This window comes from Moschus berezovskii, chromosome 3 (assembly GCF_049115385.1).
Source record: "Moschus berezovskii isolate FMDL1 chromosome 3, NW_MosBer_1.0, whole genome shotgun sequence".
Lineage (NCBI taxonomy): Eukaryota > Metazoa > Chordata > Mammalia > Artiodactyla > Moschidae > Moschus > Moschus berezovskii.
The window spans coordinates 80,273,161-80,561,518 of record NC_142462.1 but is presented as its reverse complement, the minus strand read 5'-3'; the positions used below and the strand labels follow the sequence as shown (position 1 = coordinate 80,561,518).

General features: G+C 39.8%; 2 protein-coding genes and 1 pseudogene across 12 annotated transcripts; 1 reads left to right on the top strand and 2 right to left on the bottom strand.

Annotated features, from left to right (window-relative positions):
- The first annotated feature begins 74,226 nt into the window (after positions 1-74,226).
- Positions 74,227-213,040, top strand: PALS2 (protein associated with LIN7 2, MAGUK p55 family member). Of its 8 annotated transcripts, XR_016037048.1 has the most exons (15): positions 74,229-74,426; positions 135,992-136,110; positions 158,371-158,523; positions 162,128-162,280; positions 163,051-163,278; positions 180,717-180,758; positions 182,198-182,329; positions 185,240-185,339; positions 185,667-185,735; positions 187,283-187,444; positions 193,068-193,270; positions 194,233-194,361; positions 199,058-205,016; positions 205,879-206,102; positions 212,799-213,040. XR_016037048.1 is itself a non-coding variant. In XM_055421014.2 (13 exons), exons 2-13 carry the CDS (start codon positions 135,994-135,996, stop codon positions 199,232-199,234), a joined length of 1,665 nt encoding a protein of 554 aa, XP_055276989.1. In that variant the 5' UTR covers positions 74,229-74,416; positions 135,992-135,993; the 3' UTR covers positions 199,235-205,872. The 8 variants fall into 8 exon arrangements, 7 of the variants coding, with proteins under 7 accessions (XP_055276992.1, XP_055276989.1, XP_055276986.1 ...); XM_055421014.2 differs by lacking the exons at positions 205,879-206,102; positions 212,799-213,040 and having other exon boundaries at positions 74,229-74,416; positions 199,058-205,872; XM_055421011.2 differs by lacking the exons at positions 205,879-206,102; positions 212,799-213,040 and having other exon boundaries at positions 199,058-205,872.
- LOC129551950 (lipid transport auxiliary protein 1 pseudogene) lies at positions 131,643-132,367 on the bottom strand (annotated as a pseudogene).
- On the bottom strand, positions 193,300-281,476 carry GSDME (gasdermin E). 4 transcript variants are annotated; one of them, XM_088834610.1, is made up of 12 exons: positions 281,387-281,476; positions 272,317-272,399; positions 272,004-272,233; positions 267,148-267,340; positions 232,241-232,412; positions 230,523-230,643; positions 224,701-224,865; positions 222,661-222,788; positions 221,578-221,773; positions 215,011-215,084; positions 210,859-211,111; positions 193,300-193,364 (listed from the first exon to the last, which is right to left on the bottom strand). In XM_088834610.1, the coding sequence occupies exons 3-11, from the start codon at positions 272,212-272,214 to the stop codon at positions 210,881-210,883; spliced, it is 1,491 nt and encodes a 496-aa protein (XP_088690736.1). In that variant the 5' UTR covers positions 272,215-272,233; positions 272,317-272,399; positions 281,387-281,476; the 3' UTR covers positions 193,300-193,364; positions 210,859-210,880. The 4 variants fall into 4 exon arrangements, with proteins under 4 accessions (XP_088690736.1, XP_055276993.2, XP_055276996.2 ...); XM_055421018.2 differs by lacking the exon at positions 193,300-193,364 and having other exon boundaries at positions 210,801-211,111; positions 281,387-281,475; XM_055421021.2 differs by lacking the exons at positions 193,300-193,364; positions 281,387-281,476 and adding an exon at positions 278,960-280,007 and having other exon boundaries at positions 210,801-211,111.
- Between the last annotated feature and the right edge of the window lie 6,882 nt (positions 281,477-288,358).

Genomic DNA, 288,358 nt, shown 5'->3' with positions numbered 1-288,358 from the left:
CAAGAGTCTTCTCCAACACCACAGTTCAAAAGCATCAATTCTTCGGCACTCAGCTTTCTTTATAGTCCAACTCTCACATCCATACATGACTACTGGAAAAACCACAATCTTACTTTTTCCTTGAAAACATATCAAAAAATGTAACTTTTCCTCTCTAATTATTGTATTGCTAAGAGAGCTGTTTCATCCCACCTACCTCTCTGCCTCCAGTCTCCCCACTTTTTACCATTTCATAACCTGACAGTGTCCTCCAGTGCTACTTCATGTCCTATTCAAGAACACACTGTAATTCCCTCTTGTCCCCTGTAGCAAGCCCAAGACTTGCAGTTGTTGCCAGGGTCTTCTCTGATGAGGTTGCCCCACTCTCTTCTCCAGTTGGATATGTCTTTCTGGGTCTCACATCCGAAGATGTGAGCTGGCCCTGCAATGTAAAGGCTACTTATTCTGTAAATGAGCTGTGCAGAACTAACCAAACCACTTTATTGCAAATGTTAAAGTTTTATTTATTTTCCATTAGTAACTTGCAATTATTTGTTTCCTTCTGTGTACCTAGATGCCATGGGAAACAGGAAGAACTAGTGATCTGAGTCCTGCCTTTAGCAATTCACCATCTAGTGGGAGAGCCAAAGATAAGTGTTTATAAATGATAATTTATATTTCATTGTCAGGAAGCAACAGTCAGAACTCTACATGGAACAACAGACTGGTTCCAAAGAGGAAAAGGAGTCCGTCAAGGTTGTATATTGTCACCCTGCTTATTTAACTTCTATGCAGAGTACATCATGAGGAATGCTGGGCTGGAAGAAGCACGAGCTGGAATCAAGATTGCTGGGAGAAATATCAATAACCTCAGATATGCAGATGACACCACCCTTATGGCAGAAAGTGAAGAGGAACTAAGAAGCCTCTTGATGAAAGTGAAAGAGGAGAGTGAAAAGGTTGGCTTGAAGCTCAACATTCAGAAAACAAAGATCATGGCATCTGGTCCCATCACTTCATGGGAAATAGATGGGGTAACAGTGGAAACAGTGTCAGACTTTATTTTTTGGGGCTCCAAAATCACTGTGGATGCTGATTGCAGCCATGAAATTAAAAGACGCTTACTCCTTGGAAGGAAAATTATGACCAACCTAGATAGTATATTAAAAAGCAGAGACATTACTTTGCCAACAAAGGTCCGTTTAGTCAAGGCTATGGTTTTTCCAGTGGTCATGTGTGGATGTGAGAGTTGGACTGTGAAGAAAGCTGATCGCCGAAGAATTGATGCTTTTGAACTGTGGTGCTGGAGAAGACTCTTGAGAGTCCCTTGGACTGCAAGGAGATCCAAACAGTCCATTCTAAAGGAGATCAATCCTGGGTGTTCATTGGAAGGACTGATGCTACAGCTGAAACTGCAATACTTTGGCCACCTCATGTGACGAGTTGACTCACTGGAAAAGAGTCTGATGCTGGGAAGGATTGGGAGCAGGAGGAGAAGGGGACGACAGAGAATGAGATGGCTGGATGGCATCACTGACTTGATGGACATGAGTCTGAGTGAACTCCGGGAGTTGGTGATGGACAGGGAGGCCTGGCGTGCTGTGATTCATGGGGTCGCAAAGAGTCGGACACGACTGAGCGACTGAACTGAACTGAACTGAAATGATAATCACTCCATCAAAAATAGTGATTTTTAAAAATTAATCACACAGAACAAAAAATACTTATCACAAAAGTTATATATACATATATTGCATACATTTTTTTAAAAACTTCTAACATTACAGAACTTTGTTAAATAGTCAAAGACCCCTGCTGTTTCACTTTCTTAATTCTCATTTAGTAAGAGTAATATCTTAATAGATATCATGTAATGTATATGTATACACATATATACATATATCTGTTTTACAAAAGATAGCACCATACTATACATATTGCCCTGCATTACTCATTCTACAGTAATGTCCTTGCACAATATACCTGATTCTTTTTTTTCAGTGACTGCATAGTATTCTTTTGAGTTCAACAGTCTCCTGTAGTTAATCATCTATCCCTCCTCTTTATCACAAAGAAAGCTTCAGCAAGCATTCTTTCACACAGTGTCAGTGGCATGCTGTAAATAGTTTAACATTTTGCTCTCCAAACTGAAAAAAGCCCTGCTTTGTAATATCTACCAACATCCCTGGTATAAATACTCTTCACTACTAGTGATTTCAAGCTACCGAAGTAACACCAGAAGGCAGAGTTAGGAAAAGAAGTGCATAGCAGCTCACGCTAGCCAGTCAGATCTGCTCCACCATACCAGGGTATACTTTATTATGCATATGCTTTTGAGTGTTTTACAGCACAGGAAAACAAGATATTAAAAGGCAATTACCACTTTGCCAGACTGGGGAACATAACTAGTTTATTAGCTATAATAAAGTTGAACCATGAAATAAATGCTTTCCTTTTGGATTCTGAGGAAGGCCCTTTATCTGTTAACTTAAACAGATTCTGTCTAAAAGCCAAGGAAATTTCAAAGCATTCCTTTTTGCCACCTGAGAAAATCACTTTTAGGAAAGTAGAATGAATGGATGACTAAATGTATTTTAAAGATTTAATAGAAATCCAATTAAATCCACCAATTAGCATATTCAGACACAAACACATGTGGTGAGAAAATGCTGACCTCTCCTCTCTGGGACACTCCTACTAGTAGGAGTGAATTACACACAGGTGCACAAAAGAACCGCCTCAAAATTGAGGCTGCTTCTGAATCACCTGGAGGGCTTGTTAAATCACTTTTTCACTGGGCCCCGTCACTTAGTTTCTCATCCTTTTGGCCCAGGGCTGGACCAAGAATTTGCATTTCTTTCCACATTCCCAGGTGGTGCTGAAGCTGCAGCTCTGGAGACCTCACTTGGAGAACCACCGCCCTACAGGAAGCAAAGCCCAGAGAATTCTTCCTGCTCTGGTATTGTGAAAATTTCCATCAAATTTCTGTAGCTAGAGACTTTCTCCTGTTAAACTACAGATAAATTTAGAAACAGAGAAAGTTAAGTTTGATAGGGCCTCCCTGGTGGCTCAGACAGTAAAGAATCTGCCTGCAATGCACGGGACCTGGGTTCGATACCTGGATTGGGAAGATACCCTGGAGGAGGGCATGGCAACCCACTCCAATATTCTTGCCTGGAGAATCTCATGGACAAAGGAGCCTGTTAAGCTACACTGCATAGGGTCACAAAGAGTCGGACATGACTGAGTGACTAAGCATACAAGTTTGGTAAGTAATCAAAGCATTTGAGAAAGGTTCAATAGGGGAGTGGCACAAATTCTTTGCTACCGAGAGAAAAGAATACTGAGATTTGTTTTTGGAAAATGAAGGACGTGGTTAATGATTGCTGTTAGTGTTAACGGAAAGGGTAAACTTTCAAAGTAGTATCATTAGTTAAGTTCAAACTTCTTATTCACAGAGGTGGTCACACAAACATCTGGGTGTGAATCCTGTCCCTGCCACTTAACTGACTACGCTACAGTTGTTCAGTCACTAAGCTGTGTCCAACTGTTTGCAACCCCATGGACTGCAGCATGCCAGGCCCCTCTGTACTTCACTATCTCTCACAATTTGCTCAAATTCGTGTCTATTGAGTCAGTGATGCTATCTAACTATCTCTTCCTCTGTCACCTGTTTTCCTTTTGCCTTCAATCTTTCCCAGCATCAGGGTCTTTTCCAAAGAGTTAGCTCTTCGCATCAAGTGGCCAAAGTAATTGGAGCTTCAGCTTCAGCAATAGTTTTCCCCCTGAATATTCGTGAATATTCAGGGTGGATTTCTTTTAGCATTGACTGGTTTGATCTCCTTGCTGTCCAAGCGACTATGTATCCTTGAACATTTATCTCTGTGCCTCAGTTTCCTCACATATAAAATGGGAATCATCAGAGTAATAGTTACCTTGCAGGGTTCTTGAGAGGATATGATAATGACCAGATCCAACATGTGGGAAGCACTCAATGAATACTGGCTGTATTATAAATTAGAATTCCAGTTATTTCCTAAGAAGAAAGCCTTCTTTGAGCAAGTAAGTTTGGGAACCATTGAGTTAAAGTAAATAAGTTGCTTTGTTGTAGGGTTTCTAGGTGCCTTTTATAGGCCAGTGTACACTGTGAACCTCAGAAGAGAATATAAATAGTGTGTCCAAGGGTTATTTAGCCACAGGACATTTTTTTTTTTGCAAGTAACATTTTGAGCATAACAATTTTTATAATAACTTTTTACACTTATGGTAATAAGCCAGTATTTCTTGACTTATACATACAACTGAAAGAAATTGGCATATGGCCCTAGAATACATAAGTCATAGGGGCAGGATTGGGCTGAAGGAAAAAAAAAAAAAACCTTGTTACATGTAAGAATATTCTACAGCCCTTCTGAAGTGACAACATTTTCACCAGCTATTCCTTTATTCTTGCCTGCTCAATATTTCCAATATGACTCTAAGTAGTATTGAGTTACTTAAGAAGCCTGTTTATCAAGTGTCTCTAAGTAGCAGGCACTGCAGTTACTGGAGATTGAATACTGAATGACATACAAACAGCTCCTGACCTCGTGGGGTTTACCTTCTAAGAGACAAGTGAAAGTGAAAGTTACTCAGTCGTGTCTGACTCTGCGGCCCCATTGACTATACAGTCCATGGAATCCTCCAGGCCAGAATACTGGAGTGGGTAGCCACTGCCTTCACCAGGGGTTCTTCCCAACCCAGGGATTGAACCCAGGTCCCCCACATTGCAGGCGAATTCTTTACCAGCTGAGCCACCAGGGAAACCCTCTAAAAGATAGATAATACATAAATAAACAAGTAAAAATATAGCATGTCATATGGTACTGTGGCAAAAATGAGGTGAAGCAAAAGGGAGAAGAAAATACACAGCGTAGCGGGCCATTTAAGCAGAGACCTGGAGGAAATGAGGGAACAGGCTCTGGGGACATGTGAGAGGGGAAAATTCCAGGAAGAGGGAAGTGAGTGCAAAGAAATATCCTGAGAGAGGAGCATGGCTGTGGAGCCCAGTGGTTGAGTGAGAGAATGAGAAGCCTGAAGTGAGGCAGGAAGAGCACAGGGAATCATAAAAGGGAAAACTATACTATCTTTTGCTGCATGATAAATCACACCAACACTTGGCTTAAAATGACAGTGACTTGTATCCCACCCCATAGTTTCTGTGTGTGAGGAATTTGGGCTCAGTTGAGCACTTCTAGCTTGGAGTTCCTCATGAGCTGAGGCTGCAGTCATCTGAAGGCTTGACAGGGCCTAGGGGATCCACTTCTAAGGTGGCTTAGCACGCATTTAGCAAGTTGGTGCTGACTGTTGCCTGGGGTGCTGGGTTCCTTTCTAGTCTCTCTGTAGACTGCTTGCAAGGTCTTCTCCACAGTGGCCGGCTTCCCTCAGAGAAAGCAATCCAGGAAATTGAGGCAAAAGTTACAGTGCCTCTTAGGCCTTAAATGTGCACATCACACACTGATTCTGAAGTGAGAAGGGGCATTATAAGGGTCTGAAAATCAGGATATGAGGATCAATGACAGTCATCTGGGAAGCTGGCTACCATGCCCTCCTTGTAAGGTCTTCAGCTTTTGCTTTGAGTCAGTTGGAGAATGAGTGGAGGTTTGGGGCAGAAGAATAATATGGTCTAACTTGTGTTTTAAAAGGATTACTCTGAGTGCTGTGTTGAGAATGGACTATGAGGGGATAGGTAGCAAAGATGGAAGTAGGCAGGAGTTAGGAGCTTATCTCAATAACCCAAGTCAGCAATTATGGTGATTTAGACACAAATGATCATGATCAATGTAGTGAGAAGTGGCCAGATTCTTCTGGATATATTGGATTGGCAAAATAATCATAATAATGATAATAATAATTTGTTTGGGTTTTCCTGGAACATCTTATGGAAAAACCCAAATGAACTTTTTGGCCAACCCAATATTTTGAGGTTGAATCCAACAGAACCTCTGAAAGATTAAATGTGAGTCATGCAAAAAGAACTAAAGGTGACTCCAAGACTTTTGACCTGATTGTGTATATTTTGTCCTCTGCTATATCCTGGAGTCTTCCCAGGTGGCACTAGTAGCAAAGAATGCTCCTGCCAATGTAGGAAACTTAAGAATCATAGGTTCAATTCCTGGTTTGAGAAGATCCTATGGAGAAGGAATGGCAACCCACTCCAGTATTCTTGCCTGAAGAATCCCATGGACAGAGGAGCCTAATGGGCTGTGGTCCGTAGGGTGGCAAAGAATCAGACACGATTGAAGTGACTTCACATGCATGCTGTATCCTATCCCTTGCCATGGAAACTCAGAGAATTAGGAGAGGGAGCTGCCAGGACATTGACAGAACATTACCCAAAGTCTGTCTCAATGGCACTAATTTAATATCCCAGCATTTTGCATAAAAGGATCCAGGTGTCATTTGAAATGAAATGTAACAATCAAAATTGCTATAAACCATTAAGAAACTTTAAGCTCTTGTGGGTGTTCCAAAACCTATAGCTAAGCTAATTATAATCTCTGCCACAACTCCCCTACCTAGTTGCTTTTAGATGACAAAATATTACTCTCTATTTTTTGTTTTAATTCCACATTAACAGATTCCTAGAATCTGTCAGCAGTAGAACATGTCAACCACTATACAATTTTAAATCATCTTTCTTTGCTTTACAATGCAAGCAATATTTATTTTCAACTTTTCCAGGCACTGAAAAATTACCCATTTGATCTGATGTCAGAATCTTTATGCTGAGTATTCCAAATGACTGTGGAGTTCAGCACTCTGCAAAGCAGTGTTGGAGTTACAGATCCTATTTGCAGCTTAACTGCCGGTGAATTGATCTATTCTAAACTAAGTATGTCTTCTCTTAGGCCCTGAGTTTTGGGGTCTTTGAAAATTTGCAGAGCTGCTGCTGCTGAGTCACTTCAGTCGTGTCCGACTCTGTGTGACCCCATAGACGGAAGCCCACCAGGTCCCCCCGTCCCTGGGATTCTCCAGGCAAGAACACTGGAGTGGGTTGCCATTTCCTTCTTACTCAAATCTTCTGAGACTCCATGTTAATAGACAGGGTCTTTGAAAGTGCTGTTTTTCATTCATTATTCACTTGTTCATTCCATACTGATTTCACATCATGTTCAAGTCTTGCTCCATGCTGGTGATTCAAGTATAGACAAATCCTTGACCTCAAGGAGCTTACACCATATTGAAAAATGAAATGTATACATACATACACATACAAAAGGTGGTAAAATAGAGTAATAACATGGAGGTTATGAATAAGCCAAGACCTTAAGCACAGGTGCAAAGGTGCTCCAAGAAAGAGAACCTGGTACAAGAGAGTGTGACAGACATTAAGGCAACATAAAATGAAGTGCAGAAGAGAACCACACAAGCCACTTCAACAAGGTTAAAGTTTAAGGTAAATGGTGGAAAGTAAAAAGACAAGAGGTAAGTTGGTACTAGCCCAGGAAAAAGCCTAAAATTTTAAGGAGCCTATAGTTTATCCAGAAACAGCGAGGAATCACTGAAGAGTTACACACAGGGCCCCACAAGGAAAGGTGGTGTTTTGGAAAGATTACTTTTGCCACAGTGTAGAGCATGGACTTGAAGTCACTCCCTGCTGAAGCAATTCTTTATCCCATTTTTTGTCTTACAAAAAGCCAAAATCCTTAATAGGGTTCACAAGTCACAAAGCCTTGCTCAGTCAGGTCCGAGGTTCCTATCTAGTTTCAACTCCATCTCTGCTTCCTTGGGTCTGTCCATTCCAGTCACAGTGGGTTTTCTTCCACTTCTTCCAAGGGACCAAGCTCATATTTCCATCCATTCTGGAACTCCAATTGGGTTGTTTGCTCTGTCTAAGGACTCATCCATCTCTGGCTAGTTTATGCCTTTCATTCAGATTTTAGCCTGATCTTCACTTTCTCAAGGATGTGTTGCTTTACCTCCTGGACTACATTAAGCCCCTTCTACACACTGGACACCCTCATTATAACCAGTGCCTCTCCCCTCATTACACTTTATGGAATATGTTTACTCGGTGCCAGTCTCCCCCAGCAGACTGAACTTCTCCTTCATACCTCGCTTATTAGTCATTGTCAAGTGTTACATGGACTCGGTGTATCACTCAGCCATTGCATACTGGATAAATGAATGATGGCAAGAGACAGTTAGGAGATATATATGAACTAAGGAGGTGGAAACAATGGATTTGAGTCTTAAGTGCTAGAGTGACTGGATTTGGAAATTAACTGAAAACGAGGGGAAAGAGCTGGAGGAAAGGGCAGGCCTTTGTGTGTCTGGTTCCCCATTGCCTCGCACAGAGCACTGAATGGTACCTGGCCCCTGGTAAAATATCCAATAAATAGTTGTGTCGAATAAAGTAGGATGAGTGGAGGTCATTTCTCAGCTACCAGCTTGACCTAGTGTTCAGCTCCATTCCCTGAGAGACAGAAAACATGAGTCAGTTGTTTGTACATCAAAGTTTCAAATACCATTGCTCAGCTGTTTGCTTTTGAAGAGACTACTATAGAAGTATTCAAAATGACCTTCTAACAATAGAAAGGAAAACAGAGCATGAGTGTGAGTGAAATATTACTGGGCTATATTATATTTCTATATATAAATCTGTATATAAATATAGTTATATATATTTATTTTAAATATAATTATAAAATACATATTATGTATTACTGGCTAGATTATATTTATATATAAATATATTTTATATATTTATTATATATAAATATATTTTTATATTTATTATATATATAAATATATTTTTATAATTATTATAGGCTTGAAGCTCAACATTCAGAAAACAAAGATCATGGCATCTGGTCCCATCACTTCATGGGAAATAGATGGAAAAACAGTGGAAACAGTGTCAGACTTTATTTTTTGGGGCTCCAAAATCACTGCAGACGCTGATTGCAGCCATGAAATTAAAAGACGCTTACTCCTTGGAAGGAAAGTTATGACCAACCTTGATAGTATATTAAAAAGCAGAGACATTACTTTGCCAACAAAATTCCCTCTAGTCAAGGCAATGGTTTTTCCCGTGGTCATGTATGGATGTGAGAGTTGGACTGTGAAGAAAGCTGATCGCCGAAGAATCGATGCTTTTGAACTGTGGTGTTGGAGAAGACTCTTGAGAGTCCCTTATACTGCAAGGAGATCCAACCAGTCCATTCTAAAGGAGATCAATCCTGGATGTTCATTGGAGGGACTGATGCTAAAGCTGAAACTGCAATACTTTGGCCACCTCATGCGACGAGCTGACTCACTGGAAAAGACTCTGATGCTGGGAAAGGTTGGGGGAGGGAGGAGAAGGGGACGACGGAGAATGAGATGGCTGGATGGCATCACCAACTCTGTGGACATGAGTTTGAGTGTACTCCGGGAGTTGGTGATGGACAGGGAGGCCTGGCGTGCTGTGATTCTTGGGGTCGCGGAGAGTCGGACACGACTGAGCGACTGAACTGAACTGATATATATTATATTTTTATATTTATTATAAATATAATTATAAAATACACATTATATATTACTGGCTATATTTATATTTATATATGATATAAATATATATTTATTTAAATATATATTAGTGTTCTAAGTTAAATTATAACCATTTTCAGTAGAATTATTTTATCTGACTGTCTTTAATTTCTGGTAAAGACAAGCTTTGATTTTGGAAGAGCTGCTTCTAAACATTGAACTGGAAGTTGCAAAAAAAAAAAAAATTGTTTCCTTTGTACTAGATGGGAAGGATTACAGAGATTCCCTAAAAGCTTCTCTACTCTAACCAGTTATGTTATCTTTTAACTTCAACAATGTAACACACAAGGTTTCCTTTTGAGGTATGAAAATTCTGAAACTATCTAGATAATGCTGATGATTGCACAAGATTGTAAGTGTACTTAATGCCACTGAATCATTTACTTTAAAATTGTTACAATGTAAATTTATGTTATGTATCTCTTACCACACACAAATTTCACAGGAACATGTGTTTCCCAGAGTTAAGAATCTGACTACCTTATGTAATTTAGAGAAATGTAAGATTCACTCCACTTGTGAGATGCTTTTGAAAAGCATAGCAGCGCAATGCTGTAGAGATTTTTTTCCGGGAAGAAGATTTGGAGTCCAGTGTCTGAGAAAGGAATGAAATTCTGGTTGCATGTGACCTGACTTTTAAAGTAGGAGAAAGAGAGTCTAAGTAATAACAGAAAACAATTGCTTCCCAAGGTATATAAGAAAAGGGCTGTCCTTGATTTTCTCCCTGTCTAATTCTATTTGCTTCTCAAGAGTTGCGTTCTTAAAGAATTTGAACTCCCAATGCAATTCTGTGCTTAAGCAATCCAAGAAATGTGGTCCTTACCGTAGTTTTCAGCTTTGTAACCAATAAGAACACACTTATTTACTGTTTTCCTTCAGAGATTTCACATTTGGAAAGGTATTATCTATTAAACTATACCAAACAAACTTCCTTTGTTAAATACAATTAATTCATTTTCTGTTTTCTACTTACTATATAATACTTGTGTACCTATCCACCTGTGTCTCTGATTAGCAGGCAGGAGTCAGTGTTACCATAGTCAGTTGATGAAACTGCAGTAAAAGCAATGAATTGACTTTCACGCCTATCTGCCAGCATTTTCATCCATCGATGCTTTTAGACATTTTAAAACACTGAAAATTCACTAGGTTCTTTAAAATACTGAAAAATAGCTTGGACCCCTCCACTGCTACCTTCCAGGGTCTCTAATAAAGAATCACAACTGGAATAATTAGTGTTTATCTTGTGTATCTCAGTGGAGTGGAGGCAACCACCTTAATCAAGCTTATCAAAATCACCACAGGGTCTTTTTCAGGCTACATGTTTCCCTGAGACCCTGCAGAGAAACTGGTAGACCTTCTGAGCAGGGGCAGGTGGATGGTAATGTTTTTTGCTCTCTTGAAAATTATTACTGCTCTAGTGAGATGCTCTTATCGATGACAGTATATTATACTTTTCAAGTGTATGAGACCAAGAATGAAAAGAACCAAACTCTGAGTTACATAGGCCTTCATGTGAGACTTTCGCAGCAAAACAAATTTCTAATGGCAAATCATTCTCATGGCCTGGATGAACAGCATGGGCCAAGAAACTATATAGAAAGTGCTCTAACAAATTTATGGGGGAAAAAATATTAAATTTCCAATACAAGTGAGTAACAGTCACAGATAGTTCATAAGAGAAGAAACTAAAGTTACTAACAAAAATGGTGGTGGGGGGAGAGAATGTATCTACCTGACTAGGAACTGAAGAAAGAAAAAAAACATAAGGCACACTGCAAGGTTGGCTTTGGCCTCCAGTCAAGATGGGGTAACAGTGACCGGATTGATCCTTATGCCTGAAGCAACTGAAATATGGATGAACTTTAGCAAATAATTATTTGTAAAACAGTGAACATCAGTCAGTGAGCAGAGTGATTCCTGAGAGATGGAGGAAAACTGAGGTGAGCCACCTGATTGCCTTGTGCCTTGACAGAGCTTCTTCAGAGTATCTGCTTTGATGAAGTTTTCAGCTCATGGCCTCTGAGTTGAAAGAAGAAACGGAGAATCCAAGAAGAACAAGGCTTCTAGAATTTGCAGGTTAGAGTAATGAGATGGAGAAAGCTGCAGAGAGAGAACCCCAGAAATCTGCCGAAGGAGGGTTTCCGTGAAGCCTTTAGCTAAGGACTGATCAGCATGAGCATGTGAGGAAACCACCAGAAGCCAGAAAGAGAAACCACCCCCCACCCCCCGCCCCAGAAGGCCTGAAACGGACACTGGCTGGAGCTCACATCAGGCCCGTCCCGCCAACAGACTGGAATGTGGGATGTGGTGGAATATTCATAAGGACCCTTCCTCACTCTTAGGGAATTAGCCCTTCAGTGGACACTGGCCTGGTCCCACCTAACAAATCTTAGAAGCGAGACCCAAAAGAACCAGACTATTTCCCAGAATAAAGCCCATGACCGTTATGTGAACACAAAAATATTTAGTAGCCAGTGAGGTAAAATTCACAGTGTCTAGAATTCAATAAAAAAAAATTAAACAGACCTTCAAAAAATTACATAATGGGGAGATAAATTAATCATGCAGGTTTTAATTAATTAATCTAAGACAGATGGTAGAATTTGCAAACTAAATACGATAAAACGGTGATTTATCTGCATTCCCTATTCCATATAATTAAAAGTTAGAGACAAAGAAGACATAAGAAAGACCTATATCAAACTTGAGAGTTAAAAACAGTGTATGGGGATCATCTCGTATCATGGGATGAGATGAACAGCAAATTAAACATTGCAGAACAGAAATATTATTGAATTTGAAGACACAGCAATAGAAACTTCCCCAAATATAATGAGAGAACGTTGTTGTTTAGTTGCTAAGGTGTATCCAACTCTTTGTGACGCCTTGGACTGTAGCCCACCAGACTACTGTTCTTGGGATTTTCCAGGCAAGAATACTGGAGTGGGTTGCGATTTCCTTCTCCAGGGGATCTTCACAACCCAGGGATTGAACCCACATCTCCTGCTTGACAAGCTACCTCTACCACTGAGCCACCTGGGAGCCCATAATGAGAGAATAGAGAATCAGAAAAATAAACAGAGCATCAGAGAAACATGAGACAACTTCAAACAGCAAAATATACATGAAATTGTGGTTCCTTAAGTGGGCGGGGCTGGGGGGGTTGGGGGGTGGCGGTTAGGTAAAAAAAAAAATTGCTGGAACAAATTTTTTCCAAATTTGATAGAAGCCTACAGATAAACCCACAGATCTAAGAATACCAATTAACCCCAAGCACTAGAAATATAAAGGAAACTACAACAAGGTATATCACAATAAATTTGCTCCAAACCAGTGATGAAGAATAGAATCTCAAAGTCAGTCAGAGAAAAAGAATATCTTTTTTTTTTTTAATTTTTTAAAATTTTTTTTTTTCATTTCACATATGACAACATACATGTTTCAATGTCATTCTCTCAAATCATCCCACCCTCACCCTCTCCCACAAAGTCCCAAAGACTGTTCGATACAACTGTGTCTCTTTTGCTGTCTCGTATACAGGGTTATATTTCCATCTTTCTAAATTCCATATATATGTGTTAGTATACTGTATTGGTGCGTTTCTTTCTGTCCTACTTCACTCTGTATAATTGGCTCCAGTTTCATCCACCTCATTAGAACTGATTCAAATGCATTCTTTTTAATGGCTGAGTAATACTCCATTGTGTATATGTACCAAAGCTTTCTTATCCATTCATCTGCAGATGGACATCTAGGTTGCTTCCATGTCCTGGCTATTATAAACAGTGCTGCGATGAACATTGGAGTACATGTGTCTCTTTCAATTCTGGTTTCCTCGGTGTGTATGCCCAGAAGTGTGATTGTGGGATCATATGGCAGTTCTATTTCCAGTTTTTTGAGGAATCTCCACACTGTTCTCCATAGTGGCTGTACTAGTTTGCATTCCCACCAACAGTGTAAGAGGGTTCCCTTCTCTCCACACCCTCTCCAGCATTTATTGCATGTAGACTTTTGCATAGCAGCCATTCTGACTGGTGTGAAATGGTATCTCATTGTGGTTTTGATTTGCATTTCTCTGATGATGAGGGATGTTGAGCATTTTTTCATGTGTTTGTTAGCCATCTTTATGTCTTCTTTGGAGAAATGTCTGTTTAGTTCTTTGGCCCATTTTTTGATTGGGTCATTTATTTTTCTGGAATTGAGCTGCAGGAGCTGCTTATATATTTTGGAGATTAATCCTTTATCAGTTGCTTCATTTGCTATTATTTTCTCCCATTCTGAAGGCTGTCTTTTCACCTTGCTTATAGTTTCCTTTGCTGTGCAGAAGCTTTTGATTTTAATTAGGTCCCATTTGTTTATTTTTGCTTTTATTTCCAATATTCTGGGAGGTGGGTCTTGGAGGATTCTGCTGTGATTTATGTCGGAGAGTGTTTTGCCTATGTTCTCCTCTAGGAGTTTTATAGTTTCTGGTCTTACATTTAGCTCTCTAATCCATTTTGAGTTTATTTTGGTGTAAGGTGTTAGGAAGTGTTCTAGTTTCATTCTTTTACAAGTGGCTGACCAGTTTTCCCAGCACCACTTGTTAAAGAGACTGTCTTTTCTCCATTGTACATTCTTGCCTCCTTTGTCAAAGATAAGGTGTCCATAGGTGCGTGGATTTATCTCTGGGCTTTCTATTTTGTTCCATTGATCTATATTTCTGTCTTTATGCCAGTACCATACTGTCTTGATGACTGTGGCTTTGTAGTAGAGCCTGAAGTCTGGCAGGTTAATTCCCCCAGTTCCATTCTTCTTCCTCAAGATTGCTTTGGCTATTCGAGGTTTTTTGTATTTCCATACAAATTGTGAGATTATTTGTTCTAGTTCTGTGAAAAATATCGTTGGTAGCTTGATAAGGATTGCATTGAATGCATAAATTACTTTGGGTAGTATACTCATTTTCACAATATTTATTCTTCCAATCCACGAACACGGTATATTTCTCCATCTACTAGTGTCCTCTTTGATTACTTTTACTAGTGTTTTATAGTTTTCTATGTACAAGTCTTTTGTTTCCTTAGGTAGATATATTCCTAAGTATTTAATTCTTTTCGTTGCAACAGTGAATGGAATAGTTTCCTTAATTTCTCTTTCTATTTTCTCATTATTAGTGTATAGGAATGCAAGGGATTTCTGTGTGTTGATTTTATATCCTGCAACTTTACTGTAATCATTGATTAGCTCTAGTAGTTTTCTGGTAGAGTCTTTAGGGTTTTCTGTGTAGAGGATCATGTCATCAGCGAACAGTGAAAGTTTTACTTCTTCTTTTCCAATTTGTATTCCTTTTATGTCTTTTTCTGCTCTGATTGCTGTGGCCAAAACTTCCAGAACTATGTTGAATAGTAGTGGTGAGAGTGGGCACCCTTGTCTTGTTCCTGACTTTAGGGGAAATGCTTTCAGATTTTCACCATTGAGGATAGTGTTTGCTGTGGGTTTGTCATATATAGCTTTTATTATGTTGACGTATGTCCCTTCTATTCCCACATTCTGGAGGGTTTTTATCATAAATGGATGTTGAATTTTGTCGAAGGCTTTCTCTGCATCTTTTGAGATAATCATATGAAGAGAAAAAGAATATCTTACATGCAGAAGAAGAAACATCAGTATGACAGCAGACATGTCATCGGGAAAAAATACAAGTGAGAAGACATAAAACAACAACTTCAAAATACTGAAAGGAAAACACTATTAACCTCAAATTCTATACCTAGAAAATATGTATTTCAAACAAAGGCAAGGGAGGAGATATATGTATAGTTTTAGCTGACTGACATAGTACAGCAGAAACCAACACAACATTGTAAAGCAATTATCCTCTAATTAAAAATTTAAAAATAAAAACCAAAGACCAATTAAAGATTGCTTAAGATAAGGAAACAATAGAAAAGATGAAAGAGTTAATTAAGTAGATGGCCTACACTACAAGAAAGGCTAAGAAAATCCTTAGACAAATAGAAAATGATACCAGATTAAAATACAACAAAATGCTGCTGCTGCTGCTAAGTCACTTCAGTCGTGTCTGACTCTGTGTGATCCCATAGACGGCAGCCCAACAGGCTCCCCCGTCCCTGGGATTCTCCAGGCAAGCACACTGGAGTGGGTTGCCATTTCGGGAGATCTAAAATGGGAACTATGTGAGTAAGTGAAAAAGTTTTTTTTTTTTTCTTCATTATTCACATCCTTTAAAAAGATGGTATTGTTGTTGTTCAGTTGCTAAGTCATGTCCAGCTCTTTGCCACACCATGGGGTGTAGCTCAACACACTCCTCTGTCCTCTACTGTTCCCCAGAGTTTGCTTAAATTCATATCTGCTGACTTAGTGATGCTATCTAACCATCTTATTCTCTGCCGCCCACCTTCTCCTTTACCCTCAACCTTTCCCAGCATCAGGGTCTTTTCCAGTGAATTGGCTCTTCATATCAGATTGCCAAAGTATTAGAGCTTCAGCATTAGTCCTTTCAATGAATATTAGGGTTGATTTCCTTTCGTATTGACTAGTTTGATCTCCTTGCTCTCCAAGGGACTCTCAAGAGCGTTCTCCCGCACCACAATTCAAAAGCATCAATTCGTCAGCACTCGGCCTTTTTTGTGGTCCAGCTCTCACATCCATACATGACTACTGAAAAAACCATAGCTTTGACTATACAGTCCTTTATCAGCAAAGTGATGTCTCTGCTTTTTAATACACTGTCTAAACTTGTCATAGCTTTCCTACCAAGAAGCAAGCGTTTTTTTAATTTCATGTCTGTAGTCACCGTCCACAGTGATTTTGGAGCCCAAGAAAATAAAATCTGTCACTGCTTCCACTTTTTCCCCTTCTACTTGCCATGAAATGATGAGGCCAGGTGCCGTGAAGTTGAGTTTCAAGCCAGCTTTTTCACTCTCCTCTTTCATTTTCATCAAGAGGCTCTTTAGTTCCTCTTCACTTTCTGCCATTAGAGTGGTGTTATTTGCATATCTGAGGTTGTTACTATTTCTCCCAGCAATCTTGAGTACAGCTTGTGTTTCATCTAGCTGGCATGTCACATAATGTACTCTGCATATAAGTTAAATAAGCTAGGTGACAATAGACAGCCTTGTCATACTCCTTTCCCAATTTTGAATCAGTTCTATCTCTTACTTCTTGATGCACATACAGGTTTCTCAAGAGACAAGTATGGTGGTCTGGTACTCCCATCTCTTTATGAATTTTCCAAATTTGCTGACAAAGTACAGCACTTTAACAGCACCATCATTTAGGGGTTTAAGTAGCTCAGCTGGAATTTCATTACCTCCATTCGCTTTTTTCATAGTAATGCTACCTAAGGCCCACTTGACTTAACCCTCCAGGATGTCCAGCTCTAGGCAAAGGAGCACACCATCATGGTTATCCAGGTCATTAAGATCTTTTTTGTATAGTTTTCTGTATTCTTGCTGCCTCTTCTTAATTCTATCTGCTTCTGTTAGGTCCTTATCATTTCTGTCCTTTATCATGCCCGTCTTTGCAGGAAATGTTCCCGTGATGTCTCCAATTTTCTTGAAGAGATTTCTAGTCTTTCCCATTCTATTGTTTTCCTTTACTTCTTTGCATTATTATGTCTCCTTACTTTTCTCCAAAACATTGCATTCATTTGGGTATATCTCTCCCTTTCTCCCTTGCCTTTCGTTTCTCTTTCCTCAGCAATTTATAAGACCTCCTTAGACAACCACTTTGCCTTGTTGCATTTCTTTTTCTTTGGGATGGTTTTGGTTACCACCTCCTATATGGACCTCTCCATATTTCTTCAGGCACTCTGTCTACAAGATCTAATCCTTTGAATCTGTTCATCACTTCCACTGTATAATCATAAGGGATTTGATTTAGGTCATATTTGAATGGCCTCGTGGTTTTCCCTACTTTCTTCTAGTTAAGCCTGAATTTTGCAATAAGGAGCTGATGATCTGAGCCACAGTCAGCTCCAAGTCTTGCTTTTGCTGATTGTACTGTGCTTCTCCATCTTTGGCTGCAAAGAACATAATCAATCTGATTTCAGTATTGACCATCTGGTAATGTCCATGGGGAGAGTCATCCCTTGGATTGTTGGAAAAGGATGTTTGCTATGACCAGTGCATTCTCTTGACAAGATTCCTTTAGCCTTTGCCTTGCTCTATTTTTCACTCTAAAGCCAAACTTCCCTATTATTCAGGTACCTCTTGACTTCCTTCTTTTGCATTCCAATCCCCTATGATGAAAAGAACATCTTTTTTAGTGTTAGTTCTAGAAGGTCTTGTAGGTCTTTATAGAGTCAATCAACTTCAGCTTCTTTGGCATTAGTGGTTGGGGCATAGATTGGATTACTGTGATGTTTAATGGTTTGCCTTGAAGGTGAACTTAGATCATTTTATTGTTTTTTAGACTGTACCCATGTACTGCATTTCAGACTCTTTTATTGACTATGAGGGCTACCCCATTTCTTCTAAGGGATTCTTGCCCACAGCAGTAGATATAATGGTCATCAGACTTAAATTCACCCATTCTCATCCATTTCAGTTCACTGATTCCTAAGATGTCAGTGTTCAATCTTGCCATATCTTGCTTGAAAAAGTGAAAGTGTTAGTAGCTCAGTGTGTCCTACTCTTTGTGATCCCATGGACTATAGCCCACCATGCTCCTCTATCTATGGAATTCTTCAGGCAGAATACTGGAGTGGGTAGCCATTCCCTTCTCCAGGGGCTCTTCCCAACCCAAGTATTGAACCTGAGTCTCCTGCATTGCAAGCAGATTCTTTACCATCTGAGCCACCAGGGAAGCTGTCAGTGTTCAATCTTGCTGTCTCCTACCTGATCACATCCAATTTACCTTGATTCATGGACTTAACTTTCCAGGCTCCAATATTGTGATTTACAGCATCAGACTTTACTTTTACTGCCAGACATGTCCACAGCTGACAGTCATTCCTGCTTTGGCCCAGACACTTTTTCTTACTGAAGCTATTAGTAATTACCCTCCACTCTTCCCCAGTAGCATAGTGGACACCTACTGACCTGGGCAGTTCCAGCATCATATCTTTTTGCCTTTTCATACTGTCCATGGCGTTCTCCATGCAATATTACTTAAGTAAGGTAGCCATTTCCTTCTCCAGCAGGCCATGTTTTGTCAAAACTCTTAACTATGCCCTGTCCGTCTTGGGTAGCCCTGCATTGCATGGCTCATAGCTTCGTTGAGTTACATAAGCCCCTTCGCTATGACAAGGCTGTGATCCATGAAGGGGTTTAAAAATATATAGGCTATTTAAACAAAAATGCTAATAATGGAGTTTGGGCTTATACTGTTTATACAAGTAAAATATATGCCAACAATAGCACATAAGTTGAAAGGAGTGAAATGGAGCTGTAATATTTTTTCTTACCCTGTACATGGAGTAGCAGGTACTTGAAGTACCTAAGGTGCATGGAGTAGCAGTCACTTGAAGATAGACTATGATAAGTTAAAATCAGTAAGACTATTAAAGATTTTAAAAATGCCATTACCAGCTTATCTAATTGACATTTCTAGAAGATTCTATTAATGTTTTCTAATGAAGAATAATATAGAGAGCAAACACACATTCTTCTCAAGTACATGTGGAATATTTACCAAATTAGATCATTTTCTAGGTCATAAAACAAATCTCAATAAATTCAAGAGGGTTCACAGAGTTTCCAGTCATACTATGTTCTCTGACCACAGTGGGATTAAAGTAGAAACAAAAGTATATCCTTGAAAATTCTCCAAATATATGAAAACTAAATAACATACTACTAAAACAAACCATGGATCAAAGAAGAAATAAAATGGAAACTGAAATTATTTTCAGTGAAATGAAAATACAACATATTAGAATTTTTAGGATTCCACTAAAGCATTTCTTATAAGGGAATATATAGTGTTTGTAGTAGTCTTTAAGGAAAGTTTTAACCTATATTAAAAAGAAAAAATGTCTCTAATCAGTAACCTCAGGCTCAGCATTAAGCAATAAGAAAACAAGCAAATTAAATCTAAAGATAGTAGAAGAAAGGAAATAGTAAATATTAGACCAGTGATTAATTAAATAGAAAATGGAAAAACAATAGAGAAAAATCCATAAAACAAAAACTACTTCTTTGAGATTAATCAAATAAATTAACCTCTAGTCAGCTTGACCAAAGAGAAAAAAAAAAAAAAACAGTTACAAATGACTAATATCCAGAATGAGGAGGGTGGTGGTATTTACTACAAATTCTACAAATACCAAAAGAATGATAGAATATTTTGAACAATATTATGCCAATGAATTCAACAACTTAGATTATTTAATTCCTTGATAAATTCCTTGATAGACACAAGCTATTAAAGCTTACAAGGAAAAAATTAATAACCTGAAATCTTCTATATCTTTTAAAGAAATTACAAATTATAGTTTAAACACATTCACACAAAGAAAACTGGGCACAGATGACTTCTCTGGTTAAATTTACCAAACATTTACGGAAGAAATAATACCAATTCTACACAAACTCTTCCAGAAAATATTACATTAATACTAAAACTAAAGGCATTACAAAAACACTACAGACTAATATCTCTGATGAACACAGAAGCAAAAGTTTATCAAATTAAATCCAATATTTTTTTCAAAAGGATAATATATCATGACCAAAAGGGGTTTATCTTAGGTATGAAAGGTTGGTTTAACATTTAAAAATTTTTAAATGCTATTCACCATAAAATCTTGAAATAAAACACTTTGGTCATCTCAGAAGATACGGAACAAACATATGGACAAAATCCAATACCCATTTCTGATTTTTTAAAAAAAGTCCACACTCTCAGCAAATTAAGAGTAAAAGAGAACTTCTTCAACCTAATAAAGGGCATCTATGGAAAATCCTAGAGATAAATTTCATACTTTATGGTGAAAAGGTGAAACAACCTAAATACCCAATTATAAATATGATTAAAATAATTACAGTGCATCCATGCAACAGAACATTTTAGGAATGTTAAAAGTCAAATATTTAAAGAATATTTTGAAGCAAGGAAAATTGTTTATGATACATTGCTGAATGAAAAATGACCTATATAAACACATGATCCAATTGTGTTAAATAGAGAGAGAGAATAAAATCAAAAGGAAATATTCATACATGTTAACAGTGATTAACTTTTGCTGGGGAGAGGAAGAATGATATTATTAGTAATTTGTTCTGTATATACTTTTCTGCACTTCCAAATTTTTGTCTTTAATGTTAGAAAAATTAATGTTAATAAATTTTAAGAAACAAATAGAGTGGAAAAAGTGAAATAGAGAAGTTTAATGACTCCAAATTTGTATCGTCAATTTTCCTCAGCCTCTTCCAATATTCACAACTGGCCCTAGCTTCTCAGATAACTAAAGACAAATGAAATTTAAAAAGTCCACAATCAAACTTAGGATCTTGTTTAATATGATTATGAATTCATTAATTTATCTGTTAAATAAATACATTGAGTGTGTACTATGTATACACATTTGGGTACTGTAGTAGGCAATGAACATACAGCAACAAATAGGATATGGACCCTGCCTTCAAGAATCCTCTGACATTGTGATGGACATAAACTTTCACATTTTATGGTAGGGTAAAATGTGTTATATAATGGGAATATTTACAAGGTGCCACAAAACTTACAGAAGAAAAGCAATGACCCTAGCCTTTGGTAGTTAGAAAATTCTTTCTGTAGCGGAAAACATATAAACTGCGTTGCAAAGAATGTGAAGTTTAGGCAGGTGGCATGTAGTAACTTATGTTCCAGAAAGAGAGATTTGTTTGCACAAAGGCCAAGAGGCTCACAGGGCTCCCCTGGTGGATCAGATGGTAAAAAAAAAAAAAAAAAAATTCTGCCTGTAATTCAGGAGATGCAGATTTGATCCCTGGGTCAGGAAGATCCTCTGGAGAAGTGAATGGCTGCCCACTCCAGTATTTTTGCCTGGAGAATTCCATGGACAGAGGAGCCTAGAGGGCTGCAGTCCACGGGGTTGCAAAACCTAGACAGTGTATTAAAAAGCAGAGACATCACTTTACCAACAAAGGTCTGTATAGTCAAAGCTATGGCTTTTCCAGTAACCATATACAACAGAGAAGTCAGGGAAGTCATGCAGGACAGGGAAGCCTGACATGCTGCAGTCTGTGGGGTTCAGAGTTGGATACAACTTAGTGACTGAACAAGAGGCTCATTCAGAGAACTGCAAGCAAACACTTGAAAATACAGGATCCTAATCATATAAATCTTTGAAAATCATCAAGGAATGGGGACCTTATTCTGTGACAATGAGAAACTATTACAGGGTTTTCACTAGCACCAAGTATGCACACATTCGTGCAGTTACAGATTCGGAGAAACAGAGCTTCCTCTCCTTCTAACACCCAGCTATTTTTCAGAATCTGCGAAGTAGAGCTAGATGGCTCACAAATAGGACTGTACCACTGTTACTGGCTTCTGCCATATTGAAGTTGATGGTAACCGTGCCAAAGATTTGTGACTTCACCATCTGCTTTGGAGCACCCATTCCTGTTGGTCACACTAACCTCTGATGCAGTCAACCTTACAATAGCTCTTTTGCTGGACAGTCTGTTGTGAAACAAGAGAGGAAATTTCTCCCCTCCATGCGATGCTTTGGTGGGAAAGGGAGGTTGTCCTCATAGCAGGGTGCTCCAGGGATGTCACAGAGTTTCATAAGTCTGCTGTATTTGTTTGTTCAGCCATTTTATTCCTGGGAAGCACTACCACCATAGAGCACTTGGATCAGAAAAGTTTCAAGTAACAGCTGTTATTATGTTCCAAGCACAAGTGCTTATCCTTTGATGTTTAGAACCTACTATGGAGACTGGAAATTTATGCCAGACTTTTCTTCCATCAGGTGGCTCTCTCTCAGGGAATCTTTCTCTCATTTTGATTTGGCTTGTTTTAGGCATCTAGAGTCTACCATATGTGACATGTCTGAATGCCACTTGAAAAAACCCTCTGAATGCTTTCCCCTAGCATTTTCCCCAGCCTCCCTGGATAAATTGAGCTAAATCAATACCAGAAACTGGGAGTGAAAGGGACTCCCCTTGATCCATCCACCAGCTGTACCTGTGTCTCAGCTTTGGTTCAGCCAGGACACAAGTTGATCCTTCCACAGTGAAAAATGTAAAAGTTTTCAACCAAATGCTAATAATAGAGCTCTAACCAAAGCCTTTGACTGTGTCGATCACAATAAACTGTGGAACATTCTGAAAGAGATGGGAATCCCAGACCACCTGACCTGCCTCTTGAGAAACCTGCATGCAGGTCAGGAAGCAACAGTTAGAACTGGACATGGAACAACAGACTGGTTCCAAATAGGAAAAGGAGTGCGTCAAGGTTGTATATTGTCACCTTGCTTATTTAACTTATATTCAGAGTACATCATGAGGAACGCTGGGCTGGAAGAAGCACAAGCTGGAATCAAGATTGCTGGGAGAAATATCAATAACCTCAGATATGCAGATGACACTATCCTTATGGCAGAAAGTGAAGAGGAACTCAAAAGCCTCTTGATGAAAGTGAAAGAGGAGAGTGAAAAGGTTGGCTTGAAGCTCAACATGCAGAAAACAAAGATCATGGCATCTGGTCCCATCACTTCATGGGAAATAGATGGAAACACAGTGGAAACAGTGTCAGACTTTATTTCTGGGGGCTCCAAAATCACTGCAGACGCTGATTGCAGCCATGAAATTAAAAGACGCTTACTCCTTGGAAGGAAAGTTATGACCAACCTTGATAGTATATTAAAAAGCAGAGACATTACTTTGCCAACAAAATTCCCTCTAGTCAAGGCAATGGTTTTTCCTGTGGTCATGTATGGATGTGAGAGTTGGACTGTGAAGAAAGCTGATCGCCGAAGAATCGATGCTTTTGAACTGTGGTGTTGGAGAAGACTCTTGAGAGTCCCTTATACTGCAAGGAGATCCAACCAGTCCATTCTAAAGGAGATCAATCCTGGATGTTCATTGGAGGGACTGATGCTAAAGCTGAAACTTTGGCCACCTCATGCAACGAGTTGACTCACTGGAAAAGACTCTGATGCTGGGAAAGGTTGGGGGCGGGAGGAGAAGGGGACGACGGAGAATGAGACGGCTGGATGGCATCACTGACTCTGTGGACATGAGTTTGAGTGTACTCCGGGAGTTGGTGATGGACAGGGAGGCCTGGCGTGCTGTGATTCATGGGGTCGCGGAGAGTCGGTCACGACTGAGCGACTGAACTGAACTGAACTGAACTGAATCAAATGCTAATAATACAGATCTCTCTGAAGTAGGGGCTTCCCTGGTGGCTCAGCTGGTAAAGAATCCTCCTGCAATGTGGAAGACCTGGGCTCGATTTCTGGGTCAGGAAGATCTGCTGCAGAAGGAATAGGCTACCCACTACAGTATCCTTGGGCTTCCCTTGTGGCTTAGCTGGTAAAAAATCTTCCTGCAATGTGGGAGACCTGGGTTCAATCCCTGGGTTGGGAAGATCCCCTGGAGAAGGGAAAGGCTACCCTTTCCAGTATTCTGGCCTGGAGAATTCCATGGACTGTATGGTCCATGGGATCACAAAGAGTTGGACACGACTGAGCAACTTTCACTTCACTTCATAGCACTGAAGTAGAATTTAGGGTGCTATATTTTCTAGTTTCTTATTTTCATTTTCTAAGTTGCTTCTCAGTGACTATAATTATAATACTTGTAAGAGATTTCACAAAAGTAAATAAATACTACCATGATCAATGAACAGAGGGTTGGAGTGAGTATCAGTGAGTGGTGGAGGAAACCAGAACTCTCATATAAGTTAGAAGAGGGAGGACCTTTTCTTTGACAGCCATTTGGAAATAGCAGTCAGATCTTTGCCACACTCTATGACCATCAATTTCCCTGCAGATATGTTTCCTTAAAGCTATACAAATATCAGTAGATGCATAGGGATGTTCAAGGCAGCATTTTTTTGCAACAGTAAACATCCTAAGTGGTCATCGACAGAAAGATGATTAACTAGGTTTGGACACATCCATATCAGGGATGTGGTGCTAAATATAATGAAGTATTGATAGATCTCTATGTACTGCTTTGTATTGCATTCAAGATGTACTGAGAAGAGGTAGGTTGCAGAGGAGTTTTATATATATAGTCTGATACCACTTGAGGAGAAAGATGGATAGGTGGGTGAATGTATAGATTGATAGGTGAAAGATGATAGGTAGGTAATTTGGATACACATAGCAAATGTCTGGAAGAATGCAGAAGAATGATGTGACTTTTACTCATCATCTTGTAGCTTTTATACTGTGACTCGTTTCTACTCACCCCATGAACCCTGAGTTAAGGCCAGTATTCTCCAAGACACCAGGTCTTTTCAAGAATACTTACACAGGAGGAACAAGATGGCGGAGGAATAGGACGGCGAGACCACTCTCTCCTCCACAAATTCATCAAAAGAACTTTTGAACGCGAGCGACTGAACTGAACTGAAAGTCCACAAAACAACTTCTGAATGCTGGCAGAGGACGTCAGGCACCCAGAAAAGCAGCCCATTGTCTTTGAAAGGAGGTAGGAAAAAACATAAAAGATAAAAAGCGAAACAAAAGAAGTAAGGACGGAGCTCCGTCCCGGGAAGGGAGGCTTTAAAAAGAGAGAAGTTTCCAAACACCAGGAAACATTCTCACTGGCAAATCTGTGGCGAGCCTTGGAAGCTCAGAGGGCCACATAACCCTCTTTTTTTTTTTAAGATTTTTTTAAAACCCACAGACTACCTGCCAAACGGTAACTCCCAGCGGAGAAGCAGCGCAGACGCCTGCATACACCATTAGCAAGCGGGGGCTGGGCAGGGAGGAGCTGGCTGAACTGCTTAGAGAGAGGACTGGGCTTGAATGCCGCGAGAACAATTTGAGAGAACTGGGGAGAGCAAAGCAGACTGTGGGATAGCTTCCCCACGAAAAGGCGGAAAGCTCTAGCCTATGACTCGGCCAGTCCCGCTCACAGAATAAAGGACTGAGCAGAGCGAGCCGGCTGCGGTCGGCCCATCCCCCATTCCCCGCCGAGAAAGGCAGGGAGCGCAGCCAGAGCCAGAGCGGGCAACCGCAGCCCCAGAAAGGCATCCGATACAAACTGCAGGCAGGCTTGTTGCTATTCAGGACTTCTTGGGCTCGGGCCAGTCGATATCCCCCTGAGAAGGTGCGCCGGTTGTACACCCAGAAAACTGAGTGGCGGGGACTGGGGAGGCAATAAGTCGCAGAGACCGCGCTCGCCAAACACCTGGTCCCCTGAGCTGCTCGGACTGGGGAAGGCACAAAACGCAGGCCCAACCAAGTCTGAGCCTTTGTGGAGTACCTGAGAACCTGAACTTGAGCCGCTCAGACCTGGGAAGTGCATACAACCCGGTGCCGGCCTCGTACAGTTCCCGGCAGAGCAACCTAGAGCCTGTGCAGTGTAGACTGGGACAGCATACGTGCTGTGAGCGGGGGCAAACCCAGTGTGGCCGAGACGCTGCGAGCACTCCCCACAGACGCCAGAGATAATCGACTGCAGCGTTCCTCCCTTCCCAGAACAGGACTGAACAACTGAGCCTTAAAAAGTGTCCACCCACCCCCTAGTATTAGGGCGGAAATTAGACACTGAAGAGACCAGCAGACAGAAGCTAAAACAGAGGGAACCACCTTAGAAATGACAGATAGAGACGTCTAGAGACTACTCCAAGAATAAGACCAAAAACCAGAGGCAAGAGGCTTAAGCCCGAATCCTGAGAACACCAGAGAACTCCTGACTCCAGGGAACATTAATCGATAGGAGCTCATCAAACGTCTCCATACCTACGCTAAACCCAAGGATCAACAAGTTCCAGAGCAAGACATCCACGCATAACTCCAGTAACACAGGAAACTAGCCCTGAGCTTCAATATACAGGCTGCCCAAAGTCACTCCAAACCCACTGACATCTCATAACTCATTACTGGACACTTCATTGCACTCCAGAGAGAACAAATCCAGCTCCACCCACCAGAACACCGACACAGGCTTCCATAACCAGGGAACCTTGACAAGTCACCTGTCCAACCCCACACACAGCAAGGAAACTACATAATAAAGAGAACTCCACAAACGGCCAGAAGAGGGAAAGGCCACCCCAAGCAAAGCATTATAAGCAAGATGAAGAAGCAGAGAAATACCCAGCAAGTAAAGGAACAAGATAAATGCCCACCAACACAAACAAAAGAGGAAGATATAGGGAATCTACATGAAAAAGAATTTCGAATTTTGGTGGTGAAAATTATTCAAAATCTTGAAAGCAAAATGGAGTTACAGATAAATAACCTGGAGAAAAGGATTGAGAAGATGGAAGAAAGGTTTAATAAGGACTTAGAGGAAATAAAAAAGAGTCAATATACAATGAATAATGCAATAGATGAGATCAGAAACACTCTGGAGGGAACAAACAGTAGAATAACAGAGGCAGAAGACAGGATAAGCGAGCTAGAAGATAGAATTGTAGAAATAAATGAAACAGAGAGGAAAAAAGAAAATCAAATTAAAAGAAATGAGAACAATATTAGAGACCTCTGGGACAATGTTAAACGCTCCAACATTCGAATCATAGGAATCCCAGAAGAAGAAGACAAAAAGAAAGACCATGAGAGAATACTTGAGGAGATAATAGTTGAAAACTTCCCTAAAATAGGGAAAGAAATAATCACCCAAGTCCAAGAAACCCAGAGAGTCCCCAACAGGATAAACCCAAGGCGAAATACTCCAAGACACATATTAATCAAATTAACAAAGATCAAACACAAAGAACAAATATTAAAAGCAGCAAGGGAAAAACAGCAAATAACACACAAGGGGATTCCCATAAGGATAACAGCTGATCTTTCAACAGAAACTCTTCAGGCCAGGAGGGAATGGCAAGACATACTTAAAGTGATGAAAGAAAATAACCTACAGCCCAGACTACTGTACCCAGCAAGGATCTCATTCAAATATGAAGGAGAAATCAAAAGCTTTACAGACAAGCAAAAGCTGAGAGAATTTAGCATTACCAAATCCCAGCTCTCCAACAAATGCTAAAGGATCTTTTCTAGACAGGAAACACAGAAAGGGTGTATAAACTCGAACCCAAAGCAATAAAGAAAATGGCTACGGGATCGTACTTATCAATAATTACCTTAAATGTAAATGGGTTGAATGCCCCAACCAAAAGACAAAGGCTGGCTGAATGGATACAAAAACAAGACCCCCATATATGTTGTCTGCAAGAGACCCACCTCAAAACGAGGGACCCATACAGACTGAAAGTGAAGGGCTGGAAAAAGATAGTCCATGCAAATAGAGACCAAAAGAAAGCAGGAGTAGCAATACTCATATCAGATAAAATAGACTTTAAAACAAAGGCTGTGAAAAGAGACAAAGAAGGAAACTACATAATGATCAAAGGATCAATCCAAGATGAAGATATAACAATTATAAATATTTATGCACCTAACATAGGAGCACCGCAATATGTAAGACAATTACTAGCAAGTATGAAAGGGGAAATTAACAATAATGCAATAATAGTGAGAGATTTTAATACCCCATTTACATCTATGGATAGATCAACTAAACAGAAAATTAACAAGGAAACACAATCTTTAAATGATACAATAGACCAGTTAGACTTAATTGATATCTATAGGACATTTCACCCCAAAACAATGAATTTCACCTTTTTCTCAAGTGAACATGGAAACTTTTCCAGGATAGATCACATCCTGGGCCATAAATCTAGACTTGGTAAATTCAAAAAAGTTGAAATCATTCCATGCATCTTTTCTGACCACAATGCAGTAAAATTAGATCTCAATTATGGGAGAAAAACTATTAAAAATGCCAACATATGGAGGCTGAACAACACGCTGCTGAACAATGAACAAATCATAGAAGAAATCAAAAGAGAAATCAAAATATGCATAGAAATGAATGAAAATGAAAACACAACAACCCAAAACCTCTGGGACACTGTAAAAGCAGTGCTAAGGGGGAAGTTCAGAGCAATACAGGCACACCTCAAGAAACAAGAAAAAAGTCAGCTAAATAACCTAACTCTACATCTAAAGCAACTAGAAAAGGAAGAAATGAAGAACCCCAGGGTCAGTAGAAGGAAAGAAATTGTAAAAATTAGGGCAGAGATAAATGCAAAAGAAACAAAAGAGACTATAGCAAAAATCAACAAAGCCAAAAGCTGGTTCTTTGAGAAGGTAAATAAAATTGACAAACCACTAGCCAGACTTATCAAGAAACAAAGGGAGAAGAACCAAATCAATAAAATTAGAAATGAAAATGGAGAGATCACAACTGACAACACAGAAATACAAAGGATTATTAGAGAATACTATCAGGAATTATATGGCAATAAAATGAATAACCTGGAAGAAATGGACAAATTCCTAGAAAAGTACAACTTTCCAAAACTGAACCAGGAAGAAATAGAAAATCTGAACAGACCCATCACAAGCACGGAAATTGAAACTGTAATCAAAAATCTCCCAGCAAACAAAAGCCCAGGTCCAGACGGCTTCACAGCTGAATTCTACCAAAAATTTAGAGTAGAGCTAACACCTATTCTACTCAAACTCTTCCAGAAAATAGCTGAGGAAGGGAAACTTCCAAACTCATTCTATGAGGCCACCATCACCCTAATCCCAAAACCTGGTAAAGACCCCACAAAAAAATAAAACTACAGGCCAATATCACTGATGAACATAGATGCAAAAATCCTTAACAAAATTCTAGCAATCAGAATCCAACAGCATATTAAGAAGATCATACATCATGACCAAGTGGGCTTTATCCCAGGAATGCAAGGATTCTTCAATATCCGCAAATCAGTCAACGTAATACACCACATTAACAAACTGAAAAATAAAAATTATATGATTATCTCAATAGATGCAGAGAAAGCCTTCGACAAAATTCAACATCCATTTATGATAAAAACCCTCCAGAAAGTGGGAATAGAAGGGACATACCTCAACATAATAAAAGCTATATATGACAAACCCACAGCAAACATTATCCTCAATGGTGAAAAACTGAAAGCATTTCCCCTAAAGTCAGGAACAAGACAAGGGTGCCCACTCTCACCACTACTATTCAACATAGTTCTGGAAGTTTTGGCCACAGCAATCAGAGCAGAAAAAGACATAAAAGGAATACAAATTGGAAAAGAAGAAGTAAAGCTTTCACTGTTCGCTGATGACATGATCCTCTACACAGAAAACCCTAGAGACTCTACCAGAAAACTACTAGAGCTAATCAATGATTACAGTAACGTTGCAGGATATAAAATCAACACACAGAAATCCCTTGCATTCCTAATGAGAAAATAGAGAAATTAAGGAAACTATTCCATTCACTGTTGCAACGAAAAGAATTAAATACTTAGGAATATATCTACCTAAGGAAACAAAAGACTTGTATATAGAAAACTATAAAACACTACTGAAAGCAATCAAAGAGGACACTAATAGATGGAGAAATATACCATGTTCATGGATTGGAAGAATAAATATTGTAAAAATGAGTATACTACCCAAAATAATTTATACATTCAATGCAATCCCTATCAAGCTACCAAAGATATTTTTCACAGAACTAGAACAAATAATCTCACAATTTGTACGGAAATACAAAAAACCTCGAATAGCCAAAGCAATCTTGAGGAAGAAAAATGGAACTGGGGGAATGAACCTGCCGGACTTCAGGCTCTACTACAAAGCCACAGTCATCAAGACAGTATGGTACTGGCATAAAGACAGAAATATAGATCAATGGAACAAAATAGAAAGCCCAGAGATAAATCCATGCATCTATGGACACCTCATCTTTGACAAAGGAGGCAAGAATATAAAATGGAGAAAAGACAGTCTCTTTAACAAGTGGTGCTGGGAAAACTGGTCAGCCACTTGTAAAAGAATGAAACTAGAACACTACCTAACACCATACACCAAAATAAACTCAAAATGGATTAGAGAGCTAAATGTAAGACCAGAAACTATAAAACTCCTAGAGGAGAACGTAGGCAAAACACTCTCCGACATAAATCACAGCAGGATCCTCCATGACCCACCTCCCAGAATATTGGAAATAAAAGCAAAAATAAACAAATGGGACCTAATTAAAATCAAAAGCTTCTGCACAGCAAAGGAAACTATAAGTAAGGTGAAAAGACAGCCTTCAGAATGGGAGAAAATAATAGCAAATGAAGCAACTGATAAAGGATTAATCTCCAAATTATACAAGCAGCTCCTGCAGCTCAATTCCAGAAAAATAAATGACCCAATCAAAAAATGGGCCAAAGAACTAAACAGACATTTCTCCAAAGAAGACATAAAGATGGCTAACAAACACATGAAAAAATGCTCAACATCCCTCATAATCAGAGAGATGCAAATCAAAACCACAATGAGATACCATTTCACATCAGTCAGAATGGCTGCTATCCAAAAGTCTACATGCAATAAATGCTGGAGAGGATGTGGAGAGAAGGGAACCCTCTTACACTGTTGGTGGGAATGCAAACTAGTATAGCCACTATGGAGAACGGTGTGGAGATTCCTCAAAAAACTGGAAATATAACTGCCATATGATCCAGCAATCGCACTCCTGGGCATACACACCGAGGAAACCAGAATTGAAAGAGACACGTGTACTCCAATGTTCATTGCAGCACTGTTTATAATAGCCAGGACATGGAAGCAACCTAGATGTCCATCTACAGACGAATGGATAAGAAAGCTTTGGTACATATACACAATGGAGTATTATTCAGCCATTAAAAAGAATACATTTGAATCAGTTCTAATGAGGTGGATGAAACTGGAGCCTATTATACAGAGTGAAGTAAGCCAGAAAGAAAAACACCAATACAGTATACTAACACATATATATGGAATTTAGAAAGATGCAAATGATAACCCTTTATACGAGACAGCAAAAGAGACACAGATGTATAGAACAGTCTTTGGGACTCTATGGGAGAGGGTGAGGGTGGGATGATTTGGGAGAATGGCATTGAAACACGTATGTTGTCATATGTGCAACGAATCACTAGTTCAGGGTCAATGCATGTTATAGGATGCTCAGGACTGGCATGCGGGGATGACCCAGAGGGAGGATAAAGGGAGGAGGGAGGTGGGAGGGGGGTTCAGGAGGGGGAACTTATGTAAACCCGGGGCAAATTCATATCAATGTATGGCAAAACCAACCAATATAATATTGTAAAATAAAAAAAAAAAAAAAGAATACTTACACATGCTGTTTCTTCCATCACAAGCGCCTCCCCTCTCCTCTATCTTCTCACAAACTCCTTTTTATCCAGTAAGGGTTCAGCTTCATGTTCCCTCTTCAAGATGCCGTCTTTAGAGCTCTTGCTTACATTATATGTTAGCAGCTTTTTAGGGTCATTAAAAAAAAAAACTGCCTGTTTCCCTCACTAAAAGGGAAACCTCTCAAAACAGGAAAACCATGACTTTATCTTAGAATCTAGATTTATATTTCAGAATCTAAAGTCATGCCTGGTACCTAATAAACATCTGTAAAATGACTGCTATTAAAATAAAGGAATGACCTTTGTAAATATGAAAGTCTAGTCTCCTAGAAAAAAGAAATTAGCCTTAGCACCCTAAATAAATGTCTGTCTTTAAAAAAAAAGGCCTGCAAGTCAGAATATTGAAGTCTAATATATTACTGAAATAAGGTTTAATCAAAATGGATGCTTTCAATTAACTGAGTATCTTGAGTAAATTTTCAGACTTTGCTGTTACTTTAAAGAAATTATTCTGTGTTAAATCTCAAGAATCATTTTCTATTTCAGCCAATTTCTCGTCTTTTGTTTATATAAGAAGGTGATACAAATGACTGGATTTTATAGGCATTTGTCATTTCTAATTATAGATCTTGTTTTTTTTTAAAGAAGCATAGAATCACAGCATTGGTTAAAGGTTATATATCTTGTGATCCATTTTTTTAATGTTGAAACTTCTCTTCTTGTTCTCATATAGTTCAGACATTAGGAAAGGGTGAGGAATGGCACAAAATTTGATTGGCAGCAAACACAAATGTTAACTAAAGGGACTACAGTCGAATGTGAATAATTATATAAATCATAATAGAAAGTAAAAATTAGTCAGTTTCCACATATGGCATGTGCTGCTTGGTTTCCTGAATGCAAGAAGTGTTGGGAGGATTGATGGGTATGTTTTGTGTGGATCCAAGTGGACTTTCTCAGTCACTTATAGCTTTTACAAATCACACTGGAGTCCTTTTGTAATGCTAATAACACAGTGATACAGATAAATGACAATACATCCTATGATTTCCATGAACAGTTGTGATACATATATTTTCTCCTATTGACCCATGAATACATCTTTCAAACCATATGTCCCAGCTTTTATTTCTGAGAACATGGATTGCTAGGGTTATAAACTAAATTGTTAATAAATAATTTATGAAGGATATTGTTTTGCTTGGGTAGATAAGATTAGATCTGTTTTATTAAATCTTCTAAAAAAACTGTGGGGCTCTCCTGTAATTAAAAGTGACCTTCATGGAAGAGATGGATTGGCTGCAGAAGACTGTCACTTCTCGCTGCATATACCCTTTGTATTTAGTACCATTCCTCACACAAAATAGACTTTCAGTAAGTATTGCTGAATTAATTAAAAGATTGGAATTAAGGAGAAATGTTTCGAAGCCTGAACAGAAATGAATCTTCTCTTCTAATACTACTCTAATATGGCATTTGCTCAGAGGTGATGATTTTCTGGGGTTGTCACATATCTACTAGGACTTAGACAGTCGTTCCTGCTCAACTCATTTCAAAGCCAGCTGAGAAGTGCTTGGAATCTCAACATACCAACACCCACAGACTCGCCACCCCCTGTCCACCCTACTGGGCCTCAAATAATTTCTTTGATACTTCATCCGTTTGCTTTTGCGGCCTTTGTCCTAGAAATTGAAATGTGTCTTTGTTCACGCTTTTATTCTACTTCAAAATTCAAATGTCAGGAATGGGAAAAATATTGCTGAAAACAAACTTTCTATGCTTTGTCCCTAAATAACCCAGCAATTAAATAGGATCCACCAAACATGGCATTTGACTTGTCATTTCTTACAAAGAAATTGTAAGCTTCCTCTGAGTTTTGGAAATAAGAAAATTTTGAAGTGAAGATGTATAATGGATTTTTTTTTTAATTTTGTGTCATGACATGCAGATTTGAAAAGTGTTTCACACAGCAGCCACCAGGATCTCTTTAAAAATCTGATCACAGCTCTCCACTGCTTAAAGCTTTTCAGTGGTTTCCCGTGGATCCTACATTAGTCTCAGCTTCTCACTGCAGCCCTGAGAACCTGTGTGTCCCATCCCCATCCAATTCACCTGTCTCATCTTACCCTTTCTCCTCAGTCCACATCCCTAACGAGAGAAACTTCTTGCTCTTCCACTTTCCCCCACTAGAACCTTCTCACAGGCTCTTCCCAGCCTGTGTAGCCAACACCACCTTTGTCACCACCTCCAGTCACCTTTGCACTTCCCTGGCTGACTGCTCAGCCTTCACCTCCTCACAAGAAACACTTTTGTTTCCACAGATTAGCAGTTCACAAAGCATCTCGAACTTCCCCTTCACAATTTCTATAATGTTTATGTTCCTCACTGGATCTGGAGATCAGTCCTAACCTTGGCATTAGAATGTCTTTAACTCAAGCAAAGTGACTCAGCACATAGCATATAAATAAATGAGACAATATAACTGGATGAAATACTAGAAACAAATAGGGTTTGGGGGTTATATATCTAGGTTTTAATCTAGATCTGTTACAGTGACAGACTTTATTTTCTTGGGCTCCAAAATCACTGAAGATGGTGACTGCAGCCATGAAATTAAAAGATGCTTGCTCCTTGGAAGAAAAGCTATGACCAACCTTGACAGCATATTAAAAAGCAGAGGCATTACTTTGCCAACAAAGGCCCATCTAGTCAAAGCTATGGTTTTTCCACTAGTAATGTATGGATGTGAAAGTTGTACCATAAAGAAAGCTGAGTGCCGAAGAATTGATGCTTTTGAACTGTGGTGTTGGAGAAGACTCTTGAGAGTCCCTTGGACTGCAAGGAGATCCAACAAGTCCATCCTAAAGGAAATCAGTCCTGAATATTCATTGAAAGGACTGACACTGAAGCTGAAACTCCAATACTTTGGCCACCTGATGCAAAGAGCTGACTCATTTGAAAAGACCCTGATGCTGGGCAAGATTGAAGGCAGGAGGAGAAGGAGACAACAGAGGATGAGATGGTTGGATGGCATCATTGACTCAATGGACATGAGTTTGAGCAAGCTCCGCGAGTTGGTGATGGACAGGGAAGTCTGGCGTGCTGCAGTCCAAGAGGTCAAAAAGAGTCAAATACAACTGAGCAACTGAACTGAACTTAATCTAGATCTAAGTGATGGACAAACACTAAGTAAGCTTTTTTCATCTGCCTCTGACTCGATGCTTAAAGTTAAAATTGACAGAAAGGTCTTCAAGCTGTGGGTAAAAACAAGCCAAAATAAAAGAACAAAATCCTTCTTTCAAAAAACACTTAGCCATTGCCTACCTGCTGAGAACCCATAAACTTCAGCATTGCAATTTAGTTTTTAAGTTGACAATGAACTTAGTCACTTTAAATATTTCAATATTTGGAGGATGAAGAAGAGAAAAGTAAGACTCTTAAAAGTGAATATTGAGGCTGACCCACCTTGAACCAAAACCAGCTAGGTCTGTTGGAGACACAGCAGCCACATGTCTCTCTATTGGATGTGGCTTCGTCCACAGCTCCCACAGTTCAGTTCAGTTCGGTTCAGTCGCTCAGTCGTGTCCGAGTCTTTGAGACCCCATGAATCACAGCATGCCAGGCCTCCCTGTCCATCACCAACTCCCGGAGTTCACTCAAACTCATGTCCATCGAGTCGGTGATGCCATCCAGCCATCTCATTCTCTGTCATCCCCGTGTCCTCCCACCCCCAATCCCTCCTAGCATCAGACTCTTTTTCATTGAGTCAACTCGTCACATGAGGTGGCCAAAGTATTGGAGTTTCAGCTTTAGCATAAGTCCTTCCAATGAACACCCAGGATTGATCTCCTTTAGAATGGACTGGTTGGACCTCCTTGCAGTCCAAGGGACTCTCAAGAGTCTTCTCCAGTACCACAGTTCAAAAGCATCAGTTCTTCAGTGATCAGCTTTCTTCACAGTCCAATTCTCACATCCATACATGACCACTGGAAAAACCATAGCCTTGACTAGATGGACCTTTGTTGGCAAAGTAGTGTCTCTGCTTTTTAATATGCTGTCTAGGTTGGTCATAACTTTCCTTCCAAGGAGTAAGCGTCTTCTAATTTCATGGCTGCAATCAGCATCTGCAGTGATTTTGGAGCCCAGAAAAATAAAGTCTGACACTGTTTCCACTGTTTTCCCATCTATTTCCCATGAAGTGATGGGACCAGATGACATGATCTTTGTTTTCTGAATGTTGAGCTTCAAGCCAACCTTTTCACTCTCCTCTTTCACTTTCATCAAGAGGCTTTTGAGTTCCTCTTCACTTTCTGCCATAACGGTGGTGTCATCTGCGTATCTGAGGTTATTGATATTTCTCCCAGCAATCTTGATTCCAGCTTGTGCTTCTTCCAGCCCAGCGTTCCTCATGATGTACTCTGCATAGAAGTTAAATAAGCAGGGTGACAATATACAACCTTGATGTACTCCTTTTCCTCTTTGGAACCAATCTGTTGTTCCATGTCCAATTCTAACTGTTGCTTCCTGACCTGCATACAGGTTTCTCAAGAGGAAGGTCAGGTGGTCTAGTATTCCCATCTCTTTCAGAATTTTCCACAGTTTATTGTGATCGACACAGTCAAAGGCTTTGGCATAGTCAATGAAGCAGAAATAGATGTTTTTCGGGAACTCTCTTGCTTTCTCCATGATCCAGTGGATGTTGGCAATTTGATCTCTGGTGCCTCTGCCTTTTCTAAAACCTGCTTGAACATCTGGAAGTTCACGGTTCACATATTGCTGAAGCCTGGCTTGGAGAATTTTGAGCATTACTTTACTAGCATGTAAGATGAGTGCAATTGTGCGATAGTTTGAAAGCCATAATTCTACCTGCTAAGCTGTGCAAACCTAGGGCAGGAAGGGATGGGACAATTGGTCTTCGTATCCATGTGACTATCCAGGAAGCATGTGACAAATGTTTGGGGAGTATTTTTACTATACTGTGTATCTGTTTAATTTTAAAAGTATATATAGCTTGTGTGAGCAATGCATATGTAAAGAATATATATCTCACCCAGGTGTCGCTGGTGGTAAGGAATCCACCTGCCAATGAGGGAGATGGAAGAGACACAGGTTCTACCCCTGGGTCAGGAAGATCCCCTGAAGTAGGAAATGGTAACCCACTCCAGTATTCTTGCCTGGAAAATTCCATGGAAAGAGGAGCCTGGTGGGCTACAAACCATGGGGCCACAGAGAGTCATACATGACTAAGCAACTAAGCAGCAGCATATTTATGTAAATATACATTATATAGATAGAGTAATAGTTTATCAAGATAGAATTCACAAACCATACGATTGATCTACTTAAAGGATATAATTCAAAGTTTTTAATATCTGCATAGAGTTGTGCCAACCAGCATCACAAACAATTTTAGAATATTTCATCACCCTACAAAGCAACCCTATATAAATTTAGCAGTCACTCCCCATTATTTTTAATCCTCAGCCCTAAGCAATCATTAATTGACTTTTTGTCTCTGAGATTTGCCCATTCTGAACATTCCATATAAACAGAATCATACAATGTTGTGTACTTTGTGACTGGCTTTTTAAATTTAACACCATGTTTCATAATCCATCTATGTGGTAGCTTGTTTTAGTACTTCATTGTTTAGAGCTGAATAGTATTCCATTGCATGTATATGACACATTATATTTATCCATGCATCAATTTACAGAGATTTACATTATTTCACTTTTGGCTATTATGAACAATGTGACTCTGAACATTCATGCACATATTTTTGTGTGGGCATATATTTTTAATATCTCTTGGACATATGCTTAGGATTAGAATTGCTGGGTAATATGATAATTCTCTGCTTAACCTTATGAGCAACTTCCAGACTTTTCCATAGTGACTACATCATTTTACATTCCTGCCAGTCATGTATGGAGATTCCAATTTTTCCACAGCTTCACCAACACTTGCTATTGGTTGTCTTTTTGATTATAGTCATTCTAACAAGGATGAAGTGGTATCTCATTGTGGTTTTGATTTTTTTTTCTGATGACTAATAATGTTGAACATCTTTTAATTTGTTTTTTGGCCATTTGCCTATCTTTTTGGATATATCTATTCAGATCTGTTGCCTATTTTTGAACTAAGTAATCTTTTTATTGTGGAGATATGAGTTCTTTTTATATTGTATCTACTAATATTTTATCAGCCATCTTATTTGTAAATACATCCTCCTATTCTTTTCATTTACTTGATAGTATTCTTTGAAGCACAAAAGGTTTTAATTTTAATGAAGTCCAATTTATCATTTATTTGTTGTGACTTGTGCTTCTGAGGTCATATTTAAGAAGACTCCCTGACTCAAGGTCACAAAGTTTTATTTCTAGATTTTCCTCTTACGAGATTTTTCTTTTTAATTTTTAACTTTACATTTAGGTTTTTGATCCATTCTGTGTTAATTTTTGTGTAATGTGTAATAAAGGGGTACAACTTGTTCTTTTATATGTGGATACTTAGTTTTCCCTGGAGAAGGGAATGGCTACCCACTCCAGTATCCTTGCTTGGAGAATTCCATGGACAGAGGAATCTGAAGGGCTATAGTCCATGTGGTAGCAAAGAGTTGGCTAGGACTGAGTGACTAACACTTTCACTTTTTTTCACCTAGTTTTTTTCCCAGTGCCATTGTTGGAGACTATTTTTCACCATTTAATTGTCTTGGTACCCTGTTAAAAAAAAGTTGACCATGAATGTGAAGGTATATTTCAGTATTCTCATTTTTATTCCATTTAACTGTATATTATTCTTATGCCAGTACCACAATGTCTTGATTACTAAAGTTTTGAAATCATAGAATGTGAATTCTTCAACTTTATTCTCCTTTTTTCAAGATTGTTTTGGATATTCAGGGACCCTTTCATTTTCATGTGAATTTTAGGATCAGCTTTCAATTTCTGCAGAAGTTCATTTTGAATTTTGAGAGGAATTACATAGAATCCAAAGCTCAACTGGGGAGTATTGACATCTTAGCAGTATTAAGTCCTCTGCTGCGTGAACGTGTAATGTCTTTCCCCTTATTTGCTGTTGTTCAGTCACTAAATCATGTCTGACTCTTTGCAACCCCATGGGCTATAGCACATGTCAGGCTTCCCTGTCCTCCACTGTATCCCAGAGTTTGCTCTAATTCATGTCTGTGAGTCAGTGATGCTATCCAACCCTCTCATCCTCTGCTGCCCCCTTCTCCTTTTGCCTTCAGTTTTTCCATTGGGAGAGGGTCTTTTCCAATGAGTTGGCTTATATTTTGTAGCTTTTAGCATATAAATCGTATACTTCTTTTGTTAAATTTTTTCCTAAGTATTTTATTCTTTTCAATTACATTGTAAAGGGTATGGTTTTCTTTTCTTTTTTTTTTTTTTTTGATGGGGTGTGAAGGGATTTTATTTCAACTGTGGTACAGGAGAAAACTGGAATACAAAACTGGTATTATCAAGTTCTTCTAAAATGTTATATGATCTTTTAAATGTCCAAAAATGTATACCTTCCTAAAAAATAAAAAATAAAATCCAGTAAAACTAAATACATTACTCAGTGAGAGGAACAGAACTATCAGAAAAGACGAAGTTTTCTTATTCCTAGATAAGATCCTAGAATTCTAGTGACTAGTTTCAAAAATTAAGACGCCATGAATTAATGGTTCAGAGATAGAATGGGCCACTTCAGGGATGGTGACTCAACAAGAATGTTTAGAGAAAGTCTTTTTCAACTTCTAGATTCTACCCTATTCGTTAGCATGACCTGAACAAGCATTTCCCTGGGCCCCACATAAATCTTCTACAAAATAAGAGGATTGGACCAAGAGATCACTAAAGCCCCTTCTAATAATGTTCCCTGATTATTACTTTATTAAATTTAAATTACAAAAATTAATGGCAAATGGTAATTTCTCTCCCCAAGTAGGCATGTTCTTCCTAAAAAGCACTGTGCACAGAGGGTTTTTCCTCTCAAGGTTATATGCTAATACTTTTCCATTACAGTTGACCCATATGGTCAAAATCTATAAATATATTTGACCTTCTTTTCTGATTTTTGGGCTTTCCTGATAGCTCAGTTGGTAAAGAATCTGCCTGCAATGCAGGAGACCCGGGTGCAATTTCTGGATTGGGAAGATCCGCTAGAGAAAGGATAGGCTACCCACTCCTGCCTTCTTGGGCTTCCCTTGTGGCTCAGCTGGTAAAAAATCTGTCTGTAATGTGGGAGACCTGTTTGATACCTGAGTTGGGAAGATCCCCTGGAGAAGGGAAAGGGTACCCACTCCAGTATTCTGGCCTGGAGAAGTCTGTGGACTATATGTCCATGGGGTCCCAAAGAGTCGGTCACAACTTTTGCTTTCACTTTTTTCTGATTTTTATTGATATTTTCTACAAACTTTGCATGTATTTATCTTGAGCACAAATGTTCTATCCCCTTACTTGTTGCTCATTTTAGTGCTTAAATACCTTTAGTGTCCAGCTTGGCAGGACTATTTTCCAGTTCAGAACATCCTGAGGGGAAAGCAGAGTGGGTTACTCCCTAAATTGTGGACTGTGATTTCTAGCAGATGGACATTGTCTCCTTAGTTTCTAATGTCCCTGACTTGTTTACCAATTCCAGAAAAATTCTTTACAAAAACTGAGATAACATTGAATAAAACAGGAAACATGTTTGACTTTATAACCAACAGAAAGTTCGTTATGTAAATAAAATCCTTTAAAACCATGAAGTATAATAAAAAGTTTTTTAAGTATAAAAAGTATAGTAAAGTATAATAATAATTTTAACCATTAAAGATGACATGAACAGCGATGAAAACAAATAGCAAAGAGGGGGCAGAATGGACACCTGTATAATGGGGGAGTCTGTGGAAATAAGCGAGATATACATGCTGAGGGTCCTAAAGATAATTTTTGATTAAGAAACCCAATTGACTAGGGGACTAGATAGACAAATAGCTATATAGATAGAATCTCCTAGGCAAAATGGGAAATTTATACTATATATCATGTTGTATTGTATTGTATTAATTGGATAACAGTTGGAACTATGGAGCCCTTTCCTTGGAGTTTAGAAATGACAATGTACTACTTAAACAGTAATCCATCCTGCCTTTCCCAAGAGATGTTCTGAATAAGAAAATAGGGTCAAGTTAGAAACAAAATACCTCTAAATGCTACAATAAGCAATAATAAAGGAGACAGATAAACAGATAGATATATGTATATACATGTCTTTTATTTATATATACATAGTTCACAAAGATAATATTTATGATTACCTACTATATGCAAGGTAACAATCTCAACCCTGTGGGGTAAAGCAGTAAACAAAACAGAGAGGTTGTATTTTATTATATTAACTGTATTTACTGTATTATATTCTAGTGGGAGTATAATGTTATACTAGATTTTACTGACCATAGCCCCTGGAACAGTGATAAGCACACAGGATATGCTGATATATTCTGATTCTAATATGGAACTTTACCTGTATCGGGGCTTGGTGAGGGGAATAGAGTTCTCTGAGTATTATGGAAGAAGAGACATTATAGAATTGACCTAATACCATTGTGAGATGCGGGGGAAATGAAGGTCTTATAGTGGATTTGGACTCACTCAACAGTTAGTCCAAGATACCAGACTCCTAGCTAAGAAGGGGAGCTGACTGGAAGCTGTTGTTTTTGTGCAGCTATTGCCTCTGTAGGTTTTAGTCAGTCTCTGATGGTGGCCCAAGTTGGAAAGAGTAAGTGGACCAGCTGTAATTGGCCTGGCACTGTCACATTGGCCCACCACTGATCTGACCATGATGACCGGCAGAGATGGCCACTCCTTCACTTCAGCTTTACAACCTTGTGTTGCTTAACCAGGTTTGCACAGCACAAAGCACCATACCTGCCATCCAGGTAGCAATGCAATAGGCATTTCCTGGTGGTCCAGTGGTTAGGACTCCACACTTCTACTGCAGGGGACCTGGGTTTGATTCTTTGTCCAGGAACTAAGATCCCACAAACCTCTCAGTGCAGACCCGCCCCCCCAACAAAAAGAGAGAACATGTTGCATGGATGAATCCCAGAGTAGTCTTTATGATTCCTACCTCTGAGTGTCCACAGCTTTTTATAACATCCTCCACCTGAGTGCAGGTGGCACCTGTGACTTACTTCTAATCAAGAGAATACAATAAATGTGATGGTCATCACTCTTGTGACTGTATTATGTTATATGAGAGAGTCTTAGCCAACTGCAGTGAGACAGACTCTCCAGCGGGCCTTGGAGTAGCCTACAGCCGTATGTTGAGAGCTGCCTGTAACGATCATCCCTTGGAACGAGCAACAAACCACAACAGAAAAGTCAATCACAGGCATCGCAGATTCTCCCTTTTCAGCTTCTAATTTCACCTTTCTTGATCCACCCTAGTACAGGGTTTTTCTTTTCTTTTTTGCCCATAATACATTTTTAGAATTTTAAAATTGTATTCTTTACAAAAAATTGCTATTTTTTTAACAGTAGATCCTTGTTGGTTATCTATTTTAAATACAGAAGTGTGTTCATATCAATCTCACACTCCCAATATATCCCTCTCCCCCATCTTTCCTCTTGGCAACCATAAGTTCATTCTCTCAGTCTGTGAGTCTGTTTCTGTTTTGTAAATAAGTTCGTTTGTATCATTTTCAAAGATTTCACATATTAGTGATTTCATATTATATTTTTTTTCTCTGACTTACTTCATTTAGTATGATAATCGCAAGGTCCATCCATGTTGCTGCAAATGGCATTATTTCACTCTTTTTCGTGACCAAGTAATAGTCCATTGTATGTATGTACCACATCTTCTTTATCCATTCCTCTGTTGATGGACATTTATGTTGTTTCCACGTCTTGGCTGCTGTGAATAGTGCTGCAATGAACACTGGGGGTGCATGTATCCTTTTGAATCATGTTTGTCTCCAAACATGTGTCCAGAAGTAGAACTGCTGAATCATATGGTAAGTCTGTTTTTAGATTTTTAAAGGAACCTCCATCCTGTCTTCCTTAGTGGCTACTACAAGGTTTGTAATCTTGGCACTACTGACATTTCAGGCTGGAGAATTTTGAATGTGGGGTGCTGAATTTTGAATGTAAGAGGTGCAGCAACATCTCTGGCCTCTACTAAGTAATATTATCATCACTCACCACTCTCTCCCAATTGCAACGACCAAAAATGACTCCAGATATTACCTAATGTACCCTGGGGGGTAAAATTGCTCTGCTTGGTAACTACTATTCTAGTATAAGGCCTACTGCAGCACTAAGCTCTGCATAGCCAAAGGGCAATCTTAAAAAAAGGCAAAGATAAGCCTTGTGCACAGTTAATTCATACACTAAAAAATCTGCTTTCTAACCACATACCTTCAAAAGTCAAAGCTGGCACTTGCAGCCCTAGGTCCAATGGCTTTTTCATTTTGCTTGCCAACTGATAATAAGAAAGTGCTCAGGTGAACACATTACAGGTAAACCTTATTTGGAAGAGAAAACTATATTTTTAACAATGCAAGTAGAGACATTTGACTCAACCATTAAAGAGCACAGTGTGGATGTAAGTTCTGTTCAAACAGATCCTCCTGTAATGTGGGAGAATCTATGAAAAGATAGACCTTGGGAAAGTTTTTATAAACCACTAATTATACAGTACATCTTTCTGAAATATTTGCTTGGGGTTCCATAATCTGGTTCTCATCATCTCATATTTTGGCATAAGCTGTCATGCTGCCTAAAATATTGTGGCCAAGGTGATGTTATAGGATATTAATGCCAGTATGAAATGCTGTAAGTGGCACAAATTAAGCACAAAATTACTTTGAAACAGATGCCCTAGATATACTGCTGTTAGCATAATAAGCTTTCTGGTAACAGAGCTTAAAAAAAAATAAGTTGACTGAAGTATGAATGGAGGGGTGAATGAATTCATTCTTGCAACCCGCCTTTATTGAGAAACAACTACACATTAGGCGCCGCTATCATTGCTAGAGACATCATAGATAAGGGGAAAGATTTAATGGTTAGGGTTACAGAAATGACAGGCTCCTTGTTTAGTGGGAGAAACAGAAGAATGGATGAGTGAACAGATGCGGTATTGTGATAACACTATGCGTAGGTCACTGGGGTAGCGGGGAGAGAAAGTGACTAACTCTGCACGGAGATCAACGAGGCTTCCAGTCAGAAGTAGAGAACTGATTTGCATCTGTCAAATGAAGGAGTTGGGAAAGTGTGCTCCAGCAGAAACAATAAGAGGAGTGAACTGGAGAATTGTGATCCAAGCCATCAGAAATGAGTCTGGTTTGCAGGCAAGGCCAGGTGATGACATGATAGGAAGTTTTAAGTACGTCCTGAGGTGACGGGAACCACTCTGGATTTCATGTAGGGCTGTAACATGGGGGCAGTTTGTGTTTCCAGAGGAACTAGTCTCTGCTTGAAGCATGGACAGGACCTGGACAAAGCCTGAGGCAGAAAGCCTCTTGGGCATACACACAGCACATGTGTGTATGCATGTGTGCCTAGTCGTGTCCAACTCTTTTTGACCCCATGGACTGTAGCCCATCAGACTCCTCTGAACATAGAATTTTTCAGGCAAGAATACTGGAGTGGGTTGCCATTTCCTCCTCCAGGGGATCTTCTCCACCAAGGAACTGAACCTGAGTCTCTGGTGTCTCCTGCGTTGCAGACAGATTCTTTTTTTTTTTATGTAATTAATTTATTTTTTATTGGAGGCAAATTATTTTACAATATTATATTGGTTGGTTTTGCCATACATTGATATGAATTTGCCCCGGACAGATTCTTTACCACTAGCACCACCTAGGAAGCTAAGGCACATGTAGTGTCAAAGATATTCATGAAAGCTAGCACAGATGCAGCCAGGATGGAGAAGGGGATTGGGGCAAGTTCTCACCTCCAAGGTACTAGGTCCGTAAAGAGCCTCCCTCTCAGAAAGGGAGGAAAGGTAGAAAGAATTAGCCTACTTGGGTTCTACAGGAGGCAATACACATGCAAAACAAGCCTAAGCATCTTAAGTACTTAGAAATATACATCTAGAACATGTTCCTAAATGTCTTAAATAATTACTCATATGATATAGAGGAAACCTACCCCCATAAGAAAAGATGTCATTTGGAACACATATTCATTAAAAAGGAATTATCATACTTTACAAAGTCAATCTCTTTGCAGTTACTAAATGTTGCCCTTTCTCTGAGGAAAATCACCAATGTAGACATGCATGTAAACCACATTTCATTTTTCTCTCCTAGGTCTAGTGTGCAGACATCATTCAGTATAGCAAACAATAAGTAATCTATTTTATACATCTGTGCCAAATAAAAATGGCTGGATTCAATTATATTTCAAGTGGCAGAGCAATAGCACATAAACGGGGAGAGTAGCAAGATGTTTAAATGAAGTAGTCAAACACAACTTTTCAGGAATATATTTATTGCAGATGTCAAGGTGCTGTTCAGCTATAATAAAAATGTTCTTTAGGTATGTCATGCTGCTGCCTTGGCACTGGTTTGTAATTTTAAGCGAAGACTTATTCCTCACCCATTTCAGGCCCAAGAAATGGACTCATTTTAAAATGATGGGAAGCAGAGATAGAATGTGATAGCCTTGCTTCTATAAATATAGCCCTGAAAGATTCAAGCATTTGGAATCGGTTTGCCCAGAAACCACTAGAACTATATTTACCAACACCTAAGTCATTTGAAATGGAAGGCATTCTAGATCAAGTCTGAACTGGCAGAATTGCCCCCATTGTTTCTATTTTCAAGTTATCTAGGCTGATCTAAAGTTTAAATACATTTTCAAGCTTAATTAAATGAAACACTTAAATTATACAAGCATTTAATACTTACTTGGAAACTGAAAAACAGATATCAGGAAATCCCTAGGTAAAAAGAGAAATCAAGCAACATCTGTGAGTCCTATTTCTCTATTACTTGGGATTGATGTGTTTATAAAGATCCAAATCTTTAAATAACCAAATGCCTCTGAAATGATTTTTTTAAACTTTTTGCACAGTACTGCTGATCAGTGGAAAGGCCTGAAGGTCCTTACACAGCTGTTGCCAAAAAATGATTTGTGAAGGCATCAGGAGGAGGCAGTGCTCACCAAAAGTGCTCCGATGATCACTTCTTGGGACCTGGAAACTCTGGGAAGGTAGGAGAGTACCTCACTCATGGGGCTGTGCCAGAGTCCCCAGGGTGCTTGCTATTTTGGTATGAGTTTTATAGGGACCATTTATGAAAATTTTTCTCTCCGACATTTAGCCATGCTGTTTTATAGCCATGAAAAAGGAAAGTGATTTTAATAAGTTATGGGAAAATTATAGCACAGTGCTTTACATTCACTCAACACACACTGCTGAATGAATTAATACATGAGAATGCCCTTTCCCCACAATGCAGCCTAGGAAACAGAATTTGAAAACTGCAAGAAACCTTAAAGATCGTCTGTCTTGGCATCCCATGGCACCCACACATACCCAGTTTTACAGACGAATAAACTGAGACCTGGGGACTTTGCCCAAGGTTATGCAGTTAACTTAGTAGTGAAAATGAGAGATACCAAACAAATAAGATATTCGTTTACTTCTCACTCACCAGAGAGTCTGCCAAATTATTTACTTTTATAAATTGCTAGGGCCTCCCTTTAGCTTACACATCATAGGTACTCAATAAGATTAATGAAATTTATTCATTTATTTCTTTATTCATTCAGATAATCTGTGCCAGGTATCAGGTATATGATCAGCTGGGCCATATTCTCTTTCAAATCAAATGTATTAGAATGAAATATATCATTTTCATTTCTTGAGTGAGAATTAATATTCCTATGTCAAATCATATCATTAGCCTGACTAGTACTACACTCTGCCCTCAGCAGGATTTTCTAGCTGGGATTTTTGTGGGAAAGTTGAATCTCCCAATCCTAAAGCTCATTTAGCTCATTATGCAAGTCTGCAAACAACCATGAAGTCCTCAACTGACTGACTACCTCGGGCTGTGGGTTAACGCTCTGTTTTATGAGATTTGACTACCATTATTATGGTGGTTTATATAACCACAGATGTTCCCTAATAACTACAAAAGAATTCAGCTGATTCAAAATTGCTGTAATGTTAATTCCATGAACAGCTCACTAAATTCCATGCTAAGCATAAACTAGAATGCTTCTGTTTACTATTATGTTATTTATGGCATGTACCCTTTAGTCATTATTTTTTCTTTCATTCATCTTCTATTTTTAATTTGATAAGTTTTCATCCCCATCCAGTTTATACTTTTCAAAGATCAGTTTAGCCTATTTTAAAGCTTTATCATCATACATATTCTTGCTTAAAGTAACACAGTTTTATTTCAAACATTATTAAGTACTTTTTGTTTGCCATTATAGTGTTAAATACTGCATCCTTGTGAGATTACCCCAAGCAAAGAGATTTTATACTTCTTTGCCGTGAGTCATATCCTTCATTTAGGTGAACTTACCATATCAAATATAGCTTTGTTGTTCAGTCACTAAGTCATGTCTGACTCTTTGTGACCTCATGAACTGCAGCACACCAGACTTCCCTGTCCTTCTGTCAAGATGACATTAATCACTACATCTCTGTTCCCTATTAACCAGTAGTTCCCAAAGTCATGAGAATCCCCGAGAGGGCTTAAAAGGTTAAAACACAGATCGTTAAGTTGAAGCCACCCAGTGTCCATTGATGGATGAATGGATAAACAAAATGTGGTATGCAATACAGTGGAATATTATTCAGCCTTAAAAAGGAAGGAAATTCTGACACATACTATAACAAGGATAAACTTTGAGGACATTGCTTGCTTGCTTGCTTGCTTGCTAAGTCCCTTCAGTCGTGTCTGACTCTGTGCGACCCCATAGACAGCAGCCCACCAGGCTCCCCTGTCCCTGGGATTCTCCAGACAAGAACACTGGAGTGGGTTGCCATTTCCTTCTCCAATGCATGAAAGTGAAAAGTGAAAGTGAAGTCGTTCAGTCGTGTCCGACCCTCAGCGACCCCATGGACTGCAGCCTTCCAGGCTCCTCCGTTCATGGGATCTTCCAGGCAAGAGTACTGGAGTGGGGTGCCATTGCCTTCTCCGTTGAGGACATTATGCTAAGTTAAATAAGCCACTCACAAAATGACAAATACTGTATGATTCACTTATTTGAGGTACCTGGAACAGTCCAATTCACAGAGAGTGGGATGGTGGTGGCCAGGGGCTAAAGTGGAAAGTTGTTTTTTAATGAGTATATAGTTTTGGTTCTGCAAGATGAAGAAAGTTCTAGAAATGGATGTTGGTAATGTTGCATAGCAATGTGAATGCCCTTAACATTAATGGATGATACACTTAAAAATAGTTAAGGGGGTAAATTTAATACACATATTTGATCCCAACTGAAATACACACACACTCTCAGACTGCCAGATTTCTGCAAAGATACTGATACAGAAGATTCAAGATGTGGCCTGGGAATCTGAATTTTTATTTTATTTTATTTGTAATTGGAGAATAATTACTTTATCATATTGTGATGGTTTCTGCCATACAGCAACATGAATCAGTCATAGGTATACATATGTCCCCTCTCTCTTGAACCTCCCTCCCACCTCCCAAACTCATCCCACTACTCTTGGTTGTCACAGAGCACCAGATTGTGTTCCCTGCGTCATGTAGCAGATTCCCATTGGTTATCTATTTTATATACAGTGATGTATATGTTTCCATGCTACTCTCTCAAATCACCCCACCCTCTCCTTCCCTCTCTGTGCCCAAAAGTCTGTTCTCTATGTCTACATCTCCTTTGCTGCCCTGCAAATAGAATTGTCAGTACTATCTTACTAGATTCCATTTATATGCATTATGATATTTGTTTTTCTTTTTCTGACTTACTTCACTCTGCATAATAGGCTCTAGGTTCATCCACCTCAATAGACCTGACTCAAATGCATTCCTTTTTATAGCAGAATAATATTCCATTTTATGAATGTACCACATCTTCTGTATCCATTCATCTGTTGAGGGACATCAAGGTTGCTTCTAACATGTTCTCCTGGAGAAGGGCGTGGCAACCCACTCTAGTATTCTTGCCTGGAGAATCCTATGGACAGAGGAGCCTGGTGGGCTGCAGTCCATAGGGTCTCAAAGAGTCAGACACGACTAAAGCAACTGAGTATGCATGCACTCTTGCACGTTCTCAGATGGTTCTGACCTACTGGTTTGGGGTCTCATCCTGAGAGCCACTGAGATGCACAAAGTTAATGAGAACTCCACAATTACTATGTAAAAGGGGTTTATGGGTAATAATATCTTGTAAGAAGGATGAAGGGATTTGCTGTTCCAGTTTTCATAGAGAGCACACTGTCTTTAGATTGCGTGTTTATTTGGAGAAGCTTTAAGAGGAGAGCTGAAGAAATGATAACCAGCTGCTCACAATTCTGAGCCATCTCTTGGTGACAAAACTGTACCTAGCTAATCATGCAGGTCATCTCATAAATCCTAAGCATAAAGGAGAAAATTTAAGAACTTGACATTTTTGCACTTAACAGATATATTCTCTTTCTTATATTAAAATTTTTTTCTTTTAAATTGAAAAAGAGCAAGTATGCATTTTTATAGGAAACTCTGAGGCGTTAATCAAGTGAAGAGCTATGTGTTGAATACCTGCTAAAATTAGAACAGATATTTATTGTTGTGCAAATTAAGCATGAAGCAACTGATAAGCTCTATCAAATTGAAGTTCATAATACTCCCTGGGGTGTGGTAGTACAGCAGTCTCATCAACTGCTGCGGTGCATGCGTGCTAAGTCGCTTCAGTTGTGTCTGACTACATCTGTGAGTCAAGAATACATATTACATTATTAACTCATTTAAAATTTTTACACACTAAAGGAAAATTAAAGTGCCTATGAGATTTTAGCATTATAGGTAATCAAAACTTTTACTTTAAAGATTCTTAAAAAAAATTTTACCAGTGCCTATTTAATATGCTAAGGGAATAGTCTATAGCATAAAATATAGATGCATGTCTCACCAGTCACTTGTGGGAGTATAAAATGTCATAATCCTGATGGAAGGAAATTTGGCAATATCTAACAAAATCACATCTTCATTTACCTTTGACACAGCAAGTTCTAAGTTCTATCTCAATGGTATAGTAGCAAAACAATGAAAAGACCTACACACAAGTCTTAATTTCAAATAGGAAATGTTTGAAAGTAAGCTAACTGCCCATCAACAGGGGATTGACTAAAGATGCTAAAATACACTCACACAATTGAATAGTGTGTGGCTGTAGAAAGAAATAAGGAATATCTTGACATACTATGTTACATGGGGATCTTCAATATATATAAGTGAAAAAGTAATACACTAAACAGAAAACAGTATGTATAGAGAGTGCTACCCTTTATGCAATAAAGAGGTGTTTATATATATTTCTCCCCTTTTTGCAAAAAAGAATAAACTAAAAACTAATACAAATGATTATTCATTAGGGAAAAACAAAGTAAAAGTACAGTGAGATACCTATAAGAACAGATAATATTACTAAGACAATATTGGTAGATGAAGAACAAATAGAATTCTTATATACTGCTGGATGAAGTGTAAACTGGAACATCCACTTTTAGAAACTTTTTGGCAATATATACTAAATCCTGAACACATACGTACTATAGCAATTCTATTCTTGAGAATATACCCACCAGAAATATATATGTGCATTAAAATGCACATACAGTATACAATAATTTATCCATTTTCCTATTGATGGAGAAATTGGTTTCTAGTTTTTTGCTTTAACAAATAGTGCTTCTTGAACATTCTTGTATGTGTCTTTTAATACAATAGAATACACAAGCAGCAATGAAAAAGCAAATACTTCTACCACCCACAATGTGGATAGATCTCATAAAGGTATTGCTTCACTCATTTATATATAGTTCTACATGTTGTAAAACTAACCTAGTATCTGAAGTCAAGAAAGTGGTTGTCTCTAGAGACAAGAGAGGCTTAGGTGTGGAAAGGACAGTTTCTGGGACACTAGAAATATTCTACATGGTGGGTTCATGGGTATATTCAATTTGTGAGAAATCATCAAGCTGTATGCTCATGATGTGAATATATCACTGTATGTATATTATACTTTTTTAATTGTTCAAAAGTGTAAAATTATTATATCTAAAGGGAGGGAGGAAGCAGGGTGAAGATGGCCTGAAAGCAAGACTGTTCTGAATCTATCTTGTATGGTTTTGCTTTTGGAATCATGGACATGTTTTCCATATTTAAAAAATAAATTCAGTTTAATAAGAAAAATGTATAGATATATGTATTAAATGGAGATAATTAAAACTATGTCTTATCAGATGTTAAATTCTGAGATGGATGGCTAGATCAATGGATGGATGGATGGATAGACAGGTATAGACAGATGATAGATAGCTGTAGATACATTTTTTTCTCTTTTATTTTTAATTAGAGGATAATTGCTTTACAATATTGTGTTGGTTTCTGCCATATATCACCACAGATATATTTTTAAAGAGGACTCTATTCCAAGCTATTCTCTCAGGACTTGACGTAAGTATGAAAATGAACAAAGCGAAGTCCTCTGAAATGATAGAATGATAATTCTAGATTTGGTCTAACAGCTTAAAAATAAATCATGAATGCTGAAAGCTCAAAAGCTCAAGCTGTGTGGAAACAAAGAAGGAAGACAGCAAAAAGTGAACAGCTGGAAAAGCACTGGTTACCATCCAAAGCAAAGAGATGTGCTGTGGCTAGGCACATTCTAACCTCATGGCCTTTAGAACTGACAAAAATGTGTTAGAGAAGCTGTAACATCAAGGCAGGTGGCTCTGTGAGCTAAGCAGTAAACTAAATGCCCAGACAGAGCCTGTATCTACTTGGCCTTGTCTGAGTCAGTTCAGAACATTTAATACTGTGCTGCACAACTGTGCAAAATGGTGAGTGGAAAAATAATAGTCAAGTGGTTCATAACTTTTTTCTTTTTTTTTTTTATCATAAACTTCAGCAGCCCCTTCCAACTACATCAAGCCCAAGATTTTCCCAGATGGTCCTAAGCAAATAGAGAGTAGGGGATAATAGGAAGAAATCTAGATGAGAATCTTGGGGAGAGGCAAGAAATATCATTATGTATGCAATAAGCAATCTGATTTTAATTTATAGGGAATTCTGACCCCCAATGGATCTCATACCATAAATGGAGTCAGAAGTCTGAATGTCTTTCTAGTTTGAAGATTCACATATAGCTCTGCATCTTACTAATTTTGTGAACTCAGCCATCTCTTTAATCTCTTTGCACTTCAACTTTCCTCATCTGTAAAATGATAAGGAATCCTGTTGAGTTGTTCTAAAATTAGCTCAGATAAGGCACAAGATGTATTTAGCACAGTGTAAGGCTTTAAAACCTGCTAACATTACCATCCATGAAGCTGAAACTTCAATACTTTGGCCACCTCATGCGACGAGTTGACTCACTGGAAAAGACTCTGATACTGGGAAAGGTTGGGGGTGGGAGGAGAAGGGGACGACAGAGAATGAGATGGCTGGATGGCATCACCGACTCTGTGGACATGAATTTGAGTGAACTCTGGGAGTTGGTAATGGACAGGGAGGCCTGGCATGCTGTGATTCATGGGGTCGCGGCGAGTCGGACACGACTGAGCGACTGAACTGAACTGAACATTACCATGCTACCATACTCTATTTTATCTTCATGCATTACTAACTAGAAAAAAGTAAGGAGAATGAATTAACATTTACTTACCACCTATTATTTGCTAAAGCTGAAACTCCAATACTTTGGCCACCTCATGCAAAGAGTTGACTCACTGGAAAAGACTCTGATGCTGGGAGGGGTTGGGGGCGGGAGGAGAAGGGGACGACAGAGAGTGAGATGGCTGGATGGCATCACCGACTCTGTGGACATGAGTTTGAGTGAAGTCCGGGAGTTGGTGATGGACAGGGAGGCCTGGCGTGCTGTGATTCATGGGGTCGCGGAGAGTCGGACACGACTGAGCGACTGAACTGAACTGAACTGAACCACCTATCATATGCTAGATGCCTCACTAAACATTCAGATAGTACAGTATAATTTTTATTTATTTTATTTAATCTTTGCAAAACTTTGATTAGGTTACAAATCAGGTGGCACAAGGATTTGAGTCCATAGTTCTCTGACTCCAGGAATTATTTCCCTTTGTCTACAATAAAGCAATCATCAGGCTGAAAAGAGAACCATATCAGAGGGATAGTCTGTGACTGCCCAGAAAGCCTTAATTAGGTGTTCATTGGAAGGACTGATGCTAAAGCTGAAACTCCAATACTTTGGGCACCTCATGCAACGAGTTGACTCACTGGAAAAGACTCTGATGCTGGGAGGGGTTGGGGGCGGGAGGAGAAGGGGACGACAGAGAATGAGATGGCTTGATGGCATCACCGACTCGATGGACATGAGTTTGAGTGTACTCCGGGAGTTGGTGATGGACAGGGAGGCCTGGCGTGCTGTGATTCATGGGGTTGCAAAGAGTTGGACACGACTGAGCAACTGAACTGAACTCAACTGAAAATAGCATATACACACTCAAAGAACTAAGCGAAAAAGACTTATTCTGTCTTATAATAGAGACTATTCCTGTTAGAAAATAGAGGCAGACTGGAACGGACAAAACGTAGGCAAATTGAAGTTGGTGGCCTTCAGAACAGTGCCTGGCACAAGTGAGTGAATGAGGACATTTAATATGGAGAAAAGTTTCTTCGGTCACTGTACATCCTCTGTGTGAAGCTGAGGTCAGAATTGAGGAGGCCAGGGCAAACTAGAGGACTTAGACCAATGAACATATATGATCCAAAGCCAAGGGTCATAGAATAAAAATATTAAAAGTATCCTGGAAAATTCCAAGCAAGACTGACCGTTACTGTAGACATAAGAAGTAGGTGAGCTTATACTGATGTTGAGAGCTCAAGGCTGGCCAGGAGTCATGGATGAAAGAGGAGGATATGAGTAAAGCATAGACCATGGCAGTTCAGACTGAGCAATGGAATGAACTGAGAGGGAAAAAAATATAGACTAAGCAGGGAAGTACAATCAGTTTTCATATGTGGATCCCAGGACAGTGACTGTTGGCCCAGAATTCTGATTTTAGATAATTAATGAAATAAGGGTAGGTATTTTGTTTCATGAAACTTTTCAATATATGTTCTGGATCACATTATAAAATGCATTTTTTACTGTGGGCTATGAAATGTGCTTTAGGGAATTTGGGACCCACTTGAAAATTATACTCCTGCTAATGGTAGTTAGGGAAATAAGCTAAATTGTTGATTAGAAAAGACCCATGGTCCAAATTTGCTTCAAGAGACAGCCATACCTTGATAAAATCACCACATCCAAGATCTATTTTACCATTCCACAGGCAAAATAATTTGATCGTGCTGCCCACAAAGAGATGTCCAGTGTCTTTTTACTGATTTACATATCAATGTGCAAAGAGAAATATGGCTGCATGAAGTTATTTTGATCATCCCCTCCTGGAGGGAAAAATATGCCTGGGTAGTTGCATGAGAACATGGCTTGGTGCACCTTGAATCACAGTAACAGTAATTAGTCTGGTCATGTAAGTGGTAGTAACATCTGGGTGTGAGAACTCTCTTTGGTAATAATAATAACAGCTAGCATTTACTGAGGAGAAGGCAATGGCAAGCCACTCCAGTACTCTTGCCTAGAAAATCCCATGGATGGAGGAGCCTGGTGGGCTGCAGTCCATGGGGTCGCTAAGGGTCGGACACGACTGAGCGACTTCACTTTCACTTTTCACTTTCACACATTGGAGAAGGAAATGGCAACCCACTCCAGTGTTCTTGCCTGGAGAATCCCAGGGACGGGGGAGCCTGGTGGGCTGGCGTCTATGGGGTCACACAGAGTCGGACACGACTGAAGTGACTTAGCAGCAGCAGCATTTATTGAGAGCTTATTTCATGTCAGACTTTGTACTCAATACTTTATATCTCATTTAATCCTTGCCCCGAGATTTTTCACTGACGAGATACACCTGCCAAGCAGATGGCATGTTGATGTCGATTAGCCAACCTACCCCTCTTCTGAACACACGCTAACAAATTGTCTCTGTTACTACACCTTAGCAGTCTGCTAATCCTGCTTGCTAACACTGTGTTCCCACACTTGCCTAAACAACACTCCGGAAGCCCCCATGAAGAGCACCAGTGGGCACACAAGCTGTAAAATAGCATGGAGAATTTTCCAGAGAATCCATCCTACTCAGTGGTAAACAATTTCAGATATTTTATATGAAACAAACTGGGTGTATTATGAAGCACAATGCTTAATTTGAATGAAATGTAATTTCATCCTTAAAGTAAAAATCTTGAGCTCTCTCTTTTAGGGTGGAAAACTTTTAAAATCATAGTCCAAGGGCAACAAAGAGCAGCTGAATAGGCCTAAATTTCCTGAATTATAATCATAAATTTGCTGCACTTCCTACAATACTGCCTGGCTCACCTTGATTGAATTGGGTTTTCAAATTTAATGAGCCCCATATTGACAGTGAGCTCTGAGGTTCTGTCTACAGTGTGAGTGTTCAGTCACGTCTGACTTTTTGCAACCCTATTGACCATAGCCTGCCAGACTTCTCTGTCCATGGGATTCTCCAGGCAATAATACTGGAGTAGGTTGTCATGCCCTCCTCCAGGGGATCTTCCGAATCCAGGGATGAAACCCGCTTCTCTTATGTCTGATGCATTGGCAGACAGGTTGTTTACCACCTGGGCCACCTGGGAAGTCCAAGTTCTGTCTATAGATAGCTAATTTTATCCAGTAATTATTTTTTCAAAATTAGAATATATTTTCTTTCTCTGACTGAAAAAGGAATACAAATGTAGAAAGTTTTGGAGATATAGATGTACATAAAGAACAAATTTGTAAGTACCTTAAGCTCATCAATTTGAAGGGAATAAGATTGTTAACATTTCAACTGACAAATATTTTTGAGTATCTGCTATATGCCAGCAACTGTTCTGAATTTTGGGGCTACACTAGAGAAAGTCCTTGCCTTTAAATAATTCTACTTCTTCATTCTTGTAGATATAAATGATAGAGATAGAAATAGAGATATACAAATACACAAGTATATTTTTATAAAGCTGAGATACTATTCTTATTCTTCTTTAGGTGGCTTTTTATTTAACACTAAGTTACAAACATTTTATTTTATTACACTTTCATCTACACCATAGTTATTAAAATCTTCACAGTAACTTAGGGACACAAACCTTCAACTTATTGTAGAATTTAGGTTATTTTCAATTTTTCTTTCTTTTAAACATACTAAGATGAATATTTTTACAGACAAATTTTTGTGAATATCCATGATTATTTCTTTTGGATAAATTCTTTTTGTATCAACATGATCTTATTTTTGGATCAAAGATCATGCATTTTCTCATGCCTTTTAATGCATTATCAGAAAGAGTTACACCAGCTTCTATGTTCAAAAGCAGTTTATGATCATGTCTATTTTCTCATACCCTCAATATTACATGTTTATTATCAAAAATTTTAAACCAATTTGTAGGTGAAAATTGGTTTCTCATTTTAATAAGTTTCTTTGATTTCTCATGAGATCAAACATTCACTGCCTTCTGTAGTTCATCTTTTGTGAATTGCCTTTTCATGTCTATGCTTTGGCCATTTTTCTATTGGGATGGCTATCTTTTTTCTCTCTTATTTGTAAGAGTGTTTTCCTTTCAAATAAAGTAAATAATAAATTTTTGTCTGCCACATATGGTATACCTGTTTTTCAGTTTATAACTTTTTTTTTTTAATTTACATACTGAGTTTTCACCTTGAAGAGTTTTAAAATTTTATGTGGTTGATATGTGTTAGTTGCTCTCAGTCGTGTCCTACTCTTTGCAACCCCACGGACTGTAGACCACCAGGCTCTTCTGTCCATGGGATTTTCCAGGCAAGAATATTGGAGTGGGTTGCCATTCCCTTCTCCAAGTGATCTTCCCAACCCAGGGTTCGAACCCAGATAACCTGCATTGCAGGCAGACTATTTATTGTCTAAGCCATCAGGGTTTTCTTTTATAACTTCTGTTCTGGTTTGTAACTTAGAAAGGCCTCTCCCACCTCAAAATCTATTATCTTCTCTAATTCCAAAGGATAACATCACAAAATGTGTTGGACACATTCTGAATATCTCTCAGTTTTGAGGAAGCAATATGATCTTTCAATTTTTAGAAAAAAATTGGGGAATGAAGGGTTATAGAGAGGAGGAGTTGGTAGTGCTTTGAGGCAAGCGTGTTATTGTACCCTTTTCTTTCCAGAAAGCAACTGGACTCTATGCTTGTGGTCTTAGGGAGGGCCCAGGAATTGGCATTTCTAACAAGTTCCAAGGGGAGGCTCTTGGCTCTTCCAGTCTGTAACCATAGAACACTGGAATTCCTTAATATAACTACCAACTTTAATTGATTTACTTCATCCTTTTCTAATTTAATAACTTTTGCTAATCTGACACAGTAAGATAAATTTAAGAGTGTGAGCATATTTTCTCTGGTGTACCTGTCCCCACTCAAGACCTGACCAAATGAAAAAGACCATATCCAGATGCTAGTTTCCAGAAGGCCTCTGTGGCTCCCTGAACCCCTGAGATTGTCCTGAGGTCACTGGCCCAGGTTTGTTTCTGACTGAGCACTGGGAGAGGGTCCATTCTCTTCTGCTTCAGTAAATGCTTTGTAGAAACATCTGTGGTGAATGTGATGTCTAACTGTTCACTGGGCTAGAGTGTGGGGTTTTGGTTTTTTTGCAGTAGCAAACCAAATTCTCTTTCCTGAGATTTATATTTGTTTTAAAACTAAAACATTATCCAAATGAGCCCTCAAAGCCAGTTGATACCACCTTGCCGCTCATGCTCAACATCTTTATATAAATGAAGCTCCCAAGGGCTTAGTCTTCTCTCCTGACTTCTCTGTGCTCCTTGCAAAGACTGCTTTGCCAGCCTGCTCACCTTCCCAGCCATCTCCACTGTGCTTTTCTGAAATTCCCTTGTTCTATCCACCACCACCACCACCCCGCCCCAAATAAGCATTTCTACCTTCTCCCATGTTTTCCCCACAGCTGGGAGTCATCCCAGACCCTTTCCTCATACCCCACATCCAGACACAAAATCTGGAAGACCATGTCATGTCAACAACTCTCAGACTTGTCCATGCTTCTGATTGCTCTTGTTACTGCCTTAATTCAAACCCTGAGGGTCTACCCTTGGGAAGTCTGCATGGTACAGAAATGAATATCCAAATGATTTGGAATCAGAGAAGCTTGTTCTTGACCCACATCAACTGCTTATTAACAGCCTGACATTGGAAAAATAACTTGACCTTTCTGAAGCTTCTTCCTCTTTAAAGTGGGAATTAGACCCATCTCACAGGCATGCCTTGTGAGTTAATGAGATGGTGTGTGTGCCAGAGGCTTAGCCACACACTAGGACTTCAACAAACATGGGTTTCCTTTGCTACTCATTTTTTCATTCTTTGGTTTTGATCAGTGTTCCCTCACAGATCCCCTGATCTCCAAAAGAATATCCACAGTATCACCAGAGTAATCTTTTTGAACCAGAAATCTGATTTTTTTTTTTTAAGCAATTAGTGTCTTAGCATTGCTTGCAAGGCAAAGCTGCTGCAGGGGTGATCCGTCCACCATCCTCCATCTGCCTTTACAGGCTCATCTCCTTTGCTTCCACCTCTAGATATTTCCTGAAAAGTGTGCACACTCCTCACAACACACCTAATGGCTTCATGCCTTCCTGACTTTCCAAGTCTGCTCCCCATGGCAAGTATCCTTCTCTTTCCCCAACCCTGTTCACCTGACATCTTCTTGCTATTAATTCCTTAAGCCCTGCCTCAAGCATCTGTAAGAAGTTTTCTTTGAATTATGTATATAATTGATCTTACTTCCTTTTTATATCACTATTTACTTCATATAAAATGTGATTACACTCTTTGTAACATGGTAGTATGATAATTATTTCTATGTCCATTTCTCTTCTGGACTCTGACTTCATTGAGAATTGAGATCACATATGAGGTAGATGAGGTAGCTTTATACAGCTAATATTTAACACAAACAGAACCATTTTAGCCTTAAATCTTCCTGAGTGCCTCATACTTTATATTGTGTATGTTAAAATGAACTCATATCACACAATTTATAAAACTCTTTTCTATGATATTTTGAGAAGATTTTATAATTTTGCTTTTAAAATTATTTAGCTACAAATGAGTGGTTTAATTCTCAAAGGGTAGTGATTTCTAGGCAATCATTAAGCAAAATCATAATTATCCCAAAGTGGGAAACCTGACCTAGAAATTACCTTTAAATAAAATGAAATACTAAATTAACATAGTATTTTGTAGATATCTAATAAGATACTTATTTTTTTTTTACGTTTTGTCATGTTTTTTCTTTTCACTGTTTTGGAACGAGTAGTGAACTTTTTCAGATCTCATATATTTCCATACTGCTGAAAAGTTTGTGGGCCTAAAGGACTGTTCTTATTGTGTGTAATCAACATAATGCCCATGCTGATATATACTATTAAATAAAGAATAAGTGTTACGGTGAATTAATAAATAGCTCTGTGGCCTTTTTTATTTTTTGCTACCGTTTAGTTAGCCTTTGCCAAGTGCCTGGTCCTGTGCTGCTATTTCTGTATATGTTAACTCAGTTGATGTTCACCATTATCTTCATTTTTATAGGTGGACGAAACTGATTCCTAAGGACATCAAGGAACTTGTCTACTCAGTGCGTGGATGGCAGAGCCAAGATTCACTCTAATAAGGCCATGTCTTAATCACTACACTATATCATCTTTAAAAAGTCCCTTAAACAATCTGACATATAGCTTTCTTGGCCATAAACTGAAGATATTTCTCAAAATACACATACATTTTGAAAATGAAGTGAAAAGTGCCTAGTATAGTCTTAGAACACAGTTTTTGTTGTTGCTGTTTGGTCGTTAAGGAGTGTCTGACTCTTTGTGACCCCATGGACTATAGCATGCCATGCCCCGCCCCTCCTTCATTATTTCCCGGAGTTGGCTCAAATTCACGTCCATTGAATTGGTGAGGCAATCTAATCATTTTATCTTTGGCCGCCCTCTCCTCCTTTTGCCTTCCATCTTTCCCAGCATCAGTGTCTTTTCCAGTGAGCTGGGTTTTCACATCAGGTGGCCAAAGTATTGGAGCTTCAGCTTCATCATCAGTCCTTCTAATGAATATTCAGGATTGATTTCCTTTAGAATTGACTGGTTTGATCTCAATCATTTAGTTTGCTAGGGACTGAAAATAATTCCCCTATTCTGGGATAGCAATAGGTGAGATCAGAATTCCTATGATGTGCTCCCATAGCAGCTAGACTATCCCTATGGAGCACCTTCATTGAATCTAATATATTTGCTTGTTTAATTGTCTTCCTGTGTGGACTATGAGTTCCATGAGGACAAGAATCACGCCTTTAGTCACCTTTATTCTCAAGTTCCCAGCATATTATCTGACACAGATATTAGCTACTAGAAATAAATATTAGTTGAATTGGTTAAGTTAGTAAGCACCTACCTGGTGCAAATAACTACTAAGAAAGGAATAGAAATCAAGTCTTTTGCCAACAAGTAACCTATACTCTAGTTGGGTTTAAAAAAATCATAGCACAATATTTCCAAAGCAATATGTACTCATTATTTATATAGTAACATCTCACAAGACCTTACTGCTTTTTCTATCCATCAGTTCAGTTCAGTTCAGTCACTCAGTCGTGTCCGACTCTTTGCAACCCCATGAACCACAGCACACTCAGCTTTCTTTATAGTCCAACTCTCACATCTATAAATGACTACTGGAAAAACCTCCTATAAATGATATACTATGAAAAACATTGTCATAATTCTGCTAATATTGTTTTAGCATACTAAGATATCATTAAGATGTAAGAAGAGAATAAAAACACACCAAGCCCATAATGATATGCAAATGATATTGATCTAATCACTCATGTTTGCTGTCATAAAGAAGTCCACATGATTACCAAATATTTCACATATTGTATGAACATTATTACAGACTACATCATCATCATTAAACACCCATCTGTGTAAGGCACCCTGCTAGGTACCATGCAAAATGCTTTAATTTAAATAAGTACAATTTCTACACTTTGAGAATGAAGTTCACTCAAATAATCCTCTCTTTTAAAAAATTCTTGGTACTTTTAAAGTATTGAAGAATAACTTAAGCAGCTAGATCCTATTCTATTGACACTTTCATTAATTTTCATAAATTATCAAGTGTATAAGGTAAATCCTAAAGAACATGGATTCAACTAAGCTTACATTTGTCATTTATTAATTGAAACTAGATCTGATTATTTATATTCATACTGATTTTTATATAGTCTTTATGAGGACTTTATATATGAGTCTTTATATATATGAAAGACTTTGTCATGGCTTTCAATTTTGTTTCTAAATTTATTTGATTTTCAATTTATTTTATGGTATCTTTTTCTCCAAATAATGTCATGCAGTCACAATTTTCAGTCTTTTGATACAGTTAATCTCTTGATGAAAGTGAAAGAGGAGAGTGAAAAGGTTGGCTTGAAGCTCAACATTCAGAAAACAAAGATCATGGCATCTGGTCCCATCACTTCATGGGAAATAGATGGGGAAACAGTGGAAACAGTGTCAGACTTTATTTCTGGGGGCTCCAAAATCACTGCGGATGCTGATTGCAGCCATGAAATTAAAAGACGCTTACTCCTTGGAAGGAAAGTTATGACCAACCTTGATAATATATTAAAAAGCAGAGACATTACTTTGCCAACCAAGGTCCGTCTAGTCAAGGCTATGGTTTTTCCCATGGTCATGTATGGATGTGAGAGTTGGACTGTGAAGAAGGCTGATCGCCGAAAAATTGATGCTTTTGAACTGTGGTATTGGAGAAGACTCTTGAGAGTCCCTTGTACCGCAAGGAGATCCAACCAGTTCATTCTAAGGGAGATCAATCCTGGGTGTTCATTGGAGGGACTGATGCTGAAGCTGAAACTGCAATACTTTGGCCACCTCATGCGACGAGTTGACTCACTGGAAAAGACTCTGATGCTGGGAAAGGTTGGGGGCTGGAGAAGAAGGGGATGACCGAGAAGGAGATGGCTGGATGGCATCACCGACTCTGTGGACATGGGTTTGAGTGAGCTCCGGGAGCTGGTGATGGACAGGGAGGTCTGGCGTGCTGTGATTCATGGGGTCACGGAGAGTTGGACACGACTGAGTGACTGAACTGAACTGAACTGAACTGAATGTCTTGTTGTAATGATGTACTTTCTTTTCATTCATTGTATGATTTATCTTTTAGATTTAAATCTTCAATTCATCTGGAATTTATTTTTAGAAGTTATTTTTTTAATGTTTTGCCAGTTCACCATTTTTTCAAACTATGTCCATTTTTATAAGTAATATCTTTTGCCTTCCCAAATTTCCATATATACATGGATCTGTTTCCTGACTCTTTGTTCCATTATTCTGGCTACCTATTCTTTCTCCAATACTGTATATTTAAATTACTATGATCTTACATTTTAGTTTCTGATATGATGTATTTTTGTTCCTAACGAATAGGAAATGCTCTTTTTTACTTTTCTGTTTTGTTATTATGTCTATGGAAAACCAATTGCATTTCATAAGTTTTGATCAGATTTGACTGTCTTTCAAATCTTTCCTTTTATTTCTCTCTGCTGTTTTACTTGATTGTCCTTGGTCATTTAGAGAGACAATTTCATCTTCTGTAAATAATGATCACTTTGTCTCTCTCTTCTTATGTTAATATCAGATCTCTTTTCTTTCCTTTCCTACCTCACTGGCTAGAACTTCCAGATAAATGTTTGACAATAGTAGATACAATGGAAACTTGGTCTTCTTTGAAAGGAAAGATAACCAAATTAAGAGCATTCTTAGCTCGTAATTATGCACTAAAGATATTTAGCAAGTGGCCATTTGCTCATCTACAACTGTTGTGAAAATAATAGTAGTCATAAAACTCTCTAATGCATAATAATCTCTTCTCTGAGCAAACACCTGTACCAGGCATTCTACACGTTTAATTCATAATCCTTAAAACATCCTGTAACATAGTGCTATTACATCACTCTGCAGATGAGGAAAGTTCTCATCTACTGAATAATACACCCAGGGTTACTCAGTTCAACAGTAGTGAATTCAGAAATATAAACTCGAGCTTTTGATTCCAGATTCTTCCCTTGCATCATACTATCACATTACATGGATTCCCTTGTGGCTCAGCTGGTAAAGAATCCTCCTGCAACGCAGGAGACCTGGGTTCGATCCCTGGGTTGGGAAGATCCCCTGGAGAAGGGAAAGGCTACCCACTCCAGTATTCTGGCCTGGAGAATTCCACAGATGAATCCATGGGGTCACAAAGAGTCGGACATGACTGAACGACTTTCACTTTCCTAAGGTAAAGAAATATGTGAAATATGAATCAAAGCCTTTCCTATGTTAACTGGTGGGTTTTCTAAAGGTGGACTCTGAGCTAGTTCTGTGTGCTCAGTTCAGCAGGTACACTTGGATGAACACATGTGAAAGGAAGGCCAAGGTAGCCAGACTTAGCAGAGGGAGAAATCCAGGTAGGATGCAGGCCTGAATAACAGCCTCAAATGACCCCACGGTGTCTCTGGAGCTAAAATGGGCTCTTAGACTTGCTACATGGGCTGAAGTGGCTGGGGCTTTACATGTCCCTGCTCCACGAGTCATTCAATGTGGACCAATCTGTGAAGGGCTCGGGGCACATCTTTGGGCTTTCTGCAGCTGACTTCATCCCCAGAGGGCTAACAGCTGGAGGCTTTCTTCTGCCAGCTGTCCCGCAGAAAAATCTTTCATAAGTAAGCTGGGTCAACAAGTCTTTCCTTAAGAGCGTATCTGGGGAGTATATCTCTGTATCCATCAAGTTCTCTAAGAAAGCTAAAGTTAACCAACAATGAGGAAAAAAAACTAGAATAATACTTTTAAATGCTCTGCTGTAGATAATTGATATGTTATATTTTTTAAGTGTTTCATTTACTCTTAATGTTATTCTTTCCCAATAAGGAAGTGAATTTACACTTAATGAGGCTGAGTAGATGCTCTCTGTTCCTTTTTTATGTGGTAAGTACTTGCGCTACCAAACTATCATCAGTGCAATGTGTTGATAGCTAAATAATGACCATGTACCACTAAATAAGTAAAAGAAATCCTTTTCTTTATTTTTAAAAATTTATTTATTTATTTTAATTGGAGGATAATTACTTTACAATATTGTAGTGATTTCTGCCATACATCAACATGAATCAGTCATGGGTGCACATGTGTCCCCCATCCTGAACCCCCCTTGCACCTCTCTCCCTACTTCTCCCATCCATCCCTCTGGAATGTCCCAGAGCACTGGATTTGAGTGCCCTGCTTCGTGCATCAAACTTGCACTGGTCAACTATTTTACATATGGTAACATACATGTTTCAATGCTATTCTCTCAAATCATCCCACACTCACCTTCTCCCACATAGTCCAAAAGTCTGTTCTTTACATCTGTGTCTCTTTTGCTGCCTTGCATATAGAATCATTGTTACTGTCTTCCTAAATTCCATATATATGCGTTTAAATACTGTGTTGGTGTTTCTCTTTCTGACTTACATCACTCTGTATAATAGGCTCCAGTTTCATCCACCTCATTAGAACTGATTCAAATGTGTTTTTTTAATAGCTGAGTAATATCCCATTGTGTATATGTACCACAACTTCCTGATCCATTCATCTGCTGATGGACATCTAGGTTGCTTCCATGTCCTAGCTATTGTAAACAGTGCTGCAATGAACACTGGGGTACATGTGTCTCTTTCAATTCTGGTTTCCTCAGTGTGCATGCCCAGCAGTGGGATTGCTGGATCATATGGCAGTTGTATTTCCAGTTTTTTAAGGAATACCCATGCTGTTCTCAATAGTGGCTGTACCAGTTTGCATCCCCACCAACAGTTTAAGAGGTTTCCCTTTTCTCCACATCCTCTCCAGCATTTATTGTTTGTAGACATTTTGATGGCAGCCATTCTGATCTGCATGACATGATACCTCATTGCGGTTTTGATTTGCATTTCTCTAATAATGAGTGATGTTGAGCATCTTTTCATGTGTTTATTAACCATCTATATGTCTTCTTTGGAGAAATGTCTTTTTAGTTCTTTGGTCTGCTTTTTGATTGGGTTGTTCGTTTTTCTGGTATTGAACTACATGACCTGCTTGTATATTTTGGAGATTAATTCTTTGTCAGTTGTTTTGTTTGCTTTTATTCTCTCCCATTCTGAAGGCTGTCTTTTCACTTTGCTTATAGTTTCCTTCATTGTGCAAAAGCTTTTAAGTTTAATTAGGTCCCATTTGTTTATTTTTGTTTTTATTTCCATTACTCTAGGAGGTGGGTCAAATAGGATCTTGCTATAATTTATGCCAGAGAGTTTCTGCCTATGTTTTCCTCTAAGAGTTTTATAGTTTCTGGTCTTACATTTAGATCTTTAATCCATTTTGAGTTTATATTTGTGTATGGTGTTATAAAGTGTTCTAGTTTCATTCTTTTACACATGGTTGACCAGTTTTACCAGCACCACTTATTAAAAATTCTTTTCTCCATTGTATATCTTTGCAGAAACCCTTTTAAAATGTGTTATTTATTTTCTATTTCATTTATCACTTTTTTAATTCTTGAAAAGACTAATTCAGAAAAAATGTGCACTTTTCCATATTATAGTTCTACTGTAACAAAAACAACAAACATAGCTTTTTCACAAATTCTACTTCGTTAAAACAGGCAGTAAGTTTGAAAATCATGGTGATGAATCTGAGTTAAATAACATGTTATGGAGAACCCTTAATTGTGGTGACTTGTACTATAATTTGTTCCAGTTGAATTAACCTGAGAGTTACAAAGCATTCTGTGTATGAAGTGTGGGAATGAGCAGGAGTTTTGCACTTGAACTGACTTGAACACTTCATGGTTTTTCCAGTGGTCATGTATGGATGTGAGAGTTGGACTGTGAAGAAAGCTGATCGCCGAGGAATTGATGCTTTTGAACTGTGGTGCTGGAGAAGACTCTTGAGAGTCACTTGGACTGCAAGGAGATCCAACCAGTCCATTCTAAAGGAGATCGATCCTGGGTGTTCATTGGAAGGACTGATGCTAAAGCTGAAACTCCAATACTTTGGCCACCTCATGCGACGAGCTGACTCACTGGAAAAGACTCTGATGCTGGGAGGGATTGGGGGCAGGAGGAGAAGGGGACGACAGAGAATGAGATGGCTGGATGGCATCACCGACTCGATGGATGTGACTTTGAGTGAACTCCGGGAGTTGGTGATGGACAGGGAGGCCTGGCGTGCTGTGATTCATGGGGTCGCAAAGAGTCGGACACAACTGAGTGACTGAACTGAACTGAACTGAACACTTCATAGTTAGGGAGCCTTGGGCAGATTAATTTAACCCCTCTTCACTTGTTTCCTCATTTGTAAAATGGCAATGCTAATAATGATTCAAATCGAATATAAAGGACAGAAAACACTGTCTGCCACATAAGCATGCACACAATAGTTATGCCTCACTGTTATTACCAAAGAAGGATTACCAAAAAGATCTGGTTTTTGAGATTTATAAACAGCTGATAATTGTAAAGAGAAATATAGTGCCCTGTACTTCCTGGCATGAAGATGGCATCATTTTAGAATGGGCCCTTAAGTTCTTGGGTTTATTTGTAACACACACCCCCACCCCCCAACCCACACACCCCCGCCCACCCCCACCCCCTACACCTAGGCCTATTTTTTACTTCATTTTTGTTCCCACTCCCCTGACCATGTTTCATTCATTTATTAAACAAAAACATCTTAGGGGCCAACTATGCACTCTCTTCACTTGCTTTTGCCCTCAAGTTTGCCCGCCAGTCTTCCAGGGGCACTTTGAGTTTTGCCCTTTATTTCTGTGCTTAATGACTATTCAGACATTCTGTTTCACTCTAATGCCATAAGACTCCTCATGAAGACCTCTGCCTTCCAGGACTTCATGCCCCTCTGCCTATCCAGTAAGCCTAGGATACCATATAGATACCATATATATTCGTTCTTTAAATTTTTTTTCTGTTTTCATATATTTTAAAATCTACTTTTGATGCCTGAGTAGAATAGCCTTTAATTTTTTAGCTCATGTATAAATAGGAAAGGTGGAATTTGGAAGCCAATTTTAAATGAGACTCCAAAAGGGTTAATTAGACAAACGGCTGGCTGCTGTTGGGTTCAACTCAAGTAGCTCAATTAGGGTCCCTGCCTGAAATCTGATTGCCCTTGGAAGAGCGTCTCAGCTGTAGCTTGTATATTCAAGAGCAAAAGTTCCATTCTAATTAGCAACATTTCTTCCACTTAATTATCTTTAATTTTAGAAGTCCACCAACTAATAACTTTATCTGTTTCAATAAATGAGCCCCTACTATGAGTATTATTGTGCCAAGCATTCCTGTACATAGCACCCTGTATTTTTATCTACAAGTAAGTAGGAAATGAGGCTGGCAGTTGTGATGTAAAGAGTATTAAGATAAATATTCGAAGACGAATGATGCTATTGTGAAGCAGAATAGGTAAAGGGCTGTAAGAGATAAAATGTTACAAGAATCTAAATGAAAACAGTTGCCTCTGTTTGGAGTGGAGCAGATAAGTTTTAGTGGAAAAGGAGGATGTGAGTTGAGCATAAAAGCTTGGATTGGGGCCAGCAGAAATGGGCAAGGCATTCCTGTCAAAACAGAGGGGTGGAAACATAAAAGTGCACGATGTGACTGATGTGTAATGTCCCCACATGCAGGTTAGGGTGGGGTCGTCTTGAAAGTCACTGTGAATGATCTGTGAATAGAGTTCCACTGGCAGTGAGGAGGCAAGGATGATGTGACTGATATCTGGCATTCAGGTGCATGTGGAACAGGGCAAGGAGTCTCCCTGGAGTGACAGAGGAAATGAACAAGAGAACCCACTCCCATGAATGACATTGAAAAGGCAAATTTCAAGCGACCTGGGCTCAGGCTGTATGTGTTAGGGAGATGGTAAAGAAGGCACAAGGGAAACCTACAGGAGGGATAGCGTAGGGAGGGAGAAGCAAAATATTTTATTTTAGATGTTGATTAGAACTGTGAATGGATTAACTTGATGGGGATATTCAACAGGAAGTTGAAAACATACCTAAAGTGAAAGTGCAAGTCGTTCAGGTGTGTGTCTGACTCTTTGAGACCCCATGGACTGAATTCTCCAGAATACTGGAGTGGGTAGCCTTTCCCTTCTCCAGGGGATCTTTCCGACCCAGGAATCGAACCAGGGTCTCCTGCATTGAAGGCAGATTCTTTACCAACTGATTTAGAGAATCCCTAAAGGGAGTACAGAACTGTAGATACAGATATGGAAGCATTGAAGATAGAGCCCTAAGGGTCGATAGGGCTTCCCTGGTGTCTCAGCAGTCAAGAATCTGCCTGCTGTGGTGCTGGAGAAGACTCTTGAGAGTCCCTTGGATTGCAAGGAGATCAAACCAGTCAATCCTAAAGGAAATCAACCCGGAATATTCATTGGAACGACTGGTTCTGAAGCTGAAGCTCCAATACTTTGGCCACCTGATGCAAAGAGCTGAATCTTTGGAAAAGACCCTGATGCTGGGAAAGATTGAAGGCAGGAGGAGAAGAAGATGACACAGGATGAGATGACTGGATGGCATCAACTGACTCAATGGACATGAGTCTGAGCAAACTCCGGGAGATGGTAAAGGACAGGGAAGCCTGGAGTGCTGTAGTCCATGGGGTTGCAAAGAGTTGGAGATGACTGAGCGACTGCTCACTCACAACAATAAATGGAGGGGATGCAGGTTTGATCTCTGGGTCAGGAAGATCCCCTGGAGGAGGAAATGGCAACCCACTTCAGTATTCTTGCCTGGGAAATCCCATGGGGTAACAAGAAGTCAGACATGACAGAGCAACTACACAACGAGGATCGATGAGATTCTTGAGAGAAACAAGGATCACTTCTTTGTCTACACTTTGTCCCTCAAAAATCTCTCCCATTCTTAAGTGAAACATTTTCATTTAGGAAGTGGAGGAGATGATACAGCAAGTTAAGAGGGCAGAGAAAGAATAATCAGTAGAAGAGAAGGAAGTCCTGGGGTGTACCAGGAAATAGAAGGAAAGGAGAGGTTTAAAAGGCGGGGGCATGGAGGTCAACTTCTCCAACACTGCAGAGGAGTTGGATTGCTTGAACATTAAGCAGAAACTCTCCCCATTGTGTCTTCGTAAGACTCTCAATAATGCATTTATCACGTGATCATGTAATTACTTATTTTTCTCCACAGTGGCTCAGATGCTAAAGAATCTGCCTACAATGTGGGATACCTGGGTTCACTTCCTGGGTCAGGAAGATCCCCTGGAGAGAGCAATGGCTACCCATCCCAGTATTCTTGCCTGGAGAATTCCAAGGACAGAGGAGCATGGCAGGCTGCAGTTCTTGGGGTCACAAAAAGTCAGACATGACTGAGTGACTGACACTAACAGTGACTATGGGTTGCCTTCTGACATCATTCTCCACCATTGGGTTGGGGTAATTTGCTGTTGTTAATTATTTTATTGCCAACATTTACCACTGGTAAATGACTGACTGAATGAATAGACAGATGAATGAAAATGTCAGTTATGGCTCAGTATAGTTTCAATTAAGAGGTGAGTGTGGAAGCCAAATTCCAATGCCTGATTGATCAAGCTATGCAAGCTATTTTTACTTTTGTAAGAAACAATAAAAAAAAAAAACCCAAAACCTGCAAATTCTTAGAACTGTTGACTTTAACTGCAGTGATTAAAAAAAAAAAAAATGAACTGCCCTGTGTCAGGGAATGTTCTTTCTGGTAGGTAGGAGAAAGTGCTGTTAAGAATAACATTTCTGTTTATTTTGAGATTGTCTGTTGACCTAGTGGGACTTCAGAGAGATTTAGATTACAAGTAAAGCCTCTGACAGATATCTATGAAAGCAAGATTAAAACAATAATACACACAATCAACTGTGGTCCAAGGGCTTGTAAACCATTGCCAGTTGGAATGCTCAGAGAATTGGGAACAGTGATCTTTAGGCAGCCAGGTGAGACTAATCTGGGGAAGCTTTAGGAAGGAGATAAATTTAAGCTGTTTTGAAAGGGGACTATTCTAGTCAGTTGGCAAAGAGTCTTATGGCACACGATTAAGTATTTTAATTTGATTAACTTGAGGTAATTTGGAGCCACCCCAATATTCTGAAAAGACTTGGTGTAAAATGTTTGGAAAATGACTCGTTTCAGTAGTTTTAAACTCTGACTGCATATTAGAATTACCTGGAGAGCTCTGAAAAATCCTGGTGCCCAGGCTGTAGGGCAGAATGATTTAACCTAGAGGTGGGACCCAGCCATCAGTATTGTTGTTTTTGTCTCTGATTGTTTAAGTTCTCTGGGTGATTCCAGTGAACAGCCCACAGTAAGAGGTACTGCTCTAAGTGTCAGGAAAATTGCAAGTAAGTAAGCAAGCAAAAGACTAGAATTAGAAAGGTTAGCAAGGAGGCTGGAAATTGGAATCTGACCTAGCTTTGTGAACAGAGATAAAAGGGGTGAAGCTAAATAAAGTATTCTGGAGGAAAGCTTGGTTGGACTTTGTGGTGCATGTCAGTTGCAATTTTTCACAAAGCTATATTCCCAGAGCATCACCATTCTTAATATGATGGATTAGTTGAAAAACAGGCAAGCAGAACTTGTTTTGCTAAGATTTGGGGCTATTAGCAAAATTCTCAATTTCTGAAATACCAAAGCCACTCAGAAGAGGGAAAAAAAATCATATTGAAAGTATTAAAGCTTTTGTTTATATTTGAAGCAGGAAATAAAGCCAATGATAGATGGTCTGGAATTAGGAATCAAAATTCAGACTTTAAATTGATTTACAGTTAGGAGAGATACTGGGCTAGCAAAATTATGATCCTTTTAGAGTAACCTTGAAAAAAATGAAAAGTCAAACCATTAAGAGAATTCCTCATCATTTTCAATCATAACATTCCCTTTCCTGGAATAAAGAATTTGTAACAGGTATGGAAAATGGATGGGTTTTGTCTCAGAAATGATGACCTCTTAGAAAGGTGAGCTGGCAAGCAATAATGAAAATTCCAATGTTCATATTAAATCACTTTAAATTTATTCTGGCATGTCCCATCTTCAAAGTTTGGGGAAGGGCAGAATGTCATATGTGGCACTACTATTTATAAAAACTAGTGTTTCATAGTAATATATCATATTTGATAAAATAGGCACTGGAAAAGAACTTTCCCTGCCAAGAGCTTCCTGAAGGGAAGCAATCAAAGGAAAATGTAGAGCAAAACCATTTTCCTGGCTCCAAGGATGAAGCTGAGACTTACAAGAAATGATAAGCCTCCATGTAATAGCTGTCATTGCACAGTGAAAAGACTTGGAAATATAAATGAAAGATAATTGTTCCTGCTTCTATGAACTGGGTTCCTGGTACATGCAGGGGTAAGAGAGTTGGCCAGGACTGGTCCCAGCTGTAAGTCACGGAGGACTACATTCGTGACTTGATGGGTAGAGACTCCTGTCTCCCTCCAGAAAACTTGGTCAGTGAATGTCATCCTATTTTCAGGGAGTGGGGTGTGGAGTAGGAAGTTAGTACATTGCTTCCAGAAGACCCTGGAGAAAATATAAGTGTACTATAAGGGATGAGGAACATAGAAGAAATGACATTCTTCACCTCTTCCTCAGAGGAACTCAGGGCACTCCCTGGGTAGGATGAGGGTGAAGGTCAAAAGGAAGAAGAGAATCAGAGTTGGCCAGTCTGGGTAGGGTGCAGCAAGAATGAGCAATTGGGTATCTTCCTATGGGATGCTTATGGATCTAGTAAGCAAGGAGGCAGAAAAGGAAGACCTGAAAGTTCTGTTGATTCTCTGAGAAAAGAAACCCCATTCTTTCCTTCTGCATACTTTCATCACTCTTGGGCCCAGGGTACCTTCTATTTCATCTTGCTGACCACAAGGGAGTGAGGCTCCACGGGGAGGCTCCACGTGTGCCCAAAGTTACTCTATATCCCTTAGTACATTCAGTTCAGTTCAGTTCAGTCGCTCAGTCATGACCGACTCTTTGTAACCCCATGAATCACAGCACGCCAGGTCTCCCTGTCCATCACCAACTCCCGGAGTTCACTCAAACTCATGTCCATCGAGTCGGTGATGCCATCCAGCCATCTCATTCTCTGTCGTCCCCTTCTCCTCCTGCCCCCAATCCTTCCCAGCATCAGAGTCTTTTCCAGTGAGTCAACTCTTCACATGAGGTGGCCAAAGTATTGGAGTTTCAGCTTCAGCATCAGTCCCTCCAATGAATACCCAGGATCGATCTCCTTGCAGTCCAAGGGACTCTCAAGAGTCTTCTCCAGCACCACAGTTCAAAAGCATCAATTCTTCGGTGATCAGCTTTCTTCACAGTCCAACTCTCACATCCATACATGACCACTGGAAAAACCATAGCCTTGACTAGACAGACCTTCAGGTGTCCTCAGATGCTTCCAATTTCCCTTCCTCAGGGTTGCTGTTCCAGGAAAGAAGGTTCTAAATTAATAGTCTACAAACTCCCCCTGCATGTTGGTTTGCAAAATTAATGATCCTTATGAAAAAGTCAATTAATCTTTGATGCTTGGTTTAGGCTAAGAGAAAAATCACTGTTTGGGGGACTGGGCCTTCTTAATACCCCTCATCCAAAGCATTCTCTCACTCCCTTCTGCACTAACCACACTCGCAGATATTAGGAGGGAGAGGTGGACAACACAGCTTGAAAGTCCATCTCTGAATCCACAGGGCCATGTTGCAAACATTTATCAAATGCCTCTTTGTGCAGTTCAGTGCAACTGTGCCCAAGAGGAGTCAGGAAAGGCTGCAGGGAGGAAGCCCCCTGATGTGATGTTCCTCCCTTGTCAAGTTTTACTTGCACTTTCTATATACACAGTTTGAAAAGACTGCAGTAAACATTTTGTAAAATGTAAATATCATGATCATGGTTTCTTCAGTTTTAGGAGAAACACAATAGCTTTGCCAAAAGCCCCCATCACAGGTCCCAGGGTTCACAGATCTCTCGGGAGTTCTGATTGCCTCGCTGTGTTTTTCTAGCCCAAGCCTCTGCTGTACTGCATTGCTCAGTTCCTTTCAACTGAAAAATTAAATCTGCACTCCTGTCAAAATGTGTCATCAGCACACCCGGACACTTATCCCAGTTCATCATGCTCTCTGCAGAGTCGAGGTGGAAAGAATGCTGCAGCTCCCACTTGCGAGGCCTGGGAAGACCAGGTGTTTGGGAGGATCCGAACAACTGTTGTCCTGGGAGTGTTCTGCGGAGCCGACCGGGAATTCCACGGGAACCTCGGTGCTAGGAAAGCTAGTGTCCGTCCGTTTCCTCGGGTGTGAATCACCCTGGTTGGGCTGGGGGAACATGAAGGACCTCGTCAGCGCTGTAGAACCTGCCAAATACACATCAGAACCAGGGGCGTGTGTGTGGAGGGGGAGGAGGTACACCATCCGGAGGCTTTTCTTCGAGGTCTATTTATCCTTTGTGCCCCACGGCTGGTGGGTTCTTTGAATGTAAACTCTTGGAAAGGGCCGGGGGAGCCTCTTTCACGCCCAGGAGAGCCTCTTTCACGCCCAGGGGAGTATCTTGCTTGTCTGAAAATGCTGAATGACAGCGGCAATTTCGGCCTGGAAGGGCCGGTGCGGATTGGGTCTGGTGACCCTCTCGCAGGCGCGGCTCGGGGCCAGGACCGGGGACACCGTGATGAGCCGCGGAGCGCGGGCGGCGCCTCGGGCCCGGGCGCAGTCCGCGGGCGCTCGGAGGGGGCTCCACCTGGCCCCGGAGCCTCGGCCGGAGAGGCGGGGCCCGGCTTCCCGGAGGCGGCGGCGCCTCCTCGAGCCCGAACGCGCGCTCCCCGGCGTCCGGCGCACGCGCGAGGCCGGCAGGGAGCGCGCCCCGGCGGCGGCGGCGGCGGCGGGAGGAGGAGGGCGGCCGCGGGGAGCCCAGCCGCGCGCGCGGAGGTGGCGGCGGCGGCGGCGGCGACCTGAGCCGGGCGGAGTGGAGAGCGAGGGAGGGGGCGGAAGGAGAGGGAGGCGGAGGGGAGCGAGAGCCGCATTTCCAGTTCCCAACTACGAGCCGCGAGTTTGTAGATGGGGCTGCTCGGAGGCGCCTGCGGCTGAGAAAGAGCAGCGGCGGCGGGCGGAGAGGAGCGGCGGCGGCGCGGAGGAAGCCGAGGTGCGAGTCGGTGAGTTGCCGGGGCCCCCACGTCGCTCGGGTAACGGTCTCGCCGCGCGCCGCGCCGGGCCGGGCCGGGCGGGGGGCGCCCTGTTGCTCATCGCTTCGCGCCACGCGGGGACCCCGCCCCGCCCCCTCGGCACCTGGGCTCGGGCGGCGCGGGAGGGGCGCGCTCTGCCGGGCCCCCGGCTCCGGCGCTGCTGGCTGGCGCGCGGGCGGGCGGGCCGAGCGCGGCAACGTGTCTGGCCCATGCCGCCGCGCCCCGCTCTCCCCACGCGCTCCGCGGCGCGGCCGGGGCGGAGGCCGGGCTGGGGCTGGGGGCGCGGGGCCCCCTCGGGCCGCCGGCACCCTCTGCGGCGGGAGTGACGTTAAGACTTGAATGGAGAGCCGTGTTGGGGGCGGTTGTGGCCGTGACAGACACCTTCGGGGTCGGTCCCCAGCGGGGGCGGCTCTGGCCTCTCGCTGCCTCCCGAGCTGCGAGTTCTTTGGGGAGGAAGCTTTGGCCAAGTACTGCTGCCACTTCCGAGGCACGAGACTCCAGTTGTTTGGCCAGAGTGGTTGTGGGCCGAGCACAGGCTGCTCCGGAGGCGTTTGCGGCTGAGGCAGTGCTTTCCGATTCTGGGTACGTTGGTCTGGAACCAAAAAGGTGCTGGGGTTTTTTTGGGGGGGGGAGCAGGGGGTGCTTTTCTGGGCGAGGTGGCGGGCCAGGAGGGAGCCGATGGTCGGTGTGATGACAGGATGTGGATTGGTTGATGGGTGTTTTTTGCAGAAGGACTTTTTAACACTTTCTTGGGAGTTTCGTCTCAATTTCCCCAGCTCCTGAGGTTACAGCTGGAGATTCCATCCATTCAACTTCAGTCAGCTGGGGCATGTTAAGAAGGGTCGGGGGTAGGAGAGGAAGGTAATTGAAGGCTGATGGGGAAGCTCAGAAAATCACCGCATTACTTACAAACAGCCGGTTAAGGTCAAGCTAGCCACGTTTTACTCCTCTTCCATGCCTTTGGGGTTGGTTGAAATTTTACTTGATACTTTCTCAGTTGGTCGTCTTGTTATGTGGCTCTGAACATTTGAGGTGCGTTAAAATGCTCTTCAGTTGGCGTATGATTTAGCAGCCATTTCTTCCCGTGAAATCTTTCGAGTGGTCGTTCGAAAACTTCTGTTTGTCGACTGTTTTAGGTAAGGTAACACGCTGGTACCAATGCGGAGATAGTTGCGGTACGTTGGTGAAACGACGGACCTCACGGTAGTATTGTATCAGGCCTGATTATAGTCGAGTCTTCTGAGGCCTGATTACAGTAAACAGAGAACTTTTTTAGGTTGTGTCATTTTAAGGTCATCTGTATCTGAAATCTATCATATATTTAAATTCATGTTTTAAGTATACGTTGGCACAGTGTGTTACTTTTTAAGGTCTATGCTTCTTTTAGTTTAGGCTAGGGTTACATAATATACAAGTGGTAACATTTATAATGGCTCTGTTTTTGTCCTGTAGAGATGGCACACTAAATATGAAAAAAAAAAACATTCTGGGATGTGTTTGTCCTTTTCTAATTGATGCTACTCAGTTCCTTTTCCACTTGGAATTTCAAAATGAAATTTTTCTGTCTTTACTGGAAAGAAACTGGAACGCTGGAAAAATTGGGGGCTTACGCAAGTCTGGTAGCTCTGTATAAGACAGAATCATATTCTGTTGTTCTCTAGGCCAACTGTTGGATTTTTTTTCTTGACGAATCATATTTTTCTTAAACATTCGTGGGAGCAGTTTGCATTTTTCTTGAGTCCCATTTCAGGCTGAAATTGTTCCAGAAGACTGGTACTCTAGCTTCTTCCCCCACTCTCTCTTTTAAGCTTGGGATAACCAAGAAAACCATAATTGAGAGGCTCCGTGTATGTTATCTGTGCTCTGTTTTGAAATTTTAAGTTGTTTGTTTTTACTACCCCTTTGTAGAGTTTACCATTTAATAATGGATGATTAGCAGAAGACCACCGAGATTTTAATTAAACACCCTTCACATTTTTGACATCCAAACTTTGTTAAAAGTGAGTCATAGCAGCATATTTTTGCTGAGAGTTACAAATAATACAGGGTTGCTGCTGCTGCTAAGTCGCTTCAGTCGTGTCCGACTCTGTGCGACCCCATAGACGGCAGCCCACCAGGCTCCGCCGCCCCTGGGGTTTTCCAGGCAGGAACACTGAAGTGGGTTGCCATTTCCTTCTCCAGTGCATGAAAGTGAAGTCGCTCAGTCATGTCTGACTCTTAGCGACCCCATGGACTGCAGCCCACCAGTCTCCTCCGTCCATGGGATTTTCCAGGCAAGAGTACTGGAGTGGGTTGCCATTGCAACCACAGGGTTAGGGGCGGTCAAAGGCTGCTGCTGCTGCTAAGTCACTTCAGTCGTGTCCGACTCTGTGTGAGCCCAGAGATGGAAGCCCACCAGGCTCCCCCGTCCCTGGGATTCTCTGGGCAAGAACACTGGAGTGGGTTGCCATTTCCTACCTAACTATAAAAACACTAAGATAATAAATATTAAAATGGGCAAGAGAACCCATTTGTACTTTTTGTGTCACTTGCTGTATTATAAATTACCTAGTTAGGCGGCTTTATAAAAAGAGTATCTTGCAAGTTAGACTTAGGTTTTTAGCACTGGTGATAATTTTCTTTACAAGATGATTGATTTGGTAAGTGACCAAATTTGTATCAGAACTTCATTCAGGTAGATGTGGTTGACTTGCAATGGATGTCCTGATATTTGTTTCAGGAGGGATGAACACCTCCCCATTAGATAAAATACTTGGCTATTTGAGGATATTATTAAATTATTCCTAAAAAAAGAATGTACTGAGAAAAAAGAACCTATAGGTTCTTTCCTTCGCAAAAGTAGTGTTCACATTTATGAATAACATAAGAGCAGAAAAGCATATGAGGTCTCTCTACGGATATGGTGCTAGCATTGAATTAAAGATTTGATTTCTTCTCTGTAGGTACCAGATTCTGCATAGATTGTTTTTGGTCAGTCTTAAGAGAAGCTGCAGTGATTTTCTCACTCTTCCAGTTATTTGTATGTGACCACTGGGGGGAGACTTCACAATTTAGGTTGATGGTATCCCTCTCTCTGCTGCTGCTGCTGCTAAGTCACTTCAGTGCGACCCCATAGACGCCAGCCCGCCAGGCTCCCCCGTCCCTGGGATTCTCCAGGCAAGAACACTGGAGAGTGGGTTGCCATTTCCTTCTCCAATGTGTGAAAGTGAAGTTGCTCAGTCATGTCTGACTTGTAGTTACCCCGTGGACTGCAGCCTACCAGGCTCCTCCGTCCATGGGATTTTCTAGGCAAGAGTACTGGAGTGGCTTGCCATTGCCTTCTCCTGGGCACTTTGCCCAACTACTGAAAACGTGTTGAGGAAGATGCACTTAGAATCGAGTCCTGATCAAGGTGTCTAAATCACTTTTATTTCTTTAACTCTCACCACACTCAAAAAGTACCTCTCTTTATAGATTGTGTTTTTAACAGTTTACTTTTTGGTCTACTGTTACATGGACTAGCTAAACATGTAACACAGTGAAAGAAGAGATTCATGAATACATTAGAGCTTTCAAAGATCTGACTTTACTGATATTAATCTTAGAAGCAGTGCAGGCTTAATTACTTGCTTTGTGTACATAGGAATTAGCTGTCTGGAAAAATCTGGAGAGAATATCACTCTTCTCTGAGGTGTACTGTAGCCTAACCTCTTTAAACTGGTTGGTCTCTTATTTTAAAAAGCTTTCAGAGGGAAAGTTATTGAAGCATCCTTTGTGCTTAATTTCACCACAAAGGGGAGGTTTCTCCTTTATTACAGTAATAGAGATAAGACCAAAACTTGTAGCTTTGTTGACCATTAAGCTGAAGCTATTCTCAAGAGGTACAATAAAGTCAGGAAAAACTCTAGTTTCCAGTCTTCTCTTCTAACAGTATTTAACTTTGTTAGTGTCCAATTCAGTAATAACTCAACAAAGGACTTTATAGTAGCTTATAAAGAACTTAAATTCTTCTTGAAATCTTGATTTTAGTAGATTTATTCACTGTATAATGAGTAGGATAGAATTTGGAGTAGTTTCTATCACCTTTCCTAGTTTCTTCATTTTTACTATGGCTTCAGATTTTTTTTTTTCTTAAAAAAATTTCATAACTAGAATAAGAGATATTTTCTGCTGAGGAAATGCAGATTCCTGGCCAACCTCAACATTGTGTTTAATACTTGGGGAGTAATTTCTAATGGTCTGCAAAGCAAAATGAGAAAGACAATGTAGTTTTTCATAAAGACAATGTAGATTTTCAAATCCTTTCCTCTGCCTACTACTTCCTATAACGGTCTGATTCCTACTTACTTTACTGACGTACAGCTTTTCCTCTTAGATGAGTTGCTCCTTTGCCACTTCTCTAGCATTCTCTCTTGTTCACTGTTTTCCATCTACCCAAGGCGTGTGTGCTCTGTCATGTCTGACATGTTGTGACCTCATGGACTGTAGTCCACTAGGCTCCTCTGTCCATGGAATTTTCCAAGCAAGAATACTAGAGGAGGTTGTCATTTCTTTTCTCCAGAGGATCTTCCTGACTGAGGGTTCGAACCTGAGTGTGTTTTGTCTCCTGCGCTGGCAGACGGATTCTTTATCACTGCTCTGCTTGGGAAGCCCATATTCCATCTGCACGGCCCTTCTCTTCTCACCTCAGAAATGCTATGGCTTGTTCCTGACTTAGGTCTGTTCCCTTAGTCTGGAATTGCCTTAAAACGTGACACAATGCCTCCTTTTCATCATTTCAGTTCAATAACTTCTGTTTCAGTTCAGTTACTTTCTCGGATAAGCATTACTGTGAACCACCCTGTCAGAATGGCACCATCCTCATTTCCCCTTATCCCATTCCTTTTTTTTTTTTTTTGCAGATTGTTTATCATATCTGACTTTGTTTTTTATATTATTTTGTTATCTGTATACTCTCATTAGAATGCAAACCCCATTAGAATAGTGGTTTTTATCTCTTTTGTCTTTAACAGTATATTCCAAGAACTTAGACTAGTTCCTGGCACACAACTATCATAAATATCCCTTTTAAAAAATCTGAGGTTCTATTCCTCCTGAGGCTTTGGGGTTAAAGTGTTCCTTTATGAAGTGATATGAGAGTTGTAATAAGTATGCCACTTTTGGCTGTAAGTTATAGAAATCCATTCTAACTGGTATTGGTATGAACAGAAAGTGAGATTTACTGTAAAGATAGATGCAGGAGTGTCTAAAGGAATCCCAGGGTTGGGACTCTGGAACTCCAGTGCCAGCGGAACGTACTTCATCTCTTCTGAACTCCAGTGCCAGCGGAACATACTTCATCTCTTCTGTTTACTCTTCGCTGTGCATTTGTTCCATGTTTTCTAATGCTGTGGAGGACGACTTCCTAGTCCTCTTAATAGAAGATATGGCCCCCAGTGGCTCCTAAAATTTCCCTATTTCTGGGCCCAGCAGGAAATAGATTTCTCTAGCACCCAAATACATGGCAAAACAGTGAGAAACTTAATCTTGGGGGGAGGGTTCCAAAATCACTGCAGATGGTGACCACAGCCATGAAATTAAAAGACGCTTGCTCCTTGGAAGAAAAGCTATGCGCAACCTAGACAGCATATTAAAAAGCAGAGACATTACTTTGCCAACCAAGATCCATCTAGTCAAAGCTATATTTTCTAGTAGTCATGTATGGATGTGAGAGTTGTACCATAAAGAAAGCTGAGCACCGAGGAATTGATGCTTTTGAACTGTGGTGTTGGAGAAGACTCTTGAGAGTCCCTTGGACTGCAGGGAGATCCAACCAGTCCATCCTAAAGGAAATCAGTCCAGAATATTCATTGGAAGGACTGATGCTGAAGCTGAAAATCCAGTACTTTGGCCACCTAATAAGAAGAGCTGACTCATTGAAAAAGACCCTGATGCTGGGAAAGATCGAAGGCGGGAGGAGAAGGGGTCACCAGAGGGTGAGATGGTTGGACGGCATCACTGACTCAATGGACATGAGTTTGAGCAAGCTCTGAGAGCTGGTGATAGACAGGGAAGCCTACTGTGCTGCAGTTCGTGGGGTTGTAGTGTTGGACACAACTGAGCAACTGAACTGAGCACTGATCCCTTCCCTGTTCAACAAACTGTACCACATTGTTAGAATTTGGTTTTACTTGTGTACATCCTGTTCATTTGAAATAGGATTGGGCAGTCAACCCAACTAGGTGTCCCAATGACAATTCATTTTCACTCTTGACCACTCTGCAAAAGGCTGGCTTCCCTTCTTTTAAATTTTGCTGGTGTATGAAGTTGGAAGATCTGGAAAACATTGTCCTAGGTTTATATGAAAGAAATGTCCTTTCATGGAAGGAATTTACCATTTGGTTGAGGATAATAATAAATGCACACATAAAGGAAAGAAACAATAGAGTGGCATGGTGATAATGCAGGAACTGAGAAAAACATTTGCAACTTGTATTATAAATGAAAAGCTAACTTCCTTAATATATAAAGAGTACATGCAAATTGATAAGAAAATGACCAGCCATAAAGTGGGCAAAGATCATGAACAGATAATTCAGAGAAAGGAACTTCAAATGGTTCTTATGTGTATATATCAAGATATTCAACCTCACATACAGTGAAAATATCAAAAATTAAAGCTACGAGATAATATTTTTGCCTATTAGATTGACAGATCAAAAAAGTTTAATATATGAAAGTTTTCATTTTATATTGGAGTATAGTTGATTAACAGTGTTATATTTCAGGTATATGGCAGAGTGATTCAGTTATACATGTATCCTTTTTCAAGTTCTTTCCCATTTAAGTAATTAGGTGTTATACGTAGGTCCTTGTTGGTTTTCTGATACTAGGTTTTGAAGAGGCTAGAAACTAACATATTCGCATGCACTGCTGGTAGAAATATAAATTAATAGTATTTGATGTGATTGAAATGTCTGAAAAGTACTAAGATAAATAGAAATACCTGAGAATATGCATTAAATACCTGAGACATGCTGGACTGGATGAAACACAGACTGGAATCAAGGTTGCCGGGAGAAATATCAATACCTCAGACATGCAGATGACACCACACATAGTGGCAGAAAGTGAAGAAGACCTAAAGAGCCTCTTGAAAGTGAAAGAAGAGAGTGAAAAAGCTGTCTTAAAACTCAACATTCAGAAAACTAAGATCATGGCATCTGGTCCCATCACTTCATGGCAAATAGTTTTGGAAACAGTGATAGACTTTATTTGGGGGGGCTCCAAAACCACTGCAGATGGTGACTGCAGGCATGAAATTAAAAGATGCTTGCTCCTTGGAAGAAAACCTATGCCCAGCCTAGACAGCATGTTAAAAAGCAGAGACATTACTTTGCCAACAAAGGTCCATCTAGTCAAAGCTATGGTTTTTCCAGTAGTCATGTATGGATATGTGAGATGGACCATGAAGAAAGCTGAGCACCGAAGAATTGATGCTTTGAACTGTGATGTTGGAGAAGACTCTTGAGAGTCCCTTGGACTGCAAGGAGATCCATCCAGTCCATCCTAAAGGAAATCAGTCCTGAATATTCATTGGAAGGACTGATGCTGAAGCTGAAACTCTGACTACCTAATGTAAAGAACTGACCTATTTGAAAAGACCCTGATGCTGGGAAAGAGGGAAGGTGGGAGGAGCAGGGAACGACAGAGGATGAGATGACTGGATGGCATCACTGACTCAGTGGACGTGAGTTTGAGTAAACTCCAGGAGTTGGTGATGGACAGGGAGGCCTGGAGTGCTGCAGTCCATGGTGTCACAGAGTCAGACATGACTGAGCGACTGAACTGAACTGATGCATAAATTGCTGTAGGTGTTATGGGAGAGGGAATAACTTATCCGAACACTAACTTGTATCGCTTTATTTTTTTTCTCTTTAATCATGAAATAAGCCCAGGCTAGGCTTCACTTTCACTTTTCACTTTCACACATTGGAGAAGGAAATGGCAACCCACTCCAGTGTTCTTGCCTGGAGAATCCCAGGGATGGGGGAGCCTTGTGGGCTTCCGTCTATGGGGTCACACAGAGTCGGACACGACTGAAGTGACTGAGCAGCAGCAGCAGCAGGCTCCAGCAAAATCTCTGCCCCTCTCCCCTACAAGACACACACAGGAGATTGCTTTTAGGATCATAATTAATTCCCCTTTTCAGATCACCTCTTCATCCTCCCTAGTATGGGTGAAGTTTGTTTCTAAATCAGTGAGATTTCCATTAACCTTGTATCTTTTCAGAGACTTGTACTTTGTTAGCTACTTAGTAATTCTCAAGGAAAGATTGAACTGAATAGTGCTTAGCTTAAGAGTTTTTTATAACTACTTCATAATTTTATGTTTTTGGAAATAATTTGTAAAAAAATTATTTAGAATTTCACTTAATATATGTACTTAGGATTTTATTACAATAAATGGCCATAGAACACTTTTGTAAGTTGTTTATTTATATAGTATGTTAATAGAGCTTTACTTTTACATGGTTCCTTTGCTCTGTAAAATATTTTTAGATCTTTATTGTGTTGGAGAAATGTGGAAAGAGGAGGGTGGGCAACTGAAATGCCTGGATCTTTTCTAGAAAATTTCATGAGAAACTATGAAGAAGGTGACTGAGCAGATCAGGGGCCATATGCTTAGGAAAGGAAAAGGAAAGAGTGAAGGATTTACAGAAAGTCTCGTGGAACCTGGAGGGGCTACGTCTTAGGAGGAGTTTTAACCAAGGAAAGTGCTGTCAATAAAGTTGAATGCATACTTTGAGAATACGTTATATACTTTATAACACTTTAATTCTGTAGGTCTTCTGCCATGAGTTGACTCTGATACAGGGGTTCTCTACCTAAGCGGCTTGTCAGAATCCTTTAGAGTTATGTCTAACCAAAGGATTCTAGTTTAGTATGTCTGGTGTGGGGCCAGAGCATGTTTACATTTTGAAAATCCCCAAGAGTCAATATTTGTGAAATAATCCACTTTATAAAATATTCTCTTCAACAACCAAATCAATCAACATAGCTTTTTAGGGTCCTTTAGTTTAACTAATCTCAGAAGGGCTTCCCTGATGGCTCAGATGGAAGAGAATCTGCCTGTAATGTGAAGGACCCAGGTTTGATCCCGAGGTTGGGAAGATCCCCTGGTGAAGGGAATGGCAACCCACTCCAGTATTCTTGCCTGGAGAATTCCATGGACAGATGGTACAGTCCATGGGGTCACAAAGAGCCGGACATGACTGAGCGATGTAACACACATACAACCTCAGAAAATCTGTCTTACGTTGGTCTCTACTTTGGCCAGATTGGTAGCTCTGTAAATTATCTGACTGATTTCCATTGCTCTGCCCACTTTCATTGTCTCCCCTTCTTTACCTACTTGTTTCTTCTGCTCAAAAATGTTGAAGCTTGCCTCCCCCAAGAAGCTGTCTTGGCTGGTCTCATCCACAGTTGATCTTTCCAGTACAGGACAGATTATAGCACAACTTTGACACAGCTGGTAAATACACATCTTAAGAGGGGCTGATTGGTGTGTTTTCACTGTTGAGTCTTGTGCATGTATTCCCATTTTACTGTTTGAACATCCTTAGTTTTTCCTTTTGCTACCAAGAGCTTGAAGCTTATACGTAGCTGGCTGAATATCGATAATGGCATCAACTATATTTTTGAATGCTTACTATGTTTCAGGAACTTTTCTGAGTGTTCTCCACACATTATCTCTTTTGCTCATCAGCAGTTTTTTAAAAATCAAATTAAAACCCTTATATGATTGTGCTAGTTTCCTTGGCTGCTGTAACAAATTGCCATGAACTTGAAAACGAAAGTTTATTCTCTCACAGTTTTGGAGGCCCCGTGTCTGAAGTCAGTATCAGTGGGCCAAAATCAGGGTGCTCCCTCCAAAGGCTCTAGAAGAGACTATGTTCCTTGCTTCTTCCACAGTTTGGGGCCTGCCAGAATTCCTTTTCTTGTAGTTGCATCACTCCAGTCTTCAAAGGCAGAATTTCAAATCTCCCTCAGCTCTCTTCTTCTCATCACCTTTTCCTGTGTGTGAGCAAAAAAGAGAGAAACCTCTCATTGCCTCTCTCTTATAAGGACACATATGATGGCATTTGAGCTCCCCTTTGCTCCAAAATAATCTCCCTGTCACAGGATCCTTAATCACATCTGCAAAGACCCCTTTTCCAAATAATGTAACATTCACCGGTTTCAAGGATTAATACATGGATGTTTTTTAGGGGACCATTATTCGACCTACCACTTTGATAATTCAGAGGAGGAGGACTGGTAAAAGTCTTTTTCCTATCCTCATTCCTCTCCGTATCAGCGTTTCTTATCCAGAGACGGTTTTATTGCCCTCTCATCACTCCCTCAGGGACATCTGGCTGTCGTAACTGGGAGGGGGTTGCTGTTGGCCTCTGTCAGATAGAGGCCAGGGATGATGCTGCCAACAATGCACAGGGTGGGCCATCCCTCACAGTTATCCAGCCAGAATATCATAGTGCCAGGGCTGAAAAACCTTGTGCTATACGTAACTATTACAAATAGTTTCCTGCATATCATTCCTGAAAAAAAATATTATCTAGCACATGAGTAAAGCCCTCTGATATGATTTGATTATGTCTGGTGGTAGGTTTTTGGTTAAGTGAAGAGTCATAATAAATGACTCACATATACCTTAAATAACATTTTCACTTTCAAAATATAAATACACATGCACACACTAACATTTTCTTTGAGTATGTGTCTTTTGAGTGGAGCTCTGGGTCAATATTCTTATAGAAACTTGCTCTAGCTTTGGAGCAAGAACTTAAAAGTTTGTGGAGGAATCTGAGTGTAGGATCCTTATAGTGTTTTATGACTCCCCAATTGTTTATGGTTGACATACACTTAATTATACAGCAATTTGGATTTTTTTGTATTCTTGTTTTGTCACTTGCTTTCTTTGGATCTCTCCAAAGCACTCAATTTGGCTTTCATATAAAGAACAATATGACTCTGGTGGTCTTGTATCAAACATAATATATATATAGTGTGTGTGTATAAAGAAATCTTTGTTTTGTACAGAAAAGAATTGCTCTAACATATTGCAAATACTTCTTCCAGTTGTAGCTTACTTAAATAGTTTCTCATGTGATATAGTGAGAGCTAATTTCATAGTTACTTTCAGATTTTTGGAAGTTTTAGAAAACTTTGTTTTAATACATATTTAATATAATATAAAAATATTATATTTTTAACATAATAGTGTTTATAAATTATATGATATTGCATAAATAGTTTGTTGCTGTTCATATTAATGCTTGATTTACTTTTCATTAACTGCCACACATATTATTTGGTGTTTTGCTTAGTAGCAAAATATTATCAGTTTCTTATGTAGTTAAATAGCACAATTTTGAAATTGGGTATTTTATTATTTTCTTACTCAGCAAGTGAATTAGGGATGTGGATTGTAATTCCAGTTTTTGTAACTTCCATCTCTTTTACTTTGTCCAGGACACAGAGCTCTGTGTGGTACAAATAATAAGCTTGTTGGTAGATCCTGGTATTACTGTTGAACTGGATATATTGATACCTCATCTCTAAAATAGGGGTTGTAATACTTACATTGTAGGGTTTGTGTAAGATTTTAATTGGATAATAAATAAAAAGTGTCTAGCACAGAGTCTGGGACAGTCAGTAAATGTCAGTATCCTTTCTTTCTCTTACTGTTTGATATAGTGTTAAATGTTCAGTGGATATTTGTTAAATAAACATATTTTCAGTTGCCTTAGCTTGATTCATTTTTTCACATTTTTCTTTCCAGGGTAAGAACTGTGTCTCACTTAGTAAATATTTTTTAGAAGAATTTCACTTTTAAAGTAGTCCAATAAGTTATGTGCTGTTAACTAAAGTTACTCTTATTTTTATATGACATTTCAGTGTGTTTACAAAGGCAAGTTAAATATTAGGTGGAAAGATGACTATGTGACCTCAAAGATTCCTTCCAACATGATCTAAAATTTTTATAAAATTCACACAATCCTGAATTTTCTTTCCGCTCTGCCCCTAAAATCTAAAGAAGTTAATGTGTTTGAAAATATATCATTTAGTTGGGAATGAAGAAAATAACCATATTTGTTATATGTTCATAATGGTTCCTTACCATATAATAGGAATTCTTTAGTCTTTGGGATGAGTGTCACTGTCTTCAAGTGGATTTGTCTTTTTATTTTACCTAGAATATGTATGTCTGTCTACATATAACGAAATATTTAAGGGAAGTTTCATTTTATGTAAAGTTATTTGCCTTTTTATTCATCTATTAAATATCCTTCTACCTGAGATTTTGGTATACTTGGGTAAGTATACTGAGTAATTTAGGTAGCTGAGTAAAAAGAAATTTAATTCATTTAAGTTGCTTATTTTAGAAATTAAATGATAGTCATGCATGATTTTATATAAGTTGACTCAGGTGTTTTCTGTTTTAAACTGCTAATTGTCATTTGTAATCGGGGATAAATGAAAAAAATTAAGCCACATTTTTTAAGAAGGTTGAAACACTGTATGAGGCAAATGGGCAAAGCCATCAATCACAGTATGCCCTCACCATCCTTAGCACTGGGTTCTTGAAAACCCCAAGGCAGAGATATTTTCCCTGAAGGAATTTAAGCTGTTACAGGGGATGTCAGGCCAAGGAGTCAGAAATTGTGAGTGAACACTTAAGAAATCTTATAGGCTTTTAATGTCCTCCCAATTAAAGCATTAGCTATATCAAATTATCAGCATTTTATGCAGTTTCGAAATATCGGGTATTAGTTTCGCCTACTTTCTTCAAAGAAATGTTTCAGGATTTCCAGTCTTGGGGTTGGTGGGAAACAGGAAATGCTTCATAATTCATAAGAAGCAATTTTTAAGGTATCTTATTCAGAGCCTTTCTTATTTTCACTTAAAGGTTACAAACTTGTTTTAGAGAGAGCATAACTTGGATATTTGAGATTAAAAAATAAGCTTTTAATAACCTTTATTTGACTTGCTCGCTATAGCCAAGTGGGTATTTATAGTCCTCTCCAGCTCTGGTAACCTCATGCCAGTTCACGTCAGAACGTGACATAGTGGAACACTGGTGTGACTGATGGCCCTTCTGTTCTCATCTTTGTTCTCTCCTTCCCAGCACACTGTCATTCTAGATCGAAGGCTGGAGACGTGTTTTGTCTCTGTTTCTTTCTATCTCTTTCAGCAGGGCCCTGCAAATATCGTCTACTCCTACTCTGCCATCTCTTTTTTTCTCTTCCATCTTCCAAATGTGCAGTTCCCTCTTTCCCAAAAATTATCTCCAGAAACATCAACTTAGAATTGGTTACACTCTAGAAATGTTTACCAGAAGGAAATCCATGAATATGTGTATATACTGGAATTTCACATAGTAAAAAAGTTTTTTGAGGGAAGAAACGGTCTTTGTATCCCCTCAGCCAAGCATTGGCCCATGAGCTCAGGCAGTGCTTAGTATTTATTATTGAACAAATTAGGAAACTTCAGAAGTTGGCACATAAGTAATGGTTTATCATGTGTGGCACTGTAAATTCTGAGATAGATTAAGAAAAGAAATTCTTATCTGTAGAGGGGGACTTGCTACTCATTTGATTGGATTAATTTTGAGAAAAGTCTTAAGATGGGTTTAGTTCTAAAACTTTGATTATAAAAAAGCAAGAATTGGGTCATCAGTTGGTGAGGTATTGAATAGCTAAGAAAAAACGAATATTTTGGGGTGAGGTAACATGAATGAAGGCATTTAGGTGGGAATGAGATGTGTGGTTGTAAGTATAGGAAGTAAAAAGATCAGTGTGGTTAGGACAGAGAGTTTGTATTAGAGAATAGAGGAATTCAGTTGAATCAATGAAAACCTCAATTTTTAAAAGAAATGTAAGCATTTCCAGATGGCAGAAAGCCCTATTTTTCTAATGCAGTATTGTCATTAAAATGATAATTTAACATGAGCTGTGTGATAGTCTTACAACCGAGTGGATTACAGTGAAGAAAAGAACAGTAGGAGAAGCCTTGCAGTGGTAATTTAAAGGTGAAGCCGCGAGAGCTTGGAAGACAGAGGTGGCAGAGAAAATGGGGAGTAAAAGATGAATATATTAATAGTGAAATTGTGAATTCACTGTGGCCAGTTAAATGCAATACAGAGGTATTTTGAAGTTTTCAAGGGATTCCTAGGCAAAGGACAGTTCCTGGATTTTTCAGAGTTTGGGGATCTTTTCCCAAGATAAGCCTTGTTCTTGTTTCAAAAGGTTCATTTAGTTTCTTATTTTTAAATAAGTTGTTATATTCTTTAGATTTCAGTAGGCTGTTCTCAACCATATTTGACCTTTTTCATTATCAAAGGATAAAAAAGTTCTTTTGAGACTACTTACTTGGATATTAATAAGTCAAACTTTATTTGGACTTTCACGGTATACTGTTAACTTTCAAAAGGAGGGTATTTACTGTAATGATAATTGAGGTGCTGTGTGGGTGCTGTCATGGAAAAAGAGGGACAGAGGAACTAAAAACTAAGAAAAGGGGAAACTTAGAAAATCAAGACACTGGTAGTACTGAGGAAGATGATAAAAATATTAAACCAGAAATATTAAATTTTAAAAGCGCTCAAGTACCTGAAAAATACTTCAAACAGTGTTAGAAGTTGTGGGGAAGTATGAGAAGTCAAATATGAGAAATACGAGAAATCAAAAAAGATTTGACTTTCATTATCAGAGAGCATATATAAAGTATGGTCATGGGTCTTCCTCTCTGACATTTTTTTAATTAACCAAAAAGAAGAAAAAAACTGTATAGCAAATACCTCTTACAGCCATGCCATGATCATAATTTCTCTGAAAGTGAAAGTCATTCAGTTGTGTCCGACTCTGTGACCTCATGGACCATACAGTCCATGGAATTCTCCAGGTCAGAGCCTTTCCCTTCTCCAGAGGATCTCCCCAACCCAGAAATCAAACTGTGGTCTCTTGCATTGCAGGTGGATTCTTTACCAACTGAGCTATGAAAGCCAAATTAATATGAGACATTTACTGGGTGATCAAGAAGAGTGAGGTGATTTTGATGGTAGAAGTATCAAACTTTATTAGCTTGATTCACATTGTTTAGAATATAACATTGATGCTTTAAGGGGACAGTTTTTGCCTCCTGCCGGGTATTTGGTAATATCTGAAGATTTTTGGTTGTCACAGTTCGGATGGGGGGTGCTTATTAGCATCTAGTGGGTAGAGCAAGGATGCTACTGAACAACTCATAGGACAGACCCCCCATAACAGAGCCCAAAATGCCATTAGTGCCTAGATTGAGTAGCCCTGGGGTATAGGAGTAAGCAGTTTTTCCCTGGGCAATTTTAAAGACCTGTGTCAATTTATTATTTCTTTTTTTTGCAAGTCTGACCAGGTATTGCCTTCTGTTAATGCACTTTCTTCCCACAGGTTACAATACACTTGTCACTGTTTTCTTTACTGTGTTCATATCCTCAGGCTAGTTCTTGGGCTTCCCAGGTGGCGCTAGGAATGCTGGTGGCTCAGAGGGTAAGGAGTCTGCCTGCAGTGTGGGAGACCCGGGTTTGATCCCTGGGTTGGGAAGATGCCCTGGAGAAAGGAATGGCAATTCACTCCAATATTCTTGCCTAGAGAATTCCATGGACAAGGAACCTAGTGGCTACAGTCCATGGGGTTGCAAAGAGTCGGACATGACTGAGCAGTTACACTTTCTTTCCCAGGTGGCTCACTGGTAAAGAATCTGTCTGCCAATACAAGGAGCTGCAAGAGATACAGGTTTGATCCCTGGGTTGGGAACATCCCCTTGGAGAAAGAAATGGCAATCCCCTCTAGTATTCATGCCTGGAAAATTCCATGGACAGAGAAGCCTGACAAGCTACAGTCCAAGGAGTCGCAAAGAGTTGGACATGACTGAGCACATGCATCTTGGATACTTTGATTAGATGTACTTTGATTTCCAAATTCTGAGGGCCTTATGATATAATTTCTTAAGTACTTTCTTTTGTAAGAAGATTTTTTCATGTGCTTCAGGTCCTAGGTCTGGGTTGCGCTAGTTCTTGAGTCCAGGTTTTATTCTAGTGATGTTTAAATCTTCTAGTGATGTTTAAATGTTCTCATTTTTTTATGCAAGGTATTTTTTTTTAACATTATTTAAAACTGTTTTAATGTTTCTTTTGTGTGTGTGTGTGTGTGTGCATGCATGCACACATGCTCAGTTGTTCAGTTTTGTCTGACTCTTTGGGAGTTTATAGACTGTAGCCTGCCAGGCCCCTCTGTCCATAGGATTCTCCAGGCAAGAATATTGGAGTGGGTTGCCATGCCCTCCTCCAGGGCATCTTCTCGACCCAGAGATCAGACCCACATCTCCTGCATTGCAGGCAGATTCTTTGCCACTGAGCCACCTGGATATACAAGTTTATTTAAATGAAATACTTAACTCCTGGAAAAGCTGTGTAGGAGTTGTTTCTTTTAGAATGATTTTATCCCTGCTTATAGATAAAGATTGCCATACCTACAACATTACATTTAACAGCTGCATACAAAAAGGTATTTTAAAAGGTATTATAATTATAATGGCTTTATAATGATAAGTGAAAACATTAAGAACCAATTTTTTTCCCTAACCTACCTCAATTTGATGTTGATTTAAACATATTGATCATTTAGTAAAGTACAAGTGCCATATGCATGTGTATACACTGACCCTTGAAGGACATGGTAGATGGTGGGATGGAGGGGGGGAATATGTGGCTAATTTATTGTTGGCCCTCTGTATCTAGAGTTCCTTGGTACCTGTGAATTCAACCAACCACGGATTGGGTAGTACTGTAGTATTTACTGCTGAAAAATACCCACGTTTAAGTGGTCCTACACAGTTCAAAGCCCGGTTGTTCAAGGGTCAGCTGTACTAGCTACTCTGTGTATGAAAAGAATAGGGAGGGAAAGCAAAAGTGCAGAGCAATTATGTAGTAGTCAGGATGTGGTGGATCCATATTGTGTTTATGGGTCTGTGTGTGTGTTGAAAATTTATCTCTGAGAAGTGAAGTTCTGGAGTAAGTGTAGGTTTGTGTTTTGGTTTTTTGTAGTAAATATTTTCTGTCTACTTCTAGCATCTATCACTTATGTCTTAATCTTCCATTTTCATCTGTGCAGATGTTTTGTTAACTGGCCTTCCATCAGTGTAAAACTGATCTGCCTCATTGACCTGTTCGAGACATTCACTTGTCTATTAAGTGACATATTCTGGAACTGCACAACAGAAGCATCTACCCCACTGCTTCAAACGTGCATACTTATTGCTTTGAATCTTGACTCCTTCCTTGGGTGTCTGTCAGCCGTGGAGAGCATTGCAGTTGCAGCTGCTGCCTCACAAAAGAGGTTTGGGGTCCTCACTGCATAAGCACACAGCCAGCATCAATAACTCTATTTTAATTCAGGAGATGTTTTAGCTAAGAAATATTTAAATGCTTGCAGAGACTGCTCTTCTGAGTCTAAGAATTCCAGGGTAGTCTGATGCACTGCGTTTATCCTTGGTGTGCTGAACAACCCACTTTATCTGGTGTTGACTGATAAACAGGACAGCTCTCCCTCTCGTTACTTATTTATATAAACTTTTAATTTTTGAAAATTTTAATCTTAATGATAAGCAATTAAAATAACACAGAAGGATGAATGTACAATGAAAGTTTAAAATTTTTCTGTTCCCAGTCTTACTTCATGGAGTTATTCATTGATAACAGTTTCGAATTGAGTCATATCAGTAAAGTATTTCTCAACAATCGGTGTTTGGCATTTTTGGCAGCACTGTACTTTGTCATGTGGGATTGTGCTGAACACCACTTAGTGTTCAGTGCCCCTGTTCTCTGCCATAGATTTTGAGGTATGAAAGATGCCTTCACACGTTTCCAAATGCTCTTGGGGAGGGGAATGCTACTGGTCCTGGGTGAGAGTATTGTAAAGTTTAAAATTACACTGTGTATCTTAGAAAATATGTCTGTTTTTTCAACTTTATTGACTCTGCTATGAAAGAACAATATTTAAGCACACATGCACTTCTCATGGGAGGCCCAGAAAAAAATTCACTTGGGAAGAACTGTGCTTACTACTAATGGCTTAGATTACTATGGTTTTTCAGTCTTAACTGCTTTTCCTTATGACAGTATCACTATTGTGTTCTCAGTTACCTGTCTTTTTTTTCTTTTCTCCTCTTGAGTGTTTGTGTGTGTGTGTGTGTGTGTGATTTTTCAAATGGCCAGTTCATGCTTGGTTGGATTTTATTCAGGGGATTCTGTGCAGTCTGGTTAGGGGGCACATTCCTCCAGGGAAGATTTGCTAAGGATTTTCTTGGGCACCTCTGTAATTTTTCTGCTTGGGGTTTTCTGAATTAAGTAGGTATACGGGAACTCTGAATCCTGGAGAGTAGGCTGTGGCTACAAATTCTCGGGTTATATTGCCTCCAAGGAACACTGGGATGGAAGAAGCACAAGCTGGAATCAAGATTGCTGGGAGAAATATCAATAACCTCAGATATGCAGATGACACCACCCTTATGGCAGAAAGTGAAGAGGAACTCAAAAGCCTCTTGATGAAAGTGAAAGAGGAGAGTGAAAAAGCTGGCTTGAAGCTCCACATTCAGAAAACTAAGATCATGGCATCTGGTCCCATCGCTTCATGGGAAATAGATGGGGAAACAGTGGAAACAGTGTCAGACTTTATTTTGGGGTGCTCCAAAATCACTGCAGATGCTGATTGCAGCCATGAAATTAAAAGACGCTTACTCCTTGGAAGGAGAGTTATGACCAACCTAGACAGCATATGAAAAAGCAGAGACATTACTTTGCCAACAAAGGTCCGTCTAGTCAAGGCTGTGGTTTTTCCAGTGGTCATGTATGGATGTGAGAGTTGGACTGTGAAGAAAGATGATTGCCGAAGCATTGATGCTTTTGAACTGTGGTGCTGGTGAAGACTCTTGAGAGTCCCTTGGACTGCAAGGAGATCCAACCAGTCCATTCTAAAGGAGTGTTCATTGGAAGGACTGATGCTGATGCTGAAACTCCAATATTTTGGCCACCTCATGCGAAGAGTTGATTCATTGGAAAAGACTGATGCTGGGAGGGATTGGGGGCGGGAGGAGGAGAAGGGGATGACAGAGAATGAGATGGCTGTCTGGCATCACAGATTAGATGGACAGGAGTTTGAGTGAACTCCGGGAGTTGGTGATGGACAGGGAGGCCTGGCGTGCTGTGATTCATGGGGTCGCAAAGAGTCGGACATGACTGAGCGACTGAACTGAACTGAATATGGTATTCAAGCTGAAAAAGGCTCATATCCTCATTGTCTTCCTTAGCCAACAGGTATATCTTTAACCAGGTGGGGTTAGTTTTGTATGGTTCCTGCTCTATATGGAGGGGTCTAAGTTGGCAGTTCTTTTTGAACAAACCAAGGCCTAAACTGATTCTTCTGAACTAGGTGCTGAATCTGCAAACCCTTTGTGCAGCCATGACTCAAGCACGTGCTTATCAGTTTGTTTTTATCCTCTTCATATTGGCGCATGGGGAATTTCTTGAGCACTAGCTGTTGTACTTGAGAGGATGTTTTGGATATTTGGTTAGTATTTCTAGGCATTTTGTAAGAGAATGATTTCCAGATTTTAAAGTCTGTCTTTTTGTTGGACATGCAGACATCTTCACCTACTTTCTGACTTCTAGTATTTCCTAAAATTGCTGGTATTTAATCTCTCATTTCTCTCTCATCTACCTCCAGTAATATTTCTATTCTTTTTAAAAAACATACATTCTGTCATTTCAGTGAGTCCTCAGGAGGGAAACAGTGTAGACGTGTGTGCTTGGCCTTCCTTTGTTTCTGGAAGCTTGTCATATATTTTTTAGATCCAAGTCCATCAGTGCTAACTGACCTGATGAAAACTAAATCTCTATAAATGCGTGTTCATTTAACTACATTTTTCTTTTTTCCTTTTTAAATTTGAACTTAAAAAGCATGATGTTTAGCTATAAAAGAGGTGAAAGGACAGGGATGAAGGATGAAGTTCAGGTCATTAACTGTGCAGTTGAGCAAGGCCTCCCTGGGGTGGGAAGCAGCATGGGGATCTTACCATGAAGTCTAAATATATAAGGGAAAATTATAACAATGAGAAACCACAATTTTTTAAATTATGTGCAATAAATGCTAATTGCAGTACATTTGGTATAATAATAAGAGTTAGAGTTCAAAGATAAATAAGATGCTGTTTTTGCCCTCAGAGAACCCACTGCTGCTGCTGCTGCTAAGTCACTTCAGTCGTGTCCGACTCTGTGTGACCCCATAGACGGAAGCCCACCAGGCTCCCCCATTCCTGGGATTCTCCAGGCAAGAACACTGGAGTGGGTTGCCATTTCCTTCTCCAGTGTGTGAAAGTGAAAAGTGAAAGTGAAGTCGCTCTGTCGTGTCCGACCCTTAGCGACCCCACGGACTGTAGCCTACCAGCTCCTCTATCCATGGGATTTTCTAGGCAAGAGTACTGGAGTGGCTTGCCATTGCCTTCTCCGCAGCACCTCTATGCTGTCGCCTATACCCACTCTGGCAGGCAGGGGGCGGTGTGTTTTACCGCTTTCTCAGAGTCCGCCTCCGCCAGCCGTTTCAATAGCGTCCCTTGTTGCTCCATCAGTCTTTCGGAATCCTCTTTGTGGTAAAGACAGACATGTAAATGAAAATACAGTCACGTCTCATTATTCATTCTCTGTGGTAGTTTTGTTCTGTAAGTTCTCTTTGAACACTGAATTGGGGAATACTGAGACATTAAATGGCAACCCACTCCAGTGTTCTTGCCTGGAGAATCCCAGGGACGGGGGAGCCTGGTGGGCTGCCGTCTATGGGGTCGCACAGAGTCGGACACGACTGAAGCGACTTAGCAGCAGCAGCAGCGACAGTCTCTAGGCTAGAAGGGGGTTAGGGTTCCTACAAGCCCCTGGTCACGTTTTCATTAACTGATCAGTACGTAACCTTGCTTTCTGTGTGTTGCTGTTTAAAGACATCTTCACACATATCTATCTATCTATATCTATTAATATATGTGTGTATATATACTTGATTCATTAACATTGAATGGCCAACAGCACTATAATTTCTTGCCTAAAGGAAACGGTTTAGACACTTGTGTTTTCTCTGCAAGGCACATCACCCTACTTCTTTGTTGTTAGGAACACTGGACGGTACTTACGCACTATGCTTGGGGGACATTTCAGGCATTGAAATAACCAAGCACAGAAATGTGTAAAACATGACACTAGATAAACCATACAAAGGATACCTATTTTTGGTGTGAGAGCTGATGCAAGAAAGCAGAGTGTTGCCTCATTGGACCTAAGCTGGGGATGCACACACTAGGCATGTCGTTTTTGCTGCTTAATGTCTTAATATGACAACAAAAGCACTGTGCATTTTGACTTTGGTGTTAAAGGTAAGTTTTATCAAGTGGGCAAATTCACAAATACACAGTCCATGAATAATGAGGACCAAATGTAATATGGTGTAAGTGCTGTATGTTCTGCCCTAGGAACTGCTAGGATGGGTCAGGAAAGGCTTCACCATTAAAGTAAAGTTACAGCAGTATGAAACAACAGGTTTATGGATAGCAAATGGCCTGGTGTGGCTGGAATTAAAAGGACCTCTTTAAGGAGGAGCAAGAGAGGATGTTAGAACAGTTAAAGGAGTAGGGGGATATGAGGTCCTTATGCCATGTTAAGTAATTTGAATTTTATAGGTGATGAGCCAGTGAATGATTTTAACCAGGGAGAAACATGGTCATATTATATTTTGGAAAGTTCACTCTGATGGTGGTATCAGGAATAGGTGAAGTAAGAAAAGTAAATAGAAGATTTTAGAAGTTAAGATGAGAGTATAAACTAAGGAAGTGACAATGGAGATAAAGAAAAAGGGATGTGTTTGTAATATATGTAAGATAATAGATTGAAAAGCCTTGGTGGTAGATTCAGTTCAGTTCAGTCATGGACCACAGCACAGCAGGCTTCCCTGTCCATCACCAACTCTTGGAGTTTGCTGAAACTCATGTCCATTGAGTCGGTGATACCATCTTAACCATCTCATCTTCTGTTGCCCCCTCCTCCTCCTGTCTTCAGTCTTTCCCAGCTTAAGGGTCTTTTCTAAAGAGTCATTTCTTTGCATCAGGTGGCCAAAGTATTGGAGCTTCATCTTCAGCATCAGTCCTCCCAATGAATATTCAGGACTTATTCCCTTTATGATTGATTGGTTTGATCTCCTTGCAGTCCAAGGAACTCTCAAGAGTCTTCTCCAACACCATAGTTCAAAAGCATCAGTTCTTCAAAGGTACTGGGAATAAAGGAAGTTGAACATGTATACCTCGGTGCCATTAACTGAAATAGGGAATACTGGAGGGTGACCGGATTTAGGAAGTAATTTGAGTTTTGGGCATGTTGAGTATGATCGTTGTGTTTGTGGGATATCTTTACAGAGATTAGGCAAGAAATATAATCTTAAACCCAGGAGACAGAGCTTTGAGAGACATTAGATGTGGGAACCCTTTGAATGGTTTTGGCAGAAGAGTAACAATCTGTATATGTTTTAAATGATTGCTGTAGCCAATCTAGAGAATATTGTTGAGAACTGGAGTGAAAGTTGGGGATCAACTAAGTGACTACTGAAATAAATGAGCAAGAGATGGTGGTGGCTTGGAGTAAAGTGACAGCAGTGGAGGGGGTACAAAGTTGGGTTTTGAGTCATTACCTCTATCATGACTGAATTTAAAAACCACTTTATCATTGGATCTGCTTTGAATTCCGTGTATGTGTGTGTGTGTGCTCTAAGTCACTTCAGTCATGTCCAACTCTGTGTGACCCTATGGACTGTAGCCTGCCAAGGCTTCTCTGTCTCTGGGATTCTCCTCACAAGAATACTGGAGTAGGTTGCTATGCCCTCCTCCAGGGTGTCTGTCCGACCCAGGGATTGAACCCATGTCTCTTATGTCTCCTGCATTTGCAGGTGGATTCTTTACCACTAGTGCCACCTGTAACTGCATATATAATATGTGTTATCTTGAAAAAGCTATCAATGAAATTTATTCTGAAATCTAGTTTGGGGTATACTAAAAGATTCAAATTTGCATATTTAATACAATCAGGCACTGATCCGGTAGTTGTATTTCATGTTTATTAGTGCTTATTGTATAAAAAACACTTCTGGACGGTTCCACTGGTTCAGTTATAATTCTGCATATTTTCTTATAATAAAGCAATGGAGCTTTAAGCTGCTTTACTAATTAGTGACTAGGTCAGAAAAAATGTATTAGAAGCTGGGCTACTGCATTGTGAGAGCAAATTAGGAATGGCACTCACTATTTGAGCTATTAAAAAAAAAAACACAACTCTGTGGATCTAGTTTTTCTCTGGATGAGCTCAGTACTTTAACTAGGATACTTCCTGGACACAGAATGGAGCTGGGCCCAGGGTAAGAAAAGAGGAGATTAGTTGACCAGTTAAGAGACTTTTAATATAGTCTAGAGAAGAGATAGAAACTATAAATCAAAGATCAGAGATCAGAAATTGTGATGGGGATGAATATTTGAGACTTTGTGTAGAGTAGAATGAGAAGGATTTGGAGGAGAATTTGATGTCAGGGTTAGGGAGAATGAAAAAAAGAATCAAGATTCTGAGCTTTTAAGCTTTGGAGAATGGTTGGATGGTGATATCATAATAACAAGAGCTAGAATCTCTAGGATGAGTGAATAGTTTTGGAAATGGTAAATTAAAGGCACCATTTTTGGAGTTCCCAGGGGAAGTACATTAGAAGACAGTTGGAGAACAGTGAATGCTGTAACCAAGATTTGAAAATTCTGTTCACATAGAAATTGGTTGAAGTCCTAAAAGTAAGATCACTCATAAAGAAATGAAAATCTAAGACAGACCAACTGGAGTGATCGTCTGCCCTCAGGCAGAATGTGGACAGAATATGTGATTGATTTTTCAGTTAGCTTGTTGCTAAACATAGGAAGTTTGAGGAAGGTGGTGGCTAGGGAAGCCAAATAGCAGTGCTGAGAATGGGAAGGTGGAGAATTGAAGAAGAGATGTCCAGGGTGACTACTCTTTAGAGAAGCTTGGTGTGGTGGGGAAAAGGAGAGACAGGAAGATGTGACTTAAAAGGGAAATGGGTTCAAATTTAAAATGTTATGACTGAAAGATGAGGAAGATGTTAATATTTATAAATGTAGAAGTTACAAATGAAGAAAATATACTGAAGTAATAGGATAGGGATAGCCCATGGGTCATGGTCCTACAGTGGGTGGGAGGGACTTGATTCATCACACGGACAGCAGCTTCATAAAGGACGAAGGGCATATTTTCTTGTGAGATTTGAGAAAAAGAGGTTAGAAATGGTGCTAATGTAGTTGATTCTACAAGTGGAGGATAAATTCAGTAAATCATAAATGATAACTTATTTTCCCTTCTGACAAAATCGTTTGCTGACTTGGGTAGTAAATATTTGAAATAGAGAATGTGAGAAAACCAAGGGACTAGTAATAGAGGCGTGCAGCAGTACTTGGGACTTTGCTGATGTGGAGAGAAATAGGGAAGTTTAGGACGTCCTGTTGGCTCAGATGGTAAAGCGTCTGCCTGCAGTGTGGGAGACCTGGGTTTGATCCTTGCGTTGGGAAGATCCCCTGGAGAAGGAAATGGCAATCTACTCCAGTACTCCTGCCTGGAAAAATCCGATGGCCGGAGGAACCTGCTAGGCTACAGTCCATGGGGTCGCAAAGAGCCACTTCACTTTCACTTTCATTTTCTTTCAGGGAAGTTTGAGCATACTGCAAAACCTGGGATAAGAATAGGAATGAGGGCACTGAACGGAAGGAAAGAGCCGTGGAGATCAGAAGTGAAGGGGGAGGTGAAGACAAATTTGGTTCAAAGATAATTTTGTCTAGGGCTGCCTGTATTGAAATGAGTGTAGGTGAGTTGTAGCCAGGCTCCTGGGTAAATCTTTTCACTAAGTCTAAATGTAAACTACACTGTTAATGCAATTTTATCAAACCAAGCATATGAAGGAAATTCTATTACAGCAGAAAACTGTCATTATAGAAAAGGACTTGTAAAAACTTTCTGCAATATTTGAAACAGTATTTTTATCTAACCTTTTAAAATTTTATAAGAGAAACAAATTACCATATTTCTAGTCCATTTTGTTACCAGTATTCTCAAAACATGGTATCTAGCTCTTTAAGGGCTAGAACTGAAGGGCTGGCAAGGATATCCAGTTGTGTCTAGTGTTTATGCTTCCTATAGGGAAAATTGCAATGAGAAAAAGTCTAAAATAGTACTGGCATTCAGTTGTCATTTTATCTATTTAGAGTATTCTCTCACCACTTTGAACATATTGCATGTTCCTCAAGTTTCTTACAACCAGAAAGTCTTCCAAATAAGAAATGTGAGGTTAAAGCCTAAAATAATCTTTGCATTTTGGCTGAAATATGGCTGCTCTCACTGAGGTAGAACTTCTTTGGCCTTTCTGAATTTCTAAAACTTTAAAAATTAGCAAGCTATTCTACGCAGAGTTTCCATCTGGACATACAGAGTGACGTTTTCTAATTTTATAGATTCTGTTTGGTGTTGCTTCCCCTAACTCCCTATGTGGGGAGACTGTGCTCTCCATCTTCCACCTGAGCGTTCCTGCCCAGAAGCGCTGGCTGAGTGGCATTACACCTTTGAGAAGAGACTGTTTCTTTGTTCTTTTTCATCATCAATAATATATTTTTATGCTTATTTTTAATGCAACGTGTTGTACTTATTTTTAAGTAATGTTTTACTCAGTGCTTTAAAAGCTGATATAAGAGTGAGCAACAGCCTGAGTGTTGAGAGAGATAATAAAATATTTCAAATTGATAGTTAATTCTCGGAGCTTATAAAAATTTTTTACATAGAGAGATCAGTGTCATTTTAGTATAACAGTACTATCTGAATCATATTTGGTTACAAATCAGTGATATTTGAGCCCCAGTTCCAAGTTGGAGTGGAATTAGTGGCATAGCATAATAAAAAGAAGAGACATTAGTTTGCCAACCAAGGTCCGTCTAGTCAAGGCTATGATTTTCCCGTGGTCATGTATGGATGTGAGAGTTGGACTGTGAAGAAAGCTGATCACTGATGAATTGATGGTTTTGAACTGTGGTGCTGGAGAAGACTCTTGAGAGTCCCTTGCACTGCAAGGAGATCCAACCAGTCCATTCTAAAGGCGTGTTCATTGGAAGGACTGATGCTGAAGCTGAAACTCCAATACTTTGGCCACCTCATGCGAAGAGTTGCCTCACTGGAAAAGACTGATGCTGGGAGGGATTGGGGGCGGGAGGAGATGGGGACGACAGAGAATGAGATGGCTGGATGGCATCACCGACTCGATGGACATGAGTTTGAACTCTGGGAGTTGGTGATGGGCAGGGAGGCCTGGCGTGCTATGATTCGGGTGGTCGCAAAGAGTCGGACACGACTGAGTGACTGAACTGAACTAAAGGAAAATGATATGGGTTGAAATTAGATAAACATAGCAGTAAATAACGGAGAAGGCAATGGCAAGCCACTCCAGTACTCTTGCCTAGAAAATCCCATGGATGGAGGAGCCTGGTAGTCTGCAGTCCATGGGGTCGCGAAGAGTCGGACACGACTGAGCAACTTCACTTTCACTTTTCACTTTCACACATTGGAGAAGGAAATGGCAACCCACTCCAGTGTTCTTGCCTGGAGAATCCCAGGGACGGGGAGTCTGGTGGGCTTCCGTCCATGGGGTCACACAGAGTCGGACACGACTGAAGTGACTTAGCAGCAGCAGCAGCAGCAGTAAATAAAAGAAGCAGTTTTTATTATGAGTTAAATAAGATTGATTTTAAAGTTTCCTTTTGTTAAACCTTTACACTTATGAATGCTGGGAAAATACACATCTTTTGGAAATTAGAAATGTTTTTGTAAGTTTTTAAATATTGATTTTACATGTTATACTTTAATGGAATGTTCTACCAAAATATATTTCATGTCTTAGTGTTTCCAAAAGAAGAATTTAATGAAGCACATCATCTGAAGACAACTTGGTATTCCCAGCCTTTTTCACCTTCAAGGAGAGAGTGCTGTTTGTTTTTAACTGCAAGAACAGTTGTAATTCTGATTTTTCTGCATTAAACCTGGCTACTGTTTACACAGAAGAGGTGTATTTTTTGGTAGGTTTTTATATTAAAATTGTTAATGCGTGTATAGATGAAAGACTGTCTTGCTCTTTATCTTTTTCTTCCTCCCCAGAGGCTACTACTTTGAACTTTTTAGCTGATTCTTTTGGCACTTAGCTCCATATCATTACATGGCATGTTTATGTGGGTGATTTCTTAATTTTTTCGGTTTTAACCATTTTTGAAAGATGAGAATTTAGCTCTTTTTCCTACTCTTACTCTATGCATATACACTTCTGATCCTTCATTTCTCCCAACATATTAATATTTTTATTAAATTAGTATTTATTAACTGATCCATTAATAAAACTGTAAGGACCTTCTGACTTGTCCAGGATGGACTCATTATTATCCATATCTCATACACACCCATCACCATCTTGCTGAGAATTACCTTTGCCCTTCTCCTGGATCGTGTCCTCTGGTTGCTTTATCTCACATCTTCCCCTTTTCTATTTTGCCCCTTTGTTACATGCTCAGAGGGTAGCACATCTTTTTTTAAAAAGAAAATTTCTAAGAAAAAGTGTTTGTGGTAGATTAGTTTTATGAAACCTAATAAGCAAGCCTGAAAATTATTTTTAACTGTCCTTGCACTTGACTGATAGTTTGGCAGGGTAAAATATTTTAGGGTGGAAATGTTTTTAAATTCATCATTGCACTGTCAATCTCTTTAGATGTCATCATTGAAAAATTCAAAAGCACTTTGATTCCTAATTCTTGAAATGTCATTGTAGTTCCCCTCTGTCTCTAGTGTTCTGAAATTTCACAATGATGTGTCTTGGTATGCCTCTATTTTCATCTGTTTCTCTGGGTACAGTATGCCCCATTTAGTTAGGAACTTAACTGCTTTGAGTTCTGGAAAATACTAAGTGTTTCATTAATGTTTTATTTTTTTTTCCCTTCTGTTTTGTTTAATCTTTTTATAACTCTGCTTGTTTAGATGCCCTGTTAGTCCTCTGATTTTTTTCTCTTCTATTTTTCTACCTTTTTGGTATTTCCCCTAATTTATCTTCCATGATTTCTATTGCATTTTTCATTTCTAGTTTTGCATTTTTGTTTTAGAAGCTCTTTTGTTTCCCCTGGATGTTCATCTCCTATAGGAGTCTTGTTCCATGAATACAATATTTTTTTTCTCTTGAGAATTTTAATGATTTTCTTTCATCCTTAGATAGTTTTATTACTCCAAGTAGATTGTACCTGTTTGTTTATTCTAGTCCCTGACGTTCATGTTATAGGCTTTCCTCAGTATCTGAGATCCTGAGGTTAATACTCATTTTTAAGAATACAGAAATAAAACCATGGAGCTCTGTTTGCATGTTGAGCTTCTCTGTAGCCATTCTGACTGGATTATTTAGGGATAATGCCTTATCTTTCCACTTAGGCTGGTCATGTTCTCTAGAGAAGACTCTTCACATCTTTCTGGAAACGAAAGCCCCCGCTAAAGTATTTTGATAGTCAAGAAGGAGAAGCAGGTGGAAGGGTTGTCTCATCATTCAGGAATCCTGTTTTCCATATGATTCCATTGTCCATTGTCCAGTGGCACTTCTTACCTTACTCCTTCTGGAGTTTTCAGTTCTGCTTTGATGAGGGTGAGGGGCAACAAGTACCCTGCCAAGAGGGTAGGACTGAACTATTGATAAGTTGTATACATGAAACACTAAAAAAAATAAATACCAACTTTTAAGAAAATAAAACTACCGGAATGGAGAAAGCTATCTACAGTTTACTAATGAAGCATCTAATGAACACAGACCTAATATTTTCTGAGTCTTCCCATCTGAGTTCCCCTCACCTCAAATACTTTGGGTCATTCCTCAGCCTTTTAAAGATTTTGTTTTATAAAATGAAATAGTTTTCTGCTTTTCTTGTAGTTCATTTAGAGTTTGGACTCTTGTGTCTGCTGAGGCAGTTACTCCTTTATCCCTATGTTTTATAGCTTCCAAAGTCAATTTCTTTCTACGTTCTCCACATCTTCATAAACTTAATGCCTTTAAAAATAAAATTACACACATACATCTTTATTAAATTTTAGTGAAATTCTAGGTGAGAGCAAAATTAGAAATATTGATATTTGTCCTCTTGAATAAAAATATTTGTTCATTTTACTTTTATTTTTCTGTTTACTATTCTTTCAAGTTTGACACTTAATTTTGTCAAATCCAAATATGCCAAAATGTTGGAGCCTGTCAGAGAGAAGAGTTTCTGCTTTGTAACCATGTTTATTTTTAATTACACTTTGGGTTAAAGGATCTGTGATGGAGAGCTTCCTTATGTTTTCCCTTCTGAAAGAAGATTGCTTGCTCTAAGAGCAGCTACAGTCATTCATGCTTTGCTTCAATTTGATTTTTTTCTTTAGAACTCTTTATTGTTAACACAAGAAATGAGTTGGTTCCTTTGTCATACTGGTGCTATTTCAAACTCAATCTAGTCCCCAAGAGACTTTGTATTTTACTTTGGTATATGTCAGTTGTTTATTATACAAAATTTTGTCCCCAATCAAAGCTGAAAGCTAGGTGATGTAAAGGAAAAATAATTCGGAGCATTAGTTGCTGCTGCTGCTGCTGCTAAGTCGCTTCAGTCGTGTCCGACTCTGTGCGACCCCATAGACGATAGCCGACCAGGCTCCGTCATCCCTGGGATTCAGCATTAGTTAAGAATTTACTAAACATTTGTTGAGTACTTAATATATACAAGGCTCTATACTGGGAACTATAGTGGAAGAGAAAGCTTTTTGTACTTGGAGAAGTTATAATTTAATAAGGACCCGGGGCAGATTCATGTCAATGTATGGCAAAACCAATAAAATAATGTAAAGTAATTAGCCTCCAATTAAATAAATTTTTAAAAAATAATAATAATTTAATAAGGAGAAATGGGGAATAAACATGAAATACTTTGTGAATGCTGGAAAACCATTCATTCAGCTTGTTTTTACCAGATGTTTGTATTTAAAATCAATTAGAGAAATATGATAAGAAATTGTGAATGTATGTATTTCCTTTAGATCTTGACTTTGCTTATTAGATGTTATATAATAATAGTCTTTTTTTGGAATTACATAGTGTAGAGTGACAGAATTAAAATCTGTATCTGGTACCACTCTTCCTTCAGCATTTCTTGAATTCTTGATAATTGTTTTTCCACAAAAGATAACTTTAAACAAAGAATATGAGAAAAAAAGAAGATAGGTAATGGAAGAAAAAAAGGAATGGTTTTATATTTAATACTTTCCTTTCAGATTTCAGTACGTACGTTTGATTGCATGACTATTTACCTTTCACCGTTCAAGGGGAGAGAGAGAAGAAAATAGAGTGGTGACAAGTAATCTTAACCCACTGCTAATCTGTAGCATCCAAAATCCCTAGACTCTACTGAAATTTGCAACTGCTTCCAAGTTTCTCAAGGGTATTTCTGATCCCATTACAGTGTCCAGACACTTAGCATGACAATAGAAGTGATGAGAAATGGCCACTGTTGACCAGTAGGAATTTGTATCTGCCCCTTTCAGGACTAAAATCATAATAGAGTCAACCACATAGTGACAGGACTGGGACAAAGAATTGTGTTTTCTCATACCCAGTGTTCTCTCCACTGACCAGACTGAATTATTCCATGATTTTTCTTCATATCTGCTACTTGTTGAAATGCAAGGCTTCAGCGACAGAACCAAGGACATCATATCCCTGTGTTCTTGGCCAGTCCCTTGCAAAAGTTATCCTTGCAATCTCGGACATTTTCACTCTTTTTTTAAAATTTATTTTAATTGGAGGCTAATGACTTTACAATATTGTAGTGGTTTTTGCCATACACTCACGTGAATCAGCCATGGGTGTACATGTTTAAAAGGGAGACTATTGAGATTGTTTTGTAGAGGGATCATATATGGGAAATGCTGCTTATAATCTGTGATGATAGCTGGAAAAGAAGAGCATGGTTTGGGGCTACTCAGTTAAGTTGAATTCTTGATACGTGTATTTTTTTTTTTATCGTATTGACTTACCACTGGCAAGTCTCTTAAACTTTTGGGGCCTCATTTTTCTTATCTTTAAAATGGAGATGATACTTATACTCTCTCAGTTCACTTCAGTTCAGTTGCTCAGTCGTGTCCGACTCTTTGCGACCCCATGAATCGCCAGGCCTCCCTGTCCATCACCAGCTCCCGGAGTTCACTCAAACTCATGTCCATCAAGTTGGTGATGCCATCCATCCATCTCATTCTCTGTTGTCCCCGTCTCCTCCCGCCCCCAATCCCTCCCAGCATCAGAGTCTTTTCAAGTGAGTCAACTCGTTGCATGAGGTGGCCAAAGTATTGGAGTTTCAGCTTTAGCATCAGTCCTTCCAATGAACACCCAGGATTGATCTCCTCTAGAATGGACTGGTTGGATCTCCTTGCAGTCCAAGGAACTCTCATGATTCTTTTCCAACACCACAGGTCAAAAGCATCAATTCTTCGGCGATCAGCTTTCTTCACAGTCCAACTCTCACATCCATACATGACCACGGGAAAAACCATAGCCTTGACTAGACTGACCTTGGTTGGCAAAGTAATGTCTCTGCTTTTTAATATGCTGTCTAGGTTGGTCATAACTTTCCTTCCAAGGAGTAAGTGTCTTCTAATTTCATGGCTGCAATCAGCATCTGCAGTGATTTTGGAGCCCAAAAGAATAAAGTCTGACACTCTCTAGCTTACAGCATTTTTTTGAGACTAAAGTGAGATAGAAAATGTAGGACAAGGTAATAATCTATACATAAGGTGATTATTATTTGAACTTAAGTAGAGACTTAGAGCAACACTTAGGATTCTAAGTTAGGGAGAACACAGATAAGAATATTAAAGTCACTAATGAAGGTGGGAGATGACAGACAGCTAATGTCTGCAGTGGTGTGCAGGCTTGATTCAGTGATGAAGGAGTTGTAAAGGGATTGCTAAGAGTTTTATACTGATACCATTTGATGGGTTTAATTAAATTAGCATGTGTGGGCACCTGTTTATATTAGCAGAAAATTCTAAAAGGACTCTTACAAAAGGGGTTCCTTAAAGCAACAATAGTAAGAAATTATTCCTCAGCCACTTAGTACAAATAGAAAAGGTAGTCTGTTTTGTCATTTTACAGTTGTGAGAGTTATAGTGTTATAAGAGAGTAAAAAAAGTTTTCCAACCTGATAAATATTTGTAAGAATCAATATAGAAATTAATTCTTAGTCATCTCATACCAGATACCCTGGAGCTACATGCAGAAACCACAGTTTTCATCGTGTGCATTTATGACTAACAGTGGAAGCTAAGTTATTTTCATTCACTCCCATGGTGGCTTCTGCTGCTGCTAAGTCGCTTCAGTCGTGTCCGACTCCGTGCAACCCCATAGACGGCAGCCCACCAGGCTCCTCTGTCAGGCAAGAACACTGGAGTGGGTTGCCATTTCCTTCTCCAATGTGTGAAAGGGAAAAGTGAAAGTGAAGTTGCTCAGTCGTGTCTGACTCTTTGCAACCCCATGGACTGTAGCCTACCAGGCTCCTCCGTCCATGGGATTTCCCAGGCAAGAGTACTGGAGTGGAGTGCCATTGCCTTCTCTGTCCCATAGTGGCTAGAAGTCTCTGTTTCCTTTCTGAAATTTATAAAGGGTAAAAATGGAGGAAAAAATCTGATTGGTAGGATGAAAATTTAAAAATTAAGAGTAACTGTTAATAAGTTTCATTAATTGTAATGCTTAATTGTAGGCGTTAAAGTGGCTTTGTAACTCAAAGTGCACCTGTTAAAAGTATGAAAAGGTATTATTTAATGTGACATAGACTGAAATTGCTTACTAGGAAAGAAATCCATGATGTAAAGTACAAACTAATACATAAGGCGTTGGGTATTTAACGGATGAAGTGTTCTATATAAGGAGATTATGTTTGGGGAGACAAATTCATGACTTGAAAGATGCGGCTCAGCATTTTTGCCTAATAAAATCTTGTATATGAGGATACTTAATTTTATTAGGTAAAGTGGCTTTCTTTAATCCTTATAAGTCTGTACAGAAACTTCCAGGAATCTTCATGATATTGACTCTTCAGATACACAGTTCATAGTTAGAACAGCTCATTTGTTCAGATGTTGTTTCGCTATACAGATATGGATAAATATATTAATTTTATAACAATTTTAAGACATTACCACATAGAGCCAAAAGCCCTTTTCGCCAACCCTTCTTTCAGTTTCTGCTCCTTCCCCAGGGTTGATATTATTATATCAATACTTTGCTGTATTTCTTTGCAGACATATTCCTCTATATTTGCATATTTGTATCTGACAAAAGATAAAGTATTGTTTTGTGTGCTTCAGTTCTATGTATATGACACAACTCTGTCTTTATGACACTTGCATTTTTCCACAGAAAAACATGTTTTAGAGAGCTTTGTCATGTTAGTGCGTGTAGAACCGTGTTGTGCTTTTAACTATTGCAGATTATTCACAGGGTGGGGATATAGCCATTCCCCTGATGAGGAACATGGAGGTTGTTTGTTTCTTCCCCATGTTTTCCAGTACCATCAAGATGCACATCCTAAAAAGTTGCCTCAGAAGCAGTATTACCAATTACAATGATGATCTTTCACTGGATAAAATGTCGTGAGGATGAAGGCTTAATAGAGTTAAAACTTTGATTTTTTTTTTTTAATGTTACTGGGATTTCTGGTAATGATGGCATGAAGAGGCTAACAGTTCTCCTCTGCAAAAAGCAAATAGAAACCCAGACAAAATTGTCAAAAACATCCATTTAGAGATATTGAAAATTGACCAAAGGCAGTTTAAAAATTGGTCTTGCACAACCGTTATGACTTGGAGTGAGAACAGTAGGAGTCAGTGGTCTTCTAGCCTGGGCCCTTCCCAGATAACCCCTCAGGCTTGCCCTGCTGCCCCCAGCCTCCTCAGTTGATGAAAAATGAAAGTTTATGAGCTTGGGACTAGCTGAGAAAACCGGCAACCCTGCTGCCAGAGAGATGAGGGTGGGGAGTAACTTGATTCAGGGAAGGGAAGAGAAAAGGGGGACACACATACCTGTGACTCTGCAGATACAAATGGTGGATTTGGTTGGAAACAGGAGAAAACCTGCTGCCTTGCCAGCTCCAGGTTGTGGACCTGGGTTAGGGTGAGGAGTGGACCAGAATACATTTAATAGAGAAATCCCAGAAATGAGAGAACCGTGGAAGGACCGAGATAAGCTCTCCATAGAGCTCTGGTTGACTGGGAAGCTATGTATCTGAAGGGGCGACCCAGGAGAGCCTGACAAAAGTTTACACCAAAGGAGAATGGAGAACTGGCTGCAGTGTTGAATGCATTCCCCAATCTGTACACAAGTCAACTGGCAGAGGCTGGACGTCTTACAGGCTTGAGATATTTGAGCACAACCCTTGCCCAAGTGATTGGATGACCATTAACTGTACAGACACAGACACACCCAGTAGGAACCCAGGCTAAAATATAAAAGTAAGAATTAGAAAACTGACCAGTGATGTCCCAACTGAGTACCATGTAGCGAAACTGGTTCTGCAGTTTAAGTTCAGATGAATTACTAAAAGGAGACCCAACATCTCTGAAAAATAAAATAAGTTACTGTAATATATTAAAGGTTCAGTTTTCAAATGGAAACGGCTGGACCTTAGATAAAAGAAAGAAAAGAAAACCTAGGAAAACATGACCCATAATCATGAGAGTCAATGGAAACTGACTGAGTGGGCTTGATGTTGGATGTAACAGACTTCAAATTGGCTATTTTTAATATGTTCAAAGAATTAAAGGACAGTATGTTAGCAACACTTAATAGAGAATCTCAATAGAGAAATTAGAAAAAAAGAATGAGGTAGAAAATTAAAGGACAATAATTGAAATGAAAAGTTCATTAGGTAGGCTCAGTGACAGATTTGAGATGCCAGAGAAGAGGAAGATCAATAAAAAGTGTTCAAGAAGAGAGAGAAAAAAGGAATATTGAGAAAAGTAGACAGAGCCTTGGAGACCTGTGGGACAATGTTAGACATTTTCACATGGATGTAATGAGAGTTCTAGACAGAAAGGAAGAAGAGAAAGGGACAGAAAAAATATTTGAAGAAATAGTGACACCACCCCACCCCAGGTTTGGTGGACAATAATGACTTAACAGGGGTTTCAGGAAGATGGAGTAAGCACGCTGCACACTGTCTCTTCTATTGAATGCAACTTTAAAAACTGGACAGTATACAGGGAGTAGCTATTTGCAGACTCTGAAAAGTCAGTAGTAGCAGGTAGATTGGAGAAGACAACCAGGGTACCATTGAATCAACAGTGAGTTTACTGTGGGTTGTTTGTTTTCTGTTGTTTTGCTTTGGTATCCCCGACCTAGCCTCAAGCGTTGAGCATCAGAATGGACAGCTGGAACTCCAAAAACACAGTGGTTCTGGTTTAAAGAGCAAGATGCTCAACAGGAGTGCAGAAATCTCTCCCTCTCAGCAGCTGCAACAGCTAAGAGGAGCCTACCTAAAACTCCAAAGCAAGAAATCTTCCTCTTTGATTGGAGGAGTTGTACTTCCTGTCTTTTTTTCATGTTTTGCTTTTTTTTCCCCTGTGTTCTATGGCCACCTGAACCAGATCATGAGCCCAGTTATAGAAAATATCCTGTAGAGTTGGTTAAATTATGCCCCAGATTTCTGGCTGGAGGATCAGTAAAGAACATCCCAGAGAACCCAAAGTGCCAAGCAGATTGCAGAGGAGGCTGGAAAGAGATTCCGAAAGTTGTCATGCACTCCTGGGCTCATTCTTGAGATGTGCATGTGTAGATCTGACCCTGAAGACGACGCATAAGTGTTTTATACTGAAATACCAATAGACCACTAGCTAGGTCCCTGACTGCCTAGTGGGTGGTTCGTATGTGAGACAGAGCCAAATAACACTGTGGAAATTTTGAACAGTTTACTGGTTTCTTATGAAGTTAAATATACACATATCATGTGCTCTAGCAGTCCCATTCCTAGATATTTACCCAAGGGAAATGAAGGCATACATTCAAAAACAAGGGTGCAGATAACTATAATAATATGGCATTGGTACCTTATTAAAGAGTTAGAATTTGAGACCTGACCTCAACTGAGTCAGTTGCTTACTGAAACAAAACATGTCAACACTCTGCCTAAGATTTCAACAAGGCAGAGTCTTCTGTTATTATTAAAAATATAGAACATACAGTCCAGAATTCTCTGGCATATGAAGAACCTGGAAATCCTTAATTCACATGGGCAAAGATAATCATCAGACAGTAACACTGAGAGACGCAGATGTGGGAAGCATCTGAGAAAGATGTAAGCAGGTTTTATAATTATAAATACACTGCAACAATTAAGGGTACATTCTCTTCAAATGAAATATAGACTGTCTCAGTAAAGAAACGGACAAAAGGAAAACCAAATGGAAAAGTTGGAACTGAAAAATATGATTAAAAACTCGTTGGACAAGCACAGTAGCGGAATGCAGATAACAGTCCATGAACCTGAAGATAGAGAAGTAGAAATTTATCCACGTTAAACAAACAAACAAAAAAAAAATAGTTGAAAATAATGGGCAGAGTAAAAATGAAAGAAAATGAAAAAAAAGAATATTTTTTCCCCAGGGACCAATGGGATGGTACCAGAAGGTCTAACATTATGTTTCATCAGACAATCAGAAGGAAAGAAAAAGAATATGGTACAGAAATGAATATTTGAAGAAATAGTGGTCAAAAACTTCCCAAATTTATTTGGTGAAAGACATAAACCTTTTCTAGTAGACTCAAGAGGTTCAGTTCAGTTCAGTTGCTCAGTTGTGTCTGACTCTTTGCGACCCCATGAATCACAGCACCCCAGGCCTCCCTGTCCATCACCAACTCCCGGAGTTCACTCAAACTCATGTCCATCGAGTCGGTGATGCCATCCAGCCATCTCACTCTCCGTCGTCCCCTTCTCCTCCTGCCCCCAATCCTTCCCAGCATCAGAGTCTTTTCCAGTGAGTCAACTCTTCGCATGAAGTGGCCAAAGTATTGCAGTTTCAGCTTTAGCATCAGTCCTTCCAATGAACACCCAGGATCGATCTCCTTTAGAATGGACTGGTTGGATCTCCTTGTAGTCCAAGGGACTCTCAAGAGTCTTCTCCAGCACCACAGTTCAAAAGCATCAATTCTTCGACAGTGAAACGCAAATGAGATAAGCCCAGTGAAATCCATGCCCAGAAACAACATAATGAAATTGCTGAAAACAAGACAAAGAAAAAAAAAAGCAAAAAACGGTAACAGAGAAACTATTGAATGAATGTGGATGTCTCATAGACCATAGAGGCTAGAAGGAAGTGAAACAATGTTACACATACTGGGGGCAGCAGACAGGGTTTGGGAGGAGAGAGTTCAATCCAGTAAAACTATTTTCCAGAATCTGCCTTTTTTTTTTTTTTAAAAAAAAAGGACTTTGAAAGCACTGCACGTAACAGAAAACTGTTTCTAAATAAGATAGCCAGAAAGCTAGCTGCTTATGAAAGACATTTACTTGGTTCATAGTAGAAAGATCAGTAAGTTCATTTAAAATGGTAGTTCACTTTCTTTTCTGAATTAAACTTGTCATCAGAAGAGGACAAAGTACAAAATGGGTCGGGTAAGATGATTAAATTGCGGGAAAATCACTACTATGTTAATTTTTAAAAAACAGTGTTTTTGAGGTGGGAGTATTGTAATTGCTGTTTTTGAGATTTATTTTTCACTGACACTTTGAATAATTAGCAATTGAATGAAAGATGGTTGAAGGGAATGAATTGCAGAATTGTTAGATAAAACAGAGGATTTAACATGTTTTTAGTATTAGATCAGTCATTTAAATTTATTATATAACTTCATAAGTTATACCAATGTCATTTCTGTTTTACAGATAAGGAAATAAGTGAATAGTTAAATTTTTCTTTAATGCTATATTGGAGAAAAAGATTAAAAGTCAGAATTAACTCTTTTTTAATCACTCTTTGCTGCACATGTTCTCAGCATTTATATTGATATATCTTTACGAGGCAATTCATTATTATTATAACAAATAATGAAATGAGGACCCCTTGATGGAGATGTAATTGATGTAACCTGTTTATAAAGGACAGTATGACAGTATCTGACAATTGAAAAATTACATATTCTTTGATCTAGCAATTCTCTTTGCCTTTACTTACTAATGATACTTTCAGTTTAGTGGCTCGGTTGTGTCTGACTATTTGCAACTGCGTGAACTGCAGCACCCCAGGCTTCCCTGTCCATCACCAACTCCCGGAGCTTACTCAAACTCATGTCCATCGAGTCGGTGATGCCATCCAACCATCTCATCCTCTGTCGCCCCCTTCTCCTCCTGCCTTCAATCTCTCCCAGCATCAGGGTCTTTTCCAATGAGTCAGTTCTTTGCATCAGGTGGCCAAAGTACTGGAGTTTCAGCTTCAGCACCAGTCCTTCCAATGAATATTCAGGACTGACCTCCTTTAGGATGGACTGGTTGGATCTCCTTGCAGTCCAAGGGACTCTCAAGAGTCTTCTCCAACACCACAGTTCAAAAGCATCAGTTCTTTGATGCTCAGCTTTCTTTATGGCCTATCTCACACATCCATACATGACTACTGGAAAAACCATAGCTTTGACTAGATGGACCTTTGTTGGCAAAGTAACATCTCTGCTTTTTAATATGCTGTCTAGGTTGGGCATAGCTTTTCTTCCAAAGAGCAAGCATCTTTTAATTTCATGGTTGCAGTCACCATCTTCAGTGAATTTAGAGCCCAGAAAAATAAAGTCTGTCACTGTTTCCACTGTTTCCCCATCTATTTGCCATGAAGTGATGGGACCAGATGCCATGATCTTAGTTTTCTGAATGTTGAGTTTTAAGCCACCTTTTTCACTCTCCTCTTTCACTTTCATCAAGAGGTTCTTTCGTTCTTTGCTTTCTGCCATAAGGGTGGTGTCATCAGCATATCTGAGGTTATTGATATTTCTCCCAGAAATCTTGATTTCAGCTTGTGCTTCATACAGCCTGGTATTTTGCATGATATACTCTTCATATAAGTTAAATAAGAAGGGTGACAATATACAGCCTTGACGTACTCCTTTCCCGATTTGGAACCAGTCTGTTGTTCCATGTCCAGTTCTAACTGTTGCTTCTTGAGCTGCATACAGATTTCTCAGGAGGCAGGTCAGGTGGTCTGGTATTCCCACCTCTTTCAGAATTTTCCACAGTTTGTTGTGATCCACACAGTCAAAGGCTTTGGCTTAGTCAATAATGATACATACATAAGTATATATATCTGTGGTGTTCCTGATGGCTCAGCAATAAAGAATCTGCCTGCAACACAGGAGACTTGCAGGAGACGCATGTTTGGTCCCTGGGTCAGGAAGATCCCCTGGAGTAGAAAATGGCAACCTACTCCAGTATTTTTCCTGGGAAAAGTCCTATGGACAGAGGAGGCTGACAGGCTGCAATCCATGAGGTCGCAAAAGAGACATGAAAGAGCGGCTGTTAACAATAACAAAACAACACGTATGTGTGTGCAGATGTAGATGTGGACATATCAGTGTTGAGTGTAACAGGTTATAGCTATTAAAAATGGAAGCAGCCTGTATGTCTTTCAGTAGAGGACAGACTAACTAAATGCTGACTCTTCTATATAGTGAAGTGCTAGATATATTGAAAAAAAATGAGCTCCAGTAGGGAAAGATTATTAAGATTTTATTAATAAAACCATCATGTTCATGTAAATAAAAAAGCTTGTATTCAAATATAGGGATATATTTTTCTGGGAGGCTAGAAAGAAAATCTCTTTGGAGGAAATCAATTTTTGTGTTTATTTTAAAATATTTCAGTGTAAACTTCCATTCACCAATTGGTATATATATACACACACATACATATATATACATGCACACATATATACAAATATATATAATTTTTAAAATAACATATAAAGTTTTTTAACTAGTCTTTCATCAGAACTTTGACATTTTTACTCCATTATCTTCTGGTTTTAAATATTAACCAGTAATAAGTGGCATGGAAGTCTGTTACTTTTACAAGGTCTTCTCATTTCTTTCAGGAAATCTTCACTACCCCTCTTTTAATCCTCAGTGTTTCAAAATTTTACTTAGGTATCCAAATATGGGTCTCTTCCATTCAATCTGAAGTTTATGTCATTTAAATTTGGGGAAATTTTCTACTGTTTTTTCAACTGTTTCCTTCCCATCCTTGTCTCTGATTTTGTCCTATGTAACTCCTGATACACACTGTTGGATTAAATTCCATATTTTAAGTGTTCTCATATTTTCTATCTTTTCTTCTACATTTGAGAGTTTACCTTGACCTGATTTCCCAGGTTAGTAATTTCAACCTTATTCTATCATTTAGTCCGCTGTTTGATTTTTTTAAATGTAACTGTATTGTTTTTAGTTGCCAGGTACTTTTTCTTCTTGAGTTGCTCCGTTTTCTCCCTCCTTAAGGGCCTGTTCTTTTATGAGTGCAGCAGCCTCTCACATGTTTTTGAGAATGCTAATAAATATAAAATTTTAAAGTTCTGTTCTCAGCACCATCTGTTTCTCCTGTAATTTAGTTTGTTCAACTTTTTCCCTTGTCACTGTTTTTTTCAGATGTCTGGTGATCAATAATGGTTGGTTTATATTTACAAATGAAGGACTGCATTGATTAATCCAGAATATCTATCTGTTGAGAATTCCCTCTGTAGTTGTGTAGGCTCTCCCTCATTGTACTTTCTGGAATGGTGGGCTTTGCCTTCAGATATTTAGGTAAAAAAAACTGGTGAGCAAGCTGAGAACCCTCAAATAGCTAAATTAAGAAGGAGGAATTTACCCTGGAATTGGAACATATTTGTGCAAGTTGGAAGAACAGAAGGGGAGAAGGGTGTGCCACCCCTATAAGTGTTAGGCAATGTAGTGAGGGGAATTTTTGGTTGTCATAATAACTGAGAAACACTACAGGCATTTGGTAGAGAACCTGTGCAAAAAGGGTTACACCAATAGTTTCCTGTTTCTATTTTAATTTAGTTTTATTTTTGATTGGAGGATAAAATATGAAAGTGAGAGTCACTCAGTCGTGTCTGACCCTGTTACCCCATGGACTGTAGCCCACCAGGCTCCTCTGTCCATGGAATTCTTCAGGCAAGAATACTAGAGTGGGTTGCCATTTCTTTCTCCAGGGAATCTTCCCAACCCAGGGATTGAACCCACGTCTCTTGCGCCTTTTGCATTACAGGCAGATTCTTTACCCTCTTAGCCACTAGGGAAATCCCAAGAGTCTTCTCCAGCACCACAATTCAAAAGCATCATTTCTTTGGCACTCAGCCTTCCTTATGGTCCAATTCGCACATCTATACATGACTACTGGAAAAATCATAGCTTGACTTCACAGACCTTTGTTGGCAAAGTGATGTCTCTGATTTTTAATATGCTGTCTAGGTTTGTCATAGCTTTGCTTCCCAGGAGAAAGTGTCTTAATTTCATGGCTGCAGTCACCATCCATGGTGATATTGGAGCCAAGAAAATAAAATCTGCCCTTGTGTATGGAGGTCCTTAATTGCTGTGAGTGGCTACCCATCCACTGTGCCTGCCCTTTTCTTTTATTGGCCCAAAGCTTAGATTTTTTTATAGGCTTCTTTGGGAAATATGGCTCCACATTTTGTTTTAAGGGTTTAAACATTGATTATAAATTCAGGATTTTCAATAGGTTGAACTCTTTGGTGGTTTGCACTGGGATGCCTTCCACTGGGTGTCTCACCAGTCTCATCATCTTACCGTCCCACCACCCCCACCAAATAAAAGAGCTAATCTTTTACTCATTTCCGGTATTCACTGTGTTAATAATGCACTAGGAGGTATTGTTCCAGGAGTTTCCATGTATTATTTAGTTGCACCAGCCCTGTAGGATAGATACTACTGCCATCCCCCACTTAACAGATGGAGGAAAATGACTTGGAGGTTACTCTGGTTTTCAGAAATAGTTAAGTGGTAGTGTCCAGGCTTTTAACCACTATGCTGTATCACTTAATTCTCTGATTCCTCAGTAGTGTTCTTATCATCATACTTTATTCATACATTTACACATTTTGTTCTACTCTACTAGATTTAGTTTTTGAAGGAAACACAACTGTGTCTCTAGTCTCTTCTGTATCTGTGGGCTTCCCTGGTGACTCAGCTGGTAAAGAATCTGCCTGCAATGTGGGAGACCTGGGTTCAGTCCCTGGATTAGGAAGATTCCCTGGAGAAGGGAACAGCTACCCACTCCAGTATTCTGGCCTGGAGAATTCCATGGACTGTAAACTCCATGGGGGTTGCAAAGAGTCAGACACAACTGGGCGTCTTTCACTTTCACACCTGGTCTGTAAGCTCTCAGCTAAGGTTAAGTTTACTGAGCACAAAGTTTAACTTTCTTCTCTGATGCACTATAACTAGATTAGAATTTCAGGATACTATTTTGAGAGCTAAGGTATTGACTACATGATGTCATTTTATAGAAAATAATTGTTTTTATTGACTTAAGGATTTAGATGAACTCTTGCTGTCATGGTGAAATCAGCCAAGTGAATATTGTATCAAAATTTAATCATAAAGAATCCTGTCTTGATCCAAATTTCTTTCTTTTTAATTTTTATTTTATATTGAAACATAGTTGATTAATAGTGTTGTGTTAGTTTCAGGTATACAGCAAAGTGATTCAGTTATACATATATTAGTGTGTGTATTCTTTTTGAAATTATTTTCCTATTTAGTTTATTACAGAATATTCAGCAGACTTCTTTATGATATACAGTAGTTTCTGCTTGTTTATCTATTTTAAATATAGTGTGTACATATCAATCCCAAACTCCCAATTTATCTCCCTCCCACCCTTCCCCACTGGTAAATACATTTATTTGATCTCTAGTCTGTGAGTCTTTTCTGTAAATAAGTTTATTATGTTTTTTGAAAAATATTCCATATATAAGTGAGATTATATGGTGTTTGTCTTTCTCTGTTTGACTTAGTTCACTTAATATGATAATTGCAAGGTCCATCCATGTTGCTGCAGATGGCATTATTTCATTCTTTTTAATGGCTGAGTAACATTCAAATATACCACATCTTTATCCATTTCTTTGTCCGTGGACATTTAGGATGCTTCCATGTCTTGACTATGGTAAATAGCACTACAATGAATATTTGGGTACATATATCCTTTCAAACCATGCTTTTCTCCAGATATATGCCCAGGAGTGGGATTGCTGATCATATGGCAGCTCTATTTTGAGTTTTCTAAGGAACCTCTGTATTGTTCTCCATAGTAGCTCTGCCAGTTTACATTCACACCTACAGTATAGGAGGGTTCCCTTTTCTCCACACCCTGTCCACATTTATAGTTTGTAGATTTTGTGATGATGGCCATTCTATTGATTTGAGATGATGTCTCATTGTAGTTCTGATTTACATTAGTTTTTTTCTCTAATTAGCAGTTCTGAGCATCTTTTCATGTGCTTCTTGGCCATCTATATATCTTCTTTGGAAAATTGTCTATTTAGTTCTGTTTTTTGGTTGTGTGGGTTTTGTTTTCTAATATTAAGCTGCATGAGCTGTTTGTAAATTTTGGAGACTAGTCCCTTGTCAGTCACATCAGTTCAGTTCAGTCGCTCAGTCATGTCCGACTCTTTGCGACCCCATGAATCACAGCATGCCAGGCCTCCCTGTCCATCACCAACTCCCGGAGTTTACCCAAACTCATGTCCATTGAGTCAATGATGCCATCCAGCCATCTCATCCTCTGTCGTCCCCTTCTCCTCCTGCCCCCAATCCCTCCCAGCATCAGGGTCTTTTCCAATGAGTCAGCTCTTTGCATGAGGTGGCCAAAGTATTGGAGTTTCAGCTTCAGCATCAGTCCCTCCAATGAACACCCAGGACTGATCTCCATTAGGGTGGACTGGTTGGATCTTCTTGCAGTCCAAGGGATTCTCAAGTCTTCTCCAACACCACAGTTCAAAAGCATCAATTCTTTGGCACTAGCTTTCTTCACAGTCCAACGCTCACATCCATACATGACCACTGGAAAAACCATACCCTTGACTAGACGGACCTTTGTTGGCAAAGTAATGTCTCTGCTTTTTAATATACTATCTAGGTTGGTCATAACTTTCCTTCCAGGGAGTATCATTTGCAAGTATTTTTTCCCATTCTGTGATCATTTTGTGTGTGTGTGTGTGTGTGTGTGTGTTTTCCTGTGCATAAGCTTTTGACTTCAACTAGGTCCCACCTGTTTTTGTTTTTATTTTCATCATTCTTAGAGGTAGATCAAAAAGATATTGCTGTGATTTATGTCAAAGTGTTGTGCTGTTTTCCTCTAAGAGTTTGACAGTATCCAATCTTACATTTAGGTATTTAATCCATTTGGAGTTTGTTTTTTGTGTTTTAAGAATGTTCTAATTTTATTTTTTTGCATGTAGCTGTCCAGTTTTCCCAGTACCACTTATTGAAGAGACTGTGTCGCCAGTATTGTATTGTCTTGCTTCCTTTGTCATAGATCAATTGACCAGAGGTGCACAGGTCTATTTCAGAGCTGTCTATCCTGTCCATTGATCTATATTTCTGTTTTTGTCCCAGTACCATACTTTTGATGACTGTGGCTTTGTGCTTGAAGTCAGGGAACCAGATTTCTCCAGCTCCATTTTTCTCTCTCAAGATTGCTTTGGCTATTTGGGATCTTTTGTGTGTCTATGAAAATTGTTTTGTTCTAGTTCTGTGGAAAATACCATTGGTAATTTGATGTGGAGAAGGAAATGGCAACCCACTCCAGTGTTCTTGCCTGGAGAATCCCAGGGAAGGGGGAGCCTGGTGGGCTTCCGTCCATGGGGTCACACAGAGTCGGACATGACTGAAGTGACTTAGCAATTTGATAGGGATTGCATTGAATCTATAGGTTGCCTTTGGTAGTATAGTCATTTTGACAGTATTGATTCTTCCAATCCAAGAACATGGTATATCTTTCTAACTGCGTCATCTGTTTCTTTCATTGCTGTCTTTTTTTTTTTTTTAAGAGTGCAAATCTTTTGTATCCTTAGGTAGGTTTATTCTTAGGTATTATTTTTGATGTGATGAAAAATTGGATTGTTTCTTTAATTTCTCTTTCTGGTTTTCCATTCTTAGTGTATAGAAAGGAAAAGATTTCTGTGTATTAATTTTGTATCCTGCAGCTTTACTGAATTCATTGCTGAGCTCTGGTAGTTTTTTGGTAGCCTCTTTGAAATTTTCTCTGTGTAATATCATGTTGTCTGCAAAGTCACTGTTTTACTTCTTTTTCAATATGGATTCTTTTTATTTCTTTTTCCTCTCTGATTACCATGGCTAGAACTACCAAAAATATGTTGAATAAACGTGATGAGAGTGGACATCCTTGTCTTGTCCCTAAATCTTAGAGGAAATGCTTTCAGTTTTTCACTATTAAGTATGATGTTACTGGTAGATTTGTCATATATAGCATTTATTATAATGAGGTATGTTCTTTCTGGGCCTTCCCTGGTACTTCAGATGATAAAGAATCTGCCTCCGGTGCAGGAGACTTGAGTTTGATCCCTGGGTCAGGAAAATCCCCAGGAGAATGGAATGGCTACTCACTCCAATATTCTCGCCTGGAGAATTCCATGGACAGAGGAGCCTGGCAGGCTACAGTCCATGGGGTCACAAAGAGTTGGACATGAGTGAACGATAAACACTTTCACTTTCATGTTCCCTCTATGTGAACTTTCTGGAGAGTTTTTATCATAAAAGGATATTGAATTTTGTCAAAAGCTTCCTGCATCTATAGAGATGAGCATATCGTTTTTATTCTTCATTTTGCTGATACGGTGAATCACAGTGATTGATTTGTAGGTATTGAAAAATCTTGCATCTTGGAGATAAATCACAGTGATTGATTTGTAGGTATTGAAAAATCTTGCATCTTGGAGATAAATCACATTTGATTGTGGTGTTGGATTTGGATTGCTGGTATTCTCTAGAGGATTTTTGCGTCTGTGTTCATCAGTGACACTGGCCTGAGCAAAATGGCTTTCTGAGGAGGCCTTACAAATAGCTGTGAAAAGAAGAGAAGTAAAAAGCAAAGGAGAAAAGGAAAGATATAACCATCTGAATGCAGAGTTCCAAAGAATAGCAAGGAGAGATAAGAAAGCCTTCCTCAGTGATCAATGCAAAGAAATCGAGGAAAACAACAGAATGGGAAAGACTAGAGATCTCTTCAAGGAAGTTAGAGATACCAAGGAAACATTTCATGCGAAGATGGGCTCGATAAAGGACAGAAATGGTATGGACCTAACAGAAGCAGAAGATATTAAGATGACGTGGCAAGAATACACAGAAGAACTGTACAAAAAAGATCTTCCCAACCCAGATAATCACGATGGTGTGATCACTCACTCTCACCTAAAGCCAGACATCCTGGAACGTGAAGTCAAGTGGGCCTAAGGAAGCATCACTACGAACAAAGCTAGTGGAGGTGATGGAATTCCAGTTGAGCTATTTCAAATCCTGAAAGATGATGCTGTGGAAGTGCTGCACTCAATATGCCAGCACATTTGGAAAACTCAGCAGTGGCCGCAGGACTGGAAAAGGTCAGTCTTCATTCCAATCCCAAAGAAAGGCAATTTCAAAGAATGCTCAAACTACCACACAATTGCACTCATCTCACACGCTAGTAAAGTCATGCTCAAAATTCTCTAAGCCAGGCTTCAGCAATGTGTGAACCGTGAACTCCCAGATGTTCAAGCAGGTTTTAGAAAAGGCAGAGGCACCAGAGATCAAATTGCCAACATGTGCTGGATCATCGAAAAAGCAAGAGAGTTCCAGAAAAACATCTATTTCTGCTTTATTGACTCTGCCAAAGCGTTTGACTGTGCAGATCACAATAAGCTGTGGAAAATTCTGAAAGAGATGGGAATACCAGACCACCTGACCTGCCTCTTGAGAAGTGTATATGCAGTTCAGGAAGCAACAGTTAGAACTGGACGTGGAACAACAGATTGTTTCCAAAGAGGAAAAGGAGTATGTGAAGGCTGTGTATTGTCACCCTGCTTATTTAACTTCTATGCAGAGTACATCATGAGAAACGCTGGGTTAGAAGAAGCAGAAGCTGGAATCAAGATTGCTGGGGGAAATATCAATAACCTCAGATATGCAGATGACACCACCCTTATGGCAGAAAGTGAAGAGGAACTCAAAAGCCTCTTGATGAAAGTGAAAGAGGAGAGTGAAAAGGTTGGCTTGAAGCTCAACATTCAGATAACTAAGATCATGTCATCTGGTCCCATCACTTCATGGCAAACAGATGGAAAACAGGGGAAACAGTGTCAGACTTTGTTTTGGGGGGCTCCAAAATCACTGCGGATGCTGATTGCAGCCATGAAATTAAAAGACGCTTACTCCTTGGAAGGAAAATTATGACCAACCTAGATAGCATATTACAAAATAGAGACATTACTTTGCCAACAAAGATCTGTCTAGTCAAGGCTATGGTTTTTCCAGTAGTCATGTATGGATGTGAGAGTTGGACTGTGAAGAAAGCTGAGCACTGAAGAATTGATGCGTTGAACTGTGGTGCTGGAGAAGACTCTTGAGAGTCCCTTGGACTGCAAGGAAATCCAACCAGTCCATCCTAAAGGAAATCAGTGCCGGGTGTTCACTGGAAGGACTGATGCTAAAGCTGAAGCTCCAATACTTTGGCCACCTCATGTGACGAGTTGACTCATTGGAAAAAACCCTGGTGCTGGGAGGGATTGGAGGCAGGAGGAGAAGGGGATGACAGAGGATGAGATAGCTGGATGGCATCACTGACTCGATGGACATGAGTTTGGGTAAACTCTGGGATTTGGTGATGGACAGGGAGGCCTGGTGTGCTGCGATTCATGGGGTCGTAAAGAGTCAGACACGACTGAGCGACTGAACTGAACTGAACTGTCTGGTTTTTAGGGTGTATGGCGACTTCATAGAATGAGTTTGGAAGTATTCCTCTGCAGTTTTTTTAAGTAGTTCCAGAAGGATTGGTGTTAACTCTTCTCTAAATGTTTGATAGAATTTACCTGCAATGTAATCTGGTTCTGTACTTTTGTTTGTTAGGAGTTTTTTAATAACAGTTTCAATTTCAGTACTTGTGATTGGTTTGTTCATATTTTCTCTTTCTTCCTTATTCAGTCTTAGGAGATTGAACTTTTTTAAGAATTTTTCCTTTTCTTCCAGGTTGTCTATTTTATTAGCATATAGTAGCCTGTAGTATTAATAGTCTCTGATGGAGAGGGAAGTCTGGTGTGTTGCAGTCCATGGGGTTGCAACGAGTCGGACACAACTGAGTGACTGAACTGACTGATCCTTTGTATTTCTGTGGTATCTATGTTAGCGTCTCCATTTTCATTTTTAACTATAGTCATTTGAGCTCCTTTTTTTGTTCTTGATGAGTCTCGTTAAAGGCTTATCAAGTTTGTCTCTTCAAAGAACTTTTAGTTTCATTGATCTTTTCTGTTTTCTTAACATCTCATTTATTTCTGCTCTTATCTGTATGATTTCTTTCCTTCTACTAACTTTGGGTTTTGTTTGTTGTTCTTTCTCTAGTTGCTTTAGGTGTAAGATTAGGTTGTTTGTGATTGTTCTTATTTCCTGAGGTAAGATTGTATTGTTATAAATTTCCCTCTTAGAACTGGTTTTGCCATATCCCATCGGTTTTGGATCATTATGCTTTGCTTTTCACTTGTCTCCAGGTATGTTTTAGTTTTCTCTTTGATTTCTTCAGTGATCCATTGATAATTTAGCATAATGCTTAGCCTCCATGTGTTTGTATTAGCTATTTTTTTTTTGTAGTTGATTTATAATCTTACAGTGTTGTGGTCAGAAAAGATGCTTAATATCATTTCAGTTTTCTTAAATTTACTGAGGCTTGCTCGTGGCCCCAGCATGTGATCAGTCCTGGAAAATGTTCCATGTGCACTTGAGAAGAATGTGTATTCTGCTGCTTTGGGATGAAATGCTCTCTAAATATCAATTAAGTTGATCTTATCTAATGTGGCATTTAAGGCCTGTATTTTCTTATTGATCTTCTGTCTGGATGATCTATTGTTGAAAGTTGGGTCTTAATAGCCCCCACAATAAATTGTTGATTTCACCTTTTATGGTTATTAGTATTTGCCTTATATGTTTTGGTGCTCCTTTGTTGGGTGCATATTTACAATTGATTTATCTTCTTGGATTGATTCCTTGACCATTATGTATTGCTTTCTTTATCTCTTATAACATATTTGTTTTAAAGTCTTTTTTTTCAGATATCTGTATCACTACTCAGGCTTACTTTTTATTTCCATTTGCATGGGATACCTTTTTCCATCCCCTCAATTTCATTCTATGTGTGTCCTTAGATCTGAAATGGTTTTCTTATAGACAGCATATATATGGGTCTTGTTTTTGTCTTTATTCCACTTGTCTATGTCATTTGGTTGGAGCATTTAATCCACTTACATTTAAGGTAATTATTGATATGTATGTTCCTATTGCCATTTTCTTAATTGCTTTGGATTTGTTTTTCTTGCCTTCCTCTTTTGTCCTCTTGTGATTTGATGACTAACTTTAGTGTTATGTTTGGATTCCTTTTTCTTTTTTGTGTGTATATCTAATAGATTTTTGGTTTGTGATTACTATGTTTTGATACAGCTGTCTTTATATCAGCAAGATTTTTTTAAGTTGCTGGTGTTTTGATTTCAGTTGCATTTCTAATTCCCTGCATTTGTGTTACTGGTTTTGATACCATATTTGTGTGTGGATGACTTCCTACCATTATGTTTGCCTTTACTGGTGAACTTTTATTAAATTTTATTAATAAAATTTTTATTTTGTCTTTTTACTGAATGATCGGAGAAGGCAATGGCAAGCCACTCCAGTACTCTTGCCTAGAAAATCCCATGGATGGAGGAACCTGGTAGGCTGCAGTCCATGGGGTCGCTAACTGAGCGACTTCACTTTCACTTTTCACTTTCACACATTGGAGAAGGAAATGGCAACCCACTCCAGTGTTCTTGCCTGGAGAATCCCAGGGAAGGGGGAGCCTGGTGGGCTTCCGTCTATGGGGTCACACAGAGTCAGACATGACTGAAGTGACTTAGCAGCAGCAGCAGCAGCTCCTGCATTGCAGGTGGATTCTTTATCTCTCAGCCATCAGGGAAAACTCATATAACTTGAAAGCTATTCTTTATTTTTGGTAACAGAAAAATGTTACATTTTTGTGATTGAAACTCTTACTGAGAACTTGTACCACACTGTGGGCTAGTTGCTGGGAATATAGATTTGAACAGGACAGATAAGATTTTTGTGCTTATTACTTAAGAGTTTAGAAAGAAAACTATACAGTAAATAAATACTTATCAACATCATTTGTTTTATCAGAGTTATAAAGCTTAGACTACTACAAAAATGTGCATTAGAAGAATTTACCTTAATTGGAGCCTCCAAGGACATATAGAAATTTTGCTCCCGAAGGACCCGTATGAGTTAAGTACACAAAGGCGGTGTTAAGTTGGGAGGAGTTGTTTGCATCAGGACAGGGGAAAGATTGTGGTGGCTAAAGCCACAGAGGGTGGTGCATATTGTTGAAGTTAGCAATGTATTTTAAAGACTTAGAGGCCATAAAATTTACATTGTAATAAATATCTTGTGGGTGAGAGATATGTGTGTTTGTATGTGTGTAGAAAGCTCCAGTGTTCTTGCCTGGAGAATCCCAGGGACGGGGGACCCTGGTGGGCTTCTGTCTATGGGGTCACACAGAGTCGGACATGACTGAAGTGACGCAGCAGCAGCAGCAGCAGCAGAAAGCTCTTATATAGTCTGGGCAAAAAAATAATGATAGCTAGGACTCATGATGGAAAGAAATCTTTTGATTCCAGAAATATTTAGGAGGTAGAATCTACTGCTTCCTTTACTCCAGTTTAGTTTCTGTTCCTACCACTTCCAAACTTTCAAATATTTTTGCTATTTTATTTTCCTCCCTCTTTATTCTTATGGGTTTTTTTAAAAAAAATACTTTATTATTACTTCTGTTTTAATAGAAATTCTAGAGGGAAAGACTATAAACTTAAGTAGTCAATCTAACATTAACTGAAGCCTACCACCAACTGATTTGAAATGTCACCTTCTGCATATATTAAATCCTATTTAGCTTGTCAGAATTTCTCTGTTGCTGTGCCAATACCGCACCAGTTTAATTTACAGTGTTTTTATACGTGATAGCACCAGCACCTTCTTTACATTTGATTTTTTACAAACATATTGGCTGGTTTTACATATTTTTCTCTTTCAAGTAAATTTTAGCTTTACCCCAGAATCCTGTTGGAATTTGTTAAGATTTATTCATTTTTTTTGTATGAAATGTTTTGGAGAGAATTAATATTTTTATGGAATTGGATTGTCCTGTGCCAGAACATGTTCTCTTCATTTATTTATTTTAAATGTCCTTTGTGTGTGTGTGTGTGTTAGTTGCTCAGTTGTTTCTGACTCTTTGCAACGCCATGGACTGGAGCCTGCCAGGCTCCTCTGTCCTTGGAATTCTCCAGGCAAGAATACTGGAGTGGTTTGCAGTTCTCTTCTCCAGGGGATCTTCCCCACCCAGGAATTGAATCCAGGTCTCCCATATTACAGTCAGGCACTTTACCATCTAAGCCACCAGGGAAGCCCAAGTGTCCTTTAGTATGTTTATCTTATATCTGTCTGAACATTTCTATTTTAGCCTTATTTCTTATTTGTAAATTTTGTTGCTGTCGTGAATGTAGTTTCTTTCTCTCAGCGATGTTTTCTAATTGGTTTTTACTGTTGTTTAGGAAAACTTTTGATCTTTCTATATTGCTCTTGAGTCTAGCAAGACACAAGTCAAACTCTTATAACTAACTTCAATAATTTTTCAGCTGATTCCTTAGTCCTTTCTCCTAAGTAGATAGCTAAAACCTGTTTATGTTTGTTTGTTTTGTGACATCTTTCTGCATTGATTAAAATGTTCAATAGAGGTTTGAAAAGTAGTAATCTTAGTGGATATTCTTGTCTTGTCCTTGACTTTAATGGTGAAGCTTCTGACATTTTTCCATTAAGGATGATGCTTCATACAGATTCTGATATAAAGTTATTCTGGTTTTCTTCTGGTCATGTTATGGTAAGATTTTCCATTGCTGCTGCTGCTGCTGAGTCACTTCAGTCGTGTCCGACTCTGTGCAACCCCACAGACAGCAGCCCACCAGGGTCCCCCGTCCCTGGGATTCTCCAGGCAAGAACCCTGGAGTGGGTTGCCATTTCCTTCTCCAATGAGTGAAAGTGAAAAGTGAAAGTGAAGTCGCTCAGTCGTGTCCGACCCCTAGCGACCCCCCGGACTGCAGCCTACCAGGCTCCTCCATCCATGGGATTTTCCAGGCAAGAGTACTGGAGTGAGTTGCCATTGCCTTCTCCATTAGGAATTTTAAATTTTATTTGATGTATTTGAAGCATTGAGGGTGGTATACTGTCATATATATTGAATTATATTTTTCTTAAAGTTAAACTGAACTTCCTCGGTGGCACTAGTGGTGAAAACCTACCTGCCAATGTAGGAAACATAAAAGACATGGGTTTGATCCCTGGGTCAGGAAGATCCCCTGGAGGGAGGGCATGGCAACCCACTCCAGTATTCTTTCCTGGAGAATCCTATGTACAGAGGAGCCTAGTGGGCTACAGTCCATTGGGTAACAAAGAGTTGGATATGACTGAAGCGACTTCTCACACATGTACGCACAATGTTAAATTATCTTTACATAACTAGGATAAACTGTACTTGGGTGTTGTTATTTTTTAAGACACTGTTAGATTCAGTTTGCTAATACATTGTTTGGGATATATGCATATATACTTAACAGAGTTTAGTATTAATATATACTTTTTATTGAATTTTGAAATCCATGTAGACTTGGAAATCTTTTGATCTTTTCCAGTATTTTGCTTTAAAAATGTGAATAATCTCTTTCTTGAAGATTTTATGCAACTTATTCTCAAACCTGTCTAGGCCTAATGTCTTTTTTAAATGGTAGATCTTTGAAAATCTTTTGAATTTCTTCCATTATGATCTGTTTCCATTTTTACCTTTTTCCTAAATTTCAGTAATTGACATTTCACTAGAAAATCTCTGCTTGACTACATTTTTAAATAAAGTTTGTTCATTGTGTTTTCTTTTGAATCTGTGTTATGCCTGCAGTTATTTTTTCATTACATTTTCAAAGTTATTTGTGTCTTGTCTTTTATTAGTCACACTAGCCAAGTATCAGCCTTTTTTTATATGCCTTTTGAAACAGCCAGCATAGTGATCAGATCTATGTCTTTTTTTTTTTTTCTAGGATTAATTTCTGCTTTCCCTCTTAATTCCTTCTCCTAGTTTTTCATGATCCATAACAGGTTTTCAATGCTTTTTCTCTCATTGCCCTTTCTAGTGGGAAAATTCTTCAGTTTGTTGCTTGCAATCCCCACTCCTAACTCTACCCCCCAGACACTAATTTAATTTAATCTTGTTCTTTCTTTTGCTTTCTTTTTTCTTTCTCCCACCCCCCCGCCAACCTTTTTAAAATAAAACTCCTAGTAAGTAGTAAGCCCGTTTCTTTGGCAATTAATGTTTGTTGAACTTCAGTTCAGTTCAGTCGCTCAGTCATGTCCGACTGTCTGCGACCCCATGAACCGGAGCACGCCAGGCCTCCCTGTCCATCACCAACTCCCAGAGTCCACCCAAACCCATGTCCATTGTGTCAGTGATGCCATCCAACCATCTCATCCTCTGTCGTCCCCTTCTCCTCCTACCCTCAATCTTTTCCAGCATCAGGGTCTCTTCAAATGAGTCAGCTCTCTGCATCAGGTGGCCAAAGTATTGGAGTTTCAGCTTCAACATCAGTCCCTCCAATGAACATCCAGGACTGATCTCCTTTAGGATGGACTGGTTGGATCTCCTTGCAGTCCAAGGGACTCTCAATAGTCTCCAACACCACAGTTCAAAAACATCAATTCTTCAGTGCTCAGCTTTCTTCACAGTCCAGCTCTCACACCCATACATGACTACTGGAAAAACCATAGCCTTGATTAGATGGACCTTGTTGGCAAAGTAAGGTCTCTGCTTTTCAATATGCTGTCTAGGTTGGTCATAACTTTCCTTCCAAGGAGCAAGCGTCTTTTAATTTCATGGCTGCAATCACCATCCGCAGTGATTTTGGAGCCCAGAAAAATAAAGTCAGCTGCTGTTGCCACTGTTTCCCCATCTATTTGCCATGAAGTGATGGAACCAGATGCCATGATCTTAGTTTTCTGAATGTTGAGTGTAAGCCAACTTTTTCTCTCTCCTCTTTCACTTTCATCAAGAGGCTCTTTAGTTCTTCTTTGCTTTCTTCCATAAGGGTTGTGTCATCTGCATATCTGAGGTTATTGATATTTCTCCCAGCAGTCTTGATTCCAGCTTGTGCTTCCTCCATCCCAGCATTCCTCATGATGTCCTCTGGGTAGAAGTTAAATAAGCAAGGTGACAATACACAGCCTTGACGTACTCCTTTTCTATTTGGAACCAGTCTGGTGTTCCACGTCCAGTTCTAACTGTTGCTCCCTGAATTGCATATAGGTTTCTCAAGAGGCAGGTCAAGTGGTCTGATATTCCCATCTCTTTCAGAATTTTCCACAGTTTATTGTGATCCACAAAGTCAAAGGCTTTGGCATAGTCAATAAAGCAGAAATAGATGTTTTTGTGGCACTCTCTTGCTTTTTCAATGATCCAGAGGATGTTGGCAATTTGATCTCTGGTTCCTCTGCCTTTTCTAAAACCAGCTTGAACATCTGGAAGTTCACGGTTCATGTATTGCTGAAGCCTGGCTTGGAGAATTTTGAGCATGACTTTACTAGCATGTGAGATGAGTGCAATTGTGCGGTAGTTTAGCATTCTTTGGCATTGCCTTTCTTAGGAATTTGAATGAAAACTGACCTTTTCCAGTCCTGTGGCCACTGCTGAGTTATCCAAATTTTCTGACATATTGAGTGCAGAACTTTCACAGCATCATCTTTTAGGGTTTGAAATAGCTCAACTGGAATTCCATCACCTCCACTAGCTTTCTTCATAGTGATGCTTCCTAAGGCACACTTGACTTCACATTCCAGGATGTCCAGCCCTAGGTGAGTGATCACACCATCGTGATTGCCTGGGTCGTGAAGATCTTTTTTGTACAGTTCTTCTGTGTATTCTTGCTACCTCTTCTTAATATCTTCTGCTTCTGTTAGGTCCATACCATTTCTGTCCTTTATTGTGCCCATCTTTGCATACAGTGTTCCCTTGGTGTCTCTAATTTTCTTAAAGAGAGATCTGGTCTTTCCCATTCTATTGTTTTCCTCTATTTCTTTGCACTGATCGCTGAGGAAGGCTTTCTTATCTCTCCTTGCAACTTGGTGAGTTCCATTCTTGCTTTTAGTTTTCATGTTTAGTTATTCTTGTTTTGTTCATATTTGTAATTGAAGGGTTTAGATTAAATATATTAATTTTTCTCTAGTTTAAGTAGGAATCCCATTTGTATGTCATTGAATCTAGCTTCTGATTAGAGTCCATCCTCTTGTAATAGAGGAGGAGGAGTAGAACTTGTAGGAAGCTTACCTTCTGAGTTTCGGGACTTTCCTTTCTTCCTGGAATCTCTGAGTAAATTGAGACACTTCCCTGCTTCTCTGGATCCAACTCAGCTTTGTAGCATTCTCATTACATGAAACAGCTTTCCGTTTCATGTATTAAGGTTTTATGTGTAAGAGTTGCCTTATGGGAATACACGTTAGAGTGGTTATTATAGATCTAGTTAATGTTTTAATAGTTAATAAGGTTAATTCTCTCACTGCTCCTTGTTATAATTTTTCCATATTTTCTTGTGTATCTTTGATATACTTTTAGGATGACTTAATTAAAAAGAACTATTATATTTTTTGATAGTTCATGTTATTAGATAACTAGAATTGGCTTGTTAGGGGCAATTACTTCTTCACACTGTCCAATAATATCCCAACAAGTGAGGGAGATGGGATTATGCCAGGTGTTAGAACATTATTTATTTTATTCACAGCAGAGTATGGAATGAAGGTATTAGGGCAGGTGCTTTCAAGTTTGACATCCTGGTGCAACTGGAGCACCAGGGTAGGTTGTTCCCACACCCACATTCACCACTTCACATAACCTCCTCACCAGTTTCTCTCTGCCTTTCCTGCGTACCAACTCTGAGACACCCAAAACCCAGTTTTCATTCAAAAGGGGAAGATAGGGAAAATTCCAAGACCCGTCACCTCAACTCTCACCTTTGTATTAAATAATCTGGAACAGGATAGGTAAACTAAGTGAGAATTTTTGATAGGAACATTAAGAATGACATCCAAATTCAACTCCAGAGAAGAGCTCTACCAGGGGACAGTAAAGCCTTAGCAGATGTTCTGAAACTGCTCATAAGAAAGTGCTGGAGAGTGGTCCTCACAGTACAAGCTCTAAAAGCTCTGGACTCAGTGGGGTTTCGGCTGGTCCATTCTGGGCCTTCTGAATCAGATGACCTGGGGCTGCCTGGCAAGCACACCGCAGTTGATCTGTCTCAGTCTTCCATGAGACTCCTTCAGTTCCATCACAGAATACTCCCCAACATGTTATACGGTTGACCCTTCAACAGCACAGGTAATTAAGGCCACCCACCCTCTGCACAGTGGAAAATCCGCTTATATTGTCTCTGCAGTTCTGTGTTGGCAGATTCAACTAGTAGCAGATGTTTAGTACTCTGGTACATATTTCTTGAAAATAATCCACATATAAGTGGACCTGAGTAGTTAAAAATCCATGCTGTCCACTGTAGCTTCCTTCAAGATCTTCGGATTGAGGAAGCGTATGTTTACTCTTCTCACTGTAGAGGAGGTGTGTCACCTGTTGGTTGTTGGGCCACTGGCTTAGGTTTTGGCTGCTGACTGGTGGTGTGCTGAGAGCTCCCACTTTGAGATTTGACCACAGGCACTAGCTCAGTCAGGGCCTCCTGATAGTTTGGGAACTCTTTCTGGCCATAGAAAGAGTCCTGTGTCCCATAGGCTGTCTCAGCCATCTAGCACGGTATCAGTGAAGGCTTTGCATACACCCTTGAAAAGAGTGTTAGTGTTTCAGAAGATGTAGCAGATGGGATCCGAAAATCTTGCCCATTAAGAAATAGGGATTCTGACCATCAGCTTGAAGTGGGTTTTCAGAGACACAAATGGTGGTGAGGTTTCATCCTGTGCAGATAATTGTAGCAGTTCTGACTTCCAGCTGTAGCAGTCTTGGACCATCCTTCATGAGGAGGCAAGGTTTGTACTTGATATCCCAGAGTCTGGGATAGTCAGATATCATCTCCTCTTTGAAGTCTTTGGGGGCATGAGGCCTCTAGGGATATGAGGTCAGTTTCAAGATTTCGTTGTGAATCTCATGATTTACTGCTTCACAAAAATTAATAGCAGTACAAATACCAGATTCTTGTCAACCTTAACCAGCACACCATTCACCCAGACTGGCTTCCCTAACCTGTGCTGAGCTGCAGCAGTTTACCCCACTCCCCTGCCTCCTCAGCCCAAGTTCCCTGGAGCTCACCATCCAGGTCATTTCCCTAGTGAACTGGGGGAAGACCAAGCCAGGCTTGGCCTGAAAACATGGTTATTTAGGGGATCTATGGTAGTTTTATTAAGTGAAAGTGAAAGTCACTCAACCGTGTCCGACTCTTTGCAATCCCATGGACTATACAGCCCATGGAATTCTCCAGGCCGGAATACTGGGGTGGGTAGCCTCTCCCATCTCCAGGGGATCTTCCCAACCCAGGGATTGAACCCAGATCTCCCACACCGCAGGCGGACTCTTTACCAGCTGAGCCACAAGGGACGTCCAAGAGTACTGGAGTGGGTAGCCTAGTCCTTCTCCAGGGGATCTTCCTGACCCAGGAATCAAACCTGCGTCTCCTGCGTTGCAGGTGGATTCTTCACTAACTGAGCTATCAGGGAAGCCCAGTTTTATTAAAACTCTATTAAATATACAGATTAGTTTGGGAATGTTTGGCAACTCTAGATTCCCTTTTCACAACATGGGATATGACTGGCTTATAAGTTTTTATTTAGATTTCATATATTAAAAAATCAGTAACAACTTATAAAGATCTTCAAAATAACCAAGGATATGTTTCACAGTCTCTGCCACTTTTCTTCCTGTTTAATTAAGCATAAAATATAAAAAGTTAAACATCTCAAGAACCAATATAGAAGATACATAAAAAAAAAAACCTTCTATACAACTGGCAGTTTTAACACCAGCTAGATATTTGATGATATTAAGGAATTATTGTTATTTTATTAGATGTGCTAATGGTATTGTTACATTATTTAAAAAGAGTCCTGATCTTTTATGCATAAACACTCAAATATGATATCTGGGATTTACCTCAAAGTTAACGTAGGACAGAAAGTATATAGGAGTATGAAACAAAATTGGCCATGAGTTGCTAATTGTTAGGGCTGATAATTATTGGGTTTGCTGTAATATCTCCTTTTGTATATGTTTGGAATTTTCCATAATAAAGACAAATGTAGAATGTCAAAAGAAAGAAAAAAGTCGTCATAAAAAAAAATACTCATGAAAAGTAGAGCTGACTACATTTATAGCCACAGGGTAAAAATATTAATACTTCTGAAGATTGTTGATTCTGTTGTTCCCTGCCCAGAGTACACTTTGGACCTCAAGCAGAATTATGAAGTAGACTTTGCTTATATTCTTTATTTCCTAGTGTTGACTTCATCTTAGCTCTATTACAGTTTTCTTTCTGCTTGTTGTAAATGCACATTTTTCTCCCATTCACCTCTTTACTTTCATAATTGTAACTTACTTCTTCCTACTGAGTCGGAGACCTAAAGATGAACCTGTCCCAATTAAAGTGCAACAGAAGACTACTCGGGATAGAGTTTAGGAAGGTAGAAGTTGGGAGTAGTTCTGATGTTTGAGCATTTGGAAAAATTACTGATAGAAATGTGAGAAGTTTGTTGGAATATTGTGGGGAGAAACTTGTAGGAGTCCTATATGAAAAGCACTAACTGTTGATTTTATTTAAAAATTGCCAGTCTGGAGAGATGGAAAAGTAAAAGCTTTACTAGTATGATTAGCTAGTACTATTCTAACAAAAATAAATAATGCCTAAAATGAGTACGTCAAAAAGTAGCAGTATTAGCATATTATCCAGAAATATAGTTATGATTAAAAGAAACCGCAAATTCAAAGTAGTTACTTATGGATGGGATCATTTGGAGGGGAGTCTGATAGCATGGAACAAAGAACTACTGTATTTTATTATAAGCAACTTATAATACAATGTCTTTTTACAATGTTTATGGTTTGTTTTAATAAAAATATTTTTTAAAACAAACTGCAGTATTAGTATACTTATTCTAAAGATGCATCAAGGGAAAAAAACTTATTAATAAAACTAATCTGAAAAAATTAAGGCTATGATTTTGAATGTCCTTCTTCAAATGCATATCCAGTTGTCCCAAATCCATTTTTTGAAAAGGTTGTTCTTTTCTCCTTTGTACTATCTTGCCACTCTTGTTGAAAATCTGTTAACCATAAAATGGGTTTATTTATGGACTCTCAGTTATATGTCTATCTTTATGCTGGTACCACAGTTTTGATTACTACAGCTTTTTAGTGAGTTTTAAAATTGTGAGTCTTCCAGCTTTGTTCTTTTTGAGGATTGTTTGGCTATCCTGGATTTACTGTATTTCCCACATGAATTTTAGGATCTGCTTATCAACTTCTACCAAAAAGGGTGGGGAAAACTGAGATTTTAATTGGGACTGGATTAAACCTATCGACCAATATGAGGACTATTGCCATCATAACAATACTAAGTCTTCTAATCCATAAAATTTGATATATTTTTATTTGTCTTTAATTCTTTCAGTGATATAATTCTTTCACTGTAAAATCTTGTACTTCTTTTGTTACACTTGTTTCTAATGATTTTATTAATTTAATGCTATTATAAAAGGAATGGTTTTGTTAATTTCATTTTCAGAGTGTTCATTGCTAGTGTATAGAAGTACAAATGATTTTTGTACATTTTTGCAACCTTACTGAACTCATTTATTAGTTCTAATAAATTTTTTGTACATATTCCTTAAGATTTTCTGTATACGAGATCATATCATTGACCAAAAGGGAAAGTTTTATTCATTTTTAATCTGGCTGCCTTTTCCTTTTAGTTGCCTAGCTGCCATGGCTAGACCCTTCAGTACAATGTTGAGTAGAAATGACAGGAGTAGACATCCTTGCCTTGTCCCTGATCTACAGCAAAGCATTCAGCCTTTCATCATTAAGTGTGATGTTAGCTATGGGGTTTTTGTAGATGCCCTTGAGCAAATGAAAATTTCCTTCTGTTCCTAGTCGAATTTTTTTTTATTATGAAAAGGTATTTGATTTTGTCAAATGCTTTTTCTGTGCCTATTGAGATACCATGTGGTTTTGTTCTGTTAATACGGTGTATAACATTGATTATCATGTTACATGATACAGCATGTAACACGATATCATGTACAGCTACGCTGTGCTCCTGGGATAAATTCTACTAGGTCATTGTGTACAATCCTTTTCATATGTTGCTGGATTCAGTTTGCTGGTATTTTATTAAAGATTTTTGCTTCTGTGCTTAAAGAATATTGGCTGTAGTTTTCTTGTGATGTCTTTGTCTGGATTTAGTTTCAGGATCTCACAGAATAGTTGGAAAGTGTTCCTTCCTCTTCTACATTTTTTTTTCAAGTTTGTAAAGTAATGATTTTAGTTCTTTAATGTTTAATAAAATTCAGTAGTCAAGTCATCTGATTCTGGGCTTGTTGGAATTAAATTTCTTGATTATCTAATCTTTTTATTTTTTTATTGGTTTCTTACAATTTTGTGTTTCTTCTTGAGTAAATTTTTAAAATATGAAAAATAAAAAGAAAGTATAAACTTCTAAGTATGTATTAGATAGTCTGATAAAGCCCCAAACTGCATCTAAAACCCTGTCCTGTTGCTAATTCACGGGAAGTCAATTTGAAATTTATAGTGTTTAACATTTCAGTTTTTCTAATGTGTTTTTCAAGAATGTTTATTGTTAATGTATTTTTATTTGATTTATTTTAAAATCTATTTCATAATAGCTTGGAATTTAAGGTTTGCTTCTTTTTCTTAATACTGCTTTTATCTCAGCAGCAATGCAGCAAGTGTTGGATAACCTTACGGAGCTGCCCTCATCTACGGGAGCAGAAGAAATAGACCTAATTTTCCTCAAGGGGATTATGGAGAATCCTATTGTAAAATCACTTGCTAAGGTATATTGATTTATTCATAAGATAACTAAATTCTTTTTAAACTTTTTACAGAGGTCTTTTCAGATTATGTTTTAGAACCAAAGTGAGTATAATTTAGGCTTAGTTAGCAAATGATAGCAGTTAACAACTAATGAAATCTTACTTTACACAAAAATCAGACTATTTTGCCTTCTCTATTGACTTTAAAGTTTTAGGGAAACAATAACTGAACAGTTGTATTATAATGGAAGTCTGTGAAAAAGAATCTGATTTTGTCTCCATTTGTAACAACAGCAAGGTACTGATTTTCTTTTTATGTTAGACCATATACCTGTTTTTCAGTTTAGTTCTTGACTTCCTGTAACTAGTTCTTTTTGAAAATTTTTTTTATAACCTGATATTTTTACTCTATTTCCATAATCAACTCTGTAGTAATCTTTTTTACTCATCCAAAAATTTAGTTTTACAACCATTTTTTGGTCCAGTTTTATTTCAATTACAGTATTTCCCACAGTAATTTTTATAAATGTCGCTAAAACTTAGTGTATTAACTGTTTCACAACCCTGCCCCTCCCATTCTATAGATGATTTCTTGCTTTTAAGAACCTATGCCATACACACTCTCTGACCTTTTCTTTCCTTTATTTCTCTAATAAGATATTGAATAAAGTTCCTTTTGCTATTCAGTGGAATCTTGTTATATCTCTGACCTTTTCTTCATGTAACCATCTTGTCATTCCTGTAGTGTTGATTTTTATCCTCTCCTAAGATCATTTTTTGTAGCATAGTCTATTATTTTCTTCTAAGACTTCTGAAAAATCATACTTTTTCCTAAGTGTTCTAATAGTAAGAGTGAGTTAGTGATGCATTTCTTCATTTTATTCATAAATGTAATCATTCGAAGGTCACATGATATGAAGGCTTTGGTTCCTAAGTAGAAACTAATCCACTTACAGATCACCCAACTAGAATTTTTATTTTAGTCATGTTTGACAGCAGTCTTTCCAAAATTTATTAGGTATTCCTTTAATAGTAATATATAGGATATAATTTACCTTCACATTTAAGCTTCTTGTCACAAATATCAATCACTATGCTGTGTTGAGATAAATAGCTTCAGTGTCTTAGAAATAAGTAAGTGAAGTGTTAGTCGCTCAGTCATGCCCGACTCTTTGCAACCCTATGGACTGCAGCCCACCAGGCTCCTCTGTCCATGAGATTTTCCAGGCAAGGATATGGAGTTGGTTGCCATTTCCTTCTCCAGGGAATCTTCCCAACCCAGGGATCGAACCCAGGTCTCCTGCACTGCAGGCAGATTCTTTACCAACTCAGCTACAAGGAAAGCCCTAGAAGTAAGTAAGGGCTGTTTAAGCCTATTAGTTAAATGGCTCACTGTAAGCCATTTAAAAGTAGTGCCACTTTAAAAGTAGTGTTTTATTCCTCCCTTAATACCATACCTACCTTACTGTTGGTTGTCAGTGTTTTTTCTCAGTGTACCTCTTATACCCCGTCCTCATGTTTATTTAAAGCTTTTGGATATAGATCTAGAAACTCAATTATATTATGCAAAGCATCTTATAATGTGCTTATTGTTTTTAAGAATTTTTAAAAATTGCTCTTTCATCTTTACAAAATCATTATAAATTGAAAACTAGAATTTAAAATAGAAAAATTATTTGCCTACGGTCACTTATCTAGGAAATGACAGAAATACTTAGGCCAGGTCTTGTTTCTTCAAATTCTTTTCTCTTTCTTCCACAGAGCAAGTTGTGTGTCTCTCTGTGTATATTCTTGAGGATTTCTGTGCATGAGAAAATTACTGATTTTTGTGTCATTGATGTTGGCCTTACTGAAAGTCATTTTGTTCACTATTCTCAGCAACTGAAATGGCTGCATGACTTTTGAGCAGCTGAAATGCTGTTGTGATCTTTTGATGATAAAATTGAAATAGAGAAAAAAAGGAATCACTCAGTAGTAAACAACATTCAAGCAGCTTCTCAATGAATAGAAGCAGTGGTAATTGAATATTCCTACATTGAAGTTCGGAGAAGGCAATGGCAAGCCACTCCAGTACTATTGCCTAGAAAAATCCCATGGATGGAGGAGCCTGGTAGACTGCAGTCCGTGGGGTCGCTGGGGGTCGGACACGACTGAGCGACTTCACTTTCACTTTTCACTTTCACACATTGGAGAAGGAAATGGCAACCCACTCCAGTGTTCTTGCCTGGAGAATCCCAGGGACGGGGGAGCCTGGTGGGCTTCCGTCTATGGGGTCACACAGAGTCGGACACGACTGAAGTGACTCAGCAGCACATTGAAGTTACAGAAATCCCAGAAGGAAGAAAGGACTTCTCCTTCCAAGAAAGAGATGTGAAGTCACAGCAGGCCAAAACTCCCAGTACCAGTAGGGGGAAAGATAGATTAACTGCTGAAGAAACAGCAAGGATACATTCCTAGACTTGTGGAGAGGCAAGAGCATGTGACTAATAATCATGAGAAGAACAAAAGAAACAGTCTTATAAATAATCCTTTTAAAAGTTTATATCCAAAGATTTTTAAGTAACATTTTTAATAAAGGAAAGAGGGAAAAATAAATACATATAAAATATTACTGGAAAATAAAAGTCAATCAAATGGTTATTCAAGAACTCAAAAATGCAATATCTGATTAACAGCTCATTTGGTGGGTTTAATAGAAGACTAAACACAGCAAACAAGACTAATGAATTTGAAGACAGGTCAATTGGAAACATCTATTTCCATTGAAATTCATAGGAAAGTACATATAGAAAAGACAGTATGTGAGACATACTCAAAAGGTCAAATACACATGTAGTTAATATCCCAGAAAGGGGGCAGGGGATGGGGCAGAAGACATAATGCAAGACACAATGGTCAAGAATTTTTTAAACTAATGAACAACATCAACTGAGAAATTCAAGAAGCCAAATGAACCCCCTGGCAGGAAAAATCAAAAGAAAAACATTCCTCTGAATATCACAGTCAGACTCCTGAAAATCAAAAATGAAGTGAAAATCTGTAAAGTCCCTGGAGAAGAAAGACACATTACCTTTAAGGACAAGCAGTAAGACTGATAGTTAGCTATAAAACAGGAACTATGAAAGTCAGAGTGGATCGAGATCATTAAGGTGCACAAAGGAAAACACTGCCAACCTCAAATTCCCTCTTCAGCAAAAACAACCTTCAGAAATAAAAGCAAAATAATGGTTTGTCTAAAAATAGACAAAGTCTGAGTAAAATTATCTCCATTTACTTAGCAAGAAATGCAAAAAGGAAGTTCTTCAGGCAGAAAGAATGACAACGGAAAGGGAATAAGTATAAGATAATACTGATTTTTAGGATGAAGTAATGGTAATGTCTGTGGCATTGATAGCATGTATATAAGTGAAATATGTGAAGATGATAGACCAAAAAGAAGGAGAGACTTTGTGATTCAGATAGTTACAAGATGCTTCTGTTATCAAGGAGGTGGTCAAAGTAATATCTTAAGGTTGTATAAAAAGGTTAGGGATGCATATTGAGATCTTTGAGGTAGCCACAAAAGTAAAATTATAAGAATAAACAAATTCCTCCCAAACCTTAAGGGTGAGAAAATAGACTTGAGAAACAACTAGAAGAGTTAGCAAAAAAGGTGGAAGGGAGTGACCATCTTCAGATACGGGACAACAAGCAGCGCAGTACTCTGACGCCTGAGAGAAAGGAGAGAAGTGAGGTGAGCATTATGAAACTGTCTCAGGCCCATTTCCATGCCTAGTGCAGAAAGAAGTGTAAACAGCTCAGCAGTCTTAATAGAGCTCAGGATTTGGGGAGAAAGGAGGTGACTGGACCTTGTGTGGCAGAGTATTGGGGAGGAGGAAGCTAACCCAGACCAGCTCTGGAGATCTGCTTACGGATGCCTTCAAATCTCTGGCTGAGTGCTGACCTGTGCATATGTGAGGCATGCCTCTAGAGTCCAAGGAAAGATCCACTGGAAAGCATGATAGGCCAAACAATTTCCAGGGCTCAAAAGGGATGGGGGATAGTTTAGTTTGCATTCCCACCAGCCTGAGTTGAAAAGTCCTCGTAATATGCAGGGCATTGGGTAGAGTTCACACTAAGTTTCTTATAACAAATCTAGGAAACTAGTTACAGACTACAGCAAAATCAAACTAAAAATTAATAACAAAGTTATTCCCCAAATCCCCAAATATGTCAAAGAGCATTCTTCTAAATAGGCATGGATCAAAGGAGAATCACAAAGAAACATAAAAAATATTTTGAATTGAATAACGTGAAAATATATAACAACTTCTGGGGTGCAGCAAAGCAATGCTTAGAGTGAAACGCCTGATTAGAAAAGAACAATGTTTAAATCAATGATTATATGTATATACCTTGGGAAAATAGAAAAAGAACAAATTAAAATATGCAGAAAGCAAATGATAAAGATGAATGAGCATAAAAAGATGAAAAAAACAATATAACTTTGAATATATTAATAAAATTGGTAAACCTCTAGCTAGACACAAATTATCATTATCAGAAATGAAAGAGAGGACATTGCTGCAAATCCAGCAGACATTGCAAGAATATTAAATATTATGAACAACTTTGTGGCAATAAATATAACTAGAGGAAGCTAATTTCTTGAAAGACACAAATGACTGAAGTCTACAGAAGAGTGGATACCTTGTACCTGTTTTTTTATGATTGAATATTTGCAGTTTAAAACCTGAAGCTTCAGCCTGGATGACTTCAAAAGAAAATTCTATCAAACATTTAAGGAGGAAATAATACCAATTTTATATTATTTATTCTAGAAAAAAGAAAAGAAAACATTTCCAATTTTATTTTACTAGTCTTGATGTTACCCTGAAATCAAAACCAGCTAAAAAGAGTTCAATTAAAGAAAACTACAGAATAGTATCCTTAGTGAATGTAGACTAAACGTTCTTAAGAAAATATTAGCAAATTAAATCTAGCAACTTACAAAAACGGTGATACCTCATTACCAAGTGACTTTTGTCTTAAAAACACAAGCTGCCTTCACATTTGAAAACCAGTAAATGTCACCATTTTAATGATATGATAAGAAAAATCATATGAGTATATTCATAGTTGCAGGAAAGGCATTTTTTAAATTGAACATCCATTCCTCATAAAAACTCAACAAACTTAGAAGTAAATTGCCTCAACCTCATGAAGGGCATCTGTTAAAACCCCATGGTTAATTAACATCGTCCTTCATGGTGGAAGACAGTGCCTTCTTTCTAAGATCTGTTTCTATTCAACTTTTATCACTTCTGTTCAACTTGGTACTGAGTCTTTGCTAGTGCAAAAAGACAGGGGGAAAAAAAAGGGTATACCAACTGAAGAAGAAAAAATTAACTGTCATCATTTAAGGATGATATTACCATGTATGTCAAAAATCCTAAGAATCTATCAGAAGGGGTTTTTTTAAAAAAAGCCCTGTAGAACTAATAAGTGAATTTAGCAGGAACACAAGATAAAAAGCTATTCAATGTAAATCAATTGTATTTTTATATGGTAGCAATGAACAAATTGGAAATAGTAATTTAATGTAATAGGAATAAATTTTTAAAAATATGTGTAAGACCTATAAACTGGAAACTAAAAGGCATTGCTTAAAGGTATACATGTATACTTACATAAATAAAGGAATTGGAAGAATCAGTAATCTTATAATGTTAATTCTCTGCAAACTGAGCTGAAGATTCAGTATAATCCCAGCCAAAATTTCTACTGTGGATACTGAAATTTGTAATGGGCCAAGACCAGACAATTTGGAAAAGTACAAAATTTGATGCCTTCCATAACCTGGAAGGATTTCAAGGATTATTGTGACCCTATAGTAATAAAGACAATGTAGTATCAGCATATAGATCAACGGCACAGAATAGAGTCCAAAAAGAGACTACCAAATGTGTGGTCAACTGACTTTTTGCACCATGACAATTCAGTGAAGAAATAATAATCTTTTCAATAAATGTCACTGAAACAGGTGAATATTCATATGTAAAGAAAACCTTTTTCCCCCACTCTGTATCCTAAAATTAGCTAAAAATAGATCACAGCTCTAAAAGTAAGAGCGAAGACTAAAAAATTCTAAAAGAACACATAAGGAAAAAAAACTCTCTGTGACTTTAGATTCTTAGATAAGACATAAAAAGCATGAGGCATAATGAAAACTGTGATTAATTAGATTTCCCCTGAAAAAGACACCATTAAGAAAAATAAGGTGCACTACAGACTAGAAGAAAATATTGGCGGAACATATATCCTAAAAAGAAAGCAGCTCATTTATTGCTGGTATGGTACCAGTAATGCAAAATGGTACAATTACTTTGGAAGATAGACTGGCAGGTTCTTACAAAGCTAAGCATTGTGTTACCACGTAATCCAGTGATTGTGCTCCTTGACATTTACCCAAGTGAACTGTTAATTTGTGTCCACACAGAATCCTACACATGAATGTTTGTAATGGCTTTATTCATAATTGACAAAACTTGGAAGCAACCAAGATGCCCTTCAGTAGGTGTATGGATAAATAAAATGTGGTACATCCATACAATGGAATATTACTCAGGAATAAAAAGAAATGAATTACAAAGCCATGAAGTAACCGTAAATGCTTTTTACTAGGCAAAAGAAGCCAGTCTGAAAGGCTGTACACTGTATGATTCTAATCATATGACAGTCTGTAAAAAGCAAAAACTATAGAGACAGTACCAAAAAAAGTCAGTGCTTGCCAGAATTTGGGGGATACAAAGGAGGGGTGGATTGGTGAGGCACGGGACATTTTTAAGGCAGTGAAGCTATTCTGTATGATACTATTAAGGAGTATCAGTGACTTTATGCAATTGTCAAAACCATTGGAATTGTACAAGAATCATAATAAATAGACAAACTGTAAGCTTTAATTAATAATGGTGTATCAATACTGGCTCATTAATTATACCATTTATCATATTAATACAAGATGTGAATAAGGGAAACTAGGGATAGGAGAGCAGATATATGGGAATTCTGTGTTTTCTGCTCAATTTTTCCATAAATTTTAAACCTTGTTAGCTAATGTCCTTAGTGTACTTTAGGGTTCAAACTTTCTGTTGTACATTCTATAGGTTTTGACAGATGGCTAATAGCATGTAATACCTTTTTCTGGCTTTGGTATTAGAGTAATGCTGGCCTTTATAGATTGAGTTAGGAACTGTTTCCTTTGCCTTCTGTAAGAGACTTAAAAAATGGTATAATTTCTTCTTTAAATATTTGGTAGAATTTACCAGTGAACACATCTGGACCTGGTGATTTTGGAAGATTATTATTATTGATTTAATTTCTTTAACATATATAGGGCTACTCAGATTATCTGTATTTCCTTTTGTGAGTTTGGTGAATTATGTTTTTCAAAGAATTGTTCCATTTCACTTAGGTCATCAAATTTATGTGCATGGATTGTCCAACCATTCCTTTATTATACATGACAGTAGTAGTAATGGGCTCTTTCGTTTCTGATATTAATAAATTCATATCTTCTCTTTTTTCTTAGTTAAACTGGTAAGTTTATCAATTCACTTTTTTCAAAGAACCTACTTTTGGTTTCTTTGATTTTGTGTTTTCAATTTCATATATTTCTGCTCAGTACTTTATTATTTCTTTTATTTAGCTTGTATTTAATTTGATCTTTTGAGTTTCCTAAGGTGGAAGTTTTTAGATTATTTATTTTTATTTTTTTTTTTTTTTAAATGAACAGAGGAAAATTTATGCGTCGAACCTGGACTGGTCACTTATGATAATATACATGCTACAATTCCATTCTCTCCAATCATTCCACCTTCACCCTCTCCCACAGAGTCCCAAAGACTGTTCTAAATGCCTATGTCTCTTTTGCAGTCTCTTATACAGGGTTTAGGTTACCATTTTTCTAAATTCCATATATATGCGTTAATATACTGTATTGATGTTCTTCTTTCTGGGTTACTTCACTCTGTATAATTGGCTCCAATTTCATCCACCTCATTAAAACTGATTCAAATGCATTCTTTTTTGATGGCTGAGAAATACTCCATTGTGTATGTGTACCAAAGCTTTCTTATCCATTCATCTGCAGATGGACATCTAGGTTGCTTCCATGTCCTGGCTATTATAAACAGTGCTGCAATGAACATTGGAGTACATGTGTCTCTTTCAATTCTGGTTTCCTCGGTGTGTATGCCCAGGAGTGCGATCGCTGGATCATATGGCAGTTCTATTTCCAGTTTTCTGAGGAATCTCCACACTGTTCTCCATAGTGGCTGTACTAGTTTGCATTCCCACCAACAGTGTAAGAGGGTTCCCTTCTCTCCACACCCTCTCCAGCACTTATTGCATGTAGACTTTTGGATAGCAGCCATTCTGACTGGTGTGAAATGGTATCTCATTGTGGTTTTGATTTGCATTTCTCTGATGATGAGGGATGTTGAGCATTTTTTCATGTGTTTATTAGCCATCTTTATGTCTTCTTTGGAGAAATGTCTGTTTAGTTCTTTGGCCCATTTTTTGATTGGGTCACTTAGTTTTCTGGAATTAAGCTGCAGGAGCTGCTTGTATAATTTGGAGATTAATCCTTTATCAATTGCTTCATTTGTTTTAGATCTTTATTCTTTTCTAAATATGCATCCAGTGCTATAAGTTTCCCTTTAAATACGGCTTTCACTGCAGCCCATACATTTTATAAGTTGTATTTTCATTTTCATTTAGTTGAGATTTAAAAAAATATATATATCTTGAGATTTCTTCTTTGCCCCATGTCTTATTTAGAAGTGTGTTGATGGGTCTCCAATAAATGTAAGTGGAATTTTTATTATACTTTATATGCTCTTTATTCTTATAAACTTGTTAAGGTGTGTTTTATGGCCCATGCTGTGTTCTAGCTTGGTGAAAGTTCCATGTGAACTTGAGAAGAATGTGCACTCTGCTGTTGGATAAAATTGATCGGTGTTTTTGTTCAACTCTGTCCTTACTTATTTTCTGCCTGCTGGATCTTAGAGGAGTATTAGTCCAACTACAATAGTGGACTAATCTGTTTCATGTTGAAGTTCTGTCACATTTTGCTTCACATATTTTGATGCTTTACTGTTAGGAACATTTACATTATGGATTGTTGTGTCCTTATTATTATGTATTTCTGTTCCTAAAGGAAATCAGTCCTGACTATTCATTGGAAAGACTGATTCTGAAGCTCCAATACTTTGGCCACCTGATGCAGAGAACTGACTCACTGGAAAAGACCCTAATTCTGGGAAAGATTGAAGGCAGGAGGAAACGGGGACAACAGAGGATGAGATGGTTGTATGGCATCACCGATTTGATGGACATGAGTTTGAGCAAGCTACAGGACTGGTGATGGACAGGGAAGCCTGGTGCACTACAAAGGGTCACAAAGAGTCAGACACAACTGAGAGACTGAACTGAATGTTTGTTCCTGATCATTTTCCTTGTTCTGAAGACTGTCTGAAATTAATATAGCTACCCCAGCATTCTTTTGATTAATGTTAGCATGGTATATACCTTCTCATTATTTTACTTTTAATCTGCCTGTGGTTGTTGAGTTGCTAAGTCATGTCTGACTCTTTGTGACCCCATGGACTATAGCACTCCAGGCTTCCCTATCCTTCACTGTCTCCCAGAGTTTGCTCAGACTCATGTCCATTGAGTTGGTGGTGCCATCCAACCATCTCACCCTCCATCATCCCCTTCTCTTCCTGCCCTTGATCTTTCCTAGCATCAGAGTCTTTTCCATTGAGTCAGCTCTTCCCATCAGGTGGCTAAAGTATTGGAACTTCAGCATCAGTCCTTTAATGAATATTCAGGATTGATTCCTTTAGCATTGACTGGTTGGATCTCCTTGCAGTCGAAGGGACTCTCAAGAGTCTTCTCCAGCACCACAGTTCAAAAGCATCAATTCTTTGGTGCTCAGCCTTCTTTATGATCCAACTCTCACATCCATGCATGACTACTGGAAAAACTGTAGTTTTGACTGTGTGGACCTTTGTCATCAAAGTGATGTTTCGGTCTAGGTTTTCTTCCAAGGAATGAGTGTCTTTTAATATCATTACTGCAGTCATTGTCTGCAGTGATTTTGGAGCCCAAGAAAGTAAAATCTGCCACTCTTTCCATTTTTTCCCATCTATTTGCCATGAAGTAATAATGGGACTGGATGCCATGATTTTCATTTTTTGAATAGTGAGTTTTAAACCAACTCTTTCACTCTCCTCTTTTACCTTTATCAAGAGACTGTTTAGTTCCTCTTCACTTTCAGCCATTAGGAAGTATCATCTGAATATCTGAGGTTGTTGATATTTCTCCTGGCAATCTTGATTCCAGCTTGTGCTTCCTCCAGCCCAGTATTTCTCATGATGTACTCTGCATATAAGTTAAATAAGCAGTGTGACAATATACAGCCTTGATGTACTCCTTTTTCAGTTTCGAACTAGTCCTTTGTTCTGTGTCCAGGTCTAACTGTTGCTTCTTGACCTGTATACACGTTTTTCAGGAGGCAGGTAAAGTCATCTGGTATTCATCTCTCTTTAAGAATTTTCCACAGTTTATTGTGATCCAAGCAGTCAAAGGCTTTAGTGTAGTCAGTGAAGCAAAGCTGATGTTTTTTTTGGAATTCTCTTGCTTTTTCTATGATCCAGCGGAAGTGGGCAGTTTGATCTCTGCTTCCTCTGCCTTTTCTAAATCCAACTTGTACCTCTGAAAGTTCTCAGTTCACAGCTTAGCTTGAAGGATTTTGAGCATTACCTTGTTGGCATGAGAAATGAGGGCAACTGTGCCATGTTTTGAACATTGTTTGGCATAGCACAACAACACAAGAGATGACTCTACACATGGACATCACCAGATGGTCAATACAGAAATCAGATTGATTATATTCTTTGCAGTCAAAAATGGAGACGCTCTATACTGTTAGCAAAAACACCACCTGAAGCTGACTGTGGCTCAGATCATGAGTTTCTTATTGCAAAATTCAGACTTAAATCGAAGAAAGTAGGGAAAATCACTCAGCTATTCAGATATGACCTAAATCAAATCCTTGTGATTATACAGTCAAAGTGACAAATAGTTTCAAGGGATAAGATCTGATCCAGTGCCTGAAGAACTGTGGATGGAAGTTCATAACATTGTACAGTAGGCAGTGACCAAAACCACCTCAGTTCAGTTCAGTCGCTCAGTCGTGTCCAACTCTTTGCAACCCCATGAAATGCAGCACGCCAGGCCTCCCTGTCCATCACCAACTCCCAGAGTCCACCCAAATCCATGTCCATCGAGTCAGTGATGCCATCCAACCATCTCATCCTCTGTTTTCCCCTTCTCCTCCTGCCCTCAATCTTTCTCAGCATCAGGGTCTTTTCCAGTGAATCAACTCTTCACATGAGGTGGCCAAAGTACTGGAGTTTCAGCTTCAACATCAGTCCTTCCAATGAACACCCAGGACTGATCTCCTTTAGGATGGACTGGTTGGATCTCCTTGCAGTCCAAGGGACTCTCAAGAGTCTTCTCCAGCACCACAGTTCAAAAGCATCAGTGTTTCTGCGCTCAGCTTTCTTCACAGTCCAACTCTCACATCCATACATGACTACTGGAAAAATCATAGCCTTGACTAGATGGACCTCTGTTGGCAAAGTAATGTCTCTGCTTTTTAATATGCTGTCTAGGTTGACCACCTCAAAAGAAAAGAAATGCAAAAAGGCAAAATGGTTATCTGAGAAGGCCTTACAAAGAGCTGAGTAAAGAAGAGAAGTGAAAGGCAAAGAAGAAAGCAATAGACATACCCTACTGAATGCAGATTTCCAAAGACTAGCAAGGAGAGATGGAGAAGGCAATGGCAAGCTACTCCAGTACTCTTGCCTGGAGAATCCCATGGATGGAGGAGCCTGGTGGGCTGCAGTCCATGGGGTCGCTAGGAGTCGGACACGACTGAGCAACTTCACTTTCACTTTTCACTTTCACACATTGGAGGAGGAAATGGCAACCCACTCCAGTGTTCTTGCCTGGAGAATCTCAGGGACGGTGCAGCCTGGTGGGCTTCCGTCTATGGGGTCACACAGAGTTGGACACGACTGAAGTGACTTAACAGCAGCAGCAAGGAGAGATTAGAAAGCCTTCCTCAGTGATCAGTGCAAAGAAATAGAGGACAAAATAGAATGGGAATGACTAGAGATTTCTTCAAGAAAATTAGAGGTAGCAGGGTAACATGTCATGAAAAGATGGCACAATAAAGGACAGAAATGGCAAGGACCTAACAGAAGCAGAGGGACTAAAAAGAGTTGGCAAGAATAACAGAAGAACTATACAAATAAGGTCTTAATGCCCCAGATAACCATGATGATGTAGTCACTCGCTTGAGCCGGTCATTCCTGGAGTGTGAAGTCAAGTGAGCTTTAGGGAACATTACTACGAACAAAGCAGGTGGAGGTGATGGAATTCCAACTGAGCTATTCGAATCCTAAAAGATAATGCTGTTAAAGTACTGAACTCAATATGTCAGCAAATTTGGAAAACTCAGCAATGGCCATAGAACTGGAAAAGGTCAGTTTTCATTCCAGTCCCAAAGAAGGGCAATGCCAAAGAATGTTCAAACTACTGTACAATCTACATGTATTTTTACATTTAAAGTGGTCTTTTTTTATAGACAGCAAGATATGTAGGTCATCTTTTCTTATTGCTTGGTCTTCTATTCATTTTCTGCCATCTCTGTTTTAATTGAGCATTTTATATGATTTCATTTTTTCTCCTTTTTAAACACATCAGTTATATTTATTTTTAATTTAGTGGTTTCCCCTTGATTTTAAAATAAAGATTTACAACTAATCTCAGTCCATTTCCCCTATATTACTTCACTGTATTACTGCACATGAAGTAACTATCTTATAAGAGTATTTCCAGTTTCTCCCTTGTAACATAGCTGTCCGTCATTTCATTTATCCATAAGGTATAGCCACCAATTACATTGTTGTTATTAATTTTGAAGAGTTAATCTATTAGAGTAAGAATGTTTTTTAGATTTTATTTTACTTTCATTTATTTTTTCTTTAATGATCTTTTTTTTTTCCCCCTTAATGGAGATCTGGTTTTTGGACCTATATTATTTTCCTCTTGCTGAAGAACCTCTTCTAATGCTATTTTCAAAGCCAGTCTGTTAGCAATAAATTCCCAGTCTTCGTCAGACAGAGTCTTTATTTCTCCTTCAAAAAACTTCATTTTTGAAGGATAGTTTGACTGTGTAGCTATAATTCTAGGTTGATAGGATTCTTTCTACACTTTTTAAGTATTTTACTACACTCTCTTCTTGTTTGCATGATTTCTAGAGAAGTCCTCTGTAATTCTTATCCTTGCTCCTTCATAGGAAAGAATATTTTTCCTCCAGTTTCTTTCAAACTTTTCTCTCTTTGTTTTATTTTTGTACTTTGAATATGATTGTATGGTGATCTCTCAGATTCCTGCATCTGTAGTTTGGTATCTATCATTAATTTTTAAAAATTCTGTCATTATAGCCTCAAGTATTCTTCTATTTCTCTTTGTTTGTCTGCTCTTCCCCTTAATTGTGTCTTACATCTTTTCGTAGTTGTCCCACAGTCCTTCAGTTTCAGTTCAGTCCAGTTCAGTCGCTCAGTCGTGTCCGACTCTTTGCGACCCCGTGAATCACAGCACGCCACGCCTCCCTGTCCATCACCAACTCCCGGAGTTCACTCAAACTCATGTCCATCGAGTCAGTGATGTCATCCAGCCATCTCATTCTCTGTCGTCCCCGTCTCCTCCCGCCCCCAATCCCTCCCAGCATCAGAGTCTTTTCCAGTGAGTCAACTCGTCGCATGAGGTGGCCAAAGTATTGGAGTTTCAGCTTTAGCATCAGTCCTTACAATGAACACCCAGGATTGATCTCCTTTAGAATGGACTGGTTTGATCTCCTTGCAGTCCAAGGGACTCTCAAGAGTCTTCTCCAGCACCACAGTTCAAAAGCATCAATTTTTCGGCGATCAGCTTTCTTCACAGTCCAACTCTCACATCCATACATGACCACTGGAAAAAAAACTATAGCCTTGACTAGACGGACCTTGGTTGGCAAAGTGATGTCTCTGCTTTCTAATATGCTATCTAGGTTGGTCATAACTTTCCTTCCAAGGAGTAAGCGTCTTTTAATTTCATGGCTGCAATCAGCATCTGCAGTGATTTTGGAGCCCCGAAAAATAAAGTCTGACACTGTTTCCACTGTTTCCCCATCTATTTCCCATGAAGTGATGGGACCAGATGCCATGATCTTCGTTTTCTGAATGTTGAGCTTCAAGCCAACCTTTTCACTCTCCTCTTTCACTTTCATCAAAAGGCCTTTGAGTTCCTCTTCACTTTCTGCCATAAGGGTGGTGTCATCTGCATATCTGAGGTTATTGATATTTCTCCCAGCAGTCTTGATTCCAGCTTGTGCTTCTTCCAGCCCAGCGTTCCTCATGATGTACTCTGCATAGAAGTTAAATAAGCAGGGTGACAATATACAACCTTGACGTACTCCTTTTCCTATTTGGAACCAGTCTGTTGTTCCATGACCAGTTCTAACTGTTGCTTCCTGACCTGCATACAGGTTTCTCAAGAGGCAGGTCAGGTGGTCTGGCATTCCCATCTCTTTCAGAATGTTTCACAGTTTATTGTGATCCACACAGTCAAAGGCTCTGGCATAGTCAATGAAGCAGAAATAGATGTTTTTCTGGAACTCTCTTGCTTTCTCCATAATCCAGCGGATATTGGCAATTTGATCTCTGGTTCCTCTTCCTCTTCTAAAACCCACAGTCCTTAAATTTGTTCTATTCCATTTGTGTCATTCCTTTTTTATCTTTGATTTCATTGTGAGAGGTTCTATTGGCATATCTTCAGGCTCACTGATTGTTTTTCTTTTTTTCACTCAGTCATGTCCGACTCTGCAATCCCGTGGACTGTATAGTCCATGGAATTCTCCAGGCCAGAATACTGGAGTGGGTAGTCTTTCCCTTCTCCAGGGGATCTCCCCAACCCAAGGATCGAACCCAGGTCTCCCTCATTGCAGGCAGATTCTTTACCAGTTGAGCCACAAGGGAAGCCCTCACTGATTGTTTTTCATATGCTTACTGCCATTTGTATATCTATGGGGAAATATCTATTTAGATTCTTTGCCCATTTTTGAATCAAGTTGTTTTTGTGTGTGTTGAATATTGGGAGTTTTACATATATATCTTAGCTATTAATCTCTTGTCAGATATATGGTTTGCAAATATTTTTCCTATTTGGTGGGTTACCTGTTTAGTCTTGATATTATCTTTTGGTGCATAGTTTTTTTTTCATTCTCAAAAAATTCTTTTACCTATTTTTCTTTTTCCTGTTGTTGCCTCTGCCTTTGATGTCATAGCCAACAAATCTTCCAGATACAGTGTTATGAAGCTTTGAGTCTGTTTGTTTTCTTCTAATAGTTTTACAGTTAGGTCTTACGTTTAGGTCTTTGATCCATTTTTGAGTTGTTTTATATAGTGTTAGATAGTGATCCATTTTCATTCTCTTGTATGTGAATATCCAGTTTTCCCAGTTGTGTTTCCCACTCTTGTCAAAAATTATTGAATCGTACATGTGAGCATTTATTTCTGGACTGTCTTCTATCTCATTGGTCTATATGTCTATCCTTAAGACAGTACCACACTATTTTGATTACTGTAGCTTGGTAGTAAGTTTTGAAATCAGAAAATGTGAATCTTCCACTTCAATTCTTTCTCAGAATTGTTTTGGTGTTCTGGGTGCCTTGCAATTCCATACAAATTTTAGAATCAGTATGTCAGTTTCTACAAAGAACTCTTGTGGGATTCTGATAGACATAGTATTGATCATTCTAAGGGAGTATTACTGTCTTAACAGCACAAAGTTTTTAGATCCATGAACATGAAGTAATTTTTCATTTAAATCTTTATTTCTTTCAACAATGTTTTACAGTTTTCAGAGTGAGTTTTCACTTTAGTTAAAATTACCTTAAGTATTTTACTCTTTTCAGTGCTATTGTGAATGGAATTATTTTTTAATTTTCTTTTCAGATTGTTCATTTTTATTGTATAGTGTATTGATTTTTATACATTAATCTTCTATCCTGCAGTCTTGCTTAACTTGTGTATTGGTGCCAATAGTTTTTTAGTGGACTCCTTAGGATTTTCTCAATACAAATCTATGAATAAAGATAGTTTTACTTCTTTCTTTCTAATTGAAATGCCTTTTATTTCTTTTTTTGGAACTTTCTTCATTGGCCTTTTTATTTATTTTAATTGAATTATAATTGATTTACAGTGTTGTCTTAATTTCTTCTGTACCACAGAGGGACTCAGTTATACATATACATACACATTTTTTTTATTTTTTTTTCTGCACTAATTGTCATGTCTAGGAGATTTAGTACAAATGTTGAATGCAGTGATAAGAGAAGATTTCCTTTTTGCCAATCTTAGGGGAAAACTATGTGTTAAATACAATAATATTCACTATTGAATATAATAGTACCTGTGGGTCTGTACTCTGTGTTCTAAACTTTGATTTTTTTTTTACATATTCATATCAATATCTACAGAGAACCTTTGTTCTCTTTAAAAGTGGCATAATATTCCATTGTATTGAGTATATCAAAAAAAATTTAGTCAAACTTCTGATATTTAGATGGCTTTTTTACTTATAAGTCATGCTGTAATATTCAGTCTTGATGCATGTTATTTTATACCTGTATGTATATCTCTAGGATAAATGTTAAAAGAATTGTGTGATTTTGGTTGTTATAGTCATACTGCTTACTAGTGTGCTCCCACCAGAAAAAAAATGTGTGAGAGTACATGTCTTCTGACATATTCTCAACAACATAATATGTTACCAGAATTTTGTCTTTGCCAGTCTCATAAAGAAATTAATATTTCAGTACAGTTTTAGTTGCATTTCTCTTATGAAAGAGGTTGTGTATCTTTTCATATGTTTAAGAAGTATTTGAATTTCCTTTTTTGTGAAGATTTATTTTGTGAATATTTTTTGTAAAGATTCTCAATTTTAGTTTTTTGACATCTGTTTGGTTCTCCTAATTCTACAGGTATCTCTAAGAGTGGCTCAGCTCCCTGAGTACCTTGAGATAGTTTATCTAATCTAAGAATTTTAACTTTTTTTGGTTCACTAGATGACAAATTCTTTATTCATTAGATAATTCAATTCTAATTTAGTTATACTTATTTCATCCATTTTTTTCAACAAAACATATCTCATCTTTCTTGATAGGTATGTAGTAGCAAAGTAAAAATTGAATTCTCCATTCTCTTTTGTCTCATTTCTACTTTCTGCTCAAATTTTTACCTATTTTTTGATCATTTGTGGATTGCTGTTTGTCTTAGTTCAAAAATCTCTAGAAGATATCTGTTGACCACAGTCAGTCTTATCTCCTATTTATTTAATCGCTTTTTAAAGAAATACTTAGCAACTACTATATACTTAGTCAGTTTCTAAGAAGAAACAATGTATAGTATTTTTGTTTTTAAGGGAGAAAGATAAGGTTACTACACATAATAATTACAGCATTATCATTACTAGATAATATCATTTGTCACTTTATGTACAGTGCATAACTTTTGTTAAAAATTTTGTTTACCAGCATGGATGAACTGAACTTGCGCAAAATACCCAGAAGTTTTGAAAGAACTTTTTCTTCCCTGTAGTTCATTTTTCTAAGGTGCAGTGGTGAATAGGATTCTTAGAACTAGACGTACAAGAGGGCTAGGCTGTATTTGTATCAACTCCAAGTATTCTACAAAGTCAGTTATGGCATGTTCTTCCAAGTGCTTGTGGCAGGAGAAACATATTTTTATTGAGTTGTGTTAGCTTTCTAGTAATTATTTTTCTTAAAGGAAACAAGACACATTTATTCAAATAGCATATGATTCATTTCCGCCTCTCTGGTACGTTTTCAGTGTCTCCTTTGTCTGTTTTGTTTGTGTGTGCTGCATCTCTTCAGTAGTGTCTGACCCTTGGGATCCTATGGGCTCTAGTCCTCTAGGTCCTTCTGTCCATGAGCTTCTCCAGGCAAGAATCCTGGAGTAGATTGCATGCCCTCCTCCAGGGGATCTTCCGACTCAGGCGTCAAACCCACATCTCTTTAAGTCACCTGCATTGGCAGGTGGGTTCCTTACCACTAGTGCCACCTGGGAAGCCTGTTTTATTAGTTAAATTCAAGTTGGTACTTGCCTCTTCAGTCAGTCAGTCAGTCCAGTCGCGTCCGACTCTTTGTGACCCCACGGACTGCAGCACACCAGGCTTCCCTGACTTGCTTCTTGAAAGCTACTAAATAAATTTTGACTTGCAGTCTCAACTTCTTTCACATGATACTAGAACCTAAAAAGTTACATATTAACAAATATCTACCTATAGTTGCTTTCTTGGAAATACTAAAGTTTATCTTAATTGAGCCCAACTCTATTTCAGAAATTGATTTTTTATTTTAATTATAGCTGCAGTTTCACTTAAAAACATTTTCTGAGGATTTATGTGTTGTGTGGTGACATTTTTTTCCTACCGTAGAAGCAGTCTGTAGAGTTGATGTGCAGACACCTTCGGATATGTTTGTTTTTATAGCATACTTGTGCCCTCTGCTTGACTTCCTCTTTCTCTTTTGCCGGTAGTCTTTCCACATTTCCTCCTGTCCTCACACAGTTTTGGAGCAATAAGATTGGTGAAGATAGAAAGGAAGGGAAAGGTATTAGTTTTCAAGCCAATGATCTTTCCTGTTCCTCTACTTTTCCCAAAGACTATAATTTAATCAAAAAGTCTTAAGTAACATAGGATATTATAGAAAACATATTGGCTTAGTACATGAAAATGTTAAGCCAGTCATCATCTGTTCTCTGGAGCAACAGGTAATTCTTATAGCTCTTTGAGCAAAAGGATGGAGATTGACAGTGTGGGTGGTCTTCTTGAACCATAGGAGTATAATTTAGCACATCTACACTGAAAGAGCCATGCTAAGAAGCAACAACTCAACTAGCAGTTAGTGAGAGCATATATCACACTTTTAAATGATTGATAATAATGTATAATATTTTAGATTAAATAATTAAGTATAAGATGATGATAGGGTAGCTTACTGTATAGTCAAAAAGTTGAATAAGATTTAATAGGTAAGAGCTCAAGTTTGATGATGTTGGACTACCTCACTTAGTTGCTTACCAGTAGTGTGAACTGAGGCAGTCACTTTATCTCATTTTCCATCTTCAGGGTCTGTGTCTATAAGGTGAAGATGATAACAACATATCTAGCTGACTACACACATGCACACTCTGATACTGAACTTAGAATATATTTACTGGAACAAAACAAAAGCCCTCTTTAAATGTTCAAGTTCTTTTCTTCTTTTTTTTAAGCTTTCATATACTATCATTAGCGTATTAAGACTATTTGCAAGGTTAATCATGCTAAATTAGATTTTTTTAAAAAAACAACAAATATTTATATTAAAACAATTAGCAAGGGTTTCCCTGCTGGTCCAGTGGTTCAGAATTTACCTTACAGTGTGAGAGACACTAGTTTGATCCCTAGTCGGGGAGGATCCCACATGCCACAGGGCATCTGAGCCCGTGTGCCACAACTAATGAGCCTGCGCTCTGAAGCCCATAAGCTGCAACTACTGAAGCCTGTGCTCCATAACAGGAGAGGCAACCACAATGAGAAATCCTTGCAACTAGAGAGCAGCCCCACTCTCTGCAGCTGAAGAAAGCAGGTGCACAGCACCGATGAGACCTCAGTTCAGTTCAGTTCAGTCGCTCAGTCGTGTCCGACTCTCCGCGACCCCATGAATCACAGCACGCCAGGCCTCCCTGTCCATCACCAACTCCCAGAGTTCACTCAAACTCATGTCCACAGAGTCGGTGATGCCATCCAGCCTAGCCAGCCAAAAAATAAATGAATAAATAAATGTAAAACAGTATTTCCAGCTTGTTTTACAAGAGTTAAGTAGTTGTGTATATAATTTTATTTTTTTTCCTCAGTGGTTATAATCAATCCATGATATATGTTAAACGGTCTCATCATCCTCTCTTTTTAAGACTTCTGTTATGCTTTAAGAAAATTATAGATTTACCTGTTCTCGCTCTTAGTGGCATTCCCTAGTCGTCTTAACGTTTTTCATATCTAAATCTAATAGAAACTCATTGCTTTATTTAAGTTACACTTGGTCTTTTTAACAATTTTGTTTCATAACGATTGTAATTTCTTCATATCAGTTTATTTCATATGACTTAAAATTTCTTCTTTGGAGGTATTTCTTTAGAATGTTGCCAATAGACCCTCTCTTCCACTTAAATTTATGTCATTGTTGTGAATTATCTGGAAGATATATTTAAATGAAAAAAAATGCATTTTTAAAATTAGAAGGTGTATGATTTAGAAGATGAGATACAAAAACCAAGAATGTAAGATAGCTCATTAACAATTTTACATTGATATGTGTGAAATGATTTTCTTTGTTTAAATAAAATGTTAAAAATAAATAGAAGGTGTATTAGAATTCTGAAGGATCTACTCTGTATGGTAGAAATAATATGTACAGTATTCTAGGTATCAGATAACATTTAAACAATACTGTAACCACTTGAAACTTTTTCCTTCACTCACAGAACTGGAGCTTAAAATAGTAAGTGTAAAACTTGTCATCTTACAAGGTTTCATTTATAAATTAAATCTTCATAATTATGCTTTTCCTGTAAGGTGTTAGTTGCTCAGTCATGTCCAGTTCTTTGCAACTCCATGGACCATTACCCACCAGGCTCCTCTCTCCACAGAATTCTCCAGGCTAGAATACTGGAGTGAGTAGCCCTTCCCTTCTCCAAGAGATCTTCCTGACCCAGGGACTGAACCTGAGTCTCCTGCGTTGTTGGCAGATTTACCACCTGAGCCACCAGGGGACTTCCCTAGTGGTCCAATGGTTAAAACTCTGTACTTCCAATGCAGTGGGTGCAGGTTCAATACCAGGTCAGGGACACAAGATCCCACATGCCCCAAGATGAGGCCAAATGAATTATGCTTTACTTGTCTTCAAAATCAGACAGCAACTGTTTATCAGAAACACAACACTTAAAAGATACAGACTGTTTAGTGTTCATTCTGAGTTTGAATTTAAAACCCTGCTTTACTGCCACTATTAAAGAATTATTTCCTTCTCCAGGGGATCTTCCCAACCCAGGGATCGAACCCCGGTCTCCTGCATTGTGGGCAGACGCTTTACCCTCTGAGCCACCAGGGAAGCCCCAAAGAATAATTAGGACTATTTATTTCCTAAGGTGAAGTCACTCAGTCGTGTCCGACTCTTTGTGGACTGTAGTCTACCAGGCTCTTCCATCCATGGGATTTTCCAGGCAAGAGTACTGGAGTGGGTTGCCATTTCCTTCTCCAGAGGATCTTCCCGACCAAGGGATCAAACCCAGGTCTCCCACATTGTAGGCAGACGCTTTACCGTCTGAGCCACCAGGGAAGTCCAGTGGCTTTATTTATTTCCTATGACAATGTAATTGATGGTTCATTTTCTATGGAAAAGTTCAAGAGCTGTCTTTCCTGAATTGTCCTTTTTGCTGAATTTTCAAAATGGAAAATTGTAACTTTAGGATTATGGGGTTCTCAAAATTATTTTCATTGTTTTTTAAATGATAATCCTTATCATGATTATACCCTTATTTTTATTATGCTTAATCATCGGATAAAGCATGGTTTAGTCATTTAGTCACTAAGTCATGTCCAACTTTTATGACCCCACAGACTTGTAGCCTGCCAGGCTCCTCTGTCCATGGGATTCTCCAGGCAAGAGTATTGGAGTGGGTTGCCATTTCCTTCTCCAAAATAAAGCATAAGCAGTATCATTTGAGCCTAAACTAGAATGTTAGGAAATTCTGTTGGGTAGGAAATATAGTACATTTAAAAAACTTTTTAAATTATCATTGGCCTATTCAGTTTTTCCGTAGTTTAGTTATAAAAAATGAGTTTTCCATTATTTTTAGGGTAGGAATAGAGGCCAAGGTTTATCATATTGCATGATAGCATTTACTATGAAATCTGTATATTACCTGTGATTGAAAAGTTTGATTTCAGTAGATCAAACCATCAAGTAATATCTTTTAAAACTTTCAAAAGTTTTCAAGAAGAAAACCACAGTCTGAGCAAAGTAGTATGTATTATTACTTTAATATTCCGGTATTTTTTCAGGCTCATGAGAGGCTAGAAGATTCAAAACTAGAAGCTGTCAGTGATAATAACTTGGAATTAGTCAATGAAATTCTTGAAGATATCACCCCTCTAATAAATGTGGATGAAAATGTGGCAGAACTGGTTGGTATACTCAAAGAGCCTCACTTCCAGGTAAACTTTCTCTATTCTCTTCTTTCCAAGTCCTTGTATTCCCAAAATATTCTTTTAGTAGTTTCTATTTCAGATGAAGTTTTTAAAAGATTTAGGGTCATATTTTGCAAATTCCAACTTGGATGTTTTAATATCCTCATATGCTTATGCTACATAAACAGATACACATACTATACAGATGAACAGTGTCTGTCAAAGAAATTCACTAGAATGGCTTTTTCTTTGTGTAATTAAACAACAACAAACCTGTGTCACCATGAGACCACATGCCTGGGACATTTTTCTCACGGTGATAGTGGAGTTTTTTTTCTTAACACCACTGTTTCCCAGCCGTTCTTGTGACCAGTGATATGCCTTTTCAGTATTGCTTCTAAGACTGGAATGCAACTGATGACCTTAGAACAAGAGAGAGCTATAGGGGATAGAAACTATGACATACTTTGCACAGGAACAAAAAATAAATTCAATTTAAGCATTTGTCTGTGTGGATGAAGAATTAATCAGTTTACCAAAGACGAATCAGTTTCAGAAGAGAGAAAGGAAAGTGGAGATTTCTTAGAAATCTGTAATTAAGACAGTTTGGTATTGGTGCAGTATTAGAGAAATAGCTTACCTGAAGAGAAGAGAAACCCCAGAAATACATCCTCAGACAAATGGCAGCTTGATTTATGAGACACTGTATTTTAGTGGAGAAAGAATGGACTGTTCAATAAATGATCGTGAGATAGAAGAATAGTGTCACCTGCTTGTCACTGCAAATCTTAGCATTAAAAATCAAATGGCAGCATCCCTATGCTTTTCCTCAAGATTTTCCATGACTCTCTGACCATGTTACTGTAAAAATTATGTAAATGTATAATGAGATGGTTCCAACATTTTGCACTTTATCTTAAGTGCAAAAAGTAGAAACACATGTCAGAGACACCATTATGCAGGAGCCAGTTAATTGAGGCCTTAAATGCATACTAAGATATTTGAATTTTATCCAGAGGACATTGGGAAACCTTGGGTAGGGAAAGGGGTGGGGGAGGTTATTAAACAGAGAGAGGTCAGGTTGTGGAGCTATATGGTTTTGTGCCAAGGTGAGAAGTTGTGATGGCAGCATAGATAGTGGGAAATGTGAGGATTTTCAAGTTTTAAGCTGTAAAATCAATAGGGCTTAGTGACTGATTACATGTGACAGCCACAGAAGAGAAATATGGGAAGTTGATAAGGACAGGATTTCTGACAAAAAATTGATGGTGTCTACTGAGATAATGAACACTCTAGGAGTGCTGTTTTGGGCACGCTAATGTTAAAGTAACTGGCCATGTTAAGTTTGTGGTATCTTAGAAGCATGCATCTGGTAGAACTTTGCAAGCATGCTATATTTTTTATGTAAGTATAAAATTTAATGCATAAATTTATGAGGTCTAATAAATATATAAACTTGTGAAATAGCAAGTAAAAATGCAGAAATTAAGACATTGCATTTTTATTACCCAAATCACTACTATACTACCATGGTGCATATTTCTCCATATTTTTTCTATTCATAAATATACATATGTATTTTTTTCTTTACTGACTGCAATCATTTTGCATAAGCTGTTTTGTAATTTACCCTTTTTTCAGCCATTGATTTCCACTTTTCCATTTCAGTGGACCTCTGTAACATGGAGTGCATTTTACACAAAAATACTCTTTACGGCTGGTTTGTATGTATGAATTTTCAAATTAGGTCCATATGTGGCATTAGTTAGACCATCCTTTTCTCACTTGATTATGATGTTGACCTGCTAGAGAGACCAGGCCAGGCCATTATCCTGCAGAATCCACTCCTTGGATTTACTTGTGTGCTTTCCTGCTATGTTGTTTAGTTATCCTATTGCTTATAAACAGAAATTTTACCTAAAAGATGGCTTAAGTTGTATTTGAAACTAGGATGCATCTTGGGCTTACTAGGTGGCTGCTGCTGCTAAGTTGCTTCAGTCGTGTCCAACTCTGTGCAATCCCATAGATAGCAGCCCACCAGGCTCCCCTGTCCCTGGGATTCTCCAGGCAAGAACACTGGAGTGGGTTGCCATTTCCTTCTCCGATGCATGAAAGTGAAAAGTGAAAGTGAAGTTGCTGAGTCGTGTGCGACTCAGTGACCCCGTGAACTGTAGCCTGCCAGGCTCCGCCATCCATGGGATTTTCCAGGCAAGAGTATTGGAGTGGGGTGCCATTGCGTTCTCCGTACTAGGTGGCACTAGTGGTAAAGTGCACCTGCAGCGCAGAACACTTCAGAAACACAGGTTCAATCACTGGGTCTGGAAGATCGCCTGCAGGAGGGCATAGCAACCCACTCCAGTATTCTTGCTTGGAGAATCCCATGTACAGAGGAGCCTTGGTGGGCTACAGTCCATAGGGTCACAAAGAGTTGGACACGACTAAAGCAATTTAGCTCGCACTCAAGATGCATCTTAAGTAAGGTGATACAACGTAAATTAATCTGCATCAGATGATATATAATATCTGGTTGACCCATCACTCTTCTTTTTTTCTGAATTGAAATTTTTTATTTTTTTTTAAATTTTAATTTTGTATTGGGGGTGAGTGTGTTAGTCACATAGTTGTGTCCCACTCTTTGTGACCCAATGGACTATAGCCTGCCAGGCTCCTCTGTCCTAGCCAGTTAACAAACAATGTTGTAATAGTTTCAAGTGAATAGTGAAGGGGTTCAGCCATACGTTGCCCCATCACTCTTGATGCTGAGATTAGTTCCTTGATTAAGGGCAATGACAGCCAGAACCTACCCTTGAAAGCCTTTCCACTAAGAAGTAATCTAGTGTGTTATTATTCTGGCATTATACAAATGCTGTTTCCTTTCAACCATTTACTTACTGATGAGCTCAAATTAATAATCCTTGCCTGACTCAATATTTTCATGAGAGGTTGCAAAATGACATTTTTCAAATTCTCTCATTCTTAGCTGGTCTTTTTATATAGAGTTTTTCCTCATCAGCTGAGCTGTTTAGTTAACCTACAATGCATTTCCAACTGAAAAGTTAGGGAAATGCCAGCTTCTTCCCTTTGCCAGTTTTCACAGTAAAGAATTGTTTAAAAGGACAATCTCAAATGGAAACAAATGAGATTTTTTCAGTCCTGTTTTTTAAGTAGCATTGAGGACTTACAGAGTTTTCATTAATTCATTATGTTTCAATCCTATATAATCCTTGTTTTGATTTTTCAAATTATCATGACTCTTGGCCAGTTGTGGGCAGATTTTTAATATATGAGTCTGAAGCTAATGAGAGATCTGGATCAAGGGAGTTCTCAGTAGTGGTTCAAGTCATAGGAATGGGTAATATTACTTAAGAAGAGTGTATAGGGTAAAAACTAAGCAGCCCAGGTTAGTGATTTAAGTAGCTTCCATAATTAATAGGAATAATCCTTAATATATGAATTTGTGAGTTTTTTTCCTTTGTAATTTTTCTTCAGTCTACTATTTCCATGAAATGACTAAAATTTACCAATTAATGCCTTGGAAATTTTTAGTACTCTATTGGGATAATGAACTGCTACTTTTAATAACTTGTTGCATCTGTAATCAATAACCACAGGCTGTTTTGAATCCTTCTAGTCACTCTTGGAGGCCCATGATATTGTGGCATCAAAGTGTTACGAGTCACCACCATCAAGCCCAGAATTGAATAATTCTTCTATCAATAATCAGTTATTGCCAGTTGATGCCATTCGTATCCTTGGTATTCACAAAAGGGCTGGGGAACCACTGGTGAGTTGGTCAGTCATTGCCTTCTTAAATCTGAAATCTTACATACTTGTGACTGAGTCACTATCTCATTTTTTTCTTTCATAATTTATATCATTATGAAAACTTTACTCATGTTTGTTTTCATCAGTCTTTTTGGCTTGTGTGTAAAATACACAGGTGATACTCTCAACTTGATTTAGCATGCAGAATTAAACCAAAATTGAACTGAAATAGAGGAGAGAAGAAGTTTGCCGATGAGTAGAAAAAATTTCAGAGGATAACTATTTTTTTCCTATACCCTTTGAAGAAATTAACTGAGGTTGCTTGCTAATTATATATATAGCAGCAAAATGCAGAAGATCATTGTTATTAAAAATTGAAAACATTGGTAGGACTCTGTAAGTAAATGTTTACAGTTTCATGCTAACATGGCATTTCTGGGCTAGACTACGAGAACAGTGAAGTGAGAAGAGAAAACACCAGGAACAAGGCCATCAGAATGCACAAATACATCGCTTGCTCCTTTGAGCTTCCTCATACCTTGTGGAATGCAGCCTAAGATATGTTTAATTTTCAAGGTTACTCTTGCCATGGAAGTCCCTTTTTTAAGGGATGGTATATGTTGTCACAGTTGTACATGGTTTCATGAGATTGCGAGTGAACGTGGGAAAAGTAGGAACGATTTACTCACTTATTTTTAGAATTATTTTCTTATATATACATATTCATGAATATTTACGATTTCTTCCCAACAACCTAAAATCAGTAATTTCATTCCTTATTTTCTTCAGGGTGTAACATTTAGGGTTGAAAATAATGATCTGGTAATCGCCCGAATCCTCCATGGAGGAATGATAGACCGTCAGGGTCTGCTTCATGTGGGAGATATCATTAAAGAAGTCAATGGCCATGAAGTTGGAAACAACCCAAAGGAATTACAAGAATTACTGAAAAATATTAGTGGAAGTGTCACCCTGAAAATTTTACCAAGCTATAGAGATACCATTATTCCTCAACAGGTTAGTAATAAAATTCTCGCTAATACTAAGTATACTTTTTTTCTTTAATCATACTGTTGGATATAACCACCAGTTGCTACTTGTTTGCTAATGAGAAGAGAAAAAACTGTCTGGTTTAATTGTTCTAAAGTGCCTTATTTTGTCATGGGTGAATTCTTGGGATTTTTAAATAATATTATCTTACTCTTCAAAAGGAATTTACTTAAGAAATCTCTTTGTGAATACCTTGAACCCTCTGTTCAGTTCAGTCATCAGTTGTGTCGTCCAACTCTTTGTGACCCCATGGACTGCAGCACACCAGGCTTCCCTGTCCATCACCAGCTCCTGGAGCTTGCTCAAACTCATGTCCATCAAGTTGGTGATGCCATCCAACCATCTCATCCTCTGTCTTCCCCTTCTCCTCCTGCCCTCAATCATTCCCAGCATCAGGGTCTTTTCAAATGAGTCAGTTCTTCACATCAGGTGACCAAAGTATTGGAGTTTCAGCTTCAGTATCAGTCCTTCCAATGAATATTCAGGACTGATCTCCTTTAGGATGGACTGGTTGGATCTCCTTGCAGTACAAGGGACTCTCAAGAGTCTTCTCCAACACCACAGTTCAAAAGCATCAATTCTTCGGCAATCAGCTTTCTTTCTAGTCCAACTCTCACATCCATACATGACTACTGGAAAAACCATAGCCTTGACTAGATGGACTTTTGTTGGCAGAGTAATGTCTCTGCTTTTTAATATGCTGTCTAGGTTGGTCACAGCTTTTCTTCCAAGGAGCAAGTGTCTTTTAATTTCATGGCTGCAGTCACCATCTACAGTGATTTTGAAGCCCCCCAAAATAAAGTCTCTCACTGTTTCCATTGTTTCCCCATCTATTTGCCATGAAGTGATGGGACTGGATACCATGATCTTAGTTTTCCAAATGTTGAGTTTTAAGCCAACTTTTTGGCTAAAACTCACCTTGTGCAGTGATTTTTGGACCCTAGCATTTCAGTAACCTACAGCTGATATGAGAAAAACCTTAAAGACTTTTTGTCATTAATTAGCAAACAGTTTTGACACATGTCATGTTCCAGGCCCTGTGAGGAAAATTAGCATGTAATCCTGCTCACCTTTAGCTTAGTGTTCCAGTGATGGGCTAAACAGAGAATAAGGCCAGAAAGAGAGGATGGGTCCAAATTGAAAAGAATCTTGAACCCCTGGTTTGTACCATTTGCTCTACATTTTGTAACTGATTTTTAGGTAAGACAGATTATTAAGCATGGCAGTGTTTTAATGACAGTGGTCACTAACCTCATTATGTTGAGTGAATTTTGAAAAGAAGAGAGATGAGACTGTGTAGCCAGGAAGCAGATTTTTGAAAGTGTGAGGTAATTTGTGAAAGGCAGTTCTTATGAAAGGCTGTGATGACTGCTTTGTTTCAAATAACTGTGCCACCACTTACTAGCTTACCTTCTCTGTTTTCGTTTTCTCATCTGTGTTCCGTTCCGTTCCGTTCCGTCCCGTCGCTCAGTCGTGTCTGACTCTATGCGACCCCGTGGACTGTAGCCTACCAGGCTTCTCCGTCCATGGGATTCTCCAGGCAAGAATACTGGAGTGGGTTACCGTTTCCTTCTCCAGGGGATCTTCCCGACCCAGGGATTGAACCCAGGTCTCCCACATTGGAGGCAGACGCTTTAACCTCTGAGCCACCAGTATAGTTAGGAGTATTTCTTTTCTCAAAAGATTACTGTAAGGATCAGATAAGTTAATTCAGCAGCACCTGTCACATCCTGCATGCCAGCCCATAGCTACTGCTATTGTTGTGATGGTGGTAATGAGGTGGTGGTATGATTCCAAAGAAATGTTAAAGAAGGAAAAAGTGATGAGATAATTGCAAAGGAACAGTTGACACTTATGATAAGCATGTTGAAACTTGAGAGGGTTTTCAAATCCAGATAATGTAGATATAGGAAATGTTCATCAGTATTTTAGATGCATTTAATTATTTAGGTTTTCCAGAAATTTGTTCCAAGTATGAGTAAAACTTCAGGTCTTTTACAGAAGATGCTGCCACTATACTTATTTTAATATTGTTAATATGATAATTTAAAAGACTTGTATGTCTATTTCTATAAAAGTCTTTGAAATAACCTGTATTGAATACCTGCTTTATATTATTCTTTGGGGGAGTAAGAATAGGCAGTTATGAATTTTTAGCATGTAAATTGGATTTCACTACAGGCTTGTAGTGAACTTTCGTTTAAATGAAGGATAGAGACCTTGTCTTTTCAAGGAAAAGTATCATAAGAGAAATGGCATTAGAAATTAGACATTTTAAATAGCTAGTGTCCCTCAGACTAGCTTTATTCCTCAGTTGGCACCTAAGTAGATTGGAAAAGTAGGACTTAAGATTTATTTATTTTTTAAAAACTATACATTAGTTATGATAATTACTCTTTTTATTTTTTTACCCCCTGTGGTTCAAACTTCAGGATTCCTACCAGCTTACCATGACTATAATGGACTTTTATGGAAAATTTTTTGTGATATCAGTAGCTAGGGCTTTGGCTCAAATCCCTTTGTAGAATCTGTACCTGGTGACTGGTCTGAATGATGTGAAATGCAAGGATATTTAGCCCTGTCTTAGACATACATTTTTCTCCGTCTTGTGCCTTCTCAAAATCTGCTTTTTATTTAGTCTTCAGAACTGGGAGAAGGCATTGAAATGGGGAAGGTCTAACTTTCCATCCAAGCCTGAGCTGGCCTCAGACCTCCCTTACCGTAAAAAAAGAAGGGACTAAATTGAAAACTTCCAACAGGAGAGATAAAACACACCCAAATTGGGACATTTTTAAAGCAAAAGGGGGAATAATTACTAATTAAACTAGAATAGGACTGTCCTGGGCACACTGTGTTCCTCTTATAAGAGTAACACTAATGGAAAGCAAGGGCTTTTAGCCTCTCCAGTTCAGCTGCTCTTTCACTAACTGGAAACTCCAACTCTCTCTCTCAACTGCTGTGAGAGCAGATGGAATCCAGGAGGTCTTCATACCAGGGTTGAGTTTTTCAAAGCATGGTCAATAGATCATCTTTATCAATATTATTTGATTCGCTTATTAAAAATCCAAAATCTTTCATGAGACCAAAGAATCTTTATTTTTAAATTTGAAGACGAGGAGGGGTTAGAAATTGCAGCTAATTCTAAAGTTCTCCAGCTTACATGTATGTAGGTTTCCAAAGACTGTTTAAAATTCCATTTCTTTATTTAAGGCAAGATTAATGGGAATTCTCTCTTTAAGGCCATTATGACCCACATAACAAAAAAATATGAGAAGAAATTTGTTTTATTTCATTCAAGGACATACATTTAAGAATTCTCAGCAATGTATTAGCAAAGGAAATTTAATGATATATAAAAAAGATAATACAATGTGTCCAAGCTAGGATGGTTTCATGTTAGAAAGTTCATATATGTCACCAAACAAATTAACAGATTAAAGAAGATAAATATCAGTAGAGAATTCGATAAAATTCAGTACCTGTTCATGATTTTTTAAGTAAGATTAGTAAATTGGGAACAGGAAAGAACCTCCTTAATCTTATTTTTTTTTTTTTAAACTAAAACATTATTCTCAATAGTTGACTTGTTAGAAGCATTTCTCTTTAAAAATCAGGAACAGTACTTTAAGCTGGTCTTTCTGAGACTACTTGAGTGCCAAACTCAGGGCCCCTGTGAAGTCCCATTTCCACTCCAAGATGGAAAAAACCCACCATAAAGAGAAACTTGCCAAACTTCAGGCATACTTGTGCATTGGTAAAAGGGAACCACCCTCAGATGATATAACAAATATCTGTTATAACAGATGATAAAAAAACTTCAGTTCTCTTTTAAAAAATTCAGGATAAACATTATCTCTGATTTTAAAGAGGTAAGTATATTTGCAAACCAGTAAGTGATGATTCATTTTAACAATCCTGATGCTCAGACATTTCTGGCAGCAGTCCATTACCAGCTGTGCTGAGACAAAGCTCCTGACAGAAAGGCCACCCGAATCTTAGACCAGCTTGGTGTCAACAAGCTTTCAGGATCCTGGCAGAAGCTGGGTGGAAAGCCCCACTTGCTATTGGGAAGGAGAGTGATCTTGTTCAGAATTTTGATGAGGCTTCCAACAGTGAGGCAAACAGAACTTCTTTAAAAAAAGAAAGAAAAGAAACTTCAAGAATGTTGACTCCTAAAAAAGTTTGTTTAGGTTGTATTTAAGTATAGAAACCTGTAGTATTTTAAGTTCTGAGGCTCTTGGGCACTGCTGCTTTTTAAATTTTTGTTTGTACACAATTATTTGTTTGCAGTTAATTAAGCCAAAGAAGCCAGAGCATAAAGTTTAAAACAAGGGTTAATAATGTCATTGCCTAGTTAAAAAAAATTGGAACTAAAGAAGGATGTTCATTAGTACCATTTATGTTCAATATTTTATGGAAAATTCCATAAGCACAAGAAGACAGAAATAATTATGAAAGCAGAAGATTTGGAAAGAAGAACATAAAATGTTATTTTCAAATAGTATTTTCTTAACTGAAACTGTCCCCGAACTATAAATTATTAGAAATAATTTAGCAGAATGCTTTAAAATAAGATTAATATACAAAAGTCAGTTTCATTTCTATATGCCATCACAGACATCTGTAAATGTAACTGTTAGGGTCCGGAGTCGCCCTTCCCTCAAGGAACAGAGGACACTCACGATAATGCAAGACACACAGCAAGGTTTATTTCCAGCTAGCTGGGGTCCAAGTGTCTGCCCGACGCAGCGGGTTTCAACAAGGACCCCGAGCACTCAGAGCCAAGGGGTTATATAGCATTTTCAAATCATGATATTTCTAAATTACCTAACTCACAGTAATTTTCCACACACACACACACAGCTGTGCATATCTCTATCCTGGTGTCTTAATGAGATAAACTTATCAGACCTGTTTACCTAATTTTCAGTGTTGCAGCCGCCCACATTCTTGGTACTTAAGATTAACTTGTCTCCCAGGTTTTATCTAATTCTTCTTCCCTCAAGTCACATACTCAGTAAAAATGGTTTTTCCGGCCTCTAAGATGGCCGTTCTTATGCTAACCCATTCTTACATTCCCCCCTTTTCTGTTGTTCAAACGGAGGAATCTTCCTCCGTGGGTAGAGTTTGATCCAGGGATCATTATACATCCTTACTCAAAAACAATTTTAGGAATCTTTACTTAAAAACAACCTTATCTTAAAATGGAGTAACTTTGGTTTTACAAGCAGCAAGCAAAGTACAGAAGCAAAAATGCATTACAGAAGCATTAAGTTCTACATTACGTTACAGCGTCTAATCTGAAATCACACCCATAATATCATGTTTCAGGATATCTGGGAAATAGTTATTTCCAGGATGTCTGAACCATAGCCACTCTATTTTAACTTTTAATTGTAAAATTTTTTTAATAGCCAAAGCAGATGTCACCATTAATGACATCAGTGTTTTTCTAGGTATGAGAAGATGCAAGAATTGGAACTCATAAAACCTTTTTCTGAAAAGATCTAACTATCTGAAGGCCTGTTCTGCCAGTTTTTTCAGAGCACAGAGTGCCTCATTCCTGATTTTCACCCTGAACTTCTTTCAGGGGGTGTTGAAGTTCAGCAGCTTGCAATGGTCATGACATAATCTTTGTAGAGGCAGCTGGCAAGTACCAACTTCCAGTCAGCAGGATCCCTTCATAGCCACATATCCGACCATGTGGCACCATTTTATGACCATTGTGTCCCGTGGTGCTGGGAAGGCTCATTCCCAGGTCTAGGGAAGCGATGGGCCACTCAGTGTGCTAAAATTGGACCAGGCCTTGCAAGTAGCAAAAGTCTCTGGACCACTGTCTTACTAGCCTCCTGGTCCAGGAAAATATTCCCTCTTGTTGCTTTTTCTCATACCCAGAGTCACATTATTACAATTATTGATCTCATATGGAACTGCATATCAGCATTATATCACAGGCTCAGTGAAACAAGTGACATAGAAAATAATATAGCCATAGCTAGCAGTTATTAGTAAAATAAGAATTATAAGTCAAGAACTTTTATTAGATAAAGCCTGGTATACCCCCAGTCACCTGACTTCATTTGTTAAATGACTATAGCCTGGTGTTAATCTCCTGGTTGTACATTATGGAGCATCTGACCTTTATTTGAAGATTGGTTACTGAGATGAGCCTTAGAAACTAACCTAGAGTGTCCTTTTTAATAACTTAATTAAATCTTTTAGCAGTATCACATAACAAGGAACTGTCTCAGCAGTGAGTCTTAGTAAACACTAGACCTTAATTAACAAAACTAGAAACTTAATTTAACAATTTACAAACTTAATATTCCATGATTTTTCATTATGGAGGCATTAACCCTGTAGCCAGGAAGGCTTTAACCCATCAAATAAAAAATGAGGTTTATCAGGGAGCTGGGAAAAGCCAAGCAGCCATCTTGGATTTCCCATAGCCCTGACTCTGATTTCCAGCTATTTTTTTTAATTTTCCAATTTAGAAGCAGACTGTTGCCATGGTTTAAGGACATTAGGATGGCACAAGTCTAACAGAGTTTTTGTATAAGCAGAATGAGCTTTTACCTGTCTACAAACCCGACAATTGGATTAATTTCTAAAACTAGCATAGGATCAGGCCTATGGTAGAAAAGCATTTGATTTATATGCAGAGGTCTAAGAAGTCAAGAAAACATTATAAATGATCATACGAATCAGGTCCAGCATCTTGGGCAAGCTGTCTACCTCTGATGTTGTCTTCTCATCCTGGTGTAGTGTAGTTTCTTCTGAAAAAAGTCCTTCCATCCGGGTTGGAGACAGTCCTTTAAATTATGTCTTTTTCTAGTCCTGGTTACAGGTCATGAGGCATCTGATCTTCATCCAAAGATAGATCACTGAGACAAGCTTCAGAAACAAACCTAGGGTGCTCTTCAAGAACTCAGCCAAATCCTATGTTAACATCACATAACAGCAGAGATCCATTCAGGAAATGAGTCTGAGTAGATACAGACTTCCATTAACAAACTGGGATTTAACACTCATTTAAACATCATTTTTTCCCTAAAATTACTCTCATTTTTATCAAATATAACCAAATTAAGACTTGTTTACAAAATAGATCTGTTCTCAATAAACTTGACCTGATTATTTATAGACTTTTTTTTTTTTTGCTTTGCTGAAACTTTTATGGAGTCTCAAACTTAACTTGAAAACCTTTCAGGGCTAGGAAAGTCATCTCAAAGGCTTATCACAGATTTTGCCTAACAGATGTGAGTGAATTCCTCCCTTTCTTAAGGTCTCCAAAACTGAGATTTCTGTACCTGTTAGTGAGATAACCTTCTTAGTTTATCTGATAAAGTTACTGGAAGCCTAAGAGTTTCCAATCTCTGAAGGGGTCAGGTAGAGAAAAATGTTAAATGCTTCAATTTGTCTATTAAATACCATTTTACCAAATTACTGTTAAGTCATAATTAGTTTGAGGGGAAGGTTTCCTAAAATCTGGAAAACACAGATTCAAACCAGTAATTTTTCAGAAACCATAAAAGTTATAACCATATTTGCCAGTTCATTCGGTCCTTTTGTTAACCTTTGTACAGTCATCAGGTTTCTCACTAGAATCTTTTAATTTCTTACCCAGTTCAGAAACTTGTATTTATCCAAAAGTCCTTTTTATAAATCTTCTGGAAGAGGAAGCATTTTCACAAGAAACTTGGTTAGTGCTGTGACAACACTTTAAGATAGTAATCAGAATTATGGCAACATTTTACCTGAATATATCAGAATTTATATATAAATTGTTTCTAGGATATCTGTATTAGTAACATTTACCATACAATATACCCGAGACTTATTATTCACTTGACAGTACTTCCCATGTAATTTAACATGGAAATTGAACCCAATTAGTGTAATATATCCCTTTGGGATGTTTCAGGGGCCCTCTGAAGCATCCCAAAGTTAGCTAGAAGCCAAAAGTGCTTCATCAGAATGATTTAGGAAGTTTTGTCAACAAATATCAGAAAGGTTTAGCGCACTCAGTCAGATGGGATTATAGGTCACTGTGAAACAATAACTATTCACTCAGCCATAGTAACAATATAGGATTTCAGAGGAAAATATAGAACAGACCACTTAAGAGGCAAATAAACTTAAATCTATTGTCAAATGCAGTTTAACATCTCAAAAAAACTTTTATTTATACACAAAACTCTTTCCTTGGGGTCCACTTTCCACAAAACCTTTTTATCACTTTCTGTACCCATTTGTTCTCCCATCCTGGAACAGCCAACTGTAAGTCAGACCTACTACCTTTTTCCTTCATAAAATGTAACTTCATTTTTCATACCTTCTTTACTGAACACACACATCTTACTTCCCTTAAGCAACCAAGAACTGACCTTTATATTAGCTTTCTATAGATTGGTGAACATAAATACCAGAGATAACTTAAAAAATTTTAGCAAACATCTCAGGATGGCATCAAACATTATTTATTAATAGTCTAAAATCTTATAGTTTTTCTGTAAGTTAGTATTCAGTAGTGAATGTTTCAGAATCTTATTTTATTTGGAAATGACCTAGCTATTCAATAAACTTTTGTTACCTAATTTAGCACAACCTTAGAAATTCAGGTTACCAAATCTAGAGAAACTGTTTTAGACAGACATTTTTAATCTTAGTAGAGTTTATCTAAAACCTCATGTCTCATTTACATTTCTTAGAAGTTTTTTTTTTTCACTCAAGGTAATTTCTTTGTCAACAGACTTCAAATATGATATTTAATTTATATTGTACCTAGATGCAATGAAAATATTCTACTTAATGTTAATTACTCTAAGACATGTCTATATTAGATCAACAAACATTAATATCAGGTATTTAATAGTGAATATTTTCCAGTTTACTTGAACCTGGAATTTATTATTTAGAATTATTTGATGTGTAAGCGCTTACCCTTTTTTAAGCCAATTAAATAGAGCTCATTTACAAACTAACTTCAAAAATATTACTCAGAGACAAAGACATACCAAGACATATTAAGACAGACACAGTGCGAGTCTTTAGTCATGAATTAGATATTACAATATAAAATTTACTAGTTTATAAAAACAGTTGGACCGATTCTATAGGGGGTCGGCGGAGGGACCCCATAAACAATAAAAGGGCATAAGGAAGGAGAGTCACCCAGTCCCCGCCAGTCTCTATTGTCAATTTTGCCAATGTTTCTTTTAGGGTCCAATTCATCCTTTTTACTTGACCCGAGCTCTGGGGATTGTGTTTGCAACGTAATTTTCATTTAATCTCCATAGCCAAAACCAATCCCTGAACAACTTTATCTTAGCCAAATTCCTTGGTCTCCGGGCAGCTGCTCGGAGGCCTGCCATAAGAGTCTGGCGGTACACTCGGAGATGCTCCCTACCTCTGCGCGCTCAAAGTCCCACTGGGGCCGGGTCAATGGAAATCCCTCATCAATTAGGTTCGGCTGCATGGTGGGCCTCCCGTCCACACCCGGGACATGTTTCCGAGCTTCCGATAGAATCCGCTCCCATTCTTCCGTGGTGAAGAGCACCTGTAACAGCTACTGACAGTCATCCCAGGTGGGATTATGGGTGAAAAGGATAGAAACAAAAGGCTTTATCCATGCTGGTGGGGTTTCCACCAGATCTTGCCAGACCAGGATACAGGGCATCTGGTCCGGGTGGCCAGAAGGGCCGGGCGTGAGAACCTTCCCCCAACAGCCCGGATGGTGGGCGGGCTGAACGTTCCCTTTCTCAGCCACCCGACATTAAAAGTGGGCCACTCCGAGGAGCAGAGTGTCACCAGCTTATTCCTCTTCACTAGCAGAGACAAGTCTCGCACCCTAGATTTAAAGTCAGAGAAATGATCCATCATGAGGGAGGGCGGGGTAGAGCTTCCTTGACCCATGACCATAGAACAGATTACGGGAGAGAAAAGACACAGGAGAGAGACAGAGACAATGCCGGCACACACGATAACACGACAAACGGAGGACAGACAAACGTCGGCCGAAAACACACTACTAGGTCTCTGAGACCTCTGAGGCTTCCTGCAGTTTAAAGTAACCTTACCGAAGGGCGTCCATTGCCCACCAGATTCCGGATCGGGAGAGACCTCCTCTCTCCCGCAGAGCCAGCTGCCTTCCAGCGCAAATGCTGGGCCTCGGCCTTACGCTGGCTACGGCCATCAATTCGCCCCTGAACAGACCTTGCAGAGCCAGCTGCCTTCCAGCGCAAATGCTGGGCCTCAGCCTTACGCCGGCTACGGCGATCAATTCACCCCTGAATAGACCTTGCACCGGTGCTGTAATCAGCCCTCCTCTGGGCTGATGAGCCCCTTCTGCCGGGAGAGCGTTATTCTCCCCAGTCAGAGGGATCCCGGACGAGCCCCCAAATGTTATGCCCTGAGTCCGGTACGGAGTCGCCCTTCCCTCAAGGAACAGAGGACACTCACGATAATGTAAGACACACAGCAAGGTTTATTTCCAGCTAGCTGGGGTCCAAGTGTCTGCCCGACGCAGCGGGTTTCAACTAGGACCCCGAGCACTCAGAGCCAAGGGGTTATATAGCATTTTCAAATCATGATATTTCTAAATTACCTAACTCACAGTAATTTTCCACACACACACACACACACACAGCTGTGCATATCTCTATCCTGGTGTCTTAACGAGATAAACTTATCAGACCTGTTTACCTAATTTTCAGTGTTGCAGCCGCCCACATTCTTGGTACTTAAGATTAACTTGTCTCCCAGGTTTTATCTAGTTCTTCTTCCCAAGTCACATACTCAGTAAAAATGGTTTTCCCAGCCTCTAAGATGGCCGTTCTTATGCTAACCCATTCTTACAGTAACTAAGACATCATTTATAATACAGAATGTCACATTTATGTCTAGAAATAACCTGATAAAAATATTCACCTCCATGCACAAAAAAATTAAGATCTAAATAGATATATCATGTTCATGGACAGGAAAACAGTATTATGAAGATACCAATTTTCCTCAAATTGACTTGTAGATTCAGTTAAGTTCCAATGAAAATTTCAATAAGATTTTTCATGGTATTTGATAAGATACATAGCTAAGACACTTGAAGCAGAAATAGAGGCTTATTATTAATGTGTAGGAAATAAGATATGTGGTATTTGCATAGGATTAGACAGAATGAGCAGTGGAAGAGAGAGTTCAGAAAGAGATCTACACATATACGTTACTTTGATATCTCACAGACCTGATAGGCCTTTCAGTGAGAAAAAGACTATTCAGTGAAAGTGTTAATTCATAGGGATAAAACTTGAAAAAGTGTTCTTATTTTACTGTCCGTACACTAATCGAGTAAAAGGGGATCTGTGGTCAGTAAACATGCGAAGAGATATTTAAAATCGCAAAGTGAGATACCATTTTATACCATTCAGTTGCAAAAAAATGTAGATGTGAATAGACTCTCTTCTGCATTGCTGGTGGCAGTGTAAATTGGTATAATCACCTTGTGGGGTAAAAGGTTTAGCATTATCAAGGTTGAAAGTTTCCACATACTAAGACATGTAGTTTTTTAGAGCAATACATGTGTAGCTGGAAACATGTTGATAAGCATGTCAGTTCCCCCAAAGAGCACATGCATAGAGCATAATACTATCTTTTTAAAGTTTTAAATAGCTGTATATTTTTGCACATTACATACAGGTTTAATAAAACTTACAGAAAGGAAAGCAACGAATTTGTGAACACAAGATTCAGGATAAGGGTTACCTTTGCTTTGGGGGAAGCCAGGGCAGTGCAAGGGAATGGAATGTGGGCAAGAGGACCATGTAGGTTTCTAGCTTCTGTTTTATGGGGTAAGCCTATGACTGTTTATTACATTATTAAAACTAACAAGATTAAAAAACAATAGCAGACCTTGCATGGACCAATGACTCAAGTGTAGTGTAAATTAAGTATTATTAGTATGATTCAGAGCAGCGTAGGTTTATTTATTTGTTTATACTAACAAAATGTGGCCCACGTATACCACGTATTTACCATATATCAGTATGAATTACCCCTCAGAGCTTTTTAAACCAAATATATGGTTTCCTTGCTGATCTCAAATTATGTTATTTGTATGTGTGCATTTGACTAGGTGGGATTCATGCACTTTGAAAATCTTTAGAAAAATAACATATCTGTTATTATCTTAGAGAACTTCTTAGCAGCTCTGATCATTGCGTTCACTACCTTGTCACTTATTCTAATGTGCAAACTCAGGTGGACCTGAAACTATGGTTTGAGGCTGAGAGTATGTATGCAGCACTTGTACCGTGTTCAACCAACACATTCCCAAATAAATTACCAGCCTCTTTGTGATTTATGACAAAGATTATGGTGGAGCTGTTTCTCCAGCCTTTCACATTTGATTTCTCTTCTACTAATTACCATTTGCACAGGCACAGCATATTTCTGTACAGTATTTTATTTTGTCAGTACTTTGACTTTTTATATTTTAAAAATAGCATACACTTAAAGTATGCAGTTAATGAGTGTGGACATATCTATTATGTACCCATGAAACCCTCAATACAATTGAGAGAGTGAACATCTCTGTCACCCCTAGAAGTTTTCCTGGGTTCACTGTAAACCTTCCTGCCTGCTCCTTATCCCAACCTTCATGCCAGGCAAGTACTGCTCTTCTGTCACTATAAATTAGTTTATATTATCTGTATTTTTATATAAATGGGTTCATACAACATGAATTCTTTGATTTTGCTTTAAAAAAAAAATCTGACTTCTTTCATTCAACATAATTATTTGAGGGGTTTAACCATGTTTTCATGTGTGTCAGTAGTTGATTCCTTCTTATTGACAAGTGGTATTCCATTGCATGGCTGTACCACAGTTGGATTTATCCACTAACTGGCTAGTGAATATTTCTGTTGTTTCTGGTTTGGGGCTGTTATAAATAAAGATGCTAAACATTTACATGTAAGTCCCTTGAGTAAATACTTAAGACTTTGAAGTATTGGGTCATTTGATAGTTGTATGTTGAACTTTTAAAGAAATGGCCAAACTATTTTCAAAAGTGGTTGTACCAGTTTACATTTCCACCAACATTACATGAAAGTTGCAATTACTGCACATCTTCACCAACATTTAGTATGGTCAGTCTTTATAATTTTAGCCATTCTCATAAGGGTGGCATGGTGTCTTATGGTGATTTTAATTTGCATTTTCCTAATGATTCCTAATATTGAGCATCTTTTCATGTGCTTATTTGCCATGGTTATGACAACTTTAATGTCTTCAAATCTTTTACCCATTTTTTATTGAGTTTTTTCCCATTTGTTTAGTTTTGAGAGTTCTTTATGTTTTGATACAAGGACTTTATCATAATTATGATTTACAAAGATTTTTTCCTACTGAGAAGGCTTGTCTTTATTCTCTTAGCAGTATAATAAGAAGACAGATGTTCTTAATTTTGATGGTCTAATTTGTCCTTTTATTTTTAATGAATCATGCTTTTTTTCTGTGTAAAAAAAATGTACAACACAAGGTTGTATACTCTTCGTCTTGTTCTATGATCCATTTTCTCTGAATTTTTGTATAGGGTATAAGATGTGGATCAAAGAATTGGTTTGGATTTTCTGTTTCTGTTTTTGCATCTGGGTATCCAGTTTTTCCAGCTCTGTTTGTTGAAAAGACTGTTTCTTTCATTAGATTTGGAAATTTTTTTGATTGTTTCTACTTGAATATTTTTTCTGTTTCTCAATTTCTCCTGCCCTTTGGTGATGTATGAGTTGTTCATGTTGGGCTCCTTGAGGTTATCCCATAGCTCACTGATACTCTTTTCATTTATTCAGTCTTGTTCTCTCCCACTTTTTCATGTTGGACAGTTTCTGTTGCGATGTCTTCACAATTATTATTCTTTTTTTTCCTAAGATGTCTAATCTGCTGTTAATCACATCTGGTATATTTTTCATCTCAGATATTTTCGTTTTCATCTCTAGAAATTTGAACTGAATCTTTTTTCTTCATATCTGCCATGTTTCTACCTAACATGTCAAATCCTTCCTCTAGCTTCTTGAACATATGCTACAATATGTAAAGTTAAAAATATCTATTTTAATGTCCTTGCCTAAGTACCATTTGTCATTTCTCTGTCACTCTTCACTGGTTTATTTTGCTCCATATTTTAGATTGTATTTTCCTGCTTATTTGCATGCCTGGTTATTTTTGATTGGCTGCCAGAACTGAATTTTATCTTGTTGAGTACTGGATATTTTTTTATTCTTAGAAATATTCTCAAGCTTTGATCTAGAATAGTTATAAGGGAGCAGTCAGACCCTTTTAGATTTTGTTTTATAAGCTTTGTTAGGTGAAACCAGAGTAAGACTAAGTCTAGGGCAAAACTCTTTTGAATACTGAATTCTTCATGAATTAAGAAGTTTTTTCACTCACAATGGTGATAGCAGAAACTGTTCAACATTACATGACCTTCTGATATCTTCACCGATTAATGCTGCTCTTTACCTGATTAGTATTCCGCTGAACCTGGAGGGAGTCCTCTGCAGTTCTCAAGTTCTTTCTCCGTGCAATCTTTCCTTGCTGTTGCTCTTTTCTGTGCACTGTGGCCATTTTGATAGCCCTGGTCACTCAGCTCATTTCCTCAAGTTGGAGACCATCAGGCTTCTACCTAGAGTCACCCTTCCTGCATTGCACCTGGAAACGTTTTCTCTGCAGTTAGTTGGGGCAGTGGTAAAGTTCATCTTGTTTGTCTCCATTTTTTTAAGGATCATTGTCTTTGTAGTCTGATGTCTTAACAAACATTTCATATATTTTGTCCAATATTTTAGTTGTCTCAGGTTAGAGAATGGGTCCTTGTTACTTCATTTTAGTCAGAAGGGGGAGTCATTTTATCTTTACTTTCATTACTGTAAGAACTTAGTTTTCATTTAGAAGGTACCCTTATGGCAGAAAGTGAAGAGGAACTCAAAAGCCTCTTGATGAAAGTGAAAGAGGAGAGTGAAAAGGTTGGCTTGAAGCTCAACATTCAGAAAACAAAGATCATGGCATCTGATCCCATCACTTCATGGGAAATAGATGGGGAAACAGTGGAAACAGTGTCAGACTTTATTTTTTTGGGCTCCAAAATCACTGCAGATGCTGATTGCAGCCATGAAATTAAAAGACGCTTACTCCTTGGAAGGAAAATTATGACCAACCTTGATAATATATTAAAAAGCAGAGACATTACTTTGCCAACAAAGGTCCGTCGAGTCAAGGCTATGGTTTTTCCCGTGGTCATGTATAGATGTGAGAGTTGGACTGTGAAGAAAGCTGATCACCGAAGAATTGATGCTTTTGAACTGTGGTGTTGGAGAAGACTCTTGAGAGTCCCTTGTACTGCAAGGAGATCCAACCAGTCCATTCTAAGGGAGATCGATCCTGGGTGTTCATTGGAAGGACTGGTGCTAAAGCTGAAACTCCAATACTTTGGCCACCTCATGTGAAGAGTTGCCTCACTGGAAAAGACTCTGATGCTGGGAAAGGTTGGGGGCGGGAGGAGAAGGGGACGACCGAGAATGAGATGGCTGGATGGCATCACCGACTCTGTGGACATGAGTTTGAGTGAACTCCGGGAGTTGGTGATGGACAGGGAGGCCTGGTGTGCTGTGATTCATGGGGTCGCGGAGAGTCGGACATGACTGAGCGACTGAACTGAAAAGTCAAAGAGTAAGAATATGTTTTCAGTTGAAATCTCTCTCCTAATCCCCTACCGGTCTAGTCCTCACTTAGTTCAACAATTAGATTGCTTCCAATCTCTTGTGATTAAGAAATAGTTAATAGTCTTCTATATAAGTCATTTACATATATCTGAATAACACTGCTGTTGAGTACATTCCCAGAGATGGATTACTAGGTCAGAGGTTTTTTGTAATTTTGATAACTGTTGATTGCTAAATTGGCCTCTCAAGGGATTAAATCAATTCTTCCACCAACCTGTTAGGACTGTGGGCCAATTGGCATTTTCCTATCTACAGAATATTGTCAGATATTTTCAATTCAGTTCAGTCGCTCAGTCGTGTCCAACTCTGACCCCATGAATCACAGCACACCAGGCCTCCCTGTCCATCACAAACTCCCGGAGTTCACTCAAACTCATGCCCATCGAATTGGTGATGCCATCCAGCCATCTCATTCTCTGTCATCCCCGTCTCCTCCCACCCCCAATCCCTCCCAGCGTCAGAGACTTTTCCAGTGAGTCAACTCGTCACATGAGGTGGCCAAAGTATTGGAGTTTCAGTTTTAGCATCAGTCCTTCCAGTGAACACCCAGGATCGATCTCCTTTAGAACGGACTGGTTGGATCTCCTTGCAGTCCAAGGGACTCTCAAGAGTCTTCTCCAGCACCACAGTTCAAAAGCATCAATTCTTCGGCAATCAGCCTTCTTCAGATATTTTGATTCCTGCTAATATGATAGGAGGAAAATGTTGCTATAATATAGTTTTAATTTGTTTTTCTACTCTGAGTGAGGTTAACATTGCTTCCTGGTTTAAAAGCCACTTTCTTTTTTCTATTCCATCTCCTTTAGATTGTTGATCATTTAGTTCTGTTAGTGATTAGAATATGAGATTGAAATATATTAGCAGGTTGTATTTAGTCACTTCTTAACCAATAAACAGTTAACATCCATAGCTTATTAGTGAAACATTTTAAAATGTGCTTAATAAAATATAATTGTACAAAATCTAGTCAAATCTCTGTGATTTAAATATTTTAAACATTGTAAAATGTTTAGATCAAAGGTTGGGGTTAATTGATTTTTCAGACAAATTTTTAAAGGTCAGAGTAAAACTAATATAATCTGAGTGTTTGGAGCATGAGAGTAATGTCCCAAAACTAATTTGGTTAATGAAAAAAATAAAAATTGTTTCTTTTAGAAATCATTTACATTTGAGAGATGTGGTTTGTTTCACAAATGATGACATTTCCAGCACCATTTGATGGGAGTAGGGAAATGAATATTTGAAATTTGGACTAACTGAGAAAGTCTAAGCCTTTTGTTACAAAGTATATTCTGACCCACAGATAAGACCAATAGACACATTCATGGTTAGAAGATAGGATCCTCTTACTGTACATCCAGGACAGCTTTTATGAGAAATAAGGAGTATCCAAGTATTTTTTTTTTTTTTTACAACTTTTACATATCCCTCCTTCATCTCTACCTCATCTCCGCTAACTTTTGCTTCTATCATTTATAATTTTCAGGTATTATACCTTTCGGACATTTAATTAGGGAAGTAGTTGCTTTACCAAGTGAATTAAATGAAAATGGGCCAGTAGTTTGTTTATATTTTGTTAATTTATTATCAGTTTAAAGTCTGGCTTTATTTATGCAATGAAAAATATATTTTTAGAGTTGCATCAATATGGAGAGGCATCCAGCACACATCCGTCAGGTATGGTGTCATTTCAGGACATTTTGTGGTACTCCGTGTTTCTGTCTTATTAGCCAACTAAATTTACCTAATTACACTTAATCATTTTGGATTTTTTCCATTGCCAAACCACTGAGCTGCATGCCATTGTCAAGTTAGCCAATTTTCACATTTTAGCAGTCATAATACTGCTTGTATGCTTGCTTTGTAGATATTTCTAAAATTGCATATCAGGAAAAAAATTACTGGCTTGCTGATTTTTTTTAAGCATTAATATTTAGCCTTTCAAAAGTTATTGAAAATATTCTGAATGCTTTCTATCAAAATCATCTAATTATAAATAACTAAAATTTTGTCATGTTTCCAAACTTAATTATTTTTAAATTATTTTAATATGCATCCATCACATTACATTTTACTATACTAATAATGTAATGGATCTACTTGTGCTATTTGGATATCCTGTTTGGTTATATTTATAGAAGTATGATAAACATAGGAAAGTAACATTATTATTTTGACTAATTATGTGCTTTCCTGCTCATTAGTTTACTTGCTGATTAATGCTTAGTTCTCTAGAAGATAAAATTTAAATTCTATAAATATGCCTGGAAAGGTCTGTAGTAAGAAGGTAATTGGTCTGAACTTTCCATTGAATACTGAAAATGCTTAACTAGAATTTAAAATTAAATAAACTAAATATTTTGGATATTGGAGATCATAACTAACCATGGTAACTGACATAGTTTTATTACTAAAACAGATTTAAAAGAAATTTGCATAGTTAACATGAATTTAAATTGGAAAGTAGCTTAAAGGCTTTTTTAGTATTTGTCTTACTATTAATTTGATGATGATCATTTACATCAAAGCTAGATAATTCCAGAAAAGTATTTTCCTCACAACTTTTGGCCAGTGTGAATCTATGTGACTAAAAATATATGTTATTACCAGGGATGAAAGTTTGTTTTTTTAAAAAAAGGTTACTGACTGTATTTCAGGTCTGATTTCAACATGAATCTTTATTGTTTAATTTTGGCTTTAGTAACCTTTCAAAAAGTCATTCCTACTATATCTAAAACATATGATCTATTAGTTCAGGATGTTAATTAGAAAGTGGCATTTACTTGCATAAAAATTATACACTGTTGGTTGGACAATCATGTGAAAAGATTGGGAGAAATTGAGAAAGCAAGAAAGGTGGAAACTGTTAAGATTAGAAATTAAAGATAGAAACAAAAATTTAATGTAGTACTAATGTTTATTTCCTGTTTTGTTTTCTGATATCAAATTATTAATGTTCTAATAACTTTATATTTAAGAAAAACAAGTGCCTTATTTGAAGTACTAAATAGAGTATCATTTACGTTATCAATTAAATCACAGTACTTTGAAAAAGATTCCCAAAATCCAGTGACAGATGGTATATTTCTAGTATTTTTAATTGTGCTGTGTTTTAGGTATTTGTGAAATGTCATTTTGATTATAATCCATACAATGATAACCTGATACCCTGCAAAGAAGCAGGATTGAAGTTTTCAAAAGGAGAAATTCTTCAGATTGTAAACAGAGAAGACCCAAACTGGTGGCAGGTTAGTATGCTTCTCAAAATTTCTTCAACTGCTTTCTTATTTTCAATCTTAGATCTGGCCAATAACTGAATATTCAAGAGGAAAGTATTATTATTTGTTCCAGTGATTTTTTTTTCCCTGCATGAACAGCTCCTGCCTCATGGCTATTAATTTTGTGGACAGAAGATCAAATTGAGAGGGACTTTGTGAGTAGCTGTTAATAAATTCAGTATTAACTAGCCTGTGGTTTAGAGACTAGACCAGTCGGTTCTTCCACATAAGATTACAGTAAAATATAGTACTCAGCAGGAACAACTCACCTGAGGTCATCCCTTTTCAGTGTTTGTTTTAACTAGGAGTCTTTACTGTGGGTAGAGTAGTCTTCCTTTTGTCTCCTCTCACTGTGTGTATGTTCATGACAAATAAAATTTAATTTCTTTAATTCTTGAATCTATTTGCCCACCTCAGTTTTTGAGAGTTGAGGTTTGCTTTATCATCTCTGTTGTTTGGTTTTGGATTAAAATCTGTGTGTATAGGAAGGGATATGTGTTACCACTGTCTTTCCCCCCCTCCACTTTTCAGAAGATGTGTGTGATAGTCTTCTTGTTTTTTCTTTTCACTAATACAGCTTTCAGAAGTCTCTAGCAGCAGTAATAAGGCTGTTTTTGTAATTGTTTACATAGACTAACAACCAGAACTGGAGAAACGAAGTCTAAAGTTCCTTAAACTGTCAAAGTAAAAGAGAGTCTCATTAAGGAGCAAGGTGTGAGCAGGAAGGACCTGGGATCCACACTGAACTCTGAATTAAACTGAGATATTAGTAACTCAGGGCTTCCCTGGTGGCTCAGACCATAAAGAATCTGACTGCAATGCAGGAGACCCAGGTTCAATTCCTGGGTCGGGAAAATCTCCTGGAAAAGGGAATGGCAGCCCACTCCAGTATTCTTGGCTGGAGAATTCCACAGACAGAGGAGCCTGGCAGGCTACAGTCCATGGGGTCACAAAGAGTCGGATACCGCTGAGCAACTAGACTTTCATTAGTAACTCAAATTAACTCTAATAAGTTATATTGACTTCTGAGGGGGGGATGAATTATAACAAGAACAATCTTACTAATACGTCCTTCAAATTAAGACATTATGTGGTGAGAGAACTAAGAAATGAGTAAACAGAATCCAAGAGTTCAAGAGGTTTCAACTGAATTTCTTAGAACTCTCATGTAAAAATACCTGCTTTCTATGGGCAGTTTCCTTTGTTGAACTTTCCCAAGTTTCTTTTTTACCCCCTTCTCTCTGAATGCCATCTCTTAGTTTTCTTCTAATCCTGTCAACATTATCTATCTGTCTCTTCCTGCATTTTTGTCATCTGTTACTCAAAATGTATTTTTCAAGATTTTAATTGCTGAAAATAATACTGGATTTTTCTGTTCTAGTTGTAAGGGTAAAGTCACTAACATTGTGTGATAAGCCAGTATCTCTAGTAGCTAGTTCTTCAGCCACTGTTTTGAAATACTTTAGGTTTCAGTTTAAAAGTTAAGTTATTTGTTTTTAATTAATTTACTTTTTATTGAAGAATAATTGCTTTACAGAATTTTGCTGATTTCTGTCAAACCTCAACATGAATCAGCCATAAGTATACATATATCCCCTCCCTTTTGAACCTCCCTCCCAACTCCCTCCCTGTCCCACCCCTCCAGCCCGACACAGAGCTCCTGTTTCATTTTCTTGAGGCATACAGCAAATTCCCATTTGCTCTCTATTTTACATATGGTAGTGTAAGTTTTCTTGTTACTCTTTCCATACATCTCACCCTCTTCTCCCCTCTCCCCATGTCCATAAGTCTCTTCTGTATGTCTGTTTCTCTGTTGCCCTGTAAATAAATCTTCAGTACCATTTTTCTAGATTTCATATATATGCGTTAGAATATGGTATTTATCTTTTTCTTTCTGACTCACTTCACTCTGTATGATAGGTTCTCGGTTCATCCTCCTCATTAGAATTGACTCAAATGTGTTCCTTTTTATGGCTGAGCAATATTCCATTGTGCAGATGTACCACAGCTTCTTTGTCCATTCATCTGTCGGTGGACATCTAGGTTGCTTCCATGTTCTAGCTATTGTAAATAGTGCTGCAGTGAACATTGGGGTACATGTGTCTTTTTCAATTTTGGTTTCCTCAGGGTATATGCCTAGGAGTGGGATTGCTGGGTCACATGGTGGTTTTATTCCTAGTTTTTTAAGGAATCTCCATGCCGTCCTCCATAGTAGCTGTATCAATTTACATTCCCACCAACAGTGCAAGAGTGTTACCTTTTCTCCACATCCTCTCCAGTATTTATTGTTTGTAGATTTTTTTGATGAGGGCCATTCTGGCCCGTGTGAGGTGTTATCTCATTGTAGTTTTGATTTGCATTTCTCTGATAATGAGCGAAGTAGGTGAAGTTTTGCCTGTCTTAAACTTATTCTCACTTTCAGGATATTCAGATTCCTGGCAGCATGAATTAAACCCTCCACTCTGTTCTCCTCCCCTCCTCCCCATGATTTGGCCTCAGGAAATACCATTGTAGTAGAATTAATATGAGAGTAAACACCTAACTAACAAGTGCTGACACAGAACAGCATTTATTCCATTTATTCGTTTCCATTCCTGCTAGTTTAGTACTATAAATAAGAAGGTATTAGTAATTGAAAGATCCTGTATGCTTTTGTATTTTGGTCTTAAAATTTCACTGCCAGGTGGCACTCTGGTTAGGTGCCCATTGATTCCTCAGTACTAAGGTCTTTCAGTATCCTGACAGTGCCATGGACTAAATATCAAGGTCCGTTTCTGAAGAGCAAACATTTTTTTTAACTGACTACTGCTTGTCCTGCTTATTAGAATGTGGCCTCAAATTTTAGTCACTAATGTATACAATTCATTAATTTGATTCTAGGCTAGCCATGTAAAAGAGGGAGGAAGTGCTGGTCTCATTCCAAGCCAGTTCCTGGAGGAGAAGAGAAAGGCCTTTGTTAGAAGAGACTGGGACAATTCAGGTGATGAATTCGACACAATAAGTAATAGCAGCGCTTTGTGGTCACATTTTCTTGCCTCTTTCATCTGAATTAGAAGATGAATTTATTTAAAATATATCTAGACTCAATATCTGCTTCATTGTATCACTCTCAAAAGTAAACTTTTTGATCCCTTTCTGCCACCTGCTGGTATTATATCAGAATTCAGTGACTCAGCTCACCCCTGCCCATTTTGGCTCTGTAAATGCAACCCTGGGAAGATAATTCTCCCAGCCCTATAGAACACCACAGGGCAATGTATATATTCTGACATACCATTTAAGTTACATTTGCCTTGTCATCCTTCAGGACCTTTTTGTGGAACCATAAGTAGCAAAAAAAAGAAAAAGATGATGTATCTCACAACCAGAAATGCAGGTATGTTTTAAATACTTTTTTGAGAAGTCCAAGTGAACTATGAAATAGCTTTATCATTAGTCATTGTGGCACATGTTCTAAAGGTATAATTTTAAATGAATTAATTCATATTAGTACCCAATTGCAAGGAACTGCAATGTGGACACTCAGTGCAGTAATATATAGGCATTATTTAAATCCTGATATACATGCTTGTACTATCACCAGTGTGCTTTATTTTATGAGCATAATTTACAATAAAATGAATTGGTTAAGATTTATGCTTATATTAATGAAGGAACAATGTGACAATTGAAACTTTTTTTAAGAACTTTGACAGGAACTTATGTGTTATTTCTACAGAACAAAATCCCTTTTTATGACTATGTTAAAAGTGTTATGATTAATGGCAAACATATTCTACCGTAACATTATCCATTATACTTTTGGAGAAACAGTACTGGACCAAACAAATCTTAGCCTGATCTAATAGGATTCTTTCTTAAATTTTTTAGATTTAAAGACAGATAAATATGACACCTACCAGTGACTCTTTTCAGTTGCAGAAGCTGCTAAGAGTGACATGCAGCTCTTTGAATCAGAAGGCTCTAGAGACTCTGATTCAAAGACTCAAAAGAACTGATCATTGTAAAGTGCTTTCTTGACTTTAGAGCTTCCTCTATGCTGGTAATAAACTAAACAGCACACTATAAAGAAAATAATGTAATGACATATTGCAATAATAATATAATAAGGGAAAAATAGACTCTCCCTTAACCTACTATGGAGAAATTGTGCAAAGAAAGTGTTGCTATTAAGATAATAACCTAAGGAAGAAGTGTTATTACTGTAGATTGAGAGTCATAGCCACAATAATAGGTAATATAATATTTCAAATTCCCTTTGGCTTTATTATTCATTAAATACATATACTTAAAGCTTTCTTGCAAAATGGAAAACTTTTCATTTTCCCATTGATTATAATTTTGAAATGTGTTTCTACTGAAAATAATTAGGATTAATGTTTTATTTTATACATAAATTTAGAATATTAATATTTAAATATTATTATGTTGCCTATATGCATTTTATTAATCAAACTGATATTTGCAGAGTTTGCCACACAGTATTTATTCATTTATTTCATTGGAAGGGGTACTCATTCTATGAAACTTAGTTAAGCAGCTACTCTTAAGTATACAGCTATCCTTCCTATTTGATATGTACATTTTAATGGAATAGATTACATAAACTAATTTGCAATTTGATTATATTAACTAATTATTTCTACTGATGAATTGTGAAGAAACAAGTTTTAATGGATAGACTGTCTTATAAGGATAAAGCAAGGACACTTTTTTAGCTTTGTTAGATTTTTAAGGCAAAAGGATGGAATCAGATGTTTAAATCAGAATACAAAATAATTTATTATACTTTACCAAATTTATTTTTAAAAATCTACGCTCTCAGTACAGTTCAGGTAATACTTCACTATCAAGACAGCTAAAACAGCTAAAACATCACTGAACAGAACTGAATATGATGTTGTCCTGTTTCCTTACATTTAGAGTTTGATCGTCATGAAATCCAGATATATGAGGAGGTAGCCAAAATGCCTCCCTTCCAGAGAAAGACATTAGTATTGATAGGAGCTCAAGGTGTGGGACGAAGAAGCTTGAAAAACAGGTTCATAGTGTTAAATCCCACTAGATTTGGAACCACAGTGCCATGTAAGTATTCTGCATTTCCTTTGCTATTTGATTTGGAAGGAAAGGATGTGTGTGTTGGTGGGGGGGGAGGGGAATTATTATTATTTTATTCCCAAGGAATTTCTGATTATGCCAATGGAAGTGAGCAAATGATACTGAAAAGCTCAACAACTCTACAGCTATCTTGAAATATCAGTGAAATAGCACTGTAGCCTCTGTCAGCTTGCTGCCTGGTGGCAGCCACTTCTCCAGACTCTTCAATCCGGTAATGTTCATTAAATGCAGGTATTAAGAGTTGTGGCAAAATTAGCATTAGCTTTGTATTTTCTTGTACGATTGACATATATCTGAAAAGTTGTGTTTTTCACTTATTTTATTGTAAAGAAAAGGGGGAAAGATGCTGGATCCTCTGACACTCCCAGTGTCGCAGTCCCTTTGTGAATTTATGTGGTCTGGCTTGTAGGTTTCATTTCCTTCAATGTCATGAGCCTGCTTTTTGATAGCACATTAAAAGAGATTCTTCTTCCAGAGCAAGCAAGATTAATTAAGGTCACATGTTTATTTATCTGTAAAATACATGATGGGAAGTACAAGCATTAAGTGAACCAAACACTCATTTTATGATCTTTGCATTCTTTCTCCATTCATACATTTACAAGGAAAGTTAAATAATGTCAGAAGCATGCTTGATTAGAATGGAGTTAGAGCAAGGAGTTAAATGATATATCTGCCTTATTATAAGGACTACTCTACATGTGTCTTTATGTCTTCATTTTGGAGATATATGAGCCTTTACTTATGGGAACTTATCTCTTCCCTGAATATAAGCCAGTTATGCCTTGGTAACTCCCCTTTCTGTGCTCCCACTGCTGACAAGCCCCGTTTTGATTCACACAGAATTTCTGTAGATGTTTTAATTCCTTTAAGCTTTCCAAGTCAGGACTTAGCCTGACATCACTCCAGCTCTTTCAGATGAGTTTTAGGGTGTCTCTCCTTTCATCCAGTATCCTTAGACATTCAGTTCTCAGTGAGTAATCCTGTCGCTACCATTCTTAAGGGTGTATTGAGGGAGGAAGCCTGTCGCTGTCCCCATGTGTTGTTTATAATCCCTTTAGGGTTTGAGTTGCATTGTATGCACTGTAAACCAGTAAATCAGACAAATCCTAGTTAAATAGTTAACAAAATAAAAATCTCACTGTGACCAGAGTATTTTAAAGTATTTTGTTTTCTGTTTTTATCAAATTAATACATGTAGCATATTTTAATTAAGTAGTTCTTAAAAATATTTAATGCAAAATAACCCCATCTTCTTCTACCTAGTTACCAGAAACAGTCACTTTTCAGTCTTTCTGGTATTTCTTCTCTTAGTCCTCCATATGTTTTAATAATATCTTCATTCTGCTGTTTCTTGCTCTATCCAGTGTAGGCCTTATCTACTCTCTTCCTGAGTGTCCTCCCAATATAAAAATAGCTCTAGTTTCAGTTAATTCAGTTTCACTTTCTTGAACAGCCTAGTGCTCTCCCCCAACCCAGAAATTTCTTTTTTTTTCTTCCCCTCATTTTACCTTGCCTTATGTATTCATACATATAGTTTTGTATTAAAACAAAGACTGGCTTATTCTGTAAGTCATGCATTTTTCTTGGAGACCTCAGTCTCACAACCCTCAATCTTCCTGCTTCAGTAAGGACTACACACACTCCTCTCTGGCTATCCCACGTTAGCACAGGGATGTTTCTCTTTATTGTTGTCCTGAGTTGAAGCTATGGTTCCTGGGTTCCATTCTTTTTCTTTCTTGGTTTATTGCATTGTTTTGCTACGGCACATCACTTGCTACTTGACAAGAAATGGTGTATGGATGTTAATTTTTGGATCTTTGTGTTTGAAGTTGTATATTTTTGGCCTGTATTTGATTGATTGAGAATAGAAAGTCCAAATTGTAATACTGAAAAGATGTTACTCTTGAATCCAGTTTGGTTAAGTAGTCTGTTGTTCAGTCAACAGGTCATGTCAGACTCTTTGTGACCCCATGGACTGCAGCACACCAGGCTTCCCTGCCCCTCACCATCTCCCAGAATTTGCCCAAGTTCATGTCCATTGAATCAGTGATGCCATCTAATCATCTTATCCTCCATTGCCCTCTTCTCCTTCTGCTTTCATTCTTTCCCAGCATCAGGGTCTTTTAAGAAGTCTAGGACGTCATTCTAATTTTTGTTCTTTCATGAATGACCTGATTTCTCCTTCAGAGTCTTTTTATTTTGTTGGTTTTCATTATCTTATAATAATGATGTGCTTTGTGTGCATCTATTTTTATTCATTGTGCTGATGATTGTGGCTCTTCAGACTAGAAATTCATGTTCTTCCATTCTAGGGAATTATGTTTCTTGGATGATTTCTCTCTGTTTTCTGTTTTGACTTTTTCTAGAATTTCTATTAGCTAGATGTTGAACATCCTGGATTTATCTCTTTGGTCTCTTTTCATATTGTCCAGCCTTTTATCTTTTTATTCTACTCTTTAAAAGATTACCTTGAATTCTTTATCTTCTGTCTCATCAGTGTTTATAACAACTAGTCATAATTTTCATTTTAGGATTATTTTCTATTTCCTGTTTTTTTTTTCCCATAGCACCATCTGTTTCTGGGAACTATCTCTGCTGTATCTCTAAGAATATTAAATAGTGAGTGTAATTCTTTTTATGTTTCTGTTGTATAGTATGATTAAAATATTCTGGAGATGAATAATGGTAATGGTTGCACAGCAGTGTTAATGTACTTAATGCCACTGAATTGTGCACTTAATAATGGTTAAAATGATAAATTTTATGTTATGTATATTTTATCATGATTAAAAAACCCTAAAAATTAATCATATTAGCTTCTTAATAGTATATAAGTATACCATGCTTTATTTAACCCTCTCTGTTATCGTCCATTTGCATGGTTTGGGTGGCATTTTTGTTACAAGTCACTAAACTGTGTATATGTAAATCTCAGATGTAAAATTAGTAGACCAAAGGATATATATATATAGAGAGAGAGATTTATACATAGAAGTATAAATATATTTATTTCATCTTGCTTTCTTCATGCCAAGTTACAGAAAGATATACTATTTTACCCTTCAACAGATTTATTTGAATTTTTATATGGAATGATGAATGTATATCCATACATCAACTCTCACTTCGTTACATGATGTTGGTGTGTCTTCAGTTCAGTCTTACTTTTCTTTAAATCATTCACATTTATATAACATCTAGTTTTTATTAAGCTTCAGAATTAACACACACAAAAAAAATATTAAGTGTGACAAGTTTGCTTAACTTGTGATACATTGTCTGGTTGTCTGCATGGCCAGGTCTCATAGGGAAGGAAGGAAGTACTCCTGTTAGATTAAGTTGATTTAATTTTCTTTATATATTATATGACCCTAAAATATTAAAAGTTATTAATCTAGTTGGATAAACTGCCTTATTAATTTTCTCTTTACTATGTCTTGGGACAGTTAACAAATGTTACTTTGTTGTTTATTTCCTCACTGTATATGAAGAGCTGCTAAAAATTAGAATTTTGCTAAACAATCTATTAGTTACTTAACATAAAAGTCTAAGGAATCAGTTGTAGTTAAGTCACCCTGATCTAATTTCTGTGTTCTAAAAATGGAAAAAGACTTAATTATGTGGCAATTTAGATTGTGTGTGTGTGTCCACTAGAGAATGGTATTGTCACTAAAATTCACTTGTAAATCAAAAACATCTCACCAATAATGTGAGATTCTCTCCATGTGATGGAGGTAGTGGTAGAGGCGATATGTGTGTCTGTACATTTTACTTCAAGCAGCACATTCCCATATGTGGTTTCACTGTAGTGCATCACCAAAAGTCATACTCTTCTAAAATTATCTTCACAGATACTAAGCCAAGTCCTAGCATGTATGTATTTGGGGAACTTAAAATTGCCTTAGAAATTGTATCATACCACTTTTGGTAAAGAATTCCAGAAACCTTAGAGATTACACATTTTTGAATATGAAAAGTCATTATAGCATCTTGAAGCTCTTTAAGTGACTTCATAAATCTCTCTACAGTAATCTGGGATGAGCCAGAAAACAGCAGGAGAAAAAGGGAATTGTCTTGTATATAATGATCTCATTTATCAATTAGACTCTTGTTACTGAGCTTGAACTTAAAGTTTTGTTCTTACAAAAGTTTTCTTGCTGTGTTGTTACAGTCCAAATACTGACTGTCACTTTTTTATCTGTTTACTTAACTTTAATTGCATATGGTTAATGATTTCTTCAGATATTCTGCTTGTGTAAGTACTTGACTGATAGAAGTAGAATTTTTTTTTATTTTATATCTGATGTAGCCAAACTCAGATTAAGGTTAAACTTGAATATACACACACCCATACACAAACTACCTTTCTTCCTAGGGAGTTCTAGCAAGTTGGCAGAGAGTACCTAACTGCATCTTTACAACAGTTTGAAAGATGATAACCATCCGTTCCTAGCACAGCCAGGCTGCAAAGGAGTTATATGTTTCTCAAATACCAGATAAAAGGGTCTTTGACTTGACCTCCTGTCTCTCATTCTCTCAGAAAGAATACTTCAGGTCAGAGTAGAGAAAGTAGAACATGGTAACATCCAGGTGGCTAGATCTACCACTGAGGTACAAAACAAGACAATTAACATTTGGAAATGTCAATTAGAAGGAGGCTAGAAGAAAGGTGTGGTACTAGGGTGAGATAAAGGATAGATAATTTGTGGGTAAAACTACACTTCAGAAAATTGATAATACCAACTAAGAATAGAACTTTGCTCACTTATTGGACTTAGAGTTAGGCAATGTTAAAATATAAAGAAATTAATATTCCTTAAGAGAAAGAGGGAGTATTGGTCAGATGGAAAAGATACTCATTTGCAATATACTTCACACTTATTAGCTCTTCCGTTCCATTCCGTTCAGTCGCTCAGTCGTGTCCGACTCTTTGCGACCCCGTGGACTGTAGCCTACCAGGCTTCTCCGTCCATGGGATTCTCCAGGCAAGAATACTGGAGTGGGTTACCATTTCCTTCTCCAGGGGATCTTCCCGACCCAGGGCTCAAACCCGGGTCTCCCGCATTGGAGGCAGACGCTTTAACCTCTGAGCCACCAGGGAAGCCCTATTAGCTCTTACCTTAGTTAAGAATTTCAAGTTAGGGCTCTGCTTCTAGGTAAATATATTTTGAGTTTCAAACTGACTTTATAAAGCATATTTTTCAGATGTAAATTGTATATTGGAGACTACCTCTTAAAACATTTCTGTAGATCAGGGTCAGTAAACTTTTTTATTTTAGGTTTTGTAGTCCATTTAGTCTGTACCACAGCTATTCTGCCTTTGTAAAATGAATGAAAACATGGGTGATAAAATGAATGAGCAAAGCTGTGTACCAGTAAAACTTTTTACAAAAGTTTTATTATTTACAATAAGAAGCAAGCAGGTTTTGTAAATAAACTTTATTTACAAAAATAAGATTTGGTCATAGGCCATGGTTTGTCGACCCCTGCACTGAATGTAAAAGTCTTAAGCTACCCTGTACATTTTGGTTTATATTTTAATACATTGCATTGTCTCTGTACAAATTCTCAATGCTGTGTTATTTAGTTACTTCACGGAAACCAAGGGAAGATGAAAAAGATGGCCAAGCATATAAATTTGTGTCACGATCTGAGATGGAAGCTGATATTAAAGCTGGAAAGTATTTGGAACATGGGGAATATGAAGGAAATCTCTACGGAACCAAGATTGACTCTATTCTTGAAGTTGTCCAAACTGGAAGAACTTGCATTTTGGATGTCAACCCACAAGTAAGCTGCATGAATTCCAAAGCTGTTTTTTAAGTTTTCGTTCCTATGGAGTTTTTGTCTTCAGATTATGAGGATGTGTCTTTTCCTCTATTACCTGTGGCAATAGAGAACCTTATTATGCATCTACAGTAGTTTACTGAATCTCTGATCCATTAGTCAGCAGAGACTTGGATGGCAATAGATGCTTGGGTCACACCCCTTCCCACCCAGCACACACGTGCACCCACACATTCGCACACATAGCCCATTCATTTCATTCTCATCCTGTGTCTCCCTGCTGACCCCTTCCCACCAGCTACACTCAACCCAGTCTCCCTTCCCTACTCAGAGATTTGTATTATTAACAGTTTGGTGCATATCATTTTGTTATTTTAAGTATGCTTTAAATAAAAATATATATATTTAGAAAATGTAATAGGTTTTCTACTTTTGTTGTTTTTTCTTATATATATATATAAATGGAAAAATTCTATACAAATTCTTTAGCCTTTTTTCATTAAGCAGTATTTCTTGAAGATCTTTTCATGTTAGAGCTTTTTTTTTGTGATTGCTCCCTGATATTTCATAGTACAGATATATGTTTATTTATATAACCACTCTCCAGTTAATGGACACTGAAATTATTTCTGCTTTTTCATTATTAACAGAATTCCACGATTAACATAGAAAGCATTTATATCATTCTTAATGATTTGGGATCATTAAGTTTAATACTTTTCTTTTTGTTCAGGGGTACCAAAGAGTAGTGAGACTGGAATCAGAACAAAATTAATGGATCACTATTTTAGGAAAGCACTATATGGAATCAGAGGAGGTGGGGGGATGGGGAGCAGGTGTTAGACTATGTCCTTTATCTTTAGGAAGAGGGCAGGTGGACTTTGATTATTTAGTATAAACTAAAGGGTAACATAATTCAAATTCTAATCCTATGTAAATTGGTTTGCAACTGTTCTTCTACACAGGCCCTAAAAGTGCTGAGGACATCCGAGTTCATGCCCTATGTTGTGTTTATTGCTGCTCCAGAACTAGATACCTTACGTGCCATGCACAAGGCTGTAGTGGATGCTGGTATCACTACCAAACTTTTGACGGTGAGCAGTTTTTTTCAGGCTAGCAGTATTATTTTCCTCCTAAAGTTTTTCCTTTTTCTTTTGGGCATGCTTAATTCTATCTATTCATATTTATGAAATAAACACATTGCATAAGGTATCAGAGAATAAAAATATGTTCCCTGGATGTACTTGGGATTTAGAACAGTATTGCTTTTACTTAAAAATCATCATCCACTCCATTTTAAAACAGAAGTTTACTCTGTGTGAAAAGGAAATGGAACAGTGTTAAAATGTACATATTAATCTAATTCCCTCTTTTTACTAATGTGGAAACAGGGCCTGTACAAGCATGTTCATAAGGTTTACTATGGGTAGAGTTAGGTGTGCTGACTTTTAGTTGTTACATGTTTTCACTTCTCCCTTTTTCTCATGTTGTAAAAAATTTTAAATATGTAGAAAAGAGGGAAGAAGTGAACTCCCATGTGCCCACCACTTAGCTTCAATAACACATGGCCATTTTTGTTACAATTAGACCTCTCTTCACTTCCTCCCTTACCTTGAATTATTTTGGAGCATATCTTTAATATATCAACCATAAATACTTTAGTATTTATCTCTGAAGATAGACGTTTTGGACGTAACCATGAAACCATTAACACATCAAACATTAGGAAGAGCAGCTTCTTAATATTATCAATATATAGTCTGTATTTGAATTTCCTCAGTATTTATAAGTTTTAGTTAGTTTGTTCAAATCAGGATCCAAACAAGATTAACACATTGCATTTACCTAATGTCTCCTAAATCTTTTTTCCCCCACCCCAGCTTAATTGAGGTATAATTGATATACAATCAACTATATATGTTGAAAGTATATACCTTGATAAGTTTGGGCTTATGTATGCACCTGTGAAGCCATCACAGTCAAGAAACAGGCATGTCCATCACCTCCATAAGTTTCCTTGTGCCCCTTTACAGTCCCTCCCTCCTGCTTCCACCTCTTCCACAATTTAGCTGATTAGCCTTGAAATCGGGTAGTTTTAGTCTTCTTCGTTCTTTTTCAGGTTGCTCCATGTCTCTAATGAGCTTTATGAATATCTGAAATATGGTTATAATAAATGTTTTCATGTCTTCAGATTCTAACATTTCCATCAGTTCTGGATTATTTAATGACTTTGCTCCTCATTGTGAGTCTTATTTTCTTGCAGCTTTGCAGTCATGGTAATTTATTGGAGACCCGATATTGTGAGTTTTGTCCTGGGAAATGCAGCTATTTGGAAACTGTTCCTTTCAGGTCTTGCTTTAAAACCAGAGCAGTTCTCATTCTAGGGGCAATTACTCTTGAGTGCTGAGGCAAAACCCATTTGAGTGCTCTCTCAGATGACCTGTGCCTCGTGAGGTTTTCTGTCCTGCCTGTGGGCATGGATATTGTTTCTGGCTCAGAATGAATAGCTCTCATCCTTCCTGATGATTCTTTGGTGACCCTGGGTAGTTGTAATGTACATGCGTTGGTATTCAGCTGAATGCTGGAGGGGCGTCTTTTGCAAGTCTCCAGAGTTCGCGCTCCATGCTGCTTTTCCGTCCTGTATTCTGTCCTGAAAACTCCTGTCACTTTGTTCTCCCTGGACTGTCAGCTCTGCTGACAATTTAGAGAGTTCAGTAGCCTCCTCCTGGGCTCCGCCTGCCTGTGTTGCAGACTAGAAGCTGTTTCAAGCTGGTGTGTAGCCTGGGATAATCCCAGGGCTCACCGTTTCCTGTCTCTGGATCCCTGTGTTCCATTGCTAACATGCGAAAGATGCCCAGTGTCTTCTGTTATTCCGTATTTGTGGTCTTAGTTGTGAGGCAGCAGGGTTCTTCAGCTTTTGTCTTTTTTTTTTTTTTTTTTAGGAACTGTGATGTGAAGTGGTAGTATTCCAAGTTTGTCATTCATTCTGCATTTATAAACTAGAATTCTTCTAAGTAATGACTTTTTTCATCAACTAGTTGATTACTCTGAAGTAGAGTATATACAGAAAAGTAAAAAACATACTTGATACTTCCCCTTTATAGGTCAGTTTTCAGAATAATGGGTTTGTTCCATAACAGACTCCACAGGTGACCAAATAAGGTTTGTGATTTTTCAGTTTTTAAATCCACAAGCACATGGATTTAAACGATATATTTTACTCTATTGCAGTTATTATTCTTATTGATGTTCAAATTGTCCCATATTTGACCAACAGGGGCTTATTTAAGTTGGCCTTTGAGATCTATTTCATGAGCTTAATGGTCTCTAGCTTCCCTGCTGTAAGACAGATGTTCCAGGCTCATCTTGTACATTTTCTGTTCCAAGCCAGGAGTCAGCTATTTGTCCAAAAAGCTCTGGTTCCTTTTAGAGTAAATGGTATTTTATTTTAGGACTATAATATTAAAGATGTACACTGTCCCAAGATTGATCATTGTTTCTAGCTATGTGCACCTTTTAGGTAGACGGAGCTCATTTGGATATATGCTTTTCTGTTTGTATGTTTGGAGGAAACTAACTGTATCATGAATTTATACTGACACTCCCAATCAAATTCAGGATTACAGGGTTTTACTTAACCTCTTTTATATGGTAACTCCATTCTCCTGTGCTGAGTATCCCAGTTCTCAAAAACACTGGGAATGTTAAGAGTAGCACATAATTGCTCATTTGCTTTATCTCATAATACACAACAGTCGGAATATAAGTGTACAAATGCTACCAGGTATGATTCCTGTTAACTGTCTCCTTTGGGGTTTATCCCACTGAGTATATCAGTCGAATCAAATCACTGTATTTTAAAGTCACTTGAAATGCTCCCTATGTCTGTGCTTAAGTCAGTTATTACTCTTTGATGTGGAAATTGTCTCGTCTGCAGCTAGGAGGAGCCTATTCCTCTTTTTGTCTTTTTAATACAACCCCGATAACCTTCAGTGATTCTTTGCTTCCTGGTACAACAAGCTGCTCCAGGTTATCCTTACACATTTCTTGGCCCAGATCTGGAACCAGCCTTCCAAAAGCCCTGGTTCCTTTTAGTGGGAAATAGTTAGACCTTCTATGGATGCTAGAGGTGTGCATTCAACTTAGCTGGTCATTGTTTCGAGGTCTTCTCAGTGACCAGATAAAGGAAACATTTCCCCCTTTTGGAAAATAGGCATCATTAGTTCAATTTGATAGTTCCAACTCAGTCTTTACATTTTTACTTAACTTCTTTGACTTTTTTAAATTTTTTTTTTCTCCTATTCTGAAAGTCTTCATTCCTAATAACATTAACATAATTTCAGACTTTACATATATAAAATAAGCATTATATATTAAGTTTTAAGTTTCAGACTTAAAACCTTTTTAAAAAATTGTTCTTATGATATATTCCTTGATTATTATTTTAAAGTCACTAAAATAATTCAGTGTTTAAGCCATCAACTTGAAACACTTTTTTTATTTTGCTTTTAAGTTTTAGGTATTACTGTTTTTTTATTTGAATTTAATTTTGTCATATAATTGTATACATTTTCATAGTTCCAGAGTAAATCTTTAAATCAAACAAAATTTAGCTTTTCCTGCCCTCTCTACTCCAACCTCCCACCTACATAGGTAGTTATTTTCACAATTTTTATTATAAATATGTGTGTGTATCCTCCTGTCCCCATTTCTTACATTAAAGGTAGCTTATTACATACAGTAGTCTGCCTGCCTTTTTCACTGGAGATCATTCTATAGCCATACACAGAGAGAGGTTTTTATTCTTCCATCTATATGGTATACTAGATAATTGTTACAGGATTATTATTGTCAAATAGAATTGATTTGTGTTTTAACAGGACAGATTGCTAATGAGTATACTAGGTAAGATTTGTTTATAAGTTGGCCTGTTTTTACATCTATAACAAAAGGCTCCTCTGTTCCTGGTATTCTCTAGGCAAGAATACTGGAGTGGATTGCCATTCCTTTCTCCAGGGAATCTTCCCAACCCAGGTGTCGAACCTGGGCCGCCTGCAATGCAGGCAGATTCTTTACCATCTGAGCCACCAGGGAAACCCAAAGATAGGGGGTGGGGAGCATGTAGTCTTCAAACTATTCTTCTCAGATTCTTAGAGAAAGGCAGTAAATTTGGCTTTGAGCTTAACAGCCACTGAAATTTGGGGTCCATGATTTACAGACTCCATAAGGTAAAAATATTTTGAGGATGATGATGTAGTTGGGCTATGCTGTGCTAAGTTGCTTCAGTCATGTCCTGCTCTTTGCGACCCTATGGATCATAGCCCACCAGGCTTCTCTGTCCATGGGATTGTCCAAGCGTGAATACCGGAGTGGGTTGTCATGCCCTCTTCCAGGAGATCTTCCCAACATAGGGATCAAACGTGTGTCTCTTGCATCGCCTACATTGACAGGCGGGTTGCTTACCACTAGCGCTGCCTGGAGGCTAGAGACCTACAATAATTCCTTATTACTTTGGATTTCACCCTAAGATTATTGTCAGTAGTCTTTTAATTAGGAATCTTATCTTAGTATCAGTGAAACAGAAGACACAGAATACTCATAAATGCAAACATGGATGCAGCTGGAATCTGCAGATGGTAATATATTTTTTAACACTGTATGTAGATTAGATTTTGAGGATTGATATCACACTCAAATAACCATCCTAGTTACTTCTTAATTCACTTGGAGTTGGTTGTGAGCAAGTAAGTATACATTGTGTAAACTTTTCCTCTTGAAACTCTTTGACAGGACTCTGACTTGAAGAAAACAGTGGATGAAAGTGCACGGATTCAAAGAGCATACAACCACTATTTTGATCTGATCATCGTCAATGATAATCTAGACAAAGCCTTCGAGAAACTGCAGACTGCCATAGAGAAACTGAGAATGGAGCCACAGTGGGTCCCAATCAGCTGGGTTTACTGATGATTCAGTAAGGTTCACAATTCAAATAAAACTTCCAAAAAGTGACTGCAACAGATAAACCTACTGAGAAAATACATGCACAGATAGAAGATATCTGCCAATTCCAGGCATTTTTATTGTGTAGATTGAAATACCAGTACACTATTCTGAATTTTTATAAAAAATGTGGTTGAGAAGGTGTACTAATATATAATTTATCTTAATTTTTCTAACTTTTTATGGATAATCTTTCTATTCATATCACATAAAGAAATGCGTTGAAGCATTTTGTATATGTTTTGATTTAGTACCCTTGCCTTTTTCATCCAAGGAATTTTCAAATCATTCACTCTAACATTGGTCTCACATTTTCACTGTGATAATGAATACTTGAAATAGTTTTGTAAAGCTGTCATTTAGTTCAGTATTTAGTGAAGGGTCAGCTACTCTTATTAGGAAAAAATTATGGTTTATTGGCCTTCTTTCCTAATATGTTCAATTTCTTACAGAAGCAGAATTTTAATGTCAGTGCTACAGCTAGTCTACTACCATCCAAATCTGACATCAGAGGTCTGCTCAGTGCAACACAGCTTCGTTATTTCAGAGTTGTATGGCTATCCATTCTAATTTATGCAGCTATATTAGTTTTTTCCCTTCATGCTCTCTCGTGAAAAAAATGAAGAGCAATACCTTGCACTCTCATTTGTTGCAGTGACGGGCTGATGCTTCGTTAACATGTACACAGCAAGCTAGGCCATGCTGGCCAAGAGAGTGCCTTATCCTGCAAACCTTACAACAGAATGACTCTGAAAACTGATCTGTTTTAAAAGTTTAACTGATGAAAGTATACCTATTGCTTTATACAGTTTTCTATTAGGATATGATTAGCAAATGTGTCATGTCTCTGGAAATTTATGTGATGCTGAAAAATGCCTCTAAGTTTGCAGTTGGGGGTTTACATGTGAACAGTCAGTTTGCTTTTGAAGTGTGATGTGTTCATTAGGGTATTTTTTCAGTTTCTTGTGTGGTGAACCAAATCCACTGAACAATTTATGAAATTTGGAAAAAATTGTCAAGTGTTTTATCTCAGTAGACTATATATATTATATAATATGTACAGTGTATGTATTATATAATATGTATTAAATAATGTTTTATATTTTTTTTAACATTTGTTAGGAAATGTACTTTTTGTTTAGGAAGTAAACTTTTTGATTAGGAAAACAGTTCTCCTTCTTTAGATACATTAACATATACAAATTTCCAAAATTCATCTCAGTTAATATCTTCCTTTAGGATTCTTTGATGGTATAAATTCTTCTAAAGTATATTCAGAGATGCAGATTATTGTTAAACTAAGTTAGCCATATTTTATACTGCTGCTAGCTTTTCACATAAACAGTATTCACACTTAACGGGTTAGGTGCTTAAACTTTGGTGATCATCTTTGTCTGGTAGTAGGCACCAGACCCCTGGCTGCTGAAATTTGTTTTCCCCTCAGCTAAGCTGTCACATGGAATGCTAGCCCGGAGGACTCAGAGGGAAGAGAAAATACATGGTAATAAGCAGCAGGCACACTGTTCTTTTTCACAATGAAACCAAACACTCAAGTAGCTGTATGGAGGTTCGTTGTCCTAGAATAGGAAATTGGTAGCAAAATGGATCATACCTTTTAGTAACTTTTAAACCACATACATTTACATCAAAGTCTTGGCTTCTCAAAGATGAATCAAAGCACAGTGTCGAGATGATGTCCCATGACTTAGCATCTCAACACGCTGTAAATTTTAAGAGAAATTTTATTTTCGCATTCTCAGGAAGTATGGTGTCTTCTGCAGTGTGCCTTCATGCTGCTGCCTGCAGCCTCTTGGGGATCACCAGAGCCGCTGCCTGCAGCCTCTTGGGGATCACCAGAGCCGCTGCCTGCAGCCTCTTGGGGATCACTGGAGCAGCTCAAGAAGTCTATCCACAGGATATTTTACCCATCGACACAACAGAGACGGTTTTTACATCAGACATATTTTAGGCCTTATCACATGGTATAAAGTGCACATTATTTAGAAAACAGTCTACACTTAAGAGTTATTTCTATTATAAATGGTATTCATGACTAACTAGTTTATACACATGAGATTCCTCCTAATATAAAATGGAACAGTGCAGTTGATTTCATTTCCATCTAGATGCCAGAGATGAAAAGAATCAATTTATAGCAAAGTTCATCTGTCTCAATAGAGTCATTGAACTTGAAACTGAAGTCCCATCTGGTTCTGTAGAAACCAGCAGAGCTCTGCTGGGGCAAGAAGTCCCAGAGGCCCTGGAATTCTCCTATAGCAATGAGAGTATAGTTGTGATCAAGGGAATGTGAACTTCTCCTGTAGGGAAGGTCTAAGATAACTAGCTTTACTGAAGAGAAAATAGTTTAAGGTGATGTTGAACAGTTGGTAATTGTTAAAAATATATGTGCATATGCTTCTGGGAAACAATGTGCCAACATACTAATGCACCTGAGGATTCCTTGTGGACAGGTGAGTATCCACATTCAGCATTCAGGGCATGATTATTTATATACAGCTAAATATTATATATATTTTTAAATATACAAATATCCCATATCCATAGAGTTGATGTCCCTGGATAAGTCATTTAACTGTAACTAATGTAATATATGTGATGCACTCAAGTAGAATGTTTCCTTTTATTATAACCAAGCCTTGATTATGCAGTTTCCATTTCTGTTTGATATTTGGATAGTGTCAAATAAAATACTATCCAATACATCAGGACTTTGTTTACTTTTACCATACAACTGCTGAACATAGCTTTCTAAGGTAGAAATCATATCATAAACCCAGTATAGCAATAGTAGCCTGAACCCTAGACTCTAGAATCTAGTAAATTTAATCTAATAGCTTATAAGGACAAGTTTTCTTTAAAAGAGCAAATTGGCTATTAACACAAATTTAGAAAAGTGCAAATTAGCAATAAAATATGTTAGTGTAGCATTATAGACTATGGCCAGGTACTGACTGCTTTGACTGTAATATCCCAGTGACCATAGAAGATGATCTTTGTTTTAAAGAGTCATTTAAATTTGTACTTATTTTTATGGATAACAACAAGTGTCACAATCCAGTGATTGGGGTTGATTTTTCAGATGGATAGCCATGGAGTTAGGTATAATTATTTTAAACTGGTAAATATTAAAGTTTTGAAAATTGGTCTACTTAACACTGTACTTTTATGACTTCTGAAACAACACCCCATTTTCCAGGAACCACAGGCTAGGGAGCCAATAATTTTATAGTGATGAGTCTTTATACTACATATGGAAAAAGCAATCCTGAAGTTTTCTGTATATAGCTAGCAGGTCATTTTTTAAATATTTGAGTCATCATATATAATATATATATATATACAGCTATGTGTATAATATGTAAAATCCTCCCAAGATATATGGATAATAATAATACTAAAATGTTCACTATGTAATTATAACTAATGCTCTTACATTTTAATTATTTCCAAATTCTTAGACATTATGAATCTTTTCACATAGTTTTCAGAGGCTCTAGTTTTACTTTGAGGCAGATACTAATCCCCTTTCTGAAAAATATATTTGGAATTAAGCTCAGAAAGGTATTCTAACTTAATTTCCTTAGGGAAAAAGGACAGAGTCATGGATGGAAACCTGTTGGGAAATACTTATTTAAACCTTCAAATGAATTTGAGATATGGCTCAGGTTTACAGATTATAGTACCTGCCCTTCTCTTGGATTTGTTGTGAGGATTCATGTAATAACATCTGTAATGGATTTGGAGTTCTTGGGAGAAATTCAGTATTTTAAATAATAGGATTATTGTATATAGTACAAGTTAATATTCACAAACTTTTAAGAATACAATTGAGTAATAATTCATCATATCATTTTTTACATATACATTATATGTCTGAAGAAGATAACAATTCTATAATTTTCTTAAGGTAAGATTATTTTTAACTGCATTTTTGCTAGCTTCAAGTTTTATTTTTAATATTTTCCATAATTTATCATATTACTTTGTGTGTTTCTTGAATGACTTGGTACACAGAATCAAAAATGAGTCCTTACAACACTAGAAAGTGAAGGAATGATGCTGTCTCATTTCTAAGGTAAGACTTTAAAAGCATGATTTGTACTACTTCTGCAGTACACTGCACTGCATTCTTTAAAATAGTGTCTCGTTTGATAAAAATAAAGCTGGTGCCCTTCTACTGGCTGAGATCCTAATTATGACTCCTGACCATATGACAATTGATAAAATTTACATCACCCTTTTAATAATACATTTGTTAAATAAGGCTAACTTAATATTTGTCTTCACCTTAAATTACAAGAAGTAATTTATAACTCTGATGAGGTAAATGGTAAATTGAAAAGTCCTTATTAAGCTACTTTATCTGTTTATTATATATATTCATTTGCCCTGAGTCTGCTTATTTTTTAGTTCTTTTAAAGTGTACCTCTCTAGGAGGTAACATAGTGAAAGATGCACACCATTTAGAAATTCTGCCTTCATTTTTAAAACAGCGCTGAGGATGTTGTTCCAGCCTGAAAGAGGTTGTGTTCTGGTCTTTTAGTGGCCTTGGTCAGGAGATCTTGAGTTCAGAATCCTTTTCTAAGTCCAGACCTTTAGGAAATCCTCCTCCTCACCAACCAGACCACTCACAAGTCAAACAAAATTTAAGTAAGCAATCCAGTACTCTATTACATCTGAACACTCTGATCTTTGCCCCTTAAAGCTGCTTACCTTATTCTTCTGCCTGAAATTTATCACTGCAGCCCTATTGTTTAACCCTGGTGGCTCAAAGGTTAAAGCATCTGCCTCCAATGTGGGAGACCCGGGTTCGATCCCTGGGTCGGGAAGATCCCCTGGAGAAGGAAATGGTAACCCACTCCAGTATTCTTACCTGGAGAATCCCATGGACGGAGAAGCCTGGTAGGCTACAGTCCACGGGGTCGCATAGAGTCGGACACGACTGAGCGACAGAATGGAACGGATTAAGTTAAAAAGGCATTTGTTTTTTTAAAAGGGGAAACATATTCAATTACCTCCAGTTGGGGGACCTTGAATCCAACAGGACTGCATTTTTTTTTTAGTTTTGTTCTCTACCTGCTTCAGGGCCACTGGCTGATGCTGCAGTGCTATGAGAAATCTGACTTGCCTCCATACACCAAAGCTGACCAGAAGCAACAATTCTTTTTTTTTCCCCACCAGCTTTAATTGTTTGCTAATCTCCAGCACAAACTGAATGAACACATCTACAGATGATGTAAATGCCACTTACAACTTGGCAGATTAAATAACTTAATGCTTGTAAATCTATTTTGAGTCCCAGTGAACAAGTACTGTCACTAACACAGAGCAAAAGCCAGAAGGTCTTATTTTAAAAGTTGGGGATAAATGTCTTTATTGCACTTCAGTCACAGCAAGCCAGGGGTAGAAACATACAATTATGACAACCATGCCTGAAGCTTAACCTTCTTCACATCAGTCAAGGAAGCCTGGGAGCTTGCAGGGAGAGGGAAGCTCTGCTATATATATTATTACCAGCACTAAACCATAAGTCATTACCAATTAAAATATGTGGTTCTCGTCTTATTCTTAAATAGGAGAGGCAGGCAGTGATGTGAGCAACCTTACTTTGCAGACTTTGCAGAACATACTTTGTTCTGATAAACATGGTCTAACTGAGAAATGCCTTAGTCTTTTTAGTAAAACTTGAGGAATAGCTGATCTCCATCTGTAACTGAAATACAAGGTAAATACTTTTTTGGCTGTGTGTTCTCTTTAAAAAAGAACTGCTGATTCCTGTTTCTTCAGTAACATAGATTTTTAAGAAAATGTTATCTTGGATTTTGCTCGAAGAATGAACACTGGGGTTCAGCACCTGGTATAATTTCCACATGTTATGTTAGCTCTATTAAGAGCCCATAATGAAAATTTGATGTGAGGACTTTGGGTGTTTTTCCCCCATTTCGTTTTGGTATATTTTTATTTTGAACACATATGCATGCTCTTTTTAACCTCTAGTCTGTGAAATGATGGTAGAAGAGATTTTTTTTTTTTTAATGGAGGGCAAAATTCTTGTTAACGACCAAAAAATTAAAGCTGAACAAGCTGCTAAAGGTGAAAAAGTTTAAAAATAAAATTAATTGCTACTGCTTTCCAAGTAATTGTATTCCTAGTACCTGTACAAAAGAAACATTATTGCTGTCCTTGTATAAATAAAATTTACCTGCAGTACAATTAAGTATTGACTTCTCAGCAACTGTCCCTGTAAATTTTTCTTTTCACATATTAATATGTTGTCCAAAATGAAATTTACTGAAATGTTCAATCTGTGAGACTGCATACTCCTGGTAAAATATTTTTGTATATATAAAGAAATAAATACTTAATATTGGAAAAATGTAGTGTTTCATTTATAGGTAGAAATAAGGCTTAAAGATAATAAAATATAGAAGGCATCAGGTTAGTTTTGGCAATTTCTTTGAACTGCTAATCATCTTTGTTAAAAGCTTCTAATGTCAGGTTTTTCCCACCAAAACTTATAAATTTTTCACCTGCCTCCCTTTTGTTTTTTAACAAGGAAACCCTAATTATTGTTTCATCTATCCCAGCCCAAAGATTCCATAGCTTTCAAAGACAACTTAAAGAATTCCAAAAACAGGGAAGATTAAAATACAGGATCAAGAGAAGACCTCTACGCTTAGATGGCATGAATACTAGGACCATTTCCCAGTTAGCCAAGAAAAGAAAAACCCTGGTGGGAAAGACTGAGGTCTGCGATGAGAAGGGGAGGAGGACCCACTGGACTGACCAAGAGATGGAGGCGTGAATGTGGGTGAGTGCAGGAACCTTTTTCCAAAAAAGCTACTTTGGCAACTCTTTCCCAAGCTAGTTTTCTAGGAGTCCATACCCTACAATGCAGAAATTGCTAGTCTAGTGTATTTCTGATGTCTCCAAAAGAATTAGTTTTTTTGTTGAAATGTATTTGCTTTATAATACTGTGTTAGTTTCAAGTGTACAACAAAGTAATTCTGTATTTTTACAGATTATAGTCCATTATAGGTTCCCTGGTGGCTCAGAGATTAAAGCATCTGCCTGGAATGTGGGAGACCTGGGTTCGATCCCTGGGTCAGGAAGATCCCGTGGAGAAGGAAATGGCAACCCACTCCAGTACTGTTGCCTGGAGAATCCCATGGAGGGAGGAGCCTGGTGGGCTACAGTCCATGGGGTCGCAAACAGTTGGACAGATTAAGCGACTTCACCTTCACTTTCTTTCATAGGTGTATAAGATAGTGGGTATAATTCCCTATGCCATACAGTGAATCCTTACTTCTTATCTACTTTATAAACAGTAGTTTGTATTTGTTAATTTCATATCCTTAATCTGTCCTTCTCCCTTTTAGTAACCACAAGTTTGTTTTCTGCGTCTGTGAGCCTGTTTCTGTTTTGCGTGTATTATTCATTGGTATTTATTTTTTGGATTTCACATATAAGTGATATTGTATAGTATTTGTCTGACTTAATTCACTAGGCATAATTCTTTTTAGGTTCATCCACATTGTTGCAAGTGCCAGTATTTCATTCTTTTCTTATAGCTAAGTAATATTCCATTGTGTATATGTGTATATACCACATCTTCTGAATCTTGTCAGCTGTTGATGGGATTTGAGTTGCTTCCATGTCTTAGCTATTGTAAATAATGCTGCTGTGAATATTGGGGTGCATGTCCCTTTTCAAATTAGTGGTTTTGTTTTTTTCCAAATAGTGGAATTGCTGGATCACGTTAGTTCTATTTTTAGTTTTTGAGCAAACCTCCATACTGTTTTCCATAGTGTTTATACCAATTTACATTCCTGCCAACAATGTAGGAAGAAAGGTTCCCTTTAGTCCACATCCTCTCTGACATTTGTTATTTGTAGAGTTTTTGATAATAGCCATTCAGACCCTTTTGAGGTGATGCTTCATTTTAGGTTTGGTTTGCATTTCTAATAATTAGCAATGTTGAGCATCTTTTCATGTGCCTGTTTGCCGTCCGTATGTCTTATTTGGGAAAATAACTATTCAAGTCTTCTGTCTTTTTTTGTTGGATTTTTTCAGTAATTGAGTCATATGAGCTGTGTGTATAGTTTGAATACTAACCACTTGTCAGGAGCATCATTTGCAAATATTTTCTCCCATTCCATTGGCTGCCTTTTTGTTTCATTGATGGTTTCCTTTGTTGTACAAAAGGTTTTAAGTTTCATTGGGTCCCATTTGTATATGTTTGCTTTATTTCTTTGGCCTTGGGGGACTGATCCAAGAAAATATTATGTTTTATTTCAGAGTATTTCACTTATGTTCCAAAAAAATTAGGTTTTACATAAAGTTAACATTCCCTTGATAAACACAGTAGGGTGTCCATATAAGTGGACTGGTACAGTTCAAACCCATGTCGTTCAAGGGTCCAACTGTGACTCACTCTTCCATCTTATACTACCTTGGTTTTCTGTCACTGCAATAACAAATCACCACAGACTTAGCAGCTTACAACACAAACTTAGCATCTCAGTTCTGTACGTCCAAAGCTCAACATAAGTCTCACAAACAAGTCTCATGAGGCTAAAGTAAAGTTGTCTCCCAGGCCCTGCCCTGGCTGTTACCTGCAGGTCCGGAGGAGAATATGCATCCAGGCTCTTGCAGGTTGGTGGTGGTCTCCATTTCCATGCAGTTGTAGGATCAACGTCCCCACTTCCTTGCTGGCTCGCTGACCAACTACTCTCTCGTCCTTGAACCAGCCTCCTCTATCTTCAGAGCCAGCAGCAGCTCTGAATTCCTCACATGCCTCATTTTATCTGCATTTTCTTTGGCCAAATCCATCTCTCACTAACTCTTCCGGTTTCTTTAAGGGTCCATCCAGATAATCCCGGGTCATCTGTCCATCTCACGGTCCAGTACCTTAAAAACACCCTTTTTGCCAGGTTCTAGGGATTTATTAGGTCATGAACACCTTTTAAGGGCCATTTTTGGGCCACACCAAACTATCATGTCAGCATTTCTTCCTGTCCCTATTTATTGTAGAAATAGAGTTAAGGTGGCTGTTCTAGGAAATACTACTGTATTTATTATTTGTTTTCTAGGTGTTCTGGGATACTAGGACTTGATTCCAAATCTAATTACTAAAAGAAGGATGGTTCTGAATCTCAAGCAGTAAATATAGGTATATTTAAAGTTAATAATAATATTTAATGGTGAGGATACCAGTTAGTTAGAAGAACCTATCTCACCCTCACTGGAGCCCAATACTACCTCATCCACCACATCCCAGTGGGAATCTGCTGTAGAAGCATATCCCCACATCTGTTTCAATCGCTAATGTTTACAACACAGTCCAACAGGATTACTGGCCAATCGTAGGGCCATTGTGGAAAGAGACTGCCTCAGTTGCTGTTTAATGTAACCCAAACTTTCAGTACTTGCTTGGATGGCTGCTTCTCTTTCTGTCTTAAGTCTGTCTCTAGTTTTTAATGTTTGGAGGGTTTTGTTATTTTTTTAACTCGGGATCATACATACAAAATTCTAACAGAAAGATGAACCACCCCATCCCACCCCCCGCCAATGCCTCTTGTCCCAACCTCTAAATCCTTTCCTCAAAGCAGACACTGTTGGGTTTCTTGTGACATCTTAAATGAGATTTCCCAGGCATTGAGATGCATAGATATCTGTGTTTCATGCAAGTAGATTCATATCACACATTCTATCTGCAGGACATTCTTTATACTCATTTTATTTCAGAAAAGCAGAAAAAACAGGTAGGTATAGTGCCACCATCTCAGCACAACTATCTTGACTTTTGCATGTTCCTTTCCAATTTGTGTATAAGGTGCTTATTTTTTTGTTGTTGCCACCACAGTGTACAACTCTTTCTTTCTTACATATCTTAAATATTTGCATAATAGCTACATGATTTAGTCTAATTTTTAACAGAGGTGATGAAAGGGTTATTTTCTTCATTTCTTGCTTATTAACGTTCATTAAAATCTGAAGCACAGGAAAGGGATAAGTAGGCAATGTTGAGATAAAATACAGGTGCTGAGTAACATAGCGTGTTCCAGCTGCTAGCCCTCATCCCCATTGCCTCCTGCCCCTAAAGTAAGTCAGACTCTAGCAGTAGGTCTCAGTGACTTTTTGCCGAGGGAAAGCAGAAGTGACTTCAGGTCCCCATTGGATATTTTAGCATAGGCATTAGGAACACACAGAAGACAGTTCAGGCTATTTATAGCAGAAGGATATGAAAACAGAACAAACAAGAAAAATATACACAGTTCAAAGTTCCTTTGATACAATATGTAGCATTTTACAAATTAAACATCCAACATGCATGCAAAATCAGCACACTGCTCTAGACATAAGATTGGTACATTGATCAAAGCACGGCAAAGTCAAATAAATAAAATGCATATATATATATATATATACTAGACCCTAAGGAGAAGTGCAGTTAGGTTAATTTTTAGCATAATTTTGTTTAGCAGAAGACTGTGTTCTCTAGTGGCATTTACAGTTCCTTTTTCAGTCACTGCATAGCACATTCAAAATGTAGCCTTCTAAGAAGAGAAATTGCCTCCCCACAGCATTCATAATTTAAAATGAATTTTTGGATTGAAGTGTCAGCCTCATCTATTTTTGTTTAACAGAAAGTGGGAAAAATAAAGTGATAGATGGACCTATTTTTTTTCCTGCAGAGAAAAGGTCTGAATACTCTGACTTAAAATTCTCTACCCTCCCCCAGTTGGGGTGCTGGGGTCTATAATTCAGACACTGGGTTACCAGCACAGGAGGGACTCTCATGAAAAAAACCCTGTACGGAGTACCTGTTAGCTGAATTCAAGGTGATTTGTAACACAAAAAGCCACCACTTCTTAAACTATTAGATAAATTCATCTGCTTGATCATTTACCATGGTGACCTAAGCCCCAAAGGCAGTATTTGAATGATGCTGAAAAACAGCCAGCCTTAGCTGATAACACGCAGAGGCAGATCTCAGATACTGCAGATTTGGTTCCAGACCACCACAGTAAAGCAAATCATACAAATTTGTTGGTTTCTCAGTGCATATAAAACTTATTTTTATACTATCTTATAGTCTATTAAAACCCACTCCAGTGTTCTTACCTAGAGAATCCCAGGGACGGCGGAGCCCTGGTGGGCTGCCGTCTATGGGGTCGCACAGAGTCGGACACGACTGAAGCGACTTAGCAGCAGCATAGTCTATTAAGGTGTACAATAGCATTATGCCTACACTATGTATATAAACTTTAAAATATTTTATTGCTAAAAAATGCTAACCATTATCAGAGCCTTCAGCAAGTCGAGCTGTAATCTCTTTGCAATAGTAACATCAAAGATCACAGATCACCATGATACATATAATAATGAAAAAGTCTGAAATATTGGGAGAGTTACCACAATGTGACAGACACAAGTGAGCAAATGCTGTTGGGAAAACAGTGCCAATAGACTTGGCTCAAAACAGGGTTGTCACAGACCTTCAATTTGTTTAAAAAAAAAAATGCATTGTTTGTGAAGTGCAATAAAATGAGGTGTGCCTGTACCTGTAATCTGCACGTGACACTGTTACTGTGCTCTGCCCAAAGCACAGAGTCCGTTCAGGCTGATGTAAAGTATCAGTGGTAAGACGTTAGGACCCTCCCTGCTGGCAGCTTTCACGGATGATTGCATTCTCTCCAGGTTAATGTCAGTTGCAGCAAACAGATGCTGCACAATCCCAAACTTTTCTCTGTCTTTCAGAGGAGCCAAAGCTGGGTCTTCAAGATCAGACACACCATCATGAGACAGAGCACGGAGCTAAAATGACACATGTAAACAAATTCACCAAAAAACATTATAGAAAGTCCACATCACTGGATAATAACATTAGCACTTTTAGCTAGTTATGGGGAAAAAAACTAGTTAAGTTGTTTAAATTCTCCAAGTAGAACAGGAAAAACCACTGAGCTGTAACAGGATATATTTGGCTCAGGCAAGGACCTCAGGCCTGACTTTATCCACTTTGCCTGGAGTCATCTGTTCTTGTTCAGTCACTCAGTCATATCTCACTCTTTGCAACCCCATCGAGTCAGTGATGCCATCCAACCATCTCGTTCTCTGTCGTCCCCTTCTCCTCCTGCCTTCAATCTTCCCCAGCATCAGGGTCTTTTCCAATGAGTCAGTTCTTTGATCAGGTAGCCAAAGTATTGGAGCTTCAGCATCAGTCCTTCAAGTGAATATTCAGGGTTGATTTCCTTTAAGATTGACTCGTTTGATCTCCTTACTGTCCAAGTAGTCCTCTGACTGAGCCCCTACTCTCTGGACTCTACCTTCTATTGGATCCATTAACTCCAGTAGATTAGAAAGGTCAGAATGTAACTTTCTCATACACAGTGTGTAAAGTTTGCTTTTTTACTTTAATTCATGTGTTAGAATTTCTCATGTATATTGGCATGAACTCCTCAAAGGTAGGTACCATAGTTTATTTACCGATGTTCTCTGCCTCAGCCTTCCTCTTCCTTCAGAGTTCCCGTAGAACTTTCCTTCTCATCTCTGAGTTGTCAGCTGAAATGCCACATAGTGGTCTTTCCTGCTGCTCTCTTCATCGAGTCACTCACTACTCTCACCTCCCAGCCACTATTGCATTATCTGATTGTCTTCCTACACTTAAACTGTATCTGACATTATCTTCTTGCTATTCCCTGTTTGCTCTGTGTATTAAAACCTGAGTTGCCCAGAAGAACAGGGACCTTGTCCAGCGTGCTCACCTTATACCCCTCCTAGAACACACTCCCTCATTTCTTCAGAGAGGTCACATCAGACGCTGCTGTAATTGCAACTGCTCAGAACATTGGAACCTTTGCTTTTAGGGTCTTGAGCAGTGCCTCTGATACATTTGTTTTTAGTCTGTAGTAATTACAAATTTGCCAGTAGATATGAATTTTAAACAGGTCCTCAGAACCTGATCAAATTAGTAATGAGAGTAAAATTTTAAATGAAGTAAGCCTTATAAAGCATGCATGAATTTTAACTGAATCTGAAGGGAATCCAAAAGAATTCCAGACATGTCCTGAGCACTGACAGCCTTACTAAAAGAAATATGCAGCTTGCCCCAGTGGCTGAAGGATGGCACTCATTTGCATATAAACGTACTTGTGTGTCTGTTATCAAAACCATACTTACAAATCCATATACCTTGTAGATTCACCCAGTGTAACCAAAGGCTTCCCTTACCATGTGGCCCAGAAAGTGGATCTGGTCTGCTGTTATTTAAGCATGACCACATTTGGTGACATAAGAATAAGCTCCACTTGCAAAGGCTGAAGCCTGCCAACAGCACAGTGGGCTGTGTCCTGGGTCTGGTGGGAAAGTGCCCAGCAAAACCCTGCCTGCCTCTCTGAACATCTGCCAACCCCAAGTGCTCAGAGGCACTTCTAGGGATAAGACAGACTACAGTCGCACCTGAAGGAGTGGAGGTGTGAAATTAACATTATGGTTTTTCCAGTGGTCATGTATGGATGTGAGAGTTGGACTGTGAAGAAAGCTGATCGCCAAAGAATTGATGCTTCTGAACTGTGGTGCTGGAGAAGACTCTTGAGAGTCCCTTGGACTGCAAGGAGATCCAACCAGTCCATCCTAAAGGAGATCAGTCCTGGGTGTTCATTGGAAGGACTGATGCTAAAGCCAAAACTCCAATATTTGGCCACTTCATGCGAAGAGTTGACTCACTGGAAAAGACTCTGATGCTGGGAGGGATTGGGGGCAGGAGGAGAAGGGGACAACAGAGAATGAGATGGCTGGATGGCATCACCGACTCTGTGGACATGAGTTTGAGTGAACTCCAGGAGTTGGTGATGGACAGGGATACCTGGCGTGCTGTGATTCATGGGGTCGCAAAGAGTCGGACACGACTGAGCGACTGAACTGAACTAGATGATTATAAACTCACCTTCCTACCATTTCTTTCACCAGTTTGCAAAGGTGTGAGTGTATTTGACACTGTTCTTTCAAAAGCCTTTCAGAAAGCCTCTCAAATTTACTCTGGACACCAGATAAGACAGGAATGCAGGTAGATTTTTGTACCTTGCTCTAAGTAAATCCCTGTAAGAAATTTAAGATACCCAAGTTCCCTCAGGAGGCAGGAGCCTTGCTGTCTTAAGAAATGTTATTACGATATCTAAGGGAGATTACATGAAGATACTCAGGAAGGTCTTCAAAGGAAAATTATTTGTTTATATTCAGCAGCCCCACAAAGGTAAATAAATGACTCTATGGGTGGATAGTTTTACGCCAAAGTAGAATACCAGCTGTGCTAGAACTCCAAGTGCATCCTAAGAGCTACTCCTAGAACACCAGCAGCTGAATTCTGGTGGATGTGATGTGGGATCAAATCCTAGAACAGACCTGCAGGGAAGACGACGACCAAGTGTGAGCTGGTTGGGAGAGGGAGGGAGTTAACGTGGTCTTGGTAGTATTTTCTTTTTGTATATACTTCCTGAATGCAGTTGATGGCTTTGTAAATACACGGTATGGGCTGACCTAGGAAATACTAAATATTCAGTTGCTATGAAAGGGAGCTAAGCTATGAAAGCAGAACTACTGTCGCTGCAGACAATTAGATAATGATACATATCATTTCCATACCCAAACTGCACCATCGCGTTTACCCTCAGCTGGCTGCAGGACAATCTCATGCTGATTCCTTTTCAAGTAGTTCAGTTTCTGTGGTCAGAGTACAAGAACACAGCATTCCTCTGGGTGGTGAGGATCTGCTTTCAGTTGTGAATGACATCTAAACTGCTCCTTGGAATGATGCCTTGCTGCAGCTTCCACAGGTCTCTGCTACACAAAGATGCACCAAAAGCAGTAACCACCATGCTGACAAGTTCCAGGGCAGATGAGTAACAAACTGCAGGGTCCTATGTAGGCAGTCTACCCTAACACCTGCTTTACAGACCTGGCTGCAGAGCTCCAGGCTTTAGTTCTTTGGGTCTAAACAGCATGCTGGCATCAGCCCTTAGGAACCAGGCCTCAAAATTAGTAACCAGGTATGCTTTGCTTGTCTGCCCCAGGCTGAGCAACACCTGCAGAAGCCACATTAGAGGAGCTGCCCCAGCCTGTCGATGGGTCCTTCTGTTAATGACCCAATTTGTAATTTAAAAAGGAAAACTTAACCTTGACTTTCAGGACTAAGCTCATCATTACTTAACTCTTACTCTTGCCATGACATTTCCCGAGGGCGTGAAGCTAATGATATTCCTAAGAGAAAATGAAACATCTCCCTGAGACAAAGCAGTCCTCTTGAATACCTCCCTGTTGAAGTCAATGCAGAATCAGACTGGGCCAGCCATAGAACTGGCATGGCAAATAATACGGTGTCAGGCCCCTTCCATGCAACAGTGCAACAAGCCATGGCCAAAATTCTCTCCAAGAAATGCCAAAATCATGAGCCATGGAGTACAAAGACAAGGTTTGAGTCCTAGCCCTGCTAGCAAGTTCTCCAAATAACTCCTTTCCCTCTGAGCTTTGGTCTTCCTATGTGGTGTGTGATGTAGGCAGGCTGTAAAAGAATGTGAGGTTAGTAATATCTGTTTTAACCTATTTTGAAGGGCTATTGTGGATGAGAAAGCCTAACAAGTTTTGTCAGCTGCTGGGTATTCATCTCCCCCTCATTTCCCGGCCTCCCCACCCCAGGTCCCCTCGGGGAGGGTCCTTACCAGGCAGTACACTGAAGGGATAATCTGGAACTTACAGCAAGTGCCCAGCAAAGCTGCTGCATTATCTGGCATTTCTGCAGGAGAAAAAGAGAATCAGTCACTGTCCAAAGAAAGCATACATGGAAGCAGAGCCAACCCCTGAGTTGTACCTGACTTAGATGTCCTCTGCCAGCCAGATATGCTCAGTCATTGTAGAATAAATGAACAAGGGGGGCTACCCAAGCAGCACAGTCTTTTACAAAATAGATGTAGGGACCAGGTAACTAGCTCTGTGTTCACTGGAGGATATTTCTCGCATGCAATTCTCCAGTCAGAAAAAACTGTACAGACTCGGGGAAAAATGAGTCAGCACGGAAAGGTAGAAAGAACCTGGGATTTAGTGACAAAAGAGCTTTCACCCCACTAAATATTTGGGGAGTGATCTTGGGTATACCTCTCCTAGCATGTTTCCTCATTTGAGTACTATAGATATGGGTGTTTTTTTTTTGTTTTTTCTTAGCCTATATCAGATAACTAAACTACAAAGGATTATACCTAGGTCACTAGTCATTTGGTAGGGGGAAAATGTAATCTGTTTCAACCTATTTTGAAGGGCTGGCACAGCAGAGCTCCTTAGCCCAGGATTATGCAGGGCCCCCAGCCCAGCACTAGCTCAGCACAAGGGTGCTGGCGACTCTCAGAGAGGGTTGACACAGAGCTGCACGAGCCTGGGGGCTGCACCAGAAGGGTCCTTCCCAGCCCCAGGAACAAGGAATCCAGATCAGTCTTATTCCAAACTAGTTTTAAATACCTCCCAGGAGAGAACAGATGAGGTTGCTAAGAGGACCCAATCCCTTGGGATACAACATTTGCGCTGAAAAGGCAAAAGAGAAGAGTCATCTGCTCTATCATCTGGCCCAGGGAACATTCATGAACTCCTCCATCTCCTGCATTAATTAGCAGCCTTATTTATAAAGGGCAGTGTGCTGCTTAGGCTGGAACCCAGCAGTGGACAATGAAACATGGCTTGTTCCCAGGAGAGGAAGGCTGCTGGGTGGAGGGGGCAGCCCTGAAGATACAATCCTACCAGTGAACCCCTTAAACTGTATTTAAAGGTTGTGTGTGCTTTCATCTCCAGAGAGGGTCCACTGTTTTCAACAAATCCTCAAGGAGGCCCTGATTCCAAGTCAGGAAGATGAAGATGGTAAATACATGTACCCTTGCCTTGTGGAAAGATCCCCACAGCTGTGAAGGGCAGGAACACAGTCACCTGGAACATGATATCCTGGCTGAGCTACTGTCACGGTCATCTCACCTGTTCGTGTTTCCATTTCCTCACCTTTCAGGTGACTCCTGAGTCCCCTGTAATCATTATCAACCCTCATTCCTGGAAATACTTTATTTCCATGTTACCCAGTGGTCATTTCCTATCCTGAGCCTGCCTGAGAACATGGGGATGATGAAATAGCATCTGCTTTGCAGAGTTTAACTGAAGCAACTCAGCACTCATGCTCTCATGTCCAATTCTTTGCAACCGTATGGACTGTATCTTGCCAGGCTCCTCTGTCTATGGGATTCTCCAGGCAACAGTACTGGAGTGGGTTGCCATACCCTTCTCCAGGAGATCTTCCTGACCCAAGGATTGAACCCACGTCTCTTAGGTCTCCCACACTGGGAGGCGGGTTCTTTACCACTGGCACCACATGGAAGCCTACCATCTGATTTTACTACTTTACTTCCCTTGATTAATTCCCTTGAGGGTGGGGATGTTGATTTTTCTCCTACCTCAGCATCTGGCAATGCCTGAAACACAGTAGAGGCTTCTTCAGTTGTTTCTGGAATTGAAATGACTTTTCATCTTTCATATTCTAAGTATTTAACAGATGAGGCCTGGGAAGTTCAGGCTTAAGGTCACAGAATGGTGGAGAAAGTGTTCCCGGAGACCAGCCAGATGCTGAAACTGCAGTGCTTTAAACAAGGTCAAGGAGGCAGGTCCAAGACAGCACCATAGGAAGATCCAGAACTCACCACCTCCCACAGACAGACTGAATCTACAGCAGTACATGGAAGAGTTTCCTCTGAAAAAACCCCAAACTGCCTGAGCGACTCCCTACACATCAGGTGAACTAGGAAGAAAAACCCCACGACAGCAGGTAGGAGAACCTGAGCACAATCTCCCTGTAAACCGCACTTCTGGTGCCACGACCCACACTCAGGAGGGAACTCAAAACCCGAGGTTCTTCCTGTGATGGAGGGTCTGAACCCCACCCTTGATGCCCTGTCTGCCTCATTCCAGGGTACCGACATCTCCTGGAAAGGAACTTGTGATTTTTGTGACTGCCACCCAGATGACATTTCCAGGTCACCGGGCTCACTGGCTCATGGGATTTTACACTTGTGGTCTATATATATTTATATACTTTAAAAGCTGCTGCCTGAAGGTCTGACCTCTAACCAGCCTGAATCTGGGTGCTGACTGAGCCCCTCTTTGGGACACTGACAGGTGTTGACAAACCCTCAACTCTTGGGAGCCACTAAAAATAAGCTTCTTGAACACTCACAGAGGTTTGAGAGACAACAGAGCTAGGGCAAGGTTGAACAATAAGAGAGACCACTCCCTCAAGACTGTGAGAGGTGAGTGTTTTTTATACATGGAAACAAACACAGAAAATCAAGGGAAATGAAGAAACAGAGAAAAATGTCCCAAACAGAACAAGATAAAAATCTCAAAAAAGGTCCTGAATGAAAAGAATATTAGTGATTTACCTGCTAAAGGATTCAGAAAGCAGCTTTATTATCATAAAGCTGCTTAACAAGCTTGGGAGAAAAACGGATGAACACTGTGAGAACTTCAACAAAGAAACAGAAAATATAGGAAAATACCAAATATTAAGTCACAGAAATGAAGACTACAATACCTGAACGAAAACAGACACTAGGGGGTTTCAGCCATACACTCGATGAAGTGGAATAAAAGATCACTGAACTCAAAAGACAAAGCAGTGGCATTCACCCAATCAGAGCAGCATCTTTTTGCGAACACAGCTTAAGAAACTATGCTACATCATCTAGCAAACCAACATGTGCACTATAGGGATACCAGAAGAAAAAGAAAAAAGGGGCTGAAAACTCCCCTAACGGGGGGAAGGAAACAAACACTCAGATGCAGGAGACCCAGACCACATTAAAATGTCAAAATATAAAGACAAGGAGAGAATCATAAAAGCAGCGAGAGAAAAATAGTTACACGGGAACCCCTCCACGTGGCTCTCAGCAGATTAGGTTTTTCAGCAGAAACTTTGCATCCTAGAAGGGAGTGGTATGATACAGTGAAAGTACTGAAAGGAAAAAAAAAAACTTGCAACCAAGAATATTCTACCTGATAAAGCTGTCATTCAGAATTGAAGGGGAGAGAACTTTCCAGACAAGCAAAAGCTGAAGGGATTCATCACCATTAGACCAACCATGCAAGACAAGTTAAAGGAACCTGTTTAAGCTGTAATGAAAGAGTACTAATTAGTAATAAGAAAACATATGAAAATAAATCTGTCTCACTGGTAAAGGTAAATATATACTAAAATTCATAATAATCTAATGTTGTAAGGGTAAATTAATCACCTACAAAACTAGTATGAGGTTAAATGACAAAAGAAGTAAAAAGATAGTATTTCTTAAGGGATATGCAAGATAAAAAGATATGATTTGTGACATCAAAACCATAATATGGCAAGAGAGGAAAGTAAAATGTAGAGCTTTAGAATGTGTTTAAACTTAAGTTGTTACCAACATAGTATGTATAACAGTCTAAGTTGGCATGTAATCCTCATAGTAACCACCAAAAAAATGAGAAAGGAATCTAAGCATATCCCTATCATCAAATCACAGAGGAGGAAAGCAAGAGAAGAAAGGAACAAAAGACCTACCAAAGAGTCACTGAATAATTAACAAAATGGCAGTGAGTACATATCTGTCGGTAATCAGTTTAAATGTAATTGTCTTTTGACTGGAGAATTTAGTACAGAGTTGCTGAATGGATAGATTTTAAAAAAAGAAAACCATTATACTGCCTGCAGGAGACTCATTTCAGATGTGAGGGCATACACAGACTGAAAACAAAAGGGAAGGAAAGATAGTCCATGCAAACCGAATCCAAAAGAAAATTGGGGATAACAGGTCATCTTTATGTCATAAACAGACTTTAACACTGTAATGAGAGACAAAGGAGCACTACACAATGATAAAGGGGTCAAGCCAACAAGAGGATATAACACTTTAAATATTTACACATCCAGCATAGCATCACCTTTTGGCTCAGTGATAAAGAATCTGCAGGTTCAATTCCTGGGTCAGGAAGATCCCCTGGAGAAATGGCAACCCACTCCAGTATTCTTGCCTGGAAAATCCCATGGATAGAGGAGCCTGGTGGGCTACAGTCCATGGGCTCACAAAATAGTCAAATACAGCTGAGCATACATGCATGCACGCACATAGGAGCACCCAAATATATAAGAAAATAGGCCTAAAAAGAGAAATGGACAGCAATAAATAATAGTAGGGGACTTTAAGACTCCACTTTCATCAATGGCTAGATCATCCAGACAGAAAACCAATAAGGAAAGAACGGCTCGACAATACCTTTAGACAAATGGAAATACAGCACATCAAAATTTATGTGATGTAGCAAAGGCAGTTCTAAGAGGAGAGCTCACAGCAATAAACGGTACCCCAGGAAACAAGAAAAATCTCAAACAACCTAACTTTATACCTCAAAAGGAACAAATGAAACCCAGAGTTAGTACAGAGAAGGACATCACTAAGATCAGGGCGGAAATTAAATACAGACTAATAGATTGAAAAAAAAAATGACATGAATAACTAGTTCTTTGAAAAGATGAATTAACAAACATTTAGCTAGATTTGCCAAGAAAAAGAGATGCCTCAAATAAAATCAGAAATGAAAGTGTAGATGTTAACAGCTGATTCCCCAGAAATACAAGAGATCATAAGAGAGTACTGTGAATAATTTTATGCCAAAACATTGGACAACCTAGAAGAAATGAATAAACTCCTAAAAACATACAACTCACCAGCACTGAATCAGAAAGAAACAGAAAATCTGAAAAGGCTGATTTCCACTAGGTAGACTGAATCAGTGTAATCAAAAACCTCCCAACATACAAAAGTCAAGGTAAATTGTGAAGAAAAGGCTTCTCAAAAGCTAGAGAACTCTGGCCTGTAGATCAGCTCCTGATAGAGTGCCTGTTTTTAAACTCTCTTATATAATGATTGGAGAAGGCAATGGCAACCCACTCCAGTACTCTTGCCTGGAAAATCCCATGGACAGAGGAGCCTGGTGGACTGCAGTCCATGGGTCGCGAAGAGTCGGACACGACTGAGCGACTTCACTTTCACTTTCATGCATTGGAGAAGGCAATGGCAACCCACTCCAGTGTTCTGGCCTGGAGAATCCCAGGGACAGAGGAGCCTGATGGGCTGCCGGCTATGGGGTCGCACAGATTCAGACACGACTGAAGCGACTTAGCAGCAGCAGCATATAATGATTAACATTGGGGGAAAGTTCTCCTCTTATATCCTATCCCAATCAAAACATTTACCCGTGACATGGAATAAGATATAGAGCATACATTCATCAGCATATGGAGCTGGAAGAGGCATTTGCTCTCATTCAAAAACTGAAGATTCCTGGGCTTTTGTTCCAGGGCAGTGCTAAGGAGGAACTCTTGAAATGTATCAGGAACTCAATGTCCACCTTGGAAAAAAAGTTGCAGGGACTAAGACTGAGCTAGTTTGTCAGCTCTTGCCTCTCTGAGAAGTAAAAGTCCAGCTTCCAGGACGTCCCTGGTGGTCCAGTGACTAAGACTCCAAACTCCCAATGCAGGAGACCCAGGTTCAATCCCTGGTCAGGGAACTAAAGATCTCGCATGTTGCAACAAATGCCCAGTGCAGACAAATAAATTCCTCATACAGGATGACCTCATTCTGGTACCACAGACCCTCTGGCATGCTGCATTCTGGATGGGAGTTGGTATGGAAGTATAGGGCGGGCTCCACAGCTCACTAATAACTGGATGGCTAGGATGGGTGTGGAGGTTGTGAAGGTGCTGGGCTCAGCATCCTAGTGCTTTGGGATGCTCTTTGCAGCCTCCCTGCCCTCATGGCCACAATGCTGCATTCAGGATAGGGCCATAAGTTTGCAAAGAGGAACAAGAGGATGATAAGGACCGAAACACTGGGGGAGACAGCAGTTGCCAAATGATGCCTGGCAATGCTGAGTGGCAGTGGCTTTCAAGTGTGAATCACAGGCTGTCTGGGGAAGTGGTTTCCTGTCTGGGTGAGGGTGTGTGCCTGCAGACAGCCCTCCCTGGGAGAGGAAAGAAAGTCTTCTCCAAGAGAGTGGAGGAGGCTAGCAGCAAGTCCATGACTTCATGGTAGTCCTGTAAACTCTCCTGCTTATCTTCTCTGCAGTGCCTGAAAAGGTGAGAACCTTATGTACCAAATCTCCCAAACAGTAAGCAAAGCAATTTCAAGGCTACAGCATTTCTTCCCTTTTCTTTTTTTGATCCATACCTGCTAGCGCACTGACCAAGAGGTAGGCCGTAGAGAAGAGTTTCTGGTTGTTTACCACATCCTCTGAGCCTGGACGCTCGCCCTGCACACTGCACCCCACCAGCCGCAGGAAGGTCGTGAGGTTGTGCTTCTGTGACGGCTTCAGCTCCCCCAGTGTCACCAGTGAGGATGACAGGCTGCTGACTATGTCATCACACTGTGGGATGGGGTTGGGGAGAGAGACAGATGTAGTAAAGCCAGAGGTGAAGCTGGGTACAACCCAGCCTCCACCTTCACGACATACACCCCTTACAGTGAGCTGGAGCATTCATACATGCTAATTCACTTCAGTCGTGTCTGACTCTTTGCAACCCTATGGACTGTAGCCCACCAGGCTCCTCTGTTCATGGGATTCTCCAGGTAATAATACTGGAGTGGGTTGCCATGCCCTCCCCTCCAGGGGATCTTCCCAACCCAGGGCTCAAACCCGTGTCTCTCATGTCTCCTGCATTGACAGGCGGCTTCTTTACCAGTGGTCCCCAAATATAGGTCCACCTGGAGCTTCACAATAAGACCCTATTTGAAGTTCTTGCAGATGTAGTTAAGGTAAATCTCAAGATCACCCTAGATTGGAGTGGACCCTAAATCCAGTGGTGGGTGTCCATTAAGAGTCAGAAAAGGATATGGCCACGTGAAGACAGCAGAGACTTGAGCAATGTGGCCACAAGCAAAGGGATGCCAGGAGCCCCCTAAGAGATGGAGCAGGCACACAAGGATTCTCTCCTAGAGTCTGTGGGAAGCAAAGCCCTGATGACACCTTGACTTTAGACTTGTGGCCTCCAGAACTGTAAGAAAATACATTGCAGTTTGTGGTAATTTGTCACAGCAACACTAGGAAACTAATACACCCTTCTACTCTGCACCTCAGCTACCTTTCTACAGTTAGAAAACTAAGGGGCTAGGACTAAGAACAAAAGAAGCTTTAGGATTCAAAGGAGGTGAAGAAATTTCAGATACAATTTTACCCCAGCTCAAGATCTATCCCAAGAGACCTAGCCCAGAAAAACAGGCAGAGACGCTGCCTTGAGGTGTCTCCAATCTTACCACTTGTTCCAGGACCACCAGTATTTCTTCATCCAACAGGACCACCTGGAGGACGTCATTCAGGGCTGTCTGTTGGTGCTCGGGCAACTCCATGAAGGGATGGAAATTCTTCTCTAAGAGCAGAGTGGCTGTGAATGCAGCAAAGCACACCAGGTCTCATGACTTACCCCAGAACTAGGGCCAGCAACTGAGGCTTTTCATAGAGAACTGTCCTCTGTTCTTTCATAGACACTTCCAGCTGCACAGTCAATAGTGGAACTCAGAAATAAAGAGTATTAAATACCACCCTGTGTGTTTTTCACTAACCAGACTCTTAAAGGAAGAAAGGAGAAGGGAAGGAAAGGGAGGATGGGGAGATAGGAAAGAGGGAAGCCAAGTTTTATCTCAGACTTTTTTCTGATGACTCACTAAACATTAAGTCTAATCAATTTCCTGAAAAAGTCGTTTGCAATTATTATTAAATTATCAAGTCTAAATTACCAAACATCAGTTAGGACTTTTACAAAGTTTCAGAGCCATATAAATTCCAAAATACATTATTTTTCATATCTTTCCAATACACTGCAGATTTTGTATCCTTTAACATGAAACGCATGCTTTTCAAGGGACTGGCATAATTTTCATTAGGCAAACACAAGATAGGCACTTTTCCCATTCTTCTTTACCTGTCCTGGAGAATGGGTTAGAACCCCAGCTGGATCACTCAGCACCCTCTTCAGGATGCCTGAGCCTCGCCCCTTAAAATCTTCCTTTTCTAACACAGTCAGAAGCTGCTAGTAATTTAAGCCCAGTGGGAATTTGAAAACAAGATTTGATAACTCAAAGCTCCCATATACAGGGATGCATAGCAATACATAAATGCACCACCTCTGCTGATGTAAAATTCCAACAACAGTTATACTAAAAAAACCACCCTATAAACCCAATTAGGTCCTCACCAGCCCCGGCCTGGATAGAAAGCCTGTCCTAGCTGCTCTAGAGTTTAAGGGCACAGAAGCGGGCCCCCACCCTACTCCAGCCTAAACCACCCAGCCTCCCCACTCCACCCCAGGCTGACTAGAATGACCAGCTTGCAGGGTAAACTAGTGGGAAAGGAAATTATAAGAAAGCTCATCCTGTCTTATCACTTCCCTGTAGTGCATGCAGTTAAGGCTGCAGTGGTTCTAATCTTAAGTGGCAGCTGAAAATCACACCCAAATATCAGGAGGAGGCCTTCAGCCCGGGCATTAGATGGGAAAGCTTTAAGAGTGGGCCTTCACTGCCAATTCTGTCAATACTGACATTTTTGCTACAAAAGCATCTATCTTCTGGTTTGGGACTCGCTGAAGCCCCATTCATGAGTCTTCTTACCCTCCAAGCCAGAGATTCTGAGCTGCTCCTAGCTCTCTTTAGTAAAGTGGAAGTGAAAGTCACTCTTAATTATTCATTTCTCTTTTTCCTTGCCCATCTCCTTTTCTACCATATACTGTACTACTAATTCCCACCCTACTCCCCCACAAAAACTTTTAAAACACAAAGTGCTGGGGAGAGCAAAAGGAACTGCTGCAGGCATGTCACACGTCCTGCCCTCCTCGTCGCTGGATGCCTTGGCACCATACGGCTTAATGGCACATGGATATGGGACTCCAAGAGAGCATTTTATTTTGCAGTGCTGACAAAGCATTGCTTATCTTGGCAATGAAGCCTGGAATAAATGAAACAGATGCAAAACTCGGGTTCTCTCTCCTCGCTGCTGACTAGCTCTTCTTGGTAGTCAGCAAGACTGCCATGGTTCAAATGAAAATGCTAGGCCCCTGACTCTTGCCCTCCTCAGCCTTCCACTGCTTCCTTAAAACAGACCATCCAAGACCAGAGGTTCCCTAAGATCTGACCAAGGTGGATCCTGCTGAGAACCGTAATGACTCAGGCACCATCTTCTCTGTTCTCAGGTGTTTTCCATGAATCTCGGGGAATCAGCCCTCCTGAAGGGCTCACCACTTCATGGGGGCGGAGTAGTCAACCACCCGTCAGCTCACCATGCCCCGTCCTGTGACACAGTACCTTGTTTTAAAACACTCAGTGGCTTATCCTGGGCAGACAGCCCTTGCCCGGCATCCGGCGTGTCCCAGAACGCAAACTCTCGGAAGGGCAGGGGGTCCAACAAGACAGAGTTGCTTCTCCTTTCCTGCTCAAAGCCACCATGCTTCCCTTGTAGGAGGCAGAATTCTGTAATGGAGGAGAAAAGGACAAGCCAGGCAGAAGGGTCAGCCTCACTGGCACATCCCAGTCCCAGCTTTACCTAAATCAAGAGAGCAGGGAGGCACATCCATCCTCTTCCCCATAAACCCGCTTCGTACATGTTAAGCTGTTTGACCAAAGTTCAGCCACTTCCTACAAATACCAGAAAAATGGTCATTCCTAACATAAGGCTTTCTGAATAGGCAGGAAGCAATCTTCCAGTCATCAGAAGTATTTCCTTAGCTTGAGTGGAACAAACCAACTCCAACAAACAACCCACAATATATAAGTGAGGAAATTTGAATTTGATTGATAAACCTGATCTGACTGAACTGATACTACAGAATTATTGACAATATATTTAGGTGCACACGTGGTTACATGGCTCTTGGAGAGTCGATTTTTCTTCATTAACAAGTAGTAAAGTTTTTACTGCAATTATATGAATGAAACTTATATAGAGTGGGAAAATCCAGACACGAATATATTCTACATGAATCCATATGAAGGAAAGTTAATCTTTTTAAAAGCCTTATCTTTTAGGGATGTTTCAATATTTATAAACAAAAATATATAATGCCTATGATTTGCTTCAAAACAATTTTGAGTAGGGATAGAGGGAGGTGGGGAACTTATAGATGAAACATGAATTGTCCAAGTTAATAAAGCTGGATGGTAGGTACACGGGGTTCAGTATATTATTATCTGTACTTCTGAACATGTGTGTAATTTCCCAAAATAAAAAAGTTTTTTAAAATAACAAAAAGAAATGCTCCTTAAATACTTTCACATTTGAGAGCCCAACTAGGGTAACTAAGTTGTAGGTAAAAATGCAACGGTGTGTTCTTGCTAAGCAAAAACAGAGTGTGAACTTAAGAATGAGGATTCTCCTTCTGACCTAGAGTAATGAAAATAAAAATAACAAATGAGACCCAATTAATCTTAAAAGCTTTTGCACAGTGAAGAAAATCATAAACAAAAAGACAACCCTCAGAATGGGAGAAAATATTTACAAATGAAGTCACCAACAAAGAATCTCCAAAACACAGACACACAATGCAGCTCAGTAACAACAACAACAAAATGGCACAATCAAAAAATAGGCAGATCTAAATAGACATTTATCCAAAGAAGACACACAGATGGCCAGTAGGCACGTGAAGGATGTTCTCCATCACTGATTATTAGAGACGCAAATCAAAACTATAATGAGATATCACCTCACACTGGTCCAAATAGTCATCATCAAAAAATCTACAAATAATAAATGCAGAGGAGTGTGTGGAGAAAAGGGAATCCTTCTACACTGTTGGTGGGAATGTAAACTGGTACAACCACTATGGAGGTTCCTTAAAAAAGTAAAAATAAAACTACCATATGATCCAGCAATCCCACTCCTGGGAACATAGCAGGGGAAAACCATAATTCGAACAGATACAGGCACCCTTGCACTATTTACAGTAGTCAAGACATGGAAGCAACCTAAATGTCCATCAACTGAGGAGCAGAAAAAGATGTGGTACATACGTACAATGGAATGTTTCTCAGGCATTAAAAATAAAATAATGCCATTTGCAGCAGTATGAATGGACCTAGAGATTGTCATTCTGAGTGAAGTCAGAGAAAGGACATATATGATAATTGCTTATATGTAAAATCTTTCAAAATGGTACAAATGAACTTATTTACAAAACATAAATAGAGTTACAGGTAGAGAAAACAATTTTATGGTTAATGGGAGAAAACTGGGAGGAGATAAACTGGAAGATTGGGATTGACATACAGTAATTACTGTATATAAAACAGGTAGCTAATAATAACCTACTCTATAGCACAGGAAACTCAATACTCTGTAATGACATATATGGGAAAATAATCTAAAAAAAGAATGGATTTATGTATAATTGAATCACTTTGTTGTACACCTGAAACTTAACATGGTAAATCAACTACACGCCAATAAAAATTTAAAATAAATACATATACACATAAACAGGAAAAAATGTTTTTTAAAAAATCATATTCTCAGGGAGTGTAGGTCTCAGCAGATCATGGATGGGGGCAGGAATCTACTTATTAGAAGGCACCTGAAACTAACACAACATTGTTCAATAAAACATTTTTAAAGAATGCGCATTCTTTTTATGCTTCTATTTAATAATTTGTGTACAGGCTATGGAATGAGAATGTGGCTGAGCCTAGTACTTGCATGACATGTGGAAGGTGTGGGTATTAACACATTTTGAATTGGTGTGGACACTAATGACATCCATAAGACAGGACGGTCCTCAAAAGACAAATGAAACAAGCTTTCATTTACTCACTCAATCTACCCACACTCCTGGGCATCCAGGATGCCCCTGGCTCACTCCACCTCTACATCAGGCACCAAGGTGGTGAACTGACTACCAGGTCATGCTCTCTCAGAACAAGGACCAAGACCATTAACACAGCCTCAAATGCTGCCCAGAGCCCTGTGGGGCCAACTGTATTTTGGAAGTCCACAGCCCCAGCAGTGCTCTTCCTTTACACACGCACAGCTCCTTTGAGGGCAGTGCCAACTCCTCACTCTTCGCAGCATCAGACATGTTGCAAGGAGCCAGAGACTCAAAAGGACTACAACCTAGGCTTTGACAATGAGTAAGATACAAGTGGAAAAAGTGGAGGGGGTCACCGAAGCCAGACTGGCAGGTGCAGAGAAAGAACCAGTGGATGAAGAAAGAACTTCTTGGATGAAGCAGTGACTAAGTAGCCCCCTGAAGCCTGGTAGGAATTAGCTGGGCCAAGAAGAAGGGAGCACTATCCAAACAAAGGCTCACAATAAGCGAGAGTGGAGAGTTCCCAGACGGTGGGTTAACTTTGGAGGTGCTGGAGATGAGCAGGAAGGCTGGACACAATGTGCCTAGGAGTGCAGACTTTATCTTAGGACAAAGCGAGCCTCAGAAGAGCATTCCAGCAGGTGAGTGAAATGACCAAACATGTATTTTTAAACAATCACATTAGCTACACTGCTAAAATGGGGAAGATCTGAAGCAGAGGAGCCAGTTAAAAACCTGTGATGGGAACAGGGCAGAGGATGTTGATATCAGCCTCTGGACCTGCAGAGAAGTGCACAGACCCAGGAGGGTGGAAAGCACAGGTTCTTGTCCACAGGTGCCCCATAAGTTCATGCTGACCCTGCCATATTTAAAGTGCATAACCAACAAGGACCTACTATACATATATATATATATATATATATATATAGCACAGAGAACTCTGCTCAATATTATGTGGCAGGCTGGCTAGGAAGAAAGTTTGGGGGAGAATGGATACATACACATGTATATCTGTGTCCCTTTGCTGTCCACCTGAAACTATCGCAACATTGTTAATTGGCTATACCCTAATACAAGATAAAAAGTTTTAAAAAAAAATAGTTCGTGCTGAAAGGACACTGGTAAAAGCTTAATTCTACAAAGCAAAGACTAAAATTCAAGACGAGAACATGATGTTTCTCATTGGCCACGTAAGAGGGGAGCTGTTGGCAAAGAGGGGTTATGGCTGAAGGAACCCCTTGGCAAAGACAAGCCCACTGATGCCTGCCCCAAGGGACACAGAGGGAGTAAACTCCTGGCAAAGTTTCAGGACAGCTGTCAAATGTACTCACACCCTGAAGCGGGGAGGAGAGATCAGACAGCCTCTTTAGGGTCAGACCAACGCCTGCAGGGCTGTTTATGAAACCAGATTAGAATGTTGTGCAGGAAGAGCAATAAAAAACACAGATGGGGAAAAGAAGCAGAACTGGCTTAAAATCGGTGAGTCGCACAGAACAAGAGTCTGACCACAAGGCTGCACAGGCAGGGCAGGCGACACACTGATAACAAAAGCCGAAAAGCGAGAGTGAAAGTTGCTCCAACTCTTTGCAACCCCATGGACTATATAGTCCATGGAATTCTCCAGGCCAGAATACTGGAGTAGGTAGCCTTTCCCTTCTCCTGGGGATCTTCTCAACTCAGGGATTGAACCCAGGTCTCCCACACTGCAGGCAGATTCTTTACCAGCTGAGCCACAAGGGAAGCCCAAGAATAATGGGGTGGGTAGCCTATCTCTTCTCCAGCGAATCTTCCCGACCCAAGAATCAAACCAGGGTCTCCTGCGTTGCAGGCGGATTCTTTACCAACTGAGCTATGAGGGAAGCCCTATAACAAAAGCTGAAGGAAGAACTTAATCTAATGAGGCAGTGTTTTCAGTGGACAGTCTTTCAAAAAGAAAGAATAATAATCAGATCTGGGATGACACAGTTTTTGAACCATGGACCTAAAGGATGTTGATCACAATTCTTGGTATTCCTGGTATCCTGTGCATCCCCAACAAACCCGTGGACCAGCTTCCTACACCTGGCAGCTTCACTTTTCGTCACCTCCCTGAAGCACAGAATGCTCCATGTGTGAAAGAAAGAGGGAGGCTCAGTGGCAGCGCCCCATGCCCCTCACGTGCCCACTCGTCTACTGTCCCATCAGGACAGTCCGCGATCTGAGAGCCCATGGGAGCTGAATCGTGATTCCTCAAGTGGCCGAGTGAGGGCAGAAGCCTGAGTCCCAGAAGTACCCCCATCCCTGGCCTGGTCCCCCCACCTGACAAAACAACCGGGGGAGGGCAGGAGGCAGCCATGGGTGTGCTGGCCCATGCGAGCACACGCTTACGGTGTTCTCACCATGGAACACTGAAAGTGCACAAGGATGGGGAGTCGTGCAGAGAGCCTCCACGCAGACACTGACCTGCTGTGACCGCCTCTCTCATCTCTATCACACACACACCTCACTCGCACCACCATGTCTGAAGCAAGCCACCAGTTTCTTTTCACCTGTGAGGAGGTCACTGTAAATCTCTAAAAGCTAAGACGACTCTTCATAAACAAAGCTACAATAACGTGACCATACCTTAAAAAGTTAATTATTTATGATGTTACATATATTCATTTCTGTCCTCAAGAAGCAGTCAGTTTTCTTGGGCTCCCACAACCTCTTGGAAAGAGTGTAAGGGAAGAGCCCTGAGCACCTAAGAGCATCAGTCACACCAGCTACTAAAGCTTTAGTTTCTTCTTAGCTTTGAACACACCGGTGATCAGACAGAAACGTCAAATGCAGCTTTTTGGGCTTCATGTTGGGGGAAGGCAGGTAAGATAATTAAGATGATGACAGTATTATAATAGCCAAGGTGAGTACTTAATAAGCTACCAATATTCCCGGCACTTCACACGCCTCATCTAACTTGCTCTTCATGGCAGCCCTGTGGGGTATGTCTTTGCTCTCCCAGACACAGGAAGCCGAAGCTCAGCAGGCCTTAGTTAGCTGCCTGAGACCTCACAGGACCCCGTGGCTCTCGGGCTGATGGCCCAGTCTACTCCACCACAGAGCTCACGTCCTTCCCTCTGTGCCCTCTAAGTGAAACACTCGCCCCATGCGGACATCCTGCACCAACGCCCCCCAACCACGGCCTGCCATCTCACTTGCCGGGGACATCCCCCGACTCTTCTGGTATCTCTTTCCTCTCATCCCCAGGGCAGCCAGGGATCCTCTACAGGATGAGCCTCAGGGTAAAATGGGGTGTCCCTCCTTGATGACTCAACCCACCTCCAGAGGCCCGAGCTGAGGCACACTCACCGAACTGGCCATCTGCCCTCACGTACAGCTCGATGACGCCGTAGGCAATGGTGGTGGGAGCCGGGATCTCCAGCACCACGTTGCTGTCCTTGATGATGTTCCCATCCTCCATCGCTGATACCTGCAGGAAGGGTACATGCTCCCACCTGTGCACTCAGCTCCCCCAGGCTTCTCCTGCCTCCCATGTAGCCAGCCTAGGCCCTGTCCCCCAGAAGTGCCGGGAAAATGCCCACAGAACTGGGGGCAGAGGAGAGCCAGCCAGTAAGGGTCAGGATTTAATCCCTGTCAGCCTCATGATGTCCTACACATATTCTAAAGTCAGTGGCCAACCTGTAGCAAAAGGGCAAGAATCCAGAGTTTGGGAAGTAGTGAAGTTAGGTCTATGGTGCTGAGTAAAGAAGAAAATAAATAAGTCAACTTCCCATTTCCCTCATGGAGGATTATGCAAACAAGCTTGAAATCCTAAGAAAATCATCAATGGTAAGAGTCTGACTAGGAGAACCTAGCTGAGAGCAAGATCCCCTAAGCACATCCTCCCAGACCAGGTATGTGACACACTGTGCCATCAGATAAAACTGGGGAGAGGCTGGAAGGAAGGGGCACAAGGAGGAGGGAAGGATGGCCAGGAAATGCCATGTCAGCAGCAAAGCTCTCTCCTTCAGACCCTGTCACAAATCTGACTCTTGCCCACCATGGCCTGGGGAGGATGAGAAGTGGCTCAGATGCTGGAGATTAGAGGCCTTTATAGCAACTTGAACCTGGTCAGAGTGTAATGACTACCAACCTCCGGACACTGCAGCAGGCTCCAGGCCTTTGGTGAGAGTCACTGTGGACAGAAATACTGGCAGAGTCAGCTAAAGCCATCTCCCATCAGACCTCATCACTCTGTCTGGCCTGCCCACCCCAGGGAGAGTCCAACTCCAGACATGAATCTCCACCTCCTTCTAAATATAACATTACTGGGCCCTGTGGTATAATTTGAAAGTTACCCCAAGAAGGAAACTTCTCAGAGCAGAATATTAGACACTGTGGAGGGGAGGCAGTTTGGGGTTAGAGCCTCCTGTTCAGTACCACTGAAACTCAGGGATCAGCTTGGTAGGACTTTAACTTAATCAAGAAACATCTATTTATGTATATTAAAGACACATGTGCTGATCTTTACCTTTCCTAACTCAATCCACTGGGGACATATGGCAGCTAATCTCAAAATCCTCATTTCTGAGACCTTTGATTCTTAGGGGCTCTAGGAGTTATCTGTGCATTGGCCTGACCAGTGCTAATTTGATCCATTTTTTGAAGGGAGAATGCACCTGATTCCAATCTAAGCATCCCATTGCCCTGGCCTTTGGTCTGCTTCAGGAATGGGCACAGCCCGGGATGGTCCAGTGCCTGCCTGCCCTGAAGCACTCTTTCCACTAGGGATGGGGTGGGATGAAAGTCAGGAGCTGCCACCCCACAAGCTTATATGAGAGGGAATCCACCTTCAGGGAAGGCAGCTCACCAGCTTCTCAAGTCCTGGATCTAGCAGTGACTGAATAGATCACTCCAAATGTTTCAGTTACAGGAGTCAATCAGTTCTTTCTTGTTTAAATCAATTTGAGTTGGATTTCTGTTAACTCCCTACAAGAGTCCTGAAGAATGAAGACCCCACTCCCAGAGGGCCCTGACAAAGGCCTCTGTGGTCCCTGACCCGGCGCCTTCCTGGGCCAGGCACGCACCTGCACAGTCTTGGTCTGAATCCCCACCATGCCACCACACTTCTCCTCAATCTGGACGTGCTCAGATATCACGCACTTCTGCGTTGTCACGATCTTCTGCGTCAGGACACACAGGACCGCGTTCTTCCTCTCCAGCACCTGCTGCAGTACCGGGTTCTTCAGGTTGATTGTTCTGAAAACAGAAAAGGCCCATGAGTGGCCTCGGGGAGGTGGAGGCCACTCATGGGCTTCTTACACAGCTGGTGGGTGAGAAGCAAACAGGTGACAGCCAGCATCCTTTATTTCCTGGTGCTGAGAGGGGGCCAGCTCATACAGAGGGGCAGAAACCAAAGTTTCCTGAGGCCACCTCAGAACTTCCAGGCCTTCAGAGAAAGGCTGGCATCACAGGAATGGGGTTCCTGTCAAACAGCCATGCTGACTGTCACAGAGAAAGAAAGACACCCAATAGGTACAGGAGCTGCAATCCATCTGCTCACACCCTGGGAACTCCACTCTGTCATTTAACCAGAGGCCAAGGGACCACAGACATCACAGGCATGGGCAATAAATACAGGATGACTGTGGGGGGCATGCTGACCAGTGCTTCTCACAGAAGAGAAGGGGAAAGGCTTGAGGTACAAATAGCAAGGGGAAAACTGGATTTTAATTTTAAAATTATTTTTTAATCTGTCTGTCCAGGAAGGATATGTAAACTCTTAGAAGGGATTTTAGAAGGGCTTCTCAGTTAGTTCAGTAGTAAAGAATCTGCCTGCCAATGCAAAGGGCACAGGAGATGTGGGTCAGGAAGATCCCCTGGAGGAGTAAATGGCAACCCACTCGAATATTCTGTAGTGGGCTACAGTCCATGAGGTCGCAAAGAGTTGGACATGACTGAAGAGATTGCACACGCATGCAGAAGGGATTTTACATCATTTTACAGATGGGGAACTGAGCCAAGTAAGGTGTGGCCTGCCCAGGTTTCCCAGCAGAGACTTGGGGCTCCCAGGTGGCTACTCTGGGGCATTTCAAGAACAAGGTCAATTCCCATCTACAGAAGATGATGTGCTGATTAGAAGCAAATGATGTAGTGCCCACTCTGGAAGTCCTGTTCGATGCTATGAGTCTATGGGGTGGACAGGAAGAAAACCAGATTAGAGTTAGTGGCAGCACAAGAACAATTACAGTGTTCACCCTGTGCTTTTGAAACAGTCCAAGGTAAGTTACCTTCAAAAGCTTCGCCCCATCGCCAATCCATGCAGTGGCTGTCACCCCACCCCCCAGGCAGACGCAGCTTCTCCAGGCTTCAGAAAGCATCCCCAGAATGGAGGCAAGTAGCTGGAAAGATCCTGTCTCCATGTAAAAGGCTGCCCGTGCTGGAAACAACCCATATCCATCAACAGATGAACACCAATGTGGTCCATGCATACAATGGGACATTATTCAACCACAGAAAGGAACGAAGCTGATGTGCTATAACACGAACAAACCTTGAAAACATTATGCTGAATGAAAGAAGCCAGGTACAAAAGGAGAAATATTGGATGATTTTACACATATGAAATATTTAGATCAGGCAAATTCTCAGCCACCGAAAGTAGATTTAAGGTTAACAGGGGCTGGGGAAGAGAGAATGGGGGAAGGGGGTTCTTGTTTGATGGCTACAGAGTTTTTATGTAGGGTGATGAGAAAGTTCTAGAAATGGATAGTGGTGACGACTGCATGACAGTGTGAAGGTACTTAAACCACTGAACCATACACCTAAAAATGGTTAAAATAATAAAATTTATGTTATATTTCATCACAATTAAAAAAAGTAAAGACACGTCCATCGACAGATGAATGGATAAAAATGTGGCACATATATACAATGGAATATTATTCAGCCATAAAAAAGATCAGAATTGGGTCATTTATAGAGATGTGGGTGGGCCCAGAGTCTGTCATACAGAGTAAGTCAGAAAGAAAAAAACAACTATCATATATTAATGTATATATGTGGAATCTAGGGGCTTCCCTGGGGGCTCAGATGGTAAAGAATCTGCCTCCAATGCAGGAGACCTGGGCTCGATCCCTGGGTCAGGAAGATCCCCTGGAGAAGAAAATGGCAACCCACTCCAGTATTCTTGCCTGGAGAATCCCAAGGACAGAGAAGCCTGGTGGGCTACAGTCCAGAGGGTCGCAAAGAACCAGACACAACTGAAGCACCTTAGCATACATGCATGTACAACACTGTAAAGACATGGGAAAAACTGTTCAGTCTCGGTAGTGGTCAAAGAAATGCAAATTATAACAATGCTTCACACATATTAAGTAATAAAGTAATAATGATGAATCGACAACAACAAAAAAGCCGCCCAGAGCTCCATTTCCAGGAAGGCAGATAGGGCAGGGGGAAGCTGCCTGGTGGGGGCTCCAATCCCAGCTCTGCCCCTCCAGCTAGGTGACTGGGAGCGAATGGCTCCACCCCGCACTTCCTTATCCTTGTGGATACACTGATGGTAATGCTGTCTCTTGCTATGATAGGAGTAGGGTTTACTTGAGAGGCCACATGGTGAACAGTCAGCATGTGCCAAGCAGACAAAGGCCCCCCGAATGCTGGCGGGCTCTGGCCACCATCCTGTATGTCCCCCTAACCAGGGCCCCCAGAACAAAGCAGCAGGGTGTGCAGTTGGTGGGAATGGTAGGCAGTCAACTGGACTCAGGTGCTGTTTCACATCTCTCATGCCCTTAGAGCCTCCAGTGGCACATCTCATCCCAAATCCTCCCCCCAGGCAGTGAGGCCTCTAGCTCTGACCCCTGCCTCTGGGGACCCCACCTTCCTGCTGCCTCTCTGCGCCTTAAACATACCAGGTACAGGCCTGCCCCGAGGCCTTGACACACTGTCCCCAGGGCCCCCACATCTGACACAAGTCACTTCTCAGGCAGGCCAGTGTTCCTTGCTCACCCTGTACAGGGCGACACCCACTCACACTGTGACACCCTAGCATGTGGACATGACATTCACATACTCTCAAGAGCACACTTCCACATGACACTCTTCCAGGTCCTCCGTTTATCTGTTCATTGCCTGTCTCCTCCCTCTAAACCAGTAGTCCCCAACCTTTTTGGGACCAGGGACCGATTTCATGGAAGACAATTTTTCCATGGACCAGGGGTGGGGGAGATAGTTTCCAGATAATTAAAGCACATTACATTTACTGTGCACTTTATTTCTAATCTAATGCCTGTATCTGACAGGAGATACTGGCCTGTGGCCCAGAGGCTGAAGACCATGAAAGTGTTAGTCACTCAGTCATGTCCGACTCTTTGTAACCCCATGGAGTGTAGCCCCCAGGCTCCTCTGTCCATAGAATTCTTAAACTCATGGAATTAGGGGTTGTGCATGCCAAGGGCACAGTACATAGTTTTGGAATAAATGAATATTAAAACGTGGGGTGTTTTTTTCCTCTTTGTGTATCTGCCTTAATGAACAGGCAAATGTATGAGTGGGTATGCATCTGTGGAAAGACAGAAAACAGGAAGATGGAGGAACTGGAGGATAAGCAGTGTGGTTTAGAGAATGACGTGTAGTTGTGACTCTTCCTACTGGCACAGATTTGAAGATGAAGGCCAGCGTATTCACCAGCAGGACCTACATTTGAACCAGGCCTCGCTGACCTTCTCCTTCTGTTGCACACCATCTCCTATTCTAGCCAATTCTTGAAAAGCAACTCTCTCAATTACAGCTCAGGTACTGGCTCCTCCCCATTTGATGAGCAGTACATCAGAAGCAGCTCCTCCCACCCACAAGCCCAGAACTAACAGCAGAGGAACAACTGAAGGCTGCCTTGAGGCACCTGAAGTGACTCTGGGGGGTTGAAAATCATTGCAGTGCTTCATGGCCTAAACAGATCCACTAGAGTGCTTGATATTGCCTTAACCAATGTTCAATTGTTTGAAAAGAAAAACCTCTGGGACTTCCCTGGTGGCCCAGTGGTTAAGAATACACCTGCCAGTATAGACACAGGTTTGATCCCTAGTCTGAGAAGATTCCACATGACACAGGGCAACTAAGCCTGTGCACCACAATTGTTGAGCCTGAGCTCTGCAACAGGAGAAGCCACCTCAATGAGAAGCCCACGTACTGCCACACACTGCAAGCAAAGAAAGTCCCCGAGTAGCAATGAAGACTCAACGTAGCCAAAAATAAATACATATATGTGGTGGTTTAGTCACTAAGTCGTATCCGACTCTGTGATCTCATGGACTGCAGCCCCCCAGGCTCTTCTGTCCATAGGATTTTCCAGGCAAAAATACTGGAGTGGGTTACCATTTCCTAAACCTCAGCCTAGACCACCCGAGACTCCATTGCTTAATATGCCCACCTCCCTCCAGAACCCCCACCCAAACACCAGAAAGAGGAGGGGGAAAGGTCACCTTTCCTTAAACGTAACTTTCTTACGCATCTGAGAACAGAACAGTCCTGAGATGCTTGTGGGGACCAGCCAAGCACCTGGGAGGCTTCCTGCCCTCAGAATAGCCTTGCGGGGTGACCTCACCATGGGACAGGGAACAGAAGCCTGACCAAAGACAGGGTGCACCTCCCAGGCTGAGATTTGGGTGACTGGGGAGGAGAGTGTCACAGGGCACGTCCTCCTGCAGGCCAGCTGAGAGCTGCTCAGGGGACAGGCAGGCACTTCCCACCCAGGTCACTGGGATTCTGTTTCCCAGGACAGTGCTGCCACCTTTTGGAAACCGAATACTGGACAAACCAGCTCATTCTCAATTAAGAGAGGAGATGGTGTAGACAGAGGGGAAGCTAATTATCAGAGGCAATGGACTGTTCATAAAGGAGTCTTCACAAAGCAACCTCTGGAGTGAATTCTGCCCCATCTCCACTGGTCCTCCAGGGCCCGGACACAGAATAGCTCATAGGAACCTGGTCCCAGCCCTCTTGGAGCAGCAATCCTTGTGTGATGGGACTCACCTCGACTCACCAAGTGGGGAAGCTAGCAGTATTCCCATGTAATTCATTTACTTTATGTGCATGTGTGTGTGTGCTCAGTTGTGTCCTATATGCATTTAAAGAGATCCACGGGTATCTTCAGTTTACTGAAGTTTAAAGAACAAAAAGTTTAAAACCCTAGAGCAAGGTTTCATAGATGAAGAACAAGGAGGCCCAGAGAGGTAGCAGACAGTAACCAAAGTCACACAGCTGAAAGAGCCAGGCTGGTCTTTCACAAGGCCCCGCCAGCCACAGAAGCCCCACCAATGCAGGCTCCCCTCTCTGGGTGAACGTTCCTGAAGGCTGTACCAGGAATTTGACCTTTATCTCTAGTATGTCCATGTCTACACATCAGTATCTTGCCTGTCTGGCTAGACCAGTAGCTGAGGACTGGAAGGAGGGACCATATCCAAGTCCTAAACCTAAAAATATCCATGCCAGCCTCTCTTTTCTGACCCCATCTCCTGATGGCTGCCCTTAGGAAATCCGTCCCGGGGTCATCCCTATTGCTCCATCTCTCCTGGGTTCTATTAAGAACCACTGAACAACACGGACAGAAGCTCTTTAGAAAGAGACACAAGGGAGTTAGATGGCCAGGAGATCGGGGTCAGGGGGGTTTCACCTTCTAAGTTTTGACCTTCAGCATTTAAATCATAGGAACATATCAATTATTCAAAAATTTGTCATTAGCATTATGCTACCTATCCAGTTGGTGGAGAAATGAATAATTTATCACATAAATCCCAGAGGGCAGTGTTGGAATAAAACTTACTCCCCAGTACAGCCAGGGGTCAATGCCACAGCCGGGAGAAATGGAGCAGAGGTTTCCCACAAGAAAATGAGCAGCTCGATGCTCTTCGGCCTCGTCACACATTTTTAAGGACCGCCCAAGGTTGCAGATGGCAAGCTGATGCTAGAACAGGGGGCCATGGAGGCAGTAGTATGGTCAACATCAAAGGGTTGGACCCAAAGGAACACGTCTGGAGGTAAAGCAAAGGAGTACACACTAAATGGGGGAGAGAAGAGCACCCCTTCCTGACCCCATAGACCTGCCGCCCCCTGCCATTCTCCTGTGAGATCACCCTCCTCTGTGTGCCCGCAGCTCTGGGCAATGCCAGCACCTACAGCCAGCCTGCAATGGGCCCAGCTTCCTGTCTCCTCACTGGGCCACCACCTCTCATCTCTGAGCCTCCATCTGCACATCTGTCAAGTGAAGGCTGGGTAAGAGGCCACCTGTAGTGACCCACGCTGTCCTTATCTGAAAATCTTTCTTTCCTTCCAATAATGATGGGGAAGCCAAGTCAAGTTCCCTCCCCCAGCTGGCCAGAGATATGCCCAGAGTTTTCAGGTAAACCTTCAGGCTGGGGAGCAGACCCTCCAAGCACCTGAGAATATAGCTACATGGATACAGGCCAGTAATTCTAGGGGTGGGGTAGGGGGAGACCAGGCAGGAGCTGCTGGAGGTGGGGGACAAGGAGGGGAGATGATTAAAAAGTGTGGCTCCGAGCCCAGCAAGGCTGCTGGGGACCGGCCATGGGCCAGAGGAGCAGCAGGAACACAGGCTCCGCTCCTACGGCACCTGAAAGCTCCCCAGGCCCATCCCTCATGAAGCCGCCTCCTCCTCAGGCTGAAGCTGTCATTTCCATTCTCTCCACTTCTCAGGCTGCAGATGCAACCCACAGAGAAGAAACCCAGAGAAGACTTTTAAAACTCTAACAATATCCAAAAGAAGGAGGGAAGCAGTTTTCTTTCCCAAAGCATAATGCATCCCCCAGGACCCTTCCTATGGAGACAAGGGGAGGGCATGCTTTCTGAGCAGACCCGCTACCCCCAAACTCATTCTTGTAACTCCACAGATAACTGGATCCTATTGTGTTCTGGGCTAAATGCTGGGGATTCTCAGTGAGCAAGACCAAGGCGTCCTTGTTGCCACGACCCTCCTTTGTAATACATCCTAGAAGAATAGGGCTTCAAACAGAGCTCTGATAAGCTGCTCCAAAAAGTAGAGTATGTCATAAGAGAGTAGGCACAATCAACTCTGATCCAGTTTTCTGGGAGAAATGTGAAACTACAAGGGCCCCAGGGGACGACTAGTTCTGAGGTAGGAAACCAGTTTCGTCTTGAATACCACCTCTGATGGATCCATCAGTGATCGCTGTCTACCCACCAGGAAAAGATTCTAAGGCTGAGACTGAGTCTTAGACTCCTTAAGCCAGGAAGCAGTGAGAAGCAACAAAACCACGACCGATTGGCAAATTTTGCACAGGCCTGGGAGGGAGGTGGTCCTGATCACTTGGATCTCATCCAACATCTAATCTAATCTCCCAAGAAAGGGAGACTGCACCATTCAAAGGTTACAGACTGGCTTGAATCCCACGGCACACATCTGCTGACTATCAGACCAGTGCTCTTTCCACTATGTGGCTCTAAAGACTGACGGCAATAGGCTAAAGGCAAAGGCACTCTGAAGAAACTGCAAGACTGCGGGGGTTGGTTCTACCATCTCTCTAGGAACAGAGATCGGGACATTATGCAGAGCCCCAAGATGGCGGCAGGACTGCTACTGCGAGAGTATTAAGCAAGAATTACTAACCCACAGGAACCTAGTTACATCCTGATGGTTAAGGCTTTAGTAATTTAAGTATTTCTCCCAAAGTGTTTTGATTTATTGGCTAATGCTGCAGTTAAGAAGTGTGTGTTCGCCAACCAGTTGTATAGCAGAAAAATTAGAAAGGCTGTGGAGATCAGGTCCATGCACATTACTTGTAAACTTGGCTTTGCTCTCCTGACATTTCATCAAGCAGCAAAGTCAGCTTCTCTTTTGATAGTCAGCCTCCTCCAGTATATAGACCTGGCAAAATGAATTGAACTGAACTGAAAATGATCCCACCAAGGCCGTGACTAGAGTTTAATTTCAGTAGCCACCTCCTCAAACCCTGAAAGGAACTGACTCTGTCGCTTCCATGGCCTGCTTAACCCCCAGGGGGACAGTCCTTTCCCAGGTGGAGTCTGTGCAGAGTCTGTCCAGAGAGGGCAGGGGAGGAGGGCTGGCCCTTCCACTGTGGTTTGTTCCTTGGGCACCACACTGATATCCCCTGAGTGTGATGTACCATAAGCTGCATCCTTCAATTTGTTCAGGTTTGGGAGCCTGGTACAAGGGCAGGAAGGCGGTGACACAGCCCCACAGGTAAGTCTTGGCCAATCCTCGTAACTCCACTGTTCTCAGCAGGGATTGGATAGGATGGGCCATCCGTGGCAATTCTGTCCATTAAGACTTGAGGAAAAGTCTATTGGGGGTTTCTGGGAGCATCTTTCTTTCTCTTAATCAGAGGCACAAGGAAGAGACCACTCTTCTGACTTTGGGCTTTGTCTGCAATGCAGTCGTTTGGGCACCAAGAGGAAAACTGGGTGGCTGGGACAAGCAATGCACAGAGGCTGCCACAAGGGGGTCCCACGGAGCCACTGAATGAACCAGCCACCAGGAACCACAGGTGAAGGTGACTCATCCCACCTGGGGAGGTTTTTTATGGGAGGTAAAAACAGATCCTCTTTACAACTAAAGACACTCTATCTGGTCCATGAAGTTACTGTCACCCTTATTTCGCAGAGGACAGAAACAGAGCGAGCTCATGAGCCCCTGACGCAACAGCATGCCGCCAACCAGGGCCAGGAGAACACAGCTGAACCTGTCCAACCCCAAGGCCCTGTGTCTTTCCATCTTCCCTCTCCCTGGGGGGCCTCCTCTGGGCCCGGTACACAGAAGGTGCTTCATATGTGCTTGATAGCAAACAAACGGTCTCTCTGCTCAGTTCCCTGGGCAAACTTCCCAGAGACTGGAAGCAGACCCTCTCAGAAACCCAAGCAGCCACCACTGGCGGTCTCCTTCATATCAACCAACACTCCATTTCAACCATTAAAAAAAAAAAACTTCCCACACAGTCCACCAGAGATGCTCAACCCGGAGCCAGGGCCGGGACAGGAAGTCGCCAGAAACTGTACCCTGGGGCTGCCACCTCCATCTGCTGAGGAAAGCCCTGCTCTGTGTCACAGGACTGTGACATCAGGATTGTAAACTGGCTGGGAAGAAAAATCAAAATCGAGGTACAACGCTAACGACACATTATAAGCAAAGTGACGGGGCCACCCCCACAGCGTGGATGCCCCCAGCTCTGGGGACACTGCCAGCTATTCAACACCTTATCTCACTCACTCACAACCAGGGAGAGAAAGGAAAAATGACTGAGCAATTACGGACTGTCAACCTTTCAGATGGAGTAATTAATTCACTGCCACCTGCGGATGTGATGCAGCAGGTCTGAGAGATGCTAAAACCAGATGAGGCTGATGCAGGGAGGTGAGCTCACGCAAAAGCCCATGGGCCAGTTTCTGCCTTCCAAGCTCTGTGCATCTGCAGCTAGATGGAAAACTCACCCATTTGGCAGACCTGGGCTTCCATCTTAAGTCCAGGCAAACTAGTGAATCTCTGCATTTCCAGTGCAAAATGAAGACGAAGCAAGTATTCTTTCAACCAAACAGTGTTGATGGTGCTGTAGGCACCGTGTGGGGCCAAAGGTGAGCAAAACAAGACGTTCCAGGAGGGACACGGACACGGAATCAGGCAGTGACAAAAGTCACCCCACAATGGAGTTGGCGCTCCAATAGGGGGATCGGTGACGTGGCTGCTGAAGGAAGTGGGAGGGAATCTGAGGAAGCTGACGGAGGGAGTCTGCATGTGGACTTCGTGTGTGCGGAGGGGACTGGCAGAGCCTTCAACACGGCGGGAGCCGGGGAGGGGGTGAGAAAGAGCCTGGGCCACTGCTGCCAGGGACTGAAAGAAGTTCAGGGGGCTGCGCCTGAGGGGAGGAGAGCGTGGCCATCATCCCTAAGACAGCGAAGAGCACAGAAGGGCACACGCCAGGCACAGACATCATCCGACGGCCTGCCATGCAGAGAATCAAGTGGAGAGGGTGACTGGAGGCAGAGGGAGAGCCGGAGACTCCTGGGACATCAAGGTGAGAGACAGTGGTGGCCTGCAGCAGGGCAATGTGTGAGGCCAGGGCACTGGGAAGAGCAGGACAGATATGCAAGAGGCAGAATCAACTAGTGGGAGACTAGGTGTGGGAGGGAAGGCCAGGAAGCAGCGTGTCATGCTCAGATTTCTGGCTGAGACAACTGGACTTAACGCTGTACCAAGCAGCGCCTGGAGGGGCGTCAGGCAGTGAAGCGGGTATCGAGAGACAACGAGGAGTTCAGCGTTGGGCGTCAGACACGGTATGAAAGCTTCAGGGGAATAAACGTCTGCTCGCCTAAACTCTAACTCCTAATTCCAGCCCACCCAGTTTTGTACATCACATCTTGCCAATTTTTAAACATATCTTTTCACTTCTCTGAAATCAGGATGTCTGTAAATGAACAGGTGACCGGTTTAGTTGGCAGTATTCTTAGTGGTATATACAAGTGAAGAAATCTTGGATTTGATGAAATAATGTCTGTCACCCTTAAAAGAAAATAGTCCACGAATTTCTCTCCTTATGACATAAGTCCTACCTAGTTCCAGAAAGATCTGAAGTAGCCTTTAAAATAAAGTTCATAGGACAGAATGATTTCTGTAAAACAAAAATTACCCCAGGATCGAATATTGAAAAGAATCCTCAGAAGACCCACTCCCCCACAGGAGGGTTTCGGCTCAAATAAAAATAAGAGGTCAAACAAGCTGACAGAAGCCCCCAAACCTGAGAACTAAAACACAAACCAGGAGACAGAATAATCTAGAAAGATAAAAGAAACCAGCAAGAAACTGACTGACTTACAGACACCACATGGTCTGGAGGTCTCAGGAAAGATATCTTTTAAAAAACAGTGGCTCTGAGGATCTGATGTAGCCTTGAGAGCTTTATTGTTGCTCTTTCCAAAAAGGATATGATGAGAGACGGCAATATCTTACTAATACTGCTCAAGAATTTCATACACCTTTGGATTTCCCTGGTGGTGCCATGGATAAGAATCTACCTGCCAATGCAGGACACATGATTTTGATCCCTGGTCTGGGAAGATTCCACATGCCATGGAGCAACTAAGCCCATGCGCCATTACTACTGAGCCCAAAAAAATAACCTTTAAAAAAAAAGAATTCCATACATCTTCATTCAAGAACTGAACAAGCATCTCCTGTTAAAAAAAAAAAAACAAACCACAGAACATTCTGTAAGAATAACCTGTGTGCTTTCCTGACTTTCATATGCCAAGAAACACGTCTAGGTCTACACTCATTCTGGAGAAGCCAGGCTGCTGGCACATGCAAGTCTGACTCACTGAAGAGAGTCAGTCTTTCCATGGTGGGGTTCTTGATGCAGACCACATGGCTGCCTGCCTCCTCCACAGAGGAGCGAAACAAGGGCTTCAAGATGTCAGCATCAGAAATCCAAGGGCTTCACTTCATTTCTCTTCTGAAACTGCATCTTCTGCCCCGTCACCAAACACTAAGTCACCGCTTATGTTCCCACAGCTCTGACCTTTGCCATCTTCCATAACCAGGCTCCACTGGGGGCTGGTCAGAATAGCAATAATTATGCAAGTGTTCATGCTAATAACTACAATTTTTGAGAACTTGCTATGGGCCATGCTTTGTTTATATGTTCTTATTTAATTCTTACAAAAACTCCTTCAGAACACAAACCCCATTTCACTAATGAAAGTTTTTATTTCAAAAAAATGAACCTGAAGTTTACCAGTTAGCCTAAAAATACCACCAAGAAAAGAGCAGGAAGAGGGGCTCCTTGACGCTCACATTCCCAGAGCCTAAGATGCCTTCAACTGGTTTATTTTGCCTACTTAAAGACTTCCCCTGTGGGAGAAAAATAAGAGAGTAAGCAAAAGAACAAGATTCAGGAAACTCTCTTTCACCAAGTACACATGGCTGCTGCTGCTGCTGCTAAGTCACTTCAGTCGTGTCCAACTCTGTGTGACCCCATAGATGGAAGCCCACCAGGCTCCCCCGTCCCTGGGATTCTCCAGGCAAGAACACATGGCTAGAGGTCTTTAAATTGTTAGGCACAAACTCTATTACAAATAACAGTGACAGAGAAGTACATGAGCTCACCTCATCTCATGAAAACATCAAAATCAGATCTAACTGCTAAACAACCATTGGCAAAAAAAAAAAAAAAAAACACTGAAACATACCACAAAAGATATCTTACATCCAAAGACAAAGAAGAAGCCATGAGACAGTTGGAGAGTGCAATGATGATAAAATCAAATCCCATACCTCTGCTCCCAGAATGGGCAACTCACAAACGGGAAACTAATCACATCACAGGTAGGTTCCCCCACAAGAATGAAAGTTCTGAGCCCCAAGGTGGGCTCCGAACCTGGTGGGGGGATCTTAAGCATTGGGAGGAGGAACCCCAAGAGCATCTAACTTTGATGCCCAGAGGCATTTGATTGCAGGAATTCCACTGAACTGGAGAAAACAAGAACTCCACTCTAAGAGGGTGCACACAAGTTCATGTACACTAGGACCCAGGGAAAAAAGCAGTGACCTTATAAGAGCCTGGGCCAGACCTACATGCTAGCATCCTGCAGAGGCAGGACACCACTATGACTCACTGAGGGACAAAGACACGAGCGGCGGTAGTTCTGGGGAGTACATTTGGCACGAGCCCTACTGGAGGCCACCATTTGCTCACCAAGACCAGGCCCCACTCAACAGCCTCCACTCCTGAAACACCTCAAGCCAACCAACCAAGAGGGGAAGAACACAGTCCCACCCATTAGCAGACAGGCTGTGTAAATTCTTTCTGAGCCCACAGCTGCAGAGTCAACAGACCCCTTGAATTGCCCTTGCCCGCCAGAGGGACAAGACCCACCTCCATCCACCAGTGGGCAAGAAGCAGTTCCTTCCACCTGCACAAGCCTCTCAGTTCAGTTCAGTCACTCAGTCGAGTCCGACTGTTTACACCCCATGAACTGTATCACACCAGGCCTCCCTATCCATCACCAATCCCGGCGTTTACTCAAACTCATGTCCATTGAGTCGGTGATGCCATCCAACCATCTCATCCTCTGTCATCCCCTGCTCCTCCCACCTTCAATCTTTCCCAGCATCAGGGTCTTTCCAAATGAGTCAGTTCTTTGCATTAGGTAGCCAAAGTATTAGAGTTTCAGCTTCAGCATCAGTCCTTCCATTGAATATTCAGGACTGATTTCCTTTAGAATGGACTGGTTGGATCTCCTTGCATTCCAAGGGACTCTCAAGAGTCTTCTCCAACACCACAATTCAAGAGCATCAATTCTTTGGCGCTCAGCTTTCTTTATTGTCCAACTTTCACATCCACACATGACCACTGGAAAATGCCACAGCTTTGACTAGACAGACCTTTGATGGCAAAGTAATGTCTCTGAGTTTTAATATGCTGTCTAGATTGGTCATAACTTTTCTTCCAAGGAGCAAGTGTCTTTTAATTTTATGGCTGCAGTCACCATCTGCAGTGATTTTGGGCCCCCCCAAAAATAAAGTCTGTCACTGTTTCCATTGCTTGTCTATTTGCCATGAAATGATGGGACCAGATGCCATGATCTTAGTTTTCAGAATGTTGAGTTTTAAGCCAACATTTTCACTCTCCTCTTTCACTTTCATCAAGAGGCTCTTTAGGTCTTCTTCACTTTCTGCCATAAGGGTGATGTCATCTGCATATCTGAGGTTATTAATATTTCTCCCAGAAATCTTGATTCCAGCTTGTACTTCATCCAGCACAGCGTTTCTCATGATGTACTCTGCATACAAGTTAAATAAGCAGGGTGACAATATACAGCCCTGATGTACTCCTTTTCCTATTTGGAACCAGTCTGTTGTTCCATGTCCAGTTCTAACTGTTGCGTCCTGACCTGCATATAGGTTTCTCAAGAGGCAGATCAGGTGGTCTGGTATGCCCATCTCCTTCAGAATTTTCCACAGTTTGTTGTGCTCCACACAGTCAATGGCTTTGGAATAGTCAACAAAGCAGAAGGAGATGTTTTTCTGGAACTCTCTTGCTTTTTCAAGGATCCAATGGATGTTGACAATTTGATCTCTGGTTCCTCTGCCTTTTCTAAAACCAGCTGGAACATCTGGAAGTTCACGGTTTACATACTGTTGAAGCCTGGCTTGGAGAATTTCGAGAACTACTTTGCTAGCGTGTGAGATAAGTACAGTTATGCGGCAGTTTGAGCATTCTTTGGTATTGCCTTTCTTTGGGATTGGAATGAAAACTGACCTTTTCCAGTCCTGTGGCCACTGCTGAGTTTTCCAGATTTGCTGGCATATTGAGCGCAGCACTTTCACAACATCATCTTTTAGGATTTGAAATAGCTCAATTGGAATTCCATCACCTCCACTAGCTCTGTTCATAGTGATGCTTCCTAAGGCCCATTTGACTTCACATTCCAGGATGTCTGGCTCTAGGTGACTGATCACACCATCGTGATGATCTGGGTAGTGAAGATCTTTTTTGTATATTTTTTCTATGTATTCTTACCACCTCTTCTTAACATCTTCTGCTTCTGTTAGGTCCATACCATTTCTGTTATTTACTGTGCCCATCTTTGCATGAAAAGTTCCCTTGGTATCTCTAATTTTCTTGAAGAGATCTCTAGTCTTTCCCATTCTATTGTTTTCCTCTATTTCTTTGTATTGATTGCTGAGGAAGGCTTTCTTATCTCTCCTTACTATTCTTTGGAACTCTGCATTCAGATGGGTATATCTTTCCCTTTCTCCTTTGCCTTTCACCTCTCTTCTTTCCTCAGCTATTTGTAAGTCCTCCTCAGACAACCATTTTGCCTTTTTGCATTTCTTTTTCTTGGGGATGGTCTTGATCACTCCCTCATGTACAATGTCCTGAACCTCCATCCATAGTTCTTCAAGCACTCTATCAGATCTAATCCCTTGAATCTATTTCTCATTTCCACCGTATAATCATAAGGGATTTGATTTAGATCATACCTGAATGGTCTAGTGGTTTTCCCCACTTTCTTCAATTTAAGTCTGAATTTGGCAATAGGGAGTTCATGATCTGAGCCACAGTCAGCTCCTGGTCTTGTTTTTGCCGACTGTATAAGAGCTTCTCCATCTGTGGCTTCAAAGAAGATAATTAATCTGATTTTGGTATTGGTCATCTGGTGATGTCCATGTGTAGAGTCTTCTCTTGTGTTGTTGGAAGAGGGTGTTTGCTATGACCAGTGCGTTCTCTTGGCAAAACTCTGTTAGTCTTTGCCCAGATTCATTTTGTACTCGAAGGCCAAATTTGCCTGTTACTCCAGGTATTTCTTGACTTCCTACTTTTGCATTTCAGTCCCCTATAATGAAAAGGACATCTTTTTTGGGTGTTAGTTCTAGAAAGTCTTGTAGGTCTTCATAGAACCATTCAATTTCAGCTTCTTCAGCATTACTGGTCAGGGCATATAATTGGATTACCATGATATTGAATGGTTTGCCTTGGAAATGAACAGAGATCATTCTGTCGTTTTTGAGATTGTATCCAGGTACTGCATTTCAGACTCTTTTGTTGACTAGGATGGCTAGTCCATTTCTTCCAAGGGATTCTTGCCCACAGTAGTAGATATAATGGTCATCTGAGTTAAATTCACCCATTCCAGTCCATTTTAGTTCAATGATTCCTAAAATGTTGATGTTCACTCTTGCCATTTCCTGTTTGACCATTTCCAGTTTGCCTTGATACATGGACCTAACATTCCAGGTTCCTATGCAATATTGCTCTTTACACCATCAGACTTTACTTCCATCACCAGTTGCTTTGGCTCCGTCTCTTCATTCTTTCTGGAGTTATTTCTCCACTGATCTCCAGTAGCATATTTGGCACCTACCAACCCGGGGTGTTCATCTTTCAGTGTCCTATCTTTTTGCCTTTTCATGCTGTTCATGGGGTTCTCAAGGCAAGAATACTGAAGTGGTTTGCCATTCCCTTCTCCAGTGGATCACATTTTGTCAGAACTCTCTACCATGACCTGTCTGTCTTAGGTGGTCTGACATGGCATGGCTCATAGTTTCATTGAGTTAGACGAGGCTGTGGTCCATGTGATCAGTTTGGTTAGTTTCCTGTGATTGTGGTTTTCAGTCTGTCTGCCCTCTGACGGAGAAGGATAAGAGGCTTATGGAAGCTTCCTAACAGGAGAGACTGACTGAGGGGAAAACTGGGTCTTGTTCTGATGGGCGGGGCCATGCTCAGTAAATCTTTAATCCAATTTTGTTTTGAAGGGTGGGGCTTTGTTCCCTCCCTGTTGTTTGACCTGAGGCCAAACTATGGTAAAAGTAATGAAGATAATGGGGACCTCCTTCAAAAGGTCCCATACAGGCACTGCTACACTCAGTGCCCCCAACCCTGCCACTGCTGACTGACACCTCCACCAGAGACTCCTGGACACTCATGCACAAGTCTGGGTCAGTCTCTTTTGGGGTCACTGCTCCTTTCTCCTGGGTCCTGGTGCATACAAGATTCTGTTTGTGCCCTCCAAGAATCTGTTTCCCCAGTCCTATTTAAGTTCTGGCACCTCTAAGGTGGGATTAATGGTGACCTCCTCCAAGAGGACTTATTCCATACCCAGGTCTACTGTACCCAGAGCCCCTACCACTGCAGCAGTCCCCTGCTGACCTGTACCTCCTCAGGACATACCCAAGCACAGTTCTGTCTCAGTATCTATGGGGTCTCTGGGTACTGGTGCACACAAGGCATGTTTGAGCCCTACGCTGCTCCTGCTGCTGCTCCTAAGTCGCTTCAGTCATGTCCAACTCTGTGCGACCCCATAGACGGCAGTCCACCAGACTCCTCCATCCCTGGGATTCTCCAGGCAAGAATACTGGAGTGGGTTGCCATTTCCTTCTCCACTGAGCTCTCTCAGCCCAGCCTTATCCATCAGGGGGCAGACAGCAGAAGCAAGAACTACAACCCTGCAGACTGCAGAACGGAAACCACAATTACAGAAAGCTAGGAGAAGGCAATGGCAAGCCACTCCAGTACTCTTGCCTAGAAAATCCCATGGATGGAGGAGCCTGGTAGGCTGCAGTCTGGGGGGTCGCTGAGGGTCGGACACGACTGAGCGACTTCACTTTCGCCTTTCACTTTCACACATTGGAGAAGGAAATGGCAACCCACTCCTGTGTTCTTGCCTGGAGAATCCCAGGGATGGGGGAGCCTGGTGGGCTTCTGTCTATGGGGTCACGCAGAGTCGGACACGACTGAAGTGACGCAGCAGCAGCAGCAGCAGCAGACAAAATGATATAGCAGAGGAACATGTCCCAGAAAAAGAAACAAATAAAAAAAAAAAAACCCAGAAGTACAACTACAATCTACCTGAAAAAGAATTCATAGTAATGACAGTAAAGATGATCCAAGATCTTGGGAAAAAAATGGAGGCACAGACCAAGAAGATACAAGAAATGTTTTTAAAAAGAGCCAGAAGATTTAAAGAACAGAAATGAACAATATAGTAAATGACAAATACACTAGACAAAATCAGTAGCAGAATAATGAGGCAGGGAAATGCATAAGTGAACTGGAAGACAGAACTGTAGAAGTCACTGCTGCAAAACAGAATAAAAATAAAAGAATGAAAAGAAATGAGGACAATCGAAGAGACCTCTGGAACAACACGAAATGCACCAATATTCACATTACAGTGTTCCACAAAGGAAAAGAGAGCGAGAGAGGACCTAAGAAAATATTTGAAGAGATAATAGCTGAAAACTTCTGTAACACAGGAAAGCACAGGCTCCCACATAATATAAACCCAAGAAAGAACATGCTAATATAAAGATGCCAAGATACACAGTAATCAAGTTGACAAAAGTTAAAGACAAAGAGAAAATACTAAAAACAACAAAAGAAAAGCAACAAGTAACAAAAATCGGAATTTCCATATAGTCATCATCTGATTTTTCAGCACAAACTCTGCAGGCCAGAAGGGAGTGATGTGATACATTTAATGTGATGCAATGGAAGAACTTAAAATGAAGAATAGTCTACCTAGCATGGCTCTCATTCAGATTTGACAGAGAAATCAAAAGCTTTAAAGGCAAGTAAAAGCTAAGAGAATTCAGCACCAGCAAACCAGCTTTACAACAAACGCTATAAGAATTTCCCTAGTTTTCTCAGGGGAGAGGGCACAACTATAAACAAAAAAAATCACAAATGGGAAAGCACACAAATAAAAGAAAATATACAGTAAAAGTCGAAAGTCATCCACACACAAATATGGTATCAAAAGCAGCAACTATGAAAAGATGAGAGTACAAATGCAGGAAATGGGAAATGCATGTGAAATTAAGAGACCAGCAACTTAAAATAAACCTTTATATGTATAGACAGCTATAACAAAACCTCATGGAAACTGCAAACTAAAAAACAATAGATACATACACAAAATGAAAAAGCAACCCAAACACAGCACTGAAGATAGTCATCAAATCACAAGAAACATGAACAAGAGAGGAAGGGAAGAAAAAAGACCTACAAAAATAAATCCAAGCAATTAATAAAATTGTATTAGGAACATACATATTAATAATTTTCTTAAATTTAAATGAACTAAATGATCCAACCAAAAGATATAGACCAGATGAATATATACAGAAACAAGACCTATATATAAGAGAACCATTTTAGATCTAGGGACACAAATACTGAAAGTGAGGAGATAGAAAATGTATTCCACTCAAATGGCAATCAAAAGAAAGCTGAAGTACCAATACTCAGAAAAAAACAGACTTTAAATTACTGTAACAAGAGATATGGAAGGACACTACATAATGATCAAGGGATTAATCCAAGAAGAGGATGTAACAATTGCAAATATATACGCACCCAACATAGGAGCACCTCAATATGTATGCCAAATGCTAACAGACATAAAAGGGGAAATAAAAGTAGCACAATAATAATGAAGGACTTTAACACCCCATTTATACCAGTGAACTGATCATTCAGATTGAAGATCAATAAGGAAACATAGACCTTAAATGACACAATAGACCAGATGAACTTAATTAGTAGAACATTCCAGCTTTCTTCTCAAGTGCACATGGAACATTCTCCAGAACAGATCACATCTTGGGCCTCAAATCAAGTGCCAAAAGCTTTAAGAAAACTGAAACCATATCAAACTCCTTTTCTGGCCACAACACTATGAGAATAGAAATCAACTACAAGAAAAAAAGCTGTTAAAAAAAAAAACCCACAAACATATGGAAGCTAAACAATATGTTACTAAACAATCAATGGACCACTGAAGAAATCAAAGAGGAAATAAAAAAAAATATCTAGAGACAAATGACAACAAAAACATGATGATCCAAAACCTATGGGGTATGGCAAAAGCAGCACTAAGAGGGAAGTTTATAGCTTCCAACAAACCAAAACTTCCAACAAACCAGAAGTCCAACTACAACCTTACCTCAGAAAACAAATACAAATAAACAACCTAACCTTACATCTAGAGCAACTAGAGAAAGAACAACAAACAAAACCCAAAGTTAGCAGAAGGAAAGAAATCATAAAGATAAGAGCAGAAATAAATAAAACAGAGAGATGAAGAAAACAATAAAAAAGATCAATGAAACTAAAAGTTGGTTCTTTGAAGAGATAAGTAAAATGGATAAACCTTTAGCCAGACTCACCAATAAAAAAAAAGGAGAGGGCTCAAATCAATAAAATTAGAAATGAAAAAGGAGAAGTTATAATGGACACCACAGAAATATAAAGGATCATAAGAGACTACTACAAGCAACATACAGTCCAATAAAATGGAAAACCTAGAAGAAATGGAAAATTCTTAGAACAGCAAAACCTCCCAAGACTGAAACAAGAAGAAATAGAAAATACGAACCGACCAACTACAAGTACTGAAATTGAAACTGTGACTTTAAAAGTTCCAACAAACAAAAGTCCGAGAACAGATGGCTTCAAAACAAATTCTATCAAACATTTAGAGAAAAGTTAACACCTATCCTTTTGAAATTCTTTAAAAAAAACCTGTAGAGGAAGGAACACTCCCAGCTTCATTCTATGAGGCCAGCATCACCCTGATACCAAAGCCAAATAAAGATAACAAAAAGAAAGAAGAGAACATTACAGGCCAATATAGAAGAAGATAAAAGCAAAAATTCTCAAAATACTAGCAAACCAAATCCAACCATACATTAAAGGGATCATACACCATGATCAAGTGGGATTTATCCCAAGGATGCATGGATTCTTCAATGCAAGCAAATGACTCAATATGACATTCCATATTAACAAACTGAAGAATAAAAACCATATGATTTTTGTTTATGGTGCTACAAAGTGTCATAATTTCATTCTTTTACATGTGCTGTCCAGTTTTCCCAGCACCACTTATTAAAGAGGCTATCTTTGCCCCATTGTATATTCTTGCCTCCTTTGTCAAAAATAAGGAACACTTCCAAATACCATAAACAAAGATAAACTCAAAATGGATTAAAGACCTAAATATAGGACCAGAAACTGTAAAACTCTTAGAGGAAAACATAGGCAGAACACTCTGTGATATAAATCACAGCAAGACCCTCTATGACCCACCTCCTAGAGTAATGGAAATAAAAACAAAAATAAACAACTAAGACCTAATTAAAAGCTTTTGCACAGCAAAGGAAACTATAAATAAGATGAAAAGACAACCCTCAGAATGGGAGAAAATAATAGCAAATGAAACAACTGACAAAGGACTAATTTCCAAAATATACAAGCAGTCATACAAGTCATACAAGTCAATACCAGAAAAACAAACAATCCAATCAAAAAGTAGGCAAAAGACCTAAAAAGACATTTCTCCAAAGAAGACACACAGATGGCTAACAAACACATGAAAAGATGCTTAACATCGCTCATTATTAGAGAAATGCAAATCAAAACTACAATGAGATATCACCTCACACTGGTCAGAATGGCCATCATCAAAAAGTCTACAAACAATAAATGCTGGAGAGGATGTGGAGTAAAGGGAACCCCCTTGCACTGTTGATGGGAATGTAAATTGACACAGCCACTATGGAAGACAGTATGGAGATGCCTTAAAAATTTAGGAATAAAACCACCATATGACCCAGCAATCCCACTCCTAGGCATATACACTGAGGAAACCAAAATTGTAAAGACACATGTACCCCAATGTTCATTGCAGCACTATTTACAATAGCTAGGACATGGAAGCAACCTAGATGTCTGTCAAGAGATGAATGGATAAAGAAGCAGTGGTACATACATATAATGGAATACTACTCAGCCATAAAAAAGAATGCATTTGAGTCAGTTCTAATGCGGTGAATGAACCTACAGCCTATTACACGGAGTGAAGTAAGTCAGAAAGAGAAAAACAAATGTTGTATACTAACACATATATATAGAATCTAGAAAGATGGTACTGATGAAATTATTTGCAAGACAGCAAAGGAGACACAGACATAAAAGACAGACTTATGGACCCAGTGCCGGGGGAGGAAGCAGAGGGTGGGAAGTACGGAGAGAGTAACATGGAAACATATATTATCATATGTAAATAGATAGCCAATGAGAATTTGATGTATGACTCTGGGAAATCAAACCAGGGCTTTGTAACAACCTAGAGGGGTGGGATGGGGCGAGGGGTGGGAGGGAGGTTCAAGAGGGAGGGGACATGTGTATACCAACAATGATTCCTGCTGATGTTTGGCAGAAACCAACACAATCCTGTAAAGCAATTAAAAATAAATTTAAAAAAAAACACATGATCATCTCAATAGATGCAGAAAAAGCTTCTGACAAAATTCAAACCCATTTGATTTTAAAAGACCCTCCAGAAAGTGGGCATAGAAGGAACCTAATTCAAAATAATAAAGGCCATATAGGATAAATCCACAGTTAACATCATTCTCAATGGTGAAACACTGAAGGCATTTCCTCCAAGATCAAGAACAAGACAAGGATGTCTACGCTCACCACTTTTACTCAATATAGTTTTGGAAGTCCTAGCAATCAGAGAAGAAAAAGAAAGAACAGGAGTCCAAGTTGGAAAAGAAGTAAAACTCACTGTTTGCAGATGACATAAAACTATGCACAAAAAATCCTAAAACACTACCAAAAAACTACTAGAGCTCATCACTGAACTTAGTAAAGTTGCAGGATACAAAATTAATACACTGAAATCTGCTGCATTTCTATCACTAACACCAAAAGGTCAGAAAAATACATTAAGGAAACAAACGCATTTACCATCATATCAAAAAGAATAAAATACATAGGAATAAACCTACCTATGGACACAAAGTCTGGATTTGGCAATAAGGAGTTCATGATCTGAGCCACAGTCAGCTCCTGGTCTTGTTTTTGCTAACTGTATACAGCTTCTCTATCTTTGGCTGCAAAGAATATAATCAATCTGATTTTGGTGTTGCCCATCTGGTGATGTCCATGTGTAGAGTCTTCTCTTGTGTTGTTGGAAGAGGGTGTTTGCTATGACCAGTGCGTTCTCTTGGCAAAACTCTATTAGCCTTTGCCCTGCTTCATTTCGTGCTCCAAGGCCAAATTTGCCTGTTACCCCAGGTGTTTCTAGAATTCCTACTTTTGCATTCCAGTCCCCTATAATGATAAGGACATCTTTTGGGTGTTAGTTATAAAAGATCTTGCAGGTCTTCACAGAACCGTTCAACTTCGGCTTCTTCAGCATTACTGGTTGGGGTGTAGACTTGAATTACTGTAATATTGAATGGTTTGCCTTGGAAACAAACAGAAATCATTCTGTCGTTTTTAAGATTGCATCCAAGTAATGCATTTCGGACTCTTGTTGACCATGATGGCTACTCCATTTCTTCTAAGGGATTCCTGCCCACAGTAGTAGATATAATGGTCATCTGAGTTAAATTCACCCATTCCAGTCCATTTTAGTTCACTGATTCCTAGAATGTCGACGTTCACTCTTGTCATCTCCTGTTTGACCACTTCCAAATTGCCTTGATTCATGGACCTAACATTCCAGGGTCCTATGCAATATTGCTCTTTACAGCATTGCCCTAAGTCAAATCCCTTATGATTATACAGTGGAAGTAAGAAATAGATTTAAGGGTCTAGATCTGATAGATAGAGTGCCTGATGAACTCTGGACGGAGGTTCATGACATTGTACAGGACACAGGGACCAAGACCATCCCCATGGAAAAGAAATGTAAAAAGCAAAATGGCTGTCTGAGGAGGCCTTACAAATAGCTGTGAAAAGAAGAGAAGCGAAAAGCAAAGGAGAAAAGGAAAGATATAACCATCTGAATGCAGAGTTCCAAAGAGTAGCAAGGAGAGATAAGAAAGCCTTCCTCAGTGATCAATGCAAAGAAATAGAGGAAAACAACAGAATAGGAAAAACAAGAGATCTTTTCAAGAAAGTTAGAGATATCAAGGGAACATTTCATGCAAAGATGGGCTCGATTAAGGACAGAAATGGTATGGACCTAATAGAAGCAGAAGATATTAAGAAGAGGTAGCAAGAATACACAGAAGAACTGTACAAAAAAGATCTTCACAACGAAGATAATCACGATGGCGTGATCACTCACCTGGAGCCAGACATCTTGGAATGTGAAGTCAAGTGGGCCTTAGAGAGCATCATTACGAACAAAGCTAGTGGAGGTTATGGAATTCCCATTGAGCTATTTCAAATCCTGAAAGATGATGCTGTGAAAGTGCTGCACTCAATATGCCAACAAATTTGGAAAACTCAGCAGTGGCCACAGGACTGGAAAAGGTCAGTCTTCATTCCAATCCCAAAGAAAGGCAATGCCAAAGAATGCTCAAACTACCACACAATTGCACTCATCTCACACGCTAGTAAAGTCATGCTCAAAATTCTCCGGCCAGGCTTCACCAGTATGTGAACCGTGAACTCCCAGATGTTCAAGCAGGTTTTAGAAAAGGCAGAGGCACCAGAGATCAAATTGCCAACATCTGCTGGATCATGGAGAAAGCAAGAGAGTTCCAGAAAACCATCTATTTCTGCTTCATTGACTATGCCAAAGCCTTTGACTGTGTGGATCACAATAAACTGTGGAACATTCTGAAAGAGATGGGAATGCCAGACCACCTGACCTGCCTCTTGAGAAACCTGTATGCAGGTCAGGAAGCAACAGTTAGAACTGGACATGGAACAACAGACTGGTTCCAAATAGGAAAAGGAGTACGTCAAGGTTGTATATTGTCACCCTGCTTATTTAACTTATATGCAGAGTACATCATGAGGAACGCTGGGCTGGAAGAAGCACAAGCTGGAATCAAGATTGCTGGGAGAAATATCAATAACCTCAGATATGCAGATGACACTACCCTATTGGCAGAAAGTGAAGAGGAACTCAAAAGCCTCTTGATGAAAGTGAAAGAGGAGAGTGAAAAGGTTGGCTTGAAGCTCAACATTCAGAAAACTAAGATCATGGCATCTGGTCCCATCACCTCATGGGAAATAGATGGGGAAACAGTGGAAACAGTGTCAGACTTTATTTTTTGGGGCTCCAAAATCACTGCAGATGCTGATTGCAGCCAGGAAATTAAAAGACGCTTACTCCTTGGAAGGAAAGTTATGACCAACCCAGATACCGTATTAAAAAGCAGAGACATTACTTTGCCAACCAAGGTCCGTCTAGTCAAGGCTATGGTCTTTCCCGTGGTCATGTATGGATGTGAGAGTTGGACTGTGAAGAAAGCTGATCGCTGAAGAATTGATGCTTTTGAACTGTGGTGCTGGAGAAGACTCTTGAGAGTCCCTTGGACTGCAAGGAGATCCAACCAGTCCATTCTAAAGGAGATCAATTCTGGGTGTTCATTGGAAGGACTGATGCTAAAGCTGAAACTCCAATACTTTGGCCACCTCATGCGACGAGTTGACTCACTGGAAAAGAGTCTGATGCTGGAAAGGATTGGGGGTGGGAGAAGACGGGGACGACAGAGAATGAGATGGCTGGATGGCATCACCGACTCGATGGACATGAGTTTGAGTGAACTCCGGGAGTTGGTGATGGACAGGGAGGCCTGGCATGCTGTGATTCATGGGGTCGCAAAGAGTCGGACACGAATGAGTAACTGAACTGAACTGAACTGAACTGATGGACACAAAAGACTTGTACTTAGAAAACTAAAAGATGCTGATGAAAGAAATCGAATTATGACACAAACAGATGGAAAGATATGCGATGTTTCTGGATTGCAAGAAACAATATTTTCAAAACGACTACAACATCCAAGGCAATCTACATATTCAATGCAATCCCTATCAAATTACCAATGGCATTTTTCACAACTAGAACAAAATTTTTTAAAATCTGAGTGGAGACACAAAAGATCCCAAATAGCCAAAGCAATCTTGAGAAAGAAATAGAGAGTCGGAGGAATCTGGCTCCCTGACTTCAGACTTTACTACAAAGTTACAGTCATCAAAACACTATAGTTCAGTTCAGTCGCTCAGTCGTGTCTGACTCTCCGCGACCCCATGAATCACAGCACTCCAGGCCTCCCTATCCACCACCAACTCCCTGAGTTCACTCAAACTCATGTCCACAGAGTCAGTGATACCATCCAGCCATCTCATTCTCTGTCGTCCCCTTCTCCTCCCACCCCCAACCTTTCCCAGCATCAGAGTCTTTTCCAGTGAGTCAACTCGTCGCATGAGGTGGCCAAAGTATTGCAGTTTCAGCTTTAGCATCAGTCCTTCCAATGAACACCCAGGATCGATCTCCCTTAGAATGGACTGGTTGGATCTCTTTGCGGTACAAGGGACTCTCAAGAGTCTTCTCCAACACCACAGTTCAAAAGCATCAATTCTTCGGCGATCAGCTTTCTTCACAGTCCAACTCTCACATCCATACATGACCACGGGAAAGACCATAGCCTTGACTAGACAGACCTTGGTTGCAAAGGAATGTCTCTGCTTTTTAATATACTATCAAGGTTGGTCATAACTTTCCTTCCAAGGAGTAAGCGTCTTTTAATTTCCTGGCTGCAATCAGCATCTGCAGTGATATTGGAGCTCAAAAAAATAAAGTCTGACACTGTTTCCACTGTTTTTCCATCTATTTCCCATTAAGTGATGGGAACAGATGCCATGATCTTTGTTTTCTGAATGTTGAGCTTCAAGCCAACCTTTTCACTCTCCTCTTTCACTTTCATCAAGAGGCTTTTGAGTTCCTCTTCACTTTCTGCCATAAGGGTAGTGTCATCTGCATATCTGAGATTATTGATATTTCTCCCAGCAATCTTGATTCCAGCTTGTGCTTCTTCCAGCCCAGCGTTCCTCATGATGTACTCTGCATATAAGTTAAATAAGCAAGGTGACAATATACAGCCTTGACGCACTCCTTTTCCTATTTGGAACTAGTCTGTTGTTCCATGTCCAGTTCTGACTGTTGCTTCCTGACCTGCATACAGGTTTCTCAAGAGGCAGGTCAGGTGGTCTGGTATTCCCATCTCTTTAAGAATTTTCCACAGTTTATTGTGATCCACACAGTCAAAGGCTTTGGCATAGTCAATGAAGCAGAAATAGATGGTTTTCTGGAACTCTCTTGCTTTCTCCATGATCCAGCAGATGTTGGCAATTTGATCTCTGGTGCCTCTGCCTTTTCTAAAACCTGCTTGAACATCTGGGAGTTCACGGTTCACATACTGCTGAAGCCTGGCTTGGAGAATTTTGAGCATGACTTTACTAGCATGTGAGATGAGTGCAATTGTGCGGTAGTTTGAGCATTCTTTGGCATTGCCTTTCTTTGGGATTGGAATGAAGACTGACCTTTTCCAGTCCTGTGGCCACTGCTGAGTTTTCCAAATTTGTTGGCATATTGAGTGCAGCACTTTCACAGCATCATCTTTCAAGATTTGAAATAGCTCAACTGGAATTCCATCACCACCACTAGCTTTGTTCGTAGTGATGCTTTCTAAGGCCCACTTGACCTCACATTCCAAGATGTCTGGCACTAGCTCATAAAACAGAAATACAGATCTATGGAACAGCATACAAAGTCCAGAGATAAACCCATACACCTATGGTCAACTAATCTATGACAAAGAGGCAAGAACATACAATGAAGAAATGACAGTCTCTTCAGTAAGTGGTGCTGGGAAAACTGGACAGCTACACGTAAAAAATGAAATTAGAATATACCCTAACACTATACACAAAAATAAACTGACCTAAATATAAAGCCAAATACTATAAAACTCTTAGATGACAACATAGGCAGAACACTCTCTGGCATAAATAGCAGCAATATCTTTTTTGATCCAACTCTAAGAGTAATGAAAATGAAAACAAAAATAAACAAATGGGACTTAGTTAAACTCAAAAGCTTTTGCACGGCAAAGGAAACCATAAGCAAAACAAAAGGAGCCTGCAGAATGGGAGGAAATATTTGCAAATGAAGCAACCAACAAGGCATTAATCTCCAATATATATAAAAAACTGATGCAGCTCTATATAGAAAATGAAACAACCTAATCAAAAAATGGGCAGAAGATCTAAATAGACATTTCTTCAAAGAAGACCTAATTAGACATTTCTTCAAAGAAGATGTACAGATGGCCAAGAGGCACATGAAAAGATGCTCAACATAGCTAATTATTAGAGAAATGCAAATCAAAATTACAATGAGGTATCATCTCACACTGGTCAGAATGGCCATCATCAAAAAATCTACAAACAATATATCCTGGAGAGGATATGGAGATGAGGTAACCCTCTTACACTGTTAGTGGGAATGTAAATTGGCACAGCTACCATCGAGAACAGTATAGATGTTCCTTTAAAAACTAAAAATAGAACTGCCAGATGATCCAGCAATCCACTCCTGGGCATGTATCTAGAGAAAACCATAATTCCAAAAGATACACGCAACCCAATGTTCATTGCAGCACTATATAGCCAACACATAGAAGCAACCTAAATGTCCATCAACAGAGGAATAGATAAAGAAGTTGCAGGATGTATATATATATGTGTGTATGTATGGATATAGATATATATGTATGGATACACACACACAATGGAATATTACTCAGCCATAAAAAGAACAAAATAATACCATTTTCAGCAACATGGATACAACTGAGATTACCATACCAAGTAAAATAAGTCAAAGACAAAATATGACATTGCTTATATACAGAATCTTTAAAAATTGATACAAATGGACTTATTTACAAAACAGAAATAAATTCAGACAGACTTAGAAAACAAACTTATGATTACTAAAGGGAAATGGTGGTGGAGGAGGGGTAAACTGGGAGTTTGGGATTGACAAATACATACAAATATATTAAAATAGATAACCAACTGGTACCTACTGTATAACACAGGGAACTCAATACTCTATAAAAAGCCTAAACGGAAAAATAATTTGAAAAATAATTGATATGTATAAGTGAGTCACTTTGTGGTACACCTGAAACACAACAGAGTAAATCAACTACACTCCAAACAAACTAAAAGAAAAAATTTTAATGGTGCCAGCACTGAATTGAGCACAAAGACAAAGAGAATCATTTCAAACCCTCTGCTGGCCACAGGGAAAGCTGTCAAGTAGAAAAGGCCAGTTTCAACTTCACTATATGTTTTTTTCCAAGAAAGACACAAGTCCCCAAATCCCTCCCTTCAAAATGCTCCTAAATAAAGATTTGTTGAGACACTGAAATTGCACTCAGGACAGCTATCACAGTAACTTTAGAGGGCACGTATAGTCCATCATAAATAGTAGTATTTAAATTCCCTGTAGCTCAAACGGTAAAGAATCTGCCTGCAATGCAGGAGACCTGGGTTCCATCCCTGGGTCGGGAAGATCCTCTGGAGAAGGGAATGGCAATCCACTCCAGTATTCTCACTTGGAGAACCCCATGGACAGAGGACCCTGGCAGGCTACACAGCCCATGGCGTCACAAAGAGTCGGACATGACTGAGCGATTAACACTACCACTACACTTGTGCATAAAACTTGTGGAATTTGTATTCAGATATAAAAAAACTATTCGGGTATAATTTTTAAAGTCTTTAAATAATTATGAAGGTTTATCACTGCCATTTACATTGCTTGCATGATATATTAATTTCATACAGTTTACAAGCTGGGATGCTTAATGAAGAACCAAACTTCTAATTAGTACGTATTCATGGAAAAATGTAATCTTTTTTTTAACCAAAATTTTCTTTACAATACACAAAAAAGTGAGAGTGGGATGTGACTGTACAGTTATATCTACCCCTCCTTAAACCCAAAACAGTCAGGAAAGCACAAAATGGCACCATCTCTGTAAATTAGCTGGAACCAAGGCTCTGAATGCAAGGAGAAGGAACTGATGTGTTCACTCAAGTCCACTCACTTCTACATGTAGTCCACAGAAAACTCTTAAAGAACCTCTAGTCCAGCTAGTCCACCTACAGTTGGGAAAACTGAGGCCAGGGCCAGAAGTTAGCCTGACTTCAGGGTCTGCAGAAGTTATTTACCATGAGTAAAGCAGAGACATTACTTTGCCAACAAAGGTCCGTCTAGTCAAGGCTATGGTCTTTCCCGTGGTCATGTATGGATGTGAGAGTTGGACTATGAAGAAAGCTGATCGCTGAAGAATTGATGCTTTTGAACTGTGGTGCTGGAGAAGACTCTTGAGAGTCCCTTGGACTGCAAGGAGATCCAACCAGTCCATTGTAAAGGAGATCAGTCCTGGGTGTTCATTGGAAGGACTTGATGCTAAAGCTGAAACTCCAATACTTTGGCCACCTCATGCGACGAGTTGACTCACTGGAAAAGACTCTGATGCTGGGAAAGGTTGGGGGCGGGAGGAGAAGGGGACGAGAGAGAATGAGATGGCTGGATGGCATCACCGACTCGATGGACATGAGTTTGAGTAAACTCCAGGGGAGTTCTGGCGTGCTGTGATTCATGGGGTCGCGGAGAGTCGGACACGACTGAGCGACTGAACTGAACTGAAACTTCTTCAAACACTAAGAGATTAGTGGCAGAGATGGAATGAGTGTGGCAATTACACTTAAAGCATCCACAAATGGCAGCTGACAACGGAAGACAAGGAGGAAAGACTAATGAGTTTATCATAGAATAAATAATACTCAGTCTTAAGAATAAAACATGAAGCTGAGTCATTATGGAAAGGTCTTAGACTGTTTTCCATCAAAAACGTTTTAGAATAAACTAGAGCTCTCATTCATAGGGGTCATCTCCAACATCTGGAAGGTAAGTTCTGTGGTCCGAGGGATAGATTTTATGCCCAACAATGCTAGATAACTGTTACATATGCGTGTACCTGGGGGTTTTTTTAATGCTAGATGAAGCTTGTTTTTGAGATGTGCATACATCTCACAGACAATAAAACAAATACTCTGAATTCCGAGGACTAAAATAACTTGTATACAGATGACAACTTATCTAAATGACCCGAAATAAAAATGACTGCAAATGAACCCTCAAGAACATACAGTACTTAAACATTACTAATAACCACTCCCAAGGCCGTGCATGTATCAAACAACCAGTCTTATCAACATGATGATGCTGTGGGAGTCCAAAGACAGGCAGACTATGTAGATAAGAATTTGTTATTCCAACATGAAGTAACAAGAATGCTACACTGACATGATCTCCATCCTACGGTCAAGTCCTCTTTATCTTTCCTCCCCTTGTAGCTCAAATTTACCTCTTAGCAACAGAACAAGGAAGAGGTGACTCTGTGATAAGACATGTTTTCCATCTCTAGACTTTAAATGTATTCCCAGTGTTGCCCCTTCCCTTCTCCCTTCCACAAAGGCCATTGATTCCCCATCATCTGTACAAAGAACAGAATGTCTAAACTCTCCCAAGATGATCTCATGCCTTTGTGCAGGCACCTCCAGGTGGGTGGACCGGCCGTTCATATGTGCTTGCTCAGGCTGTTCATAGGTGCTTGGAACACTGTACACCCGCTAGGTACCCTCACTGGGGACCTGGGTTCATGTCTCTGCCTTTACATCTCCTGTTGTAATTTTAACTACTTTTATCTCAGTCAACTCCTGTGCTTCACAGTCACTTCAAGAATGACATAGGGGAAAGAACAGGAGTTTTGGAGTCAGAAAATCCTGGGCTGAATCCCAGCTGCAGCACCCAAACTCAGCTCTGGGACTGAGAACAAGTCACTTCTCCTCCCTGAGCCTTAGATCCTCAGGCCTAAAAGGAGACAGCTGTGTAGAGGAAAGGAGATGATGCCCATAAAGTGCCCAGCACACAGTAGCTGCTCAGCAGATACTTCCCCCTCCCTCTCTCCCTGTCTCCCCACTTATAACTTCTGGTCTTAGCCTCTTTTTCTGGGAATATTTTCTCCCATCTCTACTCACTGACTTCCCATATGCTTCCTACTGGCACAATCTTCTACACCTGAATCACGATGAGCGAGAAACCTATATTGGGAAATGTGATTATAAGCATGCAAAACTGTGGATCTTCAAACAGAAATAACAAGACTGCAAAATAGGAACACACTGTAGAGGGCTGACCAAAGATAGGGACCACCAGCCCTTCTGCACCTCTTCCACCTTATTTGCAGACTTAGCAAATAAAAATGTAAGACCCCAAGTTAAATTTCATTTTCAGATAAACAGAAAATATTTTTCTAGTATGCCCCCACTAGGTATTGTAGTAGAGAAGGAAAATGCCTCTTCACCAAAGAAGAAAATCAGTAGAGAAAAGATAATTAAGGTCATGACTATCAGAGAAAAAGGTTGCTGTCCTTTCCACTTCATGTAACCAGAGAGAGCTTAAGTTCTTTAAGAAAGGGAATTCCTGCCCCCAAGTCCTAACGCAGTGGAGTCCTGGAGTTCTAGAAAGTGCCATGAGGCAATAGTCAAATAACAACCACTGTCCTTCAACTCCATTAAACATCAGAGCTTAGTGGAAAGGTGGATGGGTTTTGAAGACCTCAGTTGCTCAAGCATCCTCATTATCTGTACGAAGTCTGCCCTCCAAATGACTGATACATGAGTTTTATGGTAATTTTTATTGATTTTTAAACAGTATTTTATTCAATGAGCAAACATATTTCATATAATCCAAAGAACAGTGGAAAAAAGGAGATAAACTACCTATACTCGAGTGAGTTTTCTCAATATATTTGGGTTGGCATTTTCTGTTTTAAAAAGGGTGATAAACTACACAAGAAAATGCACATATGTTTCTGTACAAATGGATATATCATCTACCATCAGGATTACTATAATAACCTCTCAATTAGAAATCAGGACTATTGCAATAACCTCTCAGTAGGACTCCTGGCTTCCGCCCATTCAGTCTCTCTTCAGCTGCCAGAATGATCCTCCTAAAACATAAGTTAGATCCTGGCACTTCTCTTCTCAAAGTCTTCCAGTGTCTTCCTACCTCACTCAGGCAAAGAAAAGTGAAAGTCGCTCAGTTGTGTCCAACTCTTTGCAACCCTACGGACTGTCACCTGCCAGGTCCCCTGTCCATGGAATTCTCTAGGCCAGAACACTGGAGTGGGTAGCTGTTCCTTTCTCCATGGGACTTGCCAACCCAGAGACCAAACCCAGGTCTCCTGCATTGCAGGCAATTCTTTACCGGTGAGTCACAAGGTAAGTTTCGAGTGAGAGTTAAAAGTTTCTTCAGTGGCCTACAAGGTCCTACAGGGCCCCTCTGACCTCACCTGCTCCTGCCCAGATTCCTCAGCTCCAGCCACACCACCTCCGCCTACAACTTTCTTGCCCAAGACACTTTTACACTCATTCCCATCCCCAACTTCAAGTCTTTTCTCTGATGCCAGTTTCTCCAGGATGCCTTCTTTGGTCACTTTTTCAAATCATAACCCCCATTCCTGGCATCCTCTATCTCCCTTCTCTGCTAAATTTTTCTCCATTCCAGTGAGCCCCATCAATATACGATATATATCACTTAGTTACATGTTGTCTCTCTCTCCCCCCAGAATATAGGGCAGAAATGCTGGTGTTTTGTTCACTTCAGAATCCCCAACATGTAGAACAGTATGTAGTAGGCATTCATTCAGCAGTTACTTGAGGAATGTTGAAGAAATATAAGGTAAAAATAATAATGTATTATCATTTTGAAACAGATGTGAAAGTCTGACCATAAAAAAGGTTGAGCACTGAAAAATTGATACTGTTGAATTGTGGTGTTGGAGAAGACTCTTGACAGTCCCTTGGACAGCAAGATCAAACCAGTCAATCCTAAAAGAAATCAACCCTGAATATTCAATGGAAGGACTGATGCTAAAGCTAAAGCTCCAATACTTTGGCCACCTGATGTGAAAAGCTGACTTACTGGAAAAGACCCTGATGCTGGGACAGATTGAAGGCAAAAGGAGAAGAGGGTGGCAGAGGATGAGATGGTTGGATAGCATCACCAATTCAATGGACATGAACTTGGGCAAACTCTAGAAGACAGCGAAGGATAGGCAGGCCTGGCATGCTGCAGTCCAAGGGGTTGCAAAGAGTCAGACACAAATTAGTGACTCAACAACAACAAATCATTTTGAAATAGGAGGGAAGAGAGCAGGGCACAACCCTTGAAAAAATGACATAGCCAGAGGACACAACATAAATTGATTAGAGCCAAGTGGGTCCAAAATGGTGAACAAGGCAAATTCCACTAGACCTTGAGCCTCCATGTACACTCATTCTAACACATCAAGCTGGCAAAATGATGCAGCCACAGGCACCATGACAGTCCCAAGGCCAACCAAAGACCAAAACGTGGGCTGTGGCCCAACTCTTAGAAATCTCTGCCACTTCCCCAAAGTAGATGGAATAAGCCTCCCACTCATTAGCCTATGAAATTACACAGCTCATAAAGGCCGATCACACCATATTTTGACACAGCTTTTGCCTTAGATGGCCCACACTCTGTCTGTGGAGTGTATTTCTCTCCAATTTCACTTCTTACCTATCACTTTCTCTCACTGAATTCTTTTGATGAGACACCATGAACCTGACCTTCATTAAATCCTAAAAACAGGTGTGTGATCTCAGTTGGAACATTATGGGTTTTGGCCAGGTTCAAGTCCAAATCTGAGTTGCAGGTTTCAGTTTTACTGGAGTAAATTGTATTACTGAAATCTAAACAATATGGAATTGTCTTCAAGATTTCAGAGTTAAAAACTAGCTCTTCCCCTGAAGTGTCTCACCTGCTTTCTTCTTTCCCTAATCAGAAAATCATATAGAGCCAGAGAAAGTGTGGTTTTCCCACTTCTGATATTAATATTCTGAAATGTAGAACAGAGCGTTCTCACTGTTGGTATTTTATAAATCATATGATTCTTTAAAAGTACACATTTGCCTGAAGTAACATCCTTTCAAAGTGCTTCCCAAGTGTCCCCCCTGGCATAAAGAACAGTGAAAGTCCAGACTAATGGATGAACTGCTCATCACATTTCAGCGATGGGCATTCAGTAATGTTTGCTGATACAAATTACCTTTTTTTTTTTTGGCCACACAGCATATGGGATCTTAGTTCCCCTACCTCCCCTGCATTGGATGCCTGGAGTCTTAACCACTGGACCACCAGGGAAATCCCCACAGAATGACCTATCGATGAGAGATATGGGACTTCCCTGGTGGTCCAGTGGTTAAGAATCCGCCTGCCAATGCAGGGGGCGTGGGTTTGATCGCTGGTCCAGGAAGATTCCATATGTCACGGGGCAACTAAGCCCTTGCTCCACAACTACCAAGCTGACGCACCCAGAGCTCGTGTTACACAAGAGAAGCCACCGCAAGGAGAACCCAGCACACTGTATCTAGAGAGTAGCCCCCACTCACCGCAACTGGAGAAAGCCCATGCACAGCAGCGAAGATCCAGCACAGGCAAAAGTAAATAAGTAACTTTTAAAAAATTTAAATGAGAGGCGCGTCAAAGTCAAAATGCCAAGCAGAATTCCCATTACCTCTCCAGGGCGTCTCCGATGAGCTGCTGCAAGTCCACCTCCTGCTTCCTCAGAGTTCCAAAGGAGGACTGGCTCTCCACGAGGCCTTTGCCGCCTACATTCAGCTTGACCTTCCCCAGGGCTGTCTCCAGGGTCCCACTCACATGGTTTTCAAACTTGCCCTCGTACTTCACAAAGTCCGACTCCACGACCACTGCAGTGAATAAGACACGCAGAGGAACCTGACGACAAAGCGGCCAACTCTGTGCCTCAGGTCACCTAGCTTTCCGATCCTGAGGAAACCCGTGGGAAACACGAGGTCTGCACTCAGAACGGAGAGCCGGTGGCCACGCTGTACGAACAAAAGAACCTGGACGCTGACTGAGAGTGTAGTGTGTACTGGTGGCCCAGGACTCTACTGAGTACTTTTTTGTTTTTTCATCTTTCAAGTCCAATATACACACATATACACATGTGCACCAAAAGTATCTTAAGAGTTCCACAAATAATTTTAAAGTAAACATCTGTTTAACTGCTATCCAGGTAAATAAATAGGGTGTTTTAAATGTGTGCTTTGAGGATGAAGGGACTGGATGAGGATGAACCTATGCAGAAAGAAAACAGCAGCCTGGCACTCTGTTCACCCACCCACCCAGGGCATGGCCTGCCTGACCCAGTATCTGGCAGATCAGCTGCCTGAACCTGTCCCTGGGCATCTTCCCTTCCCCCTGGTGGCCTTGAAGAACACTCCCCTGGCTTTCATTACCATCTCCATTCAAACAGTTCTCCCCATGTTTGGCTGTTTATATCTGACCTCTACCCAGTCATTCGATTCCATATCAAGCAATTCCTTATCTCTGTGTTCCTGATAAAGTCAGTGAGCATGCCCTTTCCTCCCTGCTTCCATCCTGGAGTACGCAAGCTCCAGACTCTCCTTTCTTCCTTCCTGGCTTCCCAGACAATAAAGAATGATGCCACCACCCAGCCGGTGTACCAGCTTCAATTAGCTCCCCTAGGAATTGCCATGTTCTTCATCAGGTCATACCAGGTGACTGCTATCAGACTGCCTTTAGGACCTGCCTTTTTTTAAAAATCTGAACACCAAGGTAAACATGTCTAAGGATCTTAGCCTTCTCATGCCTCTATATGTCTCCTGTTCTCATTTTTAATTGAACCAAATACTACCATAAAAATAGTCTCGGTCATCATCATTCAAAGAAGGCTACACTGAGAGTCTCTTAGGAACTTGACACCTGCCCTTTTCATTTCCCCGACCCAAGGCTCTCCTGGGCTCCTGGTGGTACTTCATAATGGATTCAAATCTACTGGGAGTCTGAAAGGCTTCTTTAAACCCAGTCACCACCCCCAACACCTATACATCTATCACTCCAATCAAGAAAACTCATTCCTCAGCCAGGGTTAATGAGAATTAATCACCACTCATTATCTGTGAAATTTACAAAGTAAACGATTATCTTCACCAAAAATAAGTTTATGAAAATGCCCCCAAATCAAAGCCTTTTCCTATTTACACCTTGAGAATACAAATATTCTGGGAATTGATTTGGAAAGCAGCATAGAGCAGCTGTTAAGAGCTCAAGATTTGTTCACTACTCTAATATTCCTAGTTGGGAGACCTGGGTATCATCCATCTCCCTGAACCTCAGGTTTGTCATATGCAAATTAGACATAATTAATAATACCTACCTGATGGATTCTGCTGGAAGCTGGTGTCTCTAAACCATGTAATACAGAGTCTGGCACACAGCAAGTGCTCAATCTATCCACTGGGTTTAGGCCAGAGCAACAACATTTCCCAATAAACAGGACAGTCCTGGGTTGTACAAAGTGCTACACAGATAGAAACTCTACCTTCAGTTCCCAGTTCTGGTCCCCATCAGGCTTATTACCACTCCTGTAAACTCTGTCCCCAGGACTGGACCCCACAGCAGCCAGGGATAATCAGGACTGTCTGTGTATTCCCAAATGCCATGAGAGACAAGACACATTCTGAAATAGATGTCATCTGTGCACAAGTCTGCATTGAGTCATCTCCTGCTACAGGTAAAAGGGAAAAGTGAGGAAGCCATCAGGCTGTCAGCGGGACAATCAAGTCACTATCCTCTAACCTCCACATCCCAGTACACAACACAACTCCCCAGCGTTGTTGCCAGGGGCAAGGATGACAAAAGTGAGACATTTCAAACCTGCTCAGTAGACAAAGAAGAGGGCACCTCTCATCACAGCCCTGACACCCACAGGACACAGATGCAGGGATGAGCTCTGGCCTCAGCTGATGAACATACGTGGGACTTGCTCATCTCAGGGACTGCCACTGGCCTGACCCATCTAACAGGAGCTCTCTGGACACCATGAAGAGGCCAGCAGCACTGAGTGGTGAATTCCAATTACTCAGCGGCTCATGGGCTGCTCTGCGATTTTTCTTTTTTCTCTTGCCTTTCCTCATAATTAGTTGTTATACCATTCAATAAATGTTCTACCCAATATCCAGGGGGAAAACATGACATAAATCATTATCAATTCACTTGCCCATTACTTGACAGTTCTGATAATGGGCCTGGCTGAAGAAAGCACTGGCTAGAATGCTGGTCTGGAAGAAAGTTTAGAGATTATTTGTCAACTCAAATTATCTCCTCTGTCACTTTTATCCTTTAAAGAGAAATGCAATTACAAAATTAAAGAACTTTAAAGCTAAAAAAGACTTGAACATCATTTAGCCCAGTAATTAAGAGCTGAAGGTACCTTCATACATCACTATATTTCATAAAGTTGTGTAGGAATGAGTACCGAAAGTCTTTGAAAAGCTTCCAACTTCTGGTCCAGTAATTGTATATTTAAGAATCTGTGCTACCTCAATGTTCACAGCAGCATTATTTACAATTGCCAAGATATGGAAGCAACATAGGTGTCCATCAATAGAATATATAAGGAAGATGTGGCATATATATACACACACATACATACACAATGGAATAAAACTCAACCATAAAAAAAGAATGAAATTTTGCCATTTGCAACAACATGAATGGAGTTGGAGGGTATTTTGCTAAGCGGAATAAATCAGAGAAAGACAAACACTGTATGTTATCACTTATAGGTAGAATCTAAAAAAAAAAAAACAAACACTGAATATAATGAAAAAAAAAAAAGAAAACAGATTCACAGATACAAACTAATGGTTACCAGAGGGGAGAGAGAAGCAGGGAGGGGTAAGATGGGGGTAGAGAATTAAGAGGTACAAACTGCTATGTATAAAATAAATAAATTACAACAATATATTATACAGCACAGGGAATATAGCCAATATTTTATAATAACTATAAATGGAATATAATTTATAAAAAGTTAGAATCATTATGTTTACACCTGAAACTAATAGAATATTATAAATCAACTATATCTCAAGAAAAACAATTTTAATAAAGAATCTATGCTAAAACAATCATTTAAAGGAAAAACTACAACAAAAATATTCTTTGCAGCCCTATATACAAAGCACTAAATTGGACTGGTTAAGCAAATTAGGGTGCATACACACTGCTTATTGAAAACAGTACTAAGAAATATTTAAACCATATGAAGATATCTAAACATATAAGGCTAAATAAAAAATAAATGTGGAGTATGTTAAAATTACATGTAGTGTGTTTTTCCAATGTTATTTTTCAAAAATTAGATGCAGAGATAAAAAAGATACAATACAGCGGAAATCAACACTTGATGGAGGAATTTTTGTTAACCTGTTTTCTTGCCTTTCTGTATTTTATAAATACTTCTCTGTAATAATGAGTATTTTTGATGTCTGACATTTCAAGCTCACTATCTCCTTTCCTTTCTGTTACACATCTGGGCAATCGAGTAAGAAACTTCAGGTACTCTCTCCATTGGCACCAGCAGGAAACTGAAACCTTGCAAGCCCCACCTATACAGAACCTTCACCATACCTCCTATTCACTAGAACAACTAAGCCCATCTTTTTCCCCCTTCTCTCTAGTTATTTGTGGACCAGCCTTTGGAATCTACCATGTTCTCCCCAGAAAAGCTTCATTATGTGAGTAATAAAATCTTTCACACTCTCCTGATGGATATGGGGCATCATCAACCTCAATATTAAACCAAATTGGGAGCAGGAGAACCTCAGTCCACTTACACTGAGGAGCCACAACATCTACAAGTGGGCATGTTGCACTTTTATACCAAAAACTGCAATATTGGAACTCCTCTGGTAGAAAGAACAGTGGGTAGGAATCTGTCTGCCAACACAGAAGACAAGTGTTTTATTCCTGGTCTGAGAAGATTCCACACACCTCAGAGCAATTAAGCCTGTACGCCACAACTACTGAAGCTTGTGCACCCTAGAACCCATGCTCTACAACAAGAGAAGTCACTGCAGTGAAAAGCCCGTGCACTGCAAAAAAGACCCAGCACAGCCAAAAATAAAATAAAATAGAACAAAACAAAAAAGAAAAAGAAAACAGAACAGATACGTCTTTAAAACAGTAAGCAAAGAATCAGAAGAACTGATTATAAGGTATGGCTTTATAACCACACAAGGCAACACGTGGCTTCCCCAGTGGCTCACTGGTAAAGAATCTGCCTGCAATGCAGGAGACGTGGGTTCAATCCCTGGGTGGGGAAGATCCCTTGGAGAAGGAAATGACAACCCACTCTAGTATTCTTGTCTGGAGATTCCCATGGACAGAGTAGCTCGGTGGGCTACAGTCCATGGAGTCACAAAGAGTCAGACATGACTGAGGGACTAAACAATAACAACAAAACAACAAGACAACATGTGTCTAAAAGAAGAATCATCTCCTGATCTGGAACTAATTGTAAATATAACCAAAGAAACATACCAGGACTCAGAAACTGGTCTTCTGTGAGTACATCTCCAAGAGTGACAGATAAAAATTGGTATTTGGGTCTCTGCCAGCACCAGTATCTCTTTTTTTTGGTCACCAGACTTAGAAGTTGTAATTTATCTGAGTCATTCAAGTTTGATACTGCGATCAGGTTACCTCCAGCATCAACTTCCTTAAGAAAATTCCGTGTTGCTTTGGCAAACATTTTGAGAACTCCAGATTACCTGAAAAAAAAAAAGAAAAAAAATATATATATAGAGAGAGAGAGAGAGGAAGTTATTATTTCATGACGGTTTCCTGAAATTACCTTATTTCTTCCTAGTATCAATCAGTATTCATGAAAGAATATCTTCTCCTTAGAGAAGCCTCTAGCTTGAGTTCAGCTGATGTCTAAAAAATAAAAAATTGAAATACTGAAAGAGGATAGGAGTATAAATCAGGATAGGCTAGGTTATGCCTCCAAATCTCAGTGGCTTATAATCAGAAAGGTATATTTAGTGCTCACACTACACATCCAGTACAGGAGGCATTGCTCCTTGCAGTCACTCAGGAATTCAGGCTAAAGAGGTAGCCACCCTCTTGAACATCATCAGTCATCAGCCAACAGGAAATAAGGTTTTAGAAAAGTCTCACATCAGGAATTAAATGCTCTAGCCCAAAACTGACACATATCCCATTCACTCACAATTTGTAAGAACTAGGCACATGGCCTCAGCCAATCATAATGGTCACGAAATACCAAGTATTTAGAAGGCAGAGATCTGGGAATATTTGTTGAACAGCATACTGACTACCCAAATTTGCATCTTACTTATGACTACTTCTTTGAAGGGTCAAATGTGCTTTTTCTCTACATTGTGTGATTTCCCTTGTCCATAAATATAAAGTGATTAGCTATTACTTTTAAACCCAGAAATGAAAAGCCCAGTCACTCTTCAGCTGGAGGGGAAAAAAAGAAAGACACATCGGAAGATATAAATGTACTATATTCACTGGAAGATGTATACACTTTTCAATAAACTGTTAGAACAACTGGATAAACATCTGGGAAAAAAATAAAGTCAGATCCCTATCTCATGCCATGCATGCATGCTAAGTCACTTCGGTCACATCCGACTCTGTAGCCTCCCAGACTGCGCCCCTCCAGGCTTCTCTGTCCATGGGATTCTCCATGCAAGAATACTGGAATGGGTTGCCATTTCCTCCTCCAGGGGATCTTCCAAACCCAGGGATCGAACCCAAGTCTCTTGCATCTCCCGTGTTGGCAGGCAGGTTCTTTACCAACCAGCACCACCTGGGAAGACCCATCTCATGCCACACACAAGGGCAAATTCTCAGTGGATTAGAGGGTTTTTAAGGAAAAGTGAAATCATAAAAGTAAAAAGACAAACAAATATTTGTACAATTGTAGGATGAGAAAGGTCTTTAGAAAGACAAATAGCAAACTGAGAAAATGCTTATACAAAAAACTAGAATACTTAACATATAAAAAAACCTTTTGCAAAGTACATCAAGGGTTAAAAAATGGTAGTAGACACATGGACAAAGGTTATAAACAATTCACAATATATAAACTGCACACAGCTGACATATGCAAAATACATATATATGTGCACACAAACATGACCATTACTACCCAAAAAATGCACAAATTGAAATAACTATCCACAAAGGTTAAAATGTCTAATGCACAAGAAAGGTTAAAATGTCTAGTGCACAAGAACTGTGTTTTATTTATACCTGTACCCTGGTATCGGGAAGTCACATAGAAAACACAAATATGGAATTTAAGAGCTGAGATAATCTTGGATATTTAATTATTAATAGTTCAACCCACCTTCCTTATCATGGATCTTCTCTAGAACATTAAAAATTTTTGTTTTACTATCATTAGTTCTTCTCGAAAGTACCTTCTCTTAGATTGTTTTAGAGCCATCTAACCCTGTTCTTTTACCAGAGAACTCATTTATCAAAATATTTATTGAATTAGTCATTAATTATTCTTAAGTATGTACTATACCCCGGTACTATGTTTAAGCACTCAGGATACAGACACAAAAGGCAGCCTCTCCCTTTAATGAGCTACTAGTTTGGTGACCAGATGGAGAAATAAACAGTTAAGCTTTATACTAGATATTGACACAGATTGCTACAAGGAATGAACCAAGATGCATCTAGATGCATCTAGATCAAGCTGGAGAGAAACATAGTGTTGCAGAAGTTGTCCTGAAGCAGACAGCATCACAGTGGCATTTTGTGGACTAGGTAGAAATGAGCCTAAGTCAGCAAAGAAGTACTGAGAGGAAGCTCTATCAGACAAGTAATTATAAAGGCTCAGCACTTGCAGGAAGTGGTGGACAGATGGAGAAGATTTTCTAAGATTTGGGACCAGCAAGGTCGAAATGATCAAGAGACATGGGTTTGTGTAGCTATGTCCATCACCACTCTTTTGACAGACCTAGAGTTGCTCTGAAAGCTCTGGGGTTGGTTCCTGCCATGGACTGCCAGGTCCCAGAATGGGGAGGGGCAAAAGACAAGGATGAGGAAGACTCAGTCTTTGTCCTAAAGGCCTATGCCTCCCCTGCTGAGGGGCAGGGCAGCAGGAGCCACTAGAGGGGTTATATAGGGAGCAGTGTGATCAGAGTAGTCACTTAGACAGACCTTCTGGAAATGAAATAGATCAGCTGGAAAGGAATAAGATTAGAGATAGATAACACAGGAGGATGCTGAACTACATCAGTGCCGTAAGGGCAGAAAAAAATGCTGGTTTGGTGGTTTTCCCAGAACTCTGGTTGGATGTGAGGTTTCTGATGAAAGACAGGAGACTCCCCAGCGTGGCCTGCAGACAGCACGGGCCTGGCTTGGCTGATGAGATGGAGATGCCAGTTATCATGAGAGGGATCTGGGAAAAAGCAGATTGGTGGGGACAGTAAGGCAGTCCTACCACTGAGAATGCATCTAGGATAAGACACAAAGTTTATTTTGTCAAACACAAGGAAAGAACATTTAACAAAATACGTTCTCCTCAATGACCTGACTTCCCTGGTGGCTTAGACGGTAAAGAATCTTCCTGAAATGCAGGAGACCCATGTTTGATCTCTGGGTCAAACACTAGAATTCTCCAATGGAGAATTCCATGGACAGAGGAGCCTGGCAGGCTACAGTCTATGGGGATGCCAAGAGTCGGACATGACTGAGCGAATAACACTTGCTTTCAGTCACCTAGGGGATTTCACCCTGCTTTGCCCCAAGAGAAGAGCAGCAGCAGAACCTGCCTCAGTTCACCAGGGGTGTCAGGATCTCCATTTTTATGGCTTCCATTCTTTCCTGGGGCAACCGGAAAGGGAGTTCACTACCTTGACTTCAGATTAAACAGGTCTCTGAAGAACCTACATCAGGCTTACTATTAAAAAAAAATAATAGTAACAAAACAGATCTGCTATAAGCAGCAAAGTCTTAGTAATGACACCAGTCCTCCCCAAAGGGATTAGAGGATAAAGAAGGGGAACTCCTAAATTAATTTTTACCAGGTAGGTTGTTTGAAGAAGAGTTAATGGAAGTGACTACTGCTTCAGAGGTTTTTATTAGACTCAGACTTATTCAATCAAGGAACTGAGAATATTTTCCTTGTGAAGCTAAAGTTAGAAGGTTTGGGGTTTTTCGTAATTACTATATTTGAATACACAATATATTTACATGGCTTGAGAATCTAAACTAAGGGAAAAGTTACACACTGAGAAAGCCCATCCCTACCCAGGTCCCATCTACCTTTTCACCCCTCTCCCCTTCAGGTATATCACCTTCATGTTTCTTTATACAAAAATAAAAGGAATGTACACACTGTTCTGCATCTTGCTGTCATGTGGCAATATATCCTAGAGAGCTCTCCATGGTGAGTACCCTCTGCATAATACAGTTTCATAATACCCCTTCCCACGGATGTACCACTGCTTATTTAACCTGTCCCGTATTGCTGATCACTTGGGTTACCTCTAAATTTTTATTACTATAAAAATGTCATACTAAATACTGAATGTATGTCCCTTTCCTATATGGGCAAGAGAAGGGGTCCCCAACCTCTAGGCCATGAACCAGTACCTCCTGTCAGATCAGTGGCAGCTCTACATTAAAAATAAAGTGGACAATAAATGTAATGCACTTGAATCATCAGGAAACCATGCTCCCACCTCTGGGTGGTGGGAAAATTATCTTTTACAAAATCGGTCCCTGGTGCCGAAAAGGTTGGGCACCACTGGACAAGAGTATCTGAAGGTAGATTTCAAGAAGAATTGCTAGACCAATGGGTAAATGCATCGATAATTTATAGGTTGTACCATTTTTCAGTTTTACCAATAAGGTATGAAACTATCAGTCTCAGCAACAAGAGTAGGTTATCAATCTTTTGTATTTTTGTTAGTCATAGGTGAGAAACAGTATCTCAGTATAGTATTCAGTTCAGTTCAGTTCAGTCACTCAGTCGTGTCCGACTCTTCGCGACCCCATGAATCACAGCACGCCAGGCCTCCCTGTCCATCACCAACTCCCGGAGTTCACTCAAACTCATGTCCATCGAGTCCGTGATGCCATCCAGCCATCTCATTCTCTGTCGTCCCCGTCTCCTCCCGCCCCCAATCCCTCCCAGCATCAGAGTCTTTTCCAGTGAGTCAACTCATCACATGAGGTGGCCAAAGTATTGGAGTTTCAGCTTTAGCATCAGTCCTTCCAATGAACACCCAGAACTGATCTCCTTTAGAATGGACTGGTTGGGTCTCCTTGCAGTCCAAGGGACTCTCAAGAGTCTTCTCCAGCACCACAGTTCAAATTCTTCGGCAATCAGCTTTCTTCACAGTCCAATTCTCACATCCATACATGACCACGGGAAAAACCACAGCCTTGACTAGACGGCCTTTGTTGGCAAAGTAATGTCTCTTCTTTTTAATATACTATCTAGGTTGGTCATAACTTTCCTTCCAAGGAGTAAGCGTCTTTTAATTTCATGGCTGCAATCAGCATCCGCAGTGATTTTGGAGCCCAAAAAAATAAAGTCTGACACTGTTTCCACTGTTTCCCCATCTCCAGATGCCATGATCTTCATTTTCTGAATGTTGAGCTTCAAGCCAACCTTTTCACTCTTCTCTTTCACTTTCATTAAGAGGCTTTTGAGTTCCTCTTCACTTTCTGCCATAAGGGTGGTGTCATCTGCATATCTGAGGTTATTGATATTTCTCCCAGCAATCTTGATTCCAGCTTGTGCTTCTTCCAGCCCAGCGTTCCTCATGATGTACTCTGCATATAAGTTAAATAAGCAGGGTGACAATATACAGCCTTGACGTACTCCTTTCCCTATTTGAAACCAGTCTGTTGTGCCATGTACAGTTCTGACTGTTGCTTCCTGACCTGCATATATGTTCCTCAAGAGTCAGGTCAGGTGGTCTGGTATTCCCATCTCTTTCAGAATTTCCCACAGTTGATTGTGATCCACACAGTCAAAGGCTTTGGCATAGTCAATGAAGCAGAAATAGATGTTTTTCTGGAACTCTCTTGCTTTTTCCATGATCCAGCGGATGTTGGCAATTTGATCTCTGGTGCCTCTGCCTTTTCTAAAACCTGTTTGAACATCTGGTAGTTCACGGTTCACATATTGCCTGGCTTGGAGAATTTTGAGCATGACTTTATTAGCATGTGAGATGAGTGCAATTGTGCAGTAGTTTGAGCATTCTTTGGCATTGCCTTCCTTTGGAATTGGAATGAAGACTGACCTTTTCCAGTCCTGTGGCCACTGCTGAGTTTTCCAAATTTGTTGGCATATTGAGTGCAGCACTTTCACAGCATCATCTTTCAAGATTTGAAATAGCTCAACTGGAATTCCATCACCTCCACTAACTTTGTTCGTAGTATAGTTTTAGGTCATGTTATTTTAAAATAACATAATTAAAGAGGCTTCCCTGGAGGCTCACATAATAAAGAATCTGCCTGCAATTCAGGAGACCCACGTTCGATCCCTGGGTCGGGAAGATCCTCTGGAGAAGGGAATGGTAACCCACTCTAATATTCTTGCCTGGATATTCCATGGACAGAGGAATCTGGCTGGCTATAGTCCATGGGGTTGCAGAGTTAGACATGACTGAGCAACTAACACACATTTTAACATAAATGAATTCAAGCATCTTTTGTTCGCAGACTTTTTACATATCTTTTTCTTAACTGTTTTTGTCCTTAGCCTGTTTTCTATTGTTTTTCCTTTATTCCTAGAAGCTTTCAATAAATTAGAGAGATGAGCCAAGATATAAGCTAAAAATTTAATACAATACAGTTTATCATGTGGCATTGGGAGCCAATAAGTTGCTGTCTGATTCTCAAACAACTAAAGTAACTATCCCGCCTGGAAAGATTAAATAATATGCCCAGAGTCCACTAAAAGATCTAGAACTCAAGTTGCCTGATACAGACAAGTGCAATAATGCCTCAACTAGAAGTCAGATGTCAGATTCAAATTTCCAGAATGCTCCAATCCAAAAGAAGACAAAAATGACCTCCCTAGAGGTCAAGTTCAAAATGCTCACGGCCTAAAACTCCACTGCACTTTACAGCTGCACCAAAGAGCCTGGGCTCCCTCACTTGGGCCTGAAGAATTCCATTAGCAAACATCTCATCAGCCTCTGTGGCTCCCCAACTTGAATCAGATTAGAACTCAGACAGTCAAAGTCAAGGCAGTGACGACATGAAAGCTCAGCTCAGACTCCTGGACAAGAGACATTAAAGGAAGAGACCAAAAAAGCAAGACAACGACACAAAGTCAGAAGAGCACATGGCCAACTAGGACCGAAGAATCTTAAAAATAGTTCCCAAGGTGGTGATGGCATTAGAAGATACTACAATCACTCATGACCATCCTCGAGACTGATTCAGTGTGATGGAATGATCACATCTTTGAGCAGCAAAAAACCTACCTCTTCGCAATTCAGGATTCTTCCCTGGAGCAGCTCCAGTTGACCATTGGGCCTCTGCTTGAATAGTTCTAAGGAAGAAACCTCAACATCCTCTAGACAAACAGCAGGTAACTATGTGCTGAGTTCCAGGTACTGGCTGTGTACCTGCTATGTGCCAGGTACTGGCTAACCCCTTTCTACATATTTCCTCATTGAATCTCCACAACAATGCTCAGGAGGTATTGTCTGGGTTTTACAGAAGTGGAAACTAAAGTTCTAAGATGTTATTTGCTCAAGAACACGAGAAAAAAAGCAGCAACCCTGACATCCAGGAACTGGCTTGGTACCATCAGCTAGCCCTGGGGTTGCCAGCACTGGCCTGGCATTCTCCTGGCCGGCACGAACAATGTCACAGGACATCAACATCAGGCAAGGCCACTTGGTGGTCATGATAAATCAAGACCAAAACAAGACCTTTTACAGTCTTATCTGACTACAGTCAAAATGTGAACACTGTCCAAACCACAAAAATGACCAAACACTCCCACTAGTCCCACCAACCCTGACACAAGTAACTGGTTTTCAGCCAAAGGCAGTTTTAGCCTTACTCCTTTCAGACATGATTTACGAGGATACTCCAGAGAATTCCCCACACTTTCTGGTGGCATCCAATCCAGAGCAAAGTCCTATTTTCTTAAACTCTCCCCCAAATTGCCTAGAAGTCCAAATCCTATAACTCCTTTCTGATACCCGGTTATGAAGAAACCTAAGGTTGCCCATGGAGCAAAGCCTCCCCATTCAGCAAGCAACGACCCAACCCCTTCAACTCCACCTGCTGTTCCCAGAGGTCTTTGACTAGAAGACACTGAACCTCAAATAGAGAATTAGTGCTGAGCCCAGATTCCAACTGAGGTCCACTTGTTTCCCAAGCCTGAGTCCTGGACCACCTACTCTGCTGACACCCTAATCAGGTGTTTGTTTGTTTGTTTTTTAATTTGAACTACATATGATTCATTTTGTAGAGTAAGAAAATGTGCTCAAAAGGGTAAACTTCAGTTATGGTGGAAGCAAAAACCATGGCTATAAAACATGCTATTTCCTCACTATCTAGGAAAACAAGACACTGCTGTTAGTACTATTGTCTCTTAACAACTTCAGCACATTTTGAATTGTTTTTAGTTTTCTAAACAACAAAGTGAAATTGAGTCTATTAACTTTAAACAGAGGTGTCATTCTTCTGTATCTTCCAATGCTTACAGCCCAGTGCCTTCATTTGTACAGTAAGGCAAACTAAAAACAAGGCACTCTATCATTTCTTTCTAAAATAAAAATCTGAAATAAAAAAACAAACGGTGGTCACAGGGCAGGCATGATCTTGTAGGAGGGTGAGGCAGCAAAGGTTTGGGGGAAGTGGAATAAATAACAGGAGAATGATTAAGTAAAGAAGAACCCATTGGTTCCCCTTGCGGGTTCAAAAAGAACGAAAACAAAAGCACTTCTGGAAAACCTAAGGAGCAGCTGAGGGCTTGGGCGGTATTTCTCAGATCTAATTGTCTGGCCTCATCTTTTCCTGGCTGTTTTCGTTTATGAGAATAGCTCATTGGTGGTGACTTTGGAAAATGATTAATTTACCCTACACTTCCCCAGCTGTTCTCTCTGACCCCGCAGCACTTTTCATTCCACTCCAACTAGATAGTCTATTTGCCTCTTAAAGGCATCCATCGATCCCCACGCATCCTTCCTTCTCACCAGTCCTCTGAACGGAGTAGAATCTCAGTGAGAGGGTTTTTCGGAACCCGCTACGACCCACGCTGTTCTGAGACCGCCCTCTGGTCTTTCCTGCTCAGGTGCAAACTGGAGGCGCCCGGGGTCCGCACGTGGAGGCCCCGTGAGCGCGGTGATGTCATCCCATCAAGGCCAGAGCTACCAAGGCGCGGGGGGCGGCGGCTGGCCTCCTCCTCCTCCTCGGTAAGCTCGGGGCCCAGGATCCCCGACGCCAGACCAGGGATGGGGACTCGGTGCAGGCCGGAGAGAGAATTCCACGCCGGCGCCCGCCTGCCTTCCCCACACACGCGCCGCGGCGCGCGGCCATCTAGAGCCGAGCCAGGAGAAGCCGGAAGACAAAGAAGGAAGGAGTGGGGAGGGGGCGCGAAGAAGCGGGCAGTGGGTACCCGCTGCCTAGCAACAGCCAGAGAAGGAAGTGGCCACGGAGCGGAGGAGAGGGGAGGGATGGCAAAGGGGTGGGGTGGGGGGACGGGGGCTGGAAACGGGGGAGAAGGGGGACGCCGTGGGGCCGGCGGTCCAGCTGCGGGCAGCCCACGCATTCGTCCCCCTTAGGGCGAAAGGGCAAGCCGGAGGGTGTCCCAGAGAGAAAGGGCCGCGCGGGCTCGGCCCCCCAAGGTCAAGGCCGGACCCCGAACAGAGCCGAGCCCAGACTCCCGGACTTACCTCCCAGCTGCCTCGCGACCCGCGCCTGTGGAGTCGGAGGAGCCCTCGGGCCGGGCCGGGCCGGGCCGAGTCGGGGCGGGGGATAGCGAGGGAAGAGGGCGGGCGGCGGGACCTTTGCTCGGTCCCCGCCCCTTGGAGCCCGGCGCGGCGGCGGGAGGAGTGAGCTCCAGAACTGGCACTGGAGAGTTTTGGGTCCTGGGGCTTCACTCAGCAGGGCAGGGCGAGACGCGGGGCTTCCCCTGGGGCTCCCCTGTGCTCTGGGCATATCCTGAGTTACCCCACCTCCTTATCAGTAAAACTGTCCCTGACTATTCCAATTAAAAGTACAGCCAGTCCACCACCCTACAGGAACACGCCCTAGTTCCCCGCGTGCTTTCTTTTTAGGATTTCATACTTGCTTCAAGCATTGGCTTCCCCTAGAATGCCAGCTCCACAAGTGCCGGGAGGTGGGTTGGGCGGGGGGCAGATTTTGTCTGTTTTGTTCACTATACCCCGCACCTAGCACAGTACCTGATAGATGACAGTAATTGAGTTAATTAATGCATCCTCTTGTTCATTTCTCCAACTAGACTGCAAGGCCTCATCTTTGCATTGCTTGGCACAGGGTAGGTGAGCAACTAAGTAATGGTTGTTGGAACGAATGAATGAATAGAAATGGTCAAGAGAGAGGTATCCTTTTGGTCCTCTGCCTGGCCACAGTGATCAGACAGTTTGGAAGAAAAAGAATCACTGTCTTGGTCAAGAGACTTTGTATCCATGCTGTTGTTTCTCTGTCCTCATAAAATTGCGCTGGCTTGTTTTAGAGATTATTGTCTCCTGACTTTGGCCATTAACCTCAAGAAATCCTTGTAAGTTGCATGTTAGTGAAGTTCCCACCAAGAAGCCCAGTCCTCTGTCTAGATGGGTAACCACCTGTAACTGATAGTGCGGGAGCTTTTTCTGCAACAGTTACTCAATGGCTTCAAATTCTTCCCTTTCTTTTCTGTCCTGTCCACTGCCTTTCAAGTAAATGCTTGAGGAAAATAGTATGAGATCAGCAGCTAGTATTTATATAGCACTTTCTAATTACTGTCACCAAGCATGGTTTTAAGTACCTCACATTCACTGACTGATTCATTTACTCCTCACAGCAACTGGTTGGAAGTCCAAGTGACAAATGAGTAAACTGAGGCAAAGAATGGGAAGCCTATCCTGCTGAAAAATGATCCTTTGGGGCCTACCCCCATATCCTCTCTGGAGCTCCTCTCAGCAGTAGGGAAATGATAGTATCTGATGCACATTTCCTGAGGTGTTTTACCAATGCTAAAAACCACCACCAAATGGAAGAAAGTAACTTACTTGATGACTGACCAGACCTACTAGCTGCTAAGGATCGATGTTAACCGCTGTGATGACACCCTGTTACCTCACCATCAACCTATCAGAGAACTATGCACAAGCTGATCACATACCCTGGGACACCCCTCCCTCACCTGGACTTTTAAAATGCTTTGCTGAAGTTTTTTGTTGAACTCAGGGAGTTTGGTTGCTTGGCGTGCCCTGAAATACTGCACTTTCCTTCATACAACCCAATGTCAGTAGATGGGTTCCTTCACTCGTGGGCAGTGAGACCAAAGTTTGGTTCAGTAGCAACACTATCTGAGCTTTAAAACCACTGGACAGTGCAGACTCTTCAGAAAATAAGAAACACAAAAGTCAGTCCACCAAGCAGTGTTTGAACATGTAAGTATTGGGAGTGGGGGATGAATTGTGTTTAAGAAAGTACGCCCCCCGCCACCGCATTCCCCATGGCTACTTATCCTGTCCCAGATGGTTGGGATTAGCCCAAGCTGAGAGTCTGAAACTTTTCTGTTGTATTTTTTTTCAATAATTGTGTTTATTAATATTATTAAAGTATTTGAAGATTTCAGACAGACAAATGCAAGATGGGAATTTTAGCCCAACTAGGGAAAAAATGAATAGAAAGAAAACATCCAACCCCAATCTTTTCATCCCGTTGTAGATACATCCCATTAAGAAAATGAAACTGTAACAGAATTTTGCAGGAGATAAATTGGGGTAGTCATAGAGATGGAAAGTGTTTGCTTTTAATAAGATTCACTCTATAAGCTGTGTTTCAAGTTACAGAACTTCTGAAATACATCCATGGGGTGTTGTGTATTTCCTACTCTTTCCCCCAGATCTTTACTGAATAAGCAACTTGTAAAGGTGGGCAAAAATCAATAAAATGTTTTACTGGGGTATATTTCATAAATGAATATGCAAACAAACCACCTCCGCTTTAATTACTTCCAAGTTCTTTGAGAGCCACGTTTGGAGAGACCTGCACTCTTTTAGATAAATAGCCTCCATGGAGGAGAAAGAACACACACAGGCTTTGAACCAGTTGCTGCTGCTGCTGCTGCTGCTAAGTCGCTTATCATGTCCGACTCTCTGCGACCCCATAGACCACAACCCACCAGGTTCCCCCATCCCTGGGATTCTCCAGGCAAGAATACTGGAGTGGGTTGCCATTTCCTTCTCCAATGCATGAAAGTGAAAAGTGAAAGTGAAGTCGCTCAGTCGTGTCCGACTGCGACCCCATGGACTGCAGCCTACCAGGCTCCTCCGCCCATGGGATTTTCCAGGCAAGGGTACTGGAGTGGGGTGCCATTGCCTTCTCTGTTGAACCAGTTAGATTTGGTCAAATCCAGCCTACCACTTACCAACTGAGTGATCTTAAGCAAATTTTTAATTTTGCATTTACAAATTACCTGTAGTGTTATCATGAGATTTTTTAAAATGTATGAAAAGCACTTGGCACATAGTAGACCCTAAATAAAAGTTCATTTCCTTTCCTTTATTAATTGCTTTTCAGTTAATGTCACTTTTAAACTGAGCATAACATGGAACTCTGTTCAGTGTTATGTGGATGGGAGGGGAGTTTGGGGGAGAAGGGATACCTATATATATATATGTATGTCTGAGTCCCTTCACTATTCACCTGAAACTCACAATGTTGTTAATTGACTATTCCTTGTTGTTCAGTCACTCAGTCGGGTCCAACTCTTTGCAACCGCATGAACTGCAGCATACCAGGTTTTGCTGTCCTTCACTATCTCCCAGAATTTGCTCAAACTCATATCTATTGAGTCGGTGATGCCATCAAATGATCTCATCCTCTGTTCCCCCTACTCCTCCTGCCTCAATGTTTCCTAGCATCAGGGTCTTTTCCAATGAGTCCACTCTTCACATCAGGTACCCAATACAGAATAAAAAGTTAATAAATAAATAAATTGAGCCTAAAATTTTCACCTATGAATAATTTTGTCTTTTATCATATTGACTGCTTTCCAGAGGAACATAGCTTCTAACATAAATTAAAATAAAATTTGGCATACATTGATATATATATTTTTAAACCAATTTAACTTATTTCCCTGAGTCCCCAAAGTGTGTGTTTTTTTTTTTTTTGACTGGAGACTACATTGCCAATGCATATTACCAATTACCATTCTAAAATAAAAAGCTTAAGGAAGGTTAAATATGGCCCAGAATTAACAGCCCATTTCTTTCAGTGCCCCAAACCATCCCTTGTTCAATTGCAAGGTACAGAAACAGACAAGAACTAAAATTTACTTGGTGGTTAGCAAATGATCAACCAAAATTGCCCAAATTTAAAGTCTCAATGCAGTGCAAAGAAATAGAGGAAAACAATAGAATGGGAAAGACTACTTCAAGAAAATTAGAGACACCAAGGGAACATTTCATGCAAAGATGGGCACAATAAAGGACAGAAATAGTATGGACCTAACAGAAGCAGAAGATATTAAGAAGAGGTGTCAAGAATACACAGAAGAACTGTACAAGAAAGATCTTCATGACCCAGATAATCAAAATGGTGTGATCACTCACCTATAGCCAGACATCCTGGATGAAGTCAAGTGGGCCTTCGGAAGCATCACTACAAACAAAGCTAGTGGAGGTGATGGAATTTCGGTGGAGCTATTTCAAATCCTGAAAGATGATGCTGTGAAAGTGCTGCACTCAATATGCCAGCAAGTTTGGAAAACTCAGCAGTGGCCACAGGACTGGAAAAGGTCAGTCTTCATTCCAATCCCAAAGAAAGGCAATGCCAAAGAATGCTCAAACTACTGAACAGTTGCACTCATCTCACACACTAGCAAGGCAATTCTCAAAATTCTCCAAGCCAGGCTTCAACAGTACATGAACCATGAACTTGTTCAAGCTGGATTTAGAAAAGCCAGAGGAACCAGAGATCAAATTGCCAACATCTGTTGGATCATCGAAAAAGCAAGAGAGTTCCAGAAAAGCTTTCTGCTTTATTGACTATGCCAAAGCCTTTGACTTTGTGGATCACAATCAACTGTGGAAAATTCTGAAAGAGATGGAAATACCAGACCACCTGACCTGCCTCCTGAGAAATCTGTATGCAGGTCAGGAAGCAACAGTTAGAACTGGACATGGAACAATAGACTGGTTCCAAATAGGAAAAGGAGTACGTCAAGGCTGTATATTGTCACCCTGCTTATTTAACTTATATGCAGAGTACATCATGAGAAATGCTGGGCTGGAAGAAGCACAAGCTGGAATCAAGATTGCTGGGAGAAATATCAATAACCTCAGATATGCAGATGACACCACCCTTATGGCAGAAAGTGAAGAAGACCTAAAGAGTCTTTTGATAAAAGTGAAAGAGGAGAGTGGAAAAGTTGTCTTAAAGTTCAACATTCAGAAAACTAAGATCATGGCATCTTGTCCCATCACTTCATGGGAAATAGATGGGGAAACAGTGTCAGACTTTATTTTTGGGGGCTCCAAAATCACTGCAGATGGTGATTGCAGCCTTGAAATTAAAAGACGCTTACTCCTTGGAAGGAAAGTTATGACCAACCTAGACAGCATATTAAAAAGCAGAGACATTACTTTGCCAACAAAGGTCCATCTAGTCAAGGCTATGGTTTTTCCAGCAGTCATGTATGGATGTGACAATTGGACTATAAAGAAAGCTGAGTGACGAAGAATTGATGCTTTTGAACTGTGGTGTTGGAGAAGACTCTTGAGAGTCCCTTGGACTTCAAGGAGATCAGTCCTGAGTATTCACCGGAAGGACTGATGCTGAAGCTGAAACTCCAATACTTTGGTCACCTGATGTGAAGAACTGACTCATTTGAAAAGACCCTGATGTTGGATATGATTGAAGGCAGGAGAAGAAGGGAACAACAGAGGATGAGATGGTTGGATGGTATCACTGACTCAATGGACATGAGTTTGAGTAAACTCCAGGAGTTGATGATGAACAGGGGGCCTGCCATGCTGTAATCCATGGGGTCACAAAGAGTCAGACACATCTGAGAGACTGAACTGAAGCAAATATTACTGGACAAAAATGGAAATAAAATAATTTGCTTTTCAGTTGTTATTTATCACACTATAAATTACCCTAAAACTTAGTGGGCTGAAACAACAATCATCTTATCCCATCTCATGATTTTCCAGGTCAGGGCGTATCTCAATGATTTTTCAGTACCATGTTGCATTGGCTAGGATCATTCAGCAGAATTTAGCTAGAGAATAGCCTCATCTGGAAGTCCAGGATGGATGACTTCACCCACATGTCTATTGCCTTGGCAGGGAGGTCTGGAAGTTAATCTCAACCACACCTCTTACATGTGGCCTCTTTATCATGGTGATCTTGGGGGAGTCAGACTTCTTATGTGAAGGTTTGGGGCTCCAAAAACCAAGTATTCCAAGAAACAAAGCAGGAGCTATAAGTCCTATGATTTGGTCCCTGACAACCTAGAATGTAATTTCCACAGCATTCTAGTGTTGAAACAAGCCTAGATTCAAAGATGGGGGATTATACTCTACCTCTCAGTGGGAGAAGGGGCAGTTTCCAGACACATTTATTCTACGAGTTTTTATGAAAGATAATGCCATTAAATACAGTTTTTAAAAAATCCTGTTTTCTGTTCATTATTCACGTAGAAACACAAATCATTGTCAGCATAAAGTAGATTTGCAATGAAGACTGGTAGTCATCCACGAGAGGTCAGGTTTCTAGACACATACAGGAATACCACAATTTATATCCAAACGAACACATTCTTCTCACTTCATTATCATTATTCTTAAGATTATTCAGCATCCAAGTTTGCTATACCCAGTATGCTGCTGCTGCTAAGTCGCTTCAGTTGTGTCCGACTCCATGCGACCCCATAGACATCAGCCCACCAGGCTCCTCTGTCCCTGGGATTCTCCAAGTAAGAACACTGGAGTGGGTTGCCATTCCCTTCTCCAATGCATGAAAGTAAAAAGTGAAAGTGAAATTGCTCAGTCATGTCTGACTCTTAGCGACCCCATGGACTGCAGCCTACCAGGCACCTCTGCATAGAGAAAGGCAAATTCCATGCATCCAACATCTTGTTAATTTAACAATTGTTTATTAAGGACCAGGGCTTCCCTGATATCTCAGTTGGTAAAGAATCCACCTGCAATGCAGGAGACCCTGGTTTGATTCCTGAGTCGGGAAGATCCGCTGGGGAAGGGATAATCTACCAACTCCAGTATTCTTGCGCTTCCTTTGTGGCTCAACTGGTAAAGAATCCACCTGATATGGGAAACCTGGGTTTGATCCCTGGGTTGGGAAGATCCCCTGGAGAAGGGAAAGGCTACCCACTCCAATATTCTGGCCTGGAAAATTCCATGGACTGTATAGTCCTTCGGGTTGCAAAGAGTCACACGCTACTGAGCGACTTTCACTTCACTATTAAGGACCTACTCCCAGTGGCTCAGCAGTAAAGAATCCACCTGCCAATGCAGGAGACATGGGTTAGATCCCTGGGTCAGTAAGATCCCTAAAAAAGGAAATGGCAACCCACTCCAGTATTCTTGCCTAGAGAATCCCATGGTCAGACAAGCCTGCAGGCTACAGTCCCTGGGGTTGGTAAGAGTTGGACAGGACTGAAGAGC

Excerpts from the sequence above, each read along its gene's own strand:
- PALS2 (XM_055421014.2), top strand. The coding sequence starts at position 135,994 with ATGCAGCAAGTGTTGGATAACCTTACGGAGCTGCCCTCATCTACGGGA. Across the intron at positions 185,736-187,282 it reads TCTCACAACCAGAAATGCAG|AGTTTGATCGTCATGAAATC; the intron begins GTATGTTTTAAA and ends CCTTACATTTAG. Across the intron at positions 193,271-194,232 it reads TTTTGGATGTCAACCCACAA|GCCCTAAAAGTGCTGAGGAC; the intron begins GTAAGCTGCATG and ends TCTTCTACACAG.
- GSDME (XM_088834610.1), bottom strand. The coding sequence starts at position 272,214 with ATGTTTGCCAAAGCAACACGGAATTTTCTTAAGGAAGTTGATGCTGGA. Across the intron at positions 232,413-267,147 it reads ATCGGAGACGCCCTGGAGAG|AACAATCAACCTGAAGAACC; the intron begins GTAATGGGAATT and ends TTCTGTTTTCAG. Across the intron at positions 215,085-221,577 it reads CTTGGTCAGTGCGCTAGCAG|AAATGCCAGATAATGCAGCA; the intron begins GTATGGATCAAA and ends TTTCTCCTGCAG.